Source organism: Dendropsophus ebraccatus, chromosome 7 (genome assembly GCF_027789765.1).
Source record: "Dendropsophus ebraccatus isolate aDenEbr1 chromosome 7, aDenEbr1.pat, whole genome shotgun sequence".
In the NCBI taxonomy this organism is placed as follows: domain Eukaryota; kingdom Metazoa; phylum Chordata; class Amphibia; order Anura; family Hylidae; genus Dendropsophus; species Dendropsophus ebraccatus.
In genome coordinates, this window is record NC_091460.1 from 121,450,513 (window position 1) to 121,718,038 (window position 267,526).

General features: G+C 42.9%; 2 protein-coding genes across 6 annotated transcripts; one reads left to right on the top strand and one right to left on the bottom strand.

Moving 5' to 3' along the window:
- The first annotated feature begins 108,824 nt into the window (after window positions 1-108,824).
- SMARCAD1 (SNF2 related chromatin remodeling ATPase with DExD box 1) lies at window positions 108,825-171,132 on the top strand. Of its 4 annotated transcripts, none has more exons than XM_069978328.1 (24): window positions 108,825-108,971; window positions 118,867-119,032; window positions 119,702-119,864; window positions 122,178-122,340; window positions 124,694-124,760; window positions 132,098-132,198; window positions 134,472-134,570; window positions 136,295-136,379; window positions 145,555-145,943; window positions 153,313-153,515; window positions 154,466-154,556; window positions 154,760-154,859; window positions 157,286-157,345; window positions 157,438-157,513; window positions 159,176-159,311; window positions 160,493-160,630; window positions 162,748-162,843; window positions 163,113-163,230; window positions 163,328-163,449; window positions 164,648-164,836; window positions 165,475-165,593; window positions 168,966-169,148; window positions 170,310-170,419; window positions 170,848-171,132. In XM_069978328.1, the coding sequence occupies exons 2-24, from the start codon at window positions 118,909-118,911 to the stop codon at window positions 170,907-170,909; spliced, it is 2,994 nt and encodes a 997-aa protein (XP_069834429.1). In that variant the 5' UTR covers window positions 108,825-108,971; window positions 118,867-118,908; the 3' UTR covers window positions 170,910-171,132. The 4 variants fall into 4 exon arrangements, with proteins under 4 accessions (XP_069834429.1, XP_069834431.1, XP_069834430.1 ...); XM_069978330.1 differs by having other exon boundaries at window positions 119,792-119,864; XM_069978329.1 differs by lacking the exon at window positions 108,825-108,971 and adding an exon at window positions 109,031-109,112.
- A 2,182-nt stretch (window positions 171,133-173,314) lies between these two features.
- On the bottom strand, window positions 173,315-223,003 carry HPGDS (hematopoietic prostaglandin D synthase). Of its 2 annotated transcripts, none has more exons than XM_069978333.1 (6): window positions 222,921-223,003; window positions 203,710-203,851; window positions 193,966-194,058; window positions 181,901-182,001; window positions 181,432-181,524; window positions 173,315-173,648 (listed from the first exon to the last, which is right to left on the bottom strand). In XM_069978333.1, exons 2-6 carry the CDS (start codon window positions 203,840-203,842, stop codon window positions 173,484-173,486), a joined length of 585 nt encoding a protein of 194 aa, XP_069834434.1. In that variant the 5' UTR covers window positions 203,843-203,851; window positions 222,921-223,003; the 3' UTR covers window positions 173,315-173,483. The 2 variants fall into 2 exon arrangements, with proteins under 2 accessions (XP_069834434.1, XP_069834435.1); XM_069978334.1 differs by having other exon boundaries at window positions 222,926-222,945.
- Between the last annotated feature and the right edge of the window lie 44,523 nt (window positions 223,004-267,526).

Genomic DNA, 267,526 nt, shown 5'->3' on the forward strand with positions numbered 1-267,526 from the left:
AATTCTGTAATATATAATAAACTGTTTGGAATAAAAACAACAACAACAACAATAATAATAAGAGTAATTTCAGTATTGGGTTATGTTCACACTGTTTAAAAAAAATGAGAAAAAACGTCAGCTGAATAAAATATAAAATAATGTCTGTTATTACTAGTGATGAGCGAACCTGGAGCATGCTCGAGCCCATCCGAACCCGAACTTTCGGCATTTGATTAGCGGTGGCTGCTGAACTTGGATAAAGCCCTAAGGCTATATGGAAAACATGGATATAGTCATTGGCTGTATCCATGTTTTCCAGACAACCTTAGAGCTTTATCCAAGTTCAGCAGCCACCGCTAATCAAATACCGAACATTCGGGTTCGGATGGACTTGAACCCGAACCCGGTTCGCTCATCTCTAGTTATTACCAAATTTTAAGTACTGTATTTCCTGGCGTATAGGGCGGCTGGGTGTATTAGACGACCCCTGACTTTTAAAAAGATTGTCAGGGGTTCACCTTATATGCCGGAAAATGTTAACCACTGCTTGACCGCAGCAGGGCTTACTAGCTGGAGCCCTGCTGCAGTCAGGCAGGGGTTAACTGCAGTTAAAAAAAAATAAACAACAATTAACTCACCTGTGACCCGTTTCCAGAAGCAGCACGTCTCCCATCCCGTTTCTGACGCAGGCAGTGTGACATACACTTACTGCACCAGGGATCCCCGAAGCTCTCCTGGGCAGCCGAGCGTCTCATTGGAGAAGCCCGGAGATGATTGGCTGCCGTGAGAGCTTCGGGAGAATGACAGAGGCTTCGGGGACTTCCGGAGCCTCTTTCATTCTCCCAAAGGTCTTCCGGCAGCTGAGCGTTTCTGAGCTTCTCCGATGAGACGCTCAGGTGCCCAGGAGAGCTTCGGGGACCTCCAGCACAGGCAATGTCACACGTTCTGTGCCGGAAACGGGACGGGAGACACTCGGCTGCCAGTAACAGGCCACAGGTGAGTTTACTGTTTGTCTCTATAGTGGTCGCCACATTCGGTGGGGGTGCGGTTGCAGGTGTCTTTTTGGAAATGTCGTCAGTTACTCTACATAGTTCACGTCGTTTTTTTTGGCCGTCCTTTCCCCGTCTTTTAACAAAATTCAAAGGACCTTTATTATTAGCCACAGACAAAAGAGTGTTGAAAGCAGCCAGCATTTTACATGAACTAAATAATGTACAAACGGCTGTCATCGCAATGACGGCCTCAAAAGTATGTTAAACAACAGCAGTTACTTGGTACTCAAAACGATGGCCGTTATTTTCAGTATCAAATTGTTCAAAATTGTAATGTGAACAGAGCCTGGAGTACCAGTATATTGGTGTTCTAAAATTTGCCATCAGTCCTTGCTTTTTCACTAGCTCATAATGCTACGAGAGACAGTAGCATAGGGCTGATATATGGGGCTCAATATGATTGAAACTAGTGGGTATACTGAAGTTTTGTCATCTAAAGTGGCACAATAATCTATTTAAGGGGTACAAAGCTTAAAGGGGTTATCCAGCGCTACAAAAACATGGCCGCTTTCTTCTTGTCTCCAGTTCAGGTCCAGTTTGCAATTAAGCTGCATTCACTTCAATAGAACTAAGTTGCAAAACCCTACCCAAACTGGAGACAAGAGTGGGGCTGTCTCTGGAAGAAAGTGGCAATGTTTTTGTAGCGCTGGATAACCCCTTTAACAGTTCATTCTAAAATTTTACAAATAAAACAATGTAAACAGAGTAAAGCTTTCAAAATTGTCAACCCAACGTGGGCATGTTTATAGGAGTAACCAAATGCCAGGCAAACATTATATATATATATATATTTATATACACTTTTTTTTTATTAAAACAATTGCCTGTACTTTACTTGCTGCTTTTTAGCTATATACACTACTATACTTGCTGTATGCAATAAAAAGGACAAAGTTCCTTTCTCTAAAGATATGAAAATGCTATAAAGATAAAGCTAAGCAGTCTCAAGCTTCCTGAAATAAAATAATATAACACAGTAGAATATCCATAATCTATGACTTTACACTTCATGTGTAAACTTTCTCCACTGGACTGTTTATGTCTGTGGATACTTGGATACCTCAAACCCTTTAATTTTAGGGTTGGTTCATTAAACTTTCATTTACTTCAATGGAACTGAGTTTGAAACCCCACCCAATCTGGAGACAAGAGAGGGGGGAAAAGTGGCCATGTTTTTGTAGCACTAGATAACCCCTTTAAGATCCTAGTAGGGTGTTAACACTTTAGTCTCTGCAGCATGTCCACAATGCACAACACAAACACCCCCCTCAGCAGTGGCGGAACTACCGCCGTAGCAGCCGTAGCCGCTGCTACGGGGTCCGGCTTATCAGGGGGCCCGGTGCCCGATCCTGTAATGGACGGAGCCCCCTGAGAAGGCACACGCAGCACCCGCCCGCCGAGCGGGCCTCCCGGGTGCTGCAAACGCCAAGTCGCAGTGTGCCATGAGGCCCGCCCCTGTCCTCAGCGTCCTCTGTGGCACCCGCCCCCTCCTTCCCCTGTCCTGCGGCTCCCACCCCCTCTTTCCCCTGTCCTGCGGCTCCCGCCCACGTCCTTAGCGTCAACTGCGGCTCCCACCCTGTCCTGTGTCGCCTTGCGACCTCCGTCTCCGTCCCGTGTCCCCCTGCTGCCCCCGTCCTCGTTCTGTGCCCCCCTGCGGCTTCCGTCTCCGTTCCGTGTTCCCCTGCGGCCCCCGTCCCCGTTCTGTGTCCCCCTGCGGCCTCCATCTCCCTCCCGTGTCCCCCTGCGGCTCACAACCCCTTCCTGTGTGAGCTTCCTGGGGCCAATCCCCCCCCTCAGTGTGCCAGGGCCACCCTCCCCAATATCCCAGAGGCCCCTGCGCAGCCCCCCATACCCCCCCCCCCCCCCCCCCCCGCAACCTCACAACCTGTCCCTGTCCCCTACCATCACCATCAGTGCCCCCACAGACAAGAAAGAAGAGGAAGGCGGGCACAGAAGCCACACAGGACCGAGGACAGCGCAGGAACCAGGACAGGTGAGATTACCCCCAGAGAACTCCCAGCATGCTGTGTGGTAATATGTAGGACTACATGCCCCAGCTTAGTGTATAGGGTGGGCTGTAGAACTACATCTCCCATCATGGTGTGTGGTAACATACAGGACTACATCTCTCAGCATAGTGTGGGGTAATATACAGGACTACATCTCCCAGCATAGTGTGGGGTAATATACAGGAATACATCTCCCAGCATGCTGTGTGTGGTAATATACAGGACTACATCTCCCAGCATGCTGTGTGTGGTAATATACAGGACTACATCTCCCAGCATGCTGTGTGTGGTAATATACAGGACTATTTCACATAATAGGAGTTGTAGTTTTGCAACAGATAAGACGATGACAGGGTACACAAGGGGGAGATGGTGGCACAGTAGACTAGCGGCTATGTGGGTGCATGTGTATATGTAGGGCTCGCAATACGTTGCCAGAGGCAGCGTTCCTTCCAGGAGTATGCTGAGGAGGGGGGCCCCATACAGTTTTTTGCTATGGGGCCCCATGAATGCTAGTTACGCCCCTGCCCCTCAGTTCTGCTCTACCAGACGTATCTTAGGGGCTATTGCCATCTATGTCATGGATATATGCAACTGACCATGGGTGGTAAATGCTAAGAGTAAGAGACTCAAAATTTCATGAGATGGAAAATGGAAGTGGAAGTTTTTTTTTTTGTTGTTGTTTTTTTTTTTACATTTCTTTTATAAAGTCATGCAACTTTATAAAGGAAATATACATTTAATATAAATATAACATTTTTACATTTACAAGTGGCAGCAATAACAGGTGACATGGTCTTTCCTCTGCCACCGGTTGCCCAGGTCCTGGCACAGACACCTATCGCTAGTGCTGCTGCATAAAGTATACCATGCTTTCCCTAATGTTTATTATAATGCATATTCGCATTAGAGTAGCCATTAGACTAAGGGAAGCAGCCTGTGTCACTAGCGCTGAGGCTGCAGTACAGTGTAGCAGAGTGGATAGTGCACCAGGGAAGAGTGTGCACAGAGAGTGCTGAAAGGCTGTGTTTTTGACATAAACGCAATAATATATATATATATATATATATATATATATATATATATATATATAATATAAAATATACTGTATACATAACAGCAATGGTTCAATAGTAACTATAGTGTCCATCATAGCTGGGCGCTGTGACTTTTAGACAGGGCCCATATGCTAGTTTGGTTATACAGCACAAGATATAATATGAGTCATTTATTAAAGGGATACTCCAGCAAAAAAAAAAAAATTCAAATCAACTGGTGTCACAAAGTTCTAAAAATTTGTAAATCACTTCTATTACAAAATATCAATCCTTCAAATACTTGTCAGCTGCTGTATGTCCTGCAGAAAGTGTATTCTTTCCAGTCTGACACAGTGCTCTCTGCTGCCACCTCTGTCCATGTCAGGAACTGTCCAGAGCAATAGCAAATCCCCTTAGAAGACCTCTAATACTCTGGACAGTTCCTGTCACAAACAGAGGTGGCAGCATAGAGCACTGGGTCAGACTGGAAAGAATACACCACTTCCTGTGGGACATACAGCAGCTGATGAGTACTGGAAGGATTGAATCTTATTATAGAAGTAATTTATAAATGTGTATATCTTTTTGACACCAGTTGATTTGAAAATACAGTGGTACCTTGGTTTAAGAGTAACTTGGTTAAAGAGCATTTTGGTTTTATGCTAAACACACCCCTTTCTCATTGCTATCATGTGACCACACAGACCTCTGACAGCAGCCCTGCTTTTCTATCCAGCCTGTTGTACTACACTACTGCGTTATGGGGATCTGCAGTTCCATCCTGTATCTACAAACTGCTGCTGTTTCTGCAGGTTTATGCACTTATTATACTCCACATGCTGATTGCTGTACTGTACAGTAACTTATAATATCACATATTCAGCTGTTTCTAAATGTTTATTTTATTTGTTTTACCTGTTATTCAGAATATAAAATCATTATTTTTGGGGTGTGGAACCAATTGTCTGCACTTCAATGATTTCTTATGGGAAAATTTGCTTTGGTTTAAGAGTGGATTTGTATTACAAGCACGGTCCCGGAACAAATTATGCTCATAATCCAAGGCACTACTGTATTTTTTTTCTCGCCAGAGTTCCCCTTGAAATAAACCACATAGTTTACCATACGGATACAATTAGGGAAGAGCGAACTTTTGAAAAGTTTAGTTCGGTTTGATCCAGAGAACTTTCGTGAAGTTCAGATTCGGCCGAACCGGAGGAGGATGCTCAACCTTGGAGTGGTGGCCTGGGATTCCTCACTGATGATGTTGTTTACTGCACTTTTGAGAACACGGACAAGTGGGATGATGTCCTTGATGCCTGCTCACAGAGTCGCGTCCTCAAAAGGGATCAACAATTGGGAGTGACATGTTCGAAGAAACCTGTGCACTATGAGGTTTATCACATGTGCCATACAAAGTGTATGACTCTCTGCTGCACTGCAGAGAAAAGGTTCCTCCCTCTGTCGGCTACAACACTTCCCACCATTAGTTGACCTTGGCTCAGCCATTCATATATCTCCTACCTGATGGTCCGGAGGAGCTCCTGCCCACTGTGGCTTTGTTCACACAGCCTTACAAGATGGAGAACAGCCTGAGAGCGCCGGGCCTGACATCGTTGGTAAGACACCGGTGCAGGTTGGACTGCAGTCAAAGCGGTGGATGGTTGCAAGCTGGTGGAGGCAGAACCTGTGCAAAACTGGCCCCCTAAAACACCGGGAGGTGACAGTGGCAAGAATGGGCTAACTTTCTGGTGGTCTTCTGGGGGAATGTTGACCCAATGGGCAGTAACAGACATGTACTGCGCATGCCCATAATTAAAGGACCAGACATCAGCACTGGGGTGCACAGTCCTGGACACCAAGATACCCAATGAGTCGCCAACATTTTTCTATACAACTGTGCAGTGATGGGACAGCCGATGGGACAGCCGATGGGACTTTTTTGTTTCTCGGACAGTGATGGGACTTTTTTTGGTCTTTTTTTGTTTTTCAGACAGTGATGGGACTTTTTTTGGACTTTTTTTTTAAACTTTTTGTTGTTGCGGTTAAACGGAGTTCTCCTATTTTTTGAACTTGATTGTAAAGATATGAACTGATTTTCCCTTAATAAATTCGATAAGCTTGAACACTGAAGTTGCTTTCATGTGTCTTGGTTGGTACTCACAGACAGCTGTCACATTACATTTTTGATTAGGCAGCACCCAGGTATATCTGAGGAGACTAATTTAAGGTCTCACCCTAACAGGGGTGACGTCACAAATCTTGATATTCACAGAAAACCAGGATACAAGGGATTATAGGAGTAATAATCCCTTGTATCCTGGTCTATTGTGTAAAAAAAAGTACAATTTTGCGTCGCCATTGTTATTTTTACCAGATTTGTAACAAACTTTCTCAAAGTTCGGTTTGGCGCCGAACCAAACTTTTTCCAAAGTTCGTAACAAAACTGGTTCGTAACGGTTCGGTTCGCTCATCCCTAGATACAATGACTTGGATATCACTTAAGAAGTTGTAATTTTTACAGCTCCATATTAGAGGTGGGAATGGGGTCCGGGAAAGAACGCTGTAGTGCGATGTGACCATCATCTGATTTGTATGCTGGCATCTGTCCAAAAGGAAAGGAATGGAAACACAATGGCATCAATGATCAAATGGGTCAGCAACAAAATAATGTCCAAAATATGGTGCACAGGACTTTTCTCTGCATTTATTATGCTTTTTAGACACTTCCAGGACAACTTTCCGTCTAAAAAAGGGGGGATGACCTCGATAAAGAGGGGCTTGGCAAAGGGTGCAGCACTGTACTCAATAAAATGGCCCAAGCTAATAGTTTGGTCTAAACTTAAGGCCCTGTTACATGAAGCAATCATTGGCCATAGTTGGCAGATATCGGGCGTTACAGCCGATAATCGCTCTGTATAATAGAAGACAGCATTCAGCCGACATGTACGATGTCGGCTAATCGTTGTTTTTCAACATGTTGATACGGCAACGATCAGGATACCAGTGTTAGGCTATGTTCACACAACATTAAAAATTGAGAAAAGGCACCCGATTTTTTCAGTTTTTGCCGCGACTGACTGCAATGGCAATGCATTAAAGTCAATGGGAAGATGGACGTCCAATGCACACAATGCCACGGACGGCAAAATAATGAACATGATCATTATTTTTGGACGTCTTTTGCACACAGCGGACATTTTTAATTAATTGCTCACACACAATTTTTCTTTTGTCATTGTTCTTTCTCCGTTTTTACTATTAAACTCAATGTACTTTTCAATTAAGCTGCACTCAAAGGCCAATTAGTAACCAAACTAGAAAAATGTACAAACACCAGTCATTGCACTAAGGTGAGGCCAGGCAGTTAAATGACGTCCGTTATTTTAGACTCAAAACTACAGACGTAACTTTAAACGGACTTGAAAAAACGTTGTGTGAACAAAGCCTAAAAGGGGCTTAAGAGTAGTCTTCACCTTCATATACAACAGATTTATCAAATAAAGTTATGGCAATTATATATATATATATATATATATATATATATATATATATATATATATATATTAAATAATAGTAGATAATTAAATTATATAAATAATATTTCACAGACGCCAAATTACAGTAGTTTTATATATATATATATATATATATATAACTACTGTAATTCAGCGTCTGTGAAGGAATGTTTATATAATTTAATTATCTATTATTATTTATTAATGTAGGTTCATATATATATATATATATATATATATATATATATATATAACTACTGTAATTCAGCGTCTGTGAAAGAATGTTTATATAATTTAATTATCTATTATTATTTATTAATGTAGGTTCATATATATATATATATATATATATATATATATATATATAACTACTGTAATTCAGCGTCTGTGAAAGAATGTTTATATAATATATAATTTAATTATCTACTATTATTTATTGTATTCTCTGTTTGTAGTATTTTGGGTGTTTCAGTGCTATAGAAGTATCAGACTATATGAAAGCCTTTCTAATAGAGCAGGGGTCCTCAACTGGCGGACCGCGGTCCGAACCCGGACCGCAGAGGCCAGCTGTCCGGACCCCTGGTCAGACCTCCTAACCTCCCCGGATCCGGTCTGTCCCGGGGCAGTTAGGAGGTTCCGCTCCCCACCGCACTGCCTCCCGTCCCATAGGCGTACTGTCCTTAGATGTCAGTACGCCTGTGGGGCTAGGGGCAGTGTCGGTCCGGCCCCCGGCTGATACGCGCTCTGTAGGGATGTCCCGGGGATTCCCCAGCAGAGCGCGCACCACAGACCTCAGTGTACGCTGCCGGCCTGTCCTTCCCGGAAGTGCAGGCCGGCGGCGTACGCTGAGATCACTGATGCGCGCTCTGCTGGGGAATCCCCGGGACATCCCTACAGAGCGCGTATCAGCCGGGGGCCGGACCGACGGGAAGAGACGAAGACAGCCGCAGCGGGGAACGAGGTGCTAGGTGAGTTGTTTTTGTTATTTTTTTTTTCTGTCTACAAGAAAGCATCTACAAGGGGGCATCTACAAGGGGAGAGCGCACAGGTGGACTATATACTACAGGGGGGACCTCACAGGGGGCTATATACTACTGAGGGGGCTATATACTACTGGGGGGAGCGCACAGGGGGCTATATACTACAGGGGGGACCTAACAGGGGGCTTTATACTACTGAGGGGGCTATATACTACTGAGGGGAGCGCACAGGGGGTTATATACTACAGGGGGGACCTCACAGGGGCTATATACTACAGGGGAAAGCACAAGGGGGGCTATATACTACTGGGGGGACCTCACAGGGGGCTATACACTACTGGGGGGAGAGCACAGGGGCGCTATATACTACTGGGGGGAGCTCACAGGGGGCTATATACTACAGGGGGACAGCGCATGGGGAGGCTATATACTACAGGGGGGAGCTCACAGGGGGCTATATACTACAGGGGGGAGCTCACAGGGGGGCTATATACTACTTGGGGGGAGCTCACGGGGCTATATACTACTGGGGGGAGCTCACAGGGGGCTATATACTACAGGGGGAGAGCACAGGGGGGCTATATACTACTGGGGGGAGCTCACAGGGGGCTATATACTACTGGGGGACAGCGCACAGGGGGCTATATACTACAGGGGGAGAGCGCACAAGGGGGCTATATACTACTGGGGGGAGCTCACAGGGGGCTATATTCTACAGGGGGAGAGCGCACGGGGAGGCTATATACTACTGGGGGGAGCTCACAGGGGGCTATATACTACAGGGGGAGAGCGCACAGGGGGGCTATATACTACTGGGGGAGCAACAGGGGGCTATATACTACTGAAGGAGAGCGCACAGGGGGGGCTATACACTACTGGGGGAGCAACAGGGGGGCTATATACTACCAGGGCAGTCACCCCCTTTGTACCTTATATCAAAGGCCTGGTGAGAGAGAAAAAAATGCCAATTTTCCCGCTAATAAGCAGCAATTCTGTATATAAATAGTTGAACGTTTGTGACAAAGTAACAAAACACGTTTCCTACTGATGTTCAGCTCGGACCTTCACCTGACAATAGACCCCGGTAAGTGGACCCTCACTAAAAGTTGTTGAGTACCCCTGTAATAGAGCATGGGAGCATCATGTTTCTAATATACACATTTATGTGCATAGTTGGGTGCCAGAAGACAATAGCGAGCTTCTTTGCAGTTGCTTTCTGGAAGTTGAAAGGAGGGAGGATAACATGACACACGTTTAATTTCAGCACACTTGTTAAATCAGTTCTGAATTTTTTATGAAGCGTCAGTAACCAGTAGCTGAAGCTCTGGGGGCTTCTCCCACCACAAAGAGTGTGGCCTGCTCTCACTTCCCATCTGGCACAGGGTGACAGAGACAGTCAAGAGGGCTGCAGGAAACTTTAAGAAAAAAGCTCATGTGCGACAACCATTGTGAATGAGAAACAGAACATGCCGCGTTGTGTGACCGTGTCTCTTTAAAGAATAGACACAACAGCTTACTACTGCATATAAAGCCGGGGTGATGCATTTGTTAGCAGATGAGACGACACAACAGCTGTTTTCCTGAGCTCGGTGGTATGACAAGCTATAGTTCAATACACTCCTCAAGGCGTGAATACTCAAGGAACGCTTTTTTATTGTGGCTTCAAGTAGATTTTTTTTTTTTTATCTATACCAATAACTTTTTAGTGAACTGAAATGAATAGTAATATACTTGGTGTGATATATCATTCTGTTACTCTGCCTAAGAATAATGTGGATTACGAGATGTGTCACACCTAGGGGGAGCCTTAATATCTGGGCAATTTTTTGCGTTGATGTTTTTTTTTCCTCTGTGCTGCGCCGCAAAAACTTGCGTGAAAATGTTCACGTGGTGAATGGGCCTTGGTGAACCTTGCTCAATTTATGTGCTCAAATTTTTGACTAAAATAGTCAGGGAATTTAAAGAAAAAAATCACATGATAAATATGACTAAGGCTATGTTCACACAACGTCAAAAATATTGAAAAGGCGGCCGATTTTCATATTTTTAAAAAACGTCCGTTTTTGCCGCGATTTAACTGACAGCAATGGCAATGCATTGAAGTCAATGGGAAGACGGACGTCCTATGCACACAGTGTATTGAATAACGGACGTTTTTGCCGCGGACGTCAAAATAATGGTAAAAGCTGACGTCTTTTTAAATAGAGTAGAATCTTTCAGATTAACTGGTGCTAGAAAGTGCCAGAGATTTGTAATTTCTATTAAAAAAATCTCAAATCTTCCAGTACATATCAGCTGCTGTATGTTCGGCAGGAAGTTATATTCTTTCCAGTCTCGAGAGCAAGAGAAGTTTTCTATGGGGATTTGCTACTACTCTGGACAGTTCCTGACATGGACAGAGATGGCAGCAGAGAGTACTGTGTCAGACTGGAAAGAATACATCTCTTCATGCAGGACATACAGCAGTACGGGAAGACTCGAGAATTTTAATAGTAAATTGTAAATTGCAAATCTCTTTCATTGATTTGAAAGAAAAAAAACTTTTGGTGAACAACCTTTTTAATGGAGGTTCTGCTGGGAAAGGTGAGAGTAGTAATCCCTTAATTGTCCCAATGATCACAGTGAATAGACAGCTCCCAACAATACTTACATACTCCTTAGGTTAGTGCACTGAAGATGGTGGTATCAGTACTTCACCCAGGGCACTCCCTGTGACAGTATCCTGGTTGATGGTACTTGGGGTGCCCTTGGTGGTCATGTGCAATATAGAAGTTAAACACAGCTGTAACTTACAAAAAACTTACAGTCAACTTTACTGGTAGAAATAAGAATGAATCCAAAATGGGGACACAGCTTTTATATGGGAATCAGACAGGTTAAAAGTCGATTTGTGTCAAAAAGCTATACAGATTTTTAAATTACTTCTGTTTAAAATGTAAAGTCTTCCAGTACTTATCAGCTGCTGCATGTTCTGCAGGAAGTGGTGTATTCTTTACAGTCTGACACGCTGCTCTCTGCTGCCACCTCTGTCTGTGACAGGAACTCTCCAGAGCAGTAGCAAATCCCCATAGAAATCTGTTCCTGCTCTGGACAGTTTCTTTCAGAGACAGAGGTGGCAGCAGAGAGCACAGTGTCAGACTGGAAAGAATACGCCACTTACTGCAGGACATACAGCAGCTGAGAAGTACTGGAAGACTTTATTTTTTTTAAATAGAAGTCATTTACAGATCTGTATAACTTTTTGACACCAGTTCATCTGTAAACATTTTTTACCCCCAAGTCATGTAATTTTTTCCAGTCTGGCACAGTGCACTCAGCTGACACCTCTGTCCATGTCAGGAACTGTCCAGCGCAGGAGAGATTTTCTAGGGGATTTACTACTGCTCTGGACAGTTCCTGACATGGACAGAGGTGGCAGCAGAGAGCACTGTGCCAGACTGGAAAGAATACACCACTTCCTGCAGGACATACAGCAGCTGATAAGTACTTTTCAGCTAAGTATTTTTTTTATATTTTTTTTAAATAGAAGTTATTTTTAGATCTGTATGACTTTCTGAGGCCAGTTGATTTAAAAACATTTTTTTCCCTCCGGAATACACCCTTTAAGGATTGTTTTTCTTGCATCTTTGAAATGGATGAAATATAAATACATACATGCATACTACATATTATACAGGGTTATGTATTAAAGCTGTACAGTGATATTTCGTGATCTATAATTTATTCACCTCTAATCATACCTCAAGTTAATTCTGAAAGGGATATAGTTTCTGGCGATGGCTACAAGATACATATTTAATGAGGTGTAAATATAAGCTATAAATGTTGACAGTGGGTTGTCTTGCCTGTGGCTTTCTGTCAGCGTAATCCCAAGGAGAAAGAGAGGAGCGCACTTAGCACATGTACCCGTGACTTCATGACAAAAGACAATATTCCCCCCACACAACACCTGTTGTTTCAGTTGGGTTAATTACTTTTCATTGTGTTCAACTACCTTAAATATTTATAGCAGTATGAGTATATCCCAAAATCAGAAACCGACACCAGGAATATGAGAGAAATTCTACTCTCTCTTCTACCCCCTAGATGGTGTTTTCTAAATGGCCAAACTGCTGAGACGCAGATATTTCATTATAATAATTCTTGGCTCAAGATCAATCTTTCTACCTAGTGAAATGATCATAGACAAGAGTATTATAGAGTAGCATTAAGAAGTAGCATTGTTTAAGGGGAAGAATCTAACCTGCGGATATGTCCCTATAGTGCATGGGGCGCTGAGGATGAGAGTAAAGGCCCTATTACACGACACTCCCGCTAATAAACGTTAATTTACAATTGAGGATAACACAGGCGCAGAAGCCCTGCCTGTGTCATCCGTTGCGGATCCCGGCTATCAGTGATTGCCAGGGACCCGCTGCAACTCTCAGCACCGGAGCCGCGCTCTAGTGCTGAGAGTTAACCCTATAGATACTGCAGTCAGCACAACTGCAGCATCTATAGGGCTCCTGACAGAGAATTCTCCCTCTGTCCGGTGTCCATCAGGGCTCTGCAAAGTGATCGTACAGCCCCATGGTAGCCATGGAAACTGGAAGCCTTGGGCTTCCGGTTTCCTGGCTACGGAGGCCGGCGGGGGGAGGGAACGCAGGGTGCGCGCATAGCGCTCTGCCCCCACCCCTCCCTCCCCTGCTACTGTCACAAGATTGCAACAGCGGCAGGGGACAGAGGAGAGGGGGCAGACATTATGATCCCATAAGCTGATGTCCGAAAACGACCTGGGCATTGATGTATCGATAACCCCAGGTCGTGAAAGGGTTCATAGAAGACAACGATTATCCAACATGCACAATGTCAGCTGATCGTTGTCTTTCAACAGGTTGAAACAGCAAAGATCAGCCTGTTAACGATCTGCTGCGGTTGCTCCGTGCAATAGGAGTGGTGGCAGCGGACCGCCACTGCCTACTATGGGCTGCCCAGACGACCAGACGATTGCCCGTTCAGCTCCACCCTGCAGTAATAAATTTAGGACCCTATTACACCAACAGATATCTGACAGATTTTTACAGCCAAAGCCAGGAATGGATTTGAAGAGAGGAGAAATCTTAGAACCTGATTGGTTGCTAGGGGCAACTGAGCCAATTTCCCTTTCCACCATGTTTGATGTAAAGTAATACTGGCTCAGTTACTCCAATCAGATTCCACTTTTCTTTCCTCACAGACTCTTTGGAAAATGAAAGGTGGAATCTGATTGGTTGCTAGGGGCAACTGAGCCAGTTTCACTTTACACCATAATTGATAAATCTCCCCCTAAGATTTCTTCCCTCTTCAAATCCATTCCTGGCTTTGGCTGTAAAAATCTGTCAGATATCTGGTGGTGTAATAGGGCCCTTACCTTCATTCTCAGATCCCTCAGATTAATATGTCACATAGACATGTCAACGGTTTTGATTAGATGGGGTCAGGGTGTTCAGACCTGATCAGTAGATAGAATCAGGAGAAGAGCACAGCTGAGCCCTTGTCTCTCTGACTGGCTTCTATAATGCTGCATTTACACAGACAGATTTATCTGACAGATTTTTTAAGCCAAACCAGGGAATGGATTAGAAAAGAGGAGAAATCTCAGTGTTTCCTTTATGACCTGTTCTCTGTTTATAGTCTGTTCCTGGTTTTGGCTTCCAAGATCTGTCAGATAAATCTGCCTGTGTAAACGCACCATTAGTCTTGTTGCAGGAGCCAGACTCCTAGACTTGCTATAGCATCCGTCTCCTGTAGTCCGCACAGCAGTGCACTTCATTTAACAGGGTCATGATCAGACTGAAATAGGCTAACTATATTCAGCTCCCTTATTTCTAAAGAACAGGTATGAAATATTGCTGAAATTATGGTAATCAACAAATAAGGTTGTTTACTAACTCAAATAACCTTAACCCTTTGAGGACCAGGCCCAAAATGACCCAGTGGACCGCGCAAATTTTGATCTTAGTGTTTTCGTTTTTCCCTCCTCCCCTTCTAAGAGCTCCAGCACTCTCAGTTTTCTATCTACAAGGCCATGTAATGGCTTATTTGTTACAGGAATAGTTGTACTTTGTAATGGCATCTTTCATTTTACCATAACATGTATGACGGAATCCCAAATATATTATTTATGAAGATATAAATTGGTGAAATCGCAAAAAAGAATGCAATATGGTAACGTTTGGGGGGTTCCTGTGTCTACGTAATGCACTATATGGTAACAGCGACATGATACAATTATTCTATAGATCAGTCTGAACACAAACATATGCAGGTTTACGCAGATTCTCTAATGTTATATATTTTTTTTAAATGAAATCCTTTTTTTTGGCAATTAATTATAAATAAAATGGGACTATTGTGACGCTTATAACGGTTTTATTTTTTCACCTACGGGGCTGTATGGGGTGTCATTTTTTCCGCCATGATCTCTAGTTTTTATTAATACCATATTTGTGAAGATCGGACGTTTTGATCACTTTTTATTAATTTTTTTATATATATAATGTAACATAAAATCGGTAATCCGCGCACTTTGTTCCCTCTTTTCGTGTACGCCGTTTACCGTTCGCAATGACGCTTGTTATATTTTAATAGATCGGACAATTACGCACGCTACGGTATATTATATGTTTATCTATTTATTTATTTTTATATGTTTTATTTATATAATGGGAAAGGGGGGTGATTTCAACTTTTATTGGGGGAGGGGCTTTGGGGTAGTGTGTTAGTGTTTTTAACTTTTTTTTTTTTACACATTTGAAGTCCCTTTGGGGGACTTTTACATTCACTACTTGGATTTTTACACTGATGAATGCTATGCCATAGGCATAGCATTGATCAGTGTTATCGGCCATCTGCTCATTGAGCCTGCCTGTGCAGGCTTAGTGCAGCAGATCGCCGATCGGACCGCACGGAGGCAGGTGAGAGAGCTCCGGCGGCCCGTTTTACCAATCGGGACCCCCGCAGTCACACTGCGGGGGTCCCGATCGGTAAGTGATAGGGGACTCCCCCTGTCACTTACACTTAAACGCTGCGGTCGCGCCGCGATCGCGGCGTTTAAGGAGTTAATGACACGCGGCAGCGCGATCGCTGCAGCGTGTCATTACCGGTGAGGTCCCGGCTGCTGATTGCAGCCGGCCCCCACCTGCTATGAAGTGTGCTCCGCTCCGGAGCGCGCTTCATAGCGTGAGAAACACCCAGGGCGTACAGTTACGCCCTAGGTCGTCTGGGGACAGACTTCCATGGCGTAACTATACGCCCTGGGTCGTCTAAGGGTTAAATATCGTTTTCAGACCATATTCATTGGAGCAAAAAGGCTTTACTCATGACTTGTATAATATAATAATAATTATTATTATTATTGTTATTGTTGTTGTTGTTGTTGTTGTTATTATTATTATTATTTTTATCTTTATATATATATATATATATATATTTTTTTTTTTATTATTATTATTATTATTATTTATTTTTTTTTTTAATTATTCATTAATTTATTTTTTCAATTGACTATTGTGTCAAGCAGTGGGACATATTAGACAAGAATGCAGACTTTTCAGTTTCTCCATCAGAAAAAAAACACCAGTAAGTCTTGTTTTGGCTGATGGGACCCTGCGAATATACCATCTGACCATTTTAACTCTAATTACTACTGTTCATTTATACATTTATTAACCAATAAATCAATCCTAGTCCATTACACATACAGGGCAAGAAGAAGATAGTGTTAGTCATTTCTAAAAAAAAAAAAAAAAAAAAAAACATTGCAATGAATCTTTTAGCCTGTATATAGAGTGACCAATGAAAAATTTTCCTCAGCTTGTGTCTAGTTTAGGTCACATCAACCATATAACAGTTCATTGCTTTGGACAGTAGAGGGACCTCTAGAGCAGTGATTTTCAACCTTTTTTGAGCCGCGGCACACTTTTTATACTTAAAAAATCCCGGGGCACACCACCAACCAAAATGGCACAAAATAACACTAAAACAGTACATATTATACATATAGTTAATAATATAGATTCTAAATGTATTTATACTAACTCAGTGTGAAACCTGGGCCTGTTTTCTTCTCCCCCCTGCGCTTCTCTCCACCATACTTCTCCCCCCTGCTTCTCACCTGTGCTTCTCTCCCCTGTGCTTCTCTCCACCATACTTCTCCCCCCTACTTCTCTCCTGTGCTTCTCTCCACCATACTTCTCCCCCCTACTTCTCTCCTGTGCTTCTCTCCACCATACTTCTCCCCCCTGCTTCTCTCCCCTGTTTCTCCCCCATCCCCAGGTTTCTCTCCCCCATTGTTTTCTCCTGTTTCACAGGGGCACCATAGTTTGGGGAACTTTCCCCGCGGCACACCCGACCATGTGTCGCGGCACACTAGTGTGCCACGGCACACTGGTTGAAAATCACTGCTCTAGAGGGTGCAGAGCAATGTTCATGTCTGTCCAACTGTATCTTCAGGATTATCAGACATATCAAACCATGAAATAATGGGAAAATATAGGAAATAATAATGAGCGATAGGTAATTGTAGTAAAGCTCTGAAAATTTGACCTCAGCCTAAGGATTCTATTACGAAATAGGTTTTATTAGACCTGCATTCACCGCACAGCATGTACCACTCATCCAGATGTAACATGCACCTTCACTTCAACAAGGACTGTTTGTATATTGCATGCCAGGACTACATCAGGTTTACAGATGGTAAGAAATGTTCCAGTAAGTATGTGGACACAAAACTTGCAAACATACAGGGTGACATTTATGAGTACGCTGGTCTTAAAGGGGTCATCCAGTGCTACAAAAACATGGCCACTTTCTTTCAGAGCCAACACGACTCTTGTCTCCAGTTCGGTGCGGTTTGCAATTAAGCTCCATTCACTTCAATGGAACTGAGCAGCAAAACCCCCACCCAAGCTGGAGACAAGAGTGGGGCTGTCTCTGGAAGAAAGTGGACATGTTTTTGTAGCGCTGGATAAACCCTTTAAATTAGGCTCCGCCCCCAATTCACCCGTCCCCTCTTAGTGAAACAGGCTTTAGAAATCTACACCAAATCCTGATGTAGATTTCTGCCATGATTTATGTATGGAGCAGAGTATTCATCAGACAGTAAATCTGGCACCACGCCTCCTCCCTGCCTTTCTGAATGTAGACTAAAAAAGGTTACACATAACATACAATGTACAAAAAAGTATATGCCTGCTCACTGGGCATAAGCAAATTTGGGCTGCATCCACCTTCTCCAAGCAGAAGAATTCCTCTGCCGATCGTTCAGGTTGGTGTGTATCCAAACTTTCGGGAAGTTCGATCATCTTTACTGCTCACCTGTATGCGGTAGAGGAGCTCTAAATGAAAATCCAATGTCAACGTAGAAAAAAGTAATGATTCGGCTGCATCTACTCCATAAACACAATGCTTTATTAAAGAATAATTAAAAACAAAACACCAATAGAATAAGCACCAAAACATATCAAGAAAAAAAAGTGAGTGATGAGAAATATTCAGACCAACATGTTCTTTAGTCATAATCATAAGGTTACCGACCATGTTGGTGCCTAATATAGACCATGTTGGTGCCTAATCATAAGATTGTAGACTATGTAGGTGCCTAATCATAAGGTTATAGACCATGTTGGTGCCTAATCATAAGGTTATAGACCATGATGGTGCCTAATCATAAGGTTATAGACCATGTTGGTGCCTAATCATAAGGTTATAGACCATGGTGGTGCCTAATCATAAGGTTACAGACCATGTTGGTGCCTAATTATAAGGTTATAGACCATGATGGTGCCTAATCATAAGGTTACAGACCATGTTGGTGCCTAATCATAAGGTTATAGACCATGTTGGTGCCTAATCATAAGGTTATAGACCATGTTGGTGCCTAATCATAAGGTTATAGACCATGATGGTGCCTAATCATAAGGTTATAGACCATGGTGGTGCCTAATCATAAGGTTACAGACCATGTTGGTGCCTAATTATAAGGTTATAGACCATGATGGTGCCTAATCATAAGGTTATAGACCATGTTGGTGCCTAATCATAAGGTTATAGACCATGGTGGTGCCTAATCATAAGGTTACAGACCATGTTGGTGCCTAATTATAAGGTTATAGACCATGATGGTGCCTAATCATAAGGTTATAGACCATGTTGGTGCCTAATCATAAGGTTATAGACCATGGTGGTGCCTAATCATAAGGTTACAGACCATGTTGGTGCCTAATTATAAGGTTATAGACCATGATGGTGCCTAATCATAAGGTTACAGACCATGTTGGTGCCTAATCATAAGGTTATAGACCATGTTGGTGCCTAATCATAAGGTTATAGACCATGTTGGTGCCTAATCATAAGATTGGTGCCTAAATTATTGTATATATAAGACTCCACAGGCACTGTGTATGGGCTGAAAAAAGGGCATGTTAATTAATTTACAATAAATGTGTGCGCACTAATGGATGTTTTACTATTGGTTTGAATATATATTTTTTCCCTTGCAATTTTTGAAGAAAACACCAGAAAAAAAACACCCACATACATGTTAAGGCCATGTTGACACAACATAGCTTTTGCATAAATCACAGCCGTTGTTGCAATTTGCAACAAGAGCCTTGATTTATGCAGAAGATATGTTGTATGTGCAGCCAGAGCTTATACAGCATATGCTCCGGCCAGGTTCCAACCGGCCACACTAAAAAATGACAGTTTTGTGCGGCCGCTATTCATGGAATAGCGGCCGCACAGACATGTCAGTTCAAACAATGGAGCGTGCGGCTCAGGCCCATTTTGTGTAGAAGCAATGCATTAGGATGTGGGCGCACACGGATGTGCCCACATCTGAGTTCATTAGAAATTAATGAATTCCGTGTGAACATGGCCTTACAATTACATGTTTTTTTCAACCGCTGTATAAAAGAAAGAAAACTCTTGAAAATAAGAGATTAAAGAAAAAAAAAAACATGACCAGAGCATGCTGTAATTTTGAAAAACTGAAGCTGAGCCTAAAAATGACACTGGAAAAAATTGGATACAATGTTTCAAAATAAATACGGTGTTCTTATTAATGTTTTTTTTTTTTTAGAACCCAGCCTTACAGGGGAATTTCCGTGATATTTTTTGAAAATAAACAGGAAAGCACATTTTCTTTTTTTTAATACATATTTCCTCTAAATCACAAAAATTATTATTTTTTTTAAACTGTAATTGTTTTCCCAAATTTTCATGGATGTACAGAAAAAAACAAGACATTATAAGGTATTTATAGCCGTAGCCTTCAAAGGATATATATGTTAAGAAAAGAAAATGCAAAGACAAACAGGTACCATAACTTGAAATGTTATGGCTTTGTGAAAACATAACGTCGCTATGAGCCATCTGGAGGGTTTAGCGATTGTATAAAAGAACTGTGTAGAAATGTAATAGATAATAATAGATAATAACGTCATAGATGTGCCCTTGTCTTAAGATAATAAACAAGGAAGGCTGAGGCCTTCAACCCGTTGACAATACAGGGATCACATAGATAACATAAAAGGAATATACAGTAAGGAAGGGGAGAGGGTGGTAAGTGGGCTAGGTAGCATATCCATAAGAGATCATAAAAGATGTAATATACGGCCCATGGAGAGAATACTGTGTTGAAGAAATTATTTTTTGTTGTTCAAGGAGGCAGTAAGATGGTCTGAGGATCTTAGTTCCTTAAAGGGAACCGGTCACCCCAGACAGTCCCCCGAACCCACCAGCGGAACTATTTTTCTTTCAAATAAACTGGTTTCAGAAAGTTATATAGATTTCTAATTTACCGTATTTTCTGGCTAATAAGACAACTTTTTATCCCCAAAAAATCTTCTAAGAAGTCAAGGGTCGTCTTATATGTCGGGTATGGTCACCCCATACGGTGGGGGGGCTCAAAAATTGCCCCATCCCCACCGTATGGAGTGACCACTGTAAAAAAAAACATTTAACTCACCTGGGGCCCATTCCCGGCATCGTCGCGCCTCCCGTACCGCTCCCAGCGCAGGCAGTGTGACGTACACTACCTGCGCCAGAGACGGACATTGCCGAACCTCTCCCGTGCAGCCGACCGTCTCATCGGAGAGGCTCGGAGACACTCCACTGCCGGGAAAGCTTCGGGAGAATGAGAGAGGCGCCGGAAGTTCTCGAAGCCTCTCTCATTCTTCCGAAGCTCTCCCGGCTGCGGTCAGGCAGGGGTTAACGTTTTCCGGCGTATAAGGCGAACCCCTGTCAAAATCTTCTTAAAAATCAGTGGTCGTCTTATACGCCCAGTCACCTTACACGCCGTAAAATACGGGACTTCTATTGCTGCTGTATGTCCTGCAGTAAATGTTGTTTTCTTTTCAGTCTGACACAGTACTCTCTGCTGCCATCTCTGGCCGAGACAGGAAATGTCCAGAGCAGCAGCGAATACCCATAGAAAACCTCCCCTGCTCTGGACAGTTCCTGTCTCAGCCAGAGATGTCACCAGAGAGCACTGTGTCAGACTGAAAAGAAAACAACTGATAAGTATGGGAAGACTTGAGATTTTTTTAAATAGAAGTAAATTACAAATCTATATAACATTTCTGACACCAGTTGATTTGAAAGAAAAAGATTTTCGACGGATAAACCCATTAAGCTTGGAATATAGTGTCAACAATTTAACCGATATCCCCTGAGCTCTGCTGCCTTATGATATTCCCAATATGAAGAACAAATACACAATTACAGGAAATCCAAAAATGGGTAATTAGGATTAGTAATAGATACAGAAATAATCCGATGCTGACAAATAGGGTTTGCATCTATTGAATTATGTGGCCAGATCAATGAAACATTAGATCAGGCTGAGAGTTGATGTAACCACAATGTCCTGTGAGATGAAGTGAACGTCCTTTATTCTCTTAGTGCATAGGAAAGTGATCCCTTTAAATACTCAGCCAAAATTTCATCATCCTTTTCTTGGCTTTAAGTTTACCTGTGTTTCAAAGAAAATATTAAGTTGAAATGTTTATGAATCCACTCAAACCTGTACAATAGTATAATCTCTAATATACTAAAGTCATATATTCTATTGTCTTTACTATTCATCTTCATCTCATAGTTAATAAGGCTGGAACTAGTTTTTGGTCATTTTATCTATAATTTATAGTATAAATCTATATAATATGTCCCATATTGTATAATCATACCGTTTTATAAACATAGTAAACATTTCATGATTTTATATTCTCCATTCTGTTCTATCTAGGCTCTGTTATTATCCAGGAGATATATTATTATAACAGTTAGTGAAAGCAAGTTAAAGGGGTTATCCAGTGCTACAAAAACATGGCCACTTTCTTTCAGAGACAACACGACTCTTGTCTCCTTTTCAGGTGCGGTTTGGAATTAAGCTCCATTCACTTCAATGGAACTGAGCAGCAAAAACCCACACAAGCTGGAGACAAGAGCGGTGCTGTCTCTGGAAGAAAGTGGCCATGTTTTTGTAGCACTGGATAACCCCTTTAAAGACAAATACAAGGGAAAAGGGGAAGTTAGCCGTATCAACCTATGATATTTTAGCTCTTTTTTTCCACAGAAACCTGATTGGTTGATGAGGGAAACTCTGCTCCCTACATTAGTTCACTCTAGTGTCAAAAACTCCTTAACCACAGGACCTGAGTGGTATGCAGTTGGCACTTTTGTGACCATGAGATCAAGACTGGGTCAAAGGCAAGTAATACATAGCCGCAGTTCTACTCTATACGTATGTTCACACTAAGTAAAATCTGCAGAATTCCGCAGCATAGTTGTCCACTGCAGAATCCGGCCTGCCTCAGTGTCCCACAGTATGTCTATGGGAGGGCTCGCGCACCTCCACTTCCGTTGTTCTCCGCTCAAAGAATTGACATGTCAATTCTTTGCGTGGAGAGCGGCGGGAGCAGAATTCTGTCTATTTTACTCAGTGTGAACCTACCCTATTAGTTGAGAGCTGAGGAATGTTCAACCTTTTAAATGCTGTGACTAGTGGTGAAACTGCCCTATGGTCATGTCATAGAGATAGCTCAAGATGGGATCAAGGCTCATACCTGAAATGGATGCACCTCAAGAGTGCTGTCCTATTGACTGTCTGCTCCAGTGGTTCGGGAAAGCAATCATACCCCCCCCCCCCCCCCAGCGAGCTTAACTCCTATGTTACTATGCTATGAAACAGGCTTATAGCGGTATATGCAGTCCCAGTGCGCTTAGGGTCTTCTACTGACAGGTGGCCGTGGGATACTGGTATGTCCTAAGTCTTCTAGGTGTTAGGAATATAAACATCTCTATGTGTTTAGAAGGTCAGTGCCATATTGTAATAGCTTCACTAAATATACAAAATATACAAATATGACATCCAATCATTTTCAAAAGCAGATGACCCTATTCCCAGGCCAAAAGGCTATACAAAGGAAAGTCAAAGTCTCTAGTCTACTCCCCTCTAATATTGAAGTTATGGGGGTGGCCTTGCTTCCTCTACGTTCATTGGCTTCAGGCTTTTGGATTCTTCCTAATCGTTTGAGAAGGGGAAATCAGCATACATAGCAGGATTTGCTTCTTCAACATCTGAAATGGCTATAACAACTGGCTGTTCCTCAAAAACATGTTGTTCTTCTGCCTGGCAAAAGCAAGTGTCTGTTTGCTGATAACACAAAAGTGTCCAAAAGGGTTGATATTCCTAGAGGTGTCAGTAATATGAAAGATGATTCAGCATTACCAGATATGTGGTCAAAACAATGGAAACTGCAGTTCAATGTTTCCAAGTATAAAATAATGGGCTTGGGAAGAATCCCAAGTCATACTCTGTGTTAGCAAATACTTCAGAAGAGAAAGAGGGTAGCAATTTCTGACAAAATGAGTCACCAGTGTAACCAGGTGGTAGGGAAAGCAAACAGTATGTATAACCAGTAGAAAGAGGTTGTTTTTTTTAATAGAAATGAAACACAAGAACAAGGGGACATATGAGGTTAGTTAGGAAAAAGGTTAGAAACAACACAAGAAAATATTCTTATATTGAAAGAGTGGAAGATGATTGGAACAAACTTCCAGAAGACGGGTTAGGTAAATCTACGATTACCAATGATTGGCTGAACAGTCTGTCAGTTTAGAGACCCGCTCTAAAGCTACAGTGGTGGCTCCGGGAAGCAAGCAAAGGTCAGAAGAACACAAAGACCATGGAGAGAACTGGCCTGTTTCGGCCGATTATCGCTTAGTGTAATAGGGCCATTAGACTCCCTCTTGCCACTCACCACCATATCTTCTCCTACTGACACATAAGTACCTTTTATTACTTCGCAGCTCTTGACTCTGTTGCCCAAACAGAACTCTACAAATCAACAGATAGCCCTGACACACCAATCGAAATGCTCATAAAGTGTTTTTTTTTCCTGCACTTACTACTGCATCGAGGCTTAACTTCCTGGATAACATGGTGATGTCACTTCCTGGATAACATGGTGATGTCACTTCCTGGTTAACATGGTGATTTCACTTCCTGGATAAAATGGTGATGTCACAACCCGTCTCCCAGAGCTGTGCGGACTGTGGTTGCTGGAGAGGATGATGGCAGAGGGACACTGAGGGACACAGGGCACTGGAGGGACACTGAGCATCCACCAGCCATCATCCTCTCCAGCAGCGACAGCTCGCACAGCTCTGGGAGTCGGATCGTGACATCACTATTTTATATAGGAAGTGAAGTCTTGATGCAGTAGTAAGTGCAGGGAAAAAAACATTTTGTGCATTTCCCATAATAAGTGTATATTGGTGATTTGTATAACTTTTGGGGGGCAATACAATACTTTAATAAAAATTTCTCCTTTAAGTTTGGGAACCGCCATCACCTCCAAGAAAAGTACAGATTATATTTATACCCTTACAGTTATCCAACACTATCTGCTGCACTTAGTATGAAATATTGCTGACATAAGGAAATACTGTTCCGAATTTTTTTTCTGACTGTTCATGTTCACTTCCAGAAGCTTTTTTAAAATGGAATTTCTCGACATAACTATGAAAACATTATGTAGAATAAAAACAGTCCCCCCTCCCCAATGAAAGCTTTGTCCTTAACCAGTGGGTGAGATGTAATAGACCTTATGAGTCTGTGCAGATATCTGTCTTCTAACCATTTCCTAGCCCAGACAAAAACTGCATTGATGCCTGCATTGATCTCCCTCATCTGCCAAGGGTAGATTTTGTCCTATTTCCCTGCTGCTCATCCCACAGATGTCGCAGCAGGATCTAGTCAAGTAGAGAACAATAGTTTAAAGACTATAGAAGTAAATCATGGGGTCCAAAACTAAAATGACATACTTATCATTCAGAGCAGGCTTTTTAGCCGGATATGAACTAAACACAATGTCTAAAATTGTTAATAAAGAGTAATAACAAATTTTTTTTTAAAAGTATACAAATCTTATAGTAGAGGTAAGAGGAACAAGTAACAAATAGATGTTTTGTCTTTTTACCTATTGTCTGTAGGCAGGATATCATAGTAGAATGGAAGTTAGAGACATAAGAGGTCAGGACCAACATGACCCTCATTAGACGGTGGCATAAATTATGAGGATAACTATATATTAGTAAAAAAAAAAAAAAGCCTCTGTGCTAACATTGTCTACAGCCAAAGCTTTAGAAGGGTCAGGAACAGAGTATTAGCAGTAGTAGTATCACCATAGCTGCCCACTCAGAACATTATTTCTTTATAATTTCGTACTTTTTTTTTTACTTTTTACTTTATATAATCTGTGTCCTCAAATTAGGGGCAAACTATTTTTCTGGCCAAAAGGGCCAAATTGTCTAACTCAACCATTCTGCTATATGTATGTGAAGAACTTTATGCCTATACATTAAAAAAGAACATATACCATCAATAATGCTACTTAATCTGTCAATTTTAACCCACTTCCACAAAATTACTATGAAACTTGAAAATGGTTTTAAAAGAACAAACACCTTTTGGGGCAATGGCTACAAAAGTTTTGCATATGTTTTATATCACCTAAGCCTAAGATTAAAAGATTTATTTTTTTTAAATAAAAAAATAAAAATAAAAAACAACATATAAATACATTTTTTCAAAGTACATCCAACAAGTAATGTCATTTTTATTTGACATGACAGAATACATTTCTTAAACCACTAGGGCAGTTGCACATAAAATGATATTTTGGTTTTAGGTTAGAGGGGAAGTGCGACGGGGGGAGGGGATTCATTATGGGCAGGGGGTGGGGAGGAATAAAAAAGAAGTTATAGTCCCCTCCACTTCATGACCCGGCTGACGGATGCCCCACTGAGCCAGTCAGAGACTGGGGTGGGACATTGCTGCAGTCAATGATTGGCTGAGCTAAATCCCACCACTGTGATGTGGAGCCTGGGTCATGACGTATCCGGAACCCAGGAGATGATGATAGCCGACAGGGTCCGGGAGCTCCGAGATGTGGCACAGCGCGGGCTCCGGGAGCGGTAAGCATATTGGCTTTTTAATTTTCCTCCACCCCCTGCCCGTAATAAATTTTTCCTAATATTATGTTCCTAATATACTTTGGGGGGACATTTACTAAGGAGTCTAATGTGTGTGACTATTCTAATGAGCTTTGGTGTGTATTTTGTTCCAATAGCTTGTGACTGATTCATTAAAATGTAGCACTGCCATAGAGAATGTATCTAAGTAAAAAGTCACAAAATTGCAAAAATTGCACAAGCATATTCACCTGGTACTGACCAGATGTAGGCCCGGACCTGTTTGTGTGACTTTTTAAAAAGTCGCAAATGATAAACTGGGCACTAATCCCGGATTATGGGAACTTTTGGGTGAATACTCAAAACAGGCAGATTAAAAAAAAGTTGCATCTAAAATATATTCGTCAGTCGAATACTGGTGTATAAATAGAACTTAGACCAAAAATGGGTAAAAAGTACACTTATTCACCAAAAAATAGGTGCAAAGCCCTTGATAAATTTCCCCCTTTGTGTTTTTTTTTCCCCTAAGTTCACTACATGACATCAGTGAACGAGCACAAGGTTGAATACTTGTACATACTAAGGCTATCCTACGCACACATCCTACGAGACTGGCCGTTCCGTGGCCTGGCCCGGTCACGGAACGTCCGGTCTCTGAAAAGATCATCCCGGCCGGTACTGCAGTACAAGCCAGGTGATCTTTTCGGCCACAGTGTTCCGATGCGGGCGCATTCGCGCGCGCCCGCATCAGAACTCTTCACTGCATGCTATGGAGCGATCGGCCGGAGCAATGACAGGGTTTTCTATGGCCACTATTCACTGAATAGTGAAAACTGACATGTCAGTTGTTTGCGGCGCCGCTAGGGATTCCGGCCAGAGCGTATACTATGTGTATACGCTCTGGCCGGGATCCCATAGAAGGTGAGGTAATGTATATTTTACGAAAATATATGTTGTGTGAACATAGCCTAATACTTCTACATGAATAAATACTCTTGATCCAACTGTTATGGCTAAATGGAAAACCACCATACAAATATTCTAAGATTGTGCCCAATGTCGGCTGATGGCACAAAGCCTACAAGTAGCATATCCAGTGGTTCAACGTAATGAATCAACTTAAGGACACAAAGCGGAACGAACCTAATGTTCACTGACGACTGCCAGAGAAGCAGGAAGAAAAAAGTATAAAGCAATGAAGAACAGCTTGGAGTCAGTATTTTTGAAGACCTTGAGCCAAATGCATGGCAGTCTTGTGATGTTAATAAATACCAATGCCCACAGTTTTCACTCCCTAGAGAATATACCTCTTAGATTACCAGAGGGTGTAGATAGCAAACATGGTTCAAAAAGACAAACATATCAGTTACTGTGCTAAAGAAGGACCCCCTCCTCAATTAGAGATACACGTCTCACCCTATTCATTTCAACAGAGCCAACTATTCACGTAGAGAGGAGGCTCCAACAAAAGAAAACTGTGTAGATTAAACTTGCAAATAGGAGAGACAGCATCTGAACTAATGCAAGTCTTACTGTTTAGCAGAAACAAACAAGGTAAGATAGGGGGATAATATGACAACAATCTGTATGTGGCGCCTGGTACTAAATAACTATTTCAAGTACTAAAGAGGGAATTTAAAGGGAAATAAGGATCAAACACAAATTAGACCAATTTTACTTTTAAAAAATGATTTCTGTTCTTTTTAATATTTCAGAATTTTTTTTCTTTAGACATTGGCTGTAAATGTACACACGATAGGGGAGATTTGTCATGGTGTAAAGTGAAACTGGCTCAGTTGCCCCTAGCAACCAATCAGATTCCACCAAAGAGTCTGTGAGGAATGAAAGGTGGAATCTGATTGGTTGCTAGGGGCAACTGAGCCAGTTTCACTTTACCTAATGTTTGATAAATCTCCCCTGATATACAAATATAAGAAGCTGAGCCCTCTTTATAACTGCTGATACCTGCCTAGCATCATAGATAACTCTCATTTTGGTGGTATCTAAAGAAGTAGTATTTCTCATGTTCCACTTGAGGGCCTCTGTGCTTTCTTCTTGTCACCTTCCACTTGTTCGCCAATCACGCAACATCCAGAGAATCCAAAGCCTGGCCGTTACAGTAAAAAGACTCCTTATTTCATATCCATTTACAAATAGTCAAAATACAGCAATACTTAAGCCTATATCGCCTTTGTCAAGCAATAAAACAAGGGCACTGATCTCTACAGTTTCCAAGATGTAATGACAAGGCGTTTAGTTGAAATGGAAGATAGGAGACTTTTGAGGTCTCAGTGGCTGCTATGATTCTACTACTATTATACCCTGCAATAGGTGTAATAGGAGACCATACAATGCGATATGTTAGTATTGCAGGGTAGTGTATAGAGATGAGCGAACTTTTCAAAAATTCGTTCTGACCGGACCTAAGGATATTTCCGAAAAGTTCAGTTCGACTGAATTTCGGATTTCTTCGGATTTTATAAGCATCTATATGATACGGGGGTAGTGTATTTGGTTGAATTTTAGGGCTCTACATGTCAGTAACATCATTATCTCTTCGATATCTCAAAGTCAATTTTTTATTTTTAGACTTCAATATTCACCATTGCAGGGTCTATGCAGGAAACTCACCATTACAGGGTCTATGCAGGAAACTCACCATTACAGGGTCTATGCAGGAAATTCACCATTACAGGGTCTATGCAGGAAACTCACCATTACAGGGTCTATGCAGGAAATTCACCATTACTGGGTCTATGCAGGAAAAAGGTCACAAATGCAGTGAAGGAGCAGCAGTAGTCATTTGAGGCCAGTACCGGAGCAGCAGTAGTCAACATGGAGGACAGGCATCAGCAACAGTAGTCAACATGTAGGCCAGGCAGGAGCAGCAGTAGCCAACATGGAGGACAGGCATCAGCAACAGTAGTCAACATGTAGGCCAGACAGGAGCAGCAGTAGCCAACATGGAGGCCAGGCAGGAGCAGCAGTAGCCAACATGGAGGCCAGGCAGAAGCAACAGTAGTCAACATGGAGGCCAGGCAGGAGCAGCAGTAGCCAACATGTAGGCCAGGCAGGAGCAGCAATAGTCAACATGGAGGTCAGGCAGAAGCAGCAGTAGCCAACACGGAGGCCAGTACAGGAGCAGCAGTAGTCAACATGGAGGCAAGGGCAGGCACACCAGTAGTCAACATGGATGTCAGTTAAGGCCCTGCACCAGGTATTTTTGTCTGTCAGGATAAGACGGATGTGATATACTGTACACACAAAAGGGTCCAAGTATAGAAATTGTCTATATGTATAGCACTTTTTTAAAGACTTTTATTCTATACACCTGCACCAGGTATTTTTGTCTCTCAGGATAAGATGGATGTGATATACACACTATCAGAAGGGTCCAAGTATAGAAATTGTCTATATGTATAGCACTTTTTTAAAGACTTTTGTGCTATACACCTGCACCAAGTATTTTTGTCTCTCAGGATAAGACTGATGTGATATACACACTATCAGAAGTATAGGAGTTGTATATCTGTAGAGCACGTTTTTGCTCCGTGCACCCTTTGCTGTCCTATGCCTAATCTATCTATCTTTCGCCCTCTCTATATTTCTCTCTCAATCACTAGATGTTTCTCTTCTCCGCTTTCCTAGTCTTTCCTTTCCTACAATATCTTCTCAGTAGTCTGTAGCAGCAGCAGCACCAGCAGCGTTTTGATAATCACGAGCTGTGTGTACTGCAGCCAGTAACAACCTCCTTCCTCTCTCTGTGCAGACTGCGTGGTGCGGTCATGTGACCGCTCCTCTTAAAGCAATACCGACGTCACACAGGGGGTGGGCTAGTGCCAGATCCCTGCTGATTGGATGTGTTCCGGGCATCATGGAAAAGCGCTTTTCCCGCCCGGAACACTTCCTTTCAAGAATGGCAGCTGCCATTTTAGAAAGCAAGAAAAGAAAAAAAATCAGAGCGGATTTCCAAAAATCCGAATCCGATCGGACTCGGATTTTTGGAAAAATCCGAACCAGATCCCATACTGGCCTAACCGATTCGCTCATCTCTACTAGTGTACAAGCTTTCAATTGACTGCTTAGTCAAGTCCCTTGGGGATCTAAAAAAAAAAATATATTTCAAAAAATATTCCTAACAAATACATATATATACAGTATATATATAAATATATATATATATATATATATATATATATATATATATATGCGGCCATCATCAGAGCTGACCACATGGATACCCTGCAAGGAAGTTCCAATACTACAAGCGCAACAAGCCCCTGAGGACTAATCGCACAAGAAACGTGTAGGGCTCCAACATCGTGTATGAATGGACTTCTTAAGGAAAGTAAAAAATGAATTATCATTTATAGACCCATATTTGGAAAAATATCGTAAACATTGAAGGGATAATGATATGAAAGCACCCTAAATACATTAAAAGACTGTTGCAATACCAGTTTGATGTGCAATATTGATGAAAAACAAAAGTTATAAAGTGTGCAATCAACAAAGTGCAATAGAGACTGGGTGCAATCATAAATGCAATATAAAACAGTGCAATAACATCTATGCAATAGAAAGTGTGCAATACCATATGTGCAATAGGAACTGTGCAATACCACATATGCAATATGAGTTACACACAAAAAAAATTTGTGATTTTGGACTAAGTGATGATGGTCGTGAAGAAAAATTACTGTTTATTGATTTATTTTTCTTTTGTTTGTTTTTTGGTTTGAATTTTTAAATAAATAGCTATATTTTAATTCATTTCAATTCAGTGAGTATATATATATATATATATATATATATATATATATAATTTATTTTTTTATTATTATTATTTTTTGTTTTGTTTTGTTTTGTTTCTTTTTGTTTTACACTTTATTGTAAAGTGAAGATAGCTATTTTGTTTACTTACTCATATATTGTATTTTTTCATATGGTGTGTTGTATAATATGGTACACACCGTGGGTCATTGATTGATGTAGTCGTCACACCTTCTTATTCAGCACATAGCACTTTATATGCTATAGGAGGAAGGTATGTGGGTTGTACTGTTAACCGTGTTGCAGGCCCGGGGGTCCTTTTATCGTATGGGTCCTTCATGGTTGTGGATATTTTAAGTGTTTTTAAAGCGACTCTGTACCCACAATCTGACCCCTCCAAACCACTTGTACTTTCAGATAGCTGCTTTTAATCCAAGATCTGTCCTGGGGTCCGTTCAGCAGTGGATGCAGTTATTGTCATAAAAATAACTTTTAATCCAGCAGCGCTGTGTCTAACGGCCGGGGCTTACATTTGTATATGCATTAGGCTGGCACCACCTCTCTGTCCTTCCTCCCCACCCTCCTCAGCATTAGGAATGCTCCAGGCAGATTGCTCCCTATTCCCCACCTGTTTGTATAATGAACATGGGCTGGATCGTTAATACACATGTGCAAAGCTTAAACAGCAGTAAATGTTGAGGAGGGTGGAAAGGAAGGACCGGCCGTTAGACACAGCGCTGCTGGATTAAAAGTTATTTTTATGACAATAACTGCATCCCCTGCCGAACGGACCCCAGGACAGATCTTGGATTAAAAGCAGCTATCCGAAGGTACAAGTGGTTTGGGGGGGGTCAGATTGTGGGTACGGAGTCGCTTTAAATAGTGTATAGGGATTCAGTTTTGTTCCTATGCCATTGTATTGGTTTTTTGCTTTTTGGAACTTGTAAAAAAATAATTTCATATTTTTCCATTTTTTGTTGGAGTGTTCCTTCTATAACACACTGTTAAATAATAGCAGCGGCAGCGGACCGCTGCTACCTGCTGTGGGACTGCCCGGACAATCTAGCGATCAGCAGCTCCTGCAGCTCCCCGTGGCCTCCTGTGTACTCACCCGCTCGCTGCCGACGTGTGTAATAGCGGCAGCGAGCAGGGAACATGGAGCAAGCGGTGACAGCTCTCGTTTGCTCTTCTCAGTCGCCCCGTGTAATAGGGGCTTCTTTCAAATCCTTCTGTCTCTTCATGTAATCCCAGACTTGATGATGTTGACATCATGGCATTGTGGAGGCCATATCATCACTTCCAGGACTTTTTGTTCTTCTTCATGCTGAGTATAGCTCTCAGTGTCATTGGCTGCATGTTTGGGGTCCTTGTCCTGCTGCAAAATAACAATTTAGAGTCAATCAGATTTCCCCGCTAGGTGTGTTTTTTTCCACACCTGCCTAAAACTTAGACACAATACTGTATATTATTACCATGTAGCATTGGAAATCATACTGTTATTTTATTTACTGCAATATGAACTACCAATTAGAAAAAGTTGATGAAACTGGTTTGGATAAAACAAAAGCAAAATATGGCCATAAAATTAGGGGAAAATATGGCCATTTTTCTTATTTAGGTTATGGTCTCACAACATCTTCTTTTGGTCACTTTTTGTACGGTCATATTTTTGTCTTATGGCCCATTCACACTAACTCTTGCAGAATTTCAAACAGAGCCGCGATCTCCGTGGTCGCCGCTTGAAGTTCAGCCTGTTCTATTCATTGAATACGATGCCCCGCACCCTCCGCCCTCCGCCGAAATATTTAACATGCTAAAATGATGGCCGCCCAAAAAGACGACTGTAAAAAAGAAATTTAAAAAAATCATCCGGAACATAGCGGGGAAAGGTGGCCATCTTGTAATATGGACAATAATCATGATCATTATTTGCAGCCATCTATATTACAAGATATTTGCCGCCTTTTCCCGCGATGTTACCTAAGTAGGAACATAGGGGGAAATTTATCAAGGGCTTTGCACCTATTTTTTGTGAATAAATGGATTTTTCACCAATTTTTGGTCTAAGTTCTATTTAAAAAACACTATTCGACAGGCAAATATTTTTTAGATGCGACTTCTTTTTTATCTGTCCATTTTAAGCATTCACCCAAAAGTTTGCGTAATCTGGCACTGGCGCCCAATTTATCATTTGCGACTTTTTAAAAAGTCGCACTAACAGGTGCAGGCCTACGTCTGGTCAGTACCAGGTGAATATGCTTGCACAATTTTTTCAATTTTGCAACTTTTTGAGCGACTTTTCACTTAGATACATTCAATATGGCAGTGCTACATTTTAATTTATCCGTCACAAGATATTGGAACAAAATATACACCAATCCTCATTAGAATAGTTGCTCAAATTAGACTCCTCAGTAAGTGTACCCCATAGTCTAAAGTCTACCTGTAATGATAAAAAAAACTTTTGACTTGTCCCTGTGTGTTCTCTACTAAGACACCCACTGATCAGGAGAATGAGCTGCACTTCTCCACTGTCAATCACCAATTACCTCGGTCATGAAGGGTTAAACCTTTTTTTTTTTACTTAGGATTAGTGCAACATTTATTTGAATTTTATGTCTATAGAAAATATTTGTTATTCTAAGATGATATTGTATCGATAACTATCTTGTAATACTAGAAGTTGCTTCTTTGATACATTCCTACTAACATATATACCCTTATACTCTCCGCAATAATTTAATGGCAGGTAAAGTAATAAACTGTATAGGAGAAATAATCCCAATTTCTAACATAATAGAGACCTGTTGTGTTTTCTCGGAAATAATTAGCCTTGTGTCATTATTCATATCAGGTGGATTATCTAAACATACACATAATAAGAGAGTTTACCTACTACCAAGCCCTAAAGACCTTCACCGGTTGAGTGAACACATCAGTCAATTTTACCACAGGCGTTTGTAAAGGGATGCCAGCCTTGTCATTGTGCAGCGACTACAAAGTAACAATGAATTATCAACAAGAAAGGGATATTGGATCTCAAAAGAATAAGCAACACTCCTTTGATTTATAGCTTTTGAAGGTGTCCTGCTACATGTCACAAAGCCACACTGCTGGGCTGTTCCTCTATGCACATTGGGATATCCTACCACCAGCCATTTCATTCTAAACAGGGAGAGGGTGGAGAAGTTTGGTTTTCACTTAATGGCTCAGTTGTCTTAAATAATACTTTTTATAGACTCCAGGATATACCTACCAGAGGGAAAGCTCATTATTGGAAGAACTTCCTAATATACCATGAAGGAAAGTACTAGAGATCATTCGTGCATGCAGTTTATATGGGTTGTCAAGTGGTAAATGACCTATGTGCATGGAGGACTATGTGATCAAACAATTATTATTGGTTACAATGTGTGTAGCTTTACATTTCTCATTTAGTTTTCTGTCCTCAGACTATAAGTTTAAGACTCAAGGTCAGGACTATACAAAGCTCAGGGTCATTTTAGTAGGATCCTGGATTAGCAGAGAGCAGAAGGAAATGTTGTAGTTTTAGTCTTCGGCTATGTTCACACAGGCCTTGAAAATGCATTGGTGGGAGGGGAACACTAAGATGTACATATCACCTACTGTTAATGTTTGTTACGAGATGGCTGCCTTTGCCTGATATGTTCCCTAAGTGGGAACATATCCTAATTCTGCCTTCTGATGAGAATGACGCAAATGCTTACCCTTCCCCCAGTGTACACAGCCCAAACCAAGAAAAGGCATCTACAACATAAGAAGTGTGTTCTTCAAAATTCCATCCTTTTCTTGGTACAACCTTCGATATTCATTTTGAACTGCAGTGAAAAGTAGTGCAAAGGCAGATTTGTGCAGTAGATAGAGAAAACCAATGTAATAGCAGATTTTCATGCCAATAAGGTTATACAGTAAGCTAGAAAACAAGTAGGGTGGCTGTGTCAGTACAGTACACGACATGGAGAGAAAGGAACTGCTGCACATCACATCCTATGGCTGATACTAATGCCGCTAGGCCTATTTTAAAAAATCAACACCAGGGTGTCTGTATATAATTTGATCAAACCATAATAGCCCCGTGTACCACGTGCAGGTCCCCTGTTTCACACGGGTCCACACGCTGTGTCAGTACAGTACTGTGAAGATTTGATCCGTTTTGGAGTTCCCAACTTCATAATGATACATGATGCCAGGGATTCCTAAAATCCATTCTATTGCACACCATCCGTATATATGGACGATGCAACATGTGCATGAGGCCTAAAGATACTGCTCAAAGCGAATGTACCACCAGGTACATCGCTTTTAGTATTATACCTTAATGGATCAGCACTGTCACAGGGATTCCGGTGGTGCGGTCATCTTTTTTTGAACCGCCACCTGGTTCCTGCGCACGGCGCTGGTCTATTCCCAACAGTCATCCCAGCATGAAAACATGGGAGCAGGCTCGCCAATCCCTCTGTGACATTCTCCCCTCCACTCTGTGACACAGCTCCATTAAGGGGATTAATCACACCAGGGGCCAGAGGGCCTTCCCCAGTGGGTCACGCTGTACGCAGGAACCGGGCGGCGGCTCAAAAAAAGGACCATGCCACCGGCATCCCCAGGATGGTGCTGATCCATTAAGGTAGAATATCCAAAGCCATGTACCTGATGGTACATTCGCTTTAAAGTGTCACATTTTAACAGTGTTTACATTTTTTGCAAAATCAATAGTACAGGCGATTTTAAGAAACTTTGTAATTGGGTTTAATAGCCGAAAAATGCTTTTTTATCATGAAAAAGCAGTTTGAAGCTCTCCCCTCTGTCTTCATGCTTTTCTATGGAGAGGGGAGGGGTGGAGGCTCCAAAACAGGACAACAAAGAGTTAATTTACAGCTACATCACCAGCTATCTCCTCTGACAGTCAGCACTGACCTCTCTGGCCTCTGAATACCTGCTTTCATGCAGCTCCCACTGTGTAATCTTTTGTTCTCTGCTCTCTGCTGGCAACTAATCTCCCTAATCCCCTCCCCTCTCCATAGGTTAAACAGGGCCCGACTGATGTAAAAGAGTTGAGATTTCCTGATGATAAGCATTGAATGAGAGTGAGGGGGGGGACACCTTTTTGAATGCAGATAATGGCATATTAAACCCAATGACAAAGTTTTTTAACGGCTTAAAGACAGAGCCAATTTGCATTTTTGCACTTCGTTTTTTTTCCTCCTTGTGCTTAAAAGGCCAAAGCACTTGCATTTTTTTTACCTAGAAACCTACATGAGCCCTTATTTTTTGCGCCACTAATTGTACTTTGCAGTGACAGGCTACATTTTTTCATAAAGTACACTGCAAAAGTCATTACCATTACAACGATATGTAACATGTATAACTTTTCTTTTACGTGATGCCTTGTAAAAAATTTAAACCATTGTTAACAAATATACGTTCCTTAAAATCGCTCTATTTCCAGGCTTATAGCGCTTTATCCTTTGGTCTATGGGGCTGTGTGAGGTGTCATTTTTTGCGCCATGATGTGAACTTTCTATAGGTAGCTTGATTGCGCATATGCGACTTTTTGATCGCTTTTTATTACAATTTTACTGAATTTGATGCGACCAAAAATGCACAATTTTGCACTTTGGAATTTTTTGCGCTTATGCTGTTTACCGTGTGAGATCAGGAATGTGATACATTTTATTGATCTTATTTTTATTTTTTGCTAATATTTTGGGCGATTACGCATGCAGCGATGCCAAACATGTTTATTTATTTATTTATTTTTATTTATAACATGGGAAAAGGGGGGGTGATTCAAACTTTTATTAGGGGAGGGGGCTTTTAATTAATAATAACACTTTTTCTTTTTTTACACTTATACTAGAAGCCCCCCTGGGGTTAGGGTTATTCCCCCTGGGGGACTTCTAGTATATTCACACTGATCTCTTATTGAGATCTATGCAGTATAGATATACAGCATAGATCAATGAAATAGGCACTGGATTGCTTTTGGCTGCTGCTGCCGAGCCGGGATCAGCGCCGTTACGGCGCAGGCCCCAGCCGGTACCGGAAGCATGGATCACCCCTCCGTGACTATGTCGCAGGGGGGGGGGGCATCCACCCCACTAGACACCAGGGAGTGGGACAGCCAGCATTTTAAATGCAGCTGTCAACTTTGACAGCTGCATTTAAGATGCTGATTAGCAGGCACGGTCCGATAGCTGCGGTCCCGGGCTACATGCAGCACTCTCTGAACTCCCCGAGGCGACCGCAGGGCGTAAATATATGCCTGCAGTCGTTAAGTGGTTAAAATCGCCTGTACTGTTGATATCTGCAAAAAATTAAATAAAACGACAGTGACACTTTAAGTGTTTGAAAAGCACTAATCTATTGTATATATTTTCAATTATTTTCTTATTTTAGTAAGTAATTTGATAGAATTGCATGTAGAAAAATCTGGTATTGGTCTACCTGTTCGCTAGGCATCAGAATGTTGTCTCTTCCATTATTTACCTATTTACTTGTTGCTAAAATGGGGGTCTTCCACAAATCTCTCACCTAGGGACCAAACCCAAGTAATCGAATTTTTTCAGGTTGTACAGTCAAGTGCAGCCTGGGCAGGAAAGCTTGGGGTTAATAATGTTCCGGTGACTTGTTCTCTTGCCTCTTTCACACAGTCTGACTCCATAGCAACAGGGGTCATTAACTTGTCGTAATCTTGTCACCACCATGTTAAACCCTAATAGGTCAACAAAAGAAAAACATAAAACAAAATTTTATCGTAGTCGATCTTTTACATAAAGTAATTTCTCAAGAAACATGAGTCGCTCTAGAGACAGCAATCACCTACAATGTAAAAAGTGGACAGTGGGAGATCCTATTCAAACATTCAAAAGATGATAGAAACACGGCAGACACATAATCACAACATTTGACCTATTTGACTATCAGGGGAACAAATGATGATAAGCAAAGTAGGATTATAAAGCACACAGATATTCTATGAAGAAAAAGCCTTAAAGGATTCCCATTAGGTGGTGTGCTAACTAGATAGAAGGAAACAGAAATCTAAAATAGCAGATTTTTACAAGAAACAAGAATATTTTAGGCAACAACAAAAGATGGATGTGGTTTTACATTTTTTTTTTAACCCCCTTAGTGCAAATTGTCATATATTGTAAATGGGACATAATGGCCCGGATTGTCTGGACTTCAATAACCTGACACTTCAGGGTTTTAGTTTCCCAAACCGACAGGTTTATTAATGTGTCTTTGTAAGTCTGGACAAAACTAAAACCCGACCATCCCGTCTCACTAGAAGTAATTCTCTATGATTTTTTTATCCCCATATGGTTTGGGGATGTCCCAAGATTCAAAAATTTTGGAGACAAATAGTAGAGTACATGAGTAGGACAATAGGCATAATCGTACTCTATAATGCACCTCATTTAATTCTGGGTTGCAATTCTGATGTAGTTGCTAGGCAGCAGTTGCGACCAGTCACTTGCTAGATGGTGCTGTGTGACGTTACTACTGTGGTGGTTGGTCGGTGGAGTATAGCGCAGCCAGTAAGGATGTTGTCGTGACACCAGTGCTAACTCAGCGCACAGGTATGAAGTCACATCTGCTTTTAATAAGTGGCTGGCTATACCTTTCCCTAATGGTCAGTGACCTGCTGGGTTGTGATGGGTCGCTTGGGCGCTTATCACGGTGGTCCGGAGTGGTGATGTGACCCACCTGGATTGTTGGTACTGAAAGGGGAGATGACCCAAGGACGGTGTAGCTTGTGTGTAGGTGCTGGTGCAATGATCGCTGTGTCCCAGTAGAATAAATAAACTTTTTCTTTACTGACAAGTCTTCTGTAATACAGGTGAACAGTATAATACGTGACTGATACAGACTTGCTTTCACTGGATCTGTACTGAGAGCTGCTGAGGTTGTGAGTAAAGTAGCAGTGCTGACTCGGTTGCGTGCTGAGAAGAGTAGAGGGTTCAGAAGAGTAGAGAGAAGTTTGTTGTGAGAGTCCCAACCCAATTTAGAAATGTGCTCGGCCGGAACTTTAGTAGAAGTAGACTTGAGGAATACATACTTGAGAAGAATACTTGTGCCCGTTTTTTGACCTTTGTCGCTATAACCTCCTTTTGCCCAGTAGTGTCGAGTTACCCATCCTACAAGCCCCAGTCTTGGTTACCTGAGTTGAGCTAAGTGTCCGAAATTATCCAGTGTCACCTGCGCTGCGAGATAGAGACCTTTGTGGTAGCTTTGCTCTATCCAGATCAGTTCCTCTGCTTTAGGATACTATTCTGCACTTTTAGAGATGTTCACAGCATGGGTTGGGGTGATCCCTGACTTATCCTCTCTTTAGTGTTTAGCACTAATTCTTGAGGATAAGTGTTGCTTTAAGAAAACAAAGTCTCTGTGTTCTCCATACGTGTCTGTACACTACAGCTGGTCTGTCCCGGACAGGGAACCTGGCAGAGCCAGGGGGTTAATTTAGCCTGGTACATCGCCTTCGTCACTGAGGAGTATTATTTTTATTATAATTTTCTTTTCATTTGTGTCAATAATTCTTTATGTAGTTATTCTTTACTATTTATTATTATATTGTCTATATGATAATAAAATACTGCCTGTATATACATTCATCCGTCTGTTAAGAAGTAGCAAAGGTAAGTATGGCAAAATATCACACCTGTCACATAAACAAGTGTTTAACAGATACCTAGGAAGGCTGCAGTAATGTCAGTGTCCACCTATCATCATTGTTGCTTCCAAACTATGTTTTTTCTTTTCCCAGAAAAGAACGGACGCCCATATAGTATATGAACGGTCCAATGAGGGTATAGTTCTGTTTACCACTAATTCATGTTTTATTTGTACCATTTTACAAGTACAACAGGAAATGTGCTATACCGCTCTGTTGGTATTCTCTGCAGTTATACCTTCGTTTTATGTTATGGTTCAATGCAATCTTGAAACAACAAAGTTATAATTTTTTATATTTTTTTATTCTTTTATTATTCATTTTATTACACGTATATGTTCTAAATCTTTTTTAGTTGCCAATTTTTAAGTGTCCAATTTTTGGTGACAGTAGAACCAGTGAAACCACTGAGAACCACTGTGGATCCTCCAACAAATCTTCCAGCGACTCCTGGAACACTATACTGGACAGCCTGGTGTGGACCGTGGGTGGAGATCCCTGCCCCGACGCTGCTTGCTCATTTACATGGCTACCTTCATCCTCCTCCTTCTGCCACTTAATGGCCTTTTTAACAATATCAGTTTAAATCACCCTCTGTTCAGACACATATCAAAAAAGTCCACTGTCCAGACAACCCCTTTAGGTACTGCTAATCCAGTACCCCCTTTAGATGGCTGCAGAAAAGACACGCTGGTATTCCCTTATTGCAACCAATCCAATCACTGACCTCTTGCCATATGTCAATGAGGCCAGTGATTGGCTACAGAAGTAACGTGGATACACCTATCATCATTGGAGCCATGTAAACAAAGCTGGCGGAGAGGACCTGAGTGTAAGTTCTGGATAAAGCAAGTATTAGACTGGTGAGTATTGTTTTTTTATTTTAGCATTTAAATAAGTAAGACAGGCCCCCTAGAGGGGTTGTGCAGCCAGGACTCCTTTCTGCAAAATGCCCGGGGAGGGTGTGAGTTAAAGTGACTCTGTACCCACAATCTGTCCCCCCCCCCCCCCCCCAAAACCACTTGTACCTTCGGATAGCTGCTTTTAATCCAAGATCTGCCTTGCGGTCCGTTCGGCAGGTGATGCAGTTATTGTTCTAAAACACAACTTTTAAACTGGCATCCCCGTGCCCTACGGTAGTGGCCTAGATTGCGTATGCATTAGGCTGGCACACCCTCTCCATCCCTCCTCATCATTAGGAATGCTCCAGGCAGATTTTCTACTATTCGTCAGCTGTGTCAGCCCGGCACATGGGCTAGATCATTAAGGCACCTGTGCAAATGTTCAGCATTGAGAAAATGTTCCAGTTACATTCCTAATGATGAAGAGGGTGGGGAGGAGGGATGGAGGGGTGGTGCAAAGTTAGGGCACAGATATTCAAAGCCATGCTCATAGGGCACGGGGCTGTAGGTTTACAAGTTGATTTTTAAGACAATAACTTCATCACCTGCCAAACGGACAGCAGGACAGATCTTGGATTAAAAGCAGGTACAAATGGTTTTGGGGGGGTCAGATTGTGGGTACAGAGTCGCTTTAAAGAAATACCATAAACTTACCTCCCTGGCTCCTGCTCAACCACCCATATTTCGCTGCTATGGTTATTGATGTCTGGCCGCTTTAAGGTTCTGAGATGTGATGTAGGAGGCCCCATCAGCCATTCTCTGTCTATAGTGCTGTCCTGTGTCTGCTATTGAATAGCTGAGGGCACCTGCTACATCACATCTCAGAACCCAGAAGCGGCTGCACACCAGGGACCAGAGCAGCAAAATATACCAGAGAGGTAAGTACTCACGTCCCCCCCAGAGGACAGACAACCCACTTGAAGTTTAAAGTATTACCAAATCATGCATAAAAAAATCATCTTTACTAAACTATAGTATCTTCCACAGTAAATTAGCAAGCCATATAAACTACCATACAAGACTGACCAAATTTTACATTCAGTCTTCCACCCAAGCAATGGCAGTTTGTTCTTTTATTGCTTGACCATAGTGGCAGGACAAAGAACAAGACCCCAACAAACAATGAGACCAGGGAATGTTACATCTTTTACCATAATTACTCCAGACCCCTGATGGCAATAATTTGGGTTTTACAAGTAAGAGGTATATCACAAGGGCTTGATAACTTCTCAATTTGCATGTGAGTTGACTCCAATGATGTATCCACGAATAAGAAAAGAAACAAAGTCTCTTTATGCAATGCAGGCCTTGTATTGTACCACAAATAGCCTGTTGATGAACGTGAGATGGCAAAGCCATCTTCATTAGGCGGAATTTAATAGCAAATCAAAGTTCTAGTGGAGAATAGACTGATCTAAACTTTAGCCTCCCCTGGGTTCTGCTGAAAGATTAGAGGGAGAAAAAGCAGTGCTTGGGTAAGTTGAATGTATCGTATTATTTTTCACTAATAGGTACTTTTGTTATAACCCATGAGAATGATTTAACCCTATGTAACATTGGGAAGCGTGGCAGTGAGTTGTCTTTTGTGATCATGTTTTTTCCGCCTGCAGGAATCTGGTGACAGAACAATGTTTTTCACAGGGCGGACAGTAAACAAGGGATTATTTTTCGGATTTACAGAGAGAAGATAAAAAGATAAACTTCTCCTTATATTCTTTCAAGCTGAAGTCTACCCTACAAGAGTATATGATGGAGGTCAGGAGGACAGCACAATAGGTTGGTGCTGTGTTACATGAGCAACTGACCACACACATTATTTAGTGATCTGTGTATATTATTGACAAGAAGAAGCTCCGCCCATTAAAAAAAAAAAGGTCTGATTTGCCCAGTTAAATTCGACAAAGGCTGAATTTACACTGCGATTTTGTGTACTTTTCACAGTTTCGTCACTTTTCACAGTATTTTTCTGAAGTGGGAACATAGCCTATCAGTATAAAATGTATGGATTAAACAAAAACAAAAATGCAGTGTACGTAGGCAAACATAGTCAAAGACTAAATGCAACTACACTTATGATCATTAAGGCTATGTTCACACACAATATTTTGGTTAGTATTTTTTTTAACCAAAACCAGGAGTGGATTAAAAACTCAAAAAGGCTATGTTCACACACTGTTGAAATTTAATGGACGGCCACCATTTGATGGCAAATAATTGTCTTTATTTTAAAACAACGGCCGTTATTTGTCATTAACTGACGGCCATCCACTAAATTTCAAAAGAGTGTGAATATAGCCTTTCCGTGTTTCCAATCCACTCCTGGTTTTGTTTAAAAATGAATAACCAAAATACTAAGCGAAAAGACTGTGTGAACATAGGCTAATAATCCCGCTGTTATTTGCCCGAATTTTTACCTAGTTGGAACACTCTTTAAAAATAACAAATGATTTTTTTTAAATAATGGACATTATTTGCACAATGACGGGCCTTGTTATAAAAGATGGCAATTATTTTAGGTGTGAATCTAGTCTTGACACAGTAAAATAAAAGCTAAATATCACCATAATTTTTAATAAAGTGTAAAATTTAAAATTTAAGTAAAAAAAAAGTGTGAACACATAAAAAAGGCAATATTTTGCAAATGCACCTTGAAAATAATGAGCAGGTTCATTATTTGGATATTTGCATTAATTACTGCTGTTATTATATACAGTATGTGCACTGTCGACCAATTTCCCTCTGACATCAATAAGGCCACGGCCTCAACATCCTTTTATGATCTATTTCGTGGTCAGATAACGTCTGTTATTTTTTTATTCCACAAACAACGGCCATTATTATTCCGCGAAATGACGGCAGGCCAAAAAAAGGCTGTCAAATAGCGAGAAAAAGAAGGTGTGTTGTCATGGCCTTATATGGAAAATATGTCCATATTGCTAAGGGCCAGTTCACATGGAGTAAAACTGGCGGAATTCCGCAGCGGAGAATCCCGCCAGCCTCCATATCATACTGTCAGTCTATGGGAGGCTCGCGCGCCTCCTCTCTCCACACGGAGGAATGGACATGTCAGTTCACACATTGTATGACAGCAGCCGTTCTGTGACATGGCCGTGTCACAGAATGGCCATGTGGGCACATTTGGGTGTGCCCGCACTCCAATTACCCATAGAAGTCAACATAAAGTCAACATGTCAGTTTTTGTGCGGCCGCATGGAATCCCAGACGTAGTGTATTCAGAGTTTATGCACACCATCTGGGATTCCATAGAAAACAATGCAATGTATTTTTCTATAAATAGTGGCCGGTGTTGCAATCTGCAGCAACGGCCGTTAGTAATTGAAAAAATATGTTGTTTAAACCCAGCCTAAGACTATGGGGGACATTTATTAAGTCCGGCGTTTTTTACGCCGGACTTATAAATGTCCCCGCATCTCCGGCGCTACGGAGATTTATGTAGAGGCGGACTGCCTCTACATAAATCCCGTGCGCGATTTGCGAATAAAATATTTGCAAATCGCCCATTTCCGCCGAAAAATACGCATTTTGGTGATGATACATGTCGCCCTATGTTTTCACTACAGGAACATAGCATAAAAAAGCGGTCGTCTCATAATATTGACAGCCGCTAATAATGATCATGATTATTATAAGCTGTCATCTACTGTATATTATTAGACTGTTGCCTTTTTTCGCTATGTTCCCAAAATGAGAACATAGTCTAAGGCTGTTTATTGATAATGACGGCCACCTTTTGCCCTTAAATGACAGCATGTAGTGGAGACACAGCCTAGAAATAAAGTTTTACTTCTTATTCCAAGTTCTCAACTCATTTCAGCCATTATTGTCAACTAGAGATGAGCGAACCTTGAGCATGCTCGAGTCCATCCGAACCCGAGCGTTCGGCATTTGATTAGCGGTGGCTGCTGAAGTTGGATAAAGCCCTAAGGCTATGTGGAAAACATGGATACAGCCAATGACTATATCCATGTTTCCACATAGCCTTAGAGTTTTATCCAACTTCAGCAGCCACCACTAATCAAATGCCGAACGCTAGGGTTCGGATGGACTCGAGCATGCTCCAGGTTCGCTCATCTCTATTGTCAACATATTTAAACCAAAGTATTATTTTCAGACAGGAATTTTATCCCTTGTCTATAGTAACCCAAGTGACTTCTTTCACATTCCACAAATCTAAGCTGAAATCTTGTTGACATTGGGAATGGCTGATAATTTTTCTATACAACAGTTGTATAACATAATGAGTAGAGATGAGCAAACCTGGAGCATGCTTGAGTCGATCCGAACCCGAACTTTCGGCATTTGATTAGCGGTGGCTGCTGAAGTTGGATAAAGCCCTAAGGCTATGTGGAAATCATGGATATAGTCATTGGCTGTATCCATGTTTTCCAGACAACCTTAGAGCTTTATCCAAGTTCAGCAGCCCCAGCTAATCAAATGCCAAACGTTCGGGTTCGGATCGACTCGAACCCGAACCTGGTTCGCTCATCTCTAATAATGAGACGTTAGGGCAAATGTGCTATTGCAAATGAGATAGAATCGTGGTGCAATGCAAGCTATAAAATATTGGGCATGCACAACCCTGCAAAAGGTCAAGGATGGGTGCACAGTACCAGCATTAACAATATATGCGACCCAAATAATAAAAAAAAGAGAGTATGCTATACAGGCAAACTGGCAGAATCCTGGTGCTATTCGCACCACAAATCTTGCATGTGTTTTAGGCTACATTCACACATAGTATTTCCATCAGTTTTTTGGTTGGTCTTTTTTTTAACAAAATCAGGAATAGAATTGACAGGGCAAAATTATAAATGGAAAATTTTTTTGCTTCTGTGTTTTTAACCCACTCCTAGTTTTGGTTAAAAAAAAGACTGACCAAAAGACTGACAGAAATACTATGTGTTAACATAGCCCCAGGTATTGTTTGCCCCTTGTTTAACAAGGGAACGGGGCTTCAAGGGATTTGGCTCAAGATGAAAAGGAAAGTAGTCCGATATGGGAATCATCAATATTTTATATTTAAAGTGACTGTACCACCAGGCCCAGGCAGAAGCACTGGAGGGGGTCCGACCCACCCTTAGTGGGCGGAAACCCTAGCCCAGGGGTACTCAACAACTTTTAGTGAAGGTCCACTTACCGGGGTCTATTGTCAGGTGAAGGTCCGAGCTGAACATCAGTAGGAAACGTGTTTTGTTACTTTTCACAAACGTTCAACTATTTACATACAGAATTGATGCTTATTAGAGGGAAAACTGGTGTTTTTTCTCTCTCACCAGCACTTTGATATTGGGTACAAAAGGGGTGACTGCCCTAGTAGTATATAGCCCCCCCTGTTGCTCCCCCAGTAGTATATAGTCACCCTGTGCGCTCTCCCCCAGTAGTATATAGCCCCCCCTGTGCGCTCTCCCCCAGTAGTATATAGCCCCCCTGTGAGCTCTCCCACAGTAGTATATAGCCCCCCTGTGAGCTCTCCCCCAGTAGTGTATAGCCCCGCTGTGCGCTCTCCCCAGTAGTATATAGCCCCCTGTGAGCTATCCCCCAGTAGTATATAGCCCCCGATGAGCACTTCCCAGTAGTATATAGCCCCCTGTGCTCTCCCCCAGTAGTATATAGCCCCCTGTGAGCTCCCTCCAGTAGTATATAGCCCCCCTGTGCACTCCCCCCAGTAGTATATAGCCCCCCAGTAGTATATAGCCCCCTGTGCGCTCCCCCCAGTAGTATATAGCCCCTTCATAGTGTATAGCTGTCACGGCCGCGGCAGCATCCCGTGCTCCGGGCCACCGCCGCAACCTCCCCCCTGCCCCCATGCAGCCCGGGGTCTGCATGGGGGCAGGGGGGAGGTTGCGGCGGTGGCCCGGAGCACGGGACGCTTCTGCCTACTGCTCCTGCCACGCCTCACCTGCTGTCACTAGCAACCAAGCCAGGGGTAGCGACCTGGGGGTCGCCTGCCGCAGCAAGTCCATCCCGCCTTGCGGTTAGTGCCATCCCTGGTGCGGTTAGTGCCATCGCTAGTGACGGTCCAGTGGATCCACGACTCCAGGCGTTACAATAGCCCCCCGTGCACTCTCCCCCTGTAGTATATAGCCCCCTGTGAGCTCCCCCCAGTAGTATATAGCCCCCCTGTGCGCTCCCCCCAGTAGTATATAGCACCCCCAGTAATATATAGCCCCCCCCTGTGCGCTTCCCCCAGTAGTATATAGCCCCCCCAGTAGTATATAGCCCCCCTGTGTGCTCCCCCAATAGTATATAGTAACCCCCAGTAGTATATAGCCCCCATGTGCACTCTCCCCCTGTAGTATATAGCCCCCTGTGAGCTCCACCCAGTAGTATATAGCCCCCCTGTGCGCTCTCCCCTTATAGATGGCCCCCAGACAAAAAAACAAACAAACCACAACTCACCTAGCACCTCATTCCCCGCTGCAGCTGTCTTCTTCTTTTCTCCTGTCGGCTCGGCCCCCGGCTGATACGCGCTCTCTGGGAACGTCCCGGAGATTCCCCAGCAGAGCGCGCACCAGTGACCTCAGTGTACGCCGCTGGCCTGTACTTCCGGGAAGTTCAGGACGGCAGCGTACACTGAGGTCACTGATGCGCGCTCTGCTGGGGAATCCCCGGGACATCCCCAGAGAGCGCGTATCAGCCGGGGGCCGGGCCGACACTGCCCCCAGCCCCACAGGCGTACTGAAATCTAAGTCTGACCAGGGGTCCGGACAGCTGGCCTCTGCGGTCCACCAGTTGAGGACCCCTGCTCTAGCCCCTCTATGATAGTGTTCCATTGATTCTAACGGAGTTATGTCATGGAGGGGCTGGGGTTTCTTCCCACTAAGGGTGGGTTGGCCCGCCTCCAGTGCTTCTGCCTGAGCCTGGTGGTACAGTCACTTTAAATCTGACATAAAGTCAGTCAACTAATAGGTGTCATAAAATTATAAAATAATGTCAACAGATGGACAAAATTTTTGAAACAACATGAAGCACTGTCTTTTTTAGGCAAAATAATGGCTGTAAATAATGGATCATGATGATTATTAATGGCCATCATTACAAAAAAAAAAGATGCCATTTTTTATTCTACAAAAACATTCTGTGAATATTGCCTTAAAGGGAACCTGTCACCATGAAAATGCTACCTAAGCTTTTGGCACAATGCTATAGAACAGAAGGAGCTGAGAAGATTGATATCTATCTTTATGGCAAAAGATTCAGCTTGTAATTTATTGATAACTTGTAATTTATTGATTTAAATCTCGATGTTTCCATGCTAAAGAGTCCTGTGCATTGAGTGACACCGCCCACTGGACTTCTTAACCCAAAATGATCCGGGATTTCAATCAACATGTTACAAGTTATGCTGAATCTTTTCCCACATAGATATATATCAATCTGCTCAGCTTTTGCTACTCTATTAGGGTAGGTTCATACAACGGAACCCGAGCTTAGAATTTCCGACGGATTACGTAGCTTGTACCCGTTCACGGCCGCTCGCCTTTCTGCCAGCTCCATAGACACCATTCTATGAGCAGCCCGATTCCGCTATCCACCGAAATAATTGTCATGTCAATTCTTTCAGCAGAATGCAGAATCCGCCCGTGCATAGAATGGGGTCTATGGCACGGGCAGAGAGGCATGTGGCCGTGAACGGGTACAAGCTACGGAATCCGTCAAATTCTTTGCTCGGGTTCCCTAGTGTGAACCTACCCTAACATGATGGAAATAGATTAGATAGCATTGTCTTGGTTACCGGTTCCTTTTAAATTGTTTATTTTAAGTTTAGATTGGTTTCTCCTTAAGCTAGGCAGAAGTACATGAGTGGTGCTCACCTCCTCCTTGCCGCATTAATTATTTTATTTATTTATTTATTTTATTTATTATTTATACAGTACATTGGGATACCCTTTTTTATGAAATACCATAGTAAATTCAATAGAAAGATATACAGCATGTTTTTTTCAACTTTTTTTTTTTTAATATACAGTGGGACCCTACAGATGAGGTATGTCACTGTATGCCAATGCAGTAGAATATAACCAAAATAGCATAAGGGTCCAGTAACACCTTAAGCCCATAAAGTCCCAACAAGTATATAATGGTGAAATAGTTCAACAGCATACAGTGTACAGAAGAAATTCAAGGCTTTATTACATATCCAAATACAATGGGAGAGCAGGGGCGCGAAAGGCTTCCCATTGGCATCGTGAGGCGGATGGGATTCTGCCTGTTTTACACAAACATACATAAATATACCCTTAAACTAGTAAGAAAATTAAGAAAAAAACATTTCCACATAACCAGTAGAAGTTAGGGTAGGTTCACACTCCAATTTTGCAGTTCGTTTAAGGGATCCATTTTAAAATTTTATACAACCATTTTATACAACCACGTTTTTGTATAGACTAAAAAAAAAAGTTTTGATCCTTTTGTTTTATATAAAAACAATTCCATTTGTTCTTACATCAGTTTTTTCCCATTAAACAGATACGTCAAATGACCTGCAAAAACGCAGCATGGCCCTACCCTTAGGCTATGTTCACACAATGTATATTTTCGTAAAACCACATCCGTTATACAACAGCTGTGATTATTACAAAAAAATATACGCGCCTTTGCTGCCTATGGGATCCTGGCCAGAGGGTATACACATAGGGTGACATGTGGCGAATTTAATTTTTGTGGCGTAAAGTGCCCTTTTGCGAATGATTTTATGCGCAAATGGCCGTTTTGCAAATAAAATATTCGCAAATCGGCACTTTACGCCTGTGTACGTCAGAGGGGCGGGAAGTGGGTGTGGAGGGGACGGAACAGGGGGGGGCGCGGACTCAGAGTCCGTGCGATTCATTATTATTTTCTGTTAATCAGATGCAGAAAACTTACTCCAGCTCTCAGCTGGCATAGGTTTTCTGCCGTTCGCACCGGCATGCACGGGATTTATGTAGAGGCAGTCCTCCGTAGTGCCGGAGCTGCGGGGACATTTTTAAGTCCGGCGTAGAAAACGCCGGACTTAATAAATGTCCCCCATAGTATACCCTCCCTAGCGGCACCGCAAACCATGTCAGTGCACACTATGGAGCAAACGGCTCTGGCCGCCTGGTCCATAGTATGTAGCGGGGAATTATGATGCAGGCGCGCACGGATGCGCCCGCATCAGAACTCTGTGGGGCTAAAGATCATCCGCCCGATGATCTTTTCTGAGACCGGCCGTATCGTGACCAGGCCGGGTCACGGAACAGCCGGTCTCTTATTGTGTGTGCACATAGCCTTACACAAAGTTATTTTTCAACGATCATCGATAAACGATCTCAAACGACCGCTACGGCAAACGACCTGAAATCATTCACCCAATTACACGGAACGATGTTCGTTACTTATGATTGTTCTTGAGGTCGCCTTGTTGTCGCTACTGCAAATGACGTCTTATTCCATGCTAACGATTTGCAAACGATCAACGATAAAAATAGGTCCAAATTTTATCAAATACCAACGATTTCTCGTTGGTCCGTCAATCCTTGTCTGCTATTACACTAAACGATTATCGATCAATTCCGAACGATCTAACAATTTTTCGAACAATAATGTGATAGGACCCTTAGAAACATTTTCAACACTGTTTAAACTATACCTCTACTGAATTTACCTTTCTTTTCGTCTACAATAGTTTCCTTTCTTCAACAAAAGTCGATGAAGCTTTAGAACTTGGGCAATATGTATGTTAGGGTGGGTTCACACTGCGTTTTTGCAATCCGTTTAACGGATCCGTTTTTTTTTAACGGCCCAAAAAAATAGTGTCAGCAACGTTTTTGCGTCCGTCAAAAAAAACTGATCCGTTTTGATCCGTTTTGTTATAATGGAAGTCAATGGAAAAAATGATCAAAACGGATGCACACAAATGCATTCGTTTTTGCAATCCGTTTTTCATCCGTTTTTTTTTTTTTGTCAAAAAACGGATAAAAAAAGGGATTGCAAAAACGCAGTGTGAACCCAGCCTTACCCACTAAACTCCACACATTCTCTATGTGTTTGTGATAAGGTTTTTGTCATGTTTACAAGGTGCTACTTGTCCTGGGATGAAACACCTTCATCATTGATAGCTACTGTTTACACTGATAGGGAAAACAGTAAACAGACATCTATTAGTCACAGACAAAGGTGCCCAGCCACACACATTACCTTCGAATACACGTGCCTAGCCATTCTTCCACATTCACTCACAGACTGACACCTACTTTATGTACAGGTGGCAAAGCAACTGTGCAAACAAGAGTCAGATAATGTATCAAGTATGTGACCTATGAACGGTAGGCATATAGACATGTACAGTCCTAATATAGCTAATGGTTATATCCTATTAATAAGTAAAGTAAAGGTAAAACGCAGTTTATAGGACAGGTAGAAGAAGAGGGGGTGGGGTAGCAAACCATACATACCAGCACCTGTCTAGAAGGATCAAACAAACAAAAGAAAGGGAAAGGGCAGAAACATGTTAACTGATCTTCATGGGCTATAGAAGGTCCCAGTAGTGCCGATAGGCATCCGCTACATGCTTTTTTATTTCCAACTTCCTTTCAAACAATTCATCAAGTTTAAGAAGAAAAAAGCTATTGTGGGCGACTATATCAAAGCAGGGACGGCTGTATGATTGTTAGCAGCACACTTGCTCTTTTATCGCTGCTTTATGAGGTTATATGATAGCAATAGTGAAACCTGTCATCGTAACCCAGCGGTTGTACAGGAAATTGTATCACTTCCTATTGGGGACGTATAGTCTTATTATGGTTTTTGTTCATTTTAGGACACTTCATTCAATTATTATTTCGTACACTACACTAGGATAGGTTGAGCACACATGTACAACTCGCTTGAAAATAAGACGTTGCTTTATATTTTTTCCCCCAAAAAAAACAGGCACTATGGGGGAGATTTATCAAACTGGTGTAAAGTAGAATTGTCTTAGTTGCCCCTAGCAACCAATCAGATTCCACCTTTAATTTTTTAAAGACTCTGGGAGAATTGAAAGGTGGAATCTAATTGGTTGCTAGGGGCAACTAAGACTATTCTACTTTACACCAGTTTGATAAATCTCCCCATATGTCTTATTTTCGGGGGATGTCTTATTCCCCCCCCAGGACCTGCCCAGAATACCTACCACCTACTTCTCCCAGGATCTGCCCAGAATACTCACCGTCAGCGTTGGGTCAGGAGTGCGGCGGCGTGAAGTTCGGTGCCAGGACGTGCTGAGGACTTAGGGGCCATGGACCAGGCAGCCTGCGGTGCCGGTTTTGGAGGTCTACAAGGGGTTTGGGTGAGTCCTGGGTGGCGGGGCGGGAGGGAAATGGAGGGTGCCTTACATTCGGGAGTGCCCTAGTGTAGAGTAGGGGGTGCCTTACCTTCGGGGGGGTGCCTTACTTTAGGTTAGAGGGTAGATTAGGTGAGGTGTCTTATTTTCGGAGGGCCTCTTATTTTCGGGGAAACACTGTGTGTATATATATATATATATATATATATATATATATATATATATGTATATATATATATATATATATATATATATATATATATATATATATTAGAACAAATAAAAGTGGAAAGCTTAAAAAAAAGTCCCGAGATCTGCAATTGTAGTCCTGATCGATCTAAGCACTGTGGGAAATACCACAAGTTGGAAAAACTAAAGGTGTCTGTGCAGTGTTTGATGGAGGTCACTAAGATGTCTTTCAGCTAAGAGATGCAGTATATAGGCTTTAATTGATATCTAGGCCAGGCCTGAAGCCAATATGGATGGCTCCTAGAAACAGACTCAGGGTATGTTGATAAATTCTCCCTGGGTAGTAGTAGTATAGATGCCTTGGTGGGGACTCCTTCAATCCCTTTAATTAACCAACCTCAAAAGGGTTATCCAGCACTACAAAAACATGGCCACTCCCCCCCCCCCTCTTGTCTCCAGTCCAGGTGTGGTTTGCAATTCAGCTGCATTTACTTCAATGGAACTGAGTTTGAAACCCCACCCAATCTGCAGACAAGAGAGGGGGAAAAGTGGCCATTTTTTTGTAGCGCTGGATAACCCCTTTAGGTCTAGACTCTTAGCTTATGCTTTCCTCTTGGTCCTTTACTTATTATTTCTCTAGACTCTGACTCCAACTCCACAGCGACTAGCGAGCAACTGACAACTAACTTCCTTTGCTGTCATAGCTCCGCCCTTTACTGAAACCTTCCGCCCAGCTAGAGGCAGTTCCCTTAGGAGACTGCTGGTGGTACTACTGCCTAACAGCTAGGTGTGTGTATGGGACATTTTGTAACTCCTCTTCAGCTCGTCAGCTATACCGTTACAAGTAAATACAATTTACACAACATGGCAATACATGAACAGATGCCAATCTAAGCCCAGCCACTTCAGCTAAACTTCAGTATACTACATCAAGACGTGACTAGAACTGTATTTTGACTTTTGCAGGGTTTACAGTTATGAGCCTAAGGGTAGGTTCACACTATGTAAAAATGAAAGCCTAAATAATAAAGATTATACTTACCTGTACAGGCTCTCCGGAGCCGCTGCTGAAGCTGTCTCTGAAGTGACAGGAAGTGACATCACCATGTTATCCAGGAAGTGACATCACCATGTTATCCAGGAAGTGACATCACCATGTTATCCAGGAAGTGACATCACCATGTTATCCAGGAAGTGACATCACCATGTTTATCCAGGAAGTGACATCACCATGTTATCCAGGAAGTGACATCACCATGTTATCCAGGAAGTGAAGCTTTGATGCAGTAGTAAGTGCAGGGAAAAAAACACTTTATAAGCATTTCCTGTAATAAGTGTATATTAGGGATTTGTATAACTTTTGGGGGGCAATACCTTCAAAACTAAATGATATCTAGTAGAGACATCATATATTAGACAATGTGCGCAATGCTCTGTATCTCATGAGCATCACTACTTATAGAGATTAGAGGCCAGAATCAAACCCCTTAATTAGGAATGCAAAAAATGTATGATTTTTTTTAACCTATTTGTCCTTATAGAAGATCTACAAAATGAACAGACACCAGCTCCAATTTGAAGCAATAAGAACGCAAAAAAGGGGAAAAAAACAATGAAGAAAATATCTGTATAGACAAATAAATACGGTAAATAAAATAACGCTTGACATTAAAACACCTGCAGGCCTGAAAGGGTTATAAAAAGTCTTGTCTTTTTAAAAAGTCTGTTAAAGGGAATCCATCAGCTCCCGGGCACTACCTAAGGTGCTGACAGTGTGCTGTAGCTGGCAGTCCCCCAGTGAGCATGGTGCCTTTTTGGTAATTTTCCGTGCAGCGGATTATGTACAATCTTATGTCTCCTACTGTCACAGAGCTGTTGTTCGTGCCACACTTGTCATGCATAATCCTCCCTCTTCATGAATAATCAATGATGCCCGGCCTCCTGCTTGCTCAACTGTTAGATTGCAGATCAGTCCTCTGCAGGCAGGTTATGTCTGAAAGAATCTTTCCTCTGTAACATGTTGGAGCTGTGGTCTAGGGGTAACTCACCTGTCTAGAGACCTGACAGCAGTTCATTCTCTGGTTTGAATCCCCTGATGGAAATTAAATAGATGTCTTTTTTTTCTTTTCTCATTATTGTATCATTTTTAAGGCTATGTTCACACACAGTATTTTTGCTCAGTATTTTGGTCAGTATTTTGCAACCAAAACCAGAAGTGGATTGAAAACACTGAAAGGCTATATTCACACACTGTTGAAATTGAGTGGATGGCTGTCATTTAATGGCAAATAATTACTGTTTTTTTAAAACTACGTCCGATATTTGCCATTAAATGACGGCCATCTGCTCAATTTCAACAGTGTGAGAACATAGCCTTTCTGTGTTCTCAATCCACTTCTGGTTTTGGTTGCAAAATACTGACCAAAATACTGAGCAAAAATACTGTGTGTGAACATAGCCTTAAAAATGATACAATAATGAGAAAAGAAAAAAAAGACATCTATTTAATTTCCATCAGGGGATTCGAAACAGAGAATGAACTGCTGGCAGGTCTCTAGACAGGTGAGTTACCCCTAGACCACAGCTCCAACACATTACAGAGGAAAGATTCTTTCAGACATAACCTGCCTACAGAGGACTGATCTGCAATCTGACAGATGAGCAAGCAGAAGGCCGGGCAGCATTGATTATTCATGAAGAGGGAGGAGGATGAATGACAAGTGTGGCACTAACAACAGCTCTGTGACAGTAGGAGACATAAGATTGTACATAATCCGCTGCACGGAAATTACCAAAAAGGCACCATGCTCACTGGGGGCTGCCAGCTACAGCACAGCACCTTAGGTAGTGCCCGGGAGCTGACGGATTCCCTTTAAATATAAGCTGGCCAAAGAATGTGTTACTTGTTGTTTCCTCATACAGTGAATCCCAGTAAAAAAAAGTGCATTTGAGCACATAGTAAAGACAAATGCCTGTACATCATGAAGATGCAGTAACCCAATAACCCACACAATGTAAATTATAATCCTGGCAGCTATCTATCTTTATCCTATCAATTATCTATCTATTTATCTGTCTATCTTTCTATCTATCTATGTTCTATCTATCTGTCTATCTATCTGTCTATCTATCTATCTATCTCCTATCTATCTATCTATCTATCTATCTCCTATCTATCTTTCTATCTTTCTATCTATCTATCTATCTATCTATCTATCTATATATCATCTATCTATCTATTATCTATCTATCTTTATCCTATCTATCTATCTATCTATCTATCTATCTATCTATCTATCTGTCTATCTATCTGTATATCATCTATCTATTATCTATCTATCTATCTATCTATCTATCTATCTATCAATCTACCTATCTATCTTTATCCTATCTATTATCTATCTATCTATCTATCTATCTATCTATCTATCTATCTATCTGTATCTTTCTATCTATCTATCTATCTATCTATCTATCTATCTATCTATCTCCTATCTATCTATCTATCTCCTATCCATCTATCTATCTATCTATCTATCTATCTATCTATCTATCTATCTATCTATGTAATTGAGATGAGCAGCACTCCCAAGAGTTCTTGTTAGGTGCCTGCAGACGGGTCCCAGATCAAGGAGCAGTTCACATAGAGTAAGAAACTCTGCAGCACACTGATGGTGTAAAAAAACGTGCAATACGTGGATTTATTCCATAAAGCTATAAACAGCAACAACACAAGTGGTACACGACGTTTCAGCGTCTCCTACGCCATTTTCAAGTGCAAGTACAACAGCAAACTCACTCAGGTTAAATGCATCATAGTTAATTATTACAAAACAGTGATTGGTGCAACAAAATTTAGGCATTAAAGTGTTAACGGACAGTTACTCCGCCCCACCAAGGTCCATTGGTGTAATGAAGTGTCTCTTAAACTTTTACGAGCCCCCAGGCAGTTCCGTGTATATTCCCAACACAGGTTCATTCATATTGTTAAGTGTCCTTAAATATAGTCCACACACTCCCAGTGTCAGAGTGCACAATATAGTGAAAAAGTAAAAAAGACGCTGCATCTGAACATGTACCAGGATACGATCACATAGTATATTGTAATTCATGCATCGGCTTGTTTTGTAATCTTTCGGTGGAGTTGCCTTCTGTGTCACAATCACAATCTTTATATAGATCTGCAAGAGACAATTGTATCATTAGTAAAAGTATATACCCGTATATTAATTATGTTTATACCAATATTTATATCTAATATGCGTGAGTTGTTCTTGTTCACACTGACACTTCTGTCTTTCCAAACAAGAGGCTCCGAAATCAAGAGGCTCTATCTATCTTTATCCTATCTATTATCTATCTATCTATCTATCTATTATCTATCTATCTATCTATCTATCTATCTATCTATCTATCTATCTATCTATCTATCTATCTATCTTTATCCTATTATCTATCTATCTATCTTTATCCTATCTATTATCTATCTATCTATCTATCTGTCTATCTGTATATCATCTATCTATCTATCTATCTATCTATCTATCTATCAATCTATCTATCTTTATCCTATCTATTATCTATCTATCTATCTATCTATCTATCTATCTATCTATCTCCTATCTATCTATCTATCTATCTATCTATCTATCTATCTATCTCCTATCTATCTATCTATCTATCTATCTCCTATCTATCTATCTATCTATCTATCTATCTATCTATCTCCAATCTATCTATCTATCTATTTATCTATCTATCTTCTATCTATCTATCTATCTATCTATCTATCTATCTATCTATCTATCTATCTTCTATCTATCTATCTATCTATCTATTGTCTGTCTATCTATTGCTGCGTTTACATGAAGCGATAATTTGCCCAATCGATCGTTTAACGATTTTGAAGCAACAATTTGTTTTTTATAACGATCAGCGTTTAGATGAATAAATTGTTAAAAAATTGTTAGAAAATTTGTAAGAAAGATCGTTATTGCGATCGTTTTTAAAATCGCTTAAGCCCATCTTTTACATAGGGTGAATCTTTGAAAGATTGTTTACTCAAAGTGATCTGCGAATTTTTATCTATCTATTATCTACAGTATCTATCTATCTATCTATCTATCAAATCAAATCAGCTATATTGGCAGATCTAAATATCTATCTATCTATCTATCCATCTCCTATCTATCTATTCCTATCTAATATCTATCTTTATTCTGTCTGTCTGTCTATCTCCTATCTATTTATTATCTATTTATCTAAATCAAGCAATGTATACTCTTCCAATTATTGGATATTAGTAACGCTATGCTAGAAATGTTTAGCATTAATATCCACGGTCTTCATTTGTACAGAATTAATTATAGGATCTTGTGTTATGTGTTGTTATATGTGTTGTTGTTTTTATTGAATATTAGTAGGTATCCAGGAACGTGCACCAAAATGCATCTGAATAAATCTAGACAATAAAAGCAACGTAATGAGGCTCTAGACTAGGCTCCATTACTCTAGAACTAGAGATGAGCGAACCAAGTTTGGGTTCGAGTCCATCGGCATTTGATTAGCTGGGGCTGCTGAACTTGGATAAAGCTCTGAAGTTGTCTGGAAAACATGGATACAGCCAATGACTATATCCATGTTTTCCACATAGCCTTGGGGCTTGATCCAACTTCAGCAGCCACCGCTAATCAAATGCCGAACGTTCTGGTCCGGATCGACTCGAGCATGATCCAGGTTCGCTCATCTCTATCTAGAACCCATCATACTGAGAATGCTCAATACCTTAAGAAACATAGTATGCAAATTTCTCTCTTTTAAAATATACCATGTAACAATTATTCATATACTCATGTACACAATTGATATCACACACATTAATATAATAAACTGTATACATATATAACATACACAATAACGTACAAAAAAAAGTACACTGTATTACATTAAACTACAATAACATCTATTCAAGCATATCGTAAAATAAAAATAAACAACAAATCTCCTCCAGTAAAAAAAAATCCAAAAAGTACAGATGACAGAAGATACAATCCTAATCTACATAAGTTTTTGGGTAATTTTACTAATTAGTGTCAGAAATGTATAATAAAGTTGACCTATCGGCAGCTGATTTACATATTAGTGTTCAGCTATGTTATGTTTAAAGACATACGAATAAGTTAAAATTAGTTAAGGATCATATGTTATCAGGAGTAAGGGGGGGGGGGGTGTCAGACAAAAGACCTTTAACCTGAGCACAGTCAAAGCACACTCACCTGGGACTAGAGTTTAAGCCAAACCTATTCAAAACGGAAAAAAAAGAGTGAGACAGACAGACTCGTGCAGAAACGATAGGAACAATTAGGAAGTAAGGACGGAAAGCATACAAGTAGCTGAAGGAGCTACTCAAGTCATGGAGATAGTGACTTTCCAAATTCCTCAGTCTTGTTGGTCATTTACAGTTTGAGAGGTGAGCTCTATAGAGAGTTACTAATCCTCTAGGTAACACTGGCTGACCTCCGAGGATTGGCCTTTCACACTATCTGACTGGCGTCCAGGAGCACACCAGTGTAATAATGTACTCCGGCTAATTAAGGCTGCTTTTCTTAACATTTCTATGGAAACCTGACCTAGCCAGAGGCAACAAGAATGGAAAAGGGCACATTTCAATGACAAAAAAAAAAACAGTCCGTTGCTTTACTTCTCTCATTGCAGCTTGTTTCTTCATCAAACTCATGAAAGAAGTAAAGAAAATGAAGCCAGGAAACAAAATCAGTTAACTCTATTTCAATTGTTCGGTATTTTCAGTTGCATTAATGCCCATTTTAGTGCTGCCCGAATCTCATCACGAAAAGAAGGGGGTCCATCTTTAAATCGTTTATTTTTCTAGTTCTTTCAACTAGAGTAATCCAATAATGGTAAAAAAAAGAAAAAAGGATCTTACAATAACTACTAATATATAACAACATTATAATTATTTATTATTATTATTATTTTGTTATTATTATTACTTCTCGAATATGTTAAAGGAGAAGTCCGGCCTCCGGGTTTTTAAAAAAAAAAAAGCCAGAGGCACGGGGGAGATATGTTCATAGTTTCTGATTCTATATATCGATGGCCTATCCTAAGAAAAGGATCAATATTTGATTGTCCGGGTGCCATACAGCACCTCCATGGATTAGCTGTAGAGATGAGCGAGTAGTGAAATATTCGACTTTCGAGAATTCGAATCGAATAGGCACCAATATTCGAGTATTCGATCCCATTATAGTCTATGGGAAAAAAATTTGCCGCACTTGGAAATCAAAATTCGACCACTTGGAGGTCACCAAGTCCCCCATGAAACCTCCCTAGACAATGCAAACACCTCCGGAATGACACTAGGACATTAGGGGGAGCATGCCTAGGTGCACCCAACACCCCAAAATCACAGTATAATGCCACTCTCCGCAGTTGCGAAAGAAAAATATTTGCGAATGCTTTACGAACATTTATGGCAATGTTCACACATTTTGTTGGTATTTCTTGCGCAGTGTTACATACATGATTCCAATGTGCGTCTGCAGAGCATCATGTTATTCCCGCGTATCACGCGTAATGCTGTACGAACGTTACTGGAACAGTATGTATGACGTGCCTTTTTCTGGGCTACTGGAACAATATGTATCATGTGCCTTTTACTGGGCTACTGGAACAGTATATATCAAGTGCACTTAGTGGGCTACTGGAACAATATGTATAACGTGCCCTTAGTGGTAATAAACAGGGACACGATAAGTCACTTGTACACACAGGGTACTGGAATGAATACACCTGCTGATGCTGATGCTGCTGTTATATCATCTATTTCTTAGCACTGAGAAGTACTTTTGATTCAGAGATGACTTTTTCGCTTGATCTTAGCAGTCAGATCTAGGCTGTGATTGGGTCTGGAGTAGGGATGGTTCGAACCTGGTTCGGACGGGGTTCGTACGAACCCGAATCCTACGCAATGATTACTGCTGTCTGCTCGCTCCATGCAGCGGGCGGATCCAGCGGGAGGAACACCTGGAAAACTGGGATACAGCCATAGCCATAGGCTGTATCCCAGTTTTCCAGGCGGTCCTCCCGCTGTATCCGCCCGCTGCACGGAGCGGGCCGACAGCGGGAATCCGATGCTATGCGCTGCTTAGTGGCATTGCCTGGTTAGCACAGCTCAGCTTCTGTTGCAGTGAACTTGGGAGTGTTAGTTGACAGTAAGTTGATTTTAGTGATCGGTGCCAGGAAGCAGGTGCCAAGACTAATAAGAGGCATCAAAGAGGCAAAGATTCTCATGACAAGAACATATTTTTACCTTTGTACAATCACTAGTCATTCCACATATGAAATATTGTGCACAATTTTGCACATCTGTAGGAAGGTGTCTAAGGTAGGTAGGAAATGGGTGGGATACAGTACCAAGACAGATTATCGAATTTGGAGTTATTTGGGGTTTTTTTTAAAAATGGCGTCTGATCTCAATGTAAAATTATATGAATGGACAGTACAGAGATATTTCTAGTGACTGTTTTATAACTGGGCCTGTAACCGTGACAAGATGACAATTTCTTCATTTAGTGGAAAGAAGGTTTTAGCACAGCACAGACAGGGATTCTTTATTGTAAGAGCAGTGAGGCTATGGAAGTTTCTGCCACAAGTTTAAGAGGGGCATGGATGATGTTCTTAAAAAATATAACATTGCAAATTATGGGTACTAGATTTATGATTATAGGGATTGATCCAGGGATTTATTCTGATTGCCATTTGGAGTTGTTAATGAATTTTCCTAATTGGAATGGGGCAATTGGCATCTTATAAGGGTTTTTTGTCTTCTTCTGGATCATGATAATAGGGTTATTGATTGAACTTGATGGACTTTTGTGCTTTTTCAACTTTATGATCTATGTAATAGGGACATAGGTTGAATTAGGCAACAGATTAATGGTGCCTAGAAAAAAAAGTAGCAAACAAATCCAGAACAGGTGAGAGAGAAGTGGGGCAAAGTAGTGGTCAATAAACAGTCCAAGAGCAAAAATCCAGGAGACCACAAATAATCCAAAACCTGGCTAACAAGGAGTACCTATCCAGAGTAAGTATCCAGAGTATCCAGAGTACAATTTCAGCACAGATGCAGAATCCTTATGAGAACCACAGTTTAAAATACCCTACTCAAACTCATGATTGGATGTCAAGCCACAGCCTTTAGCTGAGGAGTCCTGATGGTGGCCAGAACCCTTTCTCACAGCTTCACCTCACAGAACAGAGTGACACCTGCAAGGAGAGAGAGCGCAATTAGGTGCGAGCTAGGACAGATAACCCAAATGGGCACGATTATTGTAAGGCAGCAACTAAAGGGGCACTATTACTGTGTTGGAGGCACTAATAATAAGTAGGGCAGTAAAAGGGTATGGGCAGTAAGTGGACTGTTAACTGTGGGGGGGGCGCTATTAAAGTGTAGGGAGAATTAGTGTATAGAGGGCACTGTGAGTAGAAGGCACTGTTACTATATTAATGTTATTAAGGGAGAACTATTATGCCAAAGAATAAGGAACAAGAAAATAAAAAGGAAATCCAAATAAACACCTCTGAGTCACTGGATTTAACTGCACTGTAATGAGGATTTTAAAGGGCCTGCGTGGAACTAGTATGTACTATTTGATGCTTATTGTATGGTAGTGTATGGCTCTCTGCAATATTATTCAGTCACTATGCCAAAGATTCTTAACTTTTTGAATAAGGTCTCTCTAGCTCAAGAGTGAAAAGGTCCTTGTGCGATACAGACATAAGAAAGTGCAATGCACTAGGGTACCAACACTGAGATAGTGGCATCGTTGAAGGAACAAGGGGGAGTAAGAACACCTTTTTTTCCTATTTAAAAACAACTCCGGTGGTAGGAGAAAAAAAAAGACACTGACACCCAGATCTTATACTCACCATCCCCTGAGTTGATCGCCATTCAAAATTTCCACTGGCCGCTATCCCCATCAGCGCTATCTGCATCTTTGGTTCTTCTGCACCTCCGGGTTCCTCTGGCATTAATGGGAAAGAAAATATTCCTTTTCATTGGCTGAGCAAAAAACTGACATGTCTGTTTTATGCAGCCACTATTCATTGAATAGCGGCCGCACATCCCTGACAGGTCACACAATGGAGAGTGCGACTCCAGTCGTCCTCTCCATTGTGATCAATGGTGAATTGGGATGCGGGCACACACGTATGCACCTGCATCTTAATTCAACACAAATGAAAATCATCTGGCCGGTACTGCAGTACCAGCCGGGATGATCTTCACTAACACCAGCCGTTCTGGGACACTGCCGAGTCACAGAAACGCCGGGGGTTTCAAGTTGTGTGAACATGGCCTAAAACTGGATGCCTGGACTGTCATAAGGGTCATAAAGCAAAGACTGAGATTTCTCCTCTTTTCAAATCCATATATGTCAGATAAACATCTCTATGTAAACACACCATACGAGGTGTATGCCTCTTGGTAAATCCATCAGAACTGATGGCTTGCTACACAGCAGGTGCACAAATCTACACCAGCTCGGAGGGCAGGATAGATTTGCGCCATGATTTACCCCTTTTTTAGGTGTAATCTTTGCCTTTTTCGCAGCATGCGCCAGGCGTACATTTTGATGAATTCCCCCACCATGTGTATGTCTACAATGGGAAATTTGTTTGAAGGAAATAGATTAAAGTGTGTGATTTGAAGCACCATAAATGAACTAACTATAGATTGAAATAAAATGTACAGTACAAAACCTAAGAATAGTTTTTCTTCATTAAAATCATTGAATGCTGTTGTGTATGCAGGCTCGGACTGGCCCACAGGGGAGCAGGGGAATCCCCCAATGGGCCCTACCTATTGTCGGGCCCCCTGAGCAGGAGGTCTGCATCCCTGTTTAGCAGCTTCAGGATGACATATAATCCCCATTTCAAGAAACTTAAGTGGACGACTGGGCTGTTTGCCTAGAGCAAGGATGGGGAACCTTCGATCCTTCAGCAGTTGCAAAACTACAACTCCCATCATGCCTGGACAGCCTTCGGCTGTCCAGGCATGTTGGGAATTGTAGTTTTGCAACAACTGAAAGGCCGAAGGTTCCCCATCCCTAGCATAGTGTCTGACCAGTTACTAACAGTGAGCGAGAATTGCCGGTCACATACACAGCACTGTGCAAAGTCGTTATAGTAATGTGAAAGGTTTGGCGCTGGGTATATCTGGTGTATGTAGGGTGGGCCTCTAGAATAAAATATTCCCTGGTGGGCCCAAGGTACCCCAGTCCGACACTGTGTGTATGCATCACAATTACTTGCTTCTTAATAGGGCTAAAAAACTATATCTAAAGAATACAATGTTATTATAATCCACATGGTTACTAAATAAAAAAAAAGTTACTGGAGCTTGATGTGTAGACTACAAATTGAATGGAAACATACTCGCGCTCTTTAAAGAAGAGACACAACAATATAAAAGAGTAAAAATGAAAATTCTCAATGTTTTTCTTTGTAGAGCTGGAGAGTTATAAAGAACCCGCTCAACAATATTAGGTTTGGGGAAGCACAATCACATCACAAAAGATTTACTTTCACACAGTAAACTCAATAGAGGGCAATAACAGTCTATTACAAGAAGAACAGTACAACGTCAAAGGAATATTTAAAAGAACAAGACAGAACCTTTAAATCAAACAAATACAGTTATACCTACCCTAAGGAAAAGCACCGTAGAGAATACAGAACGGTGTTTACAAGACCTGTGACTAATTTATTTTGAGTTATTTCAGAAATTGTTAAAATATAATTTGTCATCCAGAAACTTTGATGAAAACAATGAAAAACAATAAATGATTAAAAAAAACTCAAGATGAAAAACTCATAAAACTGTTTATTGTTTTCAAGGGCATGTTGTCGAATATATACAGCCCAAATACCATAATTACTGTATTTCTTATTGGAGGTTTGCTATCTTTTTGTGCGAATGACACATGATGGGATTGACAATGTGGTTGACATAGCTCCTTTAACACAAGCATACATGAAATATTTTTTTACTTTTCTTGTGACCGACTTGCAATATGGTGGGAGAACAGGAGCACAAATACTTAACAAATAAACATTCATGTAGCAGTATATGGCGGTAGTTCAGTGTATGTTTTTTTGCCATAATAAATTATGGTGCCATATATTTCTGTAGGTGATCCACATACACCTGGTCATGCACATGATGTTAAAGAAAATGTTAGTGATCAGACCAGGCCACTGGGGGCACTTATCAACCTACAGAGGGGAAAGGTGACGGTGGGGGGGGGGGTCCAATATACCAAGAGGGACAGTATTACCATTTATGGCACTATGGTGGGGAAAAAGCAAGGCTGATGCTGTAAGGGGCTGTTCACACTGAGCAAATCCCGCCTGCTTCGGTGTCAAACAGCGTGTCTATAGGAAGGCTCACGTGCCTCTCCGCAGAGAATTGATAGCAAGGTAAGAAGGAGGCATGAACACCACCTGCGCCTGATTTATCACGATTTACGCCCGCTCGCAGGTGTAGATTTGTTGCACAATGCCATGCTCTTACAGGAATAAAAGCAAAGAAATTTGAAAAAGACTAAAGGCCCAATTATACAGAGTGATTATCTGCAGATAGCTCATCCTGTAATAGAGAAAACGATAAGCCGAGAAGCGAGCAAGCGCTCACTCATTGGCAGATTGTTGTTTTTTAACATCTAAGGCCATGTTCACACAATGTTAAAAATCTATAAACAACGGCTGTCGTTGCAGATTGCAGCAACGGCCATTGTTTATTGACAGCGGCCAGCTGCATTTGTTTCTATGGAACACTCAATTGCCGCCGCACAAAATGGTCAGTGCACACAATGGTTAGTACAGCTCCGGCCGTATTATACATCGCATGCTATGGTTAATTGGAGGACAGGTCTAAATGGCTTCCCTATAGTTGGAGCCAATGGGCCCTCATCCTTACCTGATTTTCTTAGCCATTTCCACTTGTGGCCTTACCTTTATGCGTTCTCTTGATTGACATTATGAAATTATTGTCTTGAAAAAGGCAACCGCATGCGCCGAAATTTTGCACCTGATATAGACTTAGTAAATAAAAAATATCTGAAATTTCATTTGAGACCCTTTGGCTTCGCTGTGATCCATTTCTTCTGGTTCTGTGAGAAGGGATTCTCAGGCCGATCAAAACTTTGGACATGCCTCTATGAAATGTCAAACATTTTTTCAAATAACAGTGACACTTTAAGGCTATGCTGACACTCTGTATAACAATGGCCACTGCCTAGTTGGTATACTGGCCGAACACGACTGCTGATTGTTCTGACAGCCGCAGGAACACTTATTTCCAAACGGCCCATTCGAATGTCAGAGCAAACAACAACCGGTGTTCGGCCAGTATAACAACGGCTGTTGGCTGTTGTTAGACAGTGTGTGAACATAGCCTTAAAGTGTCACAGTCGTTTGAAAAAACTTTTGACATGTCAAAAGTTTTCATTGGTCTGAAGGTCCTATTACACAGAACAATTATCGTCCACATTCGCCCAATATTGGCCATTACAGGTGATAATCGTCCCGTGTGATAGAAGGCAACGATCAGCCGACATGAGCGATTTCGGCTGATCATTGCTGTCGTTTGTCTTTCAAGATGTTGAAAGACAAACGACAATGATGGCAGCAATCTGCTACCATCACTCGGTGGAATAGGAGCGACTGCATTGGCTGCCCGGACGATCTAGCGATCACCCGGGCAGCCTCCCCACAGCTACCTCCGGCACCCCTTGTACTCACTCGCTCGCTGCCGATGTGGGTGATAGCATCGGCAGCGAGCGGGGAAAGAGGAGCAAGCAAGCGCTGACAGCGCTTGTTTGCTCCTCTCAATCGGCAACTAAAGCCCCGTGTAATAGCAGCTTGAGTTTGAGAAATATGGAATGATTTCCATACACACCACAGATGAACAGATTGCTTCAGTGTGTGCCCGTGTTCATGAAAGTTGTTATTAATTCACATTTTAATTTTTTGCACGGCCACACCAAACAATGGACGTTGTCGGTGTGGCGTGTGCATGGAACAGGCGTCATTGCTTGCATTGACTTGAATGCAATGCCGCCCAGGCTGAAAAGAACAGCCTCTGTTTCATTTGAAAACAGCATCCATTCTTTTAAAAAATTATACAGTGTGGGAACATACCCTAAGAATGAAAATGACGATGTCGCATGAAGTCCAAAATGTGTCCCCAGGGGTTAAAAAGCAAAATTTTAGTCTTCTACAGAACCATTACACAAACTATATCTAATATACATGAATGTTATGTAGGAAAAAAATATATATAAATTATGAACTGATGAAGAATTTATGAACTCTATTCTAGAGCCAGATCCAGCCAAACCAATGGTACTTTTATATCATTTGTACTTGGAAAAAATGCAAATAGGGATTTCATTAATGTTAGCATTTAAGGTGAACTTGATTCCCCTTAATGGAAGGGGGCAGGAATGGTAGTTAACTAAACTTCCATCGTAGAAAAGACAATGCGGTACAGGTCAGGGGATTGGGTTAACTGCAAAAAGGCTTTCACCCAGTCCCCAGACGATACCTGAAACAAGGAGGCACTCACTTTGCAAGCACAGAAGATAGGCTGAATGTGACACAGCGACTCCTTTGCATTTGACCCATCAGCCAAGCTGAAATGTTAAAAAAGTCAGCTTGTGCTGCTAAGCAAGTGAATGACTTGAATGTCACTGAAGCATTGTTAGACATCTATCTTTATGCATAAGAACTATCAAGTGTATAGCAGTGAATGGAAATCCTTGAATAACGACAGTATCCTATTTTTTTTTTTTTTTTTTAGTTTAGCAGCTACATGCAGAGAAGTTATTCAGCCCCTAACACTAGATATTACTAGAGATGAGCGAACCTGGAGCATGCTCGAGTCCATCCGAACCCGAACTTTTGGCATTTGATTAGCGGTGGCTGCTGAAGTTAGATAAAGCCCTAAGGCTATGTGGAAAACATGGATATAGTCATTGGCTGTATCCATTATTTACAGACAACCTTAGAGCTTTATCCAAGTTCAGCAGCCACCACTAATCAAATACCGAACGTTCAGGTTCGGATAGACTCGAACCCGAACCCGGTTCGCTCATCTCTAGATATTACGTTTTGGACGTTCCAATGAAAATCTGCATATAAACAAGTATCCAACAGAGTGGAAAGGGGAAAAGTATATTTGTAAAAAAAAAATGGAAAAATGTTTTGTCTATCAAGTATTTATAGAAATGGACACATGACTAATGCCAGACGTTTTCCCAAAAAGTTTTCCCAAGAGCTTCTACAGAAATGGAACCAAGTAACAATCCAGAACAGACCACCTAAAGAAGCTCCAAAACACAATTGGAAATATAGTCTCAGATAGAGCACCTAAAGCTTAAAGTGTCACTGTCGTTTAAATGTTTTTGCAGAAGTCAATAGTACAGACGATTTTAAGAAACTTTGTAATTGGATTTATTAGCCGAAAAATGCATTTTTATCATGAAAAAGCAGTTTAAAGCTCTTCCCCCTGTCTTCATGGTTGTCTATGGAGAGGGGAGAGGTTGAGGGAGATGAGGATCCAAAACAGGACAACAAAGAATTAATTTACAGCTACATCACCGGGCTTTCTCCTCTGAAGTCAGCACTGACCTCTCTGACCTCTGAATACCGGCTTTCATACAGCTCCCACTGTGTAATCCTTTGTTCTCTGCTCTCTGCTGGCGACTAATCTCCCACCTCCCCCCTCCCCTCTTCATAGAACAGACAGGGCTCGACTGATGTAAAAGAGTCAAGATTTTCTGATAATGATCAGTGGATGAAAGGGGGGGGGGCCTGGGGAAAGTCTTTTTGAATGCAGATAATGGCATATTTGCCTAATAAACCCAATAACAAAGTTTCTTAAAATCGACACTTTAAAGGGAATCTGACACTAGGTTTATGGTGCCTTAAAAGCGGGCGTCATAAACTAGTGACAGAAATGCTGAACAGATTGGTGAATTACTTATATCATTCTATTCAGCCATTCTCCTAATATGCAGGAGAATGGGATCCTTGCCCCTCCTCCCGCCCTCCAGCTGCTGATTGACAACTGACTGCCTATATACAGCATGGATAGATAACTGCCAATCAACAGCTGGTGGGCGGAGTTTTCTGCTTTTTATGTCACTATTTTATGTCACCCTGAGAAAGGACAGCCTAAACCTGCTGACAAAGTCGCTTTAAATGGTAACTATCATTTCCCTTGTGCGGCAGGACACTCTTTAAAAACTCTGGCAGGTACATAGTCTACGCCTAAAACGAGCTGTGTACAGAACTCCATAGACTTGCGTTGTAATACATTGACAAGGAAAGGCTATAGCACTGGCAGGTTCCTAGACCACTTATTTATTAGCTAAATATGTACCTTCTGGAGTTCAGAGACTATCCTGCCACACCAGTGGAATGATGGGTATTAGTGTTTACCGAGCATGCTCATTAGGCATCGAACAAGCTCGATGGTCTGATAAAGGTTGCCATACATCTTCAATAATTAACCGATCGTTCATCCGACAGTTACATACCTATTACATTTTTTTGTTCTAATTTTTGCATGGTCCAATCTGCTGCAGACCCCTTGTGGGTGATTGTTGTAGCTGTCAACCAAGTGTCAAGTTTACCAAGTAACTGGCTGCCTATAGGAATTCACTGGGACCAGTGAGGGCACAGTCCATATTATTCACTCACTGGGCACTGTAAACTCCTATTGAGTAGTACTAATTTACTGGGATCAGTAAATGGTGATCCAAAATAAACCAAGACACAAGCCGCAGCTCAATCGGACCAACGCCATTGCATTTCCGTTACGTCAAGTACCCTTAATCATGGCAGGCCATAATTAAGAGTATGCGACATACCGGAAATGCGTTGGCGTTGGCCCAATTGAGCTGCTGCATGTGTCTTTGTTGATTTCGGAGCACTGAAAGTTATTGAGCACAGCATTGCTGGGCCCAGGTGAGCATTATTGCCAGTACTTGCATGCTGTTGGAGTGGGGGCCCATGAATAAAGGTTGCTCTTGGGTGCTGAGCTGGCTTCACTGTTTTGATTTTTAAAACCTTACCTGTGACACTTTATGTGCTAATAACATTGTTTTTCTTATAAAAGTAACTCTGAGGTTATTTGTGACTAGAGATGAGTGAACCAGGTTCGGGTTCGAGTCATGCGAGCCCGAACGTTCGGCATTTGATTAGCTGGGGCTGCTGAAGTTGAATAAAGCTCTAAGGTTTTCTGGAAAACATGGATACAGTCAATGACTACTGTATATTCATGTTTTTTACATAGCCTTAGGGCTTTATCCAAGTTCAGCAGCCCCCGCTAATCAAATGCCGAAAGTTCAGGTTCGGATGGACTCGAGCATGCTTGAGGTTCGCTCATCTCTATTTGTGACACATTGTACTTTACGTTAGTGATGAATATTGATCGATATCTTTAGCAATCATTTATAAAAATAAAAAAAAAACTCTTGGTACAATTAAGGAAGAATTTTCATTTTACAATGTTGGCCAATTTCTGTTTGCTGCAGTTCTCTTTGGTCATCTGTTCACTCTCCTGCTTTTTCTTAGTGAGCTTGTATTCCGGCAGATTCTCTCCTGCTGAGCTGGCTTCCTGGGAGATTGGGCTCCCTCTAGTGGTAGACGTACACCTGTTCACCTGTATTTATAGACTCAGCACACAAAATCTAGTCAATTCTAAATCAATAACCTGAGGGTATTTATAGCCATGACCTCCAGACCTCTGTGCTCAGTTGTTGGTGTGTTTCAGTAAGTAAACCACATCTGGGCTCCCTGGCTATCCGCTGCTATCTCGCTATCAAGTCCAGCACCCCTTTGGTTCCTTCAGTCAGTGGTCACTAGGGACCTTCTCTGAGGGTCGCGACCTGGGAGTTTCCTACAGCAAAGCCCATCCTGCTTTGCGGCATGCTCTGGTGAAGACCAGGTGTCTGAGGAACGTTTTTAGCATTGGGCCATGAAAAGGAAAATCTAAAAAAAAAATTTCAAGTAAAATTCCTTTATTGGGCTTCCACTACGTAAGAGACAAACCATTCCGTGACTGCAGTACCGTCCGGATGATCTTTAGCACCGCAGAGTTCTAATGCGGACGCATCCGTGCACGCCTGCATAAGAACTTCCCCCAGCACACAATGGAGAGTGCGGCCGGAGCCCCTCGCTTCATAGTGTGCACTGACAAGGTTTTCTGCGGCTGCTATTCAATGAATAGCGGCCGCAGAAAACTGACATGCTAGTTTTCTACGTCACCGCTAGGGATACTATGTATATACAATCCGGCCTGGATTCCCTCAGAAGGCAGCACTACGTGAGTTCCGCGGGGATCACGGCCACTGTAACAACGCCCGTGATTTCCACGGAACTTACGTTGTGTGAATATAGCCTAGATGTGCACAACATTCCAATCTACAGTCACAGGAAAAAGCTACGACATTAATACTTACATTAACTCTAGAACTACACATGTTGTATATTTAGCAACCTGTCAGATCTGCCAGCTACAAAATGTGGGATGAACATCCAGAGCTTTGAAGGCGAGAGTAAGGAGACACATCTCAGATGTACGGGGTTAGACAGTGAATGTGTCCATGTTAACCACTCCACTTCCAGAATGTTCATGGGGGAGCCGTTGAAAAACAGACTAACAGGTATTGACAGGGTTACACGACCTATTAGAGGAGGGGATCACAGAAAACTTATGAATAGGGAATCATATTGGATCATATTGCTTTTAGTCCAAATGGACTGAACTCTCCCAAGGACCTCATCCTGACATATTAATTCACATTCACATTAATTCACATGTTCACACAACGTATATTTTGGTAATAATTACAAAAAATAATTAATTATAATTATTACGAAAATATACGTTCCATTGCTGCCTATGGGATCCTGGCCGGAGCGTATACACATAGTATAAGCTCCGTCCGGGATCCCTCGCGGTGTCGCAAACAACTGACATGTCAGCTTATTGAATAGCGGCCGCAGAAAACCATGTCAGTGCTCCAGCCGCTCACTCCATAGTGTGGTGTGGGGAGTTCTGATGCGGGCACGCACGGATGCACCCGCATCAAAACTCTGCTGCCATAAAGATCATCCGGCCAGTACTGCAGTACCGGCCAGGATGATCTTTTCAGAGACCGCCTGTTCCGTGACCCGGCGGGTCACGGAACGGCCGGACGGTCTCATACGATGTGTGCATATGGCCTAATGATGCAATGGGATAATGTACGATAATGTGCGTAAGACTCTTTTTTTACTGATTTTTTAAAATATTTTATGGAGAATCCTATGTAAGTGTGTTATCCAGGTTTTTATTGTTTCTTTGTGGGAGGTTCACAGTCCATGTGACCTCACCCTAAGCTTTTTAAATGAAGTTTTTAATTTTGTATGTATAACATGAGTAAGAGCACATAGCCTGAAACATGTAGGTCATTGGGACTATGGAGTGTTTCTTTTATTACCAATAAAGATGTGTGAACTGGAATCCCGTGCTGGTGCTGGCTGTCCATCTTTCCAAAAATTACATGAGATGTTTTAATAATTTTTTATGACAAAAATGTTGGTACCATTTTTTGGCTATGTTCACACTACGTAAGTTACGTAATAATCACAGCCATTGTTGCCGATTTGCAACAACGACCGTGATAACTACGTAGCTTACGTAGTGCTGCCTTCTATAGAATCCCGGACGGAGTGTATACACATAGTATACACTCGGGCCTGGATCCCTAGCGGCGCCGCAAACAACTGACATCGAATTTATTGAATAGCAGCCGCAGAAAACCTGTCAGTGCACACAATGGAGCGTGCGCCCGCATCTGAATTCAGCGGGAGTGAAGATCATTCAGCCGATACTGCAGTACCGGCAGGGATGATCTACTCTGACACCGGCCGTGTCTCACGCCATGTGAACATGGCCTTTATGTGTATGGGGCGAATCCTGTTGTTCACTAAGCATAAATAAAAATTACCATAGTTTTATACTACAGGTTGTCATAAATGCAGCAATAAGGCACCAAGTATGTATTTGTTTAATTTTTTCCCCTTATTTTTACATTTTTTCCCAATTTTATTGGGAAAGGGGTCATTTTTATATTCTTTAACACTTTATTTTTTAATAATATTTTTAATTTTTTTCCTAAAAGATACATTTTGTACTTTTTATTCACTTTTTTTTAAATAGAATATAAAAAATACACAGAGAATAAAAATATCATTCAGTAATTTTATAAATATATTGCACCATGCTTTTAGGTAAGTATACTTTGTAGGGATTTAATCCCGCTGTTATACCAGGACGTCATTGTCATCTGGTGTCAGAAAATCAGGACAACCCATACACGGATATTATTCCAGTCCGGCAAAATTTGGTGGGAATGGCAGACTTTCATCTACTGTGTTTGGCCATGTTAAAGGGGTACTCCAGCGAAAAGCTTTTTCCCAGTAATTGAAACACATTACAAAGTTATATAACTTTGTAATATGCTTCAATCACCTATGTGCCCCCCCCCGTCCCTATCTTTTCCCCCCTCAACCCCCCACCAGGAAGTGAAGTTAACTCATTCTTATCTTATGATTGTTGACTCCAGGCTGTTCTCTGGCAGCCATTTTGTAACAATGACATCATCAAGAGGGAGGCGGGTCTAAGCCCTGTTAGGCCAGCCTCCCTCAGATGACTCAGGTTGCTCAGCTCTGACTGGCTGAGCAAGCTGTAAGCCATCTAACAGTTTTACAGAGTCACTTAGACATCACAGGAGACAAAGTGCCTCATGGGAAAGCCCAAACCAGGAAGTGAATAAAAAATGAAGACACCAACTGGAGCTTCAGGGACCTGCAAACAGTGGGGAATTCAAACTGAGACAGACTCAGGAGGGATGGTAAGTGGGAACATTATGGGGGAGATTTATCAAATGGTGTAAAATTTAGACTGGTGCAAACTACCCACAGCAACCAATCACAGCTCAGCTTTAGGCAGTGCTGAAAGGAAAGCTGAGCTGTGATTGGCTGCTGTGGGCAGTTTGCACCAGTCTAAATTTTACACCCTTTGATAAATCTCCCCCAATGTTTATGATTAATTGTTTTGTTTTTTTTATCAGCACCGGAGTACCCCTTTAACATACTGCTAGATTACAACAACTTTTAACGTGATGATACAATATTCCACAAGCTGTATCTTGGTTACCATAGAGAATGCATTAAGTGTTCTCCAGCCTACTAGAGCGGGATGCTAATGAGCTCCCTCTCATTTCCTCACTAATTATCTTATCTGCCCGATGCCGATTGGAGGAATAAACACATACCATGGCTTGTGGCCTCTGACATTCAGGTAGACATCTTGAGAACACAGATAAAACCGATAATGAGTTACTTTATAGGGTCCTAAAAGCAACTACAGAAATTAACAAGGCCCATTAGACTTTCTGTCATGCATATGATGGGAAAAATATCCCAGTATAAGATCCACTCGATTGTCTTGCTGTGACAGCGGCAGCCATTGTTTTGTAAGAACTGCTGGCTAGTAGAAATTTCAGGTACAGCACAGGAACAGAGGGGGCTTTGTGATAGGCTATCAGTGACCTGCAGCGTAGGAGTACAAAGTACATCCCAGCACCATGACAAGAAGGAAAAGCTCAACAAAGGATGACTGGCCTGTTCCAGTGTCTCGTTTCAAGTTTTACATTTGCTTTCTTGCACAAAGATTAACTAAGGGTGTTGATAGCCAAATTATTTTTTGTCTTGTTCCCCCCCCCCCCCCCAGAGCCCGACCAAAAAAATGTTTTAGAGATATTCCTCTCGTGAAAATTTTGGACAACGGTACTATTGATCCTAATAATTGCTTTGAACATTGGAAGGCTACACGGATATAAAGCAATGCAGGGGAAACATATACTGATCAGTAAGAGACATTACATTAAATTATAGGGGGGTGCGTGCAAAATAAAAAATGTTCGGCAGAAGCTGTAGACATAACAAACAAGTGCCTTTCACCAGTCCGGGTCAAGAGGTGGCAGCAGAGAGCACTGTATCAGACTGGAAATAATACACCACTTCCTGTAGGACATACAGCAGCTGATAAGTACAGGAAGACTTGAGATTTTTTTTAATAGAAGTAAATTACATCTCTGGCACTTTCTGGCAGAGATTTGTAAATTATAGTAAATTATAGGGCTGGAATACTGCTTTAATTCATTTGTAAACTATTGAATATTAAAGTTTCTAAATCTATCCATTATATAATAAATAGCTACACAACTCGAAAAGATCTCAAGTCTTCCAGTACTTATCAGCTACTGTATGTCCTGCAGGAAGTGTTGTATTCTTTCCAGTCTGTAGAGCAGGAGAGGTTTTATATGTGGATTTGCTATTGCTTTGAATTATTCCTGACATGAACAGAGGTGGCAGCAGAGAGCAATGTGTCAGGCTGGAAAGAATACACCACTTCCTGCAGGACATATAGCAGCTGATAAGTATGGGAAGATTTGAGATTTTTAAATAGAAGTAAATTACAAATCTCTGGCACTTTCTGTTACCAGTTGATATGATTTTTTTTTTTTTTTTTTTTTGCTGAATTACCCCTTTAAAGTGACACAGACCTGTAACCATAATGACCAAATCTGTGTAAGGATCTTTCACTCTTTCCCATTACCAGCATTGTGACTGAACATGCCGTGGTTAAGGTCAGCAGGCAAGCCTTCGACATGGGCCTAAGACCGTTCTAAGTGTTGTAACCTCAGCCAAATGCAAATACACTCCAGGGGATTTGAAGTTCAAGATTGCATTTCAGGTCATGCAGATAAAAATCAGTTTAAAGTTTGCTGAAGTTCTTTTCAATGGCCTCTTTTATAATGACAATTAGACACTAGGCATATGAATAGACGTGACATGCACACACAGAGGAAACGTCTTGGTGGTACGCACTCATAAGTCAATGGATTAAAGAACTTTTGTATGTTTTTGCATAAATCTGTGTGTTAGAAACACTGATACCCTCACCGCTGGTTTAGTAAATCTGAGCTTTGCCTTTTCAAAAGTATGGAGTAACAAGGTTATGGGTGCCAAATGGGATAAGGTTCTACTAGTAAAGGCAAGAAGATTAACTCATTATGTGGAAGACTAAACACATTCTATAGAGAAGCCTGTTTATTTTACTATATTATAATTTCCTTTGTCTCATCTTTTCTAAATATTTATTGTTACTTCTTCTGGATCAACAGCTAAACAAATATAACTCAATAGAAAAAAAATTACATTTGCAGCTTATGGCTATGTTCACACAACGTCAAAAATAAAGAAAAGGCGGCCCATTTTGATATTTAAAAAAACGGCGACTGACTGCAATGGCAATGCATGGAAGTCAGTGGGAAGACGGACGTCCAAGGCACACAGTGTATTGAATAACGGACGTTTTTGCCGCGGGCGTCAAAATAATGAACATGAACATTATTTTCGGACGTCTTTTGCAAACAGAGGACGTTTTTTATTAGTAGTTCACACACAGTTTTTCTTTTGTCACCGTTCTTTCTCCGTTTTTACTATTAAATTCAAGACACCGTGCTCTCTGTTGCCACCTATGTCCATGTCAGGAACTGTCAAGTGCAGAAGAGGTTTTCTATGGGGATTTGCTACAGAGGTAGCAGCAGAGAGGACAGTGTCAGACTGGAAAAAAATACACAAATTTCCTGCAGGACATACAGCAGCTGATAAGTCCTGGAGAACTTGACAATGTTCGCACAACTTTTTTTGAGGCAAAACACAGATGTATTTTTTAAAAATTATGGATCATAAATAAGGATCATGGTCATTATTTATGCCTGCAATTACAGAAATACGGCCGTATTTTCACCTCAAAAAAATTCTTGTGTTAACATACCCTAAGAATAAACTTCTTCCAACTTCTTCAGCCACCAATAATCAAATGACGCAAGCTGAGCGTGCTTGAGCTTTGTTCATTTCTACGTACCAGTCATTTAGAAAAAGTTCTGACATGTCCCATTGCCATGTCAAAAATTTAAAGTGAATGTACCATCAGGTACATTCGCTTTAACATGACCCACGGATAGACCCACGGCGCCATTCTATCCATGGGTACTGGGCCGGAACTGAAGCACTGGAGGCGGACTGGGCCGCCCTAGTGGGAGGAATTTTCCGCCCCTCTATGACGTGGCTCCATCAGAGCCGCGTCATAGAGAGGATGGGATTTTCTCCCAATGAGGGCAGACCGGCCCGCCTCCACAGCTTCAGCCCCGGCCCGGTACCCGTGGATAGAATGGCGCCGTACACGGGAAGCATGCTGCGGTTCAAAAAACGGACCACAGCACCAGCTTCACTGCGCCGCCGATCTATCCGTGAGTCGTGGTAAAGCAAATGTATCTGATGGTACATTCACTTTAAATAACAGTGCCAGTTAAGGTTTATCAATTTATTCACTTGCTTTTTTGGGGCATAAATTGATCCATGTGTAAAAAAGAAAACCTGATAACATAGTTACATCAATATATACTGTATCTGTTGAATAATCTACAAAAACATATAAATATTTTTAAATATTAAATAAAAGGTTACATTTGCCAGGCAAAAAACTGAAAAGAAAGAAAATGCCTGCATGGTTTACAGTACACATAATAATATACATTTTCAGATCACAACCAATCAAAACTTTTGACATGTATCTAGGGCATATCAAAAGTTTATTAAACGTACAGTGTAAGGCCATGTTCACATGGCGTAAGACACTGGCCGTTTTGTGACAGGCCAGATGATCTTCACTTCTTCTAAATTTGGATGCGGGCGCACCCGTGTGCACGCACATAGAGATTCCTCGCTGACATGTCAGTTTTTTGCGGGGCCGATAGTGATACCGGCCGGTGTGTAAACAAGGGGGGAGATTTATCAAACATGGTGTAAAGTGAAACTGGCTCAGTCGCCCCTAGCAACCAATCAGATTCCACTTTTCATTTTCCAAAGAGTCTGTGAGGAATGAAAGGTGGAATCTGATTGGTTGCTAGGGGCAACTGAGCCAGTTTCACTTTACACCATGTTTGATAAATCTCCCCCTATGTGTATGCCAGTCATGTCAAACTCTGGCCCGCAGGCCATTATTTTTGGCCCGCCAGGCAATTCAGTGTTTGAATTACATCTGGTCCGCCATGGCTACTATATAAGAGACTATGAGGGAGGGCTGGCTACTATATGAGACTATGGGGAAGGGCTGGTTACTATGAAACTATGGGGAAAGGGCTGGCTACTATATGAGACTACTGGGGAGGGCTGGCTACTATATAAGAGACTATGGGCGAGAGCTGGCTACTATATAAGACTATTGGGGAGGGCTGGCTACTATATGAGACTACTGGGGAGGGCTGGCTACTATATAAGAGACTACAGGGGAGGGCTGGATACTATAGGAAACTATGGGGAAGGGCTGGCTACTATATAAGAGAATATGGGGGAGGGCTGGCTACTATAGGAGACTATAGGGGAGGGCTGGCTACTATAGGAGACTATTGGGGAGGGCTGGCTGCTATATGGGACACTTGGGGGCTGGCTACTATTTGGGCACTATTGGGAGAGCTTGCTAATATGTGGGACAATTTTGGTTGGGTTGGCTACTACATGGGGTAATATTGGGGGGGGCTGGCTATTACATGGGTTGGGGATTAATCATGTCATAGCAATTTATCATGTCATTTATCATAGTACACAGCGCTGGGAATATCACACCACTGACAGAGCCAGGAACAACGCAGGCTGCTCTGACAATGCTAGGACCGCGGCATTCGCGCTTTAATGAATATCAAAATTGGCCCGCAACTTTGTCCAATTTTTTTATTTTGTCCCACTGTGTATTTGAGTTTGACACCCCTGGTGTATACGGGATTCCATCGAGCTGCAGCACAATGTAAGCTCAGCATTAATCACAGGCATTGTTGAAAATCAGCAACAACGGCCGTGATTAATACTAAACTTACGTTGTGTGTACATAGCCTAATAGTTAAAAACTGTTATTTCTCATAATGATCACTAATATGCTAAAAGACATTAGACAATATAGGTATACTAGCTAGAGGTATCTCATAAAAAGCCCTCTGTGTATTGGTTTGTGCAGATGACCAACTATCATGCCTATAATAAAATCACCAAACAATGAAGTCGTGAACAAAGGACACACAAGCGGAGGTCCACTTGTGTTGAGATGTCAGAAGTCACAGGCACTGATCGGCTGGATTGTGTCACATTAGTGTCACAAGAATGATATGGATCATAGTAGCAACCAAGAGGGTATCCCAAAATGTGGTGTCCGAAATAAACTTCCTATTGATTCAAATGCAGATTTGGGCAATTCCCGGTCACACGATCAGATCAGATTGTGTCACGCTGCCTGGTCACACAACACCTTTACCCATACAAAATCCCCTTGCATATGTACCGAACATAAAGCCTTGATGTATGCTATTGTATGTGGCATATGGCAAGTTGTGTTTCCCTATCCAGTCAAAACAAAAAAGGTATACAATGTATACCGGCCCAGAACATTCTTTCTGGCATCTCCTCAATCTATAGGGCTCCATGGGGCTCCAATTTGAACGTCATTGTGAACGTAGTGTGAACAGAGGCTTAGATAAAAGAAGAAGGAAACATTGCATAAGTACAATGCAAACAAACATTGAACAATTGAGGATATAATAGTACATAAAATTTTTATGTTGTTTTTGACGTAAAGTCATTGACAAGTGTTTATTTCCACAAGCTAAATGTACCAAAAAAATACATATTAAAACACAGAAATCTAATGAATTAAAAAAAAAATTATAAATCTGTAAAAACCACCCTTGTCCAATGCATATATTAAGTATGTATTAACAAAGTCCATATTTTGAAAAAGAAGAGTGTGAGTGGGGCATTGCTTAAAATGCTCCTCTATGAATCGTATGCTGTGTCCCCCGTCAGGCCTTGCCCACTGTAGTAACATACTCCATGCTGACAAGGTTCATGTCAGACAGAGCCCCCTGTCACTTGCTCTATTCATTATTTGCTTTGCTCTGAGAGCTGTCACCACCCCCTGGTAAGAGCTCTTCAGTGCAGACAACGCTCATACCAGCCCTGGCAGCAGGGTGGAGACACATTAAGAATAGAACGAAAATATACAGTTTTTTTTTATTCTTTCCCGGCTTCACATGAAGTAAATAGATGCATTGCTTCCTTATACGGAGTATCTATAATAATAAAAATAATAATATCTATAATAAAAGTAATATAAAAATAATATAAAGTAATCTAAAAGTAATAATATCTATAATAATTAAAGTATCTATAATAATAAAAGCAATTGTAAAAGCGGTTTCAAATAACTCCTGATATTGATTTATTCCTCTCGGAAACATGGACAATATACACTTGTAATGTGTTTTGTATAATTAGAAAAGATTAAGAGACAGGACAAGCATCACATCCAACAACTGCAGCCACTTATTTTTCTAAATGTGTTCTGTTGATCCAGAAGAAATAACAAGTAACATGATTAGTATTACTATTATTATTATATATAATTTTCTTTAACAACATTAGGCCGTGTTCACACAACGTAAGTTGTGTATTAATCACATGATTAATACACAACTTACGTGCACTGCGTTCTGAGGGAATCCCGGCCGGAGTTTATACACATAGGGGGACATGTATCAAGTGGCGAAATGTGTTTTTTTTGGCGGAAAGTGCCCATTTGCGAATGATTTTATTAAAATATAATAATATAATAATATATATATATAAAATATTCGCAAATGGGCACTTTCCGCCGGGTACGCTGGGGGGGCGGGGAGGGGGCAGAACGGGGGGTGCGGACTCAGAGTTTGCGCAATTCATTATTGTTTTCTCTTAAAGATACACAAAAAAACTAACTCAAGCTCTCAGCTAGCGTAGGTTTTCTGCCGTGCGCACCGTCGCACACAGGATTTATGTAAAGGCAGTCCACCTCTACATAAATCTCTGTAGTGCCGGAGCTGCGGGAAAATTTTTAAGTCTGGCGCAGAAAACGCTGGACTTAATAAATGTCCCCTATAGTATACACTCCGACTGGGATCACTAGCGGCCGTACAAAAAACTGTTTTGTGCGCCGCTATTCATTTAATAGTAGCTGCACATCCCTGACAGATCACACAATGGAGTGTGCAGCTCCGGCCGCACTCTCCATTGTGTTTAGTGGTGAATTGGGATGCAGGTGTACACGGATGTGCCCCCACCCCAATTCCGCACAAATCAAGACCATCCGGCCGCTACTGCAGTACCGTCTGGGATGATCTTCAGTAACACCGGCCGTTCTGTGACCCGGCTGGTGTCTCACGATGTGTGAACATGGCCCTATATTGTAATCAGAATTATTTGTCCTGATTAGCGACAAGCAAATCTCTCATCTAAACAAAGCAAAGCGCTTCTTTTGATCTGCTCTCTACTCGTCAATCTGTCAGCATTTCAGCACTGCTCCGCTCCCTTGCTCCCTCCCGGGTGCCTTGGAAGAGCTCGATCCAATCCTGGGAAACTGGGAGAAGTTTCCCAGGATTGGATCCAGCTTTTCACAGCACCCTGTGAGGAGTGGCAGGGAGCGAAGCAGCGCTGAAAGAAAGGCGACTTGATGAGCAGAGATTGGTCCTTTCAATAATTCATTGCTTTACTTGTCCATATAGTCGGGCATTGGATTCCATAGTATAAACCCATCGAGGGAAAAGTACAGTTCCACACAGTTCTGTACAAATCAGCTGGACTAGAATATAAATAATTTTGATAGAATTCTTCACTGTCACTTCTTTATAAATTTACAATATTGCACATATAATATATGGGACACTTATGTGTTGTTGCACGTTTTGCACTATGTTTTGTTACGATCTATAATAACTATTAATATTAAACTCCTTAGACACATCCAATTGAAATTTTTTCATTCTTGTTTTTTCCCGCCTTAACTTTTTCATTCATTAGTTGACATATCCGTAGGAATATACCCTTTTTGCCTTTTGTACGGTGGAGAATTTTAACAATTTTTACACTACAGTAAAAATTACCTTATGTTTAATTTATTCTTTAATATGATAACAATAAGAATTTTATACATATTTATACACCACCAGATTTGAGAGAAAAGATAGCATGTACACAAGCTGTCCAATGACACCCTGCAATTGTGTTGTTGGCAAGTGGGGTCATTAGGTAATGGTGAGCCACCCTCTAGCTGCCTATATAGGGTTGTACCTTACTGACTGCAGCATCTAGGGGGTTAAACAGTTAGGCTCCTAGGATCCTAAAGGTCCTCTTACACATAGAGATAAATTGTTCAAGTAATTATTTAGCGATCGAAAAGTTAGATTTAGGGGGAGATTTATCAAACATGGCGTAAAATGAAACTGGCTCAGTTGCCCCTAGCAACCAATCAGATTCCACCTTTCATTTTCCAAAGAGTCTGTGAGGAATGAAAGGTGGAATCTGATTGGTTGCTAGGGGCAACTGGGCCAGTTTCACTTTACGCCATGTTTGATAAATGTCCCTCTTAGTCTTTTAAGCGATTAATGTTTAAATGAAGACATAAATTGTGTAAAAATCTAATTATTTCAATTGTTGAAAGATCGTTATCCTGATCTTTTTCTTGTAACAATTGTTTAGACTAACCTGCGAAATATCACTGAACAACCAGTGACGATTTTAGGACATATTGAGAAACCATGATTAAGGATTTATTGCTCGTCGTTTGATCGGTGCGTACAGTTACACGGGCAGATGGCATATGCTCTCTAAGTTTCGGTCATTATTGCGAATTTTTGAACGATAATGGTTCTGTGAAAGGACCATAAGCAATCTCCAATCCTGGCTGCTTAAAGCAGGTGTCCCATATGTGGTTTGAATCTCAGTTCAATTTTTTTTTTAATGGGGCTGAGCAGCAATACGAGACTGGACAGATTTGGCCCTGTTCATGGAATAAAGCAACCAGCCTTTTTGTAATCACAAACAACCCTTTTAATCTAAGGAACTATATAAATTGAGACATGGTATAAATATTTTCTAAAGATGACATGATTTTTTTTTAACAAGAATTCCTTGGATGTCAGACATTTTGAAGCCCTACAGAAAACACCTGAAAAATCACCATACCTAGAGCATACTGCTTTTTGAAACAAATGCCATGCCTTTCATGGCTGCTTTATTGCAGTGCCGCGAAGATTCAATACTTCAATAACTTTCGACATGTCCCACACACACACGTCACACCGATCATTAAATCCAGGAAAAGCATGCAGCAGAGTGTTTCACTCCCTGTGTGATGTTCTACCTACTATAGAGCCACAAGATGGGTAAATCAGCAAGACAGGGAGGGAAGCACTCAACTGTACGTTTTTCCTACCGTGTTTTCCCATAAATAAGACAGTGCCTTAGATTAATTTTTGCTCTTAAAACCCTGGGGGATGTCTTATTTCTCTCTCTCCCCTGGATCCCCCAGGAGCACGGCAGCAACGGGACCAGGAGGGTGCGTCAGGTGACCTCCAGCATGCATGTGGATGTACGACGGGACATAGCCATGGACCAGTTTATCTTTGATCTAGGGATTTATTCTGGGTGTCATTTTGGAGTCAGGAAGGAATTTTCTCCCTGTGATGGGGCATTTGGCACCTGCCTCATAAGGGTTTTTGCCTTCCTCTGGATCAACACAGTAGGGTTATAGGTTGAACTTGATAGACTCTTGTCTTTTTTCGACCTTATTAATTATGTAACTATTTACTCATCAGCCCATTAACCAACCCATTCATGCGCAACGTCTCAGCTCATCAATAGTGCTCTTCTCAAGCAACTTGGAGTGGAGCTACTGTAGATGTGGACTGCTGCCACCATTTGGACTTTTTTTTTTTTTTTTTTAAGGATAGACAGATAGATAGATAGATAGATAGGTAGTAGTCTTGCTATCATCTTTCTTGATCTATTTTGTTAAGATTGATCAATGGAAAGGAGAACTAGACACAATGGTCTGATTAATCTAAAAGGGGAACTATCATCAGATTCGACTAAAGTAACCTTCTGATAGCTTCCTAATGCACACAGGGAAGGTATGTCTCTTACCTTCCTCCTCTGCGCCGTTCCCGTGCAGTTAGTAGTTGAATCCATGGCCTGGCCCGCAGCACTGTTAGGAGCACTGCTGCACCCAGGGGTGATTCTAGCCTCTCTGCTGCCCGAGGCGAACTATAGAATGACGCCCCCCCCCCCCCCCGGTCAATCCGCCCACATTATAATCCACTACTGCCCCCCCCCCCCCACTGCTGTCCCCAATAAACATAATGTTTGGTCCCTTGCTGCACAGAGGATGTCAGGAGAGGAGGGGGCTGACTTTATAGGAGAGGTCCCAGCAGCACAGAGGATGTCAGGAGAGGAGGGGGCTAATCCTATAGGAGAGGTCCCAGCAGCACAGAGGATGTCAGGAGATGAGGGTGCTAATCCTATAGGAGAGGTCCCAGCAGCACAGAGGATGTCAGGAGAGGAGGGTGCTAATCCTATAGGAGAAGTCCCAGCAGCACAGAGGATGTCAGGAGAGGAGGGTGCTGATCTTTTAGGAGATGGTCCCCCTCTTCCCCCCTTATAGATGGTCCCCCTCTTCCCCCCCTTATAGATGGTCCCCTCTCCCTTATAGATGGTCCCCCTCTCCCCCCCTTATAGATGGTCCCCCTCTCCCCCCTCCCTTATAGATGGTCCCCCTCTCCCCCCTCCCTTATAGATGGTCACCCTCTCCCCCCTCCCTTATAGATGGTCCCCCTCTCCCCCCTCCCTTATAGATGGTCCCCCTCTTTCCCCTCCCTTATAGATGGTCCCCCTCTTCCCCCCTTATAGATGGTCCCCCTCTTCCCCCCCCCCTTATAGTTGGTCCCCCTCTTCCCTCTCTCCCCCCCCCTTATAGATGGTCCCCCTCTCCCCCCCCTTATAGATGGTCCCCCTCTCCCCCCCCCCCCTTATAGATGGTCCCCCTCTTCCCTCTCCCCCCCTTATAGATGGTCCCCCTCTTTCCCCCCTCCCTTATAGATGGTCCCCTCCCCCCCCCCCTCCCTTATAGATGGTCCCCTTCCCCCCCTATAGATGGTCCCCCTCTTCCCTCTCTTCCTCCCTTATAGATGGCCCCCCCCCCTTATAGATCGTCCCCCTCTTTCCCCCCTCCCTTATAGATCGTCCCCTCTTTCCCCCCTCCCTTATAGATGGTCCCCCTCTTTCCCCCCTCCCTTATAGATGGTCCCCCTCTTTCCCCCCTCCCTTATAGATGGTCCCCTTCCCCCCCTACCTTATAGATGGTCCCCCTCTTTCCCCCCTCCCTTATAGATGGTCCCCTTCCCCCCCTACCTTATAGATGGTCCCCCTCTTTCCCCCCTCCCTTATAGATGGTCCCCTTCCCCCCCCTATAGATAGTCCCCCTCTTCCCTCTCCCCCTCCCTTATAGATGGTCCCCCCCCTTATAGATGGTCCCCCCTTATAGATCGTCCCCCTCTTTCCCCCCTCCCTTATGGATCGTCCCCCTCTTTCCACCCTACCTTATATATGGTCCCCCTCTCCCCCCCCCCCCCTGCACAGCAGATAAAACAAAAACAAAAAACAGCACACAACTCACCTACCCTCCGTTCCCCCGTCGAGCCTCTCTGGTCTGGTCCCGGCTGATGTGCGGCTGCCCGGGGTGTCCCGTCCTGTCCCCGGCAGCGCGCGCATCACAGAGCTCCCCGTGCGCCTGTGACTTCCGGCGCACAGGGAGCTCTCTGATGCGCGTTCTGCCGGGGACAGGACGGGACACCCCCGGCAGCCGCACATCACCCGGGGGACTAAGGCTGCATTCCCACGTTCCGTGATCCTGACGGATCACAGACGTGGAATGCATGTACTGGAGCCCCCCCCGCGCCCGGGCAGTATCTGTAATGAGATGCTGTGAGCGGGGGGGACTGTATTCATAAGCGCCGCGCTGTAGTATCAGCACGGCGCGGCTGATTTAGTACAGCGGGGCGCTTATGAATACAGTCTCCCCCGCTCACAGCATCTCATTACAGATACTGCCCGGGCGCGGGGGGACTCCAGTACATGGTACAATCAGTGGCGGATTATAATGTGGGCGGCCGCCCGAACCGCCCATATTATAATCTGCCACTGAATGCCGCCAGAGCCGTTTTAATACATTGGTGGGCCCAGTGCACAGCCCTCAAGAGTGGCCCCCCCCCTTACCTTTCTGCACATTGTATAATGTACTGAATTTGCCCCCACACTGTATCAAGAGCCCCAATACATACAGTAGTTACCTTATAACACTATTTCCACAATACAGTGATTACATATTACATAAAAACTGCACTAAACAAAACAGAAAGATATCACCAATGATACCATTACATAATACCGCCACATCATGACCCCTAACACTACAATCCTATAACAGAGTGCAGTTACATCCAGTGACTCACCGGGGGCGTTTTCTCCAATCAGAGTCTGTCACCTTTTCTTTTTCTCTCCATCCAGCCTGGGCCACCTTGAAGTCTTCTCCTGGCCGTGAATCTTCTCTCCAGAATCTGCCAGACAAATATTTTAGGCTCCAACACATCCAGTAGTTAGGTCCCTTGTACCCCTATACAGTAGTTACACCCCTCTGTACTCCTACATAGTTACACCCCTCTGTGCCTCCATAGTTTTAAGGTGTCCCTGTAGTATATAGACCCTCATGTGCTCCTCCAGTTATATACAGCCCTCCTGTGCGCTCCCCCATTAGTATATAGCCCCCCTGTGCACTCTCCCCAGTAGTATATAGCCCCCCCTGTGCTCTCCCACAATAGTATATAGCCCCCCTGTGCTCTCCCACAATAGTATATAGCCCCCCTGTGCTCTCCCCCAATAGTATATAGTCCCCCTGTGCTCTCCAATAGTATATAGACCCCTATGCTCTCCCACAATAGTATATAGCCCCCCTGTGCTCTCCCCCAATAGTATATAGCCCCCCTGTGCTCCCCCCAATAGTATATAGCCCCCTGTGCTCCCCCCAATAGTATATAGCCCCCTGTGCTCTCCCCAATAGTATATAGCCCCCCTGTGCTCTCCATAATATATAGCCCCCCTGTGCTCTCCCCCATAGTATATAGACCCCTGTGCTCCTCAATATGATATAGCTCCCTGTGCTCACCAATAGTATATACCTCCCCTGTGCTCCCCAATAGTATATAGTCCCCAGTGCTCCCCAATAGTATATAGCTCCCCAGTGCTCCCCCATAGTATATATTCCCCTGTGCTCCCCCATAGTATATAGCCCCTCTGTGCTCCCCAGTAGTATATAGCCCCCTGTGCTCCCCAGTAGTATATAGCCCCCTGTGCTCCCCAGTAGTATATAGCTCCCCTGTGCTCCCCAGTAGTATATAGCTCCCCTGTGCTCCCCAGTAGTATATAGCTCCCCTGTGCTCCCCCATAGTATATAGCTCCCCTGTGCTCCCCCATAGTATATAGCCCCCCTGTGCTCCCCCATAGTATATAGCCCCCCTGTGCTCCCCCATAGTATATAGCCCCCTGTGCTCCCCCATAGTATATAGATTCCCTGTGCTCCCCATAGTATATAGACCCCTGTGCTCCCCAGTAGTATATAGTCCCCTGTGCTCTCCCATAGTATATAGGTCCCCTGTGCTCCCCCATAGTATATAGCTCCCCTGTGCTCCCCCATAGTATATAGCCCCCTAAGCTCCCCCATTGTATAAAGCTCCCTGTGCTCCCCAGTAGTATATAGCCCCCTGTGCTCCCCAGTAGTATATAGCTCCCTGTGCTCCCCCACAGTATATAGCTCCCCTGTGCTCCCCCATAGTATATAGCCCCCTGTGCTCCCCCATAGTATATAGCCCCCTGTCCTCCCCTATAGTATATAGCCCCCTGTGCTCCCCCATAGTATATAGCCCCCTGTCCTCCCCCATAGTATATAGTCCCCTGTGCTCCCCCATAGTATATAGTCCCCTGTGCTCCCCCATAGTATATAGCCCCCTGTCCTCCCCCATAGTATATAGTCCCCTGTGCTCCCCCATAGTATATAGCTCCCCCTCCCATATAACATTGAAAAAAACAAACACTGTTACTCACCTAGGTCCACGCGTTCCTCTTCTCTTCCCTCCTGTGGCCGCACTTCCTGCAGTCACAAGAGGCTGCACTCCCCTTACCCTCGCGCCGACGCTCCAGTGACGTCGGGCGCTAGAGGGAGAGTGCGGCCTCTTGTGACTGCAGGAAGTGCGGCCACAAGAGTGACTGACAGGGAGGGAGCCAATGGCTCTCTCTCTGTCAGTGTCGCTGCTGCTGCAGCGCTGAAGCGCCGCAGCAGCAGCGGGCGGGGGCAGCGGTGATCGCCGGGGGGGGCCCTGCAGGGGGCGCCATGGAGGGGTAAGTAGATTACCCATCCATGGCGCTCCCCCCTGACAGGCTGGTGGCCGGAGCCCTGTGCGACCGCATTGGTCGCACATAGCAACGGCCGGCCTGCTCGGGGGGGCCCCTTTAACCAGTGGGCCCGGTGCACGTGCACCATGTGCCCTCTGGTTAAAGCGGCCCTGAGTGCCGCCCCCATTAAGATAGCTGGTGGCGCCGCCTGAGGCAGACGACTCAGGTCGCCTCATCATTGCGGCGCCCCTGGCTGCACCCCCATTGCGCCTAGCCCGGCCCGCTCCTTCTAATGTTAATCAATGGAGCAGGTGGCAATGGGGGGGCAGTGCAGTGCTCCTTACAGTGCCCCGGCCATGGATTCAACTACCAACTGCCCGGTAACGTCACAAAGGAGGAAGGTAACAGACATATCCTCTGCGCCCTGTGCGCATTAGGGGGCTATCAGCAGGTAGCTAACCTGCTGATGGTTCCCCTTTAAAATATATTAACAATATATTCTATTAACATATATATTCTATGCGAAGGTTGCAATATCATGGCAAAGTTTAAAATCGAATTCAACGGTTTAAACATTTATGGTTCGGAATGCTTTCCATCCAGCAAGTAAGTATACTAGGTACAAACGCCGTTGGATGACGCGTAAGCAAATAAAAATTCAATAAGTCTGCACAGAGAGGAATTTTTAGTGAGCCAACAAGGTACAATAATATTGTTTAATTCGTACGGCTGAAAAAGATGTCAGTAGCGATTTACATTTCCCAGCCGGTAATTTCATTTCCCTTACCCGTGGCCGGGAGATTTTTACAAACAGACACAACACATAATAAGAGCGTCTCTGTAAAAGGCCAAACTAGCAGGTTTATTGGGATGAAAGGGGGAATAATAAATGTAAGAGACCTCACATACGACCATAATCTAATAAATTAGGAGGATTAATGGAATTGCGGACTACAGTAACCTGCACGGGTAGACTGCCTGTTTTATGGAGCTTGATAATACAGTTTATCAGTGGCTCCATGGGAATTCCCACAATATATTAGCTGTGGTGCAACAATAAAGCACGCACAGTAAGAGGCATGTCTCTTTTGACACACATTCTCTTCCCACACTGACTTTACCAAGGAAACTACTCTGCATCAGTTTAATTAAAGTGCAGTGCAATGAATTAGTCCAGGCCCCAGGCCCCTGACAGAGAGGAGCCTGGCAGTACCACAGGAGCTTGTTCCTCACTGACACCAATGACAACGGAAAACCTGGGAAGAAAAAAAAAACTAAAAAAAAAAAACGAGCAGCTATAAAAGTGACAGTGCCGTCGTACAAGTCTCCACTTGTCAATCAAAGGCTGAGTGTATAAATCTATTACTAATACCCCCACTCAACTGACCACTTCTTGCACGTCCTGTATTACAGTCCTTACTTTGAATTTTAAGCATGTTTGGGGGGGGGGGGGGGGGAATAAAGACAAAATAAAATAAAAGGTAGCCGGGGAGCTTAACACGGACAATACTTTATTTCCCCCGAGTCACAGTTAGGCAGTAATTTAATGGACGGTCAATGCAATTCCGACTACTTTATTTTTTTATTGATATTTTATTGTGACTTGCCATCTTTCATTGATTTTATAAGTTGGTTTAACATTATGAAACATAGTCCTTTTAAAAAAAAAAAAAAATCTAAATAATCCATTAACTAGTACAGCGATAGAAAGCATTATCAGTCAGAAGAATTCCAATGGTGACGTTTTATTCAAATGCCAGACAAGGTACCTTAGTGACTGGTGGGCAGTGTCGCCACACCAGTCATGGCGGCGACTGACGATCTCCTCAGGTGTCATGTAAAGCATGTGACCCTGCCCTATCCTCACTTGATCTCCACAATGCAAATGATCATTTGTCATTGTCTTACATGGACAAGACTCAGGTGGCATAGAATGGTGCTCCACTGTCTCTCATAATGAGCGGTGTAATTACAAAAATTCCTTGTGCTCATCCCAGTTCCCGGGGAAACCATCACTGCAAGTGTAACCAGACAACAGACAGGTGGAATATATATATAAGTGTAAAAGAAATAAACAAACAGTGCAAATGTTTATGAGAAAAACTATTGTTAAGTCTATAATTGTTGGCCAGATGGATGCAAAGTATTATTCTGTAAATATGGAGAATTAGGACATTATGTATGAAACTAGACACAAAGGGAGACATTTACTAAGGAGTCTAATGTGTGCCACTACTCTAATGTGGGTTGGTGTTTATCATGTTCCAATATATTGTGTGTGAGAATTTTGGAAAAATCGCACTGTCCTAGTAAAACGGTTAAAGAAATGCAAACAAATTCACCTGGTACTGAGCAGACGTAGGCCTGCACCAAGTCGCAAATTATGAATTAGGTGCAAATCCCGAATTGTGGGAATTTTTGGGTGAAGCAGGCAGATTGGGAAAAAAAAGTTGCATCTAAAACATATTCACCCATCAAATACTGGTTTATAAATAGAACTAATGTTCGGCGTATAAGGCGACTGGGCGTATAAGACAACCCCTGATTGGCAGGGGTTCGCCTTATAAGCCGGAAAATGGTAACCCCAGGCAGGGGTTAACTGCAGCTAAATATTAAAAAAACAACAACATTTAACTCACCTGGGACCCATTCCCGGCCTCCGCGCTCCTCCCGTACCGTTCCTTGGACAGGTAGTGTGACGTACACTACCTGCGCCGGAGACTGAGATCGCCAAACCTCTCCCAGGCAGCCGAGTGTCTCATCGGAGAAGCTCGGAGACGCTCGGCTGCCGGGAGAGCTTAAGGAGAATGAGAGAGGCGCCGGGAGTTCCCGAAGTTTCTATAATTCTCCCAAAGCTCTTCCGGCAGCCGAGACTCTCCAATGAGGCGCTTCTCCGACTCCGGCGCAGGTAGTTTTTTTTTTATAGTGGTCACCCCATACGGTGGGGATGCGGACATTTGTTGAGCCCCCCTTCCCCCCCATATGGGGCGGCCATACCCGGCGTATAAGACGACCCCCGACTTCTAAGAAGATTTTTCGGGGTTAAAAGTTTGTCGTATACGCCAGAAAATACGGTAGATTAAAAATTGGTGAAAAATCCAATTATTCACCTAAAATTAGGAGCAAAGCCCTTGATAAATTTCCCCCCATGTCCCTCTTGTACATGTTGCTTTGCTGGTAATTAAGCTCAGGCCTATTTAATTAAATTCTAAAGTCCATGGAGAAGAGTAATTCTATTAAAGGAGAAGTCTAGCCAAATCAATAATTAGACTGCGGGCAGGGAGTAAGGAAAACATGCCATCTTCTCTCCATTTCTTAGTACGTCACAACCTGGCCAGTAAGATAGCCCGCTTAGTCTGTGACTGTAGCGCTGTCTTTCCCCAGTCACTGACTGGATGAATGGGGCATCTGTCATGAAGTAGTGGGGGAAAGGATGGAGAACCCTGGCAGGTTTCCAGGAGCGGGACTCGGCGCTGCAAAGGCATGGGGACTGGTAAGTATAGGTTGTTTATTATTTGCCCAGACTTCTCCTTTAATGGAATAAAACATATTTATTTGCATACAATAAGGACCAACAACACCTAAACTAAGGGTCAGCTCACACAGAGTAAAATCTGCGGAACTCCGCCTGCTGCCTGTTACAATGGGATGGCTCGCGCTCCTCTGTTTCCATGGCTCTCTGCTCAAAGAATTGACGTGTCAAATTTTTTAGCAGAGAGCGGCAGAAGCGAAGGCATGCGAGCCATCCCAAAAAAACAGATGGCCGGTGGGATTCCATGGCCAAGAGCTTTGCAGCGGAATTCCGTCGAATTTCACTTGGTGTGAACTGCCCTTAAAGGAGTACTCCGGCACCCCCCCCCCCTCCTCCCCACTTCCAGGTCCAGGTGGCATGATTACATCATGTAGCCTAGAACTAGACCTGGTTTAAAGGGGTTCTCCAGAGATTTTTTTTCTTTTAAATCAGCTGGCACCAGAAAGTTATATAGTTTTAAAATTTTCTTCTATTTAAAAATCTCCAGTCTTCCAATACTTATCAGCTGCTGTGGTGGAAGTGGTGTATTTTTGTCCATGTCAATTTGCTCAGTACTTTAAAAATGGACATTTAGGTGGTACCTCAGAGAACTGAGGATACAGTATGTAGATCTCTGTATTGAAAGCCTCAAAAATTGTTACATTTCTTAAATTTAATAAATAATCGTCCTGTGTAATTGCAGTCAACGAACGAAAATCCATTTTTGTGCCGTTGATCATTGATTTAAATCTGACCCTAAAATCATCGTTAGGCTATGTTTACACAACATCAAAAATAGAGAAAAGACGGACGATATTTAAAAAAACGTCAGTTTTTGCCCCAATTTTACTGACTGCAATGGCAATGCATTGAAGTCCAATGCATTGAATAATGGTCGTTTTTACCGCGGACATCAAAATAATGTACATGATCATTATTTTCGGACGTCTTTTGCAAACAACGGACGTTTTTTATTAGTTGTTCACATGCAGTTTTTGTTTTTCCCCCGTTCTTTTTCCGTTTTTACTATTAAATTCAATGGACTTTTCAATTAAGCCGCACCCAAAGTCCAATTAGTAACCCAAACTAGAATCATTTATTAACACCAGTCATTACACTAAGGGAAGGTCAGACAGCTAATTAATGTCCCTTATTTTAGACTCAAAATTACGGACGTCATTTTAAACGGAGCTGTAAAAATGTTGTGTGAACATAGCCTTAATTGTTCGCTGTAATTCCACATTCATTCACTAGTCGTTAAGTGCAATTGCACATTCTTCATTCTTTTGCTGTGATCAGATGGAGTAAACGATTAAGGTAACGATCATAACTAACGACTATCGCTCTGTGTAATATTGTGAATGATTTCAGGTTAACGATAAACAATCTCGATGGTTTATCGTTAATCGTTAAAAAACGCATTGTCTATTAGCATCCTAAGGCTTAAAAACTTCCTTCTCCTAGTCTTAAAAAATTTCATCTGGAACATTTTATTTATTTTTATGACAATTTTAACTATTTATAAGACTCATACGGACCTACACCCTTAAGGACTGATGAGAAACCCCCCTTTCGATACGCCCTATTTACATAATAATTCAGGATCCAGTTTTATGTGTGAATAATTAGCAGATGAATGGCTACTTCATTGGACTCTTCATTTTTTACTGACTCCTTACTCTTGGCAAGCTCTACCTCTTAAAACTCCCTTCGAGAATCATTCCCACCATGAGTAATATATCATCCGTACAACAGTTATTAATTCGAGTGCAACTACAGGAGTCAAATTCTTTCTTCATACCTGAGTTTGTGACTACTGGCTCCACTCCCACTGTCAGGGCTCCCCGCTGAGGATCCTGACACCAGAGAGACAATATTTCTCATGATAAACATTTCCCCTAGCTCTGTAAATAGGGAACAATGCATCAAGTTGACTAATTATAATGAGTCTGAACACCAGACACTCTGCCTTAGGGACTGTCCTGTCTTGTCTTTTTAACCCATTCTTTTTCAGCATGGCTTACAAAGGGATGATCTCGCCTCTGCTGGGAGATCTTTTGAGGCGTAAAGTGTAAAGATTATGACCTTTCAATATCAATGATTGAACACTTGTCTACGAATGCTAATTCATTAGCAGAAGAGACATCAGGTAGAGTCAGCACCCAGCGCTATTGTACACTTAGAAAATATGGCTACGTTTAAAAACCCTTCAATTCACAAAAGATTATAAATAAATAAGGTGTCAGATGGGACTGGAAGTAATAGTACATATAGAGTAAGGGCCCTATCACACGGAACGATAATCGGCCGAATCGGCTCTATCCGGACGATTATCGTTCCGTTTAATAAACACAACGATCAGCCGATGTAGGCTTGGACCTACAATTGTCGGGCACCGACCGTGCATCGCTACATGTAATAGTAGTGCGCGGCCGGCGGCTGACGATTTGCAAACTGCATAAATCACCTAGCCATGGTCCAGGGCTCCTCCTGCACTCTGCTTCTCCCCGGGTCCCGTGCGCTGCAGCTTCAAAGCTGCCTGTCTGAGTTGACAGGCCGCTCAGCCAATCACCGGCTGTGACTGCCACGGCCAGTGGCGGCCTGTCAGCTAAGACAGGCTGCTTTGAAGCTGAAGCGCGCGGGACTCGGGGAGAAGCAGAGCGCAGGAGGAGCCCTGGACCATGGTTAGGTAATGTATGCAGTTTAAGCAAGGGCTGCAAGGACATCAGTAACAATGTCCATGCAGCCCTTGTTAAACGATTATCGGGTCGTGTAATAGGCCCAGTTAACGAGCGCTGATCTAGCAGAACGGCGCTCGTTTACAGTCATTATCGGGCCGTGTAAATTACCCTAAGGGTCCAATTACACGGCCCGACAATGCCCCCGATAATTAATCAGTTACTGGACCTATTAGACGCCCAGATAATAGGGCAGTAAGGGCTGTTTGGACATCGTTAGCGATGTCCATGCAGCCCTTACCCAAACACCAGATACCTTACCTCTCCCCGCTCCCGGTCTTCTCTCCTGTGCTCCACAGCTTCTCGATCCTGGCGGCTGCAGCATATGAGCTGCCCATCAGCGACCTGTCAGAGGTAAGGTATCAGGTGTTTGGGTAATCGTTAGCCGTCAGCCGTGCATCGCTATCACACAGAGCGATCTGCGGTCAGTGCCTGACCATTTCAGGCCCAAACCTAAACCAATGGTTAGCCAGTGATCGTTGTCATCGGCTGATCGTTGTCTTTATTACACGGAACAATAATCGGCCGAATCGGCCTGATTTGGCTGATTATCGCTCTGTGTAATGAGCCCTCATGGTCCTCCACCTTGAGGGTATAAACCCACACACCGTATATGCAGCGTATTTACTGCTGCGATACGCAGCAAACTCGCAGCAAACTCGCAGCAAAATCGCAGCAGATTAGATCTAAATAACTGAACACAGCATCAAATCTGTACCAACAAATCTGCTGCGTATTTGTTGCATATCTGCTGCATATACGGTGTGTGGGTTTATACCCTAAAAAAGTCTCTTTGTACCAGAGAATAAAAGCATTAAATCCTGGAAGCACAAACGCATTAATGAAAAGTACGATTACCAGCATTGCACGGTCAGTAGCCAATAACTTTTAAACCTGGCGAAAGACAACGATCAACAATGATCGACTCGTCGGCTGATCGTTGTCTTTATTATACGAGGTAATATCTGCCCTAATAGGCCATAATGGGCAGATAATTGTCCGGTCTAATAGGGCCATAAGTTAACAGATTCTTTTTAAAAGTTAATAGATTATCTATACAAGTATGATGATCCTGAAACACTAAATATGGTGTGAATTTAGCCTAAGATTGAACATAATTCATGAAAGAGGTTGCACTTAGAAGAAAAAAAATTTTGACTGAAAAAAGAGAACTTGATTGGAAATGAAACCCCTTTAAGACACGGCTATTTTAGGGCCTAGTGGACACAGTGATTTTCTTTTATTACACTTTGGCTATGTTCACACTATCGTTGGCTATGTTCACACTATCACATTCAGAACGTTCCTGCAGTTGATAACTCTGTATCAGCTGCAGAAACGTTCTTTTTTTACTATTGATTTGTGGGCACCATTAGATGTGCCCACAAATCAATTAGTCATTCACTTCAATGTAATGTGCGGCCGCACATTGACTTGATGAATGAAGTATTATATGTTGCTAAGCTACTTGAATTATTTTGTATCTAAATTTCTAAAACATCAGTAAACATAACAAATCCCAGATACATAATAATGCATTGTAAAAAAAAAAAAAATGTTCACATTGAATAAAATAGTAAAATACTCTAATTCATCCCCCACAGTTATCTGTATGACACTCTGCATACAGAATAATAGTAACCAGTGCTCCCTCACATCACATTAATGCAACTGGGCTGTTAAATGTTTAACATTAGCAGCAGGAAACATCATATAGATGTCATTTGCATATCATATTGTGCATTAAACTGTGGCATAATAGCATGTCCAACAATAGCCGGAGACTTCAAAAAGCGGAGGTCCGTACTGAAAATGAAACAGTGCACCTCCACTGACTTGCTTGAGTTGTCTTTAACCTTAGAAGTTACAAGTTCAACAGTTCAGTACATATAATGTAGTCAGTCCACAAGCTCCGGAATAGTATGAAGCCGGCGGTTCACACTGATAAGTATAAACACGTGAAAACATTCTATCCTTTCAGAATAACTTTTTATAAATATAATACTGCATTGTTTTATTGTCAAACCTATGTAAACATATGCAGTAACCGAGGTTGATGATAAAGAACGTATTCAGAAGAAATTAATAAGAAATAGCTTTTTTCTAAGCTGATATATATATATATATATATATATATATATATACAGTATATGTTATAAATATTATAAATATTAATTTAATAATGATACTATTAATTAAATATTAACATAGTATGTAGCAATTCAATAAAATATTAAAATAAATATAATATTAATTAACCCTTTCCCGCATGAGGACGTAACTGTACACGCGGCGACCTCGCTCTGAACCGCCGCGGTCCCGGGTGCCTCATGTAGCCCGGGGCCGTGGCTATAAGCGGGCACGGTCCAATCGCCGTGCCCGCTAATAAGGTAATCAGATGCAGCTGTCAAAGATGACAGCTGCATCCGATTACCGGATGCAGCACTTCCCTGGTGTCTAGTGGCGGAGATCGCTCCTCCGGATCTCCGTTACTGCTGCCGGCCGGGGACCACTCCAAGATGGCCCCGTCCCCGGCTCGGCACTCGTTTGTTTTCGGCTGCAGCAGCCGAAAGCAAACGAGTGTGTATCTCATCAATCTATGCGGTATAACTATATACAGCATGGATCAATGAGTGATCAGTGCACTTATACTAGAAGTCCCACAGGGGGGCTTCTAGTATAAGTGTAAAAGTAAAAAAAAAAAGTGATGTTATTAATAAAAAGCCCCCTCCCCTAATAAAAGTTGGAATCACCCCCCTTTTCCCAGGTTATAAATAAAAATAAATAAATAAATAAACAAACATGTTTGGTATAGCCGCGTACGTAATCCTCCAAATTATTAATTAATCACATTCCTGATCTCGCACAGTAAATGGCGTCAGCGCCAAAAAATCCCAAAGTGCAAAATTGCGCATTTTTGGTGGCATCAAATCCAGGAAAATTGTAATAAAAAGCGATCAAAAAGTCGCATATGCGCAATCAAGGTACCGATAGAAAGAACACATCATGGCGCAAAAAATGACACCTCACACAGCCCCATAGACCAAAGGATTAAAGCGTTATAAGCCTGGGAATGGAGCGATTTTAAGGAACATATATTCGGTAACAATGGTTTGAATTTTTTACAGGCCAACAGATAAAATAAAAGTTATACATGTTACATATCGTTGTAATCATAACGACTTGAGGAACATATATAACATGTCAGTTTTTCCATAGGACACATGGCGTAAAAACGACCCCCCCCCCCCCCCCCCAAAGAAAAAGAATTGTGGTTTTTTTTCAATTTCACTGCGCATATAATTTTTTTCTGGTTTCGCAGCATATTTTATGCAAAAGTTCAGCCTGTCATTGCAAAGTACAATTAGTGGCGCAAAAAATAAGGGCTTTTTAAGCACAAGGAGGAAAAAATGAAACCGCAAAAACGAAAATTAGCCTGGTCCTGAAGGGGTTAAAATACAAAAAGTGTTGCGGCAGTCAGAGAAAAATAATGAGGGTGGGTGCCAGCTTACACGCCGGGGAACCTCCAGGCAATGTAATATATGGTCCAAAAAGGTAGCTGCACTCCAAGGTAGTGAAGAACAACGTGGAAAATTTATTCACAGCGCTTTCTGACGTTTCTGACCACAACTGTGGTCTTTTTTCAAGCCAGATACACACACGTGTCCCCCTAGGGGTATATATCTCAAACAGCACAATAATTAATACATTAAGCTGTGGACATAGTGACGTGTACAAAACATGTGATCAGAGGGACCGAATCCCATTACAGATATATATACAAAGTAAAACATCATGATAATATATAAACAGTGTTCATTGTTGCCTTAAAAATTATACATATTCCAATTGACATAAAGGAGCATGTGCGATCGCTCACCCGATGTTAGGAAAATCGCGCTGATCCATCAGTAAGATCCACGAGAGTGTGGAACGCAAACCCGATTAGAACGCAATCACATGCGTGTAAGTGCGGGTTGCGCATGGGCGAAACATGAACCAATAATATATTAATATATATTAATTAAATATACAAATATTAAATAAATAAAAATTAAAGAATATACATTTACAGGTACCCAGCACTTTTTATCCAGGTTTACAGGGAGAGGAAGTTGATACTTGGAACTTTTTTTGCTAAAAAAAAATCAAAATTACTCCAACTCATCCATGCAACAAATAAATTATGTTTACTTCATCTAGTCTCAAAGGCCAAGTGTAATAGCCCTCGGAGGTGCGGGATGGAGGCAAGGCAGTACGCTCTGTTGGGATACTGGACAATAGTCTTGTTTTCCTGAGGCTCAACAGTAATGAGAGGTATTGACAACCAACTGGAATGCTAAGAACATTATTGAACAGGATCAACAGTCTTGACCAGTAATGGAGATGTACTGCTCTTATACATTACCGCTGCTGGCTTCCAGCCCCCTGCACATTTAGGACAACCGGACAAATCTGGCACACTCTTGACCCAGTCTCCAATCAGCCTTTAAGGTAAGGTTCCCTCAGAATCACCACAGGTAAGGTTCTGGTGAGACTCTCTTTTTCCATGGCACCATCACTTGCCACCTGGGCAGTGCCGCTTTCTTAGTGGCCAGTGCCCAACCTGGCACAGGTCACATGGAAAACAACTGAGCACTCACAGGCAAAGTGTCAACCAGTAGAACACAGCAGCCCAATCTGAATGTTCCCAATTGACAGCCAAGAACACACTGTAAACTTTACAGGCACAACCAACTTTTAACAGCCTGTTATACATAAAACACATATAAAAAAGACTATGATGCAGCACAGCGTAATTAGGTAATCAACCCAATCCCATTGACCAAAACAATGTTATTCTTACTGTACAGTAAAGTTGTATAAGTATAAAATGTAAACTTTATCAACAAGTCCATAAAGTCCCTAGGATCCTGCGCATGTTACTTTTATCTTGTAGGTCAGTGGCTGGTAACCTATAAGTAGTAGTGGTTCATCCAGTGGTGGCCTCAGGTGGCACAGCCAGCATCAGCAGCACGCCTATGTGCATACAGTTAACCCTTTAAGGACATGGCCCATTTTCGTTTTTACGTTTTCGGTTTTTCCTCCTTGTGTTTAAAAGGTCATAGCACTTGCATTTTGCCACCTAGAAACCCACATGACCCCTTATTTTTTGCGTCACTAATTGTACTTTGCAATTACAGGCTGAATTTTTGCATAAAGTACACTGCGAAACCAGAAAAAAATTCGAAGTGTGGTGAAATTGAAAAAAAAAACGCATTTCTTTTATTTGGGGGAAATGTGTTTTTACGCCATTCACCCTGGGGTAAAACTGACTTGTTATGCATGTTCCTCAAGTCGTTACGATTAAAACGATATATAACATGTATAACTTATATTGTATCTGATGGCCTGTAAAAAATTCAAACCGTTGTTAACCAATATACGTTCCTTAAAATCGCTCCATTCCCAGGGTTATAGCACTTTTATCCTTTGGTCTATGGGGCTGTGTAAGGTGTCATTTTTTGCGCCATGATGTGATCTTTCTATCGGTACCTTGATTGCCCATATACGTCTTTTTGATCGCTTTTTATTACATTTTTTCTGGATTTGATGCGCAATTAAATGCGCAATTTTGCACTTTGGGATTTTTTTGCGCTGACGCCGTTTACCGTACGAGATCAGGAATGTGATTAATTAATAGTTCGGGCGATTACGCACGCGGCGATAGCAAACATGTTTATTTATTTATTTATTTGTTTACTTTTATTTAAAACCTGGGAAAAGGGGGGTGATTCAGACTTTTATTAGGGGAGGGGGCTTTTTACTATTAACAACACTTTTTTTTTTTTTTTTACACATATACTAGAAGCCCCCCTGGGGGACTTCTAGTATATACACTTGGATCTCTCATTGAGATCTCTGCAGCATAGATATGCTGCAGAGATCCATGAGATCGGCACTCGTTTGCTTTCGGCTGCTGCAGCCGAATACAAACGAGTGCCGAGCCGAGGACGGCGCCATCTTGGACGCGTCCCCGGCCGGCATCAGTAACGGAGATCGCTCCTCCGGGACAAGGTCCCGGAGGAGCGATCTCCCCCACTAGACACCAGGGAAACGTTGCCTCCGGTAATACGATTAGCTAATTAGCGGGCACGGCGATCAGACCGTGCCCGCTAATAGCGGCGGTCCCGGGCTACACGCGGCACCCGGGATCGCGGCACTTCAAAGCGGGGCCGCCGCGCGGCCCCGCTTTGAAGTGCAAGTGAGGACATAGGACGTACCGGTACGTCCTATGTCCTTAAGAGGTTAAAGTGTCACTGTCGTTTACATTTTTTTATTTTTTTCAGAAATCAATAGTACAGGCGATTTTAAGAAACTTTGTAAGTTTATTAGTCGAAACAAGGATTTTTATTATGAAATAGCAGTTTGAAGCTCTCCCCCCTGTCTTCATGGTTCTCTTATGGAGATGGCCTTCTATACATTAAAGCAGGCCATCTGTGTGAACACACAGCGATCGGGGAAACATTGGACGTAAATGTACGTACGTTTGCGTTAAAGCCCACCCTGCGGGGGCGTACATTTATGCCCGATGTCGTTAAGGGGTTAAGTTACTTGAAGGACTCTGTGGTTCCTCTACACCTGCACGAACACCTGCACCTATTCTAACTTTAAAAAAGCTGTGCAGCAGTACATCCAGGGGTTGGTCCATACCACTCCTGACAAGTGCCTCAGCAGTACAACAACAGCCCAGCGAAAAACCACTTGGACATTCTACTGCACTTACTGTGTAAGTGTCAAGGAGGCGTGACCTAGGATTTATGGCTCCGCCCACTTACAGCTTCGCACATAGGCTTGGCCTACAGCTCCAGGCACTGCTCAAATCCTGTGCTGCAATGTGAAACAACATCGGATGTTCAGGATTTGAGCAGGGCTTGTGGTTTAAGCTGTGGCTGCCTGTCTGTCATTGTACAGAGACGCTTCAGCCCTAGAGCACAGCAGATCTGATTTTTGTAATAGTGTTGTTGGTTCTCATCTGAATTTCTTTCTTACAAATCAAAATTGAAAGTAAATTTCCTCAATGCCAAAAAAAGGAGGTATCCCCGAATCCAGCCTGTCTCAGTGTGCCATAGCCCATCTATGGGAGAGTGTGTGCTCCTCCGCTGCCGCCACTTTCCACTCAAAGAAGTGAGGTCACTTATTTGAGAGGAGAGCGGCGGCAGCGGAAGAGCGCATGCTTTCCCATAGAGAAGCAGTCACTGTGAGGCCGCCGCGGAGAGTTCCGCCGCGGAATTTCGCCTGAGTTACTCAGTGTGAACATACCCTTAGGAGCTGTGATCTGACTGGCTGCATTTATATTATTTATAACTCTCAAATTCCTTACATATTACCTATTTTCTGATCTGGGCTAGGTTCACACTACGGAAAAATGGCAGCCGTCTTTCAAAACAATGGCGGCGACTGTGAAAATAACTGAAGTTATTACGTTATTTGCACCATGACGGACACTGTTATGAAAGACGACCATCATTTTTATATCGTGTGAACCTAGTCCAAATTTGAAATGGACTAAACAATACATTGTTACTGTTACTTCACCCACAACGTGGATATTGACGTAAAGTCTGTTAATTCTGGGGTCACTTCATCAAACTGGGCAAGTAAAGTACACATAAGTCTCCATGTTTTCTGGTCTGAACTTACAGCCTGCAAGAAATAACACACTATGCTTTTCGGGTTCTGTATTATCAGTGGATCTACATCCCATGGGATTTTTCTTTGACATGATCATTTAACAATGTATGAGTAGAAAAGTTGTAAACACAAATGTCAGTGTGGATCTAGTGTAAGTACAGCACAATAGGTGCAAAGCTGCCCGAAAGCAACCTCCCTCACTACGGAGCAGGACAAAATCTCTGCAAAGGAAGCCTGGCACCTAGTGGACAATTAGCACATGTCACATTAGTCAACGAAATTAAATCCATTAACTTTTATTTTTATTTTTTTTATGAATTTACATAGCCCAGTAATGTGCCATGCTGTCTAATGTAAAAATGTTAGCACATATTACCAAGGTTGCGGGATGCTGGATTTGGTCAGGCAGTTTATGCAGGTAAAACAAGTTAAAAACACATTTCTCATCTGTACAAGGTACGCAACTAGTGTTGAGCGCACTTGTCAAGCTGTTTGGGTTTGGTAACGTTCTCTGAAACTGTGTGCCTGGCATTTGATTCCCGGCATTTGGATGCCAGGTAAACATGGATACAGCCTAAGGCTATGTTCAGACTGCGTAAGATCTGAAAAGATCATCCAGGCCGGGTCACGGAACAGCTGGTCTCTGAAAAGATCTTTGCCGCTACAGAGTTGTGATGTGGGCACATCCATGCGCGCCCGCATCAGAACTCCTAACAGCACACTATGGAGTATGCAGCTAGAGCCGCTCGCTCCATAGTGTGCACCAACAGGGTTTTCTGCGGCCGCTATTCACTGAATAGCGGCCACAGAAAACTGACATGTCAGTTTTCTACTGCGCCGTGAGAGATCCCGGCCGGAGCGTATACTATGTGTATACGCTCCGGCTGGGATCCCATAGAAGAAAAGACAACGCATTTTTTCGTAAAAAGTCCCGAAAGTTTACGAAAAGATACGTTGTGTTAACATAGCCTAAGGCTGGGTTCACACACAATATATTTCAGTCAGTATTTGGTCAGTATTTTGCAACCTCAACCAGAAGTGGATTGAACACACAGAAAGGCTCTGTTCACACAATGTTGCAATTGAGTGTATGGCCGCCATATAACGGTAAAGAACTGCCATTATTTCAATACAACAGTCGTTGTTTTAAAATAACAGCAAATATTTGCCATTATATGGCGGCCATCCACTCAATTACAACATTGTGCGAATAGAGCCTTTCTGTGTGTTCAATCCACTCCTGGTTTTGGTTGCAATATGAGGACCACAATACTGACTGAAATATACGTAGTGTGAACCCAGCCTGAGGCTATGCTCATATGGCTGTTGCTTTAAAATAACAGGCGTTATTTGATGTTACACGATGGCCGTAAAAAAAAAAATGGCCGTCACTTTAAAGAGAGCCAATCACCTAAAATTTACTATCCCTATTATCAAAGATTCTCTCTCCCTAAGTCTATCTATGAAGATACAGACTGCCTTTGCAGTCTGTATCTTATTCTTTACCTAATTTCTCTTCCTCTGTGCAGTAATGCTGGGCGCCGCCATCTTGATGACGTCACGCTGGAACGCACCGCTGGAACGCACGTGACGTCATCAAGATGGCGGCGGCCGGCATTAATGCACCGGAACAAAGGAGCAGGTAAAGTATAAGATACAGATTGCAAATGCAGTCTGTATCTTTATGAAGTCTATTTATGAAGATACAGACTACATTTGCAGTCTGTATCTTATACTTTACCTGCTCCTTTGTTCCGGTGCAGTAATGCCGGCCGCCGCCATCTTGATGACGTCACGTGCGTTCCAGCGGTGCGTTCCAGAGTGACGTCATCAAGATGGCGGCGCCCGGCATTACTGCACCGGAACAAAGGAGCAGGTAAAGTATAAGATACAGACTGCAAATGCAGTCTGTATCTTCATAAATAGACCTCGGAAAGATACAGACTACCTTTACAGTCTGTATCTTATACTTTACCTGATCCTCTGGTCCGCTACAGCAAGGCCGGCGCCGCCATCTTGATTACGCTACTTGCGTTCCACCGCTGGAACGCAAGTGACGTATTCAAGATGGCGGCGCGCGGCCTTCCTGCACCGAACAAGAGGATCAGGTAAAGTATAAGATACAGACTGCAAAGGCAGTCTGTATCTTAATAAATAGACAAAATGAAGATACAGACTGCCTTTGCAGTCTGTATCTTATACTTTACCTGATCCTCTGGACCGCTACAGCAAGGCCGGCGCCGCTATCTTGATTTAGTCTTTTGCGTTCCAGCGGTGGAACGCAAGTGACGTCATCAAGATGGCGGTGCCCGGCCTTGCCGCTTTGCATGACGGGAGCTTCCTGTCTCGCGCCGGCTCTTTTGAAAAGAGCCGGTGCGAGATAGGAAAGTAAAAAGTAAATATTTTAAAAACACAGCCAAAAAAGTAATCAATTATATTTACAAATATTAATAAAATAAGTAAATACATCTAATTAGGGAAAAAATGTTTTTTTGATTTTCATCGATGATTGGTTCTCTTTAAGAAGGGTGTGTGAACATACCCTATGGCTGCATCCATGTTTTTCCGGACTCCCTAGGGCAGCATCCAACTTCCCCAGACCCCAGGAGTCAAATGCTGGGCATTCAGGCTTGGAGAATATTACTGACCCCAAACAAGTCAGCTCAACATTAGACACAAGCGAAAACTACATTACTTCCGGCTTTCAAAACAATGCCAAATAATGGCCATTATTTAAAAAATTCCGGTCGTTATTTGCGCAATGACGGCCATTGTTACAAGCATCATTTTTACATAGTGTAAACCTAACCATAGACAATTTTTTTTTTTTGTCTTTTGTACTAATAAGTTAGTTACGTCAATCTCTTTAAGGCTATGTTCCCACAATGTAAAAATAAAGGCAAATAATGGTCGTTAATTGTGGGAACATAGCCTAAGGGCCACATGTATCATCCGGCGAACGGATGATTTTCGGCGGAAAGTGCCGATTTGCGTATTTTTTTATAAAATATTCGCAAATCGGCACTTTCCGCCAAGTACGCCAGGGGGCGGAAAAGGGTCGGAAAGTGGGCGGAACGGAGGGCGCCAAAATGTACGCCGAAAACCTACTCCAGTCCTCAGCTGGCGTAGGTTTTCGGCGGTGCGCAACGGCGCGCACGGGATTTATGTAGAGGCAGTCCGCCTCTACATAAATCTCCGTAGCGCCGGAGCTGCGGGGGCATTTTTACGTCCGGCGTAAAAAACGCCGGACTTAATAAATGCCTCCCTAAGGGTATATTCACACATACAATTTGCAGCAGTTTGATGCTGCTTGTTTTCAGCTGCATGTTATTGTCTTTATTCCTGTTTGTTTTTGTGCTTCAGAACAAAAGGCAAAACAAGCAGCTGAAAGTACAGTATCCGTAAATGTACCCAAAAGACACGAGCCGATAATCACTAACAAACAATCCTAGGAAGACTGCCGAAAATCATCCCGTGTACTAAGTGACAACGATCAGCTGATGAGCTACTAAATGCCTTCTCGTTGGCCGTAAAAATCAACGTTATCTGCCGCAAATTTCTCTGTCAGTGTACACTTATGGAAGATCAGAATAAATAAGGGAATAAATTATCGTTCAAATTTTCGCAATAAGGATCGCATTTGAGCGATAATCAGCTCGTGTAAACACACAGCGAACGATCAAGCGACAAGCGAGAAATCGTTAATTGGTAGTTCGCTAAAAATGCGTAGATCGTTTCGAGTAAACAGTCTTTCATAGATTCACCCTATGTGTGAGATAGGCTTAACGATTTTTTTAACGATTTATTCGTCTAAACGCTGATTGTTATAAAGACCAAATCGTTTCTTCAAAATCGTTAAATGATTGATTGGGCGAATTATCACTCCGTGTAAACGTAGCATAACTCTGTGGAGGCCAGAACAGCACTTATAGGGGATAGAACAAAAGCATCACATCAACCTTATCACCATAGCGTTACACTGTTTCTGACCAAATCTAGTAAACTAGGACCAATATTACCAATAATACCAGTATATAAGAAAAAATATTATCACCATACCATGACTACTACCCCCCCCCCAGTAACACCCCCTCCCCCCTTTGCACAACAAATTTGTGATTACAGTGCAGTTACATCCAGTGAAAGTCACAAAAGCGTCTTCTATTATTGGAGTTGATCACACTTCCATTTCTTTTCCATCTGGCTCAGCGATCAGAAAGCCTTCTCCTGGTGAAAACTCATTAGCAGGGCAGATGTGGGCACAGTATAGCGGCCCTCTTTGGCTGGGAAGAGAGGGGCTAGAGCTATGAAGAGACAATCCTGTCCCCTGATGCAAGCCCCAGCCTGAAGTGGATCTGCTATGATTTGGAAGGTGAGAAAGACTTCCTGGGTCAGAGTACAGTGCTGTGTAGACCATGCCCCTCCCCCACTCCCCCTCCCACTAAGTAAAGGGAGCTCTTAAACCAAAGCAATGCTCCTATACCAAGTTACAGTTTTGAAAAATTGAGAGCTCTCAATCCAAGTTACTCTTAAACCAAGTTACCACTGTATATACACTAGCTCTCTATACATCTACATTATAGCTATATATAAAAAAGAAGAGCCCGTGGAGCCTTGAAACACAGGACTAGCCAGATATCCCTCCGGGAAGGACCCAGCCAGGGGGTGACTCCTGTAGGGAAACCACCATACTAAGTGGCCCTATAAATCAATGTAATGACAAGGGAAAAACCAAGGCTAGGTAACCATCCACAGACAGCTGTTTTGGGGGTTGCCCCTCATCAGGGAGCAATGCACCTAGGATTTCACTGCATTGAGCGCTTTGACCGGCAGCCGGCAGAATTATTGTTTGGCTGGTCTCCCTGAGATCTGTTTCCTATATGGCTCTACTACGTTTCATTATTATTTATTAAGGTATTTTTCAGAATTTTTTTAAACAACATACAGATCACATAAAATGGCATGGTACAAGTATACAGGGCGTGTAAAGACGTTGCATAGAAATAAACAAGTACTAGTGGCTTACAAAGCTCAGTATACAATGTATAAACAAAAGGCAGCGGAGAGGTCTAAACACATAGACGAGTATATCGAACAAAACATAACATAGGAGCCGCATAGTCAGGTAGGGAATGTAGGCAGTATAAAGCCGATAGTACGAACTGGAGAGAATGGAACGGCTGCACATTCCATCTATGGCTGATACTAATGCCGCTAGGCCTATATTAAAAATCAACACCAGAGTGTCTGTATATGAATTGATCAAGCCATATTGCCCCGTGTACCACCGCGCAGGTCCCCTGGTCCACACGGGTCCCTACGCTAACTCCACACCGTGTCGGTCAGCGACCGCCAACCCCACAAAGCGTGCACATGAAGGGAAGGGAGGCCATGGAACGGCCCTGCAACCCCAATGTCACAAGACCAGACCCAAAAAGCCCCACCAAAACCCGGCCAGCACCACCGGCGGGGAAGGCTGCCCCCAAACTACACCAGTATGGATATGGTATTACACTTACCACTGCTGCTCTCACAGAATGGGGAAGACATAAGGTCCAGACATGTGAGCACAGGCATATTCTGCTAATTTTGGTCATGTGGGTCTTATAAAGGAGTGCGAGCTGTTCAGAGAGGGAGAACTGTGAAACACGAACTGGAGAGAATGGAACGGCTGCACATCCCATCTATGGCTGATACTAATGCCGCTAGGCCTATATTAAAAATCAACACCAGAGTGTCTGTATATGAATTGATCAAGCCATATTGCCCCGTGTACCACCGCGCAGGTCCTCTGGTCCACACGGGTCCCTACGCTAACTCCACACCGTGTCGGTCAGCGTGTCGCAAAGCGTGCACATGAAGGGAAGGGAGGCCATGGAACGGCCCTGCAACCCCAATGTCACAAGACCAGACCCAAAAAGCCCCACCAAAGCCGATAGTAGTTGCGGGGTAGGAGATGGCCAATACTACATGCAGGACCTTAAGTAGCTGAAATGAGTAGGTAAACTCAAAGGAGGCTGATGCGGAGGGCAATCTAGAGCTTAGGCTATGTGGCAGAACAACGTCTGAGAACAACAGACAAATATTAACCAACACACTGACAGCGCCGGTAAGAGCTACTAATGTAGAGGAGCAGTGAACAGGTGAGGGTGCGAATGACCGGCTGAAACACACACTAACAAAACTGATAGCGGTAAGATCAACCGATAACACAAGGAGCTGTTTAAAATAGAATATACATAAAGTTGCAGTATACCCGCGGGTGTCTTAGTATGAGAGTCTGTAAAATAAAACGAAAGTTCCACGGTATGAATAGGCGGAGATCGGCATGGTAGCAAGGATGAACGCTGAACAATTATATTGTGTTATCACTTCGCTGATTAACAAACAGGACATGGCATAACCTAAAAACAACAAAAACTACAGAAACACAATGACCGATGTTGAACGGGGCTAAATAGCTCCAACTCAGAGCAACGGTCTGTTGGGGGGCACAGAGTCCAATTGACCGGCAAAAGTTCAGAACGTGTGAAAGGTGTATGTCCGTCAGGTAACATTCCATCGGCGTTAATAATCAGGCAGGATCAACAATGCAGGTAGAGTTTTAGTCAATTCCAGGGCTTTGAAATGGTGGTAGATTTCCAGAGGATTTTTGTGCAGGCTGGGCAAGATTCCAGGTCTGTAGTAACTGCAGGCCCTCGTCCACATCCCGGATCTTAAAGGAATCAGTACCTTTAGTAATGGTAAGGCAGAAGGAGCTGCTCCATTTATACAAAAATCCCTTTATCTTTTAAAGTAGTTGTCACCGGAGCAAGAGATCTGCGGAAGCTGAGCGTGGTATATGGCTCTATTAGGCATTGCTTCCACCTAGCCAGAATCCTGCTCCACACTGATGAGGGGCAACACTCCAAAACAGCTGTCTGTGGATGGATACCTGGCCTTGGTTTTTCCCTTGTCATTACATTGACTTATATGGCCACTTAGTTTGGTGGTTTCCCTACAGAAGCCACCCTTTGGTTGGGTACTTCCTGGAGGGATATCTGGCTAGTCCTGTGTTTTGAGACTCTTCAATGAGGCTCCTCAGGCTTTTCTTTTGCATATTCATGTTTCCCAGGAACCAATGCACCTAGGATTTCACTGCATTGAGTGCCCTGAGATCAGCGATCTATTTCTCTTATAGCTATACACACACCAGCCGCCAGAACACTGTTTTTAGAGCAGAGTGGTGGTCGGTAACCTAGACAACGACAAACATTAAAGGGAAAGAGCAGTACATCAGATTTGCTAAATTAATGTACAGTATTTGCAAATATATTTATTTTAGAGGTGAGATGGGAACACCCCTTTAGGACAGTTATAGGCTCAGTATAACAAACATGGGCCAGTCTTCTAGCTGACTGCCGTTGCTATAGTAACCTCGGCGCACTAAGCGGTGACGTCACGTGACCGCGCGCTCAGCCGTCACGCGCTGAGCGTTCCGCCCGCCCCGGACGTCAGTGGCGCGCTTTGTTTTTTTTTCTCCCCCGGCTTCTGCGCTGTCGTCATCTAAGTGCGCCTTACGGGATCGCTGAGAAGCCGCGGGAAGCGGAGGAGGAGGTGAGAAGCTCGCTGCCTGCTGTCAGGGGGGATGTGTTGAGACATGAGCAGCGCCCTAGGGAACAGGGAGAGAACCGCTAGTTACGGGCTGGAGCGGCGGCCTGTGTGTCGCACAGGAAGTGTGTGAGGAAAAGCCGGCCGGTGTGTGTCACCAGCGGGTGAGGGGGGTGCTGTGTGGTCGGTAATACCCGCTCCTAGGCCGCCATTGTTCTGCTGACAGGACAGACGGAAGTGCCGGAGCTCGGCTTCTATTGTCTGAAAGGTGGCAGCAGCTGCTGACTGTATTTGTGCCCATTGTGACGTCATCAGGAGGTGTTATACAGGCCGGATAGGTTGTCTCTGTGAATAGTCAGTTCTGTATCTGGTGTCCATCTTAGGTGTTAGTCACAGGAAATTACATGTCTGTTCTGCTATGTGCCACCTCCATGATGGTAATCCTGTGCTGGATTCAGGCTCTTACCTTGTGTGTACACCGGGCCTCAGTGACGTCATAGTGGGCTGTGTGTACACCAGGCCTCAGTGACCTCATAGTGGACTGTGTGTACATCGGCCCTCAGTGACCTCATAGTGGGCTGTGTATACCGGGCCTCAGTGACCTCATAGCGGACTGTGTGTACACCAGGCCTCAGTGACCTCATAGCGGACTGTGTGTACACCAGGCCTCAGTGACCTCATAGCGGACTGTGTGTACACCAGGCCTCAGTGACCTCATAGCGGACTGTGTGTACACCGGGCCTCAGTGACCTCATAGCGGGCTGTGTGTACACCGGGCCTCAGTGACCTCATAGCGGACTGTGTGTATACACCGGGCCTCAGTGACCTCATAGTGGGCTGTGTATACCGGGCCTCAGTGACCTCATAGTGGACTGTGTGTACACCGGGCCTCAGTGACCTCATAGCGGACTGTGTATACCGGGCCTCAGTGACGTCATAGCGGACTGTGTGTGTGTACACCGGGCCTCAGTGACGTCATAGCGGACTGTGTGTGTGTACACTGGGCCTCAGTGACCTCATAGCGGACTGTGTGTACACCAGGCCTCAGTGACCTCATAGCGGACTGTGTGTACACCAGGCCTCAGTGACCTCATAGCGGACTGTGTATACCGGGCCTCAGTGACCTCATAGCGGACTGTGTATACCGGGCCTCAGTGACCTCATAGCGGACTGTGTATACCGGGCCTCAGTGACCTCATAGCGGACTGTGTATACCGGGCCTCAGTGACCTCATAGCGGACTGTGTATACCGGGCCTCAGTGACCTCATAGCGGACTGTGTATACCGGGCCTCAGTGACGTCATAGCGGACTGTGTGTACACCGGGCCTCAGTGACGTCATAGCGGGCTGTGTGTACACCGGGCCTCAGTGACCTCATAGCAGACTGTGTGTATACACCAGGCCTCAGACACCTCATAGTAGGCTGTGTATACCGGGCCTCAGTGACCTCATAGCGTACTGTGTGTATACACCAGGCCTCAGTGACCTCATAGCGTACTGTGTGTACACCAGGCCTCAGTAACCTCATAGTGGGCTATGTGTACACCAGGCCTCAGTGACCTCATAGTGGACTGTGTGTACACCGGGCCTCAGTGACCTCATAGCGTACTGTGTGTACACCAGGCCTCAGTGACCTCATAGCGTACTGTGTGTACACCGGGCCTCAGTGACCTCATAGCGTACTGTGTGTACACCGGGCCTCAGTGACCTCATAGTGGATTGTGTGTACACCGGGCCTTAGTGACCTCATAGCGTACTGTGTGTATACACCAGGCCTCAGTGACCTCATAGTGGGCTATGTGTACACCAGGCCTCAGTGACCTCATAGCGGACTGTGTGTACACCGGGCCTCAGTGACCTCATAGCGTACTGTGTGTATACACCAGGCCTCAGTGACGTCATAGCGGACTGTGTGTACACCGGGCCTCAGTGACCTCATAGTGGGCTGTGTGTACACCGGCCCTCAGTGACGCCATAGCGGACTGTGTGTACACCGGGCCTCAGTGACGTCATAGCGGACTGTGTGTATACACCAGGCCTCAGTGACGTCATAGCGGACTGTGTGTAATATTATATAATATTAATTGCACACCCGGAAACAGTAATCTTGCTTGTTTCTTATTTCATATTTTATTCCAATATGTATACACACAAGTTGGCTCCGTGACTGAACACATGCATTTTTATATCACAATTCATCCATAGAACATATACCATAACGGACGTTTCGGTCTAATATGACCTTTTTCAACTGGTATACTTGGGGGGGGGGGGGGGGGGGAATGGAAAAAATGCCATGTGTCTAGATGTAACCAGCGCGGCCGGAGCGTACTGTCTGTATACACCGGGCCTCAGTGACCTCATAGTGGACTGTGGGTACACCGGGCCTCAGTGACCTCATAGCGGGCTGTGTGTACACCGGGCCTCAGTGACCTCATAGCGGACTGTGTGTATACACCGGGCCTCAGTGACCTCATAGCGGACTGTGTGTACACCAGGCCTCAGTGACCTCATAGCGGACTGTGTGTACACCGGGCCTCAGTGACCTCATAGCGGGCTGTGTGTACACCGGGCCTCAGTGACCTCATAGCGGACTGTGTGTATACACCGGGCCTCAGTGACCTCATAGTGGGCTGTGTATACCGGGCCTCAGTGACCTCATAGTGGACTGTGTGTACACCGGGCCTCAGTGACCTCATAGCGGACTGTGTATACCGGGCCTCAGTGACGTCATAGCGGACTGTGTGTGTGTACACCGGGCCTCAGTGACGTCATAGCGGACTGTGTGTGTGTACACTGGGCCTCAGTGACCTCATAGCGGACTGTGTGTACACCAGGCCTCAGTGACCTCATAGCGGACTGTGTGTACACCAGGCCTCAGTGACCTCATAGCGGACTGTGTGTATACCGGGCCTCAGTGACCTCATAGCGGACTGTGTATACCGGGCCTCAGTGACCTCATAGCGGACTGTGTATACCGGCCCTCAGTGACCTCATAGCGGACTGTGTATACCGGGCCTCAGTGACCTCATAGCGGACTGTGTATACCGGGCCTCAGTGACCTCATAGCGGACTGTGTATACCGGGCCTCAGTGACCTCATAGCGGACTGTGTATACCGGGCCTCAGTGACGTCATAGCGGACTGTGTGTACACCGGGCCTCAGTGACGTCATAGCGGGCTGTGTGTACACCGGGCCTCAGTGACCTCATAGCAGACTGTGTGTATACACCAGGCCTCAGACACCTCATAGTAGGCTGTGTATACCGGGCCTCAGTGACCTCATAGCGTACTGTGTGTACACCAGGCCTCAGTAACCTCATAGTGGGCTATGTGTACACCAGGCCTCAGTGACCTCATAGTGGACTGTGTGTACACCGGGCCTCAGTGACCTCATAGCGTACTGTGTGTACACCAGGCCTCAGTGACCTCATAGCGTACTGTGTGTACACCGGGCCTCAGTGACCTCATAGCGTACTGTGTGTACACCGGGCCTCAGTGACCTCATAGTGGATTGTGTGTACACCGGGCCTTAGTGACCTCATAGCGTACTGTGTGTATACACCAGGCCTCAGTGACGTCATAGCGGACTGTGTGTAATATTATATAATATTAATTGCACACCCGGAAACAGTAATCTTGCTTGTTTCTTATTTCATATTTTATTCCAATATGTATACACACAAGTTGGCTCCGTGACTGAACACATGCATTTTTATATCACAATTCATCCATAGAACATATACCATAACGGACGTTTCGGTCTAATATGACCTTTTTCAACTGGTATACTTGGGGGGGGGGGGGGGGGGGGGGGGGGGAATGGAAAAAATGCCATGTGTCTAGATGTAACCAGCGCGGCCGGAGCGTACTGTCTGTATACACCGGGCCTCAGTGACCTCATAGTGGACTGTGGGTACACCGGGCCTCAGTGACGCCATAGCGGGCTGTGTGTATACCGGGCCTCAGTGACCTCATAGCGTACTGTGTGTATACACCAGGCCTCAGTGACCTCATAGTGGGCTGTGTGTACACCGGCCCTCAGTGACGCCATAGCTGACTGTGTGTACACCGGCCCTCAGTGACGCCATAGCGGACTGTGTGTACACCGGGCCTCAGTGACGCCATAGCGGGCTGTGTGTATACCGGGCCTCAGTGACCTCATAGCGTACTGTGTGTATACACCAGGCCTCAGTGACCTCATAGTGGGCTGTGTGTACACCGGCCCTCAGTGACGCCATAGCTGACTGTGTGTACACCGGCCCTCAGTGACGCCATAGCGGACTGTGTGTACACCGGGCCTCAGTGACGTCATAGCGGACTGTGTGTACACCGGGCCTCAGTGACCTCATAGCGGACTGTGTGTACACCGGGCCTCAGTGACCTCATAGCGGACTGTGTGTACACCGGGCCTCAGTGACCTCATAGCGGAGTGTGTGTACACCGGGCCTCAGTGACCTCATAGCGGACTGTGTGTACACCGGGCCTCAGTGACCTCATAGCGGACTGTGTGTACACCGGGCCTCAGTGACCTCATAGCGGACTGTGTGTACACCGGGCCTCAGTGACCTCATAGCGGACTGTGTGTACACCGGGCCTCAGTGACCTCATAGCGGACTGTGTGTACACCGGGCCTCAGTGACCTCATAGCGGACTGTGTGCACACCGGGCCTCAGTGACCTCATAGCGGACTGTGTGTACATCGGGCCTCAGTGACCTCATAGCGGACTGTGTGTACACCGGGCCTCAGTGACGTCATAGCGAAATGTGTGTACACCGGGCCTCAGTGACGTCATAGCGGACTGTGTGTACACCGGGCCTCAGTGACGTCATAGCGGACTGTGTGTACACCAGTGACGTCATAGCGGACTGTGTGTACATCGGGCCTCAGTGACCTCATAGCAGACTGTGTGTATACACCAGGCCTCAGTGACCTCATAGTGGGCTGTGTATACCGGGCCTCAGTGACCTCATAGCGGACTGTGTGTACACCAGTGACGTCATAGCGGACTGTGTGTACACCGGGCCTCAGTGACGTCATAGCGGACTGTGTGTACACCGGGCCTCAGTGATGTCATAGCGGACTGTGTGTACACCAGTGACGTCATAGCGGACTGTGTGTACACCGGGCCTCAGTGACGTCATAGCGGACTGTGTGTACACCGGGCCTCAGTGACCTCATAGCGTACTGTGTGTATACTAGGCCTCACTGACCTGATAAAAACTGATAAAAACAACTTCTAATCCTACAGCGCTGTGTCTAACGGCCGGGGCTTACATTTGTATATGCATTAGGCTGGCACCACCTCTCCGTCCTTCCTCCCCACCTTCCTCGGCATTAGGAATGATCCAGGAACATTTACTGCTGTTTGAGCTTTGCACAGGTGTCTTAATGATCCAGCCAATGTTCATTATACACAAAGGTGGGGAATAGGAAGCAATCTACCTGGAGCATTCCTAATGATGAGAAGGAGGGACAGAGAGGTTGTGCCAGCCTAATGCATATACAAATGTAAGCCCCGGCCGTTAAACACAGCGCTGTAGGATTAAAAGTTAAATTTTAGCACAATAACTGCACCACCTGCCGAACAGACCCCAGGACAGATCTTGGATTAAAAGCAGCTATCTGAAGGTACAAGTGGTTTGGGGGGGGGGCAGATTGTGGGTACAGAGTTACTTTAATGCAGGACTGGTAAGCAGCAGCTCTGAGTCCTGAATTTTATCAGGGACCAACTCCTACTGTTATAAAAAAAAAAATGCCCTATCAGACACCAGGGGAGAGTGGGCCCCATTAACCGGAGAGATAATGAACGATTATCGCTCCATGTAATAGAGACAACGATCAGCTGATTGTTTCTTTAGGTCCAGACCTAAAATCCTTGCCCACCAACCACACATCCCTATGTGCAACAGTGATGCACTGCTGACGATTGAACAAACAGTTAATGCATTACCTTTCCACGTTCCCGGTGTTCTCCTGCACTCTGCATGCGTCCTGGCATCCGGGCGGTCCTGGCCATTGATTGGCTGAGCGGCCTGTCTGTCTATGAAGTTGCAGGAGCGGTAAGCATTCAGAGTGCAGGAGAAGATTGGGAACGTGAACTAGCAATGTATTATCTGTTCGGTCAAGAGTGGTACAGACCGCTAATGATATCCGTGCAGCCCTTGCTAAATGTTTATTGGGCCATTTAATATGCGGATCTAGTAGACTGATACTTGTTTACAATATTGATCGGGCCTTCATTGGCCTGTGTAATGGGGCTCTTATTTATCACACTAGTGTAAAGTAGAACAGGCTCAGCAGCTTCTTCCTAATGTCTTGCATGATGCCGGGTCTACTGAGTGATTAAAGTGTCACTGTTGTGGCAAAAAACTTTTGACATGTCATACAGACAAAAGTTTTGATTGGTCTGGGTATGAGTGGTCAGACCCATACAAATCGGGAGGACGAGTGGGGAAAAGACGCTGTGCAACGTCTGACTCTGATTTTCTAACTCAGAGCGTCTTCTCCCTGCTCGTTCTCCCGATTGGTACGAGTCTGAACACTTATACACGGACTGATCAAAACTTTTGACGTGTCTGTATGAGAGGTGCCAGAGCGGTGACTAGACACAGACGGGGAGCCGTGAGCTGCACAGGAGCTTTATACTGTGCTCATGAGAACCAAATCAATCCAATTTTGTGGATTGATTCCTTTTCAAGGCAAATATATAAAGCAGATTCTCATGTGCGCGCAGTGGATGCAGCTAGTCTCCAGACACCATGTCCTGAAGAACATGATCCTGAAAACTAGACTAGATGGAGCAGGTGGTCAATCTTCTATGTTTCTAACCAAATCACCATACACAAAGAAAAACTGCTAACAACACCAGATATCTGTGATATATAGGTCAGACATAGGCCCAGATTTATCAGCTCTCTATCAGCGACTGCCATCCTGAATCATTGCAGCCCCACAGGAACTACCCGCTCATCCAGTCAGTGACTGCAGCAGTGTCCTGCCTCACTCACTGATTGGCTGGGGTGGGCCATGACATCACAGGATGGGAGGACCATGAGTAGTGACGCCGCCTTGCGGGGGTGGGGGATGGGTTACTGGGACTTCAATATTATGATTCCACCACCTCCTGTCCCCCCTGGATTTTTCACTGCTTCCTTAAAATACCCCTTTAATTCTCCCCCTCTCAAACACACATGCAGCCTGCTGCAGCCGTAGTACACTATAGAAAACACAATCTTTTCCCAGAGAGAACACACCCATATGAGGACAGAAGTTATTGCTACTCTACTTATTGGCGGCTTCTCCTCCTCCTCCTCCTCCTCTGTATTAGGGTGCGTTCACACTGAGTAAAACAGGCGGAATATGAGCAGCAGTGTAATATGAAGATATCGTGTGTCAGGGTATGTTCACACGGAGTAAAACAGGTGGAAGTCCTGCCTCAGTGTGTCAATGGGCTGACTCGCGCGCCTTCGCTATTTGCTCATCCCATTGACACACTAAGGCAGGACTTCTATCTGTTTTACTCTGTGTGAACATACTCTGACACAGGATATCTTCATATTACACTGCTGCTCATATACAATTATCCATCTTCCAGGAAGAGAACAGCACAGATCTCCCCCCACACACAGTGGACATTTCTAGCTCAGAATCAAACTACCAAATAGTGATCGGCAACTCCTCCTCGACACCCCCCCCCCCCCCCCCCCCGCCCCCCCTTATCTAATAGGGCCAGTGTATGGGACATGCTCAGCTTGTGAGGTAGCTTTATACAACCCTTGAATGCATTGTGCTACAAGGATTGGAGTGAGCTTCTGTCCTGGCCATTGTGTCAGGAGCTCGGTTGAATGTCAGTCAAGGTCTAGCCACCCATGGTGATGTGGGGGGTCCTCTGCTGCTGTTACTGCAAAGCACATGGAGAGCGGCAGCAACAATGTCTTCTCATTGTCTGATATCATGGTTGCAAACATTTAAATTTTATTTTGCCAAGGGACACTTCAGCTTTGGCAACGAGGGGTGTGTAGTATTGCTGGGCTGGCCTGTTGTGATTGTGGTTTGCATGGTGTGTGAATTGTCTGTTTTTTTTTTTTTTTTTGTGTCCCGTATTTTCTCTTTTTTCCAAAATTACTAGTGGAACCTGCTATTACTGAGTTGAGGGTTAATGTTAGCCCATAAAATAGCAAACCCCCATTACCCCAGTACCCACCACCACAGGGCTGCTGGGAAGCTCATGGTACCTAGAGCATCTTGTTCGGGATGCAGGTAAAAGGCCAGTACAATGGTCCCTCAACATACAATATTAATTGGTTCTGGGATGTCCATTGTATATTGAAACCATAACTCTATGGAAAACTGGTAATTTGTTCTGAAGCTGCAAAATATCACCCCAATAGATAGATAAAGCAAGTCCTTACATAAAACAATCAGGAAGCTGTAAATTACTTCCTATGTAGAGTGGAGACTGGAGTGTTTTCAGGATCCTGCAGATCCTGACTGTCTGTAACATTGTATAGTGAGTATTTCACATGGAACACGGACGTGAAAAGCCTGTATCTGAGTCCACCGCCTCCGCCATCTTCCTGATGAGATGCTGCAAGTGGGGAACTGCATGAACATGCGTTGCGCTTTAATGAAGCAGCCACATGGCTCTGTCGTTACAGTGCGGCACATATACATAAAGGGAGGGGGGGCGGACTGCGTTTATAGGCCTTCACGTCCATGTTCCATGTGAATGCAGCCTTACTGTTCTCACTGTACCGGTTAACTATTTCCATGCTGCTGTCTAAACTCCTAACCTAAATTCAAATGTTTTTTTTAATTTTTTGTTTGGAAAAACATGACAGAAACTATAAAATTGGGTATTGTTGTAATTCAGGATGAGCAAATTTACAGTACTAGCGAAGCACTTTGCTAGGCTCGGCCGTTGGCTTGTCAGCCTGCTGCCTTTGAACTCTGTCCCGCACCTCTCCGGGTGCCTGGAAAAGCTGGATCCAGTCCCGGGAAACTGGGAGAAGCAGACGGCCGAGCCTAGCAAAGCCCTTAGCTTGTACTGTAAAATGCTTATCCCTAGTTGTAATGGTATTAAAAATAAAAAACTGGGTTAAAAGGAACACACCCACCCAAATTAGCAAAATCTGTCATGTCCCACGTGGCAAAAGTTCTGATTGGTCTGGGACTGAGTGTTCAAACCGCAACTGATCAGGAAGATGGGCCTGGAGAAGTCCACGCTCGGCACTTTTGGGCCTGGTCCTCAAAGGGTTAACGACCGCAATATATCGACCGTAAACGCTTTTCTCAAGCATGCAAATACATTAAAGTCCAGCAAAAAATGTTTATTAAAGTATTGTATTGCCCTCCAAAAATTATACAAATCACTTATATACACTTATTACGGGAAATGCTTATTAAGTGCTTTTTTTCCCTGAACTTACTACTGCATCAAGGCTTCACTTCCTGGATAAAATGGTGATGTCACTTCCGGGATAAAATAGTGATGTCACGACCCGACTCCCAGAGCTGTGCGGGCTGTGGCTGCTGGGGAGGATGATGGCAGGGGGACACAGGGCACTGGAAGGACACTGAGCATCCCTCTGCCATCATCCTCTCCAGCAGCCACAGCCCGCACAGCTCTGGGAGTTGGGTCGTGACATCACCATGTTATCCAGGAAGTGACATCATTATGTTATCCAGGAAGTGAAGCCTTGATGCAATAGTAAGTGCGGGGAAAAAAGCACTTTATAAGCATTTCTCATAATAAGTGTATATTGGTGTTTGTATAACTTTTGGGGGACAATACAATACTTTAATAAAAATTTTCGCCGGACTTCTCCTTTAATATAGTAATAAATAGAATTTAAAAAAAAAGTGATTTGTATTGTTGACAGCCTGTTTTATGTTTAAGCTTTTTCTAGATTCCTTGGTTGTGTATGTCTGCTGTGAAGTTATGAGCACCTTCAACCTTGACCGCTTCCGTTTTGATAAGAACAAAAAAGGGGACCAAGTCTCAGATGGAAGTGAAGGATCGAGCCGACCTAGCACTCCAAAATCTGAGTTAGATGGCAAAGCCGGTGAGATGTTTAAAGGGGTTGTCTGAATTTATAAGATTGATGGCCTATCAACGAGGGATTGCTGCGGCTCGGAGCGCGGTGACAGGCAGAGAGCGGTGACTAGTGACGTGCATTGACCTGCCCAGATGACTACCTCTCCGCCTCTGCTTGTCACGTGCCCGGGTTATTAAACCTCTTTTTCTAGGGTATACAGCTCTTGTTGCAGCCGCGGCCGGTACATGCCGTATGCTGCTCAGAAGCTGTATACAGCGGTTCAGTGAACCACATTGGGCTGATTGGTTCGCGTTTAACATTTTTTTACAATTGATAGAATAAAATAAGCCTAAAGTCTGACAGTTTAGTAATAAGCAGAGACTTCCCTTTCTGTCTGTGATAACGAGGAGGCTGCTTAAAAGTGATCTGTGCAGTAAAAGGCAAATCCAGTAGATAGAAAAGACAAAAGTACTTCAGCCTCCTCTCGCCTGTAGTATATACCATGGGGGAAAGCTCAGAGAAAAGGCATATTGTAGAGGCCCTACAAGGAAAACCTAGCAAAATTTTAAATGGAAAAAATGGAGAAAATGTACTTGTGCCTATTTTAGGTACAATGCATAAATAAAATGCTTTTCAGCGGTATCCATAGCCTTTAGTTTTTTGGGGAAAACAATAACATATATATTCCTTTTGCAGTTACCAGCATCCCAGAAACTCCTGAATATAAAAGATTAAACAATGTGTCCTTGTTTAAGGGAAATAAAGGTGTTAGTTTCCTTGATTCAGATTCTGAAAATGAAGACCGTGAAAATAAGCCAAGTTTCAGTTCCATGCACAGAAAAACCCATCCACAGCAAGAGTGAGTAACAAGTGGCTTTTTTTTTCTCTTTGTCACCCCCCCCCCCCCTTCCCAATTCACGCCTACAGGGTCAGCAGAAGATTTGATGCTGCACATATCAATGATGGAACATCATCAAACTGGTGTAGATCCTGTATGTAAAATGTACCCTTTAGCCTGTCTAAGTGAAGGAAACCACAATAACCTCTTAAAGGAAACTCGTCACCATGAAAATGCTACCTAAGCTGTTGGCATCATGTTATAGAGCAAAAGAAGCTGAGCGGATTTATGTATATCTTTTATGGAAAAGATTCAGTATAACCTGTAATTTATTGAGTGAAATCCCGGATGTTTCCATGCTAAAGGGTCCAGTCCATTGAGTGACACTGCCCACTGGAGACTAAGGGCCCTATTCCACAGGAACGATAATCGGCCCGATTCGGCCGATTATCGCTCGGTGGAATAGAGAGAACGATCAGCCAATGATCGTGTCATCGGCTGATCGTTCATTTAGTGGCAGACCTAAAATCATTGTTCCCCCACCGCGCAATGCTACGGTGGAATAGCGGTGCGCCTTTGATTGGCTGAGTGGCCTGTCAGCTGACAGGCCATTCTGAAGCTAGAGCGCGCGGAACCCGGGGTGGAAGACAGAGCGGCGGACAAGACCTGACAGGTAATGTATGCTACAAGGACATTGGTAACGATTTCTCTGCAGCCCTCGTTCAACGATCATCGGGCCGTGGAATAAGCCCATTAAACGAGCGGCGATCTAGCAGATCGGCGCTCGTTTACATCGTTGATCGGGCCCTCCTCGGCCCGTGGAATAGGGCCCTAACACAGAATGTGATTTCAATCAACAAGTTATACTGACTCTTTTCTCACAAAGATGTATATCAGTCTGCTCAGTTCTTCCTGCTCTATAATATGGTGGCAATAAATAGATTAGTATTGCAGGTTCGCACAGTGTTTGTGGTTTGCAATAGTTTACTGAACACTTGCCCCAAGACACATGTAACTAATTACAGTAGATTATACTAAAAGAAAAGATTTTTGTGTGTTGTCGTGTTAGTCAGGGGATGGAAGCGATAAAAATCGAGCACTCTCAGTAGTTGATATCTTTTGTTGACTAATGGTGCCTTTACACAGAGAGATTTATCTGACAGATTTTAAAGCTAAAGCCAAGAACAGACTATAAACAGATAACAGGCCATAAAGGATAGATTGAGATTTCTCTTCTTTCCAAATCCATTCCTGGCTTTGGCTTCAAAAATCTGCCAGACAGATCTGTCTGTGTAAAGCCACCCTTAAGGGCCTTTTACATAGGACAATTATCAGCCAGGAGTAGTGTTAGAAACATTGCTAGAAAAATGTAAAAAGTGACACCAATCAGCCAAGGAGAGGGAACACGCCCGATCCTTGGCTGATCACATCTTTTGGACTGCTTTTAAAATTTATCGGCTGCATATTTTTCTGTGTAAACAAGGGATTTGTGGTCAATAGCAAAGAGAAACTGACCGCACAGGTATACATATATCCCTCTAACTTTTCAGATCACGTATACATACCTAGTGTGCTGCTGGCAGCTTTGGCATCCAACTCTCCCTCCCTGATGAGTTTGACATCCCTGACCTAAAACATTAAGGTGCCAGTTCACACAGCAAAAGCGGCAGAATTCCGTGGAGGAACTCCGTTGCGGAATTCCACCTGCCTCAGCCCTATGGAGGGGCTTGCGCGCCTCTGCTTCCGTCGCTCTCCGCTCAAAGAAAAGCGATGTCCCTTGACCTCCATTGACACACTGAGATTGGGGCAGGCGGAATTCTGCAGCAGAGAGTTCTGCCACGGAATTCCACCGCTTTTGCTCTGTATGAACTGGCCCTGAAGGGGGAAACTTATCTGGAACATTTAAGACATATCCGCAGCTGAAACCTGCTAAATCTGGTAAGTTATGCAATTTGCCTAACTCCTTTAGACTCTAATAGGAGTTTTGCAAACTGTGTAGCCCGTGGGTTCCAGCTTATGTAGCACACTGCATCTCCTGATATCATGTTTGAAGCTGTGGTTTTGTTTTGTTTTGTTTTGTTTTCATTTACAATTTTTGCCTTAATTTGCGCAGTTGTGGTAAAATATTGCCATTTCTCGATTCTGTCAAAAATGTATCAATTTTACAGTTTAAAAATTGTGGCAAAAAGGCACCATAACCACAAAGAAAACACAGCCTTGGTATGCAATTCTGAAATGGCCTCCTTTGTGCTGTGCTTTTTGTTATGTCTCCATTTAGTAATTTTTCCTGTTTGCAACATGCTACTTAATTTGAATTGTTGCTTTCTCTATAAGGAATGGGTTTTCTGAATCTCCAACTGATGACTCTGAAGATGACTGCCCAACTTCGAAGAAGATGACTGCAAGTAATGTACCTCATAAGTATAAAACCAAAGATGAAAAAATGCAGCGGCTTAGAGAAATCTTCCCTCAAAGGACCAATGAAGAGTTATTACAAGTAAGGTTTATCTAACATTAACCCACCCCACCACCCCATGACAAGTCCTGTGCAGGCCTTCCCCTGCTACTACATTTGTTTTTTTTTTTTTTTTTTTAAGGGTCATGGCCAGTTTCTTTTTCTTCAGCGGCCAATATCTTTTTTTTTTTTTTTTTTTTTTTTTTTTTTTAAATCAAATCTGTTTTTATTGAAATATCAGCGCCTACAATCGGCAATGAAAAGCATTACAACAATAACTTGAGTAAAAAAGAACAGGAGGGGAGAAGGAGTATGGAGGGGGGAGGGGGGTAGGCACAGTTGAGAAGTGTTCCTGTAAAAAGTCTTTCAGTTGACAGGTAGGCGATACATCCGCATAAAGTCTCGTAAATCCCATAGGTGTTGGAGTCCTGTAGGAGTTAGTAGTAGCCAGTGATGCTAGGCAGAGGTGATATTCCGCGGAGTGGGGGGGGTGTTAAAGGTAGTGTAGGGAGGCAGTTTAAGATCATACAAAAACATCCATAGCCATGGAAGTCATGCAAGATCATATAGGGTGGGTTCTAAGTGAGGAAGGTCCCGGCGAGGCAGTCGTGCCACTTACCTGTACTGTAATAAGGACATCGAGGGGTGGAAGCTGCTGACCTCTAATCATTCAGGAGGTGGGTGGTGAGTAAGTCTGGGGGGAGGTGTTGGTGGCAGGACCTTTATGGTCCAGCCATGGCGACCAAACTTTTAAGAACGCATCATGAGTCCCGTTCGCCCAACTGGTGAGCTCCTAGAGTCTATAGATCTGGTTGACCTTATCTAGCCACTGGGTACGTGTAGGGGGTAAGGCATTCAGCCAGTGCTGCGGGACTAGTAGTTTGGCAGCAGCTACCAAATGTGCGGCCAAGTTGTGTTTAGCAGGGATAAAATCTTTTGACTGCAAAACCAAAAGTACTAATTGTGCAGTCAACACGAACGGGGAGGGAAGTATCGCATTGATCTACCGTTCTACTTCTTGCCAAAAGGGTATGATCTGGCACCTCCAACAATTGTCCGTAAGAGACAGGCCCATGCGATATAAGAGCTCTGCGGTTTTATAACATCTGTTAACCAGTTTGTAGTGATTCTCCTGTAATTTCACACACTGGGAGAAACCGTGGGATGTATTCAGAATGGAAACTTTTTTTCCTCAGAGGAAAGGGTGATCCCCCAGTTCCTGCTCCCAGGAACGAAGGAAGGAGGGAGTGGTGGGCGCCCTGTCATCGGCGGCCGCTATCTTAAAGAGAAACCATCAGTAGGTTAGATTTATCTAACTTACTGATTTTTTTTTATTATTATTATTATTATTATTATTATATATTTTTTTTTTTATTGCAAATTGGGTAAGGTAAGTGTCTTATCTTCATCCTCGTCCCAGTTTCCATGCAGTTTGTAGTTTAAACCCTTGCTTAGTAAGGCAGTTTGGCGCACTGGGGCAGGGACTACCGCTTCCAGTGCACCGATCTGCCCCCGCAGCCCCATCCCTTTACATGAAAAGCGGAGTTGGCCAGATTGGTTCACTTCGGGAGGTATTCCTGCACTAAACCACCTTACTGGTCTAGGGGTTAAACTACAAACTGCACAGAAATGGCGACATGGATAAAGATAAGAAATGTATCTTCATTCTCAGTGTCCGGTGCTCAATAGGGACACATCAGCAAATTTGTCTAACCTGCTGACAATTTCCCTTTTAAAGGAGTACTCCAGAGATGTTTTTTTCCTCAAATCATCTGGGGGCAAAAAGTAGAGATGAGCGAATTTACAGTAATAACGAAGTGAAAAGCTTCATTATCTCTGCAATCCACTCATCAGCTGGCTGCCTTTTAACTCACTGCTGCTCCTGTTGGGGGAAGCTGGATCCAGTCCTGGGAAACTGGGAGAAATTTCCCAGGACTGGATCCAGCTTTTCCCAGAGGCAGAGGTAAAAGGCAGCCTGCGGATTGCGGAGATAATGAAACACTTTGATTTGTTATTACTGTAAATTTGCTCAGCTCTTCCATTGCTTATCAGCTGCTTTATGCCCTGCATGAAATGGTGTTTTATTTCGCTCTTTGCTGCCGCCACCTCTCTGTGACAAGAATTTTCAAAAGCAAGAAAGGGTATTTGCTCTCTGGGCGATTTCTGACATGTACTCTCTGCTGCCACCTCTGTCCATGTCACACTTCCTTTAGGACATACGGCAGCTGATAAGTACTTTACAAAGCTGTATAGCTTTCTTACCCTAGATGATTTTTTTTTCTCCAACAGTCTTAAAATTGTTCTATTTGATAATATATTGTAAGATTTTTATTTTTGTGTTAAGAGCGTTTAAAATACTGTAGCAATTAAGGAATTTATTTTTTATCCTTTTTAGCTTATTGAATCCACTGACACATTGGAAGATGCAGTTGCTGCTGGTGTAGCTCAGGTTGATGAGAAAGGTATGGTTTAAAACATGAAATGTAACTTTTATAATGGCAGTAGTTATTTCTTAAGAACCATTGTGACTTAAATTGTTTTCCGTATCATAAAGTGATGGTATACCTGCCGTTGGCACAGTGTGAAAATTTTTTGCATGTTTGCACAGCACATGCATGTGAATGGAGCTGTGCTTCCTGTTTCCCATTTGTTTAGACAGAAGCAGGAAGCACAGTTCAGCAGGACAGATGTAAAGGGGAATGAAGATAGGTTAGTATAACAAATTTTTTTTTGTTTTGTTTGTTTTATTCCTGTGGCACCGGGTAACCCATTTTAAAAATGCTCTCCGGTGAAGATGGGCTCTTTTCGAGCGGTAGTCTAAACAGAAGCTCTATATTCTACACCATATTGTGCTTTGAAAGCCTTTTTAAAATTCTGAACATTTATAGATAATTACCCATATTAACAAGCTCTTTTCAAAAGAGCCGGCTCAGGACAGGAAACTCCCGATTTGCCGAGCGGCGGGAAGGGCTCCCATGAGCCTTTGCCCGCCGCTCTGTAAATACACAGCGATCTCGCGCTATACAGCACGAGATCGTTGTGTATGTCTGTCCTGACTCAACCTGTTAGTTTAACCATGAAGATACAGACTGCCTTTACCTGATCTTCTTGTTGGCTGCAGTAGGGCCGGCGCCGCCATCTTGATTACATTACTTGCGTTCCACCGCTGGAATGCAAGTGACGTAATTAAGATTGTGTTGCCGGCCCTACTGCAGCGAACAAGAAGATCAGGTAAAGTATAAGATACAGACTGCAAAGGCTTCATAAATGGACAAAATGAAGATACAGACTGCCTTTGCAGTCTGTATCTTATACTTTACCAAATCCTCTTTTGCAATGCAGCAAGGCCGGCGCCGCCATCTTGATTATTCACTTGCGTTCCACCGCTGTGGAACGCAAGCGACGTGATCTAGATGGCGGCGCCCGGCCTTGCTGCACCGAAAACCTGGAATTGGGTAAAGTATAAGATAGAGACTGCAAAAGCAGCCTGTATCTTCATAGATAGACTTAGGGAGAGATGTACTTTGGTAATAGGGACAGAGATTTTTAGGTGATAGGTTCTCTTTAAGGGGTTAATGAGAGTTGGTATTGCTTTGACCCACATCGATAGACCTCTCACTAGCCAGCCAACTCCCTGCTCTGCACTGGAGAGGGGCAACAACCCCGAAACAGCTCTCTGCAGATGGGAAATCTTTCCTTTTTAGAGATATTGTTTGGCTTGGCATGTAAACCCCAGTCAGTGTTTTAAGACTCCTAGATTGAGTGAGACTTGACTTGAAGGGACATCTTTTTCCTCAAGAGGTGTGAGATCTATTTTGCATGTATTTAGTTACAAAGGGTGAAACATTTCCTCCATATATCAGTAATACCTCTGTTCTTAATTGGTTCAGGAAGGCAGTTTGAGAACCAAGCAGTGTTTTCCCGTAAGAAATAATGTAAATGTTTTGGTTTCAGCACCCACCAATAAATAACTACAGTACCCACCTATTACATTGAAAAGCGCTCAGTTTAATCACTACAATACAGAGCAGCACTATACTATACAGGACATTTAAAACAAGTTGTGTTCAACAAAACTAGCAGTTATAGTACAGTAGTTACTAACTCCTCACTCATTCTTCACTGTATAGTGCCTCTCCCCCAATCCCTGCACTATACAGGATGGGAGATGGTGGTGCACTGACTGTACTACTACTGTGCTGTATATGCACTCCAGCAGTCTTATACAGTACTGTACTGTATGTGAAGCCTTAACCAGTGCTAAACTTGCCATGTACAACCCACAATCCACGCTCGCAAAAACAGCCAAATACAGAGAAAAGTTCAAGTTCCACTGTACTGTACTGTTACTGTATCTGTAATAAAGCACTGGGCCTATTGGGATGGAATCATCATAAGGAAGTCCTGTTTAAATGTCCCTGAGCCCTTACAGTGGGCATGGTCTCCCGCTGGGCTCCCGATCCTGGGATGTCGCAGCCCCAATAAGAAATGTCCGCTCAGCCAATCAGTGAGGGAGGAGGGACACAGCTGCAGCCACTGACTGGCTGAGGTAGGGTAGTTCCTGTGGAGCCATGATGATTCAGGAGCGCAGACAATCACAGACAGCTGATAAATCTGGGCCTATATCACTTATATCTGGCGTTTTTAGCAGTTTTTCTTTGTGTATGGTGAATATTTAGTTAGAAGACTGTAAGCAGCAAAAGACCACCTGGTCCAGCTAGTCTAGTTTTGAGTTGTTCAGGGCATGTTGGTTGGAGACTGGCTGCATCCTCACAACACACAGGAGAATCTGCTTTATATCTTTGCCTTATTCGCTGTCCAGCATTATGTAGGACATTAGGGAGAAGCTGCTGGGCCGGTTCTGCTTTACATCAGTGTGATACATAACTCCCCTGGTGTCTGACCTGCCATTTATGAACAAGTCTTAGTTGGTCCCTGATAAAATTCAGGAGTCTGAGCTGCGGCTTATCGACTCCGCAGCCTTGGATGTTACAGGGCCATGATCCGTGCCATAAAAATTCAGACAGTTCTTACTATGAACTGCAGTTGCACTAGTGAACGGGTCCATGCAATTGGGAACGGCTAGAGGTGTACATCCTTTTGGCCCTATTACACAATATTTTGCCAATTCTTGGCCATTACGGTTGATAATCTGTGTTATAAAAGTCAACAATTTGCCAACGTGCACAATAACGGCTGATCATTGTCTTTCAATGTCTTTCAACATGCTGAAGACAAACTAGGATAGCAACGATCTGCTGCTGTCGCTTTCCAAGGGCCCCTCCCGCAGCTCTCTGCGCCTCCCGCGCAATTACCCGCTTGCTGTCAGTGTGTGTAATAGTTCAGACGGTGAACAAGCAGCATGCGAGCACTGACCTGACAAGTTGGCGCTCGCTTGCTCCTGCTGATCGCCCCATGTAATAGGGCCTTTGGCTGCAGTTCTGCGGCTACGGACGTGTGAATGGAGCCTAAGGGTACATTTACACTGCTTGTTTTGGGGCTTCAAACTCGTAACAAAAGATGGAACATGCAGCTGAAACCCCTGTATGTGTGAATGTGCTCCAACACTGTATTTTCTTCTCTTTTTGCTGATTGATAATGATGGAGCTCTGTGTGAATATTCACATAATCCTTTAATGTCCAGATTATACTAACATTATCAAAAGAGATCTTTAGTACCTGATTTATATAAAAGTTCCTGCCAGAGCTGGATGCCAACAAGCGAGTCTCCACACACAAGCCTGTGGGGCTCTTTGCCATTTCATCTCACAGCTGTTGCCCACATTTAAAAGGTTTTAAACAGGAGGAGGCATGTTACCGTTTAATAGCAAGTGATTTCACTTCAGGCACTTAGTTCTTGTAAGGTGAAGAGACCTTGTTTAACAGCTGCTTTTACATCATTTGCATCATAAACTATGTATTTTATCATACGTAAATTAGCAAATATTTATGACTAATGTGCTGAAACTAGCAGAATTGCATTTGGAACCTTCCAGATGGTCCATGTTATACTTATTTTTTATTTTTATTTTTTTTTGTCCAAATGACCACTAGTTTTTTTTCCCCCACTGCCTACTAGTCTGAGAAAATTAGTGTGAAAACCTTTTTCTTTTTTTTTCTTAAGCTTTTTTGCTAAATTCTGCCCCAGGTATGTCCTAAGGTTAGTTTATGATCAAAGCAATGAAAGAATTTAACCTTAGATCACAATATACAGTATAGCTCAGCTTTTTCTTCTCTTTGCATCATTAACTTGTCACATGAAAATCCCTTGTCGGACAGTTTGACATGTTATGGTATGTCATGGCTGATTTTCTTTGGTGCAATTCCTACTTTTTATAACTTTTTTTTTTTTTAATGCTCCTCAAGTCACTATATAATATCATGAAATCCTTTTTGCCATTGGTTTATGAATACTAAAGCCCACTTTTTCAGCAATGCGTGTGGCTCCAAAATAGTGGAGAGGTCCGTAACTTTTTAGAGGGTCTTGTAAAGTGCATTATAGTTAATAAATAACCTGCAGAAGAATGCCTCGTGCCTCTAAACAAAAACAAAAAACTTAGATGTACAATCATGCGGATAACTTGCAGCGGATGCTGCCGCTCGTCGCTGCGCACTCCTGCTTCACTCTCCGCTTGTCCCATAGACTCCATTCTGTGAGCAGGCAGATTTTGCCGTCCGCCCAAAGAATTGACATGACAATTCTTTAGGCATACGGCGGAATCTGCCTGCCCATAGAATGCAGCCTATGGGACCTGCGGGATGGCAAGCAGCGAAATCCGCTGCAAGTTATCCATGTTATTTCCTACCCTACGGCTTACTTTAAATTGTCAGAAAACAAGCATCAGCTTTCCTTAATCCCTGGATACAGGGCTCTAGATTTTGCATAACTGGATTGTGGAATCTTTCGTTATGAACAGTGCATTCTTGAACTTAAATACTGATCTATCATTAGTTACTATTTTTCCATTCTTTCCCATGTATCCATAGTATTATGTGGTTTCTGCTTCCCCGTAGAAGCTAAAGATGCATGCCCAGCATTTGGTATCCTTGTGGTCCATCCATACAGGCGATTTTAAGAAACTTTTTGTAATTGGGTTTATTAGGCAAATCTGCCATTATCTGCATTCAAAAAGACTTTCCCCAGCCCCCCTTCCCTCCTCTCTTATGCACTGCTCATTATCAGGAAATCTGTTTTACATCAGTCAGATCCTGTCTGTTCTATGGAGAGGGGAGGGGGAGGAGGGAGATGAGTTGGTAGCAAAGAGCAGAGAACAAATGATTACACCAGCTGAAAGCCAGTATTCAGGGCTGACTTCAGAGGAGATAGCCCGATGATGTAGCTGTAAATTAACTCTTTGTTATCCTGTTTTGGTGCCTCATCTCCTCCACCCTCCCATCTTCATAGAGAACAATGAAGACGGGGAGAGCTTCAAACTTCTTTTTTATGCTAAAAATGCATTTTTCAACTAATAAACCCAATTACAAAGTTTCTTAAAATCGCCTGTACTATTGATTTCTGGGAAAAAAAATAAAATAATTGACAGTGACACTTTAACCTCTTAAGGACATATGACGTACACATACATCATATGTCCTCGTTAGCACTTCAAAGAGGGGCCGCGCGGCGACCCGGCTTTGAAGCGCCGCGGTCCCGGGTGCCGCGTGTAGCCGGGACCGCCGCTATTGGCTAATCGGAGGCAGCTGTCAAAGTTGACAGCTGCCTCCGTTTACCGGAGGCAACATTTCCCTGGGGTCTAGTGGGGGAGATCGCTCCTCTGGGACGTTGTCCCGGAGGAGCGATCTCCGTTACTGATGCCGGCCGGGGATGCCGTCCCCGGCTCGGCACTCATTTGTTTCCGGCTGCAGCAGCCGAAAGCAAACGAGTGCCTATCTCATTGATCTTTGCTGTATATCTATACAGCAAAGATCTCAATGAGAGATCAAAGTATATATACTAGAAGTCCCCTAGGGGGGCTTCTAGTATATGTGTAAAAAAAAAAAAAAAAAAAAAAAGTGTTTATAGTAAAAAGCCCCCTCCCCTAATAAAAGTCTGAATCACCCCCCTTTTCCCTGGTTTTAAATAAAAGTAAATAAATAAACATGTTTGGTATCGCCGCGTGCGTAATCGCCCGAACTATTAATTAATCCCATTCCTGATCTCGCACGGTAAACGGCGTCAGCGCAAAAATATCCCAAAGTGCAAAATTGCGCATTTTTGGTCGCATCAAATCCAGAAAAAATGTAATAAAAATCAATCAAAAAGTCATATATGCGCAATTAAGGTACCGATAGAAAGAACACATCATGGCGCAAAAAAAGACACCTGACAACCCCATAGAATAAAAGCGTTATAAGCCTGGGAATGGAGCGATTTTAAGGAACGTATATTTGTTAACAATGGTTTGAATTTTTTATAGGCCATCAGATACAATAAAAGTTATACATGTTACATATCGTTTTAATCGTAACGACTTGAGGAACATGCATAACAAGTCAGTTTTACCCCAGGGCGAATGGCCTAAAAACACAGTTCCCCCAAATAAAAGAATTTTTTTCTGGTTTCGTAGTGTACCAAATGCAAAAATTCAGCCTGTCATTGCAAAGTACAATTAGTGACGCAAAAAATAAGGGCTCATATGGGTTTCTGCTATGGCCTTTTTAACACAAGGAGGAAAAACCGAAAACGCAAAAATGAAAATGGGCCCCGTCCTTAAGGGGTTAAGGGTTCATTAACACATGGAGGATCTGCTGCAGATATCAATGTAACTGTATTAAGGAACACAGCATCAAATCTGCAACATCAAATTTGCTGCACACCCTAAGGCTATGTTCACACTACGTGAACAACCGGCCGTTCTGTGACCGTCGTACCGGCCGGGTGATCTTTCCAGCCGCATCAGCGCGTGCCCGCATCAGAGCTTCCCATAGCACACAGTGAAGCGAGCGACCGGAGCCGCTTGCTTCACTGTGTGAACTGACAGGTCTTTCTGCGGCCGGAATTCACTGAATTCCGGCCGCAGAAAACTGACATGTCCGTTTTTTCCGGCGTTGCATGGGATCCCGGCCGGAGCGTATACGATGTGTGTACGCTCCGGCCAGGATCCCATTAAAAATAAAGCTATGTCCCACCCCGCAAAACTACGGCCGTAGTTTTACGTAGTGTGAACATAGCCTAAGGGTGCGTTTACATATACACTATATTCAGCAGATTTCAACAATTCTACAGAAAATCTGCCACATGTGAATATACCCTGACTGCTTTTTGTAACAAAAAAAAAATTGGTCACAAGGCTTTATCATGTATACACTGTGACTTCTAGAAAAGATGAATGAATAATATCTAGCAGTTTTCTTTAATTAATGCAGTTGTCTACTATAACACCATTATAGTACACTACAACTAATTTTAAATTCTGGCGCCTTTTGAATAGCTGTTGCACGTGGATCACAAGCCAGTGGACACCAAACAACGTCTGCATGCAACACGTGCCTTTTGGATTAGCTAAAGTTTTTTTTTCCCCCTGTGACTGCTGTCTAATAGGTTGTAATTTAGAATTTGTTAAGCTTCACTGCAATTCACATGGTAATGTGAGCAAAAGACCAGTCATGTCCTGAACTGCTTGAATGCTTTCTTACTGCAAGCCATGCAGTGTCATGTGGCCAGTTAGCTGTAAGTGTTAATCTTGGATGGAAATACTTTTAGCCATGTTTTATCTATCTTTGTGAACATAAATCATAACTATTATTATTACAAATAGTATTCATTTAGTTGTTAAAGTTGGTGTTGTTGTCGTTTAAGCTTCATCACGGAAAAGAAAGCTGGAAGACAGTCCTAAAGGGAAGATTAAAGAGCAGGACAGAAATGGAAGACAAGTTGCAAAGAAAAAAAAATCTGACTCCGTAAGTAGTGGTCAATCATGTTATATTGTTCAGTAGTTTGGGTAATGTGGCTTTACAGTAGGTGTACATCTGTGTGTATTGATATCTAGCATAGGTTTGAAGAAATAAGTGCAATAAGTCATGATGACTCCAGCTGAGCCATAAGTTATTTGCTTTTCAGCACAATCTTTCAGCAATCATTTGGACTCATAGCTAACTAATTGGGCCTTCTCACTTGGCATCCTCTTCCTGTGCCAGCTGAGATTATTGGGTAATCCTTGCTGCGCCGCTCAGAGAGAGATTTCTGCAAATTGGCTATTACCACAGCTATAGACTTTTTGGGTTCTGTGAAAAGCAGGAAAAATAGTGATGTTTTTGGAAGTTTCCAGGATCTTGTATTGTAGGATAGTCATTTGGCATTTGAATATCGGTGACTGAAGAAATTGGATGCAGTCCGAGGGAGTCTGGGGTAATATGGATACAGCCATAGGCTGTTGTTTTGAGAGACTCCCTGGGGTTGCATCCAACTTCAGCCACCATTATTCAAATGCTTAAAGTGAGTCTGACCCTACCGAACCACTTGTACCTTCCGGTAGCTGCTTTTAATCCAAGATCTGTCCTGGGGTCCGTTCGGCAGGTGATGTAGTTATTGTCCTAGAAAACAACTTTTAAACTTGCAGCTCTGTGTCAAACTGACGTGGCCTAAAGTATCTGTGCACAAACTTTGCACCACCCCTCTGTCCCTCCTCCTCCTCATCATTAGGAATGCCACTGGCAGGATTTTTCCTATTCTTCTGCAGTGAACACTGCACAGGTGCCTTAACGATCCAGCCCATGTACAGTGTTCACACAGGTGAGGAATAGGAGAATACCTGCTTGGAGTATTCCTAATGATGAGGAGGGACAGAGAGGATGTGCCAGCCTAATGCGCACACACACTCTAGGCCACGTCAGTTTGACACAGGGCTGCAAGTTTAAAAGTAGTTTTTTAGGACAATAACTGCATCACCTGCTAAACGCATCCCAGGACAGATCTAGGATAGAAAGCAGCTATCCGAAGGTACAAGCGGTTTGGGGGGTCAGATTGTGGGTACAGAGTCGCTTTAACAATCGGACTTGAGTATGCTTGAGTTGCGCTCAGCTCTAATAATAGTTATTTATGTCCTACTTCTAGAAAATGTATTATTTAATATTCTGACATCTACACCTAAAAATGGGGTTTCATCTTTCCCTATTGACTTTTAGTTAACATTTGGCTGCAGCGTTTTTAAGACCGTGTCCTGGCCAATTTTATTTAGTTTTTAAGTGCTTAGCATTATTTCACCCCACTTACCATTTTGCTTGCGCGGCAGGATACCTTTTCAAAACTCCGGCAGCTCTGTACTCCACTTCTAAAGTGAAGCGTTGTACGGACCTGTATATTATCTTTATAAGAAGTCCATAGAAGTGCTACAGGACAGGAAAAAAAAAGGTGTGCCCAAAAGATAAGAGGGTGAGACCCAACGAGAGGAAGGAAAAAAAACGGGAAGGGGGGTGGGGGGGGGAGGGTCAGTGGGTACACAGAGGGGAAGCGGTGAACAGCAACATTTTGATAATTAAAAGGACCCCCTCCCTGACCTGCCATCTCCCTGTGGATCCCCAAATAAGAGGGTCCCTGTTCTGCTGGAATCTGTGTGTCTCAACACAACTGCACAATCATACAAATAGTTTTAATGACATGGTTGGTTATATGTACGTACATGCATTCCTATTGAAAACAAGCTCTTAGCATTCCATTCACTTTCATTATAGTGATGCAATATGCAGGACATCATAGCAATCAAACTGAGCTGGGGAAATGGGGCATACACAGAAAAAAATTGAAGGCATTGTGCTTAGACACATTCCTTTCAAGTTTGAAACTATACAAAATTTTTGATAATTTATTTGCCCCATATGATAATGTCTCAATTCAGAAACAATAGAATACTCGTCCCTGTTTCAAGGAGCATCCCTCTTTATTCAGGGAGAGCTGCAGGGACTGGATTCCCAGGCATTGAGGGGATCACGTCCAAGCAGCTCATAGCTGGCGGGAAACCGTGGGAGCCTCTGTGCACTGCAGGTAACAGTCTGGAGGGTTTGTACCATTTTACTTCTCATAATAAACCCTTATGTTGTAGGACATGCGTCATAATTTGATGGGAAATAGATTAAATTTTTGATTTCTTTAATAAATGCTCTTCACGATAACTGCAATGACTCTGCAATTCAGTTGTGAGTATATCTTACTTAGTTATGTTCCTTTATACTTGCAGTTTGCTGTAGATGACAGTTCTGATTCAGAAGATGAATTTGAAAAACAAGAAGCTAGTGTAAAAAAGCTGCAGAAACATTTCCCGGATTTGGATAAGGAGGTAAGTGTTTAGTTTTATGGTGTGTTTGCGGATCTTTATTTTTCCATTTTGTACGGCCTATTATAGAAAGAAATTTTAAACCGCTTCCTGTTCTCTGCCACTTATTTCAATAAACTCTCTGCTTTGGCTACTCACAGTGCAGGGAACTGTAGCATGGCCCCATTTAAAAGGGGTTATCCAGTGCTACAAAAACATAGCCACTTTCTTTCAGTGACAACACAACTCTTGTCTCCAGTTCAGGTGCGGTTTGCAATTAAGCTCCATTCACTTCAATAGAACTGAGCAGCAAAACCCCGCCCAAGCTGGAGACAAGAGTGAGGCTGTCTCTGGAAGAAAGCGGCCATGTTTTTGTAGCGCTGGATAACCCCTTTAAGTGCATGGGAATGTGCTACAGTTCTGCGCAACTGGTGACCTGAAGCACAATCGCATAGGGAATACAATAAAGGAGATGGAGTGCTAAGTCAGGATTGGTGAGAGTTCTGCTCCCTCACTGATCACAAGGTATATGGTATATACTAGAGATGCCATACACAGTTGTCACTTGGTATAACTATAATGTTGGCCTGCTATAGCAGACAGTTATTTTAAAAAGTATATTGAATAAAGTAACTTTATCAAGCAGTCTTCCAGTAGGAATGTTTCTTTGTTGCCCATAGCAACCAGTCACAGCTCGTTTTACCACAATGCATTAATAATTAGAAGCTGAGCAGCAAAGAGCCTTCATACTGTAAGGCTATGTTCACACACTGTACAAACAACGGACGTTATTTAGCACTAAAAACAATGGTCGTTGTTTTAAATGCAAATTGCATTAAAGGCTTTGGACGACGGCAGGTAACAATCAACCTGACTACGGCCGTTCAATACATTAATAACGGCGGTGTTTGCATTGACATCAATGCAAATCATTTCAATATGAAAACAACAATGGCTGTTCTTTTAATAAAAAGTATGTTGTGTGAACATAGCCCAAGACTGTTGTTCAATCTTTCCTTGTTAATCCTTCTTTCCTCCAGACTACAAAGATATATAAGAGGGGCGGTATTGAAACATTAGTGTCCTAGTGGTTAGATAAACTTTATGTATCAGTTTTGATTCCTTGTGGTCAGACTCCCAGCAACAAGTGAATGAGCACTTAAAGGGAACCAATCAGCCCAATCGGGCTGATATGGTTGCCTGGAGTGCTGTATAAAGCTCCTGCAGCAGCCACGGCAAGTACCTGCCGCTGTTGCTGCAGGAGCTTTATACTGGAGAAAAATGACTTTAATAACCTGGGCGCGTGACAGGAAGATGCGGGGAGCTAGTCATCTGGGCGGCTTCCAGCCTGTTTCTAGTCACCGCGTCCTGCCTGTCAGCACGCTCAGAGGGGATGATTCACAGGCAGAGAGGCCAGTAACGGACCATCCTCCTGATTAATTTGTGAACATACCCTTAGTCTGCAAAACTCACAGCATGCCCTGAAATCTGCATTGATTTCTTTATGCCATAGTTAAGACTTTGAACTGTTCTCTGTATTTTCAAGTCATAGTTCCGCCCCAGTTGACTATAGCTGCTTAATGGTTACAAATGTTTAGTGTAAAGCCTTTTTTGGGAGGCTTCATGTTAATAAATGATGAGACGTGTCAGTTATTGAGAAAAGTGTATTTACTGATAATTTTCTTTCCTGATCTGTATCTAATTGGATAAGTGCTTTCTTTAATCATGCAACTATTGTTTTTGGACAGGAGCTTAGAGAAGTACTTCAAGAGCATGACTGGTCTTTTCATGAAGCACTTGAGGCACTAAAGTTGTTTGCAGAAGATGAACAAGGTAACAGGACTTGATTTAAAGAATAATAATAATAAAAAAAAACAGCAGTAGCGAAGCGTGAACACAAAAGAGTACTTTTTTGTGTAAAGCTTTTCTGATAGCTGACAGTTACGTACACAGACAATGCAAATGAATATTCTAAGTCTTACAATGAGAATAATTTACAAATGCATACTTTTTAAGTCCATTTAACCACACCTCTCAATCGCAATGACATGTGCATGTTCTCCTCTGTTCACTTATTATTTTGTCTTGGATGTGAGGGAAAAGCTCACTTGTTTAATGCGACTCTGTACCCACAATCTGACCCCCCCCCCCCCCCCAGAACCACTTGTACCTTCAGATAGCTGCTTTTAATCCAAGATCTGTCCTGGGGTCCGTTCGGCAGGTGATGCAGTTATTGTCCTAAAAAAATACTTTTAAACTTGAAGCCCGTGCTAAACGGGAATTTCTCTGCCCTAACTTTGCACAACCTCTCTGTCCCTCCTCCCCACCCTCTTCATCATTAGGAATGCTCCAGGCAGATTGCCTCCTATTCCCCACCTGTGGCAGCCCGGCACATGGGCTGGATCTTTATTGACCTGTACAGTGTTAAGCATGGAGAAAATGTTTCAGTGGCATTCCTAATGATGAGGAGGGTGGGGAGGAGGGACGGAGGGGTGGTGCAAAGTTAGGGCACAGATACTACCATAGGGCACGGGCTTCAAGTTTAAAAGTATCTTTTTAGGGCAATAACTGCATCACCTGCCGAAAAGACCACAGGACAGATCTTGTATTAAAAGCAGCTATCCGAAGGTACAAGTGGTTTGGGGGTGTCAGATTGTGTGTAAGGAGTCTCTTTAAACCCCTTTTGCATCCACTCCAGTCCTTCCCACTGGCTTTGTTTACATGGGTGCAGTAACAATGTGCCCGTATACCCAGGTCTCCGCTTCAGGCCATCACAGATCAATGGTTTTGTGACACATGCCACTGAAACTAGTGATCGGCTATAGCAGCAATGTGGGTAAACAGCATTGTGGGCGTTGGTGTCATGAATAAGAAATCTGGCCAGTTATGGACTGGAACCATATTATCTTAAAGGGGTTGTCCAGCAAAAATCTTTTTCTTTCAAATCAACTGATGTCAGAAAGTTATAAAGATTTGTAATTTACTTCTATTTCTCCAGAGTAGGAAAGGCTTTCTATGGGAATCCCCATAGAAAACCTCTCCTGCTCTGGACATTTCCTGTCTCGGCCAGAGATGTCAGCAGAGAGCACTATGTCTCAGACTGAAAATAAAACATTTCCTGCAGGACATACAGCAGCTGATAAGTATGAGAAGACATGAGATTTTATAATAGCAGTAAATTACAAATCTATATAACTTTCTGACACCAGTTAATTTGAAAGAAAAAGATTTTCGCTGGACAACTCCTTTAAAGGGGTTGGCCACTTTTTAGTAAAATAGGTCAGTACAAAGTATTAGTAAGTGTGCTCAATGTATATACTGACAGCAGCTCCCTGTGTACCTCATAGAGCTAAAATCAGACTCCCCTTCACCAGGCTGGGCTGCCCTGCTCTGTTTTGTTTAAGTCCACAAAATGGCTGACATGGAGCAGCATGTGACCATGCCCTGTCCACTGTGTTCTCCATACACATATACAGGCTGTGTGGTGGACACTGGGGGGCGGGACCTGGTCACATGCTCCTCCATGTAAGCAATCTTATGGACCAAAACACCACAGAGCAGGACAGCACAGCCTGGAGGGGGGGGGGAGTCTGATATTAGCTCTATGAGGTACACAGGGAGCTGCTGTCAGTATATAGAGGGAGTACACTTACTTAGAAGCCTTTCAGTGAGTGCTTCAGTCCCACCTTTGCAGTGGAGTGCTGCATTACCCCAACCGGTATAGAGATAAAATGGGGAGCCATTATTATTGCATACATATTTCATCACTTTGATCACACGTTAAGTTTCATTCAAATTAGTGCATTAATATTTAATTTTATTTATTTTTGCAATGAGTGCCAATAAAGTTGTTGGCAAGGACTGGAGCTTAAGCTCTGGATGCTTTAAGGGATTGAATAGATAAGTATAGCTAGTTAAAGGAGAAGTCCAGGAAAAATGTTTTTTAAAGTATTGTATTGCCCCTCAAAAGTTATACAAATCCCCAATATACACTTATTACAGGAAATGGCCATAAAGTGCTTTTTTTCCCCCTGCACTTACCACTGCATCAAGGCTTCACTTCCTGGATAACATGGTGATGTCACTTCCTTGATAAAATGGTGATGTCATGACCCAACTCCCAGAGCTGTGCGGGCTGTGGCTGCTGGAGAGGATGATGCCAGGGGGACACTGAGGGACACAGGGCACTGGGGGGACACTGAGCATCCCTCTGCCATCATCCTCTCCAGCAGCCACAGCCTGCACAGCTCTGGGAGTCGGGTCGTGACATCACCATGTTATCCAGGAAGTGAAGCCTTGATGCAGTAGTAAGTGCAGGGAAAAAAACACTTTATAAGCTTTTGCCGTAATAAGTGTACTGTATATTGGGGATTTGTACGTTTGGGGGGGGGGGGGGGGGGCAATACAATACTTTAATTTTTTCATTAAAGTCTGATAACACCTTTTGAAGACCCACTGGCATCTCTGCAATTGGATTAATGTGAAATGACAGTATCTGGACTTTCATCAATATGGTCTTAAAGCATCTGTTTAATTTAGGAGACCATCACTGGTGTCAAAGTTGTGGCCCTCCAGCTGTTGCAAAACTCCAAATTCCATCATTCCTGGATAGCCAAAGCTTTGGCTGTCCAGGCATGATGGAAATTGGAGTTTTGCAACAGCTAGAGGGGCCACATGATTGACAACTCTGCTATGAATAATCAGAAGCTTCATATTGGTCCAGTCACATGTACAGAATCTGCAGAAGATTGCATTGTAATGAAATGATTGAACTCTGCATTAAAGCGGCACATATATGCATAGTTAGGCTGCTTGTTACTGCGCATGTGCAGGGAGCAGCCTGTAACAAGCGGTCTAACAATGCTTATATAAATATGCATAGTGCAGTGCTTCTCATTTCCAGTCCTCAGGCCTCACCAACAGGTCATGTTTTGAGGATTTCCTTAGTATTTCACAAGTGATATAATTATACTCTTATCAGGTCTTATCACAGGTGTTCTTTGGATGGGGTATCCTCAAAACATGACCTGTTGGTGATTCCTGAGGACTGGAATTGAAAAGCACTGGCACAGTGGGAGGGCAGGCCAGGCGGGCCGAGCGGGTGCTCTGAGCTGAAGAGGAATGCCCCAAATGCTCGGAAGCTGCTTATTAGCATATTAGTAATTAGCTAATATTGTCACAGTACCGGACCGTACAGGAGTATAAACAGCGGCGCTGCTGTCCTAAGGTAAATAGCGGCATATAAGCAGGTTCACTGGCCTAAACCTGCTGATAGTGCCGCTTTAAATATATATCTTAACTAGAGATGAGCGAACCGGGTTCTGGTTCGAGTCCATCCGAACCCGAACGTTCGGCATTTGATTAGCTGGGGCTGCTGAACTTGGATAAAGCTCTAAGGTTGTCTGGAAAACATGGATACAGCCAATGACTATATCCATGATTTCCACATAGCCTTAGTACTTTATCCAAGTTCAGCAGACACCGCTAATCAAATGCCGAACGATCGGGTTCGGATCGACTCGAGCATGCTCTAGGTTCGCTCATCTCTAATCTTAACATATCCTGGACCTTTTTAAAGATTTTTTTTTTCCTGGATTTATCTGGTTAAGAGTTGAGACTATATTTGCTTACATATATACATATACATGCACAATATTAATTTTAACCCCATTTTACGAGACAACAAAATTGTTTATAAAATGTGCATTTATCTATATTTGCTTTATGGAATCCCTTAAACATATTGACCCAGATTTATTAATCTTCCTGAAACCCACAGGTTTATTTTTTTTTATTTCTTTTATGTTCCCCCACAGCAGCCAATCGCAGCCCAGATTTTTAAATCTGGTAAAATAAAACATGAGCTTGGTTGCTGTGGAAAACTGGATTTCAAACAGTATGTACCAGTTGCCTGAACATTTATTGGTATCCTACCTTTTTCAGTGTTTGTATTTATTTATTTATTTTGATTTTCAGCCAAAGCCCCAATTGGATTCCTCCTTTTATTATTTTTCATTCTATATGAATTTTCTTCTGGCTTTGGCTCAACAGAGTGAGTGAAAACTGCAGAAAGCTGGTGTCAAAAACCCTAATGGTTTTACAGTTTTTTTCCTAATTGATCTACAGATCTTTTCCTCTATACTAATAGGCAGGGACCCATAAATCCAGCTGAGGCACATGGGGAAAAGCCAGGTGTTTTAAACACTTTTCTCTGAAAGGAACACAGAACCTTTTTTTTCTTTTAAATCAACTGGTGCCAGAGATTTGTAATTTATTTCTATTAAAACAATAATAATCTCAAATATTCCAGTATCAGCTGCTGTATGTCCTGCAGGAAGTGGTGTATTATTTCCTGTCTGGAGAGCAGGAAAGGTTTTCTGTGAGGCTTTGCTACTGCTCTAGACAGTTGTTGTCACAGACAGAGGTTTTGGCAGAGAGCACTGTGTCAGACTAGAAAGAATACACCACTTCCTGCAGGACATACAGCAGCTGATACGTACTGAAAGACTGGGTAATTTTTAATAGTAGTAAATTACTAATCTCTGGCACTTTCTAGCACCAGTTGATTTGAAACAATTTTTTGGGGGGTGAATTATCCTTTTAATAAAAATTTAAATTCTTGTCACCCAGGAAGAGCGGGCCGAACCTACCCCACCCTGGATAGAACCCTGCATAACCCCCCCCCCCCCCCCCCCCCCGCCAGTCCTACTCCCGATGCAAGTCACATCCCTGGAACTTTTCTGCTCCTCTGCGCGTTCATGTAAGCAGAGAAGATTCCAATGGCAATCGTAAATCACTGCTACAGCGATGTCCTGTATGTCCTGCAGGAAGTGGTTTATTCTTACCAGTCTGACAGTGTTCTCTGCTGCCAACTCTGTCCATGTCAGGAACTGTCCAGAGCAGCAGCAAATCCCCCATAGAAAACCTCTCCTGCTCAGAGTCTATGTTGCACCAGATGTATTAAGAAGGGGGAGCACAGCGGCCTCTGTTTGCTCTGAGCAGTGTATTTAAATGACTGGAATAAGCGTGCATTTACACAGAGATTTATCTGACAGATTTTTTAAGCCAAAGCCAGGAACAGACTATAATCAGGGAACAGGTCATAAAGGAAAGACTGAGATTTCTCCTCTCTTCAAATCCATTCCTGGCTTGGGCTTAAATGTTACCTGTCACCCCCCCCGTGCCGGGGTGACAGGCTCCCGACCCCCCATTAGAGCGCCCTATACTTACCTAATCGCGCCGGGTCCCGCTTCCTGATCCGGTCGGGTCATAGAGATTTCAGCTCCCAAAGCCCGGTGCGCGCGCTCACAGGAGAGTCCGATGCCCATAGAGAATGACGGAGCATCGGACTCCCCATTCATTCTCTATGAGTGTCTGACTCTGCTGTCAGCGCGCGCGTTGGGCTTCGGGAGCTGATATCTCTGTGACCCGACCGCATCAGGAAGCGGGATCAGGTGAGTATAGGGGGATCTAGCAGGGGGTCAGGAGCCTGTCACCCCGGCACGGGGGGGTGACAGGTCCTCTTTAAAAAATCTGTCAGATAAATCCGTATGTGTAAACACATCATTAGTCAGTGCTGCAGCTACTAAATTTGCAACATGTGACAGTATAGACCCAAGTAAGCAAAGAGGCCCCTGCACTCACCTTTGAAACATCTGATCTGTGGGGGAGGGGAATAAGCTATCAATATTCTTATTTTTGGAATTCTGGAGTGTGCTGTAAACTGATTGCTTAGGAAGGACACAATTGAAAATTATGAGAAATTAATAGACAAAGTATGCTAGACAAATACAAACATATTCAGTTCAGTAATATGAAACACTTTTGTGTCAAAGACAGCAGTATTCTAGGAGTGATGCCTTTTAAAGGGGAAGTCCGGCCAAAATTTTTATTAAAGTATTGTATTACCCCCCAAAAGCTTCACAAATCGCCAATATACACTTATTACAGGAAATGCTTATAAAGTGCTTTTTTCCTGCCCTTACTACTGCATCAAGGCTTCACTTCCTGGATAACATGATGTCACGACCAGAGCTGTGCGGGCTGTGGCTGCTGGAGAGGATAATGGCAGGGGGACACTGAGGGACACAGGGCACTGGAGGGACACTGAGAATCCCTCTATCATCATCCTCTCCAGCAGCCACAGCCCTCACAGCTCTTGGAGTCGGGGCGTGACATCACCATGTCATCCAGGAAGTGACATCACCATGTTATCCAGGAAGTGACATCACCATGTTATCCAGGAAGTGAAGCCTTGATGTAGTAGTAAGTGCAGGGAAAAAAGCACTTTATAAGCATTTCCCATAATAAGTGTATATTGGTGATGTATAACTTTTGGGGGACAATACAATACTTTAATAAAAGTTTTTGCCAGACTTCTCCTTTAATGATTTGACCTTATCAAAGCCACTGTTGTAGATTTTACCATACTTGATGAAAGGAATAGCACACCAGAATGATGAACACCATAATGCAACCAAATGGACAGTATAAGTCAGTGGGTTTTTGGGACTTGCAGCTGATTCGGGACTTACATCTCCACTTTTTTGAGCCCAGTCCAGGGCATAATACCCAAAACCCCCAATATTCATCCCCTGAAGATATAGATGTTGCATCCTGAATCCAGACTATTCAACCATCTTAATCCTGTAACTCAATACTACATAATTTATAAAAAAAAAATTCTGCAGGTAATTATACAGTGATTACTCCTCAGCGAGGAAAAAATTGATAGCCCATTCCCAGTATAGATTATCAAGAGATATTGGCATGGTGCAAGAACAGAGCGCCTGCAGTCCTATTGAAATGAATAGGAGTCAAGGCTGCAGTAACCTGTACAATCACTGCAAGAATTAGTGCCAGCTGCTTCCAGCCCTGTTCTCCCTGAAATATGGTAGCTAATAGCCTATCCACCCTGCACCCCCCACCAACTATCCTTTTTTTTTTTGTCCCCCCTGAAAAACTTTTTGGAGTAGAAAACTTTAGTAGATTACTATAACGACTTACACATTTATATGCATTCAGCAGGTTTGTGTGTGTGTGTAAAAAACCTTTATGGTATATGTTTGCATTTTCTTAGTACTGTAAGACTGCTTGACAAATTTCTCCTTATGTTTTTAGGCTTTATTAAAGAGTACCTGTCATTACAGAGACATGTCAGAAGTTTTGATCGCTTGGGGTTTGAGTGTTCAGACCATGACCAATCAGGAAAATGAGCTAGAAGACATCTGACCAGGACGACCGCATAGACTTTCTTTCGGCTGTCCAGGTCACATAAAACAGACAATGTGCTGCACACATGCCTCTCCCGGCTCATTCGCCTGATCTGTCAAGGTCTGAACTAGGGATGAGCAAATGTACAGTAATAACGAAGCGAATTGCTTCGTTATCTTCGCAGTCGGCTTATTATTGCCGCTCCGTGCTGCTCCTCCCCGGGTGCCTGGAGAACCTGCATCCAGCTTTTCTCTCCTCGCCCTATGACTGCACCCCTGGAGAGGTCCACCTCCTAATCCCATTGGACAGGAAACAGGATACAGGAACCCTGGATCTTTAAAAGAGCAAACTCCCCTTCCAAATCCAGTTTCTGTTTCCTGTCCCTATGGGAACAAGAGCTGGAGGTGGTTGTCCTACCTCTGCTTGAATCAAGAAAAGACTTTGGGTCTTTCAGGTCCCTATGGCGGTTTGTCCGGACCCTGGTGGTGTCAGTCTCTGATAGAGCCACTGCCCAGTCTGGCCACCCCCCACACTTCCTGGAGAGGGTCCCCGATGCTCCCTGGCTCCTCTGGATGCATGGTGCTTCTCTCCCTTCACTCGGTCCGGTGTTCGCCCACGCGGTCTCATAAAACAGACTAGACTGAATCTGCTGCACACATGCCTCTCCTGGCTCATGCGCCTGATCTGTCGGGGTCTGAACTAGGGTTGAGCAAATTTACAGTAATAACAAAGTGAATTGCTTCGTTATTTCGGCAGTCAGCTTATTATTGCCGCTCCGTGCTGCTCCTCCCCCGGTGCCTGGACAACCTGGATCCAGCTTTTCCCGGCACCCGGAGCAGCAGTGAGTTGAAAGGCAGCTGGCTGATTAGCCGACTGCCAAAATAACAAAGTGATTCGCTTCGTCAGTACTGTAAATTTGCTCATCTCTAGTCTGAACACTCTGTCCCGACCGACACGTCAAAAGTTGTTTTTTTTTGTTTTTTTTTTCTTCCTCTAATAAAAGGTGCTCCTTTAAGGCTTTGTTCACACATTGTACAAACAATGGCTGTTTCGCCGTGAATGGACGTTGTCTAACACCTGTGGTGATCATTAATTCTCATTAGTTCTGACCCTAGGTAGCGTTAAACGGCGTTCATGGAGGAACGGATGTTGTTCGTACAGCGTGTGAACATAGCCTAAGTCTGCTTGCTAATATACTGATTTTACTGATGCAGAAAATCCCCTGATAAAAGGGGTAGCTAAAATGTTTGGTAACTGTTCATTTTCTTATATACCAAAGCATCCTGAGTGTTTTTTTTAAATGCTTTGTAGTGACATTTGTAAGCAGATGGGTGTGTGATGTGATGGTGTTCTTTTCAGATTCTTCCAGTTCAGTTTCAGAGACCTATGTTCCTGCTCAGCTGTACAGACCAATAACACATGAGTAATCTCTTGCACGGATTGGGCTGAGGTTGGAGCATCCTTAATAGTTCCTCCTCCCACTGTGCAAAAAAGAGGGAATAATGCACTGACTTATGTTAAGCCACATGCTGCTGTCCCTAAAATCTCAATGTAATTGAAGCCTTATTGTTAAATCGCCAGTAAAGAGATGTAACCTGCCTTACTTCATCACATCAGTACTGTTTGGTGCCCTTATATTATAAGTGCAAAGACCAAGAACATTAAATGACAGCGCAGACTGCACAATGTGGATTTTACGCATGGTGGTTTTCTTGCGCACTCATTATTTGTCACAAAAGTTTAGAATGCTGCCTGTGGTCGTTGTATTAAATCTGTATTTGTGTTACATAAACAGATGGCTTACAGAGCGCGACCGCAAATGACCTGCCTAACGGCAAAGGAGCGTTTCCGAGCGACAAAAATCCCCCTAAAAACAGAACCCAAGAGAAGAAACCTAGCAATCAACCCACCACGCACAATGGCTTAAAGAAAAAATCAAAAGACAAAAATAATGATAACTTTAAAAGGGACTCAGAGAGCGAGGAGTCAGCGTCGGATGCAGGCAGTGTTCTGGATGAAGACTACAGCAGTGGAGATGAAACAATGGAGGAGGAATACAAAACTAGAATAGTCAGCTTCTTGCAATATGCATCCCTGGATGAGCTCTCCCTCATCCCTCAGTGCTCTTTAAAGAAAGCTCAGAGGATCACTGAGCTCCGGCCCTTCCATTCTTGGGATTCTCTGGTAAGTTTGCAGTGTACAGTAGCTTGTTGTGTTTTTTTTTTTTTTTTTTTAATACTCCTTTTATGCTTATAGGCAAGAGGTGTCTACAATCTAAGGAGGCATAGATGGGTGGCCTTTTCCTCAGCAGGCTAACACTACATTCATCCTTAGCCAATAGCAGATGATATAGTGTCATATGACCTAATTTTGAATAAATTAAGGGGTGATTTTCCTGAAAATCCAAGCTGATTGGCTGGCAATGCTGTCACTCATTCAGCAACCTAGAAACTTGGTTCAGAGCTCTGCAGAAGCAGACATTAGAGCTTTCCTTTGAGAAGGAGAACTTTGCCAGTCTTTCCTGAGATATTTTAGCAGAAAAGTCAAGCAAGAGGCAAGAATGTGGCAGGATTTTAACTTCCACTCCAGCTCCTTGAAGGATCAGCTCCATGTTTCCAGATGGCAGCATGCATTGTCATTTTATTCTTCTAAAAGCAGCTTTTTTCCCTATTTTTACTACCGGTTTCCCAGCTAAAATCTGTAAGTGCATTTCTCATGTTTCTTCTGGTTAGACATTGCTGCCATTTTCTGAAACCTTCTCAGACTTTTAGTTAACCCAGAGAGCAAATAGCAGCGACTTTGTTTAAGGGATAATCTAGCATTACCCGGTAAGTACTTTCATGTTATAATAAGCTATTAGTTTTTTTTTAATATGTACATTTGTGACTGTAGAGAATAACTTTTTTTTTTTTTTTTTTTTACTTTACCCCGTTCTATGTAAATTTTCTTGTCTGGCATAAACTTTTACATATACAGCTAGGGCGGCCTTCTTGTGTGCACATTATGCTGTATACATTGTTTTAGAAATTGATACATCATGTGATATCGAAAAATGCTTTTGAACGACAGACGAAGGTGAAAGGAGTTGGGAAGTGGGCATCCGTTTTAGGTATTATGGGTAACAAACCAATTTTACAGTCCTGTCACAGGCACATCATTTTTTTTTTTTTTTTCTTCTCTTTTTGGATTTTTTTTTTTTGTTGTTTCCCAAATGGGGGCAGAAAAGAGGGTACATGGAGATGTATTGCTAGAGCTGTAGCACGGAGTCACAGGCTGCTCTCCCCACACAGGAGAGACGTTTAGCCTGAAGCTTTTGGCTGCTTTGACAACATCTGCCTGTCAGACAGCTAATAGCCAAACTTGTCGGGCTTTGCCTTTGCTAAATCTTTGTTAAAGTATTTGCTTAAGGGCCGCCATTCCCGCAGATGTCTGTCTTCGTTTTTTTTTTTTTTTTAAACTTTTTCCTCTCCCCTTTGGCAAAATAATGTTATAAATGCTGTGCTGACCTGCAGTGAATTGTAATTTTTTTTTTTTTTAATTATTAAACATGTTTCTTTACATCTACGCCCAAATATTATTTGGTTGCTGTAGCTACATGCCCCAAATCATGTTACAAAGGCACAGAAAATAATTAGACTTCCAGCAGATGTTAGGCTGCCAAAGCATAGCTGTATACCAGTGTACTCTATGTATCTTGGTGGGGTCTTAACCAAAGAGTTCTTAAGTAAAGTTTTCTCCCTTCTGCAGAGTAGAATGTTTTGTTTCTAAGCATTGAAGCATGATAGAGAATTTTTGTATCAATACACTTAAGGCCTTATTGAACAAAGCGATTATCGTCCATTACGGCCCATAATCGGTTTGGGTAATGATATGTGTACACAGAGAGATTTATTTGAGAGGTTTTTGAAGCCAAAGCCAGGAACAGACTATAAACAGAGAACAGGTCACAAAGGAAGGACTGAGATTTCTCCTTTTTTAAAATCCATTCCTGGGTTTGGCTTCCAAAATCTGTCAGATAAATCTCTCTGTGTAAACGCACCATAATAAAAGGCAATGATTGGCCAACATAGGGTCCCTTTACACACACAGATTATCATGTGGTAGATTTTTGCAGCCAAAACCAGGAATGGATTTGAAAAGAAGAGAAATCTCAGTCTTTTCTTTATGACCTGTTCTGTTTATAGTCTCTTCCTGGCATTGGCTGCAAAAATCTATCGGATAATCTGTGTGTGTAAAGGGACCTTTAGTGGAAATAAGGATAGAGGAACGCTGTGACTTTTTGTTGAACCACAGATTTTACCTGTTAAGTGACCGCTGCAGTCTATAGGATTCCATGTAGGTCACTGTGCAGCTAAAGTGTATCCCTAGTCTAAATATATTGCATTGGCCTCTTCCAGGAGTCTATGACCATTGATAAGATAAGACCGAGAAGGCCCTCATTTGTAAACAGAGCCATACCAGGAAATCAAACCGTAGCTTTCCACAATGCAAAGTTAGTGCTTTATTATGTCATCCATTTGTAATCTCAGTTGTATAGGATCAGTGCTGCACACCTCTGCCTTACATTTTAAAGCCGGTGCTCAGTGGTAACTGGATTCTTCAACCATAAGTCTTGTATAGGAGAAAACCACGGCACTCGATGTTGCAGGAATGAGTGAGGTTTTTTTTATTTAGTAAATAGATACAAGGTATTTACTCCGACCGTACATAAGAAATGCAAGAGATGAGATCAAATAACATATGGTGCCACGTTTCGGTCCGCTATGGACCTTCCTCAGGCAATGGGGTCTCTCATGAGCTGTATACAGGGAGAAGGGTCGGTGGAGTGACCGACCCTTCTCCCTGCATACAGCTCATGAGAGACCCCATTGCCTGAGGAAGGTCCATAGCAGACCGAAACGTGGCACCATATGTTATTTGGTCTCATCTCTTGCATTTCTTATGTACGGTCGGAGTAAATACCTTGTATCTATTTACTAAATAAAAAAACCCTCACTTATTCCTGCAACATCGAGTGCCGTGGTTTTCTCCTATACAATACATTTGTAATCTCTGATTCTTTTTAAATTGGTCCCGATTCTGTAGGGCATTTCCTTTAGCAACCTCTGTCCTTTGTGTTATGTTATGCTGTTTTTGCACATCTTGAGGCGTGTAGCCCAGCTTCTCTGCCAGGTGGTGTTTCACATATTATATATGATTTTCTATGATATCTGACATGTAGATAAAGTGACGACACGTCTAAATCCATGCACTTATCCCATTGTTATCTAGAAGCTTGTTGCAGCTGTTCGATATTGCCAGGTGTCCCACCTAATGCAGTAGGTACTACAACGTCATCCGCATTATCGTCTACATAGTCTTGTAACGTACAATCGCTTAAGCTCATGGATAAAATATTGCTGCGCTTATTATTAGACGAGGCTTATAGTAATGCTGTGTGTCATCTTTTGGACACTTATCTAGAAATGTCAAAGCTCCTTATTCCCAAAAAGGAGGTCTTCTGTTAAAACATGTATATGTTCCCTAGTCTTTGAATCATGCAGCGCATCTGTGATAAATTTATACCCCAGCCGGCTGAACACCATCTTTAAAGGGGTAGTGCGGCGGTAAAAAATTATTCACAGAATAACACACATTACAAAGTTATACAACTTTGTAATGTATGTTATGTCTGTGAACGGCCCCCTTCCCCGTGTCCCACCACCCCCACCCGTGTACCCGTTCTAGTACCTACTGCATTACCCTTTAATGCCATTATGATGATTTTTTTTATACATTAAAGGGGGTACTCAGGACTAAACATGATTGCATGCTGTTAGAGTCCATTTACACAAAGTTTATCTGACAGATTATCTGCCAATGATTTGAAGCCAAAGCCAGGAACAGACTATAAATAGAGATCAGGTCATAAAGGGAAGTATGAGATTTCTCCTCTTTTCAAATCCATTCCTGGCTTTGGCTTCAGATCTTTGGCAGATAATCTGTCAGATAATTTTTCTGTGTAAATGGACCCTTAGAGTATGCCATCTCTTTATAATCCGCGTAGTAGGAATGAGCGAACCTCGAGCACGCTTTGATTCATCGGAACCTGAACTTTCTGCATTTGATTACTAGTGGCTGAAAAAGTTGGATGTAGCCCTATGGCTTCCTGGGAAAACATGGGTACAGCCTGTGGCTGGGTTCACACACAGTATTTTTCAATTAGTATTGTGGTCCTCGTATTGCAACCAAAACCAGGAGTGGATGGAAAACACAGAAAGGATCAGTTCACACAATGTTGAAATTGAGTGGATGGTTGTGATTTAATGGCAAATATTTGCTATTACTTTAAAACAACGGCTGTTATATTGAAATAATGGCAGTTATTTACCGTTATATGGCGGCCATCCACTCAATTGCAACATTGTGTGAACAGATCCTTTCTGTGTTTTTAATCCACTCCTGGTTTTGGTTGCAATATGGGGACCACAATACTGACTGAAGTATACTGTGTGTGAACCCAGCCTATGACTGTATCCATGTTTTCCAGGACACTCTAGGACTGCATCCAACTTCTTCAGCCACAGATAATCAAATGCAGAAAGTTCAGGTTCGGATGAACCATAGCGTGCTTGAGGTTCGCTCATCTCTATAGAAGTAGGTCTTTCCTTTGGGCCCTCTACCAATTCTGAGAATAAATGACACAGTGCTGCTTCTGCCCCTGCATGGTCTGTATAGACGTATACCAGATGCATGGTGGTTAGTGAAAACCAGGGTAGCCCATAACACATTTGCCTCACCAGACAAGCCCTTTTATTAAATAGAATGTATAATATGCCAAAAGGCATTATGCTGCTTGGGGATGTTGTACTTCACTTCATATGACATTCAAAAGCAAGTATTACATTGCTGCAACGGCAGCACACAATGCATGCTGTGGCCATTAATGTGAATGGGGGCGTACCCTAATCTGCTGCTTTTCGGGAGGACTGCTGCTCTTGGTCTGTGGATTGTGTCAGGTAATACAGCACAGACCCATTCACAAGCTCTGCGGGTTTTAAATATGGATTTTAAAAATAAAACCCTTTAATCGAGAGATCTTCACATCAAAGTTGGTGCCACCTGGGACTTGAGGGTGAAAGGAAGCAACAATTGACAATTTCCCATGGCGTCCTCTGTGCCAGGCTTGATGGGGCTTGTACATAATGTGTTTGTTGTACCTCTCTACAACAAATATGACCAATGTCTAAGCATTGTGTTACAAGCGATGCTCATCCAGGCTGTAGATATTATTGTTTATCATGGTTGTTAGATTTTGATTAATGGTAAATTTAAGTTTTAATTCAACAAGTTCTCGAAGTCAAGATTGTTTGCCTTGTGCTTTACGTGTGAATAGCATACTGTACATTAACAAGTTTAGAACATGCCCAAAATTATTTCTCTTCAGGGGAAAATGTACATCCTGTAATTTATTTTTATGTTGTGTAACTTTGTATTTAGCCTTTAACTCTAAGGGTAGGTGTGCGCACGTGGATACGTTATTCATCACAGAAATCCATCCCATATGTCCGAATAGGGCTGTTTTATACAAGTATGTTCATGGCTTACTGCAAACCCCAGTTTGGACATAGACAACTTGCCGCAAGCTAACCTAACCGTAAAAATATACTGAAGTAAAAAAATAAAAATAAATAAATAAATAAAAATATAATATATATAAATATGAAATATTTATTACCCAGAGTGCTATGTCCCCCATGCTATACTGGGATAGTCTAGTATAGGAAACCAGACGTATATTTTTTAAGGTACTATACTATAGTAAATATCATATATATCACGCCATATTCTGTATATTAGACCAAACCATCCAGCCCGCACATGAATGATCAGTGTATTGCCGTTCAAATTATCTGCCACACAAGATGTGCCGTTCATAAAAATCCAGCCCCACTGTACCATGGCGCGCATCACCACTGTACCATGGCGCACATCGTACAGAGTTTCTGTGACTCTGCTGCTTTCACTTTTGCTTCCATAGCACCTTGCAAAGCCAGAGCATCAGTAACCCCTTCCTCCTCCACGTGCCATTTATATTTCTCTACTGTGTAAATCATACAGATATCGCCCTGTGTAATAGACAACAAGCCAAGGAGCTGATCATCTGCTTATTGTTGTCTTTCATCAAGTTGGAATATCACTGGCCGCTGACCACGCATGTGGTATGTAGATAATAATGAAGTTATACATGTCTCTTCAGGCTACCCTGTGTCCTCCTTTCTTTTCCCTCCTCAGCGCAGCGACCGCTGACGCACTGCTCAGCCAATCACTGGCTGAGATGGGACAGCACCACAGCCAGTGATTGGTTGAGCGGTCTGTCACTGCAGAGACTGGTTTGGCAGTGTCAGTGGTGACTGTGATGAGTTGGGAACACAGAAACAAGCCAGGAGGACACTGGGGGAGCCAGGACAAGTTACTATGAATTTATTATTTTCTATATACCTCATGGACATTACTAACTATATATATATATATATATATATATATATATATATATGTGTATTAATTATATAGCCCTTGCTGCACGATCATTGAGCTGTGTAATAGGCCCTGCGCTGATCTAGCTTACGGTACATTGCCTATCAGGCCGTGTAATACTGCCCTTAGAGGAGCCCAAAATTCACCTTGTCACCTCTGTAAAAGTGAAAACAGGACCATGCAGGTTTCAAATTCTTTAAAAGTACATACACGTTTTCTACCTGAAGACATGCGAATGGGAAGTCTGACAGGCAGACGACTTGCAGGATAAATGATATCTGTGGCACCGGGATTTCTAATAAAGCAGCATTTATTGGGGTGGGGAAAGACTTCTGTCAGTAGATGTAATATAGGTCTGACTACTTCCTAATGTGTTAATAGAGCTTGGGCCTCGTGTGTATACAGGAGAGATTCACAGTTTCCTGATATGACATCAGAGAAATGGTCAAGTCAAATAAACTGATAAACTACTGTATAACCTACCAGGGCTGTGGAGTTGGTAAGCCGCAGCTCTGACTCCTGAAGTTCATCAGGGACTGACCCCAGCTCCTTCACAAATGGCCAGTCAGACACCAGGGGTGTCATTTATTACATTCATGTTAAGTAGATCTGGCTCAGCAGCTTCTTTCTAATGTACTGCATAATGCTGGGCGACTTCTGAGTAAGTAAGGAAAAGATATTAAGCAGATTCTCCTGTGTGTGCAGTGTGATGCAGCCAGTCTCCAGCCTCCATGTCCGGAAGAACTCACAACTAGACTAGATGGAGCAGGGGATCTTTTCCTGCTGGAAGTCTTCTATGTCTCTAACTAAATATTCACCATACACAAAGGAAAACTGCTAACAATGCCAGCTACCTGTGATATATAGGACAGACCAAGTGCTATAGAGGTCAGGCACAGTGATATAGAGGGGTCAGCCATAGTGATAGAGCTCCTGTCAAAATAGAGAAGCGTGTGTGCCACCTGCTGTCTGTGATGTAGAAAACAAATATATATTTTGAAATTTGAGTAAAAAAATCGTTTTGTTTTCTGTGCAGCTTAATAAAATAGGCAACGTGAATACCCTCTCGCTGGACCTGGTCTGGGATTGCAAAATATTGATCAAAGAGAGAGAAGTGGTTTTGAGACTTATGAACAAATGTGAGGATATTTCGAGGAAACTTATGAAGCAAGTCACACACATCACTGAAGATGGAGAAAGTGGATGGAATGTACAGCAGCCTTCTATTCTATCAAAGAGGTAAAATCAATGTATCCAAGACGTATTACACACTGTATTGTTTCTTACATTTCTCTGAGAGGCAAAATATTTACTATCAATTAATATTAAATATTTACTTTCTAACTTATTTCATGGCTGTCCCAATGACCCATGGGATTTGTAGACTCTGACCGAGTTGGGTGACTTCTGCGGACCATTGGGCAGGGAATTCACTTGATACCGCTAATCCAAGACTTTTCAGCATGGTTTCTGCTAGTGTAGTAAAACATGCTGGGGTACCCCCTCCTTCCTGAACATGTGAATATGAATAGCTATGAAGTATTCCATTTACATGTATTACTGGTGGAGGGTTGGCACATTCTATGCCCATAGGTCAGACACTAAGGGCCCTATTACACTGAGTGATCTGATGAATTAGGCTAGTTTGGCCAATTATCACTATCATTATCCGTGTAAAAGAGACAACGATCATCGGCTGATTGTATCTTTAGGTCTGGACCTAAAATCATTGTTTGCCGATCGCGCATCGCTACGAGTAATAGCAATGTGCGACCATCAGCTAACAATTGAATGGACTGTTGTACCTTACCTCTCCACATTCCCAGGCTTCTCCTGCCCTCTGCTCACTTCCCAGTGACTACAGATTCAAAACAGGCTCTGAGCTGACAGTCCGCTCAGCCAATCACTGGCCGCGGGGGTCCCTGACAGGGATTGGCTGAGCAGCCTGTCAGTTCTGACAGGCAGCTCTTAAGCTGCAGCTGCCAGGAGAAGGCTGGGAGCGGAGAGAGGAAATGTATTAACAGTTTTTAGGTCAAGGACTGCAGGGACATCACTAATGATATCCGTGCAGCCCTTGGTAAACTGTTATCAAGCTGTGTAATAGGCCCGTCTAATAGAGGACTGAATCCTGATACAATCCTTAGCATGTGAACATGGATTTATAGTCTTTATTTTACTCCATTTTGCAGCCTGGTGCTCAAGCCTTACCAGAAGATTGGTTTGAATTGGCTAGCTCTCTTGCACAAGCATAAAGTGAATGGGATTTTGGCAGATGAGATGGTTAGTATTGTATCTCTGTCTCTCTCAAGGGCATTTGTTTTGTCCACCACTTTGCTCTAGCTAACACATTGTGGCCCTGTAACATAACATGGGTTTTGATGTGGAAACTGCCATGCTTTGTGTGACAAAAACCATAGGAATTTTGCCTGTCTCAACACTATTTATATTTCTACTCATTTAGAATCTTGATTGTTCTTTTGCAGGGTTTAGGAAAAACTGTTCAAGCCATAGCATTCCTCGCACATCTTTACATGAATGGAAACCTTGGCCCCCATCTTGTGGTTGTTCCAGCTTCCACTTTAGGTTAGTAGAAGATATCTTGCCACATTTATCTCGATTTTATCCTGATTTCCTTTTGTGCTATGGAAACATGACTGCAGGCTAGAGTCTTCTAACCTTCCAGTAGGAATAACCATTTAAAGGGATACTATCGCTAAATATCCACCTCTGGAACATCTATTTTAGGAATAGGCCCTATTTAACTTGTTTGCAGTGGTCAAAAAGCAAAGTGGCTGTTTAACTCATTGTATGTATCTTCCTTAGAGAATAATAGGAGTTATATAAACAGCGCAGCACGTGAGCTACTCCTGTTTACATGGCTCCTGACCACAGCTTCTAACTGGCTTGATAGAGGAATTGAGCTCCCTTTCACCCATAGGCATGAGGGGATGCTAAGGCTGTGCCAGCGATATGGCCAAAAAAGCATTGCTAAAAGCTAATCCATACGTTTTAGATAAAAACTACAACTCGTGTTGCAAAAGAATCAAATAGAAGCTGCAAAATTGTTGGAAGAAAAAAAGTTCTGGCTCTATGGGAAAAAATTATCTAATCCCCAAATAGTCTTACAGGGGTTAATAATATGATTTCTCTGGAACAGCACAGTGTAAATCACAGCAGGTTATACCAAGCCTGTGCCTGGCAGTCACATCTGTGGTTGGCCTACATCCATCTAAAGTGTATGGCCAGCTTTAGACACTGTGTGCTGAATCTGTAACTTGTTTTGTGAAGGCATTTTTTATTCTTTCTTGGTATTCATGGTAAAAAAAAAAGTGTATCTTAGATTTTACTGAAGCAGGACGTTACTGGAGACCGTATAAATAAAATTATCAGGCTGTTTCTTACTGGCTCAGTCTCCATATCTCTCTTTTCTGCTGAACTTCTAAGAGCATTTATGACCACATACAAGTTGACCTGGTCCTGAATCAGCTTAGAAGTCCCTTTCGAGAGAGGAGGGAAGAGCCATTAGACAGTATTTCTATCGGTCATTTCTCCGAATGGAATACAGCAAGAGCTTGTAGAAGAGAAAGTGAGCAATTTTTTTTTTCTTTAATAAATACCTATGGAGATAGATATATACAGTGGTACCTTGGTTTAAGAGTGTTTTGGTTTAAGAGCTCACAGTTTTTCAAAATTGTGACTTGGTTTAAGAGCATTGCTTTGGTTTAAGAGCTTCCTGTACTAGGTGGGAGCGCAAGTGGGGGAGGGTCATGGTCTGCATAATGTGGTCTACAGCGCTGTACTCTGACCCAGGAAGTCTCCCTCACCTTCCAAATCATAGCAGATCGACTTCAGGCTGGGGCTTACATCAAGGGACAGGACTGTGGAGGTAATCTCTTCATAGCTGTAACCCCTCTCTCCCCGGACAGAGAGTGCTGCATGTATGTGCCCACATCTGTCCTGCTCATCCCTTCATACTCCCTGCAGTCTGTCAGCCCTTGTGTTTCCCATCCTCTCCATTACTGTACAGTAACTTAGGTATCACATATTCTGCTGTTTATAAATGTTTGTTTCATCTGTTTTACATGTTATTCAGAATAATAAATCATTATTTTTGGGGTGTGGAACCAATTGTCTGCATTTCTATGATTTCTTATGGGAAAATCTGCTTTGGTTTGAGAGTGGATTTGGATTACAAGCACAGTCCTGGAACGAATTATGCTCGTAATCCAAGGCACCACTGTATATCTATCTATTTGTGTCCATAGCCTTTGTAAACATCCTAGACAGACATGGGTAATGACTAGTGTTGCGCGGACCCATCAAAATGTTCGGATTTGTCAACGTTGACCAAACCCGAACAATCTGAGTTTTATTCCTGGCAGCTATAGAAGTTTGATGCCTCCCTACGGCTGCCAGGAAAACATGGCTACAACCACAGTATTCTTGTTTTCCCGACAGCCGTAGGGCAGCAGCAAACTTATGAAGCTCCGGAGAATCCAAAGCAGAATGTTTGGTTTCGGCTAACATTGCCGAACCTGAACATTTTGAAATTTTTGCTCAACACTATAATGTATGGAAATAATTTCTGTCCATTTGCAGCAGGTTGTGAAATGACATCTGTGTGTCCTACAATTCTGGAGATTTAACCTTTTTGTGCTGACGGCTAAAATGCAATATTTATGTATTTAATCCTAAATTGCGCCTCCTCTGCAATAATGAACATTTGATCTTCTCTCCGCTCATCAAGCCGCCGGCCTTTCAGCGCTGCTCCGCTCCACCCTGGGTGCCAGGGAAAAGCTGGATCCAATCATAGTTAACTAAGAAGTTTCCCAGGATTGGATCCAGCTTTTCCCTGCATCCTGGGATGAGTGACAGGGAGCAGAGCAGCACTGAAATGCCGTCTGCTTAATGAGCGGAGCGCAGATCAAACAATCGTTTAGATGAGGTTTCTCGAAATCCAAATTGTATTATAGTCCTTAGCTAAACCTCCTGTTTGCCTTATTTTACAGACAACTGGGTCCGGGAGTTCAATCATTGGTGTCCAGATCTGGATATCTTACTATATTATGGTATGTACTGTGTTTAGTTTTTTTTCCCCCCACTGTGTACTAATTTACAAGCATATGATGACATTTTAAGTGTCACATTCTGTTTCTTTTAGGCTCTCAGGACGAAAGAAAGCACTTACGATATGACATCTTGAATAAAGTTATAGACTTTAATGTTATTGTCACAACGTAAGTTTTACTAAACGTTTTGATTGACTTGCTATAATTAGATATAGGGTGACCTCTTGTGGTGAATATGCTACATTGCAGCCTTTGACAACCACCATTGCTTTATTCTTAGAATTTTTATACAGTGAATAACTTATGAACAATAAAACATTGACAGATGAAGTGAGTAGTGCTGATTATCTTGTAACAATGAAACCTGTTGTGGAGAGGGATATATTGGGCAGAATCCAAAGTGTGGTGTTTCCAGTTTGCAATGATTATATATAAAAGAAAGTAATAGGCACTGGATGTGCAGGCAGCCACAAACATGAGTACACAGTATGCATGCTCACCTGTTGAGGTCGTATATAATTAGGCATGACACTATTCAGAGCCTGAAGAAGTATCGGTGGGATTGCAGCTAGTCACCTTCTGGTAACCCGACCAGGAATCCTGCAGGCAAGATTAGCACACAGAAAAAGTGGGAAAGCCGTAGCTTTCCGGGCGCAGTCTGTCTGCCCCAGGAGCCTGATGTCTGGATCACTAGGTTTCCTTAATGTTAACAGACACTGACTCCACATTCTGGTCTTAAAGGTTCTTTATTTGCAATCGGCTAAGCGTTTCGAGGAGGCCACCCTTTTCTTTATTAGAGATGTAACATAAAGTGTGAGCCTGCATTTTATAATGAAGTTCATGGGTGACCCGGATGGGATTTGACCAAATCAAACGGTGTTTGATTCATATATAAATATAATACTATAGAAACAAATAGAATAAAATACATTGGGTAGTAAAGTGCTACACTCACTCTAATTTTTTTTTTAAACATATGGGGGGAGACTTATGATTGTTGCCCCCCTGGTGTATGCCAGGGAGAAGGTGCAGATTTGGCCTTTCTCTGTGGCATACGCCTGCCGTATCCAATGATGGGGTGTAAATTATTATTCAAACTTAGATTTGTTGCACAGGGCTGGACGGGTTTCCGGATGGGGAAAAGACATTCCTCTACTTAACCTAGAAGTAGAGGAATGCCTAGCCCAACATCAGTGGCTGTGGAGCAGAGGAATGGACACCACCTGGGAACACATTGGCCCCCAACAGGATTGATTTCCTAAGTGTTCCCACTAATCATATTCCAGCATGGACTAAATAATAATATAAATTCCTTTGTGTGGATACATTTTGAGAAAAAAATGGAAATATGCCAGAAGAACAGAGAAAAATGCATATTGTAGATTTTACATATACCTATAACTATAATAGGCCGTGGACTCAGTGGTAGGTTGTCCAGCACTGCAATACACAGACGACAGAGATTACTTCCGGGTCATTTTCTGGAGCTATTGTCCGGCACGGACGCCCTTTAGGAAAAATCCTGAAGGACATCTGTGTCCAATAGAAGCCTATGGGTCCATACAGGTATCTGGATATTTCCTGATAAGAAATCCAGATAGAATTACCAGACGTGTGAAGAAAAGAAAGGAATGGGCATCAGGCTCAACATCTGGTAACTAGTTGATGCACAGCATTTCTTTGTCATGAAAAACAGCGAAAGACTTTATTTTTACCTTTTAGAACAGATCACAGGTTGGCGTATAAAATATCAAACTCTCGCTATATGTTAAATCAAACCTGAGCCTTTTCTCACGTTTTAAATCCTGTAAAATGCTTGTTTGTTCTCAGGTACAATTGCGCCATCAGCAGTGCCGAGGATCGCAGTCTGTTTCGGCGTTTGAAGCTGAATTACGCAGTGTTTGATGAAGGACACATGCTAAAAAACATGAGCTCCATTCGCTATCAGCACCTTATGACTTTAAATGTAAGTGTTACTTGGCATGCATCATTTATAAGGAGGATTAGTGTCGGGCCTCTGTGCCCTCTTCAGCTTCTCCATTATACATGCAAGGCCATTGTTTTGATTTATCTCGCTTCCTTCATGGAGCAAATCTGAACTTGAATGCATGTTAAGTGTTCACGTCTGAAATAAATTACATTGCTATAACAAGCAAGGTTCAGTTGCCCGGTTCAGATTCTGTTCTATAATCAATCAGTGTCAAAGAAAGTGGCTGCCGAAACTTGAGGCATTTGCAAGCTGTTTTATACACCTTAATCTGTAAACATTAGCACAGTATTTACCCTGGAATATAGCATTCATCTGGTTGGTAGGGGCTTTTAGAGGAGGCAATGAAATATGAGATCTCCAATAACCTGCATGTTCATGCTGCTGGGTACAGTGTCAGTGGCCGCTTAGGAAAGTTTCTTGGCTCCTATCTTTAGTATTCCTTCCTGGTAAACCTGCCCAGGGAGCAGGCAAAGTGCAATAATAATCCTGCCCTTTCTGTTTTTGTACATTTTTTAAAAAAGCTTGGACATTAAAGCAAATGGACACTAAATGACACTGCGTATTAAATTAGGCAGAAACCTACAAAGATGCCTTTTAAGGCTATGTTCACACTGTGTAAAACAGTGGTTGCTGTTTTACATGTTCCTGTGGCTGATACTGCCATTTCATACTCCTGATGCACCAGGATTATAGCAGCTGGAAATTCCTACATAGTAAAACATTTCTCACGTATTAGGGTGTAGCTTTGTAATAAGGGGGTGGCTTACGGTGCACTAACATTGGCCAAAGACGGACTAAATTTGTGGTGAAAACTTTAGGCATAAAGCAAGCCAACTAATAGTTGGTTTAACTAATGTGCTCCAGGTTTATCAAACAGGTCCTGTCCCTGTCAAAAATCGTGCACATTCTTACGGTGTAGTCCACGTTGCGTGTTGATGTAAGCCAACAAATGGTTGATTTATGTTTAGACAGACGACAAATGTGCATTTCTGAGTTTCGAAACAGTTTTAGTAAATCTCGACCACTATGTTTACTGTGGAAGCCATAAACATAGCTTAGGCGTGGCCATGAAACTGATGAATACTGATGACATATGAAGCTTACAAAGCAGTAGACCTTTTATGTTTTTCTTACTACTTTTCATACTATCCAAACAGGCCAAGAACCGTTTGCTGCTAACCGGAACTCCAGTCCAAAATAACCTGCTGGAACTCATGTCCCTCCTGAATTTTGTGATGCCGCACATGTTTAGCAGCAGCACCAGTGAGATCAAGAGGATGTTCTCTTCCAAAGCGGTAATCTCAAAATATTTGTGTAGCAAGCTTAAACCCCACGAGTAACGGTGAACATTCATGTGGTCCGGCTGAATTGCCTTTTAAGAAGAAAAAGTTGCCTGCGATGGCTGTGTATTGGCAGTGGGGTTTTTTTGTGTTTTTTTTGAAGCACTGTAATGTCCAGTACACTGTTACGCAGTACTGTTAAGTTATGTAAAAAAAAAAACATAGTTTGGGGGCTATGTGCCATTTCCATAGCTGTATTAAAATCAAGCTGGCAGTGGTGCATTTTACAACAGGTTGTAGGATGTGGGGGAGCCTCCAACCTGAAGATATATACAGGTCCCAGATGCGGACCTTATGGCATGTTCTGTGGTTATAACATAAGTGTCCCAGATGGTAATACACCTATTAAGGCACATTTAAATGCTATGTTCCCGTTTGGCACATATGTCTAGAACCTTGTTTCCCTGTCCTTTTTAGTTTGGTAAAACAGATCACTAATCTCAGGGAGACCAGCCAAAGATAACACTGTCGGCTGCCCGTTAAAGCGCTTAATACAGTGACATCCTAGGTGCATTACTCCTTGGGGGAAACATGAATATGCAAAAAAAGACAATCCGTGGAGCCTTATTTAAGAGTCTCGAAACACAAGACTAGCCAGATATCCCTCCGGGAAGGACCCAGCCAAGCATTGGTTCCTGTAGGGAAACCTAAGTGGCCCTATAAGTCAATGTAATGACAAGGGAAAGACCAAGGCCAGGTTTCCATCCACAGACAGCTGTTTCGGGGTGTTCTACCTCATCAGTGTGAAGTCGGATTTTGGCTATGTGGGAGCAATGCCTAGTAGAGCCATAAGAGAAACAGGCTTGGCTGGGTCCTTGCCGGAGGGGTATCTGGCTAGTCCTGTGTTTCGAGACTCTTAAATGAGGATCCACAGGCTCTCTTTTTAGTTTGGGGCATTTCTACCGAATTTTCTACCAAAAATGTGTGAAAAGAACACACATCTGTTAGCTATGTAGAGTAGAGTGCTGTTATATCTAGTCACTCACAGGTGACCTCTGGAGCCGTCAGTGTTTCCTTTTCTTGTCAGTCTGGCACGTCCGCCATGACGCATAACTTTAAATCACAACTTATCTCTGCAGACATTGCTAGAGAAACATCTCGGACACTCTTCCAGCGACCTTCCCCCCCCCCCCCCCCCCCCCCCCCCGTCTTCCCCCTTGTCTCCACCCATGGGTTCCAAACCGTATTACAGGGTGGTTAATAAACACCTGTTTAGTGTCACTTAAAGTGGTTGGGGAGGAATAGGTAGGTCCTGCTATTCAGGGGATAGGTTGCTTCAGTAGGTAGTTTTCCCCATTAGGTAGTTGCTCTTGGTGTGTTGTTTCCCTTAGTATGCTGTCACCCCAAGTAGGTAGTTTCCCCTCACTAAGCTGATGTAGGTAATTTCCCCAATATGTGGTTTTACCCCCACCACCAAAAGTAGCTTTCCTCCGGTAGGTGCGCCTTCCTCTATAGGTAGGTCTCCCCTCTAAACATCCTATGTCATCTTGTCAACCAGGATGCTGCAGGAACCACTGACATATACTGTAAGGGTGCCTTCACACGTACCGTATCGCTGCTTATTTCTCGCACAACACTCGCATCAAACTCGCATGAAAGTAGCTGCGTTTTTTTGTGGTGTTGAACTCGCCTATGAAAATCATATGAAAATCAAAACTCGCGTGTAAAAATCGCACCAAACACGCAGTGAGAATACACATACATTGGCTTGATAGCAATCAGTATCACTGTGGATTTATGTGCAAGAAACTCGCAGTGATAAATACACAGCAATACGGTATGTGTGAAGGCACCCTAATGTTGTTGTGTTTTTTTTTCCAACAAATAACTGGATGCATGCAAAGTGTTATTTTTTCCTGGCTTATGCCTTAGTACCTTTTGTTAGGGCCTATTCACATTGCCTTTGAGGACATGTTCAGTATTCCGTAGACCTGGGTATGTGCCAGAAGTTTTGTTTTACAAAAGGCTTTTTTGTTTATAACCCTATATCAGTTGCATATTTGTTAGCATGACAGAAGATGGCGCTGTGGGTTTTAAAGTTTCCTGTAACCTCTCATGATCTGTTTATCTAGAAATCCACTGATGAGCAAAGCACTTTTGAAAAAGAGAGAATCGCCCATGCAAAACTGATCATGAAACCATTTATTCTCAAAAGAGTAAAAAGTGAGGTAAGTGACATATACCATGTAAATTATCGGATCACATGACGACGGGTTTTATAAATTATACAATAAAGTTGGAAGTTCTGAGTTGATAAGTGGTCTAGCTACTACATTGTAAGCCTTCTTTGTGCCCCACAGTGTAATATACTTGTATTGTAGAGAAGGGACACTATTGATATCTTAGTATTTTAGAATATGGAGGGATTGAATCCTTGTTTATGAATGTAGTGGTGATATTGTATTGCAAATAACTTACTTGTGTCTGTTTTTGTTAGGTCCTCAAGCAGCTGCCTCCTAAACAAGATCACATTAAATTTTGCCAAATGTCCAAAAAACAGCAACAACTATATGACGATTTAATGATAAAACTGAAGAGATCTATCGAGGGACCAGGTAAAACCCACCTACTAATGCTTATGATGTAGTTGTTGTTTTTTTTCTTTTTCTTGTTGGCAACTTGTGGATCTAAATAAATTTTGCTTTATTCTAGAAAAAAATTCTGAGCTTTGTAATGTAATGATGCACTTAAGAAAGATGGCCAATCACCCCTTGCTACACAGGCAGTATTATACAGCGGAAAAGCTGCGCTCTATGTCCAAGCTAATGCTTAAGGTATGTAAAGGCAGTGAAATGTCAACTTATCAGGATGCTTTTTTTTTTTTTTTTATTATAAATTTTCTTAGGGAATTATGGGTTAACTAATGGTGCGTTTACACAGAGAGATTTATCTGACAGATTTTTTAAGCCAAAGCCAGGAACAGACTATAAACAGGGTGCAGGTTATAAAGGAAAGACTGAGATTCCCTGTCTTTTCAAGTCCATTCCTGACTTTGGCTTCCAAAATTGGTCAGATAAATCTGCCTGTGTAAACGCACCATAACTGTGCTAGACTTGTATTCATGCCAGAAGAGGCAGAGCTGCAGTGTGGATAAGTTAGATGTAGACTCCTTGTAAGCTTTGTATATAATCCGTAGTTACGGATCGCAGCTCTGCCCTAATGGAATTTTTAAAGGGGTTGTGTAGGGTAATATGATATTTGGGGATCCTGCCAGGGAAGTGTCCTGCCTGTCCTGCTCCCCTATTACTGCTTGGATCTCTGGCCGCCTGCTCTCCGCTGCTGTCAGTGTTTTGGAAACATTTTGTGATGCTCCCTCTGATGATGAGCAGATATGCTGACCTACCAATTTTGGAAGAAGCAGGACAACATTTACACAGAAAGATTATCTGAGATTTGAAGACTAAGCCAGGAATGGATTTGAAAAGAGGAGAAATCTCAGGCTTTCGTTTATGACCTGTTCCTGTTCATAGTTTGTTCCTGTCTTTGGCTTCAAAGATCTGTCAGATAAATCACTGTGTAAATGCACCCTAAGTTACAAAACACCACCCAAATTATTTTCCCTTGCTAATGGCCCAACAGCATCTTTGCTGGAAGGGCAAGTTACAGTTTTATGGTCTGTTTCTGGCTTTGGCCTCAAATCTTTGGCAGATAATCTTTCTGTGTAAATGGACCCTTAGGGCAAAAATTTCATACACAACAACCTGGGCAATCCCAATGATAAAGTCCAGTTTCATACAAAAACCAAGTAGCGATATATCAAAGTGCCAGTGCAACTACTCAATATGCCATAATAACCCATTTGAAGACTCTGCGCCCACCTGGCAGCTCTCTTTGGTAAATACAGCCCAATCCTTTAAGAGACCCAAATGGTAGACAACACATACTGAACACCCACTCCCCTCTATCCTCTTTTTTTTTTTTTTTTTAATAAACCTCCCCTTTAATCATTTTTGTCCTCCTCCTTTCTTTTAGGAACCTACACATCGTGAAGCCAATCCTGATCTAATCTTCGAGGATATGGAAGTTATGACAGACTTTGAGTTGCACAGACTTTGCTCTGAATTTTCAAGCCTGTCTAAATATAAGCTTGAAAAGGAACTGCTGTTAGATTCTGGAAAATTTGAGGTTCTTGAACAACTACTGTCTGACATTAAGAAAAGGGTAATATAAACTATAAGTTGGTTGTAAATGTTCAGTTGCAATGTAGTGATGGTTGATTTAATGGGGTTGAAATAGGTTGAAACTGAATAACACAATAGCTGAACCAGCTGCACCAGTTACAGGGGATTAAAATCTGGGCACTGTGAAGGGTTTGGTGAAGCAAGGAAAATTTTCTGTCATTTTTCTGGAAGAGTGCCTGGTCCTGCTGACATTGTTTTTCTGCCACAAATAGCTGTCATAAAAAGAATGAACTTGGGTGGCATCAATGCACTGATATCTGTATATAGACATTTGGGCAATAATTGCTTATCAGACCCTGAGTGTGCAAAAAAATATTCCCTACACTGTTACGTCCCATCCACCAGACTGCTGACACCCAACAAGAAGGATTTATAGATTCATGCTGCTTGCACCAGATTCTGACCCTTGCACCCCTCTGGGTGAACCATCCAAATGCAGGTAGTGCTGCAGTGTCAGGATGGGGTATGGTGGAAGAGTTAGGGCAACGTGCTTATTTTTAGGCTAGTTTGAGTTTATATTAAAATGTATACACTTGAACAAACAGCCCCTTTCTGTGTGCCTGAATATATCTAAGAATTGCACTAATGATTTACTCTGTAATATTATTTTTATTGTAGGGTGACAGAGTGGTGCTGTTTAGTCAGTTCACCATGATGTTGGATATTCTGGAAGTTTTCCTGAAACACCACCAGCATAGATATATACGCCTAGATGGAAAAACTCAAATCTCCGAAAGGTATTTTGCTTTTAGGTCTTGACTTCTTTGTCCTTATAATATACAGTTGTGTATTCAAGTAGTTTTTATGATGATTTAAAAAAAATATATATATATGGCAGGCTGGAACTGGAGATTATTATTATTATTATTATTATTATTAATTATCCCTAGATTGGCTTTCACCCCATGCCAGGTCTTTCTAACTGTGTGGGGTCAAACTCAAGAAGAGGGAACAAACTTTTTTTTTTGTTAGAATGGAGCATGGGTTGTGTATGCACCGCACTGGCTGATTCTCTGTGGGACCTGTGTCCACAGATCCCATAAAGAATGAATAGAGCAGCGACACACATGCATACCCATCACTCCATGCTAATGTGAGACTGTTGCGTGTTCTTGAGATCCCTGTGGCCCCCAGCAGTCCGATCCCTCACAATTAGATAGTTATTTCCTATTCACAGGGATCGAGGATTTCTACCCTCAATCAGGGCATCTATCTTCAGTGTGTCATTCAAACACTTAGATATAAGCTATAGAAGTTTTATGATAGACTGTGGTGTGTTTCCCTGGGCTTCAAAATCCCAGCAACATTCAGACCCTTCTCAAACTAAAAGAGAGTGGGTGTTTACCTTCAGGAATGGGACATTGATGGTGCGTTCACACCTACAGGATCTGCAGCTGATTTTCTGCAGCAGATTTCATTTAAATAACTGAACACAGCATCAAATCTGCTGCAGATCTGCTGCAGATCCTGTAGGTGTGAATGCACCCTTAGGGTGCGTTCACACCTACAGGATCTGCAGCAGATCTGCAGCAGATTTGATGCTGTGTTCAGTTATTTAAATGAAATCTGCTGCAGAAAATCAGCTGCAGATCCTGTAGGTGTGAACGCACCATTAGGGTGCGTTTACACAGTATCTGCGACAGATCTGCAGCAGATTTGATGTTGCAGATTTGTTTTGAATCTGCAACTTCAAATCAGCACCATCAAATCTGCTCTAGATCCTGTACTTGCGAAATGTCCCATTCCTGAAGGTAAACACCCACTCTCTTTTAGTTTGACATTCTGAACATTGCTGCAGTTTTGCAGCCCATTTGCAAAAGAACTTCTATAGCTTATATTTCAGCACTGGAGCGACATGGAAATAAGAATTATCTCACCTGAATTATGGTAGGAAGCTCTGTTGTACACTGCCTCTAGTAGGGAAAAAGATGCTGACTTTCAGCTTAGTCCGCAGTAGGCACATGCTGCTCTGAATAGGAAAAAGAGCATAAAAAGAGGAATGTTCTTTGTCAACATTTTTATATATTTAATATATTTGTAACTCACACATTTGTTAAAAAAAGGGTGTAATTCAAAGTTATAATATTGGCCACTAGGTGTCAGGGTTTCTGCTCCTCTGCCCATTATACACATATACATATTTGTCTATGACCACTGCAGGACTTTGATAAAATACTGGACATGTGGGTGAGACAGACTTTTCATTGACTACTGTAAATGTAACTTTTTATTATTACAGTCATGTCTATCTTGATGCAAAATCTTACCACAACAGTGATTTTGCTGCAAAATGGCATTGTTTTAGTGCAATTACGAAAGTTGCTCTAACCATCAATTTTTTTGAAATTGCTGCAAAAATGTTTTTTACAGAGAATTTCCTGTTAAAGTTGCTCACTTAACCCTTTCAGGACCAAGGCAAATTTTATGAATATGACCTGTGTCACTTTATTCATCAATAACTTGGGAATGTTTTTACCAATCCTTCTGATTCCAAGATTGTTTTTTTGTTACATATTCTACTTTAGGTTAGTGGTAAATTTGAGTTGATAGCTTTAGAATTTTTTTGTGAATAACTCCAAAATGTTGTTAAAAATGTAAAAACAGCGCATTTGTTTACATTTGAAAGTCTCTGCCAATAAGGAAAATAGTAATACTACATTCATTATTTATTAATTCATATCTATAACATGTCTACTTTATTTTAAAAGCATTTGGTGAACATGCTTTTACTTATTTGGGATGTTAGAGGCCGTAAATGTTTAGTAGCAATTTTCAAAATGTTCGTGAAAATTTCAAACTCAGAAATTCTTTAGGCACCAGTTCAGTTGTGGAGTATATTTTAGAGGCCTGTATACTAAAACCCCCCACAATTCAACCCATTTTGAAATCTTCACTCTTTCAAGTATTTAAATTTATATTCATTTAGTTATTTAACCCTTTGGGCATTTCAAAGGAATAACTGCAAAGAAAGAGTGAAAAGTTAACATTTGCATTTTCTTTCCAGAGATTCCAATGTAATCCTATGTGTTTTTTACAACACCAATTACCGTTACTGATCCACCAATGCCGGCAATTGCCGATTCTGGACCCCCTTAGGGGGTCCAGTGGCAGTTACACAAAACTGTCAGCTATCAGCTGAAAGTTTAGTTGCAGCTCCCGGTCACTGTTTGTGTAAACAGTGAGCATCTGAAGCAGGTCAGTACATTTACTGACTTTTGCTTAAAGGGGTTAATCTTCTATAAGAAGTCTGCTTCTGGGCTCCCTGCACTGTGATGGAGAGCATAGAGCTCTAAATGTCCTGCCCACACCTTGTATTTATTCCAAGCACTGCCTGTGTAATACACCAGGGATGGGGAACATTTGTCCCCAAACTCCAATTCCCTTATACCTGGACAACTAAAGCTGAGGGTACTATTACACAAAGTGATTATTGGCCGTGCTTGGCCCATTAGAGGCCGTTCCGGCAGATAATGTAATGTATAGGGTAATAGGTCACGTTGAAAGGCAATCATCAGCCGGCATGCACAATCTCAGCTGATCATTGTTTTAGAACATGAACCAAAATCATGAGAATGATAGAGACAGTCTGCTGCTACCGTCGCTCCGTGCAATAGGAGCGGTGGCAGCAGACTTAAACTGCCATCCAGGCGATTTAATGATTGTCCAGGCTGCTCTTCGCGCAGTTCAATGTCTGTGTGTGTAATAGCACAGACAGTGAGCGGGAATGAGGAGCAAGTGAGCACTGACATGGCAGAAGCAGGCTAAAAACAGGCAGAAGAGCGGGAACAGTGACACCTAGTGGCCAATGTGATAACTTTCAGATACACATGGTAACAAATTTACAAATATATTAGATATTGATGACTCTGTTCAAATATGCAAAGTTGTTTAGTGACTGTGCACATTTAAGTATATTCCTAATTGTTGGATTAAATTTCCTCTTTTGAAATTTTACTGTGAAATGTGGATTTACCACAGAACTTGCAGCAAGATCCATAAAAGATTTTTTTTTTTTGTCCATCCCTTGTAAACTTTATTTTAGTGTTTTGCTGTATTAAACTGAGTATTAGAAATGTGTTCAGATTTAAACAAAGACTGTTTCACCACAGGATACATCTTATAGATCAATTCAATAATGACATGGATATATTCATATTCCTGCTGTCTACTAAGGCGGGTGGCCTGGGGATCAATCTTACTTCAGCAAACATTGTAATCCTCCATGACATTGACTGCAATCCATACAATGACAAGCAGGCAGAAGACCGCTGCCACAGAGTTGGACAGACAAAGTAAGGATTTATGGTTTTACTGTTATTTATCTGTGAAAATTATTGTTAGGATTGTAGAATTATGACCGATAAATCTGATTTAAAATGCCTTGTTTCACAACCCATAATTTCACAGCCAATTTTCATTTTTGGGTTTGTTTTCTCCTCATCATCCTTGAAAAGCCATAACTCAATTTACAGAATCATGAGGGCTTTTTTTCTTCCTTTCTTGCGTGGGCAATTATACTTTTTCCCATACAAAATACTGAAAAAATATAAACCTTTATTATGGAATGGATTTATTTATATTCCAGACATTTTTTTTATTTGATATACTACTTATTCCTCCTAGAGAACTTCTTTAAGCAGTAACTTGATTACTCGTAGAGATCAGTGCAGTGTATATGTTCCGCATTGATTCATTACCTATGCACTAGATTGCTTCATCCTTGAGGCAGGCTGAATTAATCTGAGTGAGGCAGTTCCAGCTGCGCTTGCGTGGAGACAGTCCTAACTTGATGAATTCATATAGGGCAGGGGACTGTAAAGATGATGCTACCTTTTATACCCGTGCCCCACAGAGTTATGGGAAAAATTTACTTTCATTTATATGTAAACGATAGGTTTGCGTGCTATGGGAGTGTTCCTTTATCAAGCAGGCACTGATTTGCCTGCTTGATGTCTTCCACAGGACTCCTAGTAATGTATACTCTCCTGACCCTCTGCAGTGAACAGTGACTGATCGTGTCATCACTGCAGAGAGCCAGATGAATGCATGTTTGGAGAACTCTGGGGCGACTGTGTCCGTTGAATGAACATTCAGCCTGCAGCTGTTCGATGGCAGTGTTTCTAGTCCTCAAGTACCCCTAGCAGGTCACGATTCAATGACAGTATTTCACAGGTGACATAGTTATATCATTTATATCAGTTATATCATTGAATCATGACCTATTTTGAGGATTATTTTAATATTTCACAGGTGATAGTTATAAGAAAATTCTCAAAACATAATCTGTTTGGGGGTACTTGAGGATGGGAGTTCAATTTCTGTGCAAAATGGGGCTTGCACAAACCTGTATGGCTTTTGTACACCAGGAAAAAGGAATACATGAATGATAAACCCTGCTGTTTGTACAAAAGGATTCCAGTAAGCTTTATTTATTCTCTTGTCTGTGTGTTTAGGGAAGTTATTGTTACCCGATTAATTGGAAAAGGAACAATTGAAGAGTCCATGCTAAAAATCAGTCAACAGAAGTTACGATTGGAGCAGGATATGACCACCTCTGATACAGGTATGTTTCAGATTTCAGTTTAAAGTGCATTTCTGCAGCTACAAAGCACCATCTTAGCTTAGTGTTCTTAAAAGCCGAGATCTCTATGCTGCCAAAAACCTTTTTGTTCAGCATTTTACTCAGTGATGTTCTGATGATCTAGCATTTTGGAAACCATGAAGCTACGTATACTGTACACACAGTTGTTGGAATTTTCTAACAGGTCCTTTGTATGCTATAGTTTGTCTAGTATGGTGAGTACATACTGAGAGATTAGTGCCCCAGGCGACTCCCGACCAATGTAACATTATCAGAAGATCGACGTCAGAATCTGACATTGGTCTAGTTGAAATCATCCTTGTCACCTGGTCCATGATAAATGGAATTTTTATCTATCTATCTATCTATAGTATGAAAGAATAATCTTTCTCTTTTTATTAATTTGCTAGGGGACGAAGGAACCATACCGCTCGACATGGCGACACTTCTTAAAACATCACTAGGTCTTTAACAAGACTTCCACTGCTTGATTCTGGAAATGCAGTTTAAAGCCATTGGTTTTATACTGTCTTTAGGACTTTAAACACCTGTACAGCTCTTTCTTTCAATTTCCTATAAGAACAGCTGCTATAAATTTACATGGATTTAGTAAATTTGAACTATTACATGACTATTACAAATGTGCTATTTCATACCTGCGGCAGCTGAATAAACAACTTTTTGGAGAAACAAAACACACTCTTGGATTTGATGTTTGTAACAATAAGTTAGTTGGTTCTTTTTAGATGTCAGTATTTTTGTACTATATCATTTCCCTACCTCTAATGCTGTCTACTGTATTCTAATGTATGTGTATATTTTATGTGTTGGTTGTTACATGTTTCTTCGCTTTATTTCTATGCCATTAACTCAATACATTTTTTTTTTTTTTTTTTCTTTTTTGGTTACATTGCAAAAAATAAATTGAAATATTTGCAGAGTTTGCTGTGTTTATGTCTTTGCTAATCAAGTTTGGAATTTAAAACCAAGGATTATTATCTCACTGTGTAATGGTACTGAGCTGACAGGCCGCTCAGCCAATTACATCAGCCAAAATCTGTGTGTGAACCTTTCTCTCTGTCTCCTGCATCTCCCCGATCCCTTTTGAGACAGCTGATGTAAACAAGTCCGTGACTGGCTTTATCTGCAACATTATAGCTTTTATGTAATGCTGTGAAGGTTATTCTGAGGTCAAGTTGCTAGTGAACTGACTGAGTATATCTCCCAGCATTACAAAGAAGCTACAATGTTGCAGATAGGGACTTGTTTCTATCAGCTGTCTCAGAAGGGTGGGGAGACAGAGAGAAAAGCTCACACACAAATTTGTGTGTCTTCAGCAGAAAACAGATGCTGAAAACTGAGGGAAGGAGACTGAATAGATAACAAGTATGAAATGAACTGTTAGGCCGCATTCACACATTCCGTACGGAGTTGCCGATATGAAGGGAAAGCTACCTCCAAAAGGTTGCATCAGAGAGCTACATTGCATACCCTTTTTACTGTTTCTCTCATTCAGAATAATATAGTTAAAAAAAGTTAAATGTTACAATATAATTACCCAGAAATTATGCTGTTGGAATTATGACTGCCCTTTTAGAGTGTTCAGACCTTGACCAATGAGGAGAACGAGCCCGGAGAAGTACGCGCTTGGCTCATTCCCCTAGTTTGTGTTTCACCTGACTGAGATGGCCACATAATGTAAGTCTATGGAGTAATCTCACTCACATAGACACACAGAGGGGGACATGTATTAAGGTGCGTATCGGCGGAAAGTGCCGAGTCCGCGTGATTTTTCTTTTGCTCCGGCAAAAGATATGCCGAAAACCTACTCCACCTTTCAGGTGGCGTAGGTTTTCTGCCGTGCACACCGACGTGAACGGGATTTATGTAGAGGCAGTCCGCCTCTACATAAATCTCCGTAGCGCCGGAGATGCAGGGACATTTTTAAGTCCGGCGTAAAAATTGTCGGACTTAATAAATGTCCCCCTTAGTGCGGAAGAGGCATCAGTAGTGCTGTGTTCACAGCAGCCAATGCAAAACTAGCGAAGGTGGTAATCACCATTTATTCTTCACTACTGATGGCCAGCCTCACCCTGTGGGCAACCATACTGTTCCCGACATGGCAACAGAGAGGTCCATGTTGCCCCCCTACTACTGCCACTCAACATAAAATGGTTTGTAAATTGAAACAATTTAAATCTTATAGTGCTTGAAAAAGCACTATATTGTAATCCCTTTTCTTCTTCCAGCTCATTTTCTGCAATTAATACAGCCTAAACCGCTTTGAATGGCGAAATGTTTAGCCAACAGAAACTCACAGGTCCTTCATTCAATGCCTAACATTTGCGTAGTCACATGTTCCCTACTGGCCAATAGAAGATGGCAGGTCCTTATAATTTAGCTCACTGACATAAATACAGATTTCTACAATTCATGCAATTTTCTTTACCATTATAAGGCCGCGGTAGATGCAACTGTCAAGGGGTTGGTACAAAAGTCGCTCTTAAAGGGTGCTGTTAAATCTGAGCAATAGCTCAGATTTGTCAAAGATTGTTTAATAGAGACTGGTGTAAACTGGCCACAGCAACCAATCACAGCTCAACTTTCTTTTTACCAGAGCTGAAAGCTGAGCTGTGGTTGCAGTGGGCAGTTTACTCCAGCATCTATTTTATATTCAGGCCAGTTTTTCCAAAGTCACAATGTATGGGAGCAGAGAGCTGTAATCCATACCCTGCTAAGTGCCCATTACAAAAAAATAATTCAGTTATATTTCCTTGACCTAAATATCACAAAATCAATCTCTTTTTACAAAGAGGATACGAATAGAAAGCTTTCACTGTGTGGGGTGTATCTAATGAAGTAAATATAGATACAATGCACAGTCCTACTCTGCAACTTTATTCAACAAAACACTGTTGGTTATGTCTCCATGTTGTAATACAGAAAAGAACGCCAATGTTCTCTAAAATTAAAGGGATTACAACAAAAATTGGCCTTTAAGTGCTTCCATTAAAATCTTTTAGATTCCAATGAATGTTTTTATATATTAATGTGGTGTTTGAGGTCTTCTTTTTATCCATGCGGCAATCTCTGGTAGCTCCTTTACTCTTTTCTTCAGAGAGAGAATATTTGGGTAATCTTTGCAATAGCCAGGTTGGTAATATTCAATACTATCGCTGCAGATGTCCCAATAGAGGTCAGCCCAGGTTACCTGTTGAAAAGATTAATTATAAATTAACACTGCAAATGCAAAACCACTCCCGAACCCCATGTCCAATAGCTGCAGCAGATTAAAGGGCTGTCCCGGAAAAATTCATACTTAGCCATGCTGCGAGGGGCATGTCAGTAATGTATACTTGCCTTTCCATCTCACCCACCGTCATTGGATCCTGGACCACTCACTTTCCACCACTGTCAGTGTTTTTATAAAACCTGATAATGTCCCATTCCCATAGTAAATGGGCAGTTAGCATAGACGCTTTGTTGAGTGGCACATCGGATGTGATTGGTGCATATCGGGCAGCCCAGTATATGTCCCCAGCATGCCTATATATAAAATTTTTTCAGGACAACCCCTTTTAAGCACTTGAAAACCTATAGCTCATATGTTTATTTTGTCATCAGATATTCCAGACTAAATTGCATATGGTCCTCAAATTAGTTGTCTAAAGTTACATAACCAGGGCACAGTCTGAAAATGGCAAGGGCTTTTTGTGTAGTATCGCATTGATATATACATGTTCCTTTAACTATGAAAGATCTAACATTTTGCAGACATGTCAAACGTTTTGACCTATGTTTCCACATCTCTCCATATGTGGTGTTTCATGGGAGACAATTCTTCAAACTGTGCCTTTTAATGGCCTCAGAGTTGTGTTCTTCATTAGATGTAATTAGGTCTTCTTTCAGATCACTGGACCTCGTCAATGCTATTAGATAGTCCTTATAGTTTGAGCCATGATCGGGGGATTTCCCATTAGTGGCCTCTCTGCCTGTCAGTCATCCCCACAGAGCTTGCTGACAGAGAGCTGTGACTAGTCACAGGCAGCTCCCCGCCCAGTTAATTAGTTGCTGTCCCTGTTCCGGCCTCACGCACCGGACGGCAGAATTCTTTGGCCGGACGGCAGAATCCGCCGTGCATAGAATGGAGTCTGTGGCACGGGTGAAAATGCGCGCGGCCACAAGCTGCAGTATCAGCTACAGATTTTTCATTGGGATTCCATAGTGTGCCTAATAACCAAAGCTTTAAAACATGCCCTGGAAACTTCTTTTTAAAGGGACTGTACCATCAGGCCTGCGCTGAAGCACAGGAGGCGGGCTGACCCACCCCCAGTGGGAGGAAACCCTCGCCCCTCTATGATACAGCTCCTTTGATTCTAATGGAGCAGTGTCATAGAGGGGCAGAGGTTTCCTCCCACTGGGCGTGGGTCAGCCCGCCTCCAGTGCTTCAGCGCAGGCCTGATGGTACAGTCCCTTTAAACATACTTAATCAGGTTCCCTAATTTGCTTACACCCCCCTCCAATTCCCCCTACGCCCCAGCACTTAGAATTGTACATAAAGAGACTGGTCGGTGATGCAGTGTAGCCATAATCTGATACTAGGAATCTGCTTCCTAATCTGCTACTTTCACAGCTATTCTTGCTTCTAAAACCACATCTTTTTTATCTATGGCCACTGTTCTCCTGATCGAAAATGGTGTTTCATGGAAGAAGATTCTTCAGACTGCCTTTAAAGGGGTATCCAGTGCTACAAAAACATGGCTACTTTCTTCAAGAGAGAACGTGACTCTTGTCTCCAGTTTTGGGGGTGTTTTCAATTAAGCTCCATTCACATCAGTAGAACTAATGGTGTGTTTACACAGAGATTTACCTAACAGATTTTTTTTTTTTTTTTTTTTAAACCAAAGCCAGGACTGGATTTGAAAAGAGGAGAAATATCAGTCTTACCTTTATGGCCTGTTCCCTGTTTATAGTTTGTTCCTCTCTTTGGCTTCAAAGATCTGTCAGATAAATCTCTCTGTGTAAACGCACCCTAAGTTAAAAAAACACCACCCAAATGATTTTGCCTTGCTAATGGCCCAACAGCATCTTTGCTGGAAGGGCAAGTTACAGAGAGGGAATACCCCGATCATGGCTTAAACTTCAAAGACCATCTAGTAGCATTGGTGAGGGCCAGTGACATGAGACAAGAGTGGTGCTTTCTCTCTAAGAAAAAAAAAAAGTGGCTAGAGATGGGCAAGTTGCTTATCAGCCAGCTGTCTTTGAAGTCCATGTCGCTCCACACCAGGTGCCTGAAAAAGCTGGATCCAGTCCTGGGAGAAACTTCTCAGGACTGGATCCAGTTTCTCCAGGCACCCAGGTTTGAGTGCCACAGACTTCAAAAGCATCAGGCTGATAAGTAGATTGCCGAGCTAACAAAGCGATTCACTTTATTTGTACTGTAAATTCACTCATCTCTTAAAGTGGCCATGATTTTGTAGCGATAAATAACCTTAAATTTTAGCCCCACTAGGGGACACCTATGAGCAATGAACCGACTACTCATAGGAATCAATGTAGTATGTAACTTAAATACTACATTGATCCTTAAATCTACTGCTCAATTACTAAGGGCTGCTGGAGCCCATGGTAATCGAGTACCGAGCTCGATAGCCAAAGCCCAGTACAGAGAGCCCTCTTTATACCCATCATGCTGCTGTTAGGAAGGTACAAAGAGGGCTCTCTGTACTGGGCTTTGGAACATCAGTCCAAGCACCAAGAGTTTCTTCTACAATTCTCATGTCTGTCCCCTGGGATCTTGTTAGAACTAGAGTAGATCGAACCTCATGAAATCCTAGATTCGATCGAACTCGAACATTCACAACCCGCCGCATTTGATTGCTGATGCCTTCCCAGTCCGTGGGAAAGGAGGAGACAGCCTGGGTACCACCTGGATTCCAGGCGGTTCTAGGGCACTCTCCTCCTTCCACACAGACCGGTTAGGCATCAGCAATCAAATGCGGCGGGTTGTGAATGTTCGAGTTCGATTGAATCTAGGATTTCCAGAGGTTCGATCAACTCTACTTAGAACCCAGAGCCTTCACATAAATTACAGGTGAAATTATAGCAGTCCTGAGAGTGAAGGGGTCTGTATACCATACCTCCACTATGGTCTAGGGCAGTGCTTCTAAATTCCAGTCCTCAGGCCTCACCAACAGATCATGTTTTGAGGATTTCCTTAGTATTTAACAGGTGATATAATTATAGTCAGTGCATCAGGTATTCTCACAGGTGTCCTTTGTATGGTAAATCCTCAAAACATGACCTGTTGGTGAGGCCTGAGGACTGGAATTGAGAAGCGCTGGTCTAGGGAAAGCTCTATTCAATTACTATCTACTATAGAAGGACCAGCAGTCACTTCACAGCTTCTATTGGACCAAATAGTCAACGTCATTCTTTTACTCACCAAGGTGTAACATTGTGGCTGCAAATAGGCAAACTTCTGAAGGGTAAGTCCCTTGTTTTCCAATCACAGAAAGTACTCACCACAGATACTTAGGTAGGTGACCAATGGGTCCAAGGGAGACCAAGTAGCAGTACTATCCTCTGAACCGGGGTGTCTCAGGGCAGTAATATTGACACTTAGGCATCATCTATGCAGTTACTATGTACTAGTACAGTCACATCTGTGCTCAGTACTCTAACCATGTAGCAAGCGGGAGTCCACTGGTCACCGAAGAATGCAACACAATGAGTATATCAGCCGTCCACATCAGAGGGAGATTAAACCAGAAAGTAGACCTTATCAAACTCCTCACCCAATGGAATAGTCTCAGTCCAGCATTTTTTTTTTTAACCAAATCGTGAACACAGTTCCAGTTTTGTATGTTAGGATAAGAGAGAATGTGAAAGTCCTCATGTTCTGCTTCCTGTACCGCTTAGTTCAGGCCCTGTCAATTGATGGCCTCTAAATCAGTCATTTGGAGGAGACTGTTATTATATATGTCATCCTTTTAAGCAAAGTATTCTACAGGAACAAGCAGAAGCCATTGCATTTCTTTCTTTCTGGCCCCATGGGGCCTGATTCATACCAGTGTGGTTTCTCTTTAAAGGCAGATTCTGAATAACTAGTGAAAAGGGTAGATAATGTGAGTTCTATTGCCTTGGATAAAGTGTCTACGGAGGTTAACCGTAGTCTCTTATACCCCTAGAGAGTAATTAACACATAGAGAATCTAGCTGCTGGACTGTCCTCAAGGTATGACACACAATATAGTTATAGGTAATAATAAAAGATAGCCTATAACCCTAAAATAAATTTGTGCAAAAGCATAAAATAAAAAAAATAAAAAATAAAAATATTATTTATATATGTATATATATATATATATACACACACACACACACACTACCGTTCAAAAGTTTGGGGGTCACCCAAACAATTTTGTGTTTTCCATGAAAAGTCACACTTATTCACCACCATACGTTGTGAAATGAATAGAAAATAGAGTCAAGACATTGACAAGGTTAGAAATAATGATTTGTATTTGAAATAACATTGTTTTTACATCACACTTTGCTTAGTCAAAGAATTCTCCTTTTGCAGCAATTCCAGCATTGCACACCTTTGGCATTCTAGCTATTATTCTGTCGAGGTAAGTTGGAGAAATTGCCCCCCACGCTTCTAGAAGCAGCTCCCACAAGTTGGATTGGTTGGATGGGCACTTCTGGCGTACCATACGGTCAGGCTGCTCCCACAACAGCTCAATGGGGTGGTGATCTGGTGACTGCGCTGGCCACTCCATTACCGATAGAATACCAGCTGCTGCTTCTGCTGTAAATAGTTCTTGCACAATTTGGAGGTGTGTTTAGGGTCATTGTCCTGTTGTAGGATGAAATTGGCTCCAATCAAGCGCTGTCCTCTGGGTATGGCATGGCGGTGCAGAGTGATAGCCTTCCTTATTCAGAATCCCTTTTACCCTGTACAAATCTCCCACCTTACCAGCACCAAAGCAACCCCAGACCATCACATTACCTCCACCATGCTTAACATGTGGCGTCAGGCATTCTTCCAGCATCTTTTCATTTGTTCTGCGTCTCACAAACCTTCTTCTTTGTGATCCAAACACCTTAAACTCGGATTTATCCGTCCACAACACTTTTTTTCCAGTCTTCCTCTGTCCAATGTCTGTGTTCTTTTGCCCATCTTAATCTTTTTCTTTTATTGGCCAGTCTCAGATATGGCTTTTTCTTTGCCACTCTGCCCTGAAGCCCAAAATCCTGCAGCCGCCTCTTTACTGTAGATGTTGACACTGGTGTTTTGCGGGTACTATTTAATGAAGATGCCAGTTGGGGACCTGTGAGGCGTCTGTTTCTCAAAATAGAGACTCTAATGTGCTTATCTTCTTGCTTAGTTGTGCAACGCGGCCTCCCAATTCTTTTTCTTCTCTGGTTAGAGCCTGTTTGTGATGTCCTCTGAAGGGAGTAGTACACACCGTTGTAGGAAATCTTCAATTTCTTAGCAATTTCTCGCATGAAATAGCCTTCATTTTTAAGAACAAGAATAGACTGTCGAGTTTCAGATGAAAGTTCTCTTTTTCTGTCCATTTTGAGCGTTTAATTGACCCCACAAATGTGATGCTCCAGAAACACAATCTGCTCAAAGGAAGGTCAGTTTTGTAGCTTCTGTAACGAGCTAGACGGTTTTCGAATGTGTGAACATGATTGCACAAAGGTTTTCTAATCATCAATTAGCCTTCTGAGCAAATGAGCAAATACATTGTACCATTAGAACACTGGAGTGATAGTTGCTGGAAATGGGCCTCTATACACCTATGTAGATATTGCACCAATGTATAGAGTGTATTTTTTTAAAGTTAGGACTAGTTTAAAGTTATCTTCCTTGAAAAGTACAGTGCTTTTCCTTCAAAAATAAGGACATTTCAATGTGACCCCAAACTTTTGAACGGTAGTGTATATATATATGTATGTATGTGTGTGTGTTTCAATAGTCCGTAATTCTTATAAAACCACACAGATTATACGCTTGTCCTTTGTAAGGTGGGGGCAGCAGGCCGGGGCCATCAGGACATCGGGGGTGAACAGGGGGTCAGCCCCTGTTCACCCCCAGCATCGGAAATGTTGGGATTATAGATGTGGCATGTATAGTGCCGATAGCAGCAAAAGTTCATCCAGCTCACCTGGTGGGTGCTACGACCTGGAGGAATCCAACTCCTCAGCAGCAATGGATAATAAGAAAAGACGTTGGTCGGCACTTCCACGAGTAAAAAGTTTTCTTTTATTGTAATATTTTAAAACCCATGTCACAAATCGAAGAAAAAACACACAAAGGCACGATCTGACGAGTTTCTGGCTCTCAGCCCTTAATCATATAGTGCCGATATCTGATACGTAAGGAGGGAGCACAGCATTAAACATCAGCATTCCCTTGAGTCTGGAAGGAGGATTTTTTGCACCGTGGTATGTAGTTTTATTTAGTAGCACGTTTTTATGTGGTACTGAATTTGGTGGCTTTCTGCGCTTGCACTGTTTACCATGCGTAATCAGGAAGGTGACAGGTTTTTTTTGTATGGAAAATAACATGTCAGCTATCAGGGGGGTGATGGGGGTTGTACTCATAAAACACTTCCGCTACCAGGGTATGATGGGGGTTATAGTAATGTAACACATACTTCAGCTAGCAGGGGGATGATTGGGGTTGTAGTCATGTAACACTTTAGCTACCAGGGGGATGATGGGGGTTGTAGTTGCACTATTCCTGCTGTCAGGGCATGGTAATAACTGACCCAGCAGGGTGACCTGGATTTGGGCGGCAGGGTAATCTGCTGGCTACAGCCCCCTCCCCCCTTTCCAGGCAGATCCAGGCCGACCCCCTGTTCACCCCCGATGTCCTGATGGCCCCGGCCTGCTGCCCCCACCTCACAGTCCTGCCAGATATAGTGGCCACATCTCCTCCTGCCTCCCCCACCTCCAGCTTTTTCCTCCGGGCTCATCACTCTCTTCCCTCTCCAGCCGTCGACCCTGCTCTGCCCTTTTCAAGTCCCTGAGCTATGCGATGTTATATATTATTGCTATAGCAGTGCATAGCTCTAAAATCAGGGTGGGTGTGGACCTCGGGCTGTGATGTGACCTATCGCCCCCTGCACTCACATTGCGGGGGTGCCGATCGGACACTTCACAGCCACCTATCAGGGGTCAAATGACTGCAGCCCGCAGTCATTAAAGAAGTCCGTCCGTATTGTATTGCCCCCCAAAAGTTATAGAAATCATCAATATACACTTATTACGGGAATGCTTATAAAGTGCTATATTCCCTGCACTTACTACTGCATCAAGGCTTCACTTCCTGGATAAAATGGTGATGTCACGACCCGACACCGAGAGCTGTTCGGGCTGTGGCTGCTGGAGAGGATGATGGCAGGGGGATGCTCAGTGTCGCTCCAGTGCCCTGTGTCCCTCAGTGTCCCTTTGCAATTATCCTCTCCAGCAGCCACAGCCCGCACAGCTCTGGGAGTTGGGTCGTGACATCACCATTTTATCCAGGAAGTGAAGCCTTGATTCAGTAGTAAGTGCAGGGAAAAAAGCACTTCATAAGCATTTCCCGTAATAATTGTATATTGGTGATTTGTATAACTTTTGAGGGGCAATACAATACTGTAATAAACATTTTCGCTGGACTTCTCCTTTAATCTTGATCAAATGGCTTCAAAGAGTTTAGAATAGGCTATTTTAAAGGTGTTATCCAGGGTTAGAAAAACATGGCCGCTTTCTTCCAGAGATAGCGCCACTCTTGTCTCCAGTTTAGGTGTGGTTTGCAATTAAGCTCCATTCACTTCAATGGAACTGAGTTGCAAAACTTGCACCCAAACTGGAGACGTGTTTTTCTATAACTGGATAACCCCTTTTATGCTAGATTCCTTTTAACCTTGCCACTTCCTTTTTAAATTGTAAAGACTTATTTTATAGCATTAAATGGGTAATTGAAAGTGTACTTACATAATCCTTGACAAACCACTTCTGATCTCCCAATTCTTTCTCCAAGCCAGACAGGAAGGCATTACCAGATTTATCAATGTACTCCTTCATTGCCTAAAGAAATGCAAATATCGGAGTCATTATATTTAAAAATATACATTTATTCAAATTGCAATGCACCATATGGGGATTCTGAAGGGCTTGAATGCAAAATATTTTTAAAATTTGAAATTCTGATTTATTACACACAGTGTAATACAGTGCCGATGCAGGCTGGGAGTATAATATATAAATATATATATATATATATATATATATATATATATATATATATATATATTACACACACACATCATAATATTTCAGTGTATATTACTAATTTACAATGATTACAGCACCTGTGGTAAGATAACCTCAAAAACCCAGGTGATATTTTCTTATTGGAAAACAGTGGGAGGAAAGTTATAAGCCTGTAATGATACTTTCCTACCTGTTCATCTCCGCTCCATGGAAATAGTGATACAAAGTCATCAATGGTGTCTAATATAGCATCGATACGAAGTTCATCCAAATCAGTTTTTCCTGTCAGACCTATGAATAAAGATTTTGCTTTAGATCTAGGAGTTTATTTTATGTCCATACAACATCCAGTATAATAACTTGTTCTACAATATCAAACACAAGTAAAATATACAAATCTATTAGGAACAACCAGAATAAAGCTAGTAAAAAAAAAATTAAAAAATTTCAGGATACATTGAAAAACTTCTACAGGTGCGCTGTCTCTTCTGATGCAAGTGGTGGACGGAACTCCCGCAAGTGACACAAACTTACAATACACTTACAATGCAGTCTATGGCGCTTCTAGGAATTCTGTGTAGCTGCTGGATCATAATAGACAGCGTACCTGCAGGAGTGTTACAATGTATCCTGCCTCACTGTCCAAATGATAGGTACACTTTAAAGTGACTCTGTACCCACAATCTGCCCACCCCAAACTGCTTGTACCTTCAGATAGCTGCTTTTAATCCAAGATCTGTCCTGGGGTCCGTTCTGCATGTGATGCAGTTATTGTCCTAAAAAACAACTTTTAAACTTGCAGCCCTGTATCAAACTGGTGTTGCCTAGAGTGTTTGTGCATTAGGCTGGCACAACCTCTCCATCCCTTGTCCCCGCCCTCTTGACCATTAGAAATGCTGCAGGCAGTTTTTCTACTATTCATCACCTGTGTGAGCATGCCATATGGGCTGGATCGTAAAGGCACCTGTGCAGTGTTCAGACAAGTGAGGAATAGGAGAATACCTGGCTGGAGCATTAATAATGATGAAAAGGGCGGGGAGGAGAGACAGAGAGGTTGTGGCAGCCTAATGCACAGACACTCTAGGCCATGCCAGTTTGACACAGGGCTGCAAGTTTAAAAGTTGTTTTTCAGGACAATAACTGCATCACCTGTCGAACGGACCCCAGGACAGATCTTGGATTAAAAGCATCTGAAGGTACAAGTGGTTTGGGGGGGACAGATTGTGGGCACAGAGTCGCTTTAAGTGGCTGGCATGTACAAAGCATTTAGAAAGTCTACAGAACTTTTTGCATATTTTGTTATGTTGCGGCCTTAAAATAAAAAGTTAGCACAAATAAAAACTCAAAGTTAATTTAAAAAAAGACAGAATATTAGAAATCTGCTAATATAGGGAAAAGGGAAAAACTAAAATATTACATTGCCATAATTAGCATTCATACCTGTAAAGAGATGGATTATCTATCTATCTATCTATCTATCTATCTATCTATCTAAAAATGCCAGATATTGTTTTGGACTTTAGATATAATTGTCTACAATGTAAAAGTGTGGCAGTTACTGTGGCATTCATACTTAATTTTTGCTTTTATTTAAATTAACTATTAGAGATGAGCAAATCGGGTTCGGGTTCGAGTCCATCCGAACCCGAACGATCGGCATTTGATTAGCGGTGGCTGCTGAACTTGGATAAAGCTCTAAGGTTTTCTGGAAAACATGGATACAGCCAGTGACTATATCCATGTTTTTCACATAGCCTTAGGGCTTTATACAACTTCAGCAGCCATCGCTAATCAAATGCCGAAAGTTCGGGTTCGGATGGACTCAAACATGCTCGAGGTTCGCTCATCTCTAATAACTATTATTATTTTGTATGTTTATCACTAAGATGTCATTAGCAGTGACAATATTAAAGCAACGCTGTACCCACAATCTGACCCCCCCAAACTGTGAAACTTTAAATAGAGGTAACCTACAATACCCAATAGTGTCTCTGGACAACAGTGGTCAGTGGTTCTGTTAAAAAAAAAAAAACAGAACCACTGTATTTTTTTTTAATTGTAAAACCATTTAGTCAGGTATGTATTTGTGTCTCAAGCCACCCATTCTCCAAATCCGTAAAAAATACTGAGGAGTTTACTGTTCTGTGAATGTAGCCTTAGAGGGGTTATCCAGGCTTAGAAAAACATGACTGCTTTCTTCCAGAGACAGCACCACTCTTGTCTCCAGTTTTGGTGGGGTTTTGCAACTAAGTTCCATTGAAGTGAACGGGGCTTATGGCAAACCAAAACTAAACTGGAGACAAGAGTGCAAGAGTGGTGCTGTCTCTGGAAAAAAAGTGGCTATGTTTTTCCCGTTCAATAATTTTTATAGATTTTTTTAGTAATATAAAGATATTATAAACTTAGTAATATGTGATCAAATATTCACGTTATGGGGGCGTGGCCTGGACATGGCGCTGAGCAGACGCGTGGTGTGAGCGCTCCGTCCCGCCGCCAGCCCTAGCCGCACATCAAGAGCATCTTACCGCCACACCGGAGCCTATATGCCGGGGAAACCCTGAAGGCAGCCAGCCACGCTTTTTATAGCCGCTCAGGGACGCACAAGGAGCGGAATTCGGAGATTCTTCTCGGAGCAGACGGCACCCGGCCCCTGTACAGGACCTTCCAAGATGGCCGCCCGCAATGCCCCGGCTGCACGCGCCGAGACCGCGCTAGCCGCAGCTCCGGCATTGTCCCAGGACTACCCGGCTCTCCTGCGGGACCAGCCGACACCCGATGTGTCTCCTCCTGCCTCTTCTAGCCTGTTGGGGCTTCTTGCCCTACAGTCACGCATGGCCGCCATGCCAACTAAGGCAGACAGGGAGGGGCATATGGCGCGCATGGAGGAGGTATGAAAGACTGAGATAAGATCCCTTAGAGATGATTTGATCTCTTGTCCACCACAGTGCAGACCCTTGAACATGCTACAGCATCACAACTAGATCTCCATACCCAACAACTCCAAATGCTGTTCGATATGGCGGATGACGCAGAGAATCGCAACCGCCGCAATAATATTCGGGTGCGAGGGATCCCTGAGTCTGTTAAACCCCCGGATCTTATGGTCACGCTTCAGGGGATCTTCAACCAGCTGTTGGGTAAGCCGCTGTCTACACCTCTGGAAATGGACCATGCCCATAGAACTCTGGGCCCCCCCAGTAATGACCCTGCTAGGCCCAGAGACGTGGTGTGCAGAGTGCACTATTTTCAAACCAAAGATGCCATCATGCGCAAGGCCAGAGACCGTGGGCTGGTGAACTTTAATGGCGCGGCGGTCCAACTCCTCACAGATCTCTTCCGCACCACCCTGGCCAAACGGAGAGCGCTTCACCCCCTCCTGACAGCCCTCCGGGAACGGAACATACCCTACTCCTGGGGATACCCTTTCCAGCTGCAGGTCAGGCACCGAGCAGGCAACCTGCACCTCCGTACGCCATCTGATCTTCCAGAGGTGCTGGAGGCACTGGATCTTCCCCGAATCAGCATCCCGGAATGGCCATTTCAGCCGCCGCTCCCCCAGGGCGTGGCTCGTCCGGATCCTCCTGGCCCTCAACGGCCTCCCAGTGAACGAAGGCGTTGACACCGGTTCTTCAGACTTGCCCCCTGATGCGCTGTAATGGCCATGCTTGCCGGCCATCTCTTCACCTAGCCACTGACTGCTGTACTGCGGGATAGCAAGGCTCGACTGGACCGGGTCCAGGGGACTGTTTTCTATAGCACCGGCTGCTGCGACGGTGCCTCTCCCCATATCCCTCCCCCCTTTCCCTCCTGTTCAATCCTTTCCCCCCCTCTCCTTCCCCTCTCCCCCCCCCCTCCTCCCTACCACCTGGAGTCCGACTCCCCTCCCCTTCTGGGTGCCCCTTGGCTCAAGATGACACTCACTATACTCAGAGACTGGGCCCTCGGGCTTGGGCGCAGCTGTGGGGGGTGCCCCCTTGGGTGCTGGGGGGGGGAGGGATTGCCACCGGCCTCGGGCGTGCTCCTGGGCGAGGGTTGGGGGATCCCTGGGACTGGGATAGATAGTAAACGCAGTCTACGCGGACCTGTGCACCGATTGGCTCTCATTGGCTTTGCTCTGAGGCAGATTGGGCGAGTTCCCAATGACTGCCCTCCTTACTATTAGCCGTCTATCACTGACCGATCTGGAGCTCGGTGCCTGGGCCCGCTACACTCCATGGGCCTCTTTGCCTTAACACCTGCCTTTCCCTGTTCTTTCTTCACAGCATTGGGAATGTGTATGTTCTTATATATCGGCTTTGGTTACTTAAGTTTCCGGTTCTGTTGTTTTCTGTTAGCGGCGGAGTGCTGGGGGCGCAAGGAACAGTTTTGCTTGCCTCTCCAGTCACTTCTCCACATAGTTTACCTAAAGTGTTTTAGTTTAAACACGGTTACACGTTAGTGTGTTTCTTACCTTCTTCCTTAGTGGATCGAGGCGGACAGATCTTCTACTTTTCTGTCCTTCTTCTCATCTCTTTTTCTCAGGTGTTCCCCAGGGATCTCTCCCTAGGGAGCCCCTTGGCCTCTACTACTCTTCTTTGTGTCTATCCTCTTCTTCTTACCCTCTACTCTTCCTCCCCTCCCCCCTCTTTCTTCCCCCCCTCTCTCTGTTTCCCTCCCTCTACCCCCTTTTGCCCTAGCCTGCTCATTGGTCATGAACTCTCTTCAGATCACCACCCTGAACGTACGAGGTTTTAACAAGATCCTTCACAGATCCTCTACCATATGCACAAGAAACGGGCTCACATCCTACTGCTCCAAGAAACCCATTTCAAAACGGGACATGTCCCGTCTATCCCCTCTCGCTACTATAATCATTGGTTCCACAGCACAAATGCGGACGCCAGGACGAAGGGTGTAAGTATTGCATTACATAAGTCACTGCCGGTATCCGAGCTTAACACCCGTGTTGACCCTGAGGGTCGGTATCTTATTCTGAAATTTCAACTGGCTGAGAGAGTGTTCACCGTTGCCAATTTTTACCTCCCTAACCATAACCAGGTCCAAGTGGGTCGACAATACCTCAGGGAACTGTCCCGCTTTGCGGAGGGCCTCCTGATCACAGCAGGGTATTTTAATTTGGTGCTGGACCGTCACGTGGACTCCTCCTCAGGCAGATCTTCCATTCCCCCCTCTCAGATGCGGGCTCTCAAAAGATCGCTCCTCGATCACAGACTCGTAGATGTATGGCGGATCCTCCATCCTGGGGTAAGGGACTACATCTGTTACTCCTCCGATCATGACTCTTACAGTCGGATAGACTATTTTCTTATTGACCATCATCTGCTTTCCTGGCACCCTCTGACTGTTATAGACCCAATGATATGGTCGGACCACGCCACAGTGACCCTGTCGCTCTCCCTTCCCACACAGGCCACACGTGAATGGTCCTGGCGGCTCAATCCCAACCTTTTGAAAGACGTAGTCTGTCAGGCGGAGGTTAAGACCGCTATTGCTCACTTCCTGGCATCTCACGCAGCTGATGAGACCCCTCTCCCGCTACAGTGGGAGGCTCTCAAATGCGTGGTCAGGGGAGTTCTCATCCAGAATGGAGCCAGACTCAAGCGAGCGAACGGCCTTAAAATTCAGCAACTCCTCTCCAAAATTCAGACAGGAGAATTAGCACACAAACAATCTAGGGATCCCGAGGTCCTGGCGGCCCTGCTAGAAGCTAGGTCTCAATTGAAAGCCCTGATAGACCAAAAGTATTCCCGTTTTCAGGAGCGTTTACGCCGCTTTTACTATGAACACTCTAATAAATGCGGCGCCCCCTATTACCAGAACCTATATAATCTTAGAGGGCCGCTGCATGATATGGACCCTACCGCCTTCCAGGAACAGGTAGACTCTTACGTCAATTCCACAGCACTGCCGACTCTCTCCGGAGAAGAGGCAGCAGCCATCGACTCCCCTTTTTCGGAGGTGGAGTTGACGTCTGTCATTAAGGACACACCTAATGGCAAGAGCCCGGGTCCAGATGGGTTCCCCGCCCAGTTTTATAAACTGTTCTCTCCCCAGCTTATACCCTTTCTAGCCAGGGTCTTCAATTCCGTTTCCTCAGCCTGCCCCTTCCCTCCACAGTCCCTGATGGCTACGATTGTGGTTATCCCGAAACCTGGTAAAGATACAACTTCCTGTACTAACTACCGCCCAATATCACTGATCAATACCGATAAAATTCTTCTCTAAATTGATTGCAAATAGGTTGGCCCCATCACTCCCTGCCATAATTCATACAGACCAGGTAGGATTTGTCCCTCGCCGGGAGGCACGGGACAACCCCAACAAGACCCTATTGCTGATGTCACATGCCCAGGGGACGCGGTCACCAGCTTGCTTGATCTCGGTCGACGCAGAAAAGGCGTTTGACCGCGTCCACTGGGCCTTCCTGCGGGCCACTCTGCGACAGATTGGCATGGGAGAGGAGATGCTGGGGAAAATTACTGCCTTGTATACAGGCCTAACCGCCAGAGTTAAAGTTAACGGCCTTCTTTCGACTCCCCTGACGATCGCAAATGGCACACGTCAGGGGTGCCCTCTCTCCCCATTACTCTATGTATTGGCAATGGAACACCTAGCTGTGGCTTTGAGGGCATCCCCAGACGTAACGGGCATCCATTTGCGGGGCTCTCACTATAAAACCGCACTTTACGCGGACGACCTGCTCTATGTCTCCAGCCCTGTGGTTTCCATCCCTGCGATACTCCGGGAAGTCGATCTCTATGGCCAGGTTAGCAACTTTAAAGTTAACTATTCCAAAATGGAAGCCTTAAACATCTCCCTCCCAGGCGGTCTGGTATGGCAGCTACGTGATTCATTTGCCTTTAAGTGGCAGCCCCAGGCGCTGAAGTACCTGGGGGTCTGGGTTCCCTCCGATCTGACCTCCCTTTTCTCGTTGAACCTCCCCCCCCTGCTGACTCGCACAAAAACTGATCTTTCTAATTATAATCGCTCCTACCTCTCCTGGTTTGGCAGGATAAACGTTATCAAAATGGATATCCTTCCAAGGTTCTTATATTTCTTCCAGGCCCTCCCGGTTCGTATTCCGGGCCCGTTCCTCAAACAGCTCCAAACTCTCCTCTGTAAGTTTGTCTGGGGTTCAGTGCGCCCACGCATAAAGTTCAAAACGCTCACACGCCCGAAACAATCTGGTGGTGCGGGCCTTCCTGTTTTCTCTTTGTATAGCAAGGCATGTATATTGCTACGTCTGGTCGATTGGTTCCACAGAGCCTCAGACAAACAATGGGTTAAAATTGAGGAGGCGCTGTCCCCAATCCCTCTTAGGTCTTTGCCATGGGTGCTTCCTGTTAACCACCCGCCAGCTTCTTCTTTCACTCCCCTAACTAGACATTTCCTACAGACTTGGGATCGGCTTCTTCCCCTCTACAGTTTATCGCACCGCCCTGGTCACATGAGCCCCTTATTCGGGGATCCGGCCTTCCCGCCAGCATGTACTAAGCCTACTTTTCTCATTTGGTCGGCCTCAGAGGGTGCCAGGATTGGCCAGATACTAGGGTCCAGTGCCACTATCCCGACACTACAGGCGCTACAAGAGCTCTGCCCGGGGAGGAGATTGGCGTGGTTGGAGTACCTGCAACTGACAGCATACCTGTCTCAGCACTTCCCTGGGGGCATCCGTATACCTGAGCTGACTGACTTGGAATCCTTGCTCTTGCAACCTTCTCCTCCGGAGAAAACTATCTCCTAACTGTATCGCCTCCTGCTAGCGAAAGACGCTGACCAGACCTTGTCGTACGTCTCAGCTTGGGAGCAGGATCTTGGTGTAACACTCTCTGATTCAGATTTCCTGAAAATCTTCACCCTTACGCATAAATGGCCCCTAGCGTGTTATGCACAGGAGAAAAATTTCAAAATCCTAACGCGCTGGTACCGGTGCCCCTCGTTACTTCACCGGATTTACCCTGACGTTCCGGACACTTGCTGCCGCTGCATGACTGAGGTGGGTTCAATGATACATATCTGGTGGGATTGCCCAGTCCTGCGACCTTTTTGGGAGGCTGTGTTTGAAATTTACACGGCGGTCACAGGCAGGGGCGTAACTCCCTCCCCTGGCCTGGCTCTGCTCTCCTTGGTTCCTGGTTCTCCCTCTGCTGCCAAGAAGGGGCTTCTGCGCCACTTTCTTACAGCGGCCAGGACAGTTATCCCCAGGCATTGGAAATCCACGGCAATGCCGTCCGATGCAGAGTGGTCCGTCGAGATGGATTACATATACAGGATGGAATCCTTGACGGCAGAGGAGCAGGGTCGGAGTAAGAAGGTAGAGCACGCCTGGTTACCATGGCTTACTTTCAAAGAGAGTCCCTCTCTGGCGAGATGGCTAGAGTAATGGCCCCTTCCCAAGATTTGGCTGATGCAGTTAGTCTTTGACTGGGTTGGGCAGCTAGGGCTCCCCCTTCCTCACAGGTCCCCCCTTCCTGTCCCCGTCTCCTCCTTTCTCCTTCCCCTCTTCCCCTTTCTTACTCTTTCCCTTTCCTTCTTCTTGTACTCTTCTTCTCTCTCTTTTAGCTCAGCTTATCTATGAGGTGATCTTGTATTGCTTTTATTTTCTTGAGGTTGTTCGGTGTCCTCGTGAATCGCTATATGTGGAGTAGCTATGTTGCCAGGATATACCTAAGTGATGGCCTCCATTCTCCACATACCTTCCGCAGCGGACCCCGGCAGCCAGTTTATTTTCTAGCGGTGATCCACTCAACCCTGTGGACTCGCTGCTACCTTTGTAATGTACATTTGTTCATGCTTTACTCTACTGAAACTATACTGTTTTCTATTTCCATGTTTTGCTTACTTACTGAAAATAAAATCTTGAATTACAAAAAAAAATAAATTTTATAAAAATATTCACGTTATGAGGTATAACAAGTATTCCTGAGATCATTTGAGATATAACATAAAAAGAAACGTTACAATTTTAGGACTAGAAACAGAAACTCAACAAAGAAGTTCAACTAGTCATCCGGCAAAGTCCATAGTCGACCACTTGCGTCGATATTACTCAATCCAATGTGTAAAGATGAAGTAGTTCCATCGCTAGAAGCAACGGAAAAGTCTCAGAATGGCTTACAGGCAACATATGAAAGAAATTGTGTTGTGTATAAAATCAGAGCAAAAGAAATTGTAGGTCACGAAGAGTCATATAGTAATAGACAGTATAATACCATGTTATCTCACACATCTTTATAATAGGGAGAGGCACTCCACATACTCCATGTCATGGAGAATTTCCATGTTTGAAGAGCCCAAAGCTATGATTTTTTCATAGTGATAAGTGTTGTTAGAGGGGTTATCCAGCGCTACAAAAACATGACCACTTTCCCCCTACTGTTGTCTCCAGTTTGGGTGGGGTTTTAATACTCAGTTCCATTAAAGTAAATGGAGCTTAATTGCAAACCACACCTGAACTGGAGACAACAGTAGGGGGAAAAGTGGCCATGTTTTTGTAGCGCTGGATAACCCCTTTAACAGCCTCTACTAACTCTTGTATGTCTGGGATGGTGGTAGATCTTCAATGTCTAGCTAAGACATGTTTTGGCATGAATATACAATACGCACGCCAATTGTCTATATTTAAATGGGATATGATCAATATTTAGGAAGAGTAAGGCATGTTGGGGTGTCTCGGGAATCCCTATGGGGAGAACCGTGTTAAATAAATGAAAACAGTTAGTCTAGTAAGGTTTGGTTACCGGGCATTGCCATATTATGTGCAAAAGGGTGTCTTTACCTCCACAGTTTCTCCAACAGTGGTCAGTTGTCCCTTCAAACATACGGGACAGTTTATCTGGTGTGTAATATCATCTGATAATAGTTTTAAAAGCAGATTCAATATGGGACGAACATTTAAACTGCATGCTGAGATCTCCTTCCAAGAAGCTAAGGGGGTGCGTTTTCATAAGGGTTGTGACATCGTTCATGCTTTCATAGATAGGTCTTAAAGGGGTAGTGCGGCGCTAAAGAATTATTCACAGAATAACACACATTACAAAGTTATACAACTTTGTAATGTATGTTATGTCTGTGAATTGCCCCCTTCCCGTGTCCCACCACCCCCGCCCGTGTACCCGGAAGTGTGTGGTGCATTATACATTATCTGATACGTGTTGAGGGCCATCCGCCATTTTGTACCAAACGTCATCTTCGGACGGACGGACGAATCCTTGCCGCCGTCCCCCCTCCGCCGCGTCATAACTGTGCTCAGCCAATCGCGGCTGAGCACAGTTGTGACGCGGCGGAGGGGGGGCATGTTTTCCACATAGCCTTAGGGTTTTATCCAACTTCAGCAGCCCCCACTAATCAAATGCCGAACGATCGGGTTCACATGGACTCGAGCATGCTCCAGGTTCGCTCATCTCTAGTCTTAAACCTTTATGTTTTTCTAACCCTGGATAACCCCTTTATACTAAAAACCTCACCTAATAGTTTCCTTAGCACTGATCATGTGTGTTTCTCAATCACAAACATTTAGTCTTGTCCTCATCTTGTGTGTGAGCAATTCTTTGACCTCTGAAGTTCCTAAATCTTTCATCGCTTCCATTACTTTATTTTCCTCATAAAGTTTCAGGTCTTCCAGGCCATTTCTCTCCATTAGATTTTCCCATCAGGGTGTTTTAATGCATAAGTGTAGAGATGTGAAATTTCTGAAATCTCTGTGGTACTCTTCTCACCTTCCCACTTCCTTACACTGCGCTGGTTTTGACTTCAAGGTTATACTTAACCCCTTAGTGACCGTGTTTTACTGCAATCACTAATGATCTTTATGCTGGGCTGCCACTTTTTCTTTTTTTTTTTTTACCAGCACTTACCTTTGCCTGGCAGTCTACCATTACATGCCGTGGTGAAATCATAACTGTGGCATGTCATGCATCTGCAAGTCTCTTACCCCATAGGCAATTGCCCAATGCCAATGGGTTGCCATGGCAACTGGTGGCCTTTTGAAGGCCTCTAGGCCTGCCATGTTATGCTGTTATACAGCAATGCTTTATGCTGAGGAGTAGTGTAGTGTATTATGTGAGCGATGTGATTTAGCCTCTTCATGACATATGACGTACCAGTACATCACGACAGGCTGTGACTTTTTGCTCATCATGAAGTGCTGGTACACCATAATGCCCTCATATGGCTACATCAATAAAAAAATGTATATGTTATAGGTCTAAGGCTGCATTCACATGAAGTTGTCCATGTGCACGGACAAATTTCTAGCTCATTTTGCTTTGTATTGGGCTATTCAGATGTTCAGATCCCCAATCCGTTAAAAAATAGAGCATGTTATTACTCAGGGCAGAAGCATGGCAGGGATTACTTTATAGAAATCAATGAGATCTGTGTTTTTCATGGACGTGAAAAACACAGTTCATGGAAGTAACTAGTGGACTACAGCCTTAGGCTATGTTCACACAACAGAAGTTTTGTATTAATCACGGCTGTTAAGCAACCAATCAGATTCCACCTTTCATTTTCCAAAGAGTCTGTGCGGAATGAAAGGTGGAATCTGATTGGTTGCTAGGGGCAACTGAGCCAGTTTAACTTTACACCATGCTTGATAAATCTACCCCTATATAGTATACGCTCCGGACGGAATCCCTTGAATTCATTGAATAGCAGCCACACAAGCCTGATAGGTCACACAATGGAAAGTGCGCCCGCATCCCAATTCAATAGAATTGACTTTTTTCTGGCCGGTACTGCAGTACTGGCCCTGGATAAACTTCACTGACACCGGCCGTTCTGTGACACAGCCGGGTCACAGAATGGCCGGTGTCTTACATAGTTTGAACCCGGCCTTAGAATGCAACAATGAAAAAGAAAATAGGGGAACCGGGCCAAAATTGGCTTAGTCACTAATGGGTTAATCTTCTCCACTTTATTCAGTGGCTACTTTATGGTAGTGTGGAAAATTACTGGACACAAAGAGCATAAGATTCAACCATAGGCATGAAAACATAGGCATGAAAACCTACCATGAGCCTTTTATAATAGAGTTTAGCAAACTTTGAGCACCCCGAGTGTGCCGCAGTTTTTTTTAGCAATGGCTTGTAGGTTAGATGCAGCCCTAGGGAATCCTGGAGTGTGCACAAAGTTTTCTCAACTCTCATACTTGTCTTTTTGTGTAACATAGAGGTATTTGGGGATCAGCCCTAGTACAATAAATACTTTCTATATGACACAACCACCATCTATATGTATAGTTAAAGATATTACCTGCTTTTTTTGCTAGGTACCTCCCAATTGCAAGGCTCTGATAGTAAACAATCCCATCAATTTCTAAAACTGGGAGCTTTCCAAATGGGTATGCTGTAGGGATAAAAAAAAAAAGATCAGTTAATATATACTGGAATTTATGTGTAACTGTTAGAAGCTCTTACATGTATTGTCCATTAACACTCCTCCTGCCAATTCCTTTACTGAATACATGAAAAGGAACCTAATCTTCTATTCCCCGAGCCAGTTATTCATCATTTGCAGGAACATTATTGTACGAGATGAATTGCTATGTAAATGAAGTCTGTGTAGCCATCAATAGAAAATTAGCAGCAATTTCACTGAATGAAACTTATTGTAAGACACGATACCTAATGCAGACACTGAACAGTAAGGGATTGTGGCAGGAAAAAAAAAAAAAAAAGCTATGATTTAGCAAGACAAAACCTGACGCCGAGTTATTCAAGCTTAATCATGCTGCTATATTGCCGCTAATGAAAGTTAAAGGTAAGATTACCTAATGGGATTAATTGGTAATCTGGAAAAATGACCTATGATTTTTTTCAATTCCATAACCCGGGGACCAGCTACCAATGGATCCCTCAGGAGCAGAAGTACGTCATCGGCATACAATGACACCCTCAATCAGGGTCCAGATCTTATACTGGCTAATGTTCCATACAAAGGGCGAAGAGCAGAGAGGAGAGGGAGCATCCCTGTGGTTTCCTTTTAGGCAGCAAAAAGATTTCAGAATTTACCCCATTAATGACTATAGAGCAGTTTTATCATTGCTATGAATCCAAATCCAAACTTTTTCAAAGTTTCCCATACAGTAGATATTCCCACTCATCCCTGTCACCCTCCACCCTACCCTATTACACAGGGCAATATCCAGGAGCAAGTAAGCGCAGACCTGTTTGGTGAGCACTCACTTTTTCCTCGGTTCCTGGCACTATTACACCAGCCGACAGTGAGCGGGTAAATGCGCAGAGGGGAGGGGGGAGGGGAGCTGTGGGGGGAAGCCCATAGGAGTTAGCGGCGGTCTGCTGTCGCCATTCCTACTACACACAGCGTTCATGTCAGCTAATCTTTGCCTTCTGTTACAATAAGCGATTATCGGCCGTAGTGGCCGCTAATCGGCCAAATACGGCAGATATTCACTTTGGCTAATAGTGGCATCAAGTGACAGGATGGTGTCAAGTGTCAAGCTGTCTACCCCTCTTTTAACTTTATTCAGCTCTTCCTCTAGGTTGCTAATCCTTTGTGCTGCTTCACTGAACCTTTCCCTTATTTTATTGATGATAATGCTTAGCGGCAATCTATAGAGTTGTGCCTTCAGCACAGGGGGGGGGGGGTTAAGATTTCTGCGATTGCAAATGTACATGGCAGGCCTGGGGGTCTACAGAAACCCATTGGCAGCTGGTAATTGTATCACTGGACTGTCAGTGGGGTAAGGGATATCAGCCAACTCATTGGCCATGGTGCCATGGTCATGATTTGACAGGGGTACGTAACAGGTCAACTGCCAGGATTGGAGGTTTCTTACTGAAATCTTATTCTGACTGAGCCAAGGCATATTATCAGAAATGCACAAGCCTGGAGAAACAGAAATGGCTGCACATCGCACTCATGGTTGATACGAAAGCTTGTTCAGCTACATTAAAAACCAACATCAGAAGTTAGTATATAATTTGATCAAACCATATTGCCTCATCTACCACGTGCAGATCTCTGATACACATGAGTCCCTAACCAAACATCACTGTGCTGGTCAGCGAACGCCAACCCCGCAAAGCAGGCGCAAACAGGGAAGGGGGACCACGGAATGGCCCTGCAACCCCAATGTCACAGACCCAAATCCCAAGGGCCCCCTCAAACCCCACAGCCGCCACCGGCGGAGAAAGTGGTCGCCAAGCAGCACAAGTGTTGGGGGTCTTAATTCTGTACTTCCTGGTCGAGCAGTTGCTCAGTACTACAATTCCCAGAATGCATTGCTTTCCCTCAGCTCTCCATCACAGCCGTCCTGTCCTGCCCACAATAATTTTCTGATACCCCAATACTCCTTTAGGGTAGCTTCACACATACCAGATTCACTGTGGATTTCACGCTGCGAGTTTACAGTGAAATCCACTGCAAATCCTGTTACAGTGAAATTGAATGAGTCACATACCCGCAGCGGAATTTTCATTCTGCTGCCAGTATGTGACCCGGCCCCTTTAACCCCCCACAGCCCCCGGCCCGGAGCATACATTACCTACTGCATGTGAGGCTCCCGGCTCCCATCGGTCCCCATGAGCCAATCAGTGTGACCCATTCAACTTCACTGTAACAGAATTCGCAGTGAATTTCGCTGCTAACTTGCAGCGTAAAATCCGCTGCAAATCCGGTACGTGTGAAGCTACCCTTAATGAAAAGGACAAGCATGTGAGATATATACTCTTGCCAAGTCCCTCTAGCAAAGAATCATTCCCTTAAAGGGGTTATCCAGCGAAAAGAGTTTTCTTTCAAATTAACTGGTGTCAGAAAGTTATTTAGATTTGTAATTAACTTCTATGTAAAAATCTCAAGTCTTCCAGTACGTATCAGCTGCTGTATGTCCTGTAGGAACTGTTGTTTTCTTTTCAGTTTGACACAGTGCTCTTTGCTGCCACCTCTGTCCAAGACAGGAACTGTCCAAAGCAGGAGAGGTTTTATATAGGAATTTGCTGCTACTTTGGACAGTTCCTGTCTCAGACAGAGACGGCAGCAGAGAGCACTTTATCAGACAAAAGAATACACCACTTCCTGCAGGACATACAGCAGCTGATAAGTACTGGAAGACTTGAGAATTTTAAATAGAAATAAATTCCAAATCTATATAACTTTCTGCAACCAGTTGATTTAAAGGAAAAAATTTTCACAGGAGTACCCCTTTAAGGTTGCTTTTATGCTCCAATTTTGTGGTACTCCTTTATTTTTCCTGCAAAAAATTTTTACATTATGGGGTCTAGCTTACTAAATGATTTTTAAAGAATATATTCTGACAAGCTAGTGAGCCACACTGACACCCATTGAGCAGTAAGCCAGACATTCTGAAACAAATCTAATAAAAAAAAATTAAAGAAAAAACTTTAAAATTAAATAAAACCTAAACCTAATTTTCCATAAATCCATGTGATGGGCAGGAAAACAAAAAGAAATACATAGGCTAATATATGCTATATAAAAAGTGTTACATTCTGACATTCTGTGAAACTGTAATGAAGTCTAGTACAGTTAAAGGAGCCTTCATAGTGCAGAAGGAGGACACACAGGCCGTTCTCTGTTGTCTTTGTGGCTCCAGATTTCTGTCTTTGTCAGGCTTGGCATATAGGAAAAGTGACGTGCATTCTACAGCCAATTTTAGTTTTATTCTGTAGTGTGTTGCTTAACTGACATTTTTAGGTCCCTTCCTTTATATAATAAAACAGCTTTATAATAAGTGTTCAAAACAACTTCAAAGGAACTTCTTATTTTTTTCCGAGTCCTTGAAATAATTACATTGATTTTCTACTGAGTGAATACAGCTAATGCTTTTTGAGAGCTCTTTAATTCTGTTTCTGGTAAACCAGGGTTACAGTAAGGTGATGTTCACATGGGTCAAACATTTGGCATAAATAATGAATTGAAATCTGTCTTAAAGGGGTACTCCAGCAAAAAGCTTTTTCCCAGTAATTAAAACACAATACAAAGTTATATAACTTTGTAATATGCTTCTATCACCTATCTGCTCCCCTTCCCTATCTTTTCCCCTCCCAGTCCCCCACCACGAAGTGAAGAAAACTCATTCTTACCCCAGGAAGCTATTTTGTGATAATGATATCATCAAGAGGGAGGCGGGTCTAAGCCCTGTTAAGCCAGCCTCCCTTTGTAAAAACTATGTTCTTTTTTTATCAGCGCCAGAGAATCCCTTTAAATTGGATGACAATCATCTGACAATGAATGGCTTTTTCCACAATGTGCATTCTACCTGTTCTGGTCATTTTTCAATCTGTGGCCAATAAGTGACCAGATTTCTTGTGGAAAACCCAAGGATTACCTATTTCTATGCTGCAAACATCTGAGACAGAAATATACACTGTATGATTACGCATGAACGTTAAAGATTAGCGAACTTCGAGCATGCATTTGATTAGCAGTGGCTAAACAAGTTGGATTCAACCCTGGGGAGTCCTGCAAAACAAGGATACAGCTGTACTCAACTCTAATAAACATACTTTAAGGCTATGTTCACACTGCGTACGATTCCGGCCGCATTTTGTACGCCGTCGTACACGTGCGGCTGAAAGTACGGGCCTGGAAAAAAATCGACATGCGGTCGGATTGCGAACATACGGGCGAACCGCGAACATACACCCGCAGTACAGTTATGCTTCCCTAGCTTCTTTCGAAGCGATCTGAAACAGGTCATTTACTTGGAAATCTTCGCCCAGCCCAATAAAACACACAGAACCTTTTGGATCGAAAAATCAAGTTCAATTTGGCTAAATAAGTACTTTGTTACTTTGTACGGGACCGCATGGAAATCCACGGCCGTGAGTTGGAACATTTCCGTCCTCAAACAATGGTCTTGTTAACTTTTCACGGTGCCATATACGATCCGGCCGTAAGCTCATACGTAGTGTGCATTGTGCGTGCGTATATCGTATACTCTCAAGCGAACGCATCAACCTCAAAACTACGTGCGTATATTCGCGGTTCACACTACGGCCGGACTCATACGTAGTGTGAACATAGCCTAAAGGTGCGTTCAGACGTACAGGATCCGCAGCAGATCTGCAGCAGATTTGATGGTGCAGATTTGATGCTGTGTTCAGTAATTTAGATCAAATCTGCTGCAGAAAATCTGCGGCGATACGGTGTGGGAAGCTACCCTAAAGAGGTTTTACAGAAAAAAAAATTATTGATAGTCTGTGCATCGGCTTGGCTATCAATAGTTGATTGGTGGGACACTTGGCCTACCCACCAAGGTCGAGGGAGGTCCTGGCAGATTCCCTTTAAAGAGGTGCTCCACTTAATAAATTTTAACCCTGTTCAATCCCCACGCATAATCTAAGCTTGTGTGTAATAGGTTTCTATTACATGAATTGGACCGTTTGACTGCAGCTCATCCCGACTTATACCTTGAAGCTGCAGAAAATCCTCACTTCCTGGTCCACATTGTCTCGGCTTCTCTGTTCCCCCCTCCCTTCTGAGACCACAAAGTCACATGAACTCGGTCTCTTCTGTTGACAGGCAAGGTAACACCTCATCTTTAACTCCACCCACCACTGACATCACACCAATCAGTGAGCACCTGGACAAGGGGCGGGGAAACAACAGAACAGGAACAGCTTCCAGACCACTATAGGGAACAGTTTTTCATCTCTCTGCTGCCACCTCTGTCCATGACAGGAACTATCAAGAGCAGTAGCGCACCCCCATAGAAAACTTTTCCTGCTTTCCAGACTGGAAAGAATACCACTGCCTGCACGATGTACAGCAGCTGATAAGTATTGGAAGACTTGAGATTTTTAAATAGAAGTAAATTACAAATCTCTGGCACTTTCTGGCACCAGAAAGTCTGAATTGGGCTGCTTCTCCTGGACATTATTGCAGATATATGAGCTGATACATATCCCCTTGCCTAAAAACAAAAGATTCCTTCTTTCTATTAAAAGCCAAGTTAATCGCTAATAATTCCTAAGCATTTTTAATTGAACAAATGACAAAGCTTTAGACCATACAGCCTTAAAAACTGTTGTAACTCACGTTTGAGAAGAATATATGTTGTCATCCAACCATTGAAACCTCAGGTTACTATATAATTTTGATGTAATAGCAACATTAGCAACTCTATACTTTGTCTTTGCTTGACATCTATCATTAGGAGAGAGACTTGCAATTATAACTTTTTATTTCAATCCCACGCAGCTTTTTCGTAGATTGTGTAGACATATTCTCGATGTCGCACATGGAGAAATAAAGCTCTGCACTGGGCTGAAAGCTGCTTAGGCACAACAATCTGGTTTTATTGTGTCATTAAAATAAGAGCCTATACACAATATGGGTCCTGGCATCGGGGCGTTGGGTTTGCACAACTGTAAAAACATAAGTAGTCTATAAAAGGGGTAGACCTAAACAAGTCTAGACAATTCAGAGCCTGCTCGCTCAGTAAACATATTAAAGACAATTTGGTTGAGAAACCTAGTGTACTGTAGTAAGCAGGCAATGGTAAGTTGTCCTCCAGTTTTAGGCTATGTTCCAACACAGTAAGAAAATACCGGCACTTCATCAATTCCGGCACTTCATCATGAGCTGATGAAGGCAACATGCCGAAACGCGTCCTCCTGTACTGTGTGATTTTGCACATAATAAAATAAGCAAAACTTGAATTGGTGAAGTGCCGGGATTTTCTTCTACATTACGTCTGGGACGCCATCCCACCACAAGCACCACCACCACAGCAATGCCGTCTCCACCACTACTGCACACACAGTAAGAGGCCGGCTGTCCCGTGACCTGGCCGGGTCACAGAATGGCCGGTCTCTGAAAAGATCATCCTGGCCGTTACTGCAGTACCGGCCGGATGATCTTTGCAGGCGCATCAGAACTCTCCACTGCACACTACGGAGCATGCCGCCATAGCCGCTCGGTCCACTATGTGCACTGACAGGGTTTTCTGCAGCCGCTATTCACTGAATAAATCAATTCTGTGTAAATTCATTGTATAAATCAATTCTAAATCATACTTCTTTTGAGCTACCACCTGCTTCCCGCACATGGCGCCAGTCTATTCCCGAGCACCGGCCCGGCATGAAGCACTGGGTCTTCTCTGTGACACGGATCCATTAGAATCAATGGAGCTGCATCACAGAGGGGAGTTTGTCACGCTGGGGGCCTGGCGGCCTCGTCCCCAGTGTTTTATGATGGGTTGGTGCTCGGGAATAGACCGGCACCATGTGCAGGAACCAGTTCTAAGAAAAGGACCACAGTGTCAGCACCCCTGTGCCAGCACCGGTCTGTCCATGTTAAAAATACAAAGTGATGTACCTAGTAGTACAGTAGCTTTAACATTGCCAGTTTCTAACTACATACTAGTCTACTGCCTTGCTTAAAGGGGTTATCCAGCGCTACAAAAACATGGCCACTTTTCCCCCTCTCTTGTCTCCAGATTGGGCGGGGTTTCAAACTCAGTTCCATTAAAGTAAATGGAGCTTAATTGCAAACCGCACCTGAACTGGAGACAAGAGAGGGGGGGGGGAGTGGCCATGTTTTTGTAGCGCTGTATAACCCCTTTAACTGTAGTCAGATACATCTCTGCACTGCAGTTATAATTCCGGTTGTAAAACATCTTTTCAATATCACGGTTGAGAAGAAATTATTAAAACAACTTTTCTTTTCCACAGCTGCTAAAACCTATTTTCCCCAGGGAACCTTCCTCCCTCTTTTACACACTTTGACCTTGAAAGGATACAGTTTTTGTGAATCATGTTGTACACACTTCTGGATTGTCTATCACACCAAATGACAACTTTCAACAGTAGCTTCAGCTTGAAAAAGCCGACAATGAAATAACAATGAATAATACTAAACTGTGAATAGGACAGTGGATAAATGTACAACGGGAAAGTTCCTTTTATTTATAATGGTTTCTTTTCTTCCTTGTCGGCATAGTCATGTTATGAAAGCATGGGCTTCTCAAATCCATCTAACCTAGTATTACACAAGTATACGAAAGGGGAAATTGCGAAAATGCTAAATATAAGTGCAGCAAATCCTTTGGACTGTTAGAGGTCATACTGGCAGAATTACTATTAGAGGGTCCTAACCCACAGTATGCAAGTCCAGTGCAGAAAGCTACAATACTAGACTATCTATACAGTCCCAATTTGGTATGTTTAAAGAGGACCTGTCACCCCCGTGCCAGGGTGACAGGCTCCCGACCCCCGGCTAGATCCCCTTATACAGTCCTCATCTCGCATAGTCCCGCTCCCATAGCCGGTACCAGGACGGAGATATCCCGGTCAGAAGCCGGCGCGCGCGCTGTAGAGATGGTGTTTGGGGGGCTGTTGAAATATTTGCGCTACTGTACTGACATAGCATTCATACAGTAGCAAAAATATTTATACAGTTTCTTAGCTCCTAGCATCATCATCATTCATTATGGTAATTTTTGTATAATTCATTTACACATTCCTTCAAGAGACAAAATATACAAAAATTAGAATAAAAAAATGCCATACCTAACTGCAAGACACATTGAAGGTGAACCAGGCACTCTTCGCTTTGCTGAGACACCTGCTAATATGCTGTTTATTTCAATAGAGTTCGTTACTCGAGATGAGCACTCGAGCATTGAAAAGGCTTTACTCTAGTAACGAGCACTCGAGCATTGAAAAGGCTTTACTCTAGTAACGAGCACTCGAGCATTGAAAAGGCTTTACTCTAGTAAGGAGCACTCGAGCATTGAAAAGGCTTTGCTCTAGTAAGGAGCACTCGAGCATTGAAAAGGCTTTACTCTAGTAAGGAGCACTCGAGCATTGAAAAGGCTTTACTCTAGTAACGAGCACTCGAGCATTGAAAAGGCTTTACTCTAGTAACGAGGACTCGGGCATTGAAAAGGCTTTGCTCTAGTAACGAGCACTCGAGCATTTTAATCCTTTCCCAACACTAACCAGCACACTGAGACGTATCTGTGGGTCCAGAAACTAAGAGCACGTAATTGCCAGTGTGAGCTAGCCGTCAATCACAACCGAGCTCCTGCCGCACTTGTGCCAGTTTAATCAGTTTACAGCTATAGATGCTGCAGTCAGTACTACAGCTCTATGTTTCATCCATCAGCACCCCCTCAATGCAATGGCGGGGTTTCCAAAGATGCCGCAGTAGCCCGAGACCAAATCATGGCCTCCGAGTCTGCCTACTACAAAACCCCGAGAAAACCCAGTCTGGTGGGTTTCTACTGTACTGGTACCATAGGGGACACAGGTGTCCAAAAATGGTTCCAGCTAAATTTGTGCTAAATATGCAAAATGGTGCTCCATCCCTTCTGAGACCAAACAGCAGCTTTGACCACATATAGGGTATGGCTTTTTGGCCACTTATTGTCCTGTGTTCTTTGTAAAATTGAGACAATATTAGTTGAAACAATATTGGAAAAAGTAATTTTTTTTTTTATTTTCACCACCTAATTCTAACACTTTCTGTAAAACATCTGTTGGGTTCATAAGCTCTCTGAAGGGTTAACCTAACAAAACTATGCGGGTTTTTAAAAATCTTCTGAGCTGGCAGGCATTGCAAATTTGTAGCTTACGTGTTATGTTTTTAGATGAAGATCAAATGAAAACTTCTTGATGCAAAAAAAAAAAATAAAAAATATGGGTCTGTGGTTTCACAAGAATGTTTTTTTTTTCTGCCAACAATTGAGAAGACAAAAGCAGCACATGATGGAACATGGTCGTAGTGAAGAAGCATTGAACATTTTTGGCATCTCTGCCCAGTTCCTAGATATGATTGACTGTGCGGTAAACCATATCTGTATTTTATGCATCTCAGTGACGCTTGCTACTTTTGTACTGGCATCTCTAGCATTTTTTTCATACAACCCTGACTATATATAGGTAGTTATATTTATAAGAAACCGACTGATGCTACTTACAAGATTTCACCAGAGTAACTTCCATGTGAAAGTCAGTTACAAAACGCACAGTGATGCAACAGGAGAAAAAACTATGTGCTCAAACTTACAGTCTTTGTGTGAAGGCCAGTCTTTATATTCAATTCTATGGTCTTCATATTCAGTGTTTGTATAGGCAAACAGGTACCGAAGAATTTCTGCTCTACCTCGGAAATTAAAATAGGTCAGCTTGTAGTTCGGCATGATTTATTCCTGCAATAAAAGAAATACATAAAATATAAATATTTCTACAGTTATATAACACATACTACAGTGGGTGACATGTAGCAATAATAAACAAGCATATATTAATTATTATATAGTTATTACCTTTCGTGCCTTGTGCCCTATGAGGTACCTAACTGACCTTCCTACTGTACCATATAGTGACAATACTACAATCATGCAGGGTCCAAATAGCACTGCCCAACTAATATACTAGGGTATTTAGGTTGATCCATTACAGCCCTCTTCAAAACTGTAGGTTCAGCAACAAACATGCCCTCGTAGTCTCCCACCACACGTGGTTGCCTAAGTTATATACCCCCCAGTTAAAGTAACACTCTCAGGTGACACACCAAGTACTGTAAGCTGTGATTTCAACTCCAGCCACTAGGTGTCTCACTCCCTCTGTGCACAGCTGCAGTATATGTGAAAAGGGTTTAGCTACAGGATGCTTTGTATGTTAACTGTGTCTACACTCTCACTTACACTTCCTGTCACATGGCCCTATATAAGTTAGGGGCTTTCTGTGCAGTTCAGTTCCTGTCAGGGGGCAGAGGAGTCTAGTTCCAGACAGGGAAGAGACTAACAGCAGTTATGCGCTGCTAGACCTTAGACGTGAGGTAACCGGAAACCAGGACAACCCTTGTCTACGCTGAGGACCTTCAAGTCAGGACAGTCACCCCAAAAGGAAAAGAAGAGGGACTGATCGCCAGTAAAGGAAATGTGCACTAAGCTTCATCTAGAGACAAAGGCCTAATACTACCGCTACTACTACTGGGCAGTCACAGATACTCTGTAGGCAGAAGGCTGTCAGACATCTAAGACATATCTAAACGTGAGTATGAGGATTCTTTCACCAAGTATGCTATCTTCAACACACATCCTGGCACAGTACTGTCACTACTTAGACAAGAGCCCCTAGCCAGCCCCTACACTAGCCTTGCAAACAATTTCTTTTTTCTACTAACTTCTACTTCAAGAGTCTGTCTAAAGAGTATTGTTATATTTTTGCACTAGCACTATTGTTACTCTATTTTGTATTGCACTGAAGCTGTTTCGAGTAAAGTTCAACTTCTGTTTAACTCGGGACTCTGTTATCAATTATGCACCTACCACTAGTTGTACCAAGGTCCTGTGCCCGTGTGTCCGGGCGTGTGTGCTACTACTCTTGGCCACTGTGACAAGTCGTCCCAAAACACCACAGCCCACCAGTTGCACACACCTGCAACCAGCACCCCAGGCATCTTCTCCTCCAGGGTGTGCTGCCCTGGTCTGTAGTGAGTCTGTCCATAAGATGGCCAACATGAAGGAGCATGTGACCATGCCACACAACCCAGTGTCCACCACTGGGATGGATATGCCTATGGAGGACACTGGCGACAGGGCATGGTCACATGTTCCTCCATGTCGGCCATCTTACGTACTCACCACAGAGCAGGGCAGCACGGCCTGGAGAAGGGGAATCTGATTATAGCTCTATGAGGTACACAGGGAGCTGCTGTCAGTAAGGGATGCGAGTATACTTACTAAGGCTGGGTTCACACTACGTATAATTCAGTCAGTATTGTGGTCCTCATATTGCAACCAAAACCAGGAGTGGATTAAAAACACAGGATTTGTTCACACAATGTTGAAATTGAGTGGATGGCCGCCATATAACAGTAAATAACGGCCATTATTTCAATATAACAGCCTTTGTTTTAAAATAACAGCAAATATTTGCCATTAAATGGCGGCCATCCACTCAATTTCAACATTGTGTGAACAGAGCCTTTCTGTGTTTTTAATCCACTCCTGGTTTTGGTTGCTATATGAAGACCACAATACTGACTGAAATATACGTAGTGTGAACCCAGCCTAATACTGTACTCTGAACAACAAGCGGTTGTTAATAAAGCTACTTCAGTTGAAAAAAAAAAAAATTGTCCAATCACAGAATGTTGTGACTGAACTGTCTGGTGAGGCTGGCGACCAACGGCCACAATCGCTGGAGCTGTGAACAAGTCTTATGTTTTCTGAGGGGCAATTTTCGGAACATATAGGGGGAGATTTATCGCACAGTCTTCCAGTAGCAATTGCCTTTGTTGCCCATAGCAGCCAATCACAGCTCAACTTTCAAGTTTTAATGAGCTCTGGTAAAATGAAAGCTGAGCCGTGATTGGTTGCTATGGACAACAGAGGACCTTCCTACTGTAAGACTGCTTGATAAATGTCCATCATCCCTATATGTGCCTATACTATGTAAGAAAATGGTGTCAGTGTTTATCCACTAGAAGGCGCCACATCCTGCAGCAGAGGATCGGCAGACAGCTTTGTTATATACAGTATAAGCCGCCAGGTTAGGTGACATTTTATTTTTAATTTGTTAAAAATTAGTATATATAAGACTCAATAAAAGTTTATATACATAGGGAGAGATTTATCAAACATGGTGTAAAGTGAAACTGGCTCAGTTGCCCCTAGCAACCAGATTCCACCTTGCATTTTGCAAAGAGTCTGTGAGGAATGAAAGGTGGGATCTGATTGGTTGCTAGGGGCAACTGAGCCAGTTCCACTTTACACCATGTTTCATAAATCTCCCCCATAGTTTATATAGACATCCATACATCTTGCATCCATTACTAAACTCCTCAACATCATCTTCTACTACTATACATTTATAGGGTGTCGGGAGGGTCCGTGTTATGGGGCTGGGACAGGCCTGGGAAGGGCACCATGAGGGTCCGCATTAGGGGGCTGGGAAAGGCACCATGAGGGCCACGTTAGGTGGCTGGGACGGGCCTGGGCTTTAAAGGGTAGTGTTGGGGGGTTCAAATTATAGCAAAGGACAGGTAAATTATGGGTTGGGATGGGTGATTGGGATAGGGTGGAGGGGCTAACTCATGGTGCCTTCACCTTGCGAGCCTTGATGATCCATTGAGCTAAGCTGGTGGGAGTAATACTCCTGGTGGGGTCACCCTTGCCAGACAGGTCAATGGGGAGAGGCCAGACTAAGCAAGGCACCCATAAGAAAGCCAGCAGGACACACCACACACATTGCTATTCTCATCTGCTTTTGTTGTTGTTGACTGATGAACCTTGTAATAGGCAAGCAGAAGAGGGCAGGATCGCGGCACCTAAGATTCCTGTCCACCACTAAGCTCTGTCTGCATTTCTGCTAAGCATGGGTTCACAATATGTTTTTGCAATCTGTTTTTTTATGCATTTGTATGCATATGTTTTGATCCGTTTTTCCACTGACTTTCATTATAAAAAAAGGTTTAAAAAATGCATCCTTTTTTTAAGGTACACAAAAACGTAGCTGACCTTATTTTTGTGAACGTTAAAAAAAACCTGATGTGTTTTGATTTTTATTTCTTTTTTTTTTTAATAATGGAAGTCAATGCAAAAACGGATGAAAACAGATGCTCACAAATGCATCTGTTTTTCTATCTGTTTTCTTTTTTACAAAAACGGATGAAAAAAATGTTACAAAAATGTAGTGTGAACCCAGGCCTCACTACTTCGCTAAGCCCCATAAACACCACCTTTGCATTAAGCCCTTTGTTTTGAACTATTTTGTTCTTCTGATTGTCGTCACCTCTGCCTTGATCAGTACTGATAAGGAGTCTCCTTTCCCTTCAGACCTGTCAGACCTGCAGAAAACATGAGGTTGAGCCTGCTGGGAACTAGTAAATGAAGGATATGGGGCTGGCAGGATACTGGACACCAATCTGATGGCTAAAGGCCCTATTCCAGGGAACGAATATCGTCCGGATTCGGCTGATATCGGTCGCTACGGACAATAATCGTCCTGTGGAATAGAGTGCAGTCACTTGTTTTTTAACATGTTGAAAAACAAGCGACTGATATAGCAGCGATCTGCCGTCCCTCCGTTAAATAGGAGCATCGGCAGCAGACACTGCTGCATCCTATGGGCTGCCCGGACGATCAGCGATCACCCGGGCAGCCCCCCCCCGCAGCTGCCCGCCGCCCCTCCCGCACTCACCCGCTCTCTTCTGCAGCCGCGTCGAATAGCGGCGGCGGCGAGTGGGGAACGAGGAGCAAACGAGTGCTGAGAGCGCTCGTGTGCTCCTCTAGACGGCCCGTGGAATAGGGCCATTAGGGTCCTATTACAACAAGCGATTTTTAATGATTAACGACTAACGATCGCAAACGAGATTGTTTATCGTTAACCTGAAATCGTTCACCATATTACACAGAATGATAATTGTTAGTTACAATCATTATTGCGATTGTTACTAAGATCATTTACTTATTCTGATGCCAGCAAAACAATGAGCAATGTGCAATTACACTGAACGACTAGTAAAATGATTGAGCGAACGAACATGGAATTACAGCGAATGATTAGCGAACGATTAGCGATAACGATAATTTTAGGTTCAGATCTAAATCAACGATCAGCGTCATACGAATGATTTTTCGATCGCTGCCTGCAATTATGCAGAGCGATTATCGTTTAAATTCGAACAATTTAACGATTTTTCACACAATAATTGTCCTGTGTAATAGGGCCCTAACTCCTCTCCCCCATGGTGCTATCTGAACTATACAGTTTCTGTAACCAAGGTCTTACTATTTTATGAAGTGCAGGGAGGCTAAGGGTTGGGGAAAACCAAGCATCAATCTTTTCATGGTCTGGCCCACTTAGCACACTAGCCTGTCTGGCATTTGCCCAACTTGCCACACGGGCAGTCCAGCCCTGCCTACAAGGGAGGGGGAGCTTAAAAAGGGGAGAAAGAGGCAATTTTTCACCAATAAAATATACTATTTACTATTGATTTAAATGGTCTCTGATTTAATAAATAGGTAACCTGTCATCCTGGGAGGGCTGGCCAAACCCACCCAACCCCTGGATAGAGCCCAAGCAGCAAATTCCTAGTGACAGGACTGGCATTAGTAGTGGGACCGTCAGGAGGGTGTATGTGGAGCTTTATCCAGGGGTGGGGTTGATTTGGCCCACTCTCCCAGGGTGACAGGTTCCCTTTAAAGATGTCATAGGGAAAAAAAAAGTATTAAAAAAAAATGTATTAAAACCTTTATGTGGGCTATCTAAACTAAAAGCATACCACTGACAGGTAGTGATGATGACATGTAATTTTCTGGTCAGCGAAACCATGTGTAGATTAGGATCATTATCCACATCTGGGATTGGGACCTTGCGGACCGCCAGCCTGTTGCAAAACTACAAATGTCATTGTGCCAGGACAGCTAAAGCTTTGGCTAGAAATTGTATTTTTGCAACAGATGGAGGGCCTCGGGTTCCCCATCCCTGATTTACATTAAGCGTCAACTCCTAAAATAGATAGATAGATAGATAGTTAGATAGATATAAAAGATAGTTCAGCTGCCCTCCATGCATGAAGAAGTGGTGTCAGCGGATCTTGCACCGACCAAGGGGCAGGTGCTTGAAGATGGCGAAGTTTGTTCTCTGAAACGTCGCTCTCGTATTTCTGTGTGCTGCACTTTTTTTCTGAAGAATTTTTGATTAAATAAAATCACACGTTTTTTCATGTTTTAATCCTGAGTGCTGTGGATTATTTTCTAGATAGATAGAGATAACCCAAGTATAGTTTTCTTCTCTTGGAACTACCCCTTAAAAGGTTAAACAACGGCTCTCTCCCAACTGTTCTCCAATCATCACAAAATTTCAAATGTAGAATCAAAATAAGAACGTCTTATTGTTAACTTGCATTCTATTAGCGAAACAATGTTTTATGAAAAAATACAGAATTCCTGGAATTCAACTATTGAGGAAGCAGTTGTTTCCTTGTTTTACAAGATATCTTGCAAAGCAAAAATAGTCCAAGACTTTGATTTACAATGATCCCTTACCCTGGAATAAGTCAACTCTTTTGAAATTCTGTGCTTCTGGGCTTTCCTTTTATATATAACCATAGACAACCGGGCAATTTTGCACTATAGTGTTACACTTGTGATTGTTTAGTATTGCCATTTTTGAAATCATACTACATAACTGTATACTTGAGGCCTTCACTCTACAATATTTTGTTATCTGAACTCGAAACTTTTGTTCAGCACTTCCCGACCTTCTGTGCACCTGGGACATTTTATACCAGACAAGGACTGGGATAAGTGTGCGTGTCTACTCACACACTCACTCATTAATAATTGAAGCTTTTCCATGTGGAAATAGAACTTTTATTTTTTTTAACCTTTACATTTTTTGCTCAAAAAAGTATGCTTATCTATATTCAAAACATATAGAACTGTATTAATGTCAAAGACTTCAAGGTTTCATAGAAATGTTGTCAAACAGTAAAAAGAAGGTAACCTGTCACTCCAACCATTCGTTTTGAGCATAGAAACCTATACAGTGGTCCTTTAAGTTACAATATTAATTGGTTCCAGGGGGACCATTGTTCAATATATTGTATCTTGAGACCAAAGCTTTATAGAAAACTGGTAATTGGTTCTGAAGCTACAAGATTTTGATCCCAAACTGAGAAAACTTTGCAATAAAAATAAGCAGATAACTAACATAGGTAAATCAAGTCCGTATATACAATATTTAGAAATTATTTTCTATGTAGAGGACTGGAGATTTTCCAGGGTCCTGTACAGATCACACAGGGTCCTAAAAAAATACCATAAAGCTCACCTCACCTTGATGCCCATAGGAGCAGCTCATCCTAGTGTAGGTAAAGAGCAGTACAGGACATGTAGAATGTAGTAATACTGGGGGTTGTACCAGTAAAATGGCCACTTTTATTGGTTAATCATCTAGTTATTTACATGTTTGCAAGATCCTGACTATCTGTAGCATTGTATGTTGAGTCTGGTCTCAAGTTATGATGGTCCAAAAATGACCATTGTATGTTGAAACCTAAGGCCATTGTAAGTTGAGGGATCACTGTAATGTAGGTAGATGACGGATAAGCTTAGGTCCTCTTTTCCTAGCCAGTTGTATCTTTGTAAGTATCCTTCTTTCACACTAATGTGGTATAAATAAAGCCTAAGCCTGAACTCAGTATTTATCTTGGGGTGGTGCCCTCCTATTATTTGTATATTGCATATTCTTCAGTAGCCTGTTCAGGTGAAATAACAGAATCGTGGGTGGAGAGAGGTTTATAGATAAGATTCATATTTTTTTTGTAGCAGAGCCAAAAATGTGTCTCTTTCAACTATTGTGTGTTTTTTCATATATTGATCAGAGAAATCCATTCACCTATTTTAACCACTTCATGTATCCATACAGCTGCATCAGAGAAAGTGAAAAATGACTTTATCTATTAGGACCCTCACATTGGCACCAATGTGCCAGCAGCAGGCATAATGACAGGCCACAGTGATCACAATACTTCCTTCCATTAACCCCTTAAACTCTGATTACATTGTTTAGAGGGGTCAGTGACAGGAGCGGTACCTGTCACTGGCAGACGAAGGAATAAAATGTAACTCCATCCTGTCGGATGAGCAATCTGCATCTAGAATCTGTCTTGGCCAGACTCCACATGCAGAGCACCAATCTTACTATATTAATGCTATGCAGTGGCATGGCATTAATCAGGATAAGCTAATTACTGCTTATAGTAGTCCCCTAGGTTTTTTTAAATAACTGGTGTCAGAAAGTTATACAGATTTGTAATCTAATTCTATTAAAAAATTTCAAGTCTTTCAATATTTATAAGCTGCTCTATGTCTTGCAGGATATGGTGTATTCTTTCCAGTCTGGCACAGTGCTTTCCGCTGACATCTCTGTCTGTGACAGAAACTGTCCAGAGCAGTAGAGGTTTTCTATGGGGATTTGCTACTGCTATGGTCAGTTAAAATGGTTATCCAGCGCTACAAAAACATGGCCACTTTCTTCCAGAGACAGCACTACTCTTGTCTCCAGCTTGGTCGGGGTTTTGCTGCTCAGTTCCATTGAAGTGAATGGAGCTTAATTGCAAACCGCACCTGAACTGGAGACAAGAGTCGTGTTGTCTCTGAAAGAAAGTGGCCATGTTTTTGTAGCACTGGATAACCCCTTTAATGTGACAGACCAACATGGCAGCAGAGAGCACTGTGTCAGACTGAAAGGAATACCCCACTTCCTGCAGGACATACAGCAACTGATAATTACTAGAAGGCTTGTGATCTAATAGAAGTAATTTACAAATCTATATAACTTTTTGACATCAGTTGATTTGAAAATAATGTTTGTTCTCCAGAGTACCCCTTTAAAAAGCATAAATAAAACAAAATTATTTTTAAAATATAACCCTAACCTTGCCCCAATAAAGGATGAAGACACTTTATTTCCCATTTTACAAATAAAAATACGTAAAAAAAAATAAACATATTTGTTTTTTATGGCGTGGAATTGTCTAATTTAAATATAACAATAATGTTCCCGCACAGTAAACACTGTTTTCTATTGACTTACATAAAAAAAAAATCAAAACGGATCTTTTCTGCCAAAATGCAATGTGAACCCAGCCTTAGCGAAAACACTGTTTAAGTATAAGTATTTGACAACAGAAAACTATGTGGTTACAGGGGTTACTGAGAGTTAAAAAAAAAATTACCAGTAGATGGTATAAAATATTTTTCAAATGTGTATTGTCTTTTTTTTACTACAGGCTTAGTAGTGGCTAAGTGTAAAATAGTTAACACTGCCCCCCCCCCCACCCCCCTTATTACCCCAGTATCAACTGCCACAGGGCTACCAGGTGCCAGTAGTCCTGGAGGCAGGAGGTGGCAAGCTAGTATTATTAGGCTGAAGAGGGCCAAGATAGATGGCTCTTCCTGCCCTGGTACTACTAGGCTGCTGCTGTGTGTTTTTTTCACCTGGCTGGTTATGGAAATAGGGGTAACCCTACATGCTTTTTTAAAAAAAATAAAGAAATAATAAAAAAAAAGTGGTAGAAGCATAGCTTCTTTATTGTTTCTATATACTTGCAACAATATATAAAAACTTTTTTTTCTCTCTCTGTCACCATGAAAACGCTACCTAAACTATCAGCATCATGTTATAGAGCAAAAGGAGCTAAACAGATTTATATATATCTTTATGGGAAATATTCAGCATAACCTGTAATTTATTGATTGAAATCTCTGATGTTTCCATGCTAAAGAGTCCAGCTCACAGAATGAGCAGGGATTTCAATCAACATGTTACAAGTTATTCTGAATCTTTTCCCACACAGATATATATATCAATCTGCTCAGTTGTTTCTGCTCTATAACATGATATGTGGTATCCCACCGCGGATGTTGCTATTGGTTACACCCTTCGTAAAAGCCTGTACTTTTTGGATGTAAGTGGTGATGTAGTAGTGCTAAAGTTTCCCCACAAGATGTCGCTGTTGTAAGTATATGTACTTAGTTATTGCACAGATGTAGTATTGAAGGGGTTATTATTTATATGTCACATGGATCTGTAGACCAATGAGAGTACTTTTTTCTTCTATCCTATCATTTCTCTCTTTCCTTCTGCACTCTTCACCCATTCACAGCACACCTTACAGGGGCTGTAAATAGGAAGTCACATGGGTAGAGGAAGTGTAGTGTCTTTTGCTGCTCGACTTTGTAGAGGAAGGACACAAGCCAGAACGCTCTCTACAGTGGTCCAGTTGGGCTCCGGCCCTCTGCCAGGTCTCCAGTCTCAGTGTGCAGTCTAGAAGCAGACCAAGGCACATGCAACCTACAGTTTCTCCAGTAACTCCACTAAACATTATGCAGTGTTAAACCCTTCACTAGAGAGAACACGTCAGAGATCATCTCAACCCACGCCGTGGACAAGGAGAGACACAGTGCAGGACAGTATCCACAAAGAAAAGTAAAGGAACTGATCCAGATAAAGTTGCTAGAAGCCTATGAACTTTATCTTGCAGCGCGGGTGTAAGCAGGGAACCCTCAGCACTCCGCTCATCCCAGGTAACAGGGTCTGGGGCTTGTGTCACTCACTAGGACGGGTCCCCCGACACTGTTAGGACAATAGGTAGTGCAAAGACCAAAGAGTCAAAACACAGGCACAAGTATTCTCTCGCTCTTCTCAACTATTCTTCTATTTCTACCTCCTACATCCCGACAGAGCACAGTACTACTTGGTTGGGGACTCTCACAACATCCTCCTCTCTACTCTTCTGATTCTTCTATATACCTCTCAGCACACAACCCAGTCAACATGACTGTACCACTCTCTATACTCTCACTACAGATCTGGATCCTAAGCTATCAAGTGTCTTGTCAAGTGAAACGTTTTATATCAATGCAAAGCTGTATGATCTGCTGCATACAAGTCTTTCTGAGTAAAACAGATTTTATTTATGATAAAGAGACTCTGTAATTCCTAATCAAGCACTAACACAGTACACACACACTCCTTGAGTCATCTCCCCTTTCTGTGGGTGGCAGTACAAATAGTCCGAGTGGGTCACTATTCCACTCCGGACCACCTTGACAACAGCTCAAGGGACCCCGCAACAACCTGGCAGGTCACTGTCCACAGGGGAACAAGGTATAACCTGCCCTTTAAAATAAAAGCAGGTGTGCCCCCATACCTGTGTGCCCAACCGGCACTGGTGTCACGACATAACATCACTGGGCCCGGCTATATCTCTGCCAACCCCCATAGAACTGGTGTCACACTTCACCATCTAGCAAGTGACCGGCTGTACCTCCTCCATACCACCGCGGGAGGTCACCACAGATAGATTAGATAGCATTGTCTTGGTGACAGGTTCCCTTTAAGGGCAGAATACTGGGTAGAGGTAGGAACAGGGCAGCAGCACATGATATAAATGGGATCAAAGTTACCATATGTTTTCTACAGAAATATTCCAGGTTAATATTTTGTACATTTCCCCTAAATATATTGGTCTCCTATAATAGTTGTATACCTTATCTGACACATTTGCAACATACACAGTTTACAGTAACTAGAGAGATACATATATGACTGAGGAGCAAAATCCTATTTTTATAATGGTTTTCCATCTCTAAAATGTTCTTGTACATTTAGCAGATAGACGTAGCACATGCAAATGATACCACTTTATTTCCCTATTTTATGAGTCACGCATTTCCCGTTTCACATGACACAATTCATTATCTGTGTAACACAAAATAGTAAAACGTCCGATAAAAGAAAACGCTGTGTCCCAGCTGCAAACAGGTATATAACTCTGCAGGAAAAAAAAGAATCTAAAGCTAAAGAGAGGACAGGCAGAGGCAGGCCATTGCTTCTGAAGCACCTGTGAGTTTTATGTACTTTTTAATGACCAAGAACATGTGCTAACATGAAAAAGCTAAAGAAGAGCACCAGGACTACGACTTATCTCTTTGTTGTTCGGTTTGTGCATGTTACTGCAATAACTTTGGTATATTGCAAGCATGGTAAATGCTGTATGAAGGGTTGAGTTTTCAACAATTTGATGACTGGAATACAGCACATACGCTGTGATGTCTAAGTAACACACACTACCGTTCAAAAGTTTGGGGTCACCCAAACTATTTTGTGTTTTCCATGAAAAGTCACACTTCTTCACCACCATACGTTGTGAAATGAATAGAAAATAGAGTCAAGACATTGACAAGGTTAGAGATAATGATTTGTATGTGAAATAACATTGTTTTTACATCACACTTTGCTTTCGTCAAAGAATCCTCCTTTTGCAGCAATTCCAGCATTGCACACCTTTGGCATTCTAGCTGTTAATCTGTTGAGGTAAGCTGGAGAAATTGCCCCCCACGCTTCTAGAACCAGCTCCCACAAGTTGGATTGGTTGGATGGGCACTTCTGGCGTACCATACGGTCCAGCTGCTCCCACAACAGCTCAATGGGGTTCAGATCTGGTGACTGCGCTGGCCACTCCATTACCGATAGAATACCAGCTGCCTGCTTCTGCTGTAAATAGTTCTTGCACAATTTAGAGGTGTGTTTAGGGTCATTGTCCTGTTGTAGGATGAAATTGGCTCCAATCAAGCGCTGTATGGCATGGCGTTGGCATGGCGTTGCAAAATTGAGTGATAACCTTCCTTATTCAGAATCCCTTTTACCCTGTACAAATCTCCCACCTTACCAGCACCAAAGCAACCCCAGACCATCACATTACCTCCACCATGCTTAACAGATGGCGTCAGGCATTCTTCCAGCATCTTTTCATTTGTTCTGCGTCTCACAAACGTTCTTCTTTGTGATCCAAACACCTCAAACTTGGATTCATCCCTCCACAACACTTTTTTCCAGTCTTCCTCTGTCCAATGTCTGTGTTCTTTTGCCCATCTTCATCTTTTTCTTTTATTGGCCAATCTCAGATTTGGCTTTTTCTTTGCCACTCTGCCCTGAAGCCCAAAATCCCGCAGCCGCCTCTTCACTGTAGATGTTGACACTGGTGTTTTGCGGGTACTATTTAATGAAGATGCCAGTTGGGGACCTGTGAGGCGTCAGACGTACCAAGAGGATGCGGGGGCCTGACCATCTATGTTAGAAGTCCAAGCAAACATAAAAACTATAGCTCAGTCTACCCTCTATTTGTCTCCTAATCTCTGGATAACATAAAATAAATACAAAATGAGTCAATAATGTTCCTAAAGCAGAAATTGTTGGAGTCAGGGAAAGGATTGTGCAGCTTATGATCACTTTTGTGAGAACTGCCCCCTAAGCTGCGCCTCACCAACAACTAGGGGGCGCCTCACTGGTGAGGCCCGCCTTACAGTTTGAGAAGCACTGCACTAGATCATATTTTTAAGCCTCTGTTAGTTAGACCATTTCTATGGAATCTATGCAGTGTTAAAGGGGTTACTCGGCACTTGCACATTTGTTTATATGTTGCTGTCATATAAGAAAACATAAACATGTTATGCTTACCTTGTAAATAGTTAAACGTATGTACCAAGCGCCACTACTCTCACTCTGGTATCCAAATGACAAATAAGAGCAATACGGTAAATGAAACTTACTCAGTCTCGATGTAGAAGCTAGTACGGTATCCTCTGTGTGATTATCCTCAGTTGGCTTGTTTTAGTAGCAGTTGTGGCAGATGCGTGTAGCGATTCAGGGATGAAGAAGGCGTAAGTCACGCTGAAACGTTGGATGGTCCCTTTGAGACTCCGTAGTGAGTTATTGTGACGTCACACTCTACGCACACGGAACGCTGAAGCCGGTTGAGATCGCGCTACCGGCCGGAGCGCGCTCCTGGCATAGAATCCATAGACTGAATCGCTACACGCAATGGCGGCTACAGATAGTGGGGGTCACCAGCAACTGCATCGGGGCACTGGGGGAGCAAAGAGAGGTAAGCATAATATGTTTATTAAATTTTCTTATAGGGCAGCTACATAGCTCGATAATCGTTAAGCAAGGGCTGAACAGACATCATTTGCGATATCCGTGCAGCTCTTGCCATTAAACTGTCTACATACCCCTCTATGGTCTGTCCTCTTCTGCTCTGAAGCTACAGTGGCAGCCCCAGGAAGTGAGCAGAGGGCAGAAGAACTGTGGGGAGGTAAACGCTGATGGTTATAAAAACCAAATCGTTGCTTTAAAATTGTTAAACGAGCAATTGGGCAAATTATTGCTCCGTGTAAATGCAGCATAAGAGAGTGCTTTGAGCTGGTGTAGATTTTCACCATGATTTATAATTGCTAGCAGGTGTAAGTCCTCAGGTGTGGAAATCAGGTGTCAGCTACAGGAACAAACTAATCAAATGTATGTAAAGAAGTGAGATCTATCCAGGCAGGGAGGGATCCAGGTGAATTATTATCCCAATGTTTATTTGTTGTGACAGACTGAACTTTAACCCTCATTCCCGAATCAAACCAGAACAAGGGAAATACTTCTAGCTTCGTAATTGACTTTCTGAATTAGTGGTAAAGTTTCCTGTGAGCCTAATACTAGGTCTATTCTGTACATTGTTTAGAGTTATTATAGCATGAATATATTGTTTTGCCTTGCCCATTGTTTGCCTTGCCGTTTTTCACAAACCAAGCAGTAGCATTATTTCCTTAATTCCCCCTAATGTGTATTGTCTACAGCTACTCTCTCTGTATGTAGAGCACGCATCATCCTCTAAAGTCAGAGGAGGTTTGGCTGGATCTTATCTAAAGTGGGGGAAAAAAGTATTTGATACACTGATGATTTGGCAAGTTTTCCCACCTACAAAGACTGGACAGGTGTGTAATTTTTTATCTTAGGTACACTTCAACTACGAGAGACAGAATCTATCAGAAAAATTAAGAAAATCACATAGTATGAATTTTAAATAATTAGCATTTTACTACAACCAGCAAGAATTCTGGCTCTCACAGACCTGTGTGCACTAACTCGAATGTCGAAATACCGACCCGTAGATCACTTATAGAACCAGTAATAGTCAGCTCACCCAGCTAGCAGTCCCGATGTGGGTGCACGGCAAGATCCGGAACCAGGATCACACATAGAAATACGACAAATATCCAGCACCTAATCTTCGAATAAAAGCTTTCAATTTCTTTAGAAAAAATCTTTACAAAACAGGAATACCAAGCAGTTTACGTGTTTTGGTGCTTTACAGGCTTTGAGTATGATACTCAGTTGTGATCAAGACGTGGAAAGTGCCGAAACGCGTAAACTGTTTGGTCAGGACGTGTGAATCAATCACACTCTAACCTCTACACCATGGCCAAGACCAAAGAACTGTCTGCGGAAACCAGGGAAAATATTGTAGATCTCCACAAGGCTGGAATGGGCTACAGGACTATAGACAAGCAGCTTGCTGAAAAGGCAACGCAAAAATGGAAGAAATTCAAGATGACTGTCAATCTTACCCAGTCTGGGTATCCCTTGCAAGATCTCAACTCAAGAGGTTAAAATGATTCTGAAAAATGTCAGAAATCAGCCCAGAACTACATGGGAGGGCCTGGCCAGTGACCGGAAGGGATCTGGGACCACAGTTTCAAAGATTACTGTTAGTAACACACTACGACTTCATGGAATAAAGTCCTGCAGGGCACGAAAGGTTCCACTGCTCAAGACACCAAATATCCAGGCGCGTTTAAAGTTTGCTAATGATCATCTGGGTGATCCAGAGGAGGCATGGGAGTGGGTCATGTGGTCCTCCACCCTCCGTATTTGGAGGAAGAAGGATGAGTACAACTAAAAGAACACAGTCAGAACTGTGAAGTATGGGGGTGGGAACATCATACATTACTTTTGTGGTGCTTTTCTGCAAAGGGACGATTGCACCTTATTGGAGGGAGGATGGATGGGACCATGTATTTAAGATTTTGGCCAACAAACTCCTTCCCTCAGTAAGAGCATTGAAAATGGGTTGTGGCTGGGTCTTCCAGCAATAACCTGAAACACACAGCCAGGGAAACTAAGGAGCATTTCAAGGTCTTGGAGTAGCCTAGCCAGTCTTCAGATCTGAACTCAATAGAAAACCCACTTAATGTTGCCCAGCGACAGCCCTTAAACCTGAAAGATCTGCATGGAGCAGTGGGACAAATCCCTGCTGCAGTGTGCGCAATCTTGCCCGGGAACTAGGAGGCAACGCCTGACCCCTGTAATTGCAAAAAAAAAAAAAAAAAAAGATTTCTGTACCAACTATTACATTCCCTTTTTTATTGTGTTAAATAATTATTTAAAAATCAAACACTTTTTGTTTCACTTTCTGGAATTTTTTTTATAGATTTTGTCTCTCACAGGTGAATTGTACCTAGGATACAAATAACAGACATCTCCAATCTTTGAAGGTTGGAAAATGTGCAAAATTGGCAGTGTATCAAATACTTATTTTCACCATTGTATGAGCTCTAGCCCCACCCTGGAGTGATGTCACCATCTCTGACCAGTGACCAGGAAACACTTCAACAACTCAGTATAACTCCAAGTAAATCAATCTTTTGTGAAATCAAAACATCCACTTAGGAAGCAACACAATCAATCAATTTCACATAATATTGTGCAAATGTAATAGACAACAGGTGGAAATTACTGACAATTAGCAAGACACACTCAAATGAATGGTTCTGCAGGTTCCCCACCACAATCCACTTCTCAATATCTATGCTTTCTGGCTAATGTTTTGGTCACTTTTGAATTTTGGTGGCGCTTTCACACTCGTGTTAGCTTGAGACGGACTCTACAACCCACACAAGTGGCGTAGGTAGTGCAGCTCATCCAGGCACATCAATGCAAGCTGTGGCAAGAAGGTTTGCTGTGTCTGTCAGCGTAGTGTTCAGAGCCTGGAGACGCTACCAGGAGACAGTTCAGTATACCAGGAGTCAAGGAGGAGGCTGTAGAAGGCAACAACCCAGCAGCAGGACCGCTACCTCCGCCTTTAAGGCCAAGGAGGAACAGGAAGAGCACTGCCAGCACTGTAAAATGACCTACAGCAGGCCACAAATGTGTATGTGTCTGCACAAAAGGTTAGAAACCGACTCCATGAGGATGGTATGAGGGCCCAACATACACAGATGGGGGTTGTGCTCACAGCCCAACACTGTGCAGGACACTTGGCGTTTGCCAGAGAACACCAGGATTGGCAAATTGGCCTTTGGCGCCCTGTGCTTTTCACAGATGAAAGCAGGTTCACACTGAGCACATTTGACAGACGTACAGAGTCTGGAGACGACCTGGAGAGCGATCTGCTGCCTGCATCATCCTTCAGCATGACCGGTTTGGCAGTGGGTTAGTAATGGTGTAGGGTGGCATTTCTTTGGAGTGCAGCACAGCCCTCCATGTGCTCCCCAGAGGTAGCCTGACTGCTATTAGGTACCGAGATGATATCCTCAGACCCTTTTGAGACCATATGCTGGTGTGGTTGGCCCTGAGTTTCTCCTAATGCCGGACAATGCTAGACCTCATGTGGCTGGAGTGTGTCAGCAGTTCCTGCAAGATGAAGCATTGAAGCTATGGACTGGGCTACCTGTTTCCGATTGAGCACATCTGGGACACCATGTCTCGCTCCATCCACCAACATCACGTTGCACCACAGACTGTCCAAGAATTGGCAGATGCTTTAGTCCAGGTCTGGGAGGAGATCCCTCAGGAGACCATCCGCCACCTCATCAGGAGCAGAGGACTGTAATAAGGAACTGAGAGAAGGCAAAGCATTCTGGGAATTGTAGTACTGAGCAATTGCTCAGCCAGGTAGAATGACCACAAAATACAGAACTAAGACCCCAAAAACAAATAAACACTGGAAGGCACAGAGGGCCACTAAGACCAATAGAGTCTAGATTTCATTGTGTAAAATAAAACGTAACTCCTGGATGGCGCATCTTCAGGTGTAGGGCGAATGGCTGAATTATGATATTGATGAAACTGCTAATAGCACAGAAATGGCGCTGAAGATCAAAAAAATTACAATCATTTACAGCATATATACGAATGCAATTACAATAGCATTAACAACTTTTCATAGCAATTTATCTTCTCGTCTGAACAACTATCGTTTAAAAGAAAAAAACCCATCACTTGTCATTCACTAAACGATCGCTGAAAGGACTTTGTGGAAGGGGTAAGTATAATGGACTGCAATGGGGGGTTGAGGCAGGCTCTGCCCCGGCAACTGGGGTGACAGGTTCCCTTTAAGCGATTTATTTGTACATGTGAAAGGACCCTAAGAAACTCAGCTTCATCCTCAGCGCCTTGTGCACTATAGAGAAATATCAGAAAGTTAGTGCTTCTAACCTGCTGACAGTTACCCTTTAATCATACTGTTTGAAAAAAACTCAATGAAACTAATTTGAATGGGAAGTTTATGGCCATATTCACACATAACTAATATACATATGGCTGCGATAGAGGGAAGAAACACGGGAAACTGTTGCTGGAGAGTATACACAACTAGTGATAAGCGAACATCCCGATGTTCTGTTCGGATCCCATAACTAACATAAAAAAACTAATCGTGTTTGTGTTCACCGAACATTCACAAATAACAAACATACAGTAGAAGCGTACGTTTCGGTCTGCACACGTGTACAGATTATCAGGTGCACAGCGTAAATTACGCAATTGCGTACGCATTTCATTTGCATTCATTTGTGTAGAGATTGCGTACGTTTCGGAGTTACGCACATGCGTATAGACTTTCAGGCGCAAAGCGTGAATTCCGCCGTGGAGTACGTTCGCAAGTTCGAATATGATCGTTATAACCATTCCGATCATTGAAAAAATTATTCGTGATCGGCAGACACAAACAATAGGTGTCATATTTGTACAAATATGCTAACATTTGCGAACATGTTCGCTCATCGCTATACACAACGCAAATTACTAGAATTACTATAAAAGAAGAACACAAAACAGTGTTATGTTTGAGTTGTTTGTACACAGATTGTATGAATAAGGCTGGGTTCACACTGCGTTTTTAGTATACGTTTAACGGATCCGTTTTTTTTAACGGACAAAAAAAAATAGTGTCAGCGACGTTTTTGTGTCCGACAAAAAAAACACGGATCCGTTTTGATCCGTTTTTTTTAATAATGGAAGTCAATGGAAAAACGGATCAAAACGGATGCACACAAATGCATCCATTTTTGCAATCCGTTTTTCATCCGTTGAGATGAGAAAAATGGATTGCAAAAACGCAGTGTGAACCCAGCCTAATCTGATAACTTGTATATGTTTGAGTGAAGTTAACCGGCTCAAAAAATAGAATACGTTAACTATTGATTAGCTTTAATCAGCCGCGGCGCCCTCTCTGAAAAACCTATACCCTGAATTTATGATGTGCAATATTGTTATACAGTCATAATCAGATAGCAACAGTATGTGTGTGCAAGATTGCTTAGCTACAGCTCATTGCCTTTCAATGGAATTAGTATGTGCAGTCATTATATAGTACACTTAAATACATATATATATATATATATATATATATATATATATATATATACTGATAGATTATATATATCTTTATATCTTATTACAAAAAATATTATAGATTATTGAGAATTTATATTCCTCCCTCTTTGTCAATCTACCTTACACAATTTTTATTTACACAATCCTTATCAATTGGGAATAAAAGAGTTATACAGCCCTATAATTTTTTTACAAAAAAAAGACTTAGTTTACAGATAGAAGAAAAAAACCCGCAGGGACGTTTCCCTTTACCTTACAGTCCAGAGGAGTCTTCAGAAGGAAGGAGAGTTGCACTAAGCCTGGTCTCACATACAGAAGTAACTTTGAACTGTTCCCTGCATTCATTATATCCACCCACAGGAAGGATCCGGCTTGAATTACTCAATATTGCCCTCTAGAGGACAGTGTATACAAAGGACACGTTATCTCACATTATAATAGCAGCTTGTGTACTCAGCCAGCTATGCCGAACGGAAAGTGAGGTTAAACAAGGTTGTTCTAAAATCAAGGGACTTTATGTCAGATCCCAGTTTTATATTTTTCAGGTTTTATAAAAGATCTAAGTCTTAGACTTTACTTATTAGTTTCACTCCTGCACCCCAGCCTTTAGCAAACACAACTGAGCTTAAGATATCGATTTAAAAGAAAAATTAAAAATACTTTTTAAATATTAAGGCTATATTCACACAACGTAAGTAAATTATTAATCAGCTGCAGTACAATGTAGGTAAAGTATTGATTACTTTAGTAATACTTTACCTACACTGTGCTGCAGCTGAAGGAATCCCGACCGGAGTGTATACACATAGTATACACTCTCCGGCCGGGATCCCTAACGGAGCCGCAAAAACTTACATTAAATAGCGGCCGCAGAATCATGTCAGTTCCCACAATGGAGCGTGCAGCCGGTGCCGCACGCTCCATTGTGTGCAATGGGGAATTTGGATGTGGGCGCATACGGATTCGCCCGCATCCGAATTCAGCAGAAACGAAGATCATCCGGCTGGAACTGCAGTACCACCCGGATGATCTTCTCTACTATTCAGGCTTCCTTCAACCTAATGCATAACCTGCTGCAATTCCAAAAAACTGCAAATGCACTGGGGAAAATAATTTGCTCTGAAAAAAACAAACAAAAAAACAAAAGTAAACGCCATAGCAAAAAATGCTATTCATTAATTTTTACATTTTTGCCTTATTGACTCTTAGCTGACATCTGGCCACTACGTTTATGAGTCACACACAAAAAAAACAAAAAAAAACAATAAACCCAAAAACCCACAGAAAATGTTCAAATCTTTCCATTTCCATTTTGCCCTGTGGAATCCACTCCTGGTTTTGACTGACGGAAATAATATATGTGAACACAGCCTGATACTGCTTCTTGCCTAACATTATGGCTAGAGATCATCTGAGAGTCAGTAGTAAAAAAAAAACAAAAATAACCACCTAAATAAAATACTTTTTAGTTTGTGGTAAATTTTTATGTGTTATGTGTTGTTTGGGTCTTGCCATTTTTTTTTTTTTTTTTTCAAAACTCATTCGTCGCTCCAGGTTTTTCTTGCTATTCTGCATTTTTTTCAGGCATTTTCCTATTTTAGACATGATTTTTTTTCCATGTAATTCAGGATTTCTACTGAAGGATGGGCCAAAAAACACCAGAAAAATTACAATGCACATATAGTCTATATTCACAAGACTAGAGATAAGCGAACCTCGAGCATTCTCGAGTCGATCCAAACCCGAATTTTCGCCATTTGATTGGCGGTGGCTGCTGAAGTTGGATAAAGCCCTAAGGCTATGTGGAAAACATGGATATAGTCATTGGCTGTATCCATGTTTTCCAGACAACCTTAGAGCTTTATCCAAGTTCAGCAGCCACCGCTAATCAAATAACGAATGCTCGGGTTCGGATCGACTCGAACCCGAACCCGGTTTGCTCATCTCTACACACGGCCTATGTTTTGCAAAAATCATGGCCGTTGTTGCAATTTGCAACATATTGGAATGAATAGAATCCCGTCCGGCGCATATACACATAGTATACGCTCCGGACGGGATTCCATCCGGCCGCACAGAACTGACACATTCATTGAATAGCGGCCGCACAGACATGTCAGTTCACACAATGGAGCGTGCAGCAATAATTTGGGATCCGGGCGCACACGGATGCGCCAGCATCAAATTCACCAGGTATGAAGATCATTCAGATGATCTGCAGTAACAAAGAACGTCCGGTGTTATACGTAGTGTGAACCCAGCCATAGACATTATGGGGGAGATTTATCAAACATGGTGTAAAGTGAAACTGGCTCAGTTGCCCCTAGCAACCAATCAGATTCCACCTTTCATTCCTCACAGACTCTTTGGAAAATGAAAGGTGGAATCTGATTGGTTGCTAGGGGCAACTGAGCTAGTTTCACTTTACACCATGTTTAATAAATCTTCCCCTATGTTTTTTGTTTTTTTCACCCCCTATAGATGTCTATAGCATTTCCTCCTTATATTCAGCCTGCTCCACAATTCATACATATAGTAAACTCTTCTATTACAAAATCAAACTAAATCTCATATGCTCCTAGCTAATATCCCTCAGCAAATCTTAATATCCTAAGGGTGCCCTTACACTTTTTTTTGGCAATTTTCTGTGCCCCAAAAAACGCCAGGAAAAAAAAAAGACAATGTGGCAAATGGCGTTTTTTCATGCGTTTGCGTTCTTTTCTGGTGTTTTATGTGTGAATTTTTTTTGTGGTTTAGTTCCTTAAAATTGCTCCATTCCCATGCTTATAGCACTTTTATCCTTTGGTCTATGGGTCTGTGTGAGGTGTCATTTTTTGCGCCATGATGCGTTCTTTCTATCGGTACCTTGATTGCGCATATATGACTTTTTGATCACTTTTTATTACATTTTTTCTGGATTTGATGCGACCAAAATGCGCAATTTTGCACTTTGGAATTTTTGGGCGCTGACGCAGTTTACCGTGCAAGATCAGGAATGTGATAATTTAATAGTTCGGGCCATTATGCGCGCGGCTATACCAAATATGTTTATTTATTTGTTTATTTATTAATTTATATTTGTAAAATGGAAAAAGGGGGGTGATTTGGACTTTTATTACATTTTTACACTTTTATTACTTTTTTACATCAACTAGAAGTCCCCCTGGGGGACTTGTATATAGACAGCACAGTTCTCTCATAGAGATCAATGCTGTGTATATACACAGCAAAGATCGATTAGATCGGTGATAGATTGCTGTGGCCTGCTGCAGGCCACAGCAATCTATTGCTGAGCCGGGATCAGCGTCATTGCAACGCTGAGGCTCGGCACGGGCAGAAGAACGGATCTCCCCCCCGCGAGATCCGACCCACTAGACACCAGGGACGTGCAGTACAAAGCACGTCAATGCAGCTGTCAGGTTTGACAGCTGCATTGAAGTGCTTAATTAGCCGGCGCGGCAACGGGACCCGGGCCGGCTAATAGAGACCGGACCCCGCTCTGAACATCCCCCGCGGCACTATGACGTACCAGGTAAATCATGGGTCGCCTAGGGGTTAAAGAGGAACTATCAGGAACAGGACACAGCAAGGAGGAAGGTATGTGTCTTACCTTCCTTCTTTGTGCCATTCCGGTGCAGTTAGTCTTTTGCTCCATGGTCTGATGAAATCGTTAGGAGCACTGCCCGCCCCCATGTCCCCCATAGTATACACTCTGGCCGGGATCCCTAGCGGAGCCGCAAAAAATTAACATTGAATAGTGGCCGCAGAATCCTGTCAGTTCACACAATGGAGCGTGCGGTTCCGGCTGCATGCTCCACTGTGTGCAGCGGGGAATTTGGATGTGGGGGCACATGCGCCCGCATCTGAATTCAGCAGAAACGAAGATCATCCGGCCCGTACTGCAGTGTCACCCGGGATGATCTTCTTTGTTATTCAGGCTTCCTTTAACCGAATACATAACCTGCTGCGATTCCAAAAAACTGCAAATGCACTGGGGAAAATAATTTGCCCTGAAAAAAAAAAAAAAGAAACGCCATAACAAAAAATGTTATTCATTCATTTTTTTTCATTTTTGCCCCATTGACCCTCAGCTGACATCTGGCCACTGCGTTTTTGAGCCACACACAAAAAAAAACAAACAAAAAAACCACAAACAACTATTGAATTATTACCATGTTTGTATTTTTACTACCTTTCAATTGTTTCAAAGTACTATCTGTGTTTCATTAAAGAGGAACTATCAGGAACAGGAGATGGGGAGAAGGAAGGTATGTGTCTTACCTTCCTCCTTGGCGCCATTGCGATGCAGTTAGTCGTGTACTCCACGTTCCGGTGAAAACATTAGGAGCACTGGGGCACCCGTTAGGAGCACTGCCCACCCTCATAGCACCAATCTTCCCCTAGCCTGCCTGGATTGGTACTATGAGGGCGGGCAGTGCTCCTAACGGTTGCCCCAGTGCTCCTAATGTTTTCACCGGAACGTGGAGTACACGACTAACTGCACCGGAATGGCGCCAAGGAGGAAGGTAAGACACATACCTAAGACATACCTAAGGTAAGACATATCAGCAGGTTAGATTCGTCTAACCTGCTGATAGTTGCCCTTTCACTTACTCTGTGTGTTGTACTACTATGCTGTTGTTAACTCTTTTAATAACTCAATAAACATTTAGGGTATAAACCCACACACCGTATATGCAGCAGATATGCAACAAATACGCAGCAGATTTGTTGGTACAGATTTGATGCTGTGTTCAGTTATTTAGATCTAATCTGCTGCGATTTTGCTGCGATTTTGCTGCGAGTTTGCTGCGTATCGCAGCAGTAAATACGCTGCATATACGGTGTGTGGGTTTATACCCTTATAGAAAAAAAAAGGTCATCTGTGTCTGTTTGTGGTTGTGCTCTCTGCATCTTATCTAAATACATAATTATACCGGAATGCAGTAAAACAGCATGCCTAGATTTGTATATGATTAGCCATCGTGAGGAAGAAAAGTATCATGCCCTTTAAACTTCAAGCTGACCTTTTCTGCTTTAAGGGGAAGTACGTCTTTTTTATTTTTTTAATATCAACTGTTACCACAAAGTGATATAGATTTTTGAATTGCTTCTAATATAAAAATGTCAAGTATTCTAGTACTTATCAGCTGCTGTAGGTCCTGCAGGAAGTGGTGCAATATTTCCAGTCTGACACAGTGCTTTCTGCTGCCACCTTATTACATTGTGTCAGGACATGCTGAGTCTACCGCGGAGCTTGACGCTCTCTAGGGTCCTTGGATTTTGGAGCTTGAGAATAAGGCCTAAGTGTTTCCATCCCCAAGGTAAGGACGCAAAAAATAGCCTAAAAAAAACCTTTCTTACTCCTGAAAACTCCTGAGTCACAGGGGAAGAACATGAACAGTATCAACGGATTGAGAGCAAGAGGTCCCATGGTGCTGTACTCGTTGTGCGAAGCCCCACACCAGCTGCATCAAACCTTACACCTATTTCACTAGAGCCAACATGGCGTCCATGTGGAGTGAAGACAGCAAAATAGCTGAATAGACTAAACAAACACAGAGCCAACGTCAGAAAAAAAGGCCTTTTTTCATAGTGTCCCTTGACACACACAGCCACCTTTTGCAGTTAAATGACAGCCCGTTCCTGTAGTGGGAACATAGTCTCATACAGCTATTTCTTTTGTTTCCCCTCTAAGGGCCCTATTACACAGGACGATTATTGTGCAGAAAATCGTTATATCAGATCGTCCCTAAGACGTCTTTTTTCTAGCGTAAATAACCCCAATCTTGAGAACCTGTCTTGGCCCTGTAACCCACCCATACCCTTAATGACCTGTGTCGCCCTCCTCTGCACCCGCTCCAGTTCAGCTCTGTCCTCATACAGGTGTCCAAAAATGTACACAGTATTCCATGTGGTCTGACCAGTGATTTATAAAGAGGCAAAACTATGTTCTCATGTTTAGCCTCTCGGCCTCTTTTGATACATCCCATTATTTTATTAGCCTGGCAAGCTGCTGCCTGGCACTGATCAGTAACATTGAGTTTACTGTCCACCAATATCATCAGGTCTTTTTTGGAAGCAGTTTCATAAGTGATCCTGGGGGCCACCAATGAAGAAGAAGTGAGAAACAACATGTCAGTCAGCGTTTGTGCAGGTTCTAAAGCTGGGGGCCCACCGGAGGATTTTCCGGTCCTCTGGTGGGCCAGTCCGCCACTACCTATACAGTGTAATGTACCTGTATTTGTTGTAGCAAGCAGGGACTACCCGAAAAGGCTGTGTGTCCGGTGCCAATTAATACACAGTTTGTATACGTACCACTTATATTTTTGATCTGATAAAGGGAGATCTTAGCCTCAAACACATTATCCTGTACAAGCTGTAAGATTTTATTATTTGTCTAAAATCAGGTACTTCATTCTGTGATCATCTGGATGATATTGGGCAGCACCGGTCTCAAGGGTCTTGGATATTTCTTCCTATTTAGTTATTTATCCATGAACCTGTAGCATATAGTGCTATGGGAGTATGGAGCTTTCGGAGGTCTGGAAACATGTCTGATATGATGGCACAGATAGCTTGGCATAGTTTCTGAGGCCTGTAGTTTCCACTCTGCATCTGGGTAATATTATCTAAATCACTTTGTAGCCTGCTGAGATACTGATATGCTTGTCCCAAGATTGTTTTGGCAGCAAAGCTAAGTTACTTTTATAAGTAAACTGTTTCTTTTTCGGTACAGCATGATATAGCTTATCGCAGGGATAGTTCCCCATGCGGCTAAAGCAATTTTAGAGCTTTGTATGAGCCACTGTGTTTTAGTTATTGGCAAATCACTTTATAAATTTACTGTAGGTATAGTAGCTTCTAACATGCTTATAGTTTACCTTAAATTAATTCTCAAGACATGATGGTTCAGCGCTTACTCTGTATTTCATGTAGGCATTCCATCAGGGGTGATTTAACTTTACCATTGGCCCCGGCCTGTTCAACAAGCTTGAGCCCCCTCACCCCACTGTAACTATGGCAGTACTAGCGTGGTGCTCATAGTACTGGAGGAATGTGTCAGAACTGTAGCCAGGAGACAATACATCACTGAAAGTATAAATCTGTTTGGGTGGCCATGGGCCCCCTGGACCTCAGGGCCCCGGGCTACCGCCCAAAACGGACCTATTATAATCCAATACTTCCATGCACTCCTCTCCTTAGGCCCAGACAAACAAGTTGCTGTTTCAACCAGTTCCCAGAAGCATTGCATGGAGAAATAGAATTGTGTGAGATCTTGGCCATTTAAAGCAACTCTGTACCCACAATCTGCCCCCCCCCCCCCCCTCCCCCTCAAACTGCTTGAAACACTCGATAGCTGCTTTTCATCCATGATCTGTCTTGGGGTCCGTTTGGCAAGTGATGCAGTCATAGTCTTAAAAAACAACTTTTAAACTTGGAGCACTGTGTCAAATTGGCGTGGCCTAGAGTGTCTGTGCCCTAGGCTTGCACCGCCTCTCCGTCCCTTCTCCCCACCCTCTTCATCATTAGGAAAGCCACTGGCAGGATTTTTCCTATTCCTCACGTTTGTGAATACTGCATATGTGCTAGATTGTTAAGCCACATGTGCAATTTTTAGACATGTGATGTTTAGGAGAAACCGTTCCTGGGGTATTCCTAATGGTGAAGAGGGCGGAGTGTCGCAAACATGGGGCACAGCCACACTAAGCCACACCAAATTGACACAGGGCTGCAAGTTTCAAAGTTGTTTTTTAGGACAATAACTGCATCACCTGCAGAACGGACCCCAGGACAGATCTTGGACGAAAAGCAGCTATGGTACAAGCGGTTTGGGGTTGGTGGGGGCAGATTGTGGGTACAGAGTTGCTTTAAAAACAATGCTGAAGCTATGTTCACACAATGATTTTCAATGGCCATTATTTGATACTCGAAATAATGGCTGTTATTTTGAGTACCAAATAATGGCCATTCTTTAAGATACTTTGGCAATCATGGATGTTGGTACATTATTTATGTCTAGGTAGACTGATGGTCCATTGAAGTTGGTTGAAAAGTCGGTGAAAGGACGGATAAAAAAAAATATGAGTGAACAAGTTAAAATAAGGGCTAAATAACGAGCGTCTTTAAATGTCCTGAACATTAATTTGATGGCCGCTGCGAACAACGACTGGTATGTATGTATGTATTGTGTGACCTAATGGCCATTGTTTCTATAGACTTGAATGGAAATCATTGAAGGCTAAAAATAACAACCATGATTTTACAAAAAAAAAAAAAGACAGTGTGTGAACAGGCCCTTCATCTGCACAGGAATTTAGTAACCAGCATGCACCAAAATAGTAAAAAAAAAAAAAAAAAAATACACCTTGCATAATGCAGTTGGCATATTGGACACTCAAAAAATAATAATTTCCTCCACTGTGTGAAACCAGTCTAAAAAGCCATGAAAAAAGATACACACTACAAAGTAAAAAGTGAATCCACCCATCAGAATCATTACACTTATATAATGACATAGTATGTACCAACAATTTCTAGAGAGTCAATGTAACGTAATTTAAGTCTGTATACTGTATCTGACCTTTTCTGATGTCTTCATGCTGAAAAAATGATTGACCTACAATTGGGATGATGTCTATTAAATGAGACATAATCAATTACACCAAAAAGCAGCTGGTGAAAGCTTTGGAGAGCTGAAAAATCAATAGCGGCTTACGCACTCTCAAATGAATGCTGTGTTAGAAAGCTCATAATGATAACTAAACAGATCTTTTTGACATGTATTACAGTGCAAACGAGTAACCTTCAGCCTGCATATTCTATACCCATTTACTTATCTAATGGGCACATACTCCATACTGTCAGTGATTTCATCTGTTAATTCATCTATTAACATGCATTCACATCCGTTAGGCTATGTTTATACAACGTATGTTCTGTATAAATCACGGCCGTTATTGCAATTTGCAACAACGGCCGTGATTTATACAAAACATACGTTGTCTGTGAATTCATGGAATCCCATCCGGCCACACAAGAAACCGACATGTCAGTTTTCTGCGGCCACTATTCATTGAATGGAGGTCGCAGAGAACCTGTCAGTTCACACAATGGAGTGTGCGGCTCCGGCCGCACGCTCCATTGTGTGCAGCGGTGAATTCAGCTGCGGGCGCACCCGTGTGCGCCCACATCTGAATTTAGCAGAAACGAAGATCATCTGGCCGGTACTGCAGTGACCGGCCGGGTCACAGAATGGTCGGTGTTATACGATGTCTGAACATGGCCTGACACTGTATCACAGTTTAAATGAAGTAGCAATAGGTGCACAATGAGAATGGTTAACAATTTACATAAGTGAAAAACTTGCATAAAACATCACTTTTATTTGCTCAAAAGAAATAACAAAAAAGCATAAATCATAAATATATCACTCACCTATTCAGAACTTCAATTCCTTATGTCCTGTTTTCCTGCCCATAGATATTATTGCACTAAATGTCCCAGCTATTGCAGCACATGAAAGCATATAGGTTGTTAACATACACACTTATATATGAAGGCATTACTTCCCTTATTTCTTCAGGTACTGTCTCCATGTGGTGCTCTATGTGTTTCCAAGGCCACTTCAGGGGTCCTCCTTTGGCATAATTTTAAAAAATAATCACAGTTGTAGATGGAAAATAATCCCTCTGCATATAGCTCATATCCATGTGCATATAAGCACATGGATTATTTTCCATCTACAACTGATTATTTTTTAAATTATGCCAAAGGAGGACCCCTGAAGAAAAGTGGCCTTGGAAACACGTAGGGGGAGATTTATCAAACTGGTGTAAAGTAGAATTGTCTTAGTTGCCCCTAGCAACCAATCATATTCCACCTTTCATTTCTTACAGATTCTTTGAAAAATGAAAGGTGGATTCTGATTGGTTGCTAGGGTCAACTGAGACAATCCTACTTTACACCAGTTTGATAAATCTTTCCCATAGTGTATTTTTACAATCTATATGCTTTAGTTTTTTTTACAAGCTTGACATTTTCCGCATATTTGTCACTATAGCTCTGAAAATGTTACTCTACAGAATCTTGATGTTTAGGGACTTAGTGATGATTAACACTGGACTAGCCTAAAGCCAAGGGACATAGGGTGCAATATATGTCCATGTTGATAACTATTATTCCCTCTAAAATAAAGGACTGTAATTTTGAGCTTATTCTACATAATCATAACTTTCCATATGTTGCTGCTCATGGTGACACTAACAATTCCATCTACTTGTTATTATCTATTCAGTCTCCTTTCCCCAGTTCTAAACTGCCGCTTTCCACTGAAGACAAAAAAAATTGGTGTTTGAGCTTTTCTTTCTGTTTCCCCTTCCTCACTCCTCCCTTCTTAAACAGCTGATGTAAACAAGTTCCTATGTGCAACTTTGTAGCAACTTTGTAATGCCGAGAGGGATAATCACAGTGAGTTCATCAGCAACTTGTCCTCACATCAACCCTACCAGCATTACAAAGAAGCTACAAAGTTGCAGATACAGCCAACCAGGGATTTGGTTACATCGGCCGTCTGGGAAGGGAGGGAAGAGGAGGGGGGGACAGAGAGAAAAGCTCATACACAGTTATTTGATTCTTCGGTAGAGATGAGCAAACCTGGAGCATGCTCGACTCTATCCGAACCCGAACTTTCGGCATTTGATTAGCGGTGGCTGCTGAAGTTGGATAAAGCCCTAAGGCTATGTGGAAAACATGGATATAGTCATTGGCTGTATCCATGTTTTCCAGACAACCTTAGAGCTTTATCCAAGTTCAGAAGCCGCCACTAATCAAATGCCGATCGTTCGGGGTCGGATCGACTCGAACCCGAACCCGGTTCGCTCATCTCCAATCTTAAGCAGAAAGCAGCAGCTCAGAACTGGAGGAAGGAGACTGAATAGATAATAACAAGTATGGAATGAATTGTTAGTCTCACCATGAGCAGCAACATATGAAAAGCGGAATACCCCTTTAAGGACATATCATTTGGTCTTCTGTGGTATAGATTTACACGTCCAAAACAAAACTACAATATTCAAGCACCAAAATTAGTCATAAAAATAGGCTGCAATGTTTTATTAAGGGTAAACACATTTAGTCATTTTACAATAAATAAATCATTCTATCATTATTAGCAAGCAACCACTTATAGATGATCATTAACCCCTTCGTGCTGCAGCTAGTTTGGACCTTAATGACCAGGCTAATTTTTCAAAATCTGACCTGTCTCACTTTATGCTCTTATAGCTCAGTGATGCTTTAACGTATGCTAGCGATTCTGAGATTGTTTTTTCGTCACATATGGCACTTTATGTTAGTGGCAAAATTTGGTCACTACTTTGTGTGTTTTTTGTGAAAAACATCAAAATATCATGCAAAATTTTTAAAATTTGCATTTTATGAACTTTGAAATTCTCTGCTTCTAAAAAAAGAAAGTCGTAGCACATAAATTAGTTACTAAGTCACATTACCAATATGTCTTCTTTATTCTGGCATAATTTGGTAAACATATTTTACTTTTTTAGGGTGTTACGGGGCTTAGAAATTCATCAGCAAATTATCACATTTTCGTGAAAGTTTCCAAAACTGATTTTTTTAGGGACCAGTTCTTTTCTTAAATGGATTTAGAAGTCTGGTATCCTGAAAACCCCCATATGTGACCCCATTTTGGAAACTACACACCTTAAAGAATTAATCTAGGGGTATAATGAGCATTTTAACCCTACAGGGCTGGAGGAAAGTATTCACAATTAGGCAGTAAAAAAATGGAAAATTAAAATTTTCCAATAATATATACGTTTAGATTAAAGTTTCTCATTTTCAAAAGGAAAATGAGAGAAAAAGCACCACAAAATTTGTAACTCAGGTTCTCTTGAGTAGAACGGTACCCCAAATGTGGGCGTAAACCACTGTATGGGCACACAGCAGGGCTAAGAAGGAAGGGAGCGCCAATTAGCTTTTCCAATGCAGATTTTGCTGAAGAAGTTTCTGAGTGCCAGGTGCGTTTGCAGTGCCCCTGTAGTGTCAGCAGAGAGAAAACCCCCCATAAGTCACCCCATTTTGGAAAGTGCACCCCTCAAAGAATTCATCTTGGTGTGAGGTGAGCATTTTGACCCCACAGGTATTAGAGGAAAGTATTCAAAAGAAGACAGTAAAAATGAAAAACTCGAATTCTTCCAATAATATGTTCCTTTAGTTTGAAATTTCTCAATTTCACGAGGAACAAGAGAAAAAAAGTACCCCAAAATTTGTAACGCAGGTTCTCTTGAGTACAACGGTTCCCCATATGTGGGTGTAAACCACTGTATGGGCACACAGCCGGTCTCAGAAGGAAGGGAGCACCAATTAGCTTTTCCAATGCAGATTTTGCTGAAGAAGTTTCTGAGCGCCAGGTGCGTTTGCAGTGCCCCTGTAGTGTCAGCAGAGAAAAAAAAAACCCATAAGTCACCCCATTTTGGAAAGTGCACCCCTCAAAGAATTCATCTTGGTGTGAGGTGAGCATTTTGACCTCACAGGTATTACAGGAAAGTATTTAAAAGAAGACAGTAAAAATGAAAAACTCGAATTCTTCCAATAATATGTTTGTTTAGTTTGAAATTTCTCAATTTCACGAGGAACAAGAGAAAAAAAGTACCCCAAAATTTGTAACGCAGGTTCTCCTGAGTAATGGTACCCCATATGTGGGCGTAAACCACTGTATGGGCACACAGGAGGGCTCAGAAGGGAAGGAGCGCCAATTAGCTTTTTCAATGCAGATTTTGCTGCAGAAGTTTCCGAGCGCCAGGTGCGTTTGCAGCGCCCCTGTAGTGCCATCAAAGTAAAATCTCGCCATAAGTCACCCCATGTTGGAAAGTGCACCCCTCAAAGAATTCATTTTGGGGTGTGGTAAGCATTTTGACCCCATAGGTATTAGAGGAAAGTATTCAAAATTAGATAGTAAAAATGAAAAACTCAATTTTTTCCAATATTATGTTCTTTTAGTTTGAAATTTCTCAATTTTGTGAGGAACAAGAGAAAAAAAGTACCCCAAAATTTGTAACGCAGGTTCTCCTGAGTGAAAAGGTACCTCATATGTGGGCATAAACCACTGTATGGGCACACAGGAGGGCTCAGAAGGGAAGGAGCGCCAATTAGCTTTTTCAATGCAGATTTTGCTGAAGAAGTTTCTGAGCGCCAGGTCCGTTTGCAGAGCCCCTGTAGTGCCAGCAGAGTAAAATCTCCCAATAAGTCACTCCATTTTGGAAAGTGCACCCCTCAAAGAATTCATCTTGGGGTGTGGTGACCATTTTTACCCCACAGGTATTAGAGGAAAGTATTCAAAATAGACAGTAAAAATGAAAAACTAAAATTTTTCCAATAATATGTTGGTTTACTTTGAAATTTCTCAATTTGACGAGAAACAGGAGAGAAAACGTACCCCAAAATATGTAACTCAGGTTCTCCTGAGTAAAACGGTACCCGATATGTGGGCATAAACCACTGTATGGGCACACAGCAGGGCTCAGAAGGGAAGGAGCGCCAATTTGCTGGAGCAAATACGCAGCTAGTAATGGTTATTAGAATAGCGCAGTTATTAAAATAAAATAAAAAAAAATGAGATTACAGGTAATGTGGGGTGGTTACGGGCAACCTGGGGTGGTTATGGGCAACCTGAGGTAGTTACAGGTAATCTGGGGTGGTTACGGACAACATGGGGTGGTCACGGGCAACCTGCTGTGGTTACGGCAACCTGGGGTGGTTACGGGCAACCTGCAGTGCTTACAGACAATCTGGGGTGGTTACGGGCAACGTGGGGTGGTTGAGGGCAACGTGGGGTGGTTACGGGCAATGTGGGGTGGTTACGGATAAACTGAAGTGCTTATAGGTAATCTCGGGTGGGTACCTGTAATCTGGCATGGTTACCGCAATCTGGAGAGGGTCATTGGCAATTTGGGGTGGTCAGAGGCAACATGAAGTGGTCAGAGGCGACGTGGCTTGGTCAGAGGCGACGTGAGGTGGTCAGAGGCAACGTGGGGTGGTTACAGGCAACGTGGGCTGGTTACGGGCAACCTGCAGTGTTTACAGACAATCTGGGGTGGATACGGGCAACGTGGGGTGGTTACGGATAAACTAAAGTTCTTATAGGCAATCTGGGGTGGATACCTGTAATCTGGCATGGGCACCGCAATCTGGAGGGGGTCAGAGGCAACGTGGCGTTGTCAGAGGCCACGTGGTGTGGTCAGAGGCAACGTGGCGTGGTCAGAGGCAATGTGGCGTGGTCAGAGGCAACGTGGCGTGGTCAGAGGCAACGTGCGGTGGTCAGAGGCAACGTGCGGTGGTCAGAGGCAAGGTGCGGCGGTCAGAGGCAACGTGCGGCGGTCAGAGGCAACGTGCGGTGGTCAGAGGCAACGTGCGGTGGTCAGAGGCAACGTGCGGTGGTTACGTGCAATCTGGGGGGTTACATGTAATCTGGCGTGATTACGGGAAACCTGGGGGGGTTATGTGCAACCTGGAAGGGTTACAGACAATCTGGGATTGTTACTGCTAAACTGAAGTGCTTATAGGTAATCTGGGGTGGGTACATGTAATTTGGGGTGGTTACGGGCAATCTGGAGGGGGTCACTGGCAATTTGGGGTGGTTACGGGCAATGTGCAGTGATTACAAGCAACGTGCGGTGGTTACGGGCAACGTGCGGTGGTTTCAGGCAACATGCGGTGGTTACGGGCATCGTGCGGTGGTTACGGGCAACGTGCGGTGGTTACGGGTAATCTGGGGTAGAGTTAGGGGTAATTTGGGAGTAAACTGCAATTATTACTATAATAAAAAGTGTGTGTTTTTTTTTTTTGTATGTTTGTCACTTTTTGTACTTTACACATTCATTTTCACTATATTACTATGATTACTGTGATATTTTGTATCACAGTAATCATAGTTCAGTGACAGAGACCACATTGGTCTCTGTCACTTTAAATTTTCCAGAGTTGGCTGGTTGTGAAGCGCATGCGCACTTCACAACCAGCCAGGATGTCGAGGAGGACGGAGCTCCAGGATCAGGTGAGTATATGGGGAAGGGGGGGGGGGGGGGGTGACTGGGGGACGGGGGTGACAGGGGGGGTGGGGGGCGACTTGGGGGGTGGAAGGACATCACTTTTTATCCCCTGTCACCAATCATTTATGGTGACAGGGGATAAAAAGTGCCGGCTGCACATGGTACAAGCGATCAGCGGTATATAGTATAGGGGGTCCCTGATGACTGCCCCATGCTCTCCGCTACCTCCGGTGGCGGAGAGCATGGGGCTTTCATTTATTTAAACTTGTCCATCCCTGCGAACAAACATCGTTTGTTCGCAGGGATGGCGGCGGCCATCTTGGAAATGATGGCCGCCGGGGGAGGGGGGTTAGTTATCGGGGAACTAGGGGGGTCTGATCTGGGGTCTGATATACACTTATTTCATCTCCCCCCGCCGTGGATTCACGGCGGGGGGAGATGAAAGGCGGCGGCGGCACCGGTAATCCCCTTTACCGACGGCCGCCGCTATAACGTTAATAGCGGCGATCGTCGGTAAGGGGGGGGGGGGCGGGACGGACCCCACACACTGCCCCAACCCCTCAGCTACCTCCGGTAGCTGGGGGGATCGGGTGGGGGCCGTCCCGGCCCCGCAGCCTTATTCTCTGCCATCGCTGATGGCAGCAGAATAAGGCCCATTAGTGACCGCCGTAAAAAGCCGTATCGGCGGTCACTAAGGGGTTAAAAGATGTTAAACTGCAAAGCTCGAACCCCTATAACCTGGGTGGGAGGCAAAACCCTGCTAATAAACAATTATGGGAAGAACAGGTGCCTTCTTCTGGAGCAGGGGTGGGGAACCTTTTCCATGTTGAGAGCAAATTTGGAAATTTACTAAATGGTTTGAGGGCCATACAAAATTACCAACTTCATAAAAAATGTACATCAACTCACCCTTGATGTCTGGAATTGATTTTCCTTATCGATGCATTTTACTTGGGTTGGTAGTGATGATGTTGCTACTCGCAACTGGTTTTCTAGTTTTGCGTCAGTCAGTCTAGTACGCAGTCGGTTGGACTGGAGGACCTTGCGGGCTGGATGTTCCCCACCCCTGTTCTAGAGTTCCATTCTGGTATTTGAAAAAAGAATGATCACTCAGGTGATAGATCCACCTATCAACTATTTTCTTTGCCCCTCTCTCTGCCACAAGAATCATGCCATCAAATCTTGATTCTTTAGGGTGAGTCCACCTGAAAAAAACCCCAATGGGTTAAGGGGGAAGAGAGGCACAAAACACTGCTGCAAACCAATCCCCATGAAAGAAAAGGAGGTTTTTACATTTATGTATGGTTATAGTAACAGCGGACCAGCACTTCCTAACCTTAGATTAAAGCCCATGTTAGCCGGTGATATTGCAGATAAAAATAATAATAATAATAATATTTATTTGTATAGCTCCAACAGATTCCGCAGATAAGGCACGGGGTGCTCTTCCAGGGAGATGTGGCATGCACAAAAAAAAATCCCGAATGAAGAAGAACAGTGTAACAGTCGTTTCACACGCGCGTCCGTGCTTCCTCAAACAGAGCGGGGGCCCCCGCCGACTGCTACACGCTCTGCACGTTTATGGAATTGAACGAATAAAGAAAGATTTTAATGGTGAGTGCCTTCTCATGTTCCCCTTCATTCAGGATTTTACATTTATATATCTTTATTTATTTTTGCCCTTTACTATATTTACACTATAGTAGAGAAACCTTGGAAAGCAGCTCTTGAGAGTAAGGAGAAAAATTAACTGGGTATCTAGGGCAATAGGGATTCAATCCAAAGTCCACAGTATATCAATGTTTAGGTGCATTAACAAACAAATAAGCACGCATTTCAACTTTCTGCTCAAGAGAACACTGGTTTATAAATCTGTCATGCAATATTCTTCATTTCAGAATTACCCATAAACCTGATGAAGCATAAAAACAACAAATTGATTTTATAACAAGCTATGACATCCACCGAAGACCACTGGTGTTCAGATGTGGACGCGTCAACTTCTGTTAACTTCATTTCAGCAGCTCTTACTCCCATTAAACCAAGCAGATTTATTAATGGCCACAAAATAAACCTAACCATTGCAATTATAATGTGCATCACATCTTATATAGCAGAATAATTAGAAAATTAGGAGTAAATATGGTCTTGATGATGGCTAGTAAAAGAAATTTTATCCAGGTTTCCAGACTAATGTTTAATAGGGTAGCAACAAAGATAGCGTGTTGGACAGGGTGGCTTTAACCAAAGGGCAAATGATGCCCTTGCCCCAGATCTACCTAGCAGTGGGCACCCTATGCTGAAAAACATGGCAGCAATCTAAAAGTGACGGGAGACTTCAAAACGGGAAGCGATTGGAGATATGATGAAAAATGTATTTTATATCTTACCATTGTTTGAAATGTATTTATTGTAACTAGAGATGAGCGAAGCAGGTGGAAATTCGTTTTACGAGCTTTGTGAATTTTTGGTCAAACTCATTAAGATTTGCAAATTGAATCTTAACGAATTTCAAACAGCCAAAACTATAGTAGCTCTAATACTGGGACTATTACAGAAGGGCAAATTTGTTAAAGCATATTATTGTAAAAATGTCAAAAATCGGAAAATTACAATAAAAAAAAATTTCAATCTGCCAGTCACTCACCCAATTTCCACCATTCCTCTCCTCTCTGTCCCTATATCGCTCTGTTAGTCTCTCCCTGCTCTGCTCTAATTGGCTGCTGCCACCTCCACACACAGCCGATTGGCCACTTCCATTACCTAACCGCCTTATATACAGAGGGAGGGGGAGGTGCTGACATCAGAGAGGGGCCTGAAGCTGATTGGATGGATGCTAGGGATTATGGTTAAACCCTTTCTTCTGCTCAGTGTTGCTCCAGACAACATGTGTGGCCGCCATTTTTTTGCTAATTTTCTTAACGAATCTGAGTGAATTCGATTCGCAGAATGAAGCAAATTGACAATGCAATTCACAGCGAATCTTGATTTGTTAGATTCGCTTCGCTCATCTCTAATTGTAACAATTGATGAAATTGAAAGACAGTTATAAAGAGACAGGAGGGATTAAAGACATGATTTCTGACAAAGCTTTTTGGAGACTTGGAGTCCTGGTGAAACCTTCTTATATATACATGACAGCGGAAATTGTTATGGTATAGCTTAAGATTTTTATCCTAATAAAAAAGCAACCCATAGTGGTGTTATAAGTGTATTAAACAAGATGTCTCTTCTTTATCATGTTCGCAAGAATAGTTGGGTTATAACAGCTCCAAACTGAATGGAAGACTCTGCGGAGGAGAAGGGAAACAAGACAGAACATAGACACATACGGCTAATGGAGAGAACACTAGACTGAATGCTTAGACAACTGCATTGCAAGAGGGGAGTAGACTATCAAGAGAAAGGGGTATGAAGTGCAACAAGAGTACGGACAGATCAGGGATTCACGTTGGAGTAGTGACATAATAAATTATTACCAGTGCCACCAATGCATGCCTTTCAGACTAACCAAGCCTTTATATTCCAAGTCTCCTGATCTTGTCTTGCCATGTCTTGAAGTTATTGGATAAAAAGGCTTTTACTATGTGGAGGGATTGTGGATGAATTTACTGAAATGAGGGAAATCCTTACATGTGTCCTATGTGCATTATGGATGCTGTTAAGTGTTTTTGTTGCCATAAATTGGTGAAGACCAAAAGGAGACCAAGGGCATGGGCAAAGGCTGACAGGTGTGAAGATAGGGCTATATAACACATGATATATCCAGAATGGCCGGGCAAAAGGTGAGTACCTGGGAGTAGGCTGGAATAAAACCATAAGACAATCAGAAGACAAGTTGGAATCAGTGCATGAAATCACAAGCTAAAGGCCCCACTACACAGCTGCAGCTTGCGGAGCATAATCGTGCTGACTGGTTACACCTCCAGGGTCACTTTCTAAATGTAATTGTTAATACTTTAAAATGTTGTTTTTTTTTTTTGTTTGTTTTTTTTTTTATATGGTGTAATTCACGGGGGATTCTAACATACAGGCCCCTCAAACCCACTTCCAAACTACAAAAAGCTGATTTAGAAATTTTCTTGAAAAATTGGAAAACTATGTATTGGCTAAATTGGCTAGTGTAAATAAGTCTCTGGCAGGCTTTATTTGCAACTTTGTAGCTTCTTTGTAATGCTGGGAGGATTAATCTGAGGTCAAGTTGGTGATGAATCACTGTGATTAATTTTCCCGGAAGGTAGGGACTTGTTTACATCAGCCATCTCAGAAGGGAGGAGAGAGGAAGGGGAAAAGCTCACACAGATTTTTGCATTTTCAGCAGAAAGCAGCAACTCAGAACTGTGAGAAGGAGACTGAATAGATAATAACAAGTATGGAATGATTTTTTAGTCTTACCATAGGCAGCAACATATGAAAAGTTATGTTTTAGCAGAATACCCCTTGAACACGGAAATTAACCCAGTTCTGAAGGGGTTTAAGGCCTACATTATGTAACGCCTGGAGTAGTGGATCCACTGGACCATCACTAGCGATGGCACTAACCTCACTAGGGAGCGGAATCTAAGGGGCCGCTGGTTTTCACCAGAGCCCGCCGCAAGGCGGGATGGACTTGCTGCGGCAGGCGACCCCCAGGTCACTACCCCTGGCTTGGTTGCTAGTGACGGCAGGTGAGGCGTGGCAGGAGCAGTAGGCAGGAGATGGTGCTGGCAGAGGTCTGTAGGCGTAACCGCAGGTGACAGGCTGAACATAGGAGCAATAGTGTAACAGAGGAGCAGGAACGAGGACTAGGGACTAGGTAGCGGACAGGAATCAGGAACAAGGACTAGGGACCAGGTAGCGGACAGGAATCAGGAACAACAGGGAGCTGGGCCAAACGCTATGGGAAGCATGTAGAGGCTCCAACCCCTGTAGTGGGGCAGGGCTGGAATTTATAGGAAGTGATTAGTGCACCTTCCAATAAGGGGCGGACTGGCCCTTTAAACCTGAGACAGCCGGCGCGCGCGCCCTAGGTGGCGGGGACGCGCGCGCCGGCCGGCACAGCAGGTGACAGGAGCGGGGCGAGGTAAGGCGCCCCCCGGGGCCGAACTAGTAGCAGCGCCGGGTCCCTGTACATGGACCCCGGCAGCTGCATGGAGAGGTCGCGGCAGCGGTCCGGAGCACGGGGCGCCGCCGCGGCCGTGACACATTAGCCTTCTTCTCAAGGGGTTAAAGCGACTCTGTACCCACAATCTGTCCCCCTCAAACCACTTGTACCTTCGGATAGCTGCTTTTAATCCAAGATCTGTCCTGGGGTCCGTTCGGCAGGTGATGCAGCTATTGTCATGAAAACAACTTTTAATCCTGCAGCGCTGTGTCTAACGGCCGGGGCTTATATTTGTATATGCATTAGGCTGGCACACCCTCTCCGTCCTTCCTCCCCACCCTCCTCATCATTAGAAATGCTCCAGGCAGATTGCTTCCTATTCCCCACCTGTGTGCATTAAGAACATGGGTTGGATCGTTAAGACACCTGTGCAAAGCTCAAACAGCAGTAAATGTTCCTGGATCATTCCTAATGATGAGGAGGGTGGGGATGAGGGACAGAGAGGTGGTGCCAGCCTAATGCATATACAAATGTAAGCCCCGGCCGTTAGACACAGCGCTGCAGGATTAAAAGTTGTTTTTATGACAATAACTGCATCCCATGCCGAACGGACACCAGGACAGATCTTGGATTAAAAGCAGCTATCTGAAGGTACAAGTGGTTTGGGGGGGGGGGGGGTCAGATTGTGGGTACAGAGTCGCTTTAAGGCCTGCTCTTCAAGTGGTTAAAAACTTGGTAACCATAATTCAAAATGTACAGTATACAACAAAAGCAGCAAACAGCATTTGCAAGTTAATAGAAGTTGCAGTCCGTATTCAATCTACCATTGGCACACTGCCAAACCAATATTCTTCTTGGCCCTTATGGTATGATAAAAAGAATAATATGCTTACAATCCTTTTATTAACAATGGCATAAACAACTTGCCGTCCTATGCAGTACTTTGGCTTTAGGACTCTATGGCAATTATTGCTTATCACTAGGCATGACTGAAGAATATTACAATACTGCAATGCTCCAGTGTGTAGCAGGAAACGGGATCAAAGTAAAACAACGTGTAGGCTGGTCTGGATAGAAGTCAAAATCCTTAGGGCTCAATGCAAATTACAATTGTATACTGATTTAAAGATATTTTATATTTTTAGCAGCTTTGTATGAGACTACACAACAAGGGCTGCATGAACTATAAGGAGAGATGGCGTCTTGTGTGAGACAGCAGATTCTTATGTTCCTGGGGGGTGGCACTGCCCAATAACTTACTGCCGTCCTATCCTGGCCCATGCTCTTCAGGCCTTCCTTAAAGACACATCATGCACACCGCATATGATGTCATGCACCTGGCTGCACAGACCTCCGACTGTCAGCAGACTGTGCAGTGCCGTGGCCGCTGGGCGGTCAGCTAATAGGTAGAACTTTTTGACAGTGTCACGGTATTCTTCCTGATAGGTAGCCAGGCCACTGTGGTGGCACACAGTTTGCTGGACTGGCTCCTGAATCTTGCCTCTAGCAATGATAGACAGGCTTCAGTGTCAATGGACAGTCTGTGTTGCATCCTCCTCTCTTTCTGGAAGCAGAATATCTGACGTCCACAAGCATCCCGAATCCTCACTCTTGTGAGGGGCCTGCATCAGAACAAGGAAGAGACGGCAATGTAAGAGCGGGACAGAAGCGGAGGTGAGTTTATTTATTTATTTGTAAGAAAGCAACTATCTATCTCATGAGGGATAACTAATCACTGGGGGCAACTATCTACCTAGTGGAAGACAACTGATTACAGGGGTACTATCTACCCAGTGGGGGACACTGGGGGCAATTATCTACCAAGTGGGGGACAACTGATCACAGGAGAACTATCTACCTAGTGGGAGACACTGGGGACTATCTACATAGTGAGGGTTAACTTATTACTTGGGGGGCACCATCTACCCAATGAGAGAACTGATTACTGGGTGACTACTTAGTGTGGATACTACGGGTAGCTATCTACCTTAATGGGGGACAACTCTCTACTTACAAGAGGGACAATTATCTGCCTACAGCAAGGAAACTTTCTGTCTACAGGTAAACCATCAGTGGGTACTGGGGGCCAACTATCTACCTGCCCCGTGGCAACTATCTATTAGCTGGGGGGGGGGGGGAGGGCAACTATGTACCATTTGGGATGCTATGGGTGGGAAACTGGTGAGAACAGTGTTAAAAATCAGTACAGTATGAGTCTGGCTAAACAGATGACGCTAAAATCTGTCTCATATGGGAGCAGGGTAAGACATTAGGTGTGTTTGTGTCATCTAATAAAAGATGAACAGGTAAATAATAACGTCAATGGAGATGTCTGGTACGATGGTCCCACCGGGACTCAGCAAAACAGGAAAATAGAAAAGAACACAAACAATTGAACCAGATTGAGAGCACTCAGAGCAGGTTCTCACTCCCAGACACAGGCAAAAAAGTCTAGGGTGAGGGGAGAAGTAAAGGGGGGAAGTGAAAGAGGGGAAAGGGTGTTACTCAAGATCTACCCAAAGACGCAGAGTGGTATTCAGAGGTCTCAACAAATTCCTGCCTCTGTCTCCACACTTTATCTTTTGTGTCCACCGCCAGCTCCTCCATACGGCATAAATAAAGGATCTCTTTGAACCATTCTGTAATGCTAGGCCCCCTATTAGTTTTCCATAAACGTGGGATTACGGATCTAGCGGCCTATAATAGGAATCTCGAGCCACTTATAATTTTATGTGTTGTGATAATAAACTTGTTTTATATGTTTTAAGTATGTTACTCTACCTGTGTGGTTGACCACTTTTTTGTGTACATTAAAAGTATCAATTTAAAAACAAAATTGTTAAACAGACAGATTGAGCGCATTGTGAACTTACCCTAATACTGAATCACAATAATAAAAATCATTATTATATTATTATATTATTTATATTATATTATTTATATTCCACCAACATATTCTTCAGCTCTTTAGAATAAGGTAAGGACTTGCACCTGTTGGTTGCTGTTGCACTTTCTGTTTTTTTTTGTCTTTACAATGTTCGTTAAACAGCTTAACATAATTTATATATTAAGCTCTACTTGCTGGCCCTTGGAATTACACATTACTAACTAGGCCGATGATCTTCTGAAAGTAAAAAAAAAAAATGTCACAGGTTATCATTTCTAAATGTCCCATCAAAGTACGACCTGTTCAGACATTAATGCTGAATATACTGTTCATTACGTATTATTTTTACTTTAGTTTGCTCATTCAATATTTCAAACACATACATTTTTTTTATAAAATGTTAACCAATTAGAATATGGACTAATCAGGAATTCTGGAAAACATATTTATTGCACTTGCCATTTTTGATAGCTTTCTCTGTCAAGATAAGGTTAGAATGTCACTTTTCTTCTGAAGCGTAATTGAAAGGTGGAATGCTCCTCTTATTATCTTACAGACATACGGTATGGATGACACCGAATCTCAAGAAAGTGTCAGAGAATTCACAGGAGGGTTTAAAGTAAGAAGTGTTGCTATACATTTAATATAAAATCATAGCACAAACCTGTGTAGAGTTTTCTATTCCGGTATAACGATGAGGATTTTATACGTTTTAACTTCAAGTAATAATGAGGTCACATCCGTATACAGTTCCAAAAAGTTAATGATGTGGTTTTAGAGACCAGATAAAACATATCTCAAGAATAAGCCTGTCTGTGTAGATCCGAAATATAGTAGCTAAATGTCAGCCATTTTGTTTCAGGGTGATGAATAACTTTGATTTTCTATTGTACTTGTGAGGGAATGGCTGACCCCATTATAGTTGTACACTTCTAGTATCTGTCCAAGGCTGCCAGGAAAACATTGATACAGCTATAGAACTCCCTAGAGTGGCATCTAACTGTTTCAGACCCCAGGATTTAAATGGCGAGCGTTTGGGCTGGGAGAAGTTTGCCAAACCAGAACAGCAAGTCTACTTAGCACTAATCGGGATATGTCTTTAGAAGAGTTGAAGCAAGTGGTGATGGAGGTCATTTTACTGATTGGGTTTATGACATGCACTCTTTAAAGTGAATATACCACCAGTACATCGCCTTTTTGATTTTTACATGAATAGACCGGCTTGAGACTTGAGAAAGTCCCATGAGGGTTGAAACGTTGCCAATGTGTATGTGTAATAAATCACACCATTTCAGCACTACTGGATGCTGTCAGATCGCTTCATTTCTGGATGTCTCTCTGACATACCAAAAGTATTTTTTGGGGGACAATAGCACCACTCTTGTCTCCAGTTTGGGTGCAGGTTTTTCAACTCAGTTCCATTGAAATGAATGGAGCTGAACTGCAAACCACACCTGTACAGGAGACAAGAGTCATGTTGTCTCTGGAAGAAAATGGCCATGTTTTTCTAACACTGGATAATCCCTTCACACACAATGTATCCGCAGCGGATTTAGAAGAGACCGCCTGTTCCATGACCCGGCCGGGTCACGGAACGGACGGTATAAGAAAAGATCATCCCGACTCGTACTGCAGTACTGGCCGGATGATCTTTACCCTAGCTAAATTCGGATGCTGGGGCACAGGGAGAATTCCCCACTGCACACAATGGAGCGTGCGGCCGGAGCTGTACTGTCAACCAGCAAGAAATCTGGTTGGCTAATATCCCAAGTCATGTTTCAGGGTTCTTTAATGGGCTAGTTAATTACTTTTTTACAGGGTAGTCACCTATAGGGGACAGTAGAGAGACTGTTACTTTCTTTAAAAGGAGTTTATTTGCATAACACAAATATTTTACAGAAGAAAGATAAAATATAAAGACCCCACTTAAAGGAGAAGTCCAACGGATTATAAAATCCTGGAGCCGGCAGGGGCATGGGGGAAATTGAGTACAAGTACTGACTCACCTCTCCCTGTGCCCACGGTGAGCAGCAGGGTTGGCTCGCTGGGCTCTAAGATCTCTGGAGCTGACTGGCCGCTCAACCAGTCAGTAACTAGGGCGGGACACTGCTCCAGTCAATGATTGGCTGAGAAGCCAGTCCATCAGCCGGGACAGGCCTCTTCCCCCGAGTTTTGACGACGTCACAACGCCTTCCGGTGGGGGTCCTATGGCCAGCTGCACTGCGGGCACAGGGAGAGGTAAGTCAGTATATTTAGTAGCATTTTTAGTCTAGTAGTATTAGTCTTATTCTAGCAGGATTCCTGGGAGACAATGATTTACAAAATACCATTTTAATATTTGCAAGGTTTCTGCAATTTTTATACCTCCCACAGTTTACTTACATGACATGAATACTGATCTGATATAAACATTGCAGCCTCTAGTGATACCGTTTCTTCTAACTAGATGAGTCGTCTACTGTCAGAAATCTAATACATAGCATTGCCAGATGCAAATTTATGAAGTGTTATAGTATTGCATTAATAAAGTTTTGCAACAGAAATTCTTACGATATGATTATAGATATCGCTTACAAATTTTTCTTCACTTATCTAAGTTGTTAGGTTACATATGAGGACATAAAAAGAAAAAAGCAATACAGCACTCCAAAGATAGATATGGTGCAGGCAGACTGGACAATGATCAAGGTCTACATACAGTATAAAGGCAGAGAGGTTTGCAGTGCAGTCTCCCCGCTTTTTCAAGAGTCATCAATCCATAACTGACCATCCATAGACAGCAGGTTGCGAAACAGTAACAGAATTATAGTTCTATATATTGCAAATTTGTAAAATGAATACATAGAAGTATATAACTATATTAATCACAATAAATACAATATACACGTCTCTGTTCGTTCCTACTTCCTACAGGAATATTTGATAACTGGGCTGCCCATGTGCCTTAAAAGGTTTTTCCGGTAAATAGAAGATGGTAGGAAGCTGTCCGCTGGCCGGCACTCACTTTTTTAGATCCCACATCTCGAAAGTAAGCCCTCCGAGATATGGGGTGGGCAAGGCTAAGTCATGATCATCTTATGCAGGCGAAAGCACGCAATGTCACGCGAGCAGGCTGCGGACATAATCACAGCGGGATGTGCATCCCGCTGCAAGTTTGGCTGGCCGATCCGTTACGTGTGAACGCACCCTAAATGCTGAATGGCTGCTCAACTTCACATCAGTTTTGGAACAGTGGATAATAAAAACCCTTTGAGAATGATTTATGGTTTTTATTTAAGAAAGATGTCCCATAACTACTTACTTGTAAATCATTTTGAAGGGGTTCTATGTTGAAATGTACAGATCAATGGGGATTACAGTCGACACTGCACAGAGGCTTCTAGACTGTCACTAATAGTGAACGTTTTTAGGGATCATGTTCATTCCTTCTGCATTATAAAAACTCAATTAAAAGCATTATATTGTATTTCATAAATCTGCAATATTTTCCATGTGCCAGTAATTGTTTTGGATTATACATTCATGAAAATTCTTGGAAAGCCATTTTATTGTAAACTGAAGGTCATAATGAGGGTGAAGGTCATTGTGAGTGCATCATACTTCAGCGGTCTAAGTAAGCCACAAACTTGTGTTTCATATCATGCAAATTATATTTATTTGTTTAAAACATAGGCTTTTGCACATATTAACAGTAAAGACAATTATGTATGGTACACTTACACTGAGGTGCACCTGCCATTGATGGAGCGCAAGCAATAATTACAGCGTAGAAGTAAATAAAAATGCTATTTTCATCATGTAAAATGACATTGGTAATGTTAACCTGTTGAGAGCACCATTCATGGGGCTGGCTGGCTTGCTGATGTATTATACTTTCTTGTTAGTTAAAGGACAACGCCTGCAAAAAAAAAATTCCCGGCAATTAAAATACATTACAAAGTTATATAACCTTGTAATGTGCCTTAATTACTGGTCTGGCCGCCTTTACTATGTCCCCCCCCACCTTGGCCGCCCACCTAGAAGCATTAAAACATGTACTTAAAGCGACTCTGTACCTACAAAATGACACCCCCCCCCCCCCCCACAAACCACTTGTACCGTGAGATAGCTGCTTTTAATCCAAGATCTGCCCTGGGGTCCGTTCGGCAGGTGATGCAGATATTGTCCTAAAAAACAACTTTTAAACTTGCAGCCCCGTGCCCAATGGGAGTATCTGTGCCCTAACTTTTCACCACCCCTCCGTCCCTCCTCCTCACCCTCTTCATCATTAGTAATTCCCCCAGAACATTTTCTCCTGTCTGAACATTGCACAGGTGCCTTAATGATCCAGCCCATGTTCAGTATTCACACAGCTGATGAATAGGAGACAATCTGTCTGGAGCATTCCTAATGATGAGGAGGGCGGGGAGGAGGGACAGAGAGGTTGTGCCAGCCTTATGCATACACAATCTAAGCCCCGGCTGTTGGGCACGGGGCTGCCAGTTTAGGACAATAACTTAAATCACCTGCTGAACGGACCGCAGGACAGATCTTGGATTAAAAGCAGCTATCCGAAGGTACAAGCGGTTTGGAGGAGGGTCAGATAGTGGGTACAGAGTGGCTTTAACTGATCTCTGTTGACCACTGAACTTTCGGTCGCTGCCCTCTTGAGTCAACGACATCATCTGCGGTATCACCAGATGACTGATAGCTTGCTCAGCTCCAATTGGCTGAGCAAGCTGTAAGCCATGTGATTTGCTGAACGGAGGGACGAGAGATTCAAACGGCCAAACCAGGAAGTAGTAAAGGCTGAAGACGGTGATCATCGCAAGGTGGGGTCCCAGAATGGATGAATTTTGGGAGGCAACCGGCTCTCCAGTGATGGTAAACTTAAAACTTAGCTTAGAGGAGCTCCCCCCCAACGGAGATGTCCTTTAAAGGGAACCAATCACGCAGAAAATCAATGTAAAGCTAAGGATACGTGCTGGTAGATCACCCAGCACACTTCCCAAATATGCCCCTGTAACCTCTGTGCCCCCCTCAATTAGACAGTAGTCTTACTTTGTTCAGGTCATGCGCTGTATGTAAATTTTTGGTAAGTAGTCAAGGTGGGCGTATGTAGTCAAGGTGGGCGTATGTAGTCACGGTCCGGGGGCGTATGTAGTCACGGTCCGGGGGCTGTAATCACGCCCAGAGGGGCGTGATTTGGAGGCTTGCGGTCCAGTGACGTCATCCAGCGGCTTGCGTTCTGCGTCGCGGCCGCGCTAACATCTTCGGGAACCCGCGCATGCGCAGTACGTCAGCGTCGTCTCCCGCCGTACTGCGCATGACGGACATAGCCTCGAACTCACTTAGCGCCGGAGATTGTCGCTGGAGGCTGTGTTTCACCTGCTGGGCTCACCTCAATTCCTCTTTCTGCAGAAATTTGGTATTCCTCATCAGTTCTTTCTTCACTGCCACCAATGATTTACTTTGCAAACTCTCCCTGTCACCAATGATTTTATTTGCAGGTCCCCACTGACACCAACGATTAACCCCCCCCACTGCCACCAATAATAATCCCCCTTATCATTGGTGGCAGTAGGGGGGTTAATCGTTGGTGTCAGTGGGGACCTGCAAATAAAATCATTGGTGGCAGTGGGGACCTGCAAATAAAATCATTGGTGACAGGGAGAGTTTGCAAAGTAAATCATTGGTGGCAGTGAAGAAAGAACTGATGAGGAATACCAAATTTCTGCAGAAAGAGGAATTGAGGTGAGCCCAGCAGGTGAAACACAGCCTCCAGCGACGATCTACGGCGCTAAGTGAGTTCGAGGCTATGTCCGTCATGCGCAGTACGGTGGGAGACGACACTGACGTACTGCGCATGTGCGGGTTCCCGAAGACGCCGGCGCGGCCGCGACGCGGAACGCAAGCCGCCGGATGATGTCACTGGACCGCAAGCCTCCTAGTCACGCCCCTCTGGGCGTGATTACAGCCCCGGACCGTGACTACATACGCCCCCGGACCGTGACTACATACGCCCCCGGACCGTGACTACATACGCCCACCTTGACTACATACGCCCACCTTGACTACTTACCAAAAATTTACATACAGCGCGTGACCTGAACAAAGTAAGAATACTGTCTAATTGAGGGGGGCACAGAGGTTACAGGGGCATATTTGGGAAGTGTGCTGGGTGATGTACCAGCACGTATCCTTAGCTTTACATTGATTTTCTGCGTGATTGGTTCCCTTTAAGGGATACATATTTGTTATTTTTATGCAAAGCCTCTTAATACTAAAGGTGTGTTAAATTAAATTTTTTGTTTTATGATACAGTGTATCCACCCAAATCCCTTAAATCTAGTATACACTCACAAGAAGTGAGAATACAACAATCTAGCAGATTTACGGTACTAATCTAAGCAGACAAATGAGTTTGCCGCAGATTTCACGCTGTGCATGTTGCAGCAAAACCGCTGATATACTTGTTACCATTAGAGTCTATAGTCTTGAATTTTAGATGCAGATTTTAATTCCGCTGTGAGAATGTAGTGCCAACATTCTTTAACTACTACTATGCCTGGCCGCTAAAAATAAAAATGACAACATGCTTACCCACTCCTGTTCCCCCAGCACGCTCCTGTCTGCTTCTTTGGGTCCTGGCTCACTGACAGCTCGCTCAGCCAATCACTGCGATGTTGTGGGGCAAAGCTGATTGGCTGAACTGCCTGTCATCTAATAATTTCCATTTAGGCTATGTTCCCACTAGGTATATTTCCGGCCGTAGTGAGAACCGCGAATATACACCCGTAGTTTTGAGGTTGATGCATTGGCTTGAAAGTATACGATATACAGCCGCACAATGCACACTACGTATGAGCTTACGGACAGATCGTATACGGCGCTGTGAATAATTAACAAGACCATTTGCGGCCAGAACTGTTCCAACTCACGGCCGTGGATTTCCATGCGGTCCCGTACGAAGTACTTATTTCAGCCAAATTGAACTTGATTTTTAGATCCAAAAGGTTCTGTGTGTTTTATTGGGCTGGGCGAAGATTTCCAAGTAAATGACCTGTTTCAGATCGCTTCGAAACAAGCTAGGGAAGCATAACTGTACTATGGGCGTATGTTCGCGGTTCGCCCGCATGTTTCGCAATCCGGCCGCATATCTATTTGTCCCACGGCCGTAGTTTCAGCCGCACATGTACGGCTGCGTACGAACTACGTAGTGTGAACATAGCCTTAGGCTGTAGCTTAACTCTCTGTACTTGTGACTCACTTCGGTTTAAGTCTAGTATTAACCCCTTCTGCTCTCCCTAAGTCTTCTATTAACCCCCTTTCTAAGTCTACTATTAACCCCCCTCAGCCCTCCCCACGTCTACTACTAACCCTAACTCTGCCCCCTCTCCCACTCCGACCTACTCACCTAAAGCAGTTGGTGCTGCTAAAGGGTCATCTCTGGTGGGAAGCGTCGATGTCACTGACGCAACACGTACCATAGTCCTATGGGTAGCAGTAATGTGGATGCCTCTACGACCGGACAGGACATATGGGCTATGGCGGTATAGTTTTGCAAGCCAGCTGTAGGAAATTACTGTATTCCCTCTGTGGGCCAAAAATAATGGCAGCCTGCAGGCCAGAGTTTGACTTGACTGATAAATACAGTAACACATGGCATATAACATATATAACAGTCTAACACAATATAACATTCCACAGTAGAATGTATTAAAATCATAAGTACCCCCCAACTTCCTTTAGCATAGGATCCAGCAATCCACCTTACAGGTATGTGCTGTACATCAGGGGCATAGCTAGGATTCACGGGGCCCCATAGCAAACATTTTTAAGGGGCCCCCCTACACACAACACAGTGCAGTGAAGGAGAGATCTCTGTCTTCTGCTTGTTAACCCTTTTTTGTGCTGCAGCATTAAGACACTTACACACTGCAGTACATAAGGAGTTAAGCAGAAGGACACATGCTCTTACCTTCTCCCCCTGGCCCCCCTCCAACACGGACCCCATAGCAACTGCCCACCCTACCTCTATGGTAGCTACGTCACTGCTCTACATATAAATACATGTATTGCATTCTTATTATCTTCTTTAATGGACAACAGGTGTTATTACATAAAAATTTATTCCGTGCCTATATCCAATGTCAATGCAGTTTTATATATTCTATTTCTCAGTTTCAATTCTCATTTGTGTTTGTTTCACCCTCCAAAATTATATTCTGGGAATCTGCGGTCACAAGGTCAGTGTAAATGATTCAGTTTTTAAGATTATGTATGTTTCTCGAGGCTGATGTATGCAAAGGCTCCGAAGTGTTCCGGCTTTTAAGCCCTTAGTGTTGATGTGTAAAAATGACTTCATAAACATGCAGAAAGGCCCGTAGCAAGTCTGGAAAGTCATTCAGTATTCAAGATGTCAGATACCTAGCTATAGCATAGGTGATATGTGTTATTAATCCAGACAAATGAACTAATGTGTGAACCCTATAGACTCACTAACGTTACTGACAATAATATGCTGATGCCTCTCTCCGAGGAACGTTAGTCAGTCATCTTAGACTGAAAACAGAGAGATCAAATTTTTTCACTTTATTAATAGTGAGTTTCCACATTGCTTTAACATTTCGCCTAGATTCCTGTACCTGTAGAACAGTCAGGAGAAGGATATATTCATATGATGCTTTAGGTCTCTATTTAGTGTGTACACAGGGAAATGTTTTCAATGTACATGCTAAGTGTCGGGCTCCGAATCAGGCATGGGGGTCCACCTCTTCTCCAGTCTCCCGTGTGTGTTCTTACGTATGGTCCCAGCTTTGCCCGTGGTTTCTGCCATCTCTGCTGCCTGTGGTTCCCGCGCTGTCTGTGCTTGTGTTTCCAGCCCAGCTTCCAGTGCTGCTGTTGCCTGCCTGTTGCCTACGTGTCACCAGCTGCACCTCGCCTGCCTTCACTAGCAAACTAAGCCAGGGGTAACAACCTGGGGGATATGGTGAAAACCAGTGACCCCTTGGACTCCGTTCCCTGGTGCGCCGTAAGCCATCACTAGCAGTGGTTCAGCGGATCCCCTACTCCTGCCGTTACCCGCATGTCCATGGTGTAGTGACTGTACAGTGGTGAGCAGCAAAAAAAATGTGTCCTGTGCAGGATGTTTACTTACATTGGGACTTGACATCATGTATGTAAAACAGAGGCCACAATATCGGCAGAAGAATAAAACTGTACATAATAGGGGTACTCTTATTTGGGCCTTATTAGAGTCCTCCACAGCTCCCTCTCAAAAAATTCCAGTTACCTGCCGGTCAATGGTCAGTGCTACTTTGGAGAAGAGCTGTTTTAACAGAACCTGCCTGCTCAGCCAATCACTGACCAGTCCTGCCAAGACGACTCGTCTCAGAAGAAGCATGGAACAGTGTACAGCAGAGGAGCAGAAGTCAATGGAATGGGAGTTACAGGTGACTAGGGTAGCTAAGAAATACTTCTTTTTATTTTTACTGTGCCCCTAGCACAATATTAAAAAGATGATAGTAGAATATTAGCTATAATATCATTTTTTTTTTTATCAATTCTTTATTTTCCAATTTAGTTTTGCAGTTAACAAGGTACAACATTCGGAAATAAGATAAAATAAGGCACGTTGCAAGTCGATGGTCATTTTGCATCGCAAGGAGGATGCCAGAGGAGAAAGCATGACATTTATAGACATCAAGAAGAGTTACAACAGTCACATAAGGCAGTGGGTGGTAATCTCAAGATCTTTAGTGAGAGTGTGTTTCCTCAATTTCGTTACAGCGTGTTTATCTATAAACTAGAGTAATATGGGTACCATATTTTGTGAGAAGGCATGTAAATCACATATAACATGTAGGACTAGGAGACACGGAGACCAGACAAGACACAGTAGGGGGGGGGGGGAAGGGGTCCTAGGGAGAAATATGCATGTGAGAAAATGGTAGGTAATATCATAATCCCTTTAAATATTATATCAAATGTCATGTCCAGTGTAAGTGTCCATATATTACAGTTGACTATCTAGGTCTAGGGTGATATTCGCCGGAGGTTAAATCCACCATTGCTACTTCAGTTGTGTTCCAAGTGCCTCAGGTTGGGGGCAGTTTCGAGTCTCTGTATGAGATCCAAGGTTCCCACGTGGATAGAAAGTCTTTTTGTGTGCGACAGATGATGCTGGTTAATTCTTCCAATCTGCCTATTTGGTTCACTTTTTCATGCCATTGTTTTATCGTGGGTACCGTCTGACTCAGCCAGTGGAGTGGCACTAATAGTTTTGCTGCAGAGATTAAATGCGCAAATAAGGAGTGATTGGACATTTCAATGTGTTTAAGAGCCCCGTTCGGGCGCAGTCCCAAAGCTATGGTGTCTAAGGTGAGTGTTATTTTTGTTGAGCAAATCGTGTTTATTTCATTTGCTATTTCTGCCCAATATGTAGCAATTCGTGGGCATGACCACCATATATGAGCTATTGATCCAACTTCTTTTTGGCACCTCCAACAGGTGTTAGAGTCAGACAGTCCCATACGGTATAGGTGTTCAGGCGTCTTGTACCAACGAGTTAACAATTTATAGTGATTTTCCTTTATCTTTATACATCTAGAGAAACCGTGTGCATTACGCAAAATCTGTTTTCTTTCTTCATCTGAGAATTTCCTTTTTAAATCTGTTTCCCATGACATAAGATAGATAGGGTAACCGTTGATTCTGTTTCGTAACAGTTGGCTAGTATAAGCAGCCAATTTATGTTTTGTTTTGGGTCTGGTGACAAAGAGCCGCTCAAGCCATGTTAGTTCTCTCCATTTGCTAGTTTTACGTATGAACTTGTCACATGTTTGTTGGATCGAATGTAAATGTAAAAAGTGCAGTGTGTTGTTCGGTGTCAAGGCCTATATAGTGGAGGCTTCTGGTGTTTGCATGTTGGGGAATAGGTCTATTAGGGGTATTTTATTTAGGCAGGACCATATTGGGTTCACGTACTGTGTGTGGGGATCAAGGGCATAAGGGAGGAAGCTATAATATCATTTTATTAAATTACTGACTGAACACAGCCCCCTGAAAACATACACACATATAGCACCCTAAAGGAGAAGTCCGGTGTTGGCCCTTTTTTCCAAAAGAGCCAGGGTGGAGGTGACTGAACATAACATCTGTTCATATATAGTCCATTTCATTACACATTTTTATATATTTATCAGTGTTCTTTTTTTAGTCCTCACATTTTTTTTTATTAGTGTACATTTTTAGAGCCTGTGCACATTTAAAGTTTAATCTATTCTTCATTTACAGAACTTTACATTGTCTATGAATAGTCATGCATATTCTCTGATAACACGAGAGTATTTGGTATACTCAATTTGAGATACTGCACTAAAATGGTGAGTTGTCTTTAAAATATAACTTTTATTTCTTTACTTTAAAACAGTCCATATCCACAATTCTTTCCTTATATATTAATGGTCCCATGGAAAAAGATATATCACCAGTGTGCAATAAGCACGTTTTCAAACTATTTTTCTTACAGTACAGGAAGAGGCTCCCAAACTTTTTGCATACACTGTCCCAGTTGTTTTTAACAGCCAAACACATTCATTGCACATTATAATTTACCTTTAGTGTACTTTTGCATTTATTGCACTTTATCTCATATTGTACACATGTTGTATTGAACCTGGTAATGTTCTATTTCTTTACTGTGCAAAAAAAGGAGTCAGTGGAGTCTCGGTTGCGAGTCTCAAAACACAGGAATAGCCAGATATCCCTAGCCTGTTGCCAAGGGGTGCCTTCAGATGGGGAGAGCACCAAACCACTCTGATAGGTAGTGGCACTCAGTTGCGAGTATTGGAACATAAATAGGGAAAACCCAGGGTGGCCCCTTTTGTGTCAAAGTTTAACTCAGTTGCGAGTATTGCAACATGACAAGGGCTTGCTAAGGCAGGCATCCATCCACAGACAGCTGTTTCAGGGTATTTGCCCCTTATCAGTGTGGAGCAGGATTCTGGCTAGCAGGGGCACTAAGAAATAGACCAAAAAAACACAACAATCACTGAGCTCAGGTAGATCAGTGAAAAAATTCCAATGAAGTACTCATTCAAGAGTCTCCATTCATCTTCATTTTTCCGTCTGTAAACATAGAGCTAATGTGCCTTGCCAATAAGTTCCATTTTGTCTCATCTTTCCATAGGATATTCTCCCAGAAGGCATTGTGGCTTGTCAACATGTAGTTTGGCAAATTCCAGTCTGGCATTTTTTTATGATTTTTTTTCAACCATGGTGTCCTCCTTGGTCATCTCCCATGATGTCCACTTTGGCTCAAACAACAACAGATGGTGCGATCTGACATTGACGTTCCTTGAGCTTGAAGATTACCTTTAATCTCTTCAGAAGTTTTTCTGGACTCTTTCATTTTATCCATCTCTTTCATTTGTCATTATTGTCTTCCTGCGGCCACATCCAGGGAGGTTGGTTACAGTCCCATGGATCTTAAATGTATGAATAATATGTGCAACTGTAGTCATAGGAACAAGATGCTTGGAGGTTGTCATATAACCTTTACTTTGAACCTGCTTGTCTATAATTTTCTTTTTAATCTCCTGAGACAAATCTTTCCTTCGCTTCCTCTGGTCCATGTTGAGTGTGGTACACTCCATGTCACCAAACAGCACAATGACGATCTATAGCCCTATATACAGGCCTACTGAATGATTCCAAGATTGTAGACACCTGTGATACTAATTAGTGGACACACCTTGTAACATGTGCCTTTGGTCACAAGGGGGTACCATCATTTCTGTCCAGGCCGATTTCATGAGCTTTATAAAAAAAAATGTTTAATTCTGTTGAACCATGGTTGCAAAGCAATGTCTGACTTTCATTTTGTTCATTTTCATAGAATTTATATGTATAAGCTCACCAGTTAATTTTGCCCAGAAAACTAAGGGTGGGTTCACAATACATTTTTGCAATCCGTTTTTTTCATCAAACAAGATGGAAAAACGAATGCATTTGTGTGCATCCATTTTGATATGTTTTTCCATTGACTTTGATTCTAAGGGGAAAAAAAGGATCAAAATGCATCCGGTTTTTTTTTGTTTTGTTTTTTTACGTACACAAAAACATACTTGCCCTTATTTAAAAAAAACGTACTTGACCTTATGTTAAAAAAAACAAATGCGTCTTGATTAGGGATGGTCCAAACAGAGTTCGTACGAACCTGAACCCTCGGTAATGATTCCCGCTGTCTGCCCGGTCCGTGGAGCTGGCGGATCCAGCGGGAGGACCGCCTGGAAAACTGGGATACAGCCATAGCCATGGGCTGTATCCCAGTTTTCCAGGCGTTCCTCCCGCTGGATCCGCCCGCTCCACGGAGCGGGCAGACAGCGGAAATCTGCTGCCAAGTGTTCGGGTTCATACGAACCCGAACCTCGGCAGGTTCAGACCATCCCTAGTCTTGATCCTTTTTTTCTAATAGAAGTCTATGGAAAAATGGATCAAAATGGATGCACACAAATGCATCTGTTTTTTTTTATCCATTTTTTGCTAAAATTTTGTGTGAACCCAGCTTAACTCTGTAGTTCTGCAGAATAAAAGTACAGTATATGCTTGGAAATGAACCAACTATAGTCACTAGTAGATGACCATTTCAGTCCATTGAACTTAATGGGCCAGATGTAGGTATGCTACGGTAGGTCAGCCTTCCTTTCGGCTGATATGCTAATGTATATGCCACATCTACAGCATTTTAATAGTGTAAACCCAGTCTAACATAGGTTAGCAAACACTGTCTACCACTCTAAGAGGAGATTTCTTTTTCTCCCAAGTTATTCATCACCCGCAGGGAAAGCTCCGCAACCATGCAAAATCACAGCACACAAACTTATTGACTAATTGGTAGGGAAGTATTTTTTCTTCCGGAGTGCGGCCAATTAGTGACATGTTCTATTGAAAGTTCAACACAAATAATAGATGCTTGCTCAACCTCTGCTCCTATAGCCACTGCTTATCACATATCCAATCAATTAGGTGAGCTTGCTGTAAGTGACCTGGATAAACGCTATGCATGCGTCTAGCACAGGTTGGCGGGATTCTTTTCTTTAGACTATGGAGGGAGAATTAGAGATAGAGTTAGATATATAGAGGTAATGTATGCAAGAAAAAAAGCTTAGAGGAATCTCAATGACAATGAGTACTATGTGAATAGACATAATCGAAGTTACTTAGAATAGTTTAATACTGAGATGTCATAAAATAATGACGGTAGTACAACAAAGAATATGGAGATAATAAAACTACAATAAAACGACAGTGTTTGAGATAATGTGTTGTTTCTAGTGCAGTCCTGTGAAGGTCTCAACCAATGTAGGATGATTAGAGTGGCCGTCCTTGTATATTAAAACAAAAAACTAGACTTTTTCGAAAGGATCTTTCCCTCATCAGTAGGTAACCCCTTCACATCAGCAATATGTAGATATTCCTTCCTACTGCACATACCCCATTCAGTAGGAATGTATATATATGTTCCTGAGGTGAGAGGGGTTTGATGTGTGTGGGGCTGCTGCAGTGAGAATGGCCCCGCACACATCAATGTCTTGGAAGCATAATGACAAGCAGCTGCGATCCCGCAGCTGCCTGTCAATAACCCCTTAAACACTGCAATCGAAAGCGTTTGCAGCGTTTAAGGCGTTTCCGATCGCTTGAACCAACGGGAGGGGGTAAGCTTCTTACCTCTGTCCTGTCGGATCGGCGTTCCATGTATAGAGTCTGCTTTCTGGCAGGCTCTATGCATAGACCGCTGATAACACTGATCTATGCTATGGCATAGCATAGATCAGTATATGCAATCTAATGATTGCATGATTTACATTGAAAACAAGTGTTAAAAAAAAATGTGTAATGCAATTTTTTAAAAAAAAGTATTAAAAAAAACCTTATAACCCCCCCCACACACACACACACACAATAAAATTTTAATATGCCTCCTTGCCCATTATAAAAATAAAATACCCCAGGGGCGCATTTTAATAAATATCCCCCTTTTTTATTTTAATGTGCTTGAAAAGTGCAAGTGGGTTTGCATTACTGTTATATTGATGTACCTGATTAAATAAATAGCTTTATACACCATGATGCCTTTGTGATGCTGTCATCTGCTTAAAGAGAATCTGTCACTAGTTTTATTCTGCCTTAAATCAAGACAGAATAAATTAGTGACAGAAAAGCTGAACAGATCGGTGTATTACTTCAAATATTGTGTTCAGCCGCTCTTCTAATATGCAGGAGAACAGGAATCTTGCCACACCCCTCCCCCTGCCCACTGATTATGCAGGACAATATCTCTGAAGCAGATGCACAGAACAAGGTAAGTGATTTATCATTCTGTTCAGTTTCTCTGTCGCTAGTTTATACTACCCTTACATAGTTCAGCATAAGCCTACTGACAGAGTCTCTTTAAAGGGAATCTTTCAGCAAGCGGGCCTTACCAAAGGTGCTGGCAGTGTGCTGTAGCTGTCAGTCCCCTGGTAAGCATGGTGCCTTTTGGTAATTTTCTGTGCAGTGGATTATGCACAATCTCAGGTCTCCCACTGTAATGAAGAGTCAAAGAGGAGTTGTTTTTGCCGCACTCTGACCTCACCACTCCTTATATGAAATATAGGTCTTTATATATTTAATTATTCTCATTATTGTATCATTTTAAGGTTATGTTCCCACACAGTATTTTTGCTCAGTATTTTGCAACAAAACAAGGAGTGGGTTAAAAAACACAGAAAGGCTATGTTCAAACACTGTTGAAATTGAGTGGATGACCATCATTTAATGGCAAATAACGGCTGTTGTTTTAAAATAACGGTAATTATTTGCCATTAAATGGCGGCCAACGTCTCAATTTCAACAGTGTGTGAACATAGCCTTTCTGTGTTTTTAATACACTCCTGGTTTTGGTTGCAAAATACTGAGCAAAAATGCTGTGCGTGTGTGAAAATAGCCTTAAAATAATACAATAATGATAAAAAATAAATAAAATAAAGACCTCTATTTCATCTCAATCAGGGGATTTGAACCAGAGAAGGAACTGCGGGCAGTTCTCTAAAGGTGAGTTACACTACAGTGGGAGACTGAGATAAGTCACTGCACAGAAAATTACCAAAAGTCACCATGCTCACTAGGAGACTGCCAACTACAGCACACTGTCAGCACCTTAGGTAGGGCCCGGGAGCTGACAGATTCCCTTTAATATTTGGAATTTGTAGAACTGGAACCCCAGTTGTCAAAATCACAATCACAAAGTATAAAGAAATAGGTCCTATTTAGGATGCAGGATATGGCACAAACCTGTGAGTACTGCTGAATGAACTGGTAGTGTCACCTGAATTGCAGTATACAGTAAGTGCTCATTCTGCCTGTAGCAAAAACACACTGTATGGTTCAAATTAAAGTAGTTTTCTAAGATTTTTTTTTCTTTTTTTCTGGGGGGGGGGGGGGGGGACTTTTGTCCTCAGTTTGTGTGTGGAATTGCAGTTCAGTTCCATTGAAGTAAATGTAGTCAAGTTGTAATACCACACACAGCCTGAGGATAAGTGTGGCGCTGTTTGTGGACAAAAGCAGCTACATTTTCTAATCCTGGATAACCCCTTTAATTTGTTTTTCTTCGCACACTTGGGGAAAATCTCATTACTGTAATCACGTCTTTGTGTTCAGAATTCTGAATGTGACAAATTGTATATTCACGCATGAACGCCTGTTAACGATACAATGCAGAGTGTTGGAGCCTACAGGAAAAGCATGACAAAAAAAATTAACTAAAACATTAAAATGAAAAGGCATGGAAAATGAATGAACTGAATTTTAAATACGTTTATGCATTACATTTCAGCTGCTGAAAAACAAGAGGAATCACAAAAAGGAAAATGAAGTTGGTGTTTGGTGGCAAGAAAGAAAAAGTGCACTGAAAAATTCAGCCGTTCAGAATTTTTTTGATCATTTGCATTGGTTTGAAAGCAAAATTTAAAGGGGTACTCCGGAAGGAAAAAAAAAAAGATTTTTAAATCAACTGGTGTCAGAAAGTTAAGTCTTGCAGTACTTATGAACTGCTGTATGTCCTGCAGGAAGAGGTGTTTTCTTTCCAGTCTGACACTGCTCTCTGCTGCCACCTCTGTCCGTGAGGTAGCTGAGATAGAGAGCTAGGGAGCATTATAGGAGATTATTTATAAGACTAGTGCAGCAGATGAGTCCAGAGCTAAGAAGAGACCAGTGGGAAAATCTCAGGGTTCAAGAGACCCCCAGGGTCAGAGAGACCCCTGAGGTATAATGCTTCAGAAGCTAAAAGGGAACACTGTTAGGGGCACTGCCCAACACCCATTGTGCGAGCTGGCCAATGATAATCAATAAAGCAGGTGGGCCAGCTCACACTCTGGGGTGGGGCAGTGCTCCTAGGTGGGGCAGTGCTCCTAGTGGTGCTCTGGACAGAGAATTACACTGTTAACAGCACGGAAATGGCGCCGAGGAGGAAGGTAAGAGACAAACCTTCCTCCTTGGTGCCTAACCTTCTGATAGTTCCCCTTTAAATGACAGGATTACTTTTCTGGGTAAATATGATTACATGTTTTTCGTTTTACAATAAAAGCACAAAAGTAAAAAAAATATATATTTTTCATAAAAAAAAAACATAGAAAAAGACAGTTGCACATAGTGGAGTCCGTTGAAGCATGTTTGCGCAAAACAAGCCTGTTGCCAGCACCGTCTGGCATCTGCCCCAACTATGTCCATGCATTGAAAGAAATAATTTGTGTGTCACTTTTCAACTTTTTTTTTTTTTTTTTTTTAGCTTTTATTGGTGTCATTAATTGCTAATGACTTTGACATCCATGTGTGTAAGGGCCCTATTACACCAACAGATCTGACGACAGATTATCTGCCAAAGATTTGAAGCCAAACCCAGGAACAGACTATAAACAGAGAACAGGCAATAAAGGAAAGACTGGATTTCTCCTCTTTTCAAATCCACTCCTGGGTTTGGCTTCAAATCTTTGGCAGATAATCTGTCGTCAGATCTGTTGGTGTAATAGGGCCCTAAGTGATCACTGTTAGAGCAAGGGACTGGCTGCCATGAGATATCCATGCTCCTGTTAAAGTTATCAGGTGACGTACAGAAAAGGTGCATACAGCATTATTAGGGCCTTAATGACCACTATGAAGAAAACTATTTTTATAACCACTGTAAAGAAAACAGACTGATAGACTTAAAGCTGATGGAAGAACTATAACAAAAAGGGCATGCATAAATTACCAAACCTTTTCATTGCAAGGCAAAGTGGTCAAGATTAAACTTAATGGGAACTCCACATAAGGAAAACTTGTTTTCTATTAAAAGTACATTAAAAGCTATATAGATGTGTCTATACAATGTATTACCATATCTGTACGTCTCTGCCACACTGGTAGCTGATTGTAATCCAGGAAGTAAAGAAGAATGGCTTCTGTGCCAATCCACATTGTCTCCTGCTCCCTCTGCTCTCCCCCCTTTGGAGACAAATCTTCCATGCCTCTGTCTCACATTGTGTGTTTGCTGAGCACAGGCTGATGATGCAGACAGGAGGCAGGGCGTGAAGTCACAGGAGGCTTGGTTGGATCCCCAAATGTGGTGTTACAGGTAGTAACTGTGTGCTGTGTGGTGTTACAGGTAGAGAATACAGTGTGCTGTGTGGTGTTACAGGTAGAGAATACAGCGTGCTGTGTGGTGTTACAGGTAGAGAATACAGCGTGCTGTGTGGTGTTAGAGGTAGAGAACACAGCGTGCTGTGTGGTGTTACAGGTAGAGAATACAGCGTGCTGTGTGGTGTTAGAGGTAGAGAACACAGCGTGCTGTGTGGTGTTACAGGTAGAGAATACAGCATGCTGTGTGGTGTTACAGGTAGAGAATACAGCGTGCTGTGTGGTGTTAGAGGTAGAGAACACAGCGTGCTGTGTGGTGTTACAGGTAGAGAATACAGGGTGCTGTGTGGAGTTACAGGTAGAGAATACAGTGTGCTGTGTGGTGTTACAGGTAGAGAATACAGTGTGCTGTGTGGTGTTACAGGTAGAGAATATAGTGTTCTGTGTGGTGTTACAGGTAGAGAATACCATGTGCTGTGTGGTGTTACAGGTAGAGAATACAGCGTGCTGTGTGGTGTTAGAGGTAGAGAACACAGCGTGCTGTGTGGTGTTACAGGTAGAGAATACAGCGTGCTGTGTGGTGTTACAGGTAGAGAATACAGTGTGCTGTGTGGTGTTACAGGTAGATCAAACAGTGCGCTGTGTGGTGTTACAGGTACAGAATACAGTGTGCTGTGTGGTGTTACAGATAGAGAATACAGTGCGCTGTGTGGTGGGAAATGATAAAGTCCTGCAAATAATTCAGTAACACAATGAAACTGCAATGTGTAAACACAGCCTAGATGTTCTGCAACAGATTTGGTGTGGAATGGGCAGGGTGGGGGACTGTGGTGAACAGCTGAGGGAAAGCATTGCATTCTGGAACCTGTAGAACTATGTATAACTGATCAACCAGGAAGTACAGCCAGACAATACAGAACAAAGACCCCCAAAACAAATGGATTTTTTACCTCTACCTGGAGTTCCCCTTAAAAAGGTCCTCAGACATCAAATAAAAAATAAGCATGCCTCGGATATATAAAGCATTGCTTACATGCCTGCCCCAAAGCTGAAACCACCAAAAATCAGGGTCTTAGTTTTGTATTTTGTGCTTGCATTTCCTGGTTGAGTAGTCATTCAGTACTACAATTTTCAGCACACATTGCTCTTTCTCAGTTGTACATCATAGTCCTCCTGCAACCTATTCCCCTACCCCAGCACTAGTTCCACACCCCTGCCCAAAGCTGTTGGAGAACATCTTATTTCACTGCAGACTATTGCACAATGAGTAAGGTTGCAGCACCTGCTGTAATCACCCCCATCTGCTTTCTTTAGCATCATTCATAACAAGGCAGCAAAGGGTATTCCAACATGGTCAAAAAATATAAATATTGCTAGGACTGTAGAAAGGTCCAGGTCCGAGTTCTGGTCTCAGAAACAGGCAGAAGAAATTAGCGGCAGGGAACCAGACGTAGATGAACAGGAGCTGCAGGGGGACCAGCCTGGGACTGGGATAGGTTTATTTTCCCCTCACTTCTCTAAAGCCCCCGAAATATAAAATTTTTTGACCACAGTGGAATACCCCTTTAACATTTTTTATTCAATACCATTTGCTCTCGTACTTCAAAAGCACATGTACATATGGTTGGTAAATTGGATTTTAACCTTCGGAATGACTTGGACAGATGTGACAGAATACATTTTATGCACTGTTCAATTTGTCAAGAAAGAGAAAACACTCGGTAATAAATACAGTTTGCTAAATGCTGCCCGCCGTCATTTTGTCTTTACCTGTTGCTTTTTTTTTTTTTTTCATTACTTGCTGCTCATATTTTAGTAAAAAAAAAAAAGCAATTTCCAGGGAACCTCATCTATATCCGACCCCATAGGACCCCCCCCCCCCCCGCCCCCCCTGCTGCCTCCTAATCAGTCCGGTCCTATCGCGGAGGAGACAAGATTACATATCAGAGCCGTCGAGAACATGGAATTACATTTTTTTTTTTTTTTTTTTTAAATTCTTCTCATACTCATTTGCCATCCTTGTAATGAAAGAATAGCCTTAACCCTGTAAATCTTACAAGAAAATGACATATACAGTATAGCTATGGTGTAGCTATACTAACATGAATATTCTTCCGATATAGGTACTGAATGCAAAATACCCTTCTTAAAATCCTGACAGGTTTTTTTTTTTTTTTTTAAGAAGACTAATGTTAAGTAAAAGCCATCATGGTAATCATAAAGAAGTAGGTCTCGAGGAAAACCAAGGCTAAAAGCATTGCGTATACAAGTCGTTGTATGTGAGAATGCTTCGGCTGTCATTACTGGCTCATTTCTGCCTTACGTTTTCATATGGAGATTTGAGGGATTAATGCTATAAATTAGAATAGAACTGAATACAAACATTTATCATATTTAGAATTTAGAGAGCTTGCTTTATTGTATCCCATGGCAACAGAAACTTTTACTGTATAAAAGGGTACTCTAAGAACAGGTAAAAAAAAAAAAAAACATGCTGAAGAAGAGTATTGTATACTGTACCTGTCTGTCTCAGTTCTGAACCTTGTTTGGCTATGTTCACACAATGCTTTTTCTTCTCTATTTAAAATGACGTCCGTCATTGTGCTATTTGGCCCACCGTCAGTGTGGTGATGGCTGTTTGTGCATTATTCTAGGTTATGGTGCGTTTACACCGAGAGATTTATCTGACAGATCTTTAAAACCAAAGCCAGGAACAGACTATAAACAGAGAACAGGCCATAAAGAAAAGACTGAGATTTCTCCTCTTTTCAAATCCATTCCTGGCTTTGGCTTCCAAAATCTGTCAGATAAATCTCTCTGTGTAAATTAGATTAGATGGACTAATTGGCCTTTGGGTGTGTCTTTAATTGAAAAGCCATTGAATTTAACCCTTAGGCGACCCTGGACGTACCCGTATGTCCAGGGCCGCCCACAGGTGTTCAGAGCGGGGCCACGCTCTGAACCGCCGCGGTCCCTGGTGCTGCATGTAGCCTGAGACCGCAGCTATTAGCGGGCATGGTCCGATCACTGTGCCCGCTAATTAGATAATCGGATGCAGCTGTCAAAGATGACAGCTGCATCCGATTACCTAATGCAGCTGTTCCCTGGTGTCTAGTGGCGGAGATCCCCCCCCCGGGACAATGTCCCGGAGGAGCGATCCCCATGTCTTGTCCCAGCCGGGGTC

Excerpts from the sequence above, each read along its gene's own strand:
- SMARCAD1 (XM_069978328.1), top strand. The coding sequence starts at position 118,909 with ATGAGCACCTTCAACCTTGACCGCTTCCGTTTTGATAAGAACAAAAAA. Across the intron at positions 160,631-162,747 it reads GGATGTTCTCTTCCAAAGCG|AAATCCACTGATGAGCAAAG; the intron begins GTAATCTCAAAA and ends CTGTTTATCTAG. Across the intron at positions 162,844-163,112 it reads TCAAAAGAGTAAAAAGTGAG|GTCCTCAAGCAGCTGCCTCC; the intron begins GTAAGTGACATA and ends TGTTTTTGTTAG.
- HPGDS (XM_069978333.1), bottom strand. The coding sequence starts at position 203,842 with ATGCCGAACTACAAGCTGACCTATTTTAATTTCCGAGGTAGAGCAGAA. Across the intron at positions 181,525-181,900 it reads CATGGAGCGGAGATGAACAG|GCAATGAAGGAGTACATTGA; the intron begins GTAGGAAAGTAT and ends GCATTTCTTTAG. Across the intron at positions 173,649-181,431 it reads AGTGGTTTGTCAAGGATTAT|GTAACCTGGGCTGACCTCTA; the intron begins GTAAGTACACTT and ends TCTTTTCAACAG.